The 203,257-nt window shown below is 40.0% G+C and overlaps 18 protein-coding genes across 50 annotated transcripts; 10 read left to right on the forward strand and 8 right to left on the reverse strand.

Annotated features, from left to right (window-relative positions):
- Positions 1-3,955: 3,955 nt before the first annotated feature.
- On the forward strand, positions 3,956-7,160 carry LOC117140958. The gene has a single exon (XM_033304179.1). The coding sequence runs from the start codon at positions 4,216-4,218 to the stop codon at positions 4,963-4,965; it is 750 nt and encodes a 249-aa protein (XP_033160070.1). The 5' UTR covers positions 3,956-4,215; the 3' UTR covers positions 4,966-7,160.
- A 3,865-nt stretch (positions 7,161-11,025) lies between these two features.
- On the forward strand, positions 11,026-11,798 carry LOC117140961 (heat shock protein 27). The gene has a single exon (XM_033304181.1). It carries the CDS (start codon positions 11,144-11,146, stop codon positions 11,606-11,608), a length of 465 nt encoding a protein of 154 aa, XP_033160072.1. The 5' UTR covers positions 11,026-11,143; the 3' UTR covers positions 11,609-11,798.
- A 2,030-nt stretch (positions 11,799-13,828) lies between these two features.
- Positions 13,829-16,021, forward strand: LOC117140956 (signal peptide, CUB and EGF-like domain-containing protein 2). The gene is given in 6 exon segments (XM_033304177.1): positions 13,829-14,071; positions 14,220-14,512; positions 14,579-14,690; positions 14,757-14,882; positions 14,964-15,733; positions 15,799-16,021. Coding segments are annotated over 6 exon segments (1,413 nt in total). The 5' UTR covers positions 13,829-14,001; the 3' UTR covers positions 15,841-16,021.
- A 1,407-nt stretch (positions 16,022-17,428) lies between these two features.
- LOC117140545 (protein henna) lies at positions 17,429-20,028 on the forward strand. The gene is made up of 5 exons (XM_033303538.1): positions 17,429-17,551; positions 18,436-19,108; positions 19,169-19,431; positions 19,492-19,721; positions 19,782-20,028. Exons 1-5 carry the CDS (start codon positions 17,522-17,524, stop codon positions 19,942-19,944), a joined length of 1,359 nt encoding a protein of 452 aa, XP_033159429.1. The 5' UTR covers positions 17,429-17,521; the 3' UTR covers positions 19,945-20,028.
- Positions 20,023-32,166, reverse strand: LOC117140543 (circadian locomoter output cycles protein kaput). Of its 4 annotated transcripts, none has more exons than XM_033303534.1 (8): positions 32,063-32,166; positions 26,891-27,188; positions 25,475-25,635; positions 25,236-25,417; positions 23,734-23,950; positions 23,324-23,680; positions 22,642-23,264; positions 21,066-22,574 (listed from the first exon to the last, which is right to left on the reverse strand). In XM_033303534.1, the coding sequence occupies exons 2-8, from the start codon at positions 26,926-26,928 to the stop codon at positions 21,066-21,068; spliced, it is 3,087 nt and encodes a 1,028-aa protein (XP_033159425.1). In that variant the 5' UTR covers positions 26,929-27,188; positions 32,063-32,166. The 4 variants fall into 4 exon arrangements, with proteins under 4 accessions (XP_033159426.1, XP_033159428.1, XP_033159425.1 ...); XM_033303536.1 differs by having other exon boundaries at positions 25,475-25,623; positions 32,063-32,165; XM_033303535.1 differs by lacking the exon at positions 32,063-32,166 and having other exon boundaries at positions 20,023-22,574; positions 26,891-26,928.
- Positions 24,130-25,105, reverse strand: LOC117140546 (microtubule-associated protein RP/EB family member 1). The gene has a single exon (XM_033303540.1). It carries the CDS (start codon positions 25,054-25,056, stop codon positions 24,250-24,252), a length of 807 nt encoding a protein of 268 aa, XP_033159431.1. The 5' UTR covers positions 25,057-25,105; the 3' UTR covers positions 24,130-24,249.
- Positions 32,167-33,633: 1,467 nt separating the features above from the next.
- On the reverse strand, positions 33,634-59,544 carry LOC117139865. Its single transcript, XM_033302522.1, has 7 exons — positions 58,745-59,544; positions 52,968-54,451; positions 37,792-37,910; positions 37,595-37,732; positions 36,704-37,295; positions 35,642-36,594; positions 33,634-35,580 (listed from the first exon to the last, which is right to left on the reverse strand). Exons 2-7 carry the CDS (start codon positions 54,139-54,141, stop codon positions 35,314-35,316), a joined length of 3,243 nt encoding a protein of 1,080 aa, XP_033158413.1. The 5' UTR covers positions 54,142-54,451; positions 58,745-59,544; the 3' UTR covers positions 33,634-35,313.
- A 4,776-nt stretch (positions 59,545-64,320) lies between these two features.
- On the reverse strand, positions 64,321-116,578 carry LOC117140261 (hepatic leukemia factor). Of its 15 annotated transcripts, none has more exons than XM_033303074.1 (7): positions 104,508-104,774; positions 102,450-103,468; positions 69,661-69,702; positions 67,770-67,924; positions 67,140-67,365; positions 66,164-66,405; positions 64,321-66,094 (listed from the first exon to the last, which is right to left on the reverse strand). In XM_033303074.1, exons 2-7 carry the CDS (start codon positions 102,550-102,552, stop codon positions 66,008-66,010), a joined length of 855 nt encoding a protein of 284 aa, XP_033158965.1. In that variant the 5' UTR covers positions 102,553-103,468; positions 104,508-104,774; the 3' UTR covers positions 64,321-66,007. The 15 variants fall into 15 exon arrangements, with proteins under 15 accessions (XP_033158965.1, XP_033158966.1, XP_033158969.1 ...); XM_033303075.1 differs by having other exon boundaries at positions 104,470-104,774; XM_033303078.1 differs by lacking the exons at positions 102,450-103,468; positions 104,508-104,774 and adding an exon at positions 116,483-116,578.
- Positions 116,579-118,736: 2,158 nt separating this feature from the next.
- On the forward strand, positions 118,737-140,734 carry LOC117140262 (G-box-binding factor). The gene is made up of 4 exons (XM_033303083.1): positions 118,737-119,174; positions 135,946-136,176; positions 139,153-139,490; positions 139,563-140,734. Exons 1-4 carry the CDS (start codon positions 118,737-118,739, stop codon positions 140,410-140,412), a joined length of 1,857 nt encoding a protein of 618 aa, XP_033158974.1. The 3' UTR covers positions 140,413-140,734.
- A 33-nt stretch (positions 140,735-140,767) lies between these two features.
- Positions 140,768-141,917, forward strand: LOC117140264 (eukaryotic translation initiation factor 4E1). 2 transcript variants are annotated; one of them, XM_033303090.1, is made up of 3 exons: positions 140,768-141,304; positions 141,362-141,473; positions 141,600-141,750. In XM_033303090.1, exons 1-3 carry the CDS (start codon positions 140,952-140,954, stop codon positions 141,657-141,659), a joined length of 525 nt encoding a protein of 174 aa, XP_033158981.1. In that variant the 5' UTR covers positions 140,768-140,951; the 3' UTR covers positions 141,660-141,750. The 2 variants fall into 2 exon arrangements, with proteins under 2 accessions (XP_033158981.1, XP_033158980.1); XM_033303089.1 differs by having other exon boundaries at positions 140,952-141,304; positions 141,362-141,549; positions 141,600-141,917.
- Positions 141,918-142,005: 88 nt separating this feature from the next.
- LOC117140263 (protein ECT2) lies at positions 142,006-157,601 on the reverse strand. 4 transcript variants are annotated; one of them, XM_033303084.1, is made up of 12 exons: positions 154,890-155,090; positions 152,892-153,108; positions 147,968-148,103; positions 147,779-147,885; positions 147,463-147,712; positions 145,948-147,303; positions 144,606-144,737; positions 144,186-144,536; positions 143,187-144,128; positions 143,015-143,125; positions 142,802-142,951; positions 142,006-142,742 (listed from the first exon to the last, which is right to left on the reverse strand). In XM_033303084.1, exons 1-12 carry the CDS (start codon positions 155,065-155,067, stop codon positions 142,614-142,616), a joined length of 4,059 nt encoding a protein of 1,352 aa, XP_033158975.1. In that variant the 5' UTR covers positions 155,068-155,090; the 3' UTR covers positions 142,006-142,613. The 4 variants fall into 4 exon arrangements, with proteins under 4 accessions (XP_033158975.1, XP_033158976.1, XP_033158978.1 ...); XM_033303085.1 differs by lacking the exon at positions 154,890-155,090 and adding an exon at positions 157,097-157,601 and having other exon boundaries at positions 142,614-142,742; XM_033303087.1 differs by lacking the exons at positions 145,948-147,303; positions 154,890-155,090 and adding an exon at positions 157,097-157,133 and having other exon boundaries at positions 142,614-142,742.
- A 5,418-nt stretch (positions 157,602-163,019) lies between these two features.
- On the forward strand, positions 163,020-164,201 carry LOC117139620. Its single transcript, XM_033302073.1, has one exon. The coding sequence runs from the start codon at positions 163,044-163,046 to the stop codon at positions 164,088-164,090; it is 1,047 nt and encodes a 348-aa protein (XP_033157964.1). The 5' UTR covers positions 163,020-163,043; the 3' UTR covers positions 164,091-164,201.
- LOC117139619 (transmembrane protein 43 homolog) lies at positions 164,097-165,568 on the reverse strand. The gene is made up of 3 exons (XM_033302072.1): positions 165,144-165,568; positions 164,495-165,087; positions 164,097-164,434 (listed from the first exon to the last, which is right to left on the reverse strand). Exons 1-3 carry the CDS (start codon positions 165,467-165,469, stop codon positions 164,223-164,225), a joined length of 1,131 nt encoding a protein of 376 aa, XP_033157963.1. The 5' UTR covers positions 165,470-165,568; the 3' UTR covers positions 164,097-164,222.
- A 179-nt stretch (positions 165,569-165,747) lies between these two features.
- LOC117139621 lies at positions 165,748-166,229 on the forward strand. The gene has a single exon (XM_033302075.1). It carries the CDS (start codon positions 165,845-165,847, stop codon positions 166,109-166,111), a length of 267 nt encoding a protein of 88 aa, XP_033157966.1. The 5' UTR covers positions 165,748-165,844; the 3' UTR covers positions 166,112-166,229.
- Positions 166,230-167,209: 980 nt separating this feature from the next.
- On the reverse strand, positions 167,210-177,301 carry LOC117139376 (JNK-interacting protein 3). Of its 12 annotated transcripts, XR_004459361.1 has the most exons (17): positions 176,568-177,301; positions 174,946-174,966; positions 174,150-174,386; positions 173,929-174,084; positions 173,466-173,871; positions 173,202-173,306; positions 172,919-172,954; positions 172,402-172,419; positions 171,888-171,945; positions 171,631-171,809; positions 171,343-171,565; positions 169,663-171,276; positions 169,380-169,600; positions 169,109-169,309; positions 168,954-169,014; positions 168,682-168,773; positions 167,958-168,044 (listed from the first exon to the last, which is right to left on the reverse strand). XR_004459361.1 is itself a non-coding variant. In XM_033301629.1 (16 exons), the coding sequence occupies exons 1-16, from the start codon at positions 176,667-176,669 to the stop codon at positions 168,038-168,040; spliced, it is 3,645 nt and encodes a 1,214-aa protein (XP_033157520.1). In that variant the 5' UTR covers positions 176,670-177,301; the 3' UTR covers positions 167,951-168,037. The 12 variants fall into 12 exon arrangements, 9 of the variants coding, with proteins under 9 accessions (XP_033157517.1, XP_033157516.1, XP_033157519.1 ...); XM_033301629.1 differs by lacking the exon at positions 168,682-168,773 and having other exon boundaries at positions 167,951-168,044; XR_004459363.1 differs by lacking the exon at positions 174,946-174,966.
- A 297-nt stretch (positions 177,302-177,598) lies between these two features.
- Positions 177,599-178,478, forward strand: LOC117139377 (signal recognition particle 9 kDa protein). The gene is made up of 2 exons (XM_033301635.1): positions 177,599-177,817; positions 177,883-178,478. The coding sequence occupies exons 1-2, from the start codon at positions 177,677-177,679 to the stop codon at positions 177,973-177,975; spliced, it is 234 nt and encodes a 77-aa protein (XP_033157526.1). The 5' UTR covers positions 177,599-177,676; the 3' UTR covers positions 177,976-178,478.
- Positions 178,479-186,857: 8,379 nt separating this feature from the next.
- LOC117140765 lies at positions 186,858-187,459 on the reverse strand. Its single transcript, XM_033303848.1, has 2 exons — positions 187,192-187,459; positions 186,858-187,137 (listed from the first exon to the last, which is right to left on the reverse strand). The coding sequence occupies exons 1-2, from the start codon at positions 187,427-187,429 to the stop codon at positions 186,887-186,889; spliced, it is 489 nt and encodes a 162-aa protein (XP_033159739.1). The 5' UTR covers positions 187,430-187,459; the 3' UTR covers positions 186,858-186,886.
- Positions 187,460-189,413: 1,954 nt separating this feature from the next.
- LOC117141495 (homeobox protein GBX-1) lies at positions 189,414-192,707 on the forward strand. Its single transcript, XM_033304982.1, has 3 exons — positions 189,414-190,486; positions 191,326-191,596; positions 191,761-192,707. Exons 1-3 carry the CDS (start codon positions 189,567-189,569, stop codon positions 192,142-192,144), a joined length of 1,575 nt encoding a protein of 524 aa, XP_033160873.1. The 5' UTR covers positions 189,414-189,566; the 3' UTR covers positions 192,145-192,707.
- Positions 192,708-203,257: the final 10,550 nt, after the last annotated feature.

Below are 203,257 nucleotides of genomic sequence, written 5' to 3' on the forward strand. Positions count from 1 at the left end.
TTTCGTTAAATTATGGATGAGCCGCTCATTAGCGAATTAGTGCGACTTTTTCGCTTGGCACTTTTTCGCTATGTTTGTTTTGGCCAAATTGAAATTTGGTTTTTCTCTAGGGGGTGGTTTGAATTTGACCCCAAAATTACTATAATTTATTGCTCCGTTTTATCCGCCATCAAGAAGCTTTAATGATGCACTCTGTTTAATTGAACCGAATCGCTTATGGATTTAGATTAAGGTTATCAATCACTTCCTCTGGAACTAGTAAAATCCTTTTTGATACATTGGTAAGATATGATGGCATTCATAGTAACAAATGTTCTAGCTGAGTTAGTAAGCTGATTTCATTACGATGGTTGAATTAGTTTAATAGTAATATTTAAAATTATAGTTTAGCCCTTATTTACATCTCTTTCAAGTTAGTTCAACTCTTTTCTTTGGCTCTTTGGGTTTGCAGTCTCTTTTTCTCGACTCTTCCGAAGTTGGCGTGGGTGCAAGACCCCTCCCTCTGGCATCCAATATTTTTTTGGACAAACGCATTAACTGGTTTTCGCTGTTGTTGTGCGTGCCGTGAAATTTATGTGTAAAAACTTGTAAGACTACAGCAAAGTTAAAACCAAAGCGATTGGATTCGACTGCGGGTGAAGCTTTTGTTGAACTTGACACGATTGTTGCCCATTCAGTTTTTGGTGTGGTTTTTGTTGTTGCTGTTGTTCTTCGCATAAATTATTCGAATGTTGTGCAAAAATGTAAAGCTTTGAATATAAAATAAATGCCAAAATATAATTTGAGCGGGATCGTAGAGTGTTAGTAAATATATATTGCTGTTTAAAAAGTGTGTCAAAAGTCCTTAAAGAGTTATTTAATATTTATTATTTTTTTTTGTTATTATTTGTCTATTATTATCTTAAATCCCTCAACAAGACTCAGTTAAAATAAAATGAAGCCCTTGCCAATTCCTTAACATTTAATGCGACTCTCACACTCTCGACACTCATTTCAATTCCCGTGCCACATTTCTTTTAATTATTTTGTAATGCGATCCACATTTAGCCTACTTTTTCGAGAAGCCTCCGCATTTCCCATCCCCCGTGGAAAGCCCCTATGTGAATTTGCTCTCCATTTGCGTGCAGCATGTGGATATAGTAATTTAAATATTTATTGCATTTTTTTATGCAGGCAACACTTGAGGCACACAAACAACCTCTACGGCCCAAAACTCTTTGCCTTTGTCTGACCTCAAAATTAAATTCAAATCTCGGGCAAATGGCAAGACTTGGCAGAAGGCAGTTTTTCGTCCTTTTCCTCCTTTTTTTTAAAGTATTTTGCTTGTTTATTTTCTCATTGGCAAATTGATTGCACTGGTGTTTGAGAAAATGTTGTGTGTGCAGTGATGGGAAATAAACCATTTATTTATTTCAAAAAATATTTACTATACAAATAGTCTACGAAATAGTACTTAAAGTATTAATCACACAATGTTGCAACTATAAATTAATATGGGAAAAATAAGGTACGATATTTGGCTAGCAATAAAAATGATATTCTCGAACTTTCCTTTCCAAATTATTATTATATGTTTGTGAACAATTTATACTTTTGCCATCACTAGCTATCCGTGCATACATATGTTCAATGGAGTGATATGAAAAACTTCACACGACAATGTAAGGCAAAAAGGAACAATCAGCAAACACGAACTCGATGTAAACACACCCATCTCCTCCTCCATTTCCGGCCGTTGGATTTTCCTTCGTATTGATGGCGTGCCTAGGCAATCGCAATTTATAGATAATTTGATACGAAACGTCAGACAGTCGCTCAGTCGGAAGAGTTGGATTGAAAGTGGCACAAGGACAAGTCGGGTTGGCGGGGTGTTTGGCTACATGGCTATTGGGTGGCTTTCGAAATGCATTTCTAACGAATTTTCATTAGCCACCGAATTGCAAATGAATATTTGAATGCACCCGATGGGTGGTTGGGTTACTGGGGCGTATGCGTATTTCGTTCTCACGTTCCACATACGCCCCGTGCACACCGGAATGCACCAGAACAAAGGGGGCAGCTTAACTGCTGCAGCAGAATGTACGAAAAAATGCAATTAAATGGATTAAGCGAGGAAAAAGGCTAGAGTCAAAAGAGGCCAACGTGAAGAAGGTTCTGCCGGTTATCTAGGCCCTTTCCCCCGCATTCTCCTCGCTTTTCTCTCGTCAGTGTTTGTTTGGCCAACAACAAACCAAAGCCAGTCACAACATTCGAGGCACCTAACAAAAGAGAAAAACGGGCTGCGGAGCACACAAGGATTCAGCCACTCGACCGCTTATCGTCAACTGTCATCGTCTGCCAGTCTCTGAACCCCTGTGCACTGAGCGAAAAAGCTTTTAAAATAATTCAGTGCAACTGTTCTAAACGAACAGCATTAGATATTAAGGACACCAAGTGGTATGACTGTATTTAAAAGAAATCAGTTGTATAGGTGCTTTTAAGAATACTCATATCTCAGAAACAGTTCTGGTATATGCTTAAGCTTTAATCACATATTTTGTTCAGTGCACTACCTCTCTAAGGTACATGGACATCACTCAGTATTGTTGCAAATGTGAGCGACCGATTGATGAGCATGTGACGTTCCGTTCTGGCCCTTGGGCTGTCTGTCTATCTGTCTCTCCGGCCACATGTCCGTCCGACAATCCGTCCGCTTTCCGGCCTGAAAGTGTGTCAAATAAAGTGGTAAAAGATTTATGCCCTGCACCTCCTTTTCCAGCTGGGTCTCTCGTTCATTCTCTCGCTGTCTATTGCTCTCAATAAGTGGCACAAAGGACGAACGACAGGCGCTCACCGCAGGCTTAAGTGTCTCTAACTGCCAGACAGGACACTCAACTGGATATCTGCCCATATATGCATACCCTTTGTGTGTGTGTGTGTGTGTGTGTGCCTTGCTGCACTTTTTCACTGGCTTTTCCCCGCTGCAGGGCTGCTGTTCATGTCCTTTTGGCCCAGGCCAATTTAGAGCTCGAATTTCATGTTTTCCATTTAATCTCTCCATTTCTTTCGGTTGACTGTGCTCATAAATAAAGCAGGAGTTTGTATGAACTCATGATAATTCAGTTCTCTGCTCTACTGAGGGTCTAGTAAAAAAGTTAATTGAGTTGCTAGTTCGTTGCCCAACATAGTGCTATGCACATAGTTATCTTTAGCGGACCTTTATTAGCTAAGATCCAGTTTTTTTCAGAAAACCGTTTAATTCAACACGTTATCCCCATCCATAAGTGAGGATTTAACGAGCAAAAATTGAATTGATTTAACGGCAATTTCCAAACACGCAGCCTTCACAGCTCACAGTTGTGCCAACAAATGAATTATTGCGCACTAAGATTTCGCCACCCACAGATACAGATACACACACACACCCAAATGGGGCTGCAGGGCCGCAGGACATCCCCACCCACTTCTCGATGTCCTTCGCTCGGCAATCCAGGGACGCGCTTGAAAAGGCATGAAAAACGTGAAACCTAAAAAGCGGCAGAGACGTTGGAGGCCAAAATGAAATCATGCAGTTGGCGATGCCCAGAACCACCAACTAATGACAATAAGGCGCGAACTGGGAAAAACCCTCGAGCCGCCCAACCAACCACCCACCGAATATCACGCATACACCGCCTTGCCTCGGGTCGCTAACAAAAATATCACGCATACGCCGCGTTGCAACAGCGAAATCAAAACATAAACCCAAATCCAGTGACTGCATCGGGTTTTCCTCAGCGCGTGACCAAAACAGAGAGAGAGAGCGAGAGTGTGAGTGTGAGAGAGTGTTCGCGAGAGAGAGCGTTGTGAGAAAGGCTTTCTCTCACTCACGAAGGAGTTTCCCCATCATCATCATCATCATCATGACGATGAACATAAATGCGACGTCGTGTGCCAGTTGAAAATTGCATTTTCCTTCAGTTCTGTTTCAGTTTCGAGTCCGTGCAGTCGTGTTGACCGGAGTGAAAAGCGACGTGGAAAATTTGCAAAAAATAAAAAGTTACAAATAACACAAAACAGAGCGAATAGAAATAGAGAAAAGTAAATATAAGCAAACAAGTGCAGTTTTGTTGGGAGAGAAGTGTGTACGGAAAGGGGAGATTAATCCCTCGGACCTAGCATAGATACCTACATTTTTGGTGGTCCCAAAAACACGGTGTGCTGAAAACGCAGAGAAATCCCGAAGTATCAACAACCATGTCGACGTTACCCTTTTTGCTGAGCGTCGCCGACGAGCTAGACAACATACACTCACAGTCCTACATGGATGACTTTGGCCTGGGCTTCCATCCGCACCGCCAGTACTATCGCACACCCACCATCCAGTTGTCCCTGCCCGCCAGCACCGACTGGACGGGATCGGGTCGGGACTGGTCCCAGACAGCGGGCAACAGGCACACTCGCTACCGCAGCTATAAGTTCTACGATGACTCACAGAACAATCTGGAGGAGGAGGAGCCGCCCGTGGAGGATCCTCAACCCATTGAGCAGATGAAGTTGCCACAGCAGTTGGTCCAGCAGACCACCCAGACGATATCGGATCCCCAGCAGCCAACGAGTGCAACTGCCACTGCCGCCACAGCTCGCAAGGGACTGGGCATGGTCAACTCCCACTCGCATGATGTGGGTGTTGGAGGACTGGGCCTGAATCTCAAAGCTGGCGAGGATGAGGACGATGAGAACATCGATCGCACGGTGCGCATGTATAATTTGTCCAAGAAGTGCTGCAAGAACTACTATCGGCATGCCTTAGAGACCGGACCCGGCGCCAGTGGCAAGGTCAAGTGCAGCAATGCGCGCTCCGAGAGCCACAAGTCCAGCTCCAGTTCGGAGGAGAGCCTCCAGAAGATACCCTCGCCCATTGAGTTCCTTACCTGCTTTCTGGTGAAGAAGTCACGCACCCCCAAGGCCAATGTGCCAGTGGGTCAGCCGCTGAAGAAGACATAGAACACGGCCCGGCTGCTGCCAGCAGCGATGTCCACCAGGACCTCCACCATCAGCTCCACGGCCACCAGTGGAGCCGTGACCAATGCAACCACGGACACGGATACGACCACGTCGAAGCGCCGGAGCAACTGCTTCTGAATGTTGGCCGGAGTCGGTGTCGTTTGTGGCCAGGCCTGGAGTTGGCTCCAGCGGTGCGGGGAGCTTCCCAATTCGGAGCCCGCCTCGCTGCCCTCCACGCGTCTGGGCAGGATCGCCTACTAGGCTCATTCGACCGACTCCGATTCGCAGTCAGGGGTATATATATATTTGGCATATGATTTATTACTGGTATAACTTTTGGCTTGATTGAAATTATGGGAATTTATCGAAAAGGAACTTGGAGGGCTAGCGATTTGCACTGGAAATCAACTTTGGTAAAAAACAGGGCACTTTTAAAACCCCATTCGTATAGTAAAATTCTCATAAACTCTTTAAACTTATTGTTTGAAATGGCTTCTTTGAAATGCTTTGTTATAAACATTGTACTGAAATTTTAAAACCCTGTTCATCAGTGATTTTCAGTCCAAAAAATCCCGTAGCCACAACTTGCAAAAAATTACAGGCCAAAAGCAATTTGAAGCTTAAAGCGAACATAATATTACCAATAGAATATAAATAATGATAAACTATTAAACCAACACCGAAACATTTTTGCAAACCAAACACACACAATTTTTAAGAGCCAGATTTATACCAAAATAAGAAGATTCCAGGAATTTGTTAAGCAAACATTTTTTATACAATTTTTTGATACCAAGCAAACGATATAACTTATATATGGATATTATATTAATACTGGGAATGTTTGATTAAATCAAGAAAAGGAAATTCTAGCTCAACCGAAACCTATAAGCACTATCTATTTCATTTTAACGAGAGTAATAATAATTTCAGGGAGAATTTTATAAACCTCTTGCCAGTTTACTAATTAATTTAACAAGGAACATTTTCTTTTACATTTTGACTGACTTAAAGGTACTGGTTGAGCTCGAAACTCCTAGCAATTTTATAAATGCTGTTAGCTGTTTTAAGCCAAATAAATTGCGGGCTAATTTAATGGGTCTTCTGAAACACACACACACACACAAAAACAAGGATACACCAATAGCAATGTTTTATTTTCACGCAGACACAGTAAAGTTTAGTTTTCTCCCATTTTTCCCAGCTAACTGAAAACTGTTGGCGAAAAAAGCGAAAATTTCTGAAAAGCTGGGGGAACTTTTGCACAATGTCGGCAAGTGTTTTGGCTCAAAGGGTGGAATGGGGGCGGCAGTGGGCCCCATAAAGAGTGAAACATGTTTTCAATTTCCTTTTTTCGGGGGACTGTAAACAAGTCAATAGCAAACTACGGCTAAGGACAAACACACAGAAGACCTTGGTCCCAATTTCAAATTAGTGAAAAAAAAGCAAAACAGGAAAAAATGAAACGCAAACAAGATTTTGTAGCAGAATTGTAAACGAAATAAAAACACGTTGGCCGGGCTTGCGTCTAGTTGAAAGCTGGAGTACAGATATAGCAGAATAAATATATATTTATAGTTTTGTAGTCAGATATTCTCTTGCGTGTTCTAAATATATTCTAAATGTTGGAAAATAAAATATTTCAAATGTATTTACAACTAATCAAGAAGATCATTTTATATATATATCTATACTATATGTGTAGTCACACTGTTTGCACTTTTCAGAGTTTAGAAACGAAAAACATATAATACAAGTACGGAAAATATATCTATGTATGTCTCAAAACTCATAGCTTTATCGCAACACAAAATTTGAAGTCGAAACTCAGCATCATATTTCTCAGATAATTGTAATACCTAAGAGCTCCAAGTCGAAACCACATAAAAGCCACAAACAAAAAATGTTAATAAAAATTACCTAGCTGTAGTTTGGAATAACGATTTTTGCCAGTAGCTCTTGCAGAACTTTTATCTAGATGGAAAAACATTTTAACATTGGCCAACTCGGCCACCACTCATCTAACCAATGTAACCGAAGTAATTTAGACGTTCCTCAGAACACGATCATTTGCATGGCAATGGAAAACCTCTCGTAACTACATACTTTATCAACAAAGAAAACACTCAACGCATATCATTCCAATACAATAGATTTCAGCTAAATCATATTCAACTTGAGATTCAATAAATAAATATGCGAAAAAATAAAGTGAAGGAATAGTTTCATTATATAGACATAATAAACTTATATATAAGAGGTTTGAGGTATTTATTATTAGTAAGGTTCTACTAAAACCACTTCTTTTAATTGCGCAGTGAATTTTATATAGCATGGGCTTTCTTCGCCCAATTTCACACAAAAATTAAATACAGTTTTCATTGCCAACAAAGCTTTGCTTTCATTTTGGCCCTGACAGGCGGACATGCAAGGTCATAATGCGTCCTTCACACAACACTTGTCACTTGCATTAATTTTACTGTCTTGCCGCCTTTTTTATTTTGGCCAACTGACACTCAAAACTGTCCGAAGGCATTTACAAATTTTCAAGTGCAAGTAGGCGAGTTTTTGTATTGTAAACGCTGACCTTTGGTGACTCATAAGGTTGGCATAAAGTGTCCTTAGGCCGTGTGTGCATCTCGCCCAAGGATGTGTCGTCATGAAATTCGTCGTGGAATTTCAAATTAACTGCAGTGAGCGCGGTGGGATGAGTCGTGTATACCCTGTAAAAGTTAAATTGTGTGTATATGCCAATCCAGCACTTTCCATTTCGGTGTTTGGCGTTGTTTGGCCAGCACGTCCATTGGGTTCAATAGCACAAAACAAAAATAGAATAATAGACCGGGCCAAGCGTTATTTGTACGCCTTCTGGCTTCTACGTCCGCCTCCTTCGTTCACAGTGCAATCCTTTAGAGTCCTGCCTGCACCGCTATAAATAAGTTCCTCATTCGTATGCAAACAAGTGCAGCGACAGGACGAAAGGGCGAGCCTTCGCCTTCGACGGGCGTGACTTGCGGCATAATGGGCGAGTTTCGAAATGCAGTTGCAGTTCTGGATTTTGTTGAAGGTTGCCTCTGGGTATGATAACTATCTCAAAGAATGTGCAGCTTTATAATATATTGTACAGTCATTAAATACCTATAGTTTCAGTGCATTCTCATTGCAAATCCTGTGGGCCAATTTAACGTGTTATTTTCGGGTAACATTTATTGATTTCCACTTCGTTGGTTAAATGAAAAGTGATATCTATTTATCTCGCTTAAATATGAAAATACAGTTTCTATCTGACTGAACTTATTTGAATATTCAGAATATTCATTTGTAATCTATAAATATTTTCAGTTGTCGAAATGTAATTAGGAGATATTTTCAGGCTACTATTTTTAAAATATATACATTTCGCTTTAGGGTATATGAGGATCGGCTTTTCTGCCCCATTCCTTAGACTTTCTCAGGGATAACTTTTGCCAGTTTTTTGGCTCTGTTGTGGCAACTTTTGTTGTGGCTGCTTTTTGGGGACTTATTCTTCGGGCCTGGAACTTGCGACCTACAACCTACGACCTGCAGTGTTCACTTCGCTTGGCCAATTACGGTTTTAAGTCCTGCTGGCTCCTCGCCGTCGTCCTGTCTTTCTCTCCGACTTGAACTTTTGCTTTCGTTTTGCCCATGCTTTTGTGTTTCCCCCTTGCCACAGATGGCCCCGTCTTCCCCTTGGCAGGCGTCGCATTGCAGTGGCCTCTTGGCCAGGTCGAATGCACCTGCTCCTGCAACTGTTTGTTGCCCTTTTGCGGCTGAATGTTTAGTGTCTCGGGGGCCATTTATAGTTACGCTCGACTTCACCGCGCGGCTACTTCATTTGCCACGTGAGCGATGTACCTTATTGATTTCCGAGACTTAATATGCTTGCCATTTTGCCGACCATTTTTAACTTCAGCTATTACTCATACGCCACGTTCGCCATGACCGTCCTAAGCTTTTGTAGCATACTTGTAGGCTGAATAAGTAATAGGTAATCTTTAAAATATTTAATAATTCATCTTTCTTCTGGGTGTATATGCAGTCATCTGTTTCCTATCGAAGTCAAAGTCTGGCCCATTGCCCATATGTGAAATGACTTAGTTCATTCCCGTGATCTTGCTGAAAACGATTTAAACATTTGTAACCATAATGAGGGAAATCGGGGGAATGACCTCCCTGTGGGAATTAAAATATGGTGAAGGTCGCGGTGGGTGTGTTATGCTAATGATGTTTACGATTATAGAAAGTCACCTCTTAGATAATGCCCCACACACAATCGATGCCAAAGAAAGTTGTGCACAACCCACACCCTCAGGAATTTGATTCTGATTTTCATTCGATTTTGCCATAAAGTCAAGCAAATTAGTAAAGTGCTTTGTTTTGGTCTAATGTATTGTTGTTCCGCCAGCTGCGGCACTTCAATTGGTTTTCAATCGGGAAATTTTCTCTAGACTTACACTGATAATACAAAAAATAGATTAAGCTCCTTTTTAAAAAATAAATCGTCCGTTTTTGTTCGTACGTATTTTAAAGATGTTAAATACTTATTTAGCATATTTGACTATATTTAAAACTAATAAGAAATGGGGGAAAATAATTTATAAGAAAAACTATGATAAATACTTATTATTATTAAGAGAATTCATGCATATAATATTAGAATATATTTCGAACTAGACCAAAAGTATCTATTTGTGTGCCTTCGACTGTCTTGTGATGTGCTGCATCACAAACCCATTGAACTAGTCCGATGGCAAATGACTTAATGTACAAATACATGCTTAAATGCCATCTAAATTGCGAAACTGCGAAGCTTGTTATAATTATTATAAAACACACACAAAATCTATTGCCAGAACAGCAAAAACAACACCGACGGCTGGAACAACAAATTACAGCGACATATGGGGTGGGCCAATCCCAATCCGATGATTGTGTTACGTTACGGGCACGGGTTTTATAAAGAGGGGCGGGCAGGTCAGGCCCATAAATGTTCCATAGATGTCGCATCCATCGACTAATCTGCTCGGCAAAAATCGTCAAAAATTTTCACAAATTGCCCTTTTGTCATGACAAACTCAATCCCCCTTTTATGTTGCCGTATCTATAGATTGTGTATCTGTAATCCGCGTATCTCTGTTCATTTGTATCTTGTACAACATTTAAAGCCGTATTTGGTCAAAAAGTGAAAAGAATCACTTCCGTCAAAGAAATGTGTTTGGTTTTTATTTGGGCTTGCTTTGATTTTGTTTTTTAATTTGCAACCGGAAGCGGAGAGTAATTAATTTCAAAATACGAATGCTGCGAAAATTTGTTGGCATGCTTCCACCGTTTTTAAGGCGTTGCCGATATGGGAGAATGATTTGTTAAATGAAAGAGAAAAACATAAACAAATAAGGAAGGACTCATGCAAACATCTGCGTCAAGAGAAAGTAAAATATGTATTTGTGGGTTGGATAAAAAACGAAAGATTTTCAGCTTATAAAGATTTTTAGTTAAAATACACTGAATAATTAAATGCAGGTAGTGAGATGTTTCAAGGTGGTTAGCAGTACCTTTGGATAACCGCTGAAAATACATCCCCTCTACGGAAACAAGTCTGCAAATCAACCCACCCAGCATAAGATCTCGAAGCGCCTCAAGGAAATAACATGCAAAGACATTTTTCGACCCACAGCCCCATTTCCTTATATACAAGCGTCAATGCAAAGATAAACAATCGAAAACATCGCCCAGTTTTAACGCCACTGTAACTGCAATTGGTACACTGCGAAAAAAACTTTGAATTATGCTTAGAGCATTTATAAAAAATTGTATAAGTTAAATTTCATAATCACGAAACGATTCAGATGTAATAAGTATATTTTAGATGCTGCAGCTTGCCGTATTTATTGAATTCCTAACAAGGAAGCCGCTTTTTTAACAGTGTGCCTACTACGTCACAACTGTCATTGGCTATTGACTAGAATCTGTGTTGAGCCGAGCTGATCCCACGGGGCGAAGCTTATGGCTATATAAGCGTCGACTACTATCGTTTCCAAGTTTAATTTGCTCAGAGCAGAAAACGCGAGTGGACGTCTATCAGAAAACGCGATAAGTGGAAAGTAAATACGAACTAGCGTTGCTGTTGGTCCTGTCCTAAGGAATAAACTATCACAAAATGACTCTGGTGCCGGCTACAAACAACACGGATTGGGATTACTGGGATTACCGTCGTCGTCTGTGGCGCGATTGGGATTTGAACGACTGGGACTTGCCGTACTGGAAGCGATCACTATCTCGCGTTGGATCCGCACCCGATCTAAGTCGGGTGATTGTCGGAAAGGATGGTTTCGAGGCCAATGTGGATGTGCACCTGTTCAAGCCCTACGAGATTAGCGTAAAGACCTCAGGAGACACTGTCGTCGTGGAGGCCAAGCATGAGAAGCGACGGGATGGGGACACTTTCGTGGGTCGCCACATCGTCAAGCGGTTCGTCCTGCCGCGAGGATACTATCCCAACGATGTGCGATCGGAACTGTCGTCCGATGGCATACTCACCGTCAAGTGTCCGCCGTATTTGACCAACGAGCGGAGTGTGTACGTCCGCCAAGTGGGTCCATCGTATCTAAGCATCAAGAACTAATCCCAGTCTATAGCATCGCAACTCCGTGTTTTGTTCTTAGTTACTTTCTGTTGGAGCTAAAATTAAGACAAAAGTAATGCACATATTTCTAAGACTAGAATTGGACTCTTTTTGTAATTAACAAAGCAACGTTTGTTTAGTTAAATAAAATAAAAGTTTAATTTATTAATAATGAATTCAGACGACCTTATTTGGCAGTGGTTTCATTCCTTTTCCCAACCGCCAGCGGATGTGTTCAACTCGACTCGAAGCTTTAAAACAATGGCCAAGAAAATGTCAACCTAAATTGACTCATGTCGTACGAAAGAGAAAAAGTCATTGTCTGACCAAACAAAAGTATCCGCTCGAATATAGTCTGTATCTTCCGAGTATTTTTACCCAGACTATCTTTCATATGGGTAAACACTACGCCCTCGAGCGATTTCCGTAATTTGCCAACTAAGGCTAACTTCAAATGTACATGGTCCAATAAACGACAACAGCTTTGAGCCAAAACCTACGCGGAAAAGTTACACACGTGCACCACATGGAAGTAGCCAGAAAATAGAGCTGGAAAAATTAATCTAGTTTAAATTGACCATACAAAGTAACGAGAGTCACACGCCCACAATATTTGTAAAAAAGAGTGGGCGATTGTCAAACTTGTATTCTGGAGGACAGAGCGTTAAAGAAGTGTATTTTTTAAAGAATTATTTTCTAAATATAGATATTGCTGAGCAAGGAGAAATTCGAAAGTATCATCAAGGTAAATATATTGAGATATATTGAGGCATTAAATCAACTTGAATAGCAGCAGTTCCCCGGAAAAATCAGTTTAAAAAGAGAAGAGAAGGCATCGTTTTTTGGCAAGGGTGATCTTTATACAACAAATAATTGCTTGACAACAAAAAACTTTTCTCTGATCTCTTTCTTTTCCTTGTCATAAAGTCTCTTATGCCGAAATCAGAACCCAGCCACTAGGCAGGCACATAGCCACGTAGCACATAAGAATTCTTTTTCATATGTATGCACATAAGCATAAGCAAGAAGCACTCTCGCGCAGATCAAGTAAACAACCCACTAACCCAGTACATCTAAAATTTTTTCACACCAACTGTTTCAGTCTTAAGCTGATATTCAATCAATAAAAACGCAAAGCGGATTCATTCTGAGTTTTTATTTATTTCGGCGTTGATCTTAGTTCAAATACGGATCGATTATTCGACTCAAAACAAAAACTATTTTACTATATGAATATTCGGTCTATTATGAAAATCAAAAAAAAAAAGAAATTTTGGAACGACATGAAATTTTTACCTACATTTAATGAATTTATTTGGGTCTTTATCTAAAAAACCGTCAAAACAAAAGATAGTGTTATCAACGCTCTGAGTAAACGTTTATTAGCAGAAATATTAGTAAAACACTAAGACTTGCAAAAAAGTATTTACTCATTTATTTAATTTCTAAATAAACACCAACACGAGAAAACAAAGTCACGTCAATCTGCGACCCAATAAAGTGGCCAATTATGTGTAACCTCTAAATGTTTTCAGTTTATCAGCGAAATCGATTTGTCACTCAAAATGCAATTCATCAATGAAAAATTCGGACAAAGGGAATTGGGTTTCCTATCCGAGAAGTGGGGATCGGGCGGCATAAACGTAGATAGTTACGTATATATATATATATACGTATATGTATAGAATAACATGTTTGCTCGGTTAACCAAATAAGTCGAAGAGTAACACACCTACGCTGGATTTCTATTGTATTTAATTTCGTTTAATTAAAATCCATTTACAATATGGCGAGCAGTTGCAGCGGCGCATTTGATTTCGATTGCGAGTTTAATTGATGTAATGTCAGCTTGTATAGTTGAATAACATAATTTAACTCTTGAGTTTAATTATCATTAGAAAGTGCTGTATACCCTACTGATAATGGGTACCGAACGAGTATATTTGGCTTGGCTCGGCTATCGCTCTATGAAAACACCTGATAAATGATCAGTCGTCGGATTTGCCTGTGACCGAAACGTTATTCGTCGTTGTTAATATTAACAATTTTACGGTTTTCAAAAAATAATTATATTGACATTGTTTACATCAAACATACATTAAAAGTGTTGAACATGGTAACTGCACAGTTAATTGACTTTAAAAAAAGTAAAAATACGTGTTCATAGGTAGGCAACTAAAATTAGATACAATTATTAACATCTGTTACTCATAATAATTCCGAGTATGATTGCGATTATTTTTTCATTAATTAAGCGTGTACTTTTAGGCAGACACTTAAATGCAAGTTGGTGACAAGCCCCCAATGGAGACACTTGATTAAACAAAACGTTTACGTTAGGCTTATGTTTTTTAAGTGATCTAATAATTTACATGTTTATATAACGATTGTAAATGGGCCAAGACAGAATGGCATCGTCAGTGATTGTTTTATACGCACTTATGTGTATCGGATTCTCCACAGGTAAGTTGTGAATCTATTATAACATAAATTTATTTGTTTAAATTTACTGAAAAACCATTAATGGTGTGAAAAACATATTAGGCTAAGTGGGCAGTCTATTATATACTTCATTTTAATTTCATTGATATTTAATGAATTGATTTTACAGCTTCGTTAAGTGATATTCCCGAAATCACCCCCGCAATAGATAACAATTCACCTTTTCAATATGACAATACCTGCTCGAGTCCTCCGCGGATTAAAAATGGTAAGGCGTCCGTCGAACGTCGCCGAAGTGGCGAACATATATTTCTTGTGACCTATTATTCCTGCAAGGACAACTACAAACTCAAACGTGCCGAAGAAAATGCACTCTATTGCTCAAATGGTATCTGGTTTGGTTGGAAACCCAATTGCACAAAGATTCGTAAAGGAAAAACGCGTCCGAAGAAGCAAAACAAAGTACTGACTTTTTGGAAACTGATCTGTTGATCATAAGATATATTTATAAATCTTTCTTTATTGTAGAGATGTGGGATTAATAATGGCGGTTGTGCTCATCTATGCAACAGATCAACTCATAAATGCGAATGCTATGAGGGTTATACCCTGAATACCACCGATCTCACAAGCTGTAATGGTAGGTACATACATCTTTTTAATAAATGTATCTTAAAGATACACTTATCTGTATCTTCTGTTTCAGATATCGACGAGTGTAAGGAATCGAATGGCGGCTGCTCTCAAGTTTGCTTCAACTTTCCTGGTGATTTCATATGCACCTGTAATAGTGGTTTTATAATAGACGAGAGTGATGAAAAAACTTGCTTGGGTAAGTTTTAAAAACTTTACATTGAAATTTATGAACAAAATATTAATAAGCTGTAAAGTAATTTTACTTATCCCCTTCTAGACATTGATGAGTGCGCCGATCCCAAACTTTCTTGGGACTGTACGGCTGGCTGCGAGAACCTAAATGGAACATACAAATGCCTTCCGTCACTGGTGGGCAGAGTTGAGCACACCGACGGCGAAGGTTTCTCCCCGGGTGAAATAGTGTGCAGGTCCGGATTTAAGCTGTCCGCCGATGGCAGTGAGTGTCAGGATATTAACGAATGCGATTTGGAGGATATAGATTCAGTTTCTGGGCGAGAGACTTACCCTTTCTGTGAGCACAAGTGTGAGAATACAATAGGTTCATATATTTGCCATTGCCCCGAAGGATATCATCTACTCGATGATCGTCATAGTTGTATTTAGGATGGCTCCGAATTACCGCCATCGAAAGACCCGCCAGTCAGAGAGGAAACACCAAGGACAACCCAAGCACCCAATATACCTTCAAACGATATATGCCCTCTGTTTAAGAGTTCAGCCAACGGAAAGGCTTAGTATCTCCAAAATGGCTTAAACTACACTGGTTGCAATATTACCTGCAACGCGGGTTATATTCTGCAGGGTTCACAATTCGCGAGTTGTGGACACACCGGTCTTTCGTCCAGTCCAGAAGCCAAGTGCGTGGGTAAGTACAAATCAATGAATACAATCGAAGTTAAAGCTATAGGATTTTGAAAGACTCATTATGTATTTGGTAATGCCTCCTTTTTCTAGAATCCCTCGCATGGAGCTGTCCAGTTTTGAAGATGGCAGGGCGATGTGCCACAATATGAGTTTCAGCAATAAGTAAGTCTGAATAATCTAACTATAACACATACTCGTATGTTACCTATACGCATTTGATTTTTTAGGTGAAACAGGACGAGGGCTGCGTGAAGATCGTCCACCCTTAACCGCATTATTCCACTAAGCCGTTCATTAATTTTAACTTATAAAACGTCGCTCTCATATATCTTCACTACTGCACTGAAGCATGCCATTATTTTATACTGACTATCAGTCTTAACGAATCTCGGTGTATCTTGACCAAACAAATCCTAACCGACCTGCAATATAACTTTGTACTCCTGCCGATCAATATGTGTTTATTAGTTTCTTTACATTGGTGTGTAAAAATCAATGAAGATGTAAAATGTTTGACATGTAGAACAGATTTATAATATTATCCGCTGTAGACAAAAGTTGTAAGCTGCGGTACAGAAAAATTTCGGCTTTCAGATACAACAAAATTTAAATGATGGTGCTTGCTTGTTATTCGGATGTTTTAGCATCTTCATCCTAGATCAGTCTCATTTTGTTTTTCTTTTGCAGTGGATTTCTACACAACAGTGGATCTACATACCCACGTTACCCACGTTGTCTTCAAAAATTACCTTATTATTTTGCCTACTTTTGGGACGACTTTTTATGATTGAGAAAAAACACATCTACAAATAGAAATAAGTATATTGGAACATTTTATGTCGGAAGTGAATACATGGTATAAATATGGTTAATTGCTTCAGCTTTTGTAAGCTCTTGTAATATTACATCAGCTTAAATTTCGGGGTTATCTGTTGACGTGCTCAGACCGAGTGAACTCTGAACTTGAAACAGTAATAAACCTACTCATAGATTAACCATTATAAGTGGGTTCCACAATGTAAGTCACCTATATTTCAGGAAAACGTATTACAATTTAAAAGCAAAATCCGACAAAAAATTCAGGTGAGTGTAACGATTGGACTAATTGATTCCAGTCAATCTGATGTGGACCGCAAGTATAAAAAAACAAGAGTAGCGCGTGCCAGGCCCACTTGGAGCTATTCACTACTGAAATAATTGCCCTGAAATGCCGTTGAACTCGTTTGGTTAGAACCTGTCATTAGAAAAACACAGCCCAGATTATTCAGTATGATTTTTTGCAAAACAAAGCGAATCTAAAACTAGCTGAAATAATGTTTTGTTAATGTGGACCCCAGCAGAGGGGCGAGTCTTAGCTGATAATATTTCCAAAATACAGTGGAACATGCGAAAAGGAAGTGCGTTGGGTTTTCCAAAAGTATGAAAGTATTGTTATCAATATTATATTGTATCTATAGAAAACTGTGCCTAAGTTTCGGTTGCCATAAGCACAGCTCTATAACATTCAGTACTGGTTTTTCGAATCAGGCGTTCCTTTTTTTCGTATTTTGAATTATGGATGCTCGACTGTATTTAAGACTCAATATTTAGATTTGATAGGCTAGACGACGGCTTCTGTAATGAAGCTGAATACTGAAATGGGATTTTAGGCCCATCGAGACTGGGCACTGATAACCCCGCAGCCGCAGAGCCATAGCCGCGATTGGACCGCATGTGGATGCCGTTCCAAGATCATTCACTCGCCCGATCGCCCGCGATATTATTTGTATTATTTACTGGTTTCAGTTCGGATTGATTTTCGTTTTGGCTCAGCTATGGGGCCTATCGAAAAGTCTATTTAAGCGCGCGATTCACAGAGAAATTAAATCAGTTTTAATTCGTGTGCTGAGCGGATCGTTCGCCATCGGTCTTGTTGTATTATCAGTGGAGAAACCCGAGAATCTTGTGAAAATGTACCAGCGGCAGGTCTCCTTTGATAAGGTTTGTTGCTTCGGCGAGAGTCCTCTGTGCACCCGGTATAGAAAGTGATCCGTAAAATAGCTAATAAATTAAAAACAATAACAAGTTTATTATTCTGCGTTCTCAGCATGAACTTGTCCAACCTTTGAGGAAAAAAATGCAAATCAAATATATAAATATCATTTTAATATTTTGATTGAAATGAGAAAGCGGATCTGTAATCTATAAAACCTGTCATGGAATTGGGTTAGTTCGCAATAGTTCTAGACAAAGAAATACAGAGTGCTTTCTGGGAAACAAGTACTTTATTAATGTGTTTGTTAGAGTAAAACCTGAATTAAGACGTCAGCCGCATATATTGGAAGATGAAAAAGGACAGTTTTATAAGATATATAAATACATATAAATACTTTAAGAATAAATAATTCAGCCCTGATAGAAGATCTTGTTGTGGCACAAGATCTTGCAAAGCATACTGCTTGGTAGACCTTCCCACAGATACAGCACACCAAGTTCTAGGCCGAGTCCTTGGCAATATGCGCTGATTGCCATTGCGGTCGGACCTAAACCTTCAACATGGGGGTTCAAGCCAAAACACAAACAACCTCAATGATGCAGATCTGAGGCAAGTACTACAATTACAGTTCGTTGGCTCATATAAGGCTTCGGTTAATGCGATTCGGTTAATGCGATTTGGGCCCTGGTAGCCTTTGTAATAGGAGATTTGCAGATAGGCAGGGTGTTAATGGCGAGAAATTTTTTCAGTATTAATTGGTTTTGCTTGATTGCTCGATAAGCCAAGGTCACTCGGGTCAATCTGTCAAATTTCCAATGATGCAATGGCTGTTTTCCCAAACAGCAAAAATATAAACAGTAAATATTTTTCAAAATTGAATATATTACAGCCAACGCGCGTAGAGGATTCGGCTTACATAGTCGAGGGTGTGGATATTAAGGAGGCCAGGAACACCTGTCTTCTGTTTTCGCCCAAGGATTCCTCGTTGTCCAGCGGAGCTTTGGCCAACATTTTGGCCATCTTCAAGAAGCATGACATAAACCTGGTGCATATTGAGTCGCGATCCTCGCTGCGTGTTCCCGGTTACGAGTTTTTCGTGGAGGCCGATGGAAAATCTGGAGCCTTGGGAAAAGCCATCGAGGATGTGAAGGAGCAGTGTAGCTACTTTAACATCATTTCGCGTGACTACAAGGATAATGCCACGGCTGTGCCCTGGTTCCCGCGCCGTATACGCGATCTGGATCGTTTCGCCAATCAGATTTTGAGCTACGGATCTGAGCTGGATGCCGATCATCCTGGTTTTACCGATCCGGAATACCGCAAGCGCCGCAAGTACTTCGCCGACATTGCCTACAACTACAAGCATGGCGAGCCCTTGCCCCATGTGGATTACACCAAGGAGGAGATCGAGACTTGGGGTATTATCTTCAGGAATCTTACTAAGCTCTATAAGACCCACGCCTGTCGTGAGTACAACCACGTATTCCCCTTGCTGGTGGACAACTGTGGATTCCGAGAGGACAACATTCCCCAATTGGAGGATGTATCCAACTTCTTGAGGGGTTAGTTCGATTACTGCGTATTATATAGAATTTGTAACATTGAGAATTGCTGGACTTTAGATTGCACAGGCTTTACTCTGCGTCCAGTGGCTGGACTACTAAGCTCTCGGGATTTCCTGGCTGGCCTGGCCTTCCGCGTCTTCCACTCCACTCAGTATATCCGTCATCCCAGCAAGCCCATGTACACCCCGGAACCAGATGTCTGCCATGAGCTGATGGGCCACGTGCCGCTTTTTGCAGATCCAGCTTTTGCCCAATTCAGTCAGGAGATCGGCTTAGCTTCCTTGGGAGCACCCGATGATTACATTGAGAAACTGTCCACCGTAAATGGCTCTTTGCTCTAAACTAATAGGACAACTTTGTGATGCGTGAATTCTTTCCAGATCTTCTGGTTCACTGTTGAGTACGGCTTGTGCCGCCAGGAGGGTGAGTTGAAGGCGTACGGAGCTGGTCTGCTGTCCTCCTACGGAGAACTGGAGTATTGCCTCACGGACAAGCCGCAGCTGAAGGACTTTGAGCCGGAGGTCACTGGCGTCACCAAGTATCCCATTACTCAGTTCCAGCCTCTGTACTATGTGGCCGATAGTTTTGAAACCGCCAAGGAGAAGACCATGTAAGTTATTAGGCCTAAATATATCTAAAGAAAGTGTTAAATAATTTGAATTACTTCTAGTAAATTTGCGAACTCGATTCCCCGACCCTTTGGTGTTCGCTACAATGCCTACACTCAGAGTGTTGAGGTTCTCGACTCGAAGCCCCAGATTTCGAATCTGATGGACAATATTAACTCCGAGTTCCAGATTCTCCAGAATGCCGTTGCCAAGCTGCGCGTCTGAGTAGAATTTTGTTTACTTTTCTTCTCTTTACTTACTATTAAGATTGAATCAAATAATAAATACCATGCAATTAAGTTTTTGTAACTGTTTTTTGTTTTGCTTTATTACAACTCTGTATCGATAATGTTCTGGATTTTCTTGTTTGGTTAGCATGTTCAATTACATTTTGTTGTTAAGCTCTTTTGAAAAACATATAAACAGTTATGTACAAAATGGGTCTACATTATCCTCATCGTACGCGTATTTACAGACTTAAGCAAGTGCTAATGACTCGTCCTATAGGTATGTACAAATCTTAAACATTGAGTTAACTAAAATTATTAAGGTAGTTGTAGTTGAGTTTAAGATAGTTTGTTTCCATTTACAAGTTCTAAGTTTAAAGCATTTGGCTCTTTATCAGCTGCAGATCGAAGCATATTCGAACGAACTTTTCCAACAGTAAAATGGTAATGCAGGGGAAATTGGAATAACGATTGAACTAATGGCATTTCAGCTGTCAGAAAAGATCGGGCCTAAAGAAAACTTATGGGAATATCTTCACAGCAAAATAAATGTCAGTTGCAATCTCAACCTGAGTTTTGAGTTATACATACAGAATAACACTAAATCGTACGATAAATATCATTTTTGACCTCAATGACGAAGCCCAGTCTTGAAAATAATATGGAATTGAATTAGCTTTGCTCAACTCGTTCGCTTGTTAGTCGCTTCTCAGTATATTAGAATACAAATAACTTAGGATTAGGCTTTAAGGTTCGATTTCGTATCAGAGATCCCTGTTTGCGCCTCGATGGCACTTACTGGATAAGGCTAACCTATGGAAACGATGGGTTCTTGCTACAAACTACAACAATTTAAAACCTACTTACAATGAATATTTTTTTGAGAACTTTTCTATAGTACACCTATGTTATATACAACGCATGAAGGGAGCGGGGTGGGGCAATACTCAGTCTGTTGAGATCTACAACTAGCTCTGGGCTTCCGATAGAGGAGGTTCGATAAAGAGGGCCAGAGGCCAAACTTGATAATACACGGATATGTTGGTAAATGGGTTGCCTGGAGTTCTACAATTCTATCTTTTCCTACCGCTACAGAGAGTTATATACAGTGGGTATGCGCTATTGACTACTGCCTGGGGCTGTGTGAGGCGAGTTGAATAGATTCTGTGATTGCTCTTGGGACATTTGGTATGGCAATATTTCCAGATCGTTTGGCAACTGGTTTTGGTTCTGATTCTGACTGTTGAGAAAGGGATTCGAACTGAAGAAGCTGTTTGACTGCTGTTGATGCTGCTGCAGGATTTGTTGTTGTTGCTGCTGCTGTTGCTGCTGCACCAGATTGCTGCCGGAAGTGTGCATCATCTTGTTGTCCTCGCTCTGCGTTTCGGAGCCATCATCGCTGATGCCCATGTGAAAGTTGATCGAAGGACTCGATTCGGTGGCCATCTGCATGTAGGACAACAGCGAGTCCTCGTTGTTATTTTGGGGGGGATTCGAACTGCGATTGTTGTTGTTCTGGTTGCCATTATTCAGATTACTGCCCCCATTGTAGCTTTGATTGTTGTTATTGCTGCTAGAGTTGAAGGGATTAATGGTGGACTGCGAGCCCAGTGAGTGCAGGGGGGACAGATTGAGGAAGGCGTCTATATCATCGATATCCTCACGCAGTAAAATATCATTTTGTTGCTGCAGCTGCAACTGTTGCTGCTGCTGCTGTTGTTGCTGCTGTTGCTGCTGCTGTTGCTGCTGCTGTTGCTGCTGCTGTTGCTGCTGTTGTTGCTGCTGTTGTTGCTGCTGCTGCTGATGTTGCTGCTGGTTATGTTGCTGCAACTGTGAGTGGCTTTGATGTTGCTGCTGCAGATTGTGCTGGTGCTGCGTGTGCAGATTCTGCTGCTGCTGCATCATCATCTGCTGATCCTGCTGGTTAAGCATCTGCTCAGAGTTCAGGGCAAATCCATACTGATTGAATTGCGGCTGCACGGCATTGCTGCCGGTGAAATTCAGTCCCCGTTGGCCACCTGCTCCCAAATTACCCACCGCTGCTGCTGTCATGTTGCCAGGTGCGAATCCCATCGACATCATGGGCTGCAGATATGTGTAGCGGGATAGGAGGAGCTGCTCTGAGACTATCCTCAGCTCATTCTGTTGCTGGAGGATCAGTTTTTGCAGTTCGTCGTGCTTCCGCTGCAATTGATCCTGCAACTGACTCTGTGTTGGCGTCATAACCACCGTATCGGGCAGCATATCCGTTTGTGACTGCACCGGAAGTGGGGAAAGCACTGGCGCCACCGGAAACGGAGCGATCACCGGCTGCATGGGAATGGCGGTGAGATATTGCGGCGGCTCCAGAAATGTGGGTGCCACCAGTTGAGGACTAGCAAGCGGATAGGCGGGTTGGGGAAACTGACACGCATTTCCAGCCATTATTTGTGTGGGCGCAATCGGCAGGAGAGGCACCATTTTCGGAGTACCCACTGTATGTTGCAGCTGCTGTTGCAGTTGCTGGTGCTGCTGATGTTGCTGCTGCTGGTTCTGATGCTGCTGCTGTTGCTGCATGTGATGATGTGACTGACTGTGATGATTTTCTCGATGGTGTTCACGGTGATGCGATCGCTGCCGTTGGCTTTGCTAGGAAATTATAAGGACCAAATTCAAACAATTTCGCTAATGATCAATAATCTATATGGATACTCACCGAACTGACGTGCGTCATCATGGACTGCCGGCTGGTGACTGAATCCGTCGACATGGACGTTGAATCCGAGTCATTGCCCCGGTTGTTGTAGAAGTAGCACTTTCGCTTGGCCTTCGGCGATATTCCTGTGGAGCTGATATTGCCATAACTCGAGGCGGGACGCGATGTCTTCAGGGGATTTATTTGACATGATCCAGACGGTTGGACAGCCGACGCTGACCACATGGGCGACGAGTCCACGGCGGGAGAAGTGGCTGCTGTTTCATTGCCCAAGCTGGCCAGACTATTTCCGAGCAATGTGCTATCCAGATTTTGGCTGCTCAGCTCGAAATCCCTCAGTGTTGTGGTGGCAGATGCGGATTTGCTGCTAGTTCCCGTGGAGGCTATTACCTTACTGCTCCCATTGTTGGTGGTGCTGTTGCTATTTACGGATTTTTGGCACTCCTTTCGACTATCCTTCAGAACCTCGGCATAGCTGACAACCTTATGGGTGCAGACCACGTAGTCCGGTTTGGAATTAAACTGGTGGTAGCTCACATAGTAGTCCGTTTGCAACCATATCCACTGTTGGCCCTTCGTGAGGAATCGGTAGTAGCAAGACTTGCCCTCACCCGTTTGCCTTACTGGAATAATTAACGGTTTTATATTTACGCATAGCTTATGTTTGCTTTACGAAACTTACGCTCTTCATGGCACGCCACAATACTGTCCAGATCATCAAAGTGGTAATAATCATAGCCGGATGTCCCCAGAACCTCGAAGGGCATATAGCCAATGATCGGCGGAGCCCGGTGATCCAGAAACAAAAACTTCCACTCCATGCTGTGTTTCGAGGTGAACTCATTACTTGTGGGATCAATAATGCTCATTTCCCTGATCAGTTGGGGATTCTGTACGCGTCCGGTGCCCACGAAAACCAGCTTTTTGTCCACCTCTGCATTGGGATTCTGCTGGAAGATGCGCGGCAGCACCGCAGGCTGTCCATTTGAGCCATTCGAAACCTCCGAACTGGAACCCGTCGAAGTATTGGTATCGTTACCTAAGGGATAAGCATCAGTGGAGGTGACCGAAACTCACTGCACGGCTACCTACGAAAGTAGCCCACGAATTTGACCAACTCGTAGGCATTGGCATCGACTTTCTCCATTCCGCCGCGTCTCAAATGGGTGTAGAATGTGATCTGGTTACTGGAACTTATGTCCGTCTGTCTGGGCTCGATTACCGGTGTGGGATTCATAAAGATGTTCAGCAGCGCCTCATGGTCCATCTCGTAGGCCAGGTCATATATGGTCATGTTGTACAAATCTTGCTGAAAAGCGAAATAGGTGTGTAAGAACTGAGTTTCAAATAAAACAAATATTTACTTTTGTCCTTTACTTTGGATATCTCAAAAATATAATATTAAATCCCACTACTTTCATTTTGTATATTATATATACTTCACAGTTGCATAAGATTCACTCCCAAAAATTCATAATAGATTAGAAAAAACTTCGCATTAACAATTTATTGACAGATTAACTTTTAATTTTTAAACTATCCACATTGCTTTGAATTTTGCTTCTTAGCTGATTTGAGTTCAGTTTATTTAGTGCTTGTTATGAGCATTTATCCGCTGTAAATAATATTAGTAATCTTCTCTGATATTTTCCTAACTTGGCCACTATTGTATTTCTGGCAAATATGATCAATTGCTCTGAGTTTCGATAAGTAGAAGTCCCTCTCCTCTGTCATTATCGAAATATATTCACAGTAATTCCGCAACTCCTCAATAGAACCTTCATTTACCGGCTCTGTTGTTGCCTTATCTGTTTGAGCAGGGGCTTCTTCGGTGGCTTTAGTTTGGGAATTTGACTCATGCACTTGATTTTCCGGATCTGTTCTTGCCTTATCTGTTTGAGCAGAGGATTCTTCGGTGGGTTTAGTCTGGGGTTTTGACTTATTCACTGACTTGCGTTTCTTGGCTTCAACGGGAGGCGAGCCAAGTCCCATCATTGCTCCATTCCGAGCGATCAGAGGATCATATTCTCGACTCTCATAGTTGGCATCGAAGAACTTGCGAAACCACTGGAGGAACTCGAAGTTATCCTGGAATCGACCCTTGACCAGCCGGTCGATGGGTATGATCTTATCCACATCAACTTTGTTGAAACATCCTTGTAAAAGCTTGAAATTTTGGATGTACTCATACTCTACGTTTGTGCGAAACTTGACTCGCTGCATCGGGATCGACTGGGCAAAGAGTATGTCCATTAACTGGCAGTATGCCGCTCCGGTGCACAACTCCTCGACCTTGGAAAACTGCGATTTCAGTGTATTGTTCACCCAGGATAGCATTTCCCCCCGCGAAGGATTGCTCGACGAATTGTTAGTGTAGAGAACATTCACGACTGTTGTTTTTGATTTCTTAGACATTTTGTACGAAAAATTTAATGTTATCTGTTGAATAATGTTTCGGACTACTGACGATTATTCTGATTTGCCGAACCGGTATAAGTTTCTCTAAGCATACTATAAATGATTTTTTCTCACTATGTTCCTGATTTGAAAGTTTTCATTGTGTTTTGTTTTGTATTGTATTTTTTCTAACTTACCGGCAGATAGCCCAGCTGGGAGGTAATACTTTCCGAGGCGTAGAAGATGGAGCCCATGCTGCTGAAGACCATCATGAAACCATCGAGAGACTCCAGCATGAGGTGAGTGTATTCGTCGTTGCTGAGGAACGCAGGCTTCCAGTCCTGTTGTATTTCGAAAACCTTGGAGCGGTCGGTGGCCTCTGATATCAAACATTTGAGAGTTGAAAGAGATAGCAGTGGTAATGCAGTAAGCCTACCATTATGATTCTTCAGGAAGGCTATCGTGGACTTCAGGACCGTGGACTTATCCATCTTTCTGCTGGAGGTGGATATCAAGGCGCTCAGATCGTTGACCAGCGAGTTAAACTGATCCCGTCGCTTCTTCTCGCTGAGATTACGCGATTTCCTGCAAAGGAAGCTACGAGTTAAAAATAATCAATAGGATGCATTTACGGTTAACAACGTCACACTTTCAATGCTCGTAAGGATATCACAATGAAGAGGGTTTGCCACCCCCCAGGTGAGTGCGTTCGTGACCCACGTGTGCCGAGTCCATTGAGGCATTGTCTGGCGTTGATTAGCCACATATGCCCATATGCTATCGCCATCCCGGATTTTTCTAAGGATACGGAGCACAAGGGTTGTGTGCCCTTTGTCGCTTTCAATTTACTGCGCTACAGTTAACTTTTCCATCCTGCCATTGACATTTGCATGTCACTAACTGTTTGATGAGCTGAGTTTCGGGATTATTGCTATTGTCAGTTTTTGAGTATGGCAGGGTCATGGTAGTTTATGAAAAGTTGGGTTGGTCTTTTCAAAATAATTTTCAATTTAATTGAACGTAAAAGTTAAACAATACGAAAATGTAGCAGCTAAGTAAAATGGTATGTTTAGTATTGAATATCATGTTTAAGTTTATCCAAAAGAAACCAAAGATTAATTATTTAAATGCACGTTAAGTTTGATGAAGTAATATAAAGTAAATGCATTGCTCAATTCTATCCGTTGGATTGCCGCATAGGGCGTTCTCTAACTATTATTCTCTGCGTCATGAAAAATATGAACTACGTTGTTAGGAAAGAATTATGGTTATTTTTCAAGGTGTAATACACACCAGGCTGAATAAAGACGGCAATAAGTTTGCAATTATAACTAACACTCTCTTATTACGAACCATGATTTTTTGCCACCCTGGAAATTCGATAACTAATTTCTTTCATTTACTGTTGTGCGATAAGTTCCCAGAACTTTCCAGATACTTTCTACTATTGAGCAACGTCATCAGGTGAAATTAATTATTGCATGAGCTAATCGAATTCACACTCAGATTACAATTCATTGAGGTTGGCCGCAGGAAAAACGGATCAAGGAATTGAGTTACCACAAGTTGGCTTCCATTGATGGAATCCGAGGGTGTGAGCCATCAAAATTTGCAGGTGGGGAGGCAGGGATTTTTTTGACGACAGCAGTGGAATCTTAATACAGTTATTCATCGGATGAAATAATAAATAAGGGGGGACATTTCACTTTCACCTAGTGGAAAATTTGCCAGCACGCCATATACACGTCTATTCTTTTACTTCTTGTCAACTGTCACCTGCAGATGGCCCACGGATTTGTGCTATCATCTAACGAACGCATGAGTGTGGGTACTAAATGTATAGTGAATTTACCTTTTCGTATCATCCTTGTCGTCGCTCTCGTCGTCCATTTTCGGGTCTGTAGGATAGTCCACTTCAAGGCGCACAATTTTTAAACAAGTGCCGGAAAAAATGGGAAAGGGGGCAAACGAGAAGAACCTAAGAAAGCTCGAAACTTCCACTTCTTTTGAAGATTTGCTCACAAATGCCACAAATTAGTTACACGCTCACATAATTTTGTTCATATGTGCTCTTGTCTTTGGTCTAAAGTTCAGGTAATGTTCACGCAACAATTGATTTCCATATGCTCAATATGCCACATTTTGAATAACTGCAAAGGGTTGGGGTGTTAGCGTAATTGATTATTTTCCGTGATTTTTTTTTTTTAAAGTTTTTCTTCTTTATTTTTTCCGACGCGTTTTTTATTCCGAAAGCTATTGCCAAACGCCGCGCTGTGCCAGCAACAAGTGCAGTTGTGGTTCTGTTTCGGTTTCGGTTTCGCCAAGTGCCAGCATCCTTTTCCGAATCGGGTATCGCCAGGTTATGTAATTGAATAAGCTGCGCCTGCGCAGGCTCCCCAATTGGAGGCCCCGTGGCCAATTTGCCAGTTGGCCGTGCCAATCAATGTTGCACATTTGCAACCCCTGAAATGTATGCTACGCTATTTTGTCATGTTACAAAATGCGTTCACTGAATGCCATAACAACCACTGCTCGGTGGTTGGAGGAAGGTGGTTGCACGGAATGGGTGGGTTTCCTTCATCGAGGAGTGTGAGTGGGGCAGCTGCCAGCCAATTGCCTGGCTGCAGCGGGAATTTGAGTGCGGATGCTGGGTCTGTTTTCCAGCTAAAAATAAGCTGACATACACGCATGCGATTGCATAAGGCTCCGTATTCGCCTGACTGTCTATTGATTTCCTTTTTAATTCCACGCTTTTCAATCATTTCCTGCACCTTAAGCCATCCTCCTTAACACACGCAAAATTATTCAATGTTAATTGACGGTCCAGCATTTAAGGGGCTTCGGCGAAAAGCAATTTCTTGCCAAACAACAACTTGAAAAGTTTTCAGCAAATGTCAAAGGTTCTGCAAGCCTGTTAAATGCATTCGACCAGTTGGAAGGGGTTAAGACTGGATTCCCTGAAAGCCGGTGACGTTCTAGCTGAAACTCATTTAAAGCTGGCGCATTGACGAAAAATCTGTGTTTAATTAAAATGTGCAAAGCAGCTTAAAATTACCAAGCTTTACATCTGCCGTGCCAGTTGTAATTAATCCGTTTACCTCCGTTTGACCAAGGGACCCAAAGTGCAGCTCATAATTTCCCACATGTATACATGTAAACTGGCGAGCATTTTAAATACACATCAAAGGCCGAAAAGCGTCCCGTTCCTTTTGGCCAAGTGTTGCTGGTTAACCGTAAGTAGCTGTTGGCCCAGACCCAGACTTCAAATGCTGCCAGATAATTGCCAATGACTCGCTTAATGGTTCGTGTTGCAATTAGTGCGGTCGGTTTGGTTTGTCGCAAAGTGCAAAAAAGCAGCCGAGAAAAGGTTTAAGATGGAGACATATAGAGAGGGTGTCAGGTATTATTATTCAGTAAGCTAGCTTTGAACCGAGGAATGTGGTCCAATTACAACTCAATTATAAACTCGGGAATTATTGGGTCAAAGAAAATAGATACGTTGCCTCAATACAGCTTAAATAATCTTTAAAAAGCCCAAACTGCCTCTTGTTGCCATGAAATGTTTATCAACCTCAAGTCAAATGACAATCAATCACTTTCTAAAATGAAGACTCCATTAATTTCAATCCAATATGATTGAATAGAAGATCTAAAATTGCTGAGTAAGTAACTCATCTGAAAAACATTAGTGACTTCTAAATAGATCTGAAGTATGTTACTTATGAAAATGTAAGTACAATACCTTTCGACTGATTCTACTATCGTTCACCTCAGCTTTTCCAATCTCTTTTGGCCTTCACCCCAGCGAATTGAACTGCACTAAGCAGCTTTAAAACCAACCTCAAATTGTACACAGTATGTGATATAGAGTAGAAGCATCATCTATTGCAAATAGAAGCTGATGTATGATGTATCAAACATTTGGCATTGACCACATTGTTGTGGAAGTGTGTTCTATTGAATATCTAAATGCACATTTGCAATGCGGAAGCCAGTTGGTCGGAGTGGAGGAAAAAGCACAGAAAGCCGGTTGGAGTGTCAGGCTTACTCAACCCAGGCGAAGATCGTTGACTGACCTACTCACGACGTCGCGAGATATAGTGGCCATATCTCTGCCCCTCTCTGTACTCGGCAGTCGCCCCGTCTCGCTCACTTGCACTCTCTAGCCATTGCTGTCTCGCTTTGGCGCACTGGAAACAGGGAACTAACGTCATTTGATTGCATTTGTAAAGCTTCGCTCAGTTACAGAAATTATCGCATACTAACAATGTGTGGGTTACCTATATATGTGCACCCCATATCCCTCTCTCTCTCTCTCACTCTCTCCCTCTCTCTGTCTCTGGATTTCTTTGTCAGTGAACTTGAGCTTTTGCTTGGCATTGCTAATTGCATTGCGATTACAACATAGTGCCCGTGTGTGAGTGATAATACCCAATACTCATACGACATGTTGTACCGCTTTGCTTCCTCGCCTTCTATTCTCTTCCCGCAAAACTTGTAATACTTTTCGTTGCGCTCTAGCGTTTGTTGTCTTAAACTTGACTTAATTAAATTGTTCACTATTATTTTATTTTTACCTCTAGTCATTCATTGATTTATTTCGACGTCGTTCGTTCCCCCTTATTTTACCGAGACGGGACTTAATTACAATCTACCAATTCCGAGTTCATCGTTAATAGTGTTCAAGGGGTATACTTCTATGTGGTTTTCCAGCATGGAGTCGTTGTTCTATAAACAGAACCCTAAACGGATCTTGGCTTTTCCTTTCCCTAAACGGTTAACAATCTAATAATAAATTGACGGATCTTAATCATTAGCAGTCTGCTTAATATCATCAGTTCATCACATAATTCGATCTTTAATCTGATTTAATATGTTTAGATTGAAATTGAATAATATTTTCACATTTTAAGGGAATCGCCAAGGGGAAATTTTTAATGAATTCTATTTAGTATCGATTTAATTCAGAGTAATTAGAAACTAGTTCGATTTCACTTAATTGGACAAAAACTCACTATACCAATACAAAATTCAATAAAATCATTAGTTTAAACGTATTCAGTCCAAAGTTTTCCTTTCTTAAGCTTATTCCTTTTGCTATAAATGAAGAGTCTCTAGCTTTTAGTCATTAGAAAATTCAGTGTATTTTTCTATAAGTTCTTTTAATTAAAAAACTACCAGAGGCTTTCCTTGAGTTATCGTTCACTGTTTCCAACTACCTAAATTTTGTTTAAAAAAATATACCTGGAGTAGCTGTCAATCAGTTGCTTATCTCACCGTATCAACAACTAGCCATATTTGCTCTAAGTGAATATGAAGTATACGCCCGAGTGAAAATGGCCAGAAATAGCAGCTGAATGCAGATTTAATTAAGTAGCGTTTCGTAATTTTGCCCCATTTATTCGACTAAATTCAAAAACAAGAATCGAAGTTGTATCACTTGTTATGTTTAAAACCTTTTTGCATGTTACTATAGTTTTTTAGTTGTCAATTGAAATAACTTTTACTGAGAGCGTGTGTGACTACCGCATGATCGCACACCGCTGCACAAATGCACACGCGCACTCACACCATCGCAGCAGCACAAACACACGCACACAGACACACTGGCGCACACAGATACTCGGGGCAGTCAAACGCTGACGATGACGTTTCAAAAACTCAAAAAGACGCCACAAAAATTAAAATAAAACAAATGGAAACAGTTGGGCTGCAAAGCGACTAGCAAATTACCTAGCTAGTTTCAGCCACTGGAAATTCTTGTAATTAAGCAAATCTAACAAACAATATTATTTATCTTGAATTCAACGGAATGAAAAAAGTGTACTGTGTAAAATATCCAATCAATCTGATAATAGCTAACACAACAATATAGAATCAATTTATTGGGTATGAAATCCAACTTTTAGAGTAAGCAAACGGAACTCTATTCAAAATTCAAATAAAGAGTACACCATTAAAATACCTTTCCAAAATATTAAGACATTTAAAAAAAATTAAAATTTGTATTATATGTATGTGTAAAAAATCCCTCCCACAGGTAATTTGTTTTTACATTTTTTGGTTGAATGCACTTTTGTTTTAGGCGAGAAGTATCTCCACTCATTTCACTCGTATCTCATCCTTGGGTTTCCCTTATCTTTTTGGCGCGGCATTTTTCTTCTGGTATTTTTGTCACTGCGGATGTTCTACCTAATGCACTTTTGTTTTCCTTTTTTTTTTTTGCTTCACTTTTGCTTTGCACACTTCACAATTTTGCCGCAGCTGATTTGAAAGCTGATTTAAGCTTTTGAATCTGGCGCAAAACATTGGTAATTAGCAGTTAAAGTAGTTAATATACTTCGAAATTAAATATTAGCTACATTAGTTTGGATGCACTTATTATTATATTCAATTAATTAAAATTTTACCACTTTAATATTTAACTAAGATCATTTTTTAACTTGTGAAAAACTTTTATTTGTATTGTACTGCAACATTGCTGATATTTATTTATAACTACACTTTTTTATTTGGCTTTTTAAAACGCCCATTATTATTTCAACTATTTATTTTATCCATATATTCCCTTTGGCGGCTTATCCACTTTTGTTTTTCCTCTGCTTTTCACTTTGTTTCTTCAAGAATTATTCCACATTTGTTCCTGTTTTTATGGCCCGAGTGTTTTAAAAGTTACATAATAACTTTTCCCCTTTCTGCTTTGCGCGTTTTTTATACTTCTCACCGGCTTGCACTTGGCGACATATATACGCCAATATATAGAAAACGATATCCAATAACAAAATCACTGCAATTTCTTTTATTCTAAAAGTATGGTAAAAACAATCATTTTTGTGGCAATATCAGCAGAAACAAGGGAGAAAGTTGCAATTTTATGAAGCGCAAAGACGGAGACAAACAAAAATATTAATCCAAATCCGAAACAGAACCGAAAAGGCGAAAAGTGTGTAATTTGCGATCGAGTTACAGGCAGAGACAATATCGACGGCAGACGGCTTGACTTTGCTTCGGATCGGCCAAATACTTGCGATATAAAACAATAACTGCGTGCTCAAAAAACAAAAACAAAAACCCGGGAGAAAATGCGAATAAACCGAAAACCCGAATCGGAAAATTGAAGAGAGAGATACGCTCGTTGACGCTGCGCTTGCTGGACTCAAACTGAACAAATGCACGAGAACTGCAAGTTCTAAGCTGGCGAAAATAAAAACTACAAACGCAAAAAGCCCGTGGATAAACGAAAAACCGCGAAATGCATCGAAATGTGAGCGGCGAGTCCCCCAGAAGCGTTCTCACCGATACAAAGATACGAAACCGAATCGGTCCGGGAGAGGAGTCGGTCTACAAGTCTGTTGTAATGCCTTTTGCCGGCCGGGGCGTATACGCGATATGTGCAAGCATTCCGAGCTCTACCTGACTGACTGACTGATTGAGCCCCGCCACTCGGCTATTATTTAATATGCTCTCCCCACTCAGAGCCCGCCATATCACTCAATTGCACCGATCGTGAACCTGAGTTGAGTCGAGTCGAGTCTTTATCTATCGCTCTATCAAACTATCAGCACACTCAGGGCCACTCTGCTTAGAGGGTCTCTCTCGGATCGGATAGTATAGCTTTTCTATATAGTTTTTTTCTATAGTTTTCTTTCAACCTTTCTGTTTGTTGTCCGATATTCCGCGTGTTTCTGGCATTCCGTCTGGAGATTACAGATATAAGGGTCTCTCGGGGGTCTCGCAGGTGTGATTCAACGGGTTTTGTTTGTCCGCGACTTAAGTTCAAGGTCTGTGGCAGGGGTGAGTTTTTGACCATAGGTCGGCATAGACTGAAACTAGGTAGCTGGTGCAACATATCCTAACTATCTATGAAGCTTTATGTCTATAAACTTACATTAACAGATCATATGTGTGTGCATTTCATGCAACGTGAGGCGACCTGAAAAAGGGTAGGCAAAAAAAAAAATAAAATGTAATATGATAAGAGAAGTTAAACATAACTTAACGTTAATACTAAACCAACTGTTATAATATTTAATATATAGAATCTTTTACTAATTAAATTGTCTTAAAATATGGAAAGATGATATAAGAACTTTCAGCTTTTGCTAATCCACACTAATTATTCTCAAAGCACTTTTTAATGCAAACTTAATTTTCTATAAATATTTCATGTAAACAGTAGGTTTAGTATGAATTCTATAGTGAATCACGATCATTACCTTTGGTTCCTTTGTCGTTTTATATCTTCAAAATCAATACAATTGGAATTCAGCTCCGAATCTAGCACTACGACCTCACTTTCTGCAAAGGTAGCACAGAAAACTAATAATTCTGATTCTTATTCTATGGTTGCCTAATCGCGAACCGCTTGCACCAGAAATTCGATATTTATTAGATGCTTACGTAACATTTCAGCACTCGATTTGCACAAGATTTTCTCGATTTGATTTGAAAGTTTTATAGGTTTATGCAACGCACAGGATGTATATATGTAGCTATTCAGCAATGCAGAGGTGTAGTCAGAACTACTTTGTTGTAAAACTGAAACTCAAAAGCTTTTTCATCAACCAATTTTATAAGTTAAAAGAAAACCCATAGTTATGTTTCACATTTATTTTATATTTTAATTGTTTTCCTCTTTATTTTACATCATTATTAAATTAAGAAGTACCAGTAAAAAAAATTTTAGCACAAAAAAACACAGAGAAAATATGTTGTTGATTTGATCTTAAGAATTTTAGAAATATTATAATTATTTTTTTCATATAGAATTATATAATAATTTCTCCATATAAAGTAGACACAAAAATGATGTCAAATTTTGGGATTGGGTTGTATTTAGTGCCTAAACTTAAATACACGATGATTTAATTTAGACGTACGTGTATATTTTGTATAAAATTACATAAATATTTAGTTGACAAAAAATGTTGATTTATTTATTTTGTGTTGAGCTGAAAATTAAATTCGTGTTCTATAGCTAGCGTAGAAAATGTACATATAATTTATGGATTATCCGTTAAAAGATATTTACAAAGACGAAGATGTGCCGACTGATAAAGCAAATTTTTGTTTTTAAAATTGATTTGCTTTATAGGGAGAGTTTGAACGATTAAAAAGAATAAACAAAATGAGTATGCGGCTTAGAAGTAGAAGAAATCAAAGACAAAGATGTTTTAGCTAATGTTTCAAAGATATATCAAAGCTATCTCTTCAATAGGAATGCGGGCTGAAGATACAGATACGAATACAGAAATAAGCATTTAGCGTATAGCACTTTATATATAGGTTCATATAGGTGAGCATATCATTTAGTTAGCCTAAGCATAATCAAGAGAGAGTAGGGGTGTTATAGAGAGGGACATAGTTCAGAGTGTGTACGTAGTGAAAGGGTATTAGTCAACAGAAAGTAATTTCAAATTCTTAACACATTAGTTCTCCTATTCACGTTCTTCATAACTAGTTACTAGTTCAGTTTTCGTCTAATTACTCTTGTATATATAGTTTTTAGTTTCGTTTAGGTATATCAAAAAAATATTGCAGATTGTCTTAGAGTTCCAGCCGCTTTATACAAAGTAAATGAAGAGAAGTTTGACTTTTTGTAAGAGTTTGTTTTCTTGGCTCTTTCCTATCCGATTTTTTTTGTTTTTCTATTCATTCTAGGTGTACGTTTATTGGCCTTTGACTTGGTATTTTATAAGTAATTTTAAAATTCTTTAATGGTCAAAAATTTGTGTATGTTGTTTGTAGAAACCATGAGTTTTGCTTGTTAGAGATTTTACATTTCATTTCTTGTTTATTTCCTTTCCTTTGCTACTCTTGCTATGGCAAACGTATTTTCAAGACTTGTGGAATGTGGTTGTAGTCGATCTAGGGATATTAAGTCAGCATTTATGGGTATTTGGGCAAGGGCTTGAGCCAAAAGCATGTTTTGATTGTTTCACTGGTGTTTTGGGGTTTCTTTTCTCTTCGTTTTGGATTTAAACAAATATCTCTGGTTTGCTCTCTAGTTGTTTACACACATTTACAATACACATTACACAGACAAAGTTATGGTTAGAGCTAAGGATTATGTTGCTGATCTAGTGATAATTTTGGTTCTGCTAAGGTTGCTTCGCTTTCGGTTTTGGCCCCTAGGATTAACATGTAACGTTCGATTACAAACGAAATGGCTTAGACACAGAATTTACAAAAGAGTGTTTTCCTCGCAGATATCTGACTTTTAATTTCTCTCTATTTTCATGTATTTTATAATTTTACGATGATCATCTAGGCGGTTTACAGGAGCAATTCCTCGTCCGTGTGCGGCTCGTTTCCGGTTTCCGCAAAGAGGCAACACTCATCGGAACCGGAAGAAGCGGCCTCCTGCTCCTCGCAGTCGAGATCGAGATGATGTGCCTGCTGAGGCGACTGTGGCGCCTGCTGGTGGTGGTTCATTGGGTGGTGCGCCGGCTGTTGTGGGTGGCTCAGGTCGTGCAACCAGTCCAGTGTCTTGTCGATGGCACGCAACCGCTTCTCCAGCGATGTAGTGGCCAAAATGTCCACCTAATAGGGTTGATATATTGGTTAGAAAAGTCGGAAAGAATATAGAAAGCATTTAACCCACCTTTAGTTGCTGGGAGAGGGGCAGCAGGGCTATGATCCACCACGCCCACGCCGGTCCATCGCTGATCAGCTCCCAATTTGACTCCAGCGGCGGCATCTTGCCAAAGCTCTGCAGAATCTCGTGCTTCTGCTCTGTGCTCAGACTTTCGAACCATCCACTGGCCTTGGCCAGGACGACGCCCTGCATTCCAGCCAGGATCTTCACCTGCTCATCGGCAATGGGTTCGTCGCATATGTACTCCACCTTGGCCGTTTCATAGCCATCCTTTTCGTTGCGCGCCAGGATCTTAAAACGCTTGCAACCGATGGTACTCAGAATGGAACAGCCATCGCCCAGCTGAACGCAGTCCCGGATGTCCAGGATGGTGCCCACATCGTAGTAGCGGGACTTCCCGCCATTCGGCTGCACAATGCCAAATGTTTTGTCGCCGGACTCGACGGCTCTCCGAACCATCAGTCGGTATCTGGGTTCGCACACGAACAGGGGACACGGAACTGCCGGAAAGGCTGCCGTGCAGATGAACACTGGCACCGAGGGCTCCTGGTCGATCTCCTGACGGAATCGCGCCTCATAGTGGTCTGGAATGAATCGTTTCATTGCGGCTTCTAGGAACTTTGTCACTGGCCGCTTGGCCAGCGCAAATGGAACTGGCGAGGATGAGCCCGGATGCAGGTGGATCTGATTCTGATTCGGATTCGGATTCGGATGCTGACTGGCACTGGTACTGGCACTGGCATTGACATTGAACTCCACAAGTGGTGACATGCACAATGGACACGGGGAGTTGTAATCCATGCAACGATCCAAGCATACCAGGCAGTACGTGTGTCCGCACGGGGTCACCACCGGCTTCCAAAGAGTCCGGCTGCACACCACGCAGTCAAAGTCGCTGGCATCGATCAGCTGCCCGGCCACCGAGCTCACCGCCAGCGATGGCGCCGATTTGTCCAGCTCTGCAAGGGAAATCAGTCATTAGATATAGGGAAACATTTACGAAATTTGAAAAATAATTAACATATTAACCATAAGAACATGTTAACCATTATATCTCGATTAACTCACTTTTCAGTCGCTGCAGTTCCTGCTGCGTGCGATCCAATACTCCAGCGAATAGTCGACTGCACCGCTGACTCTCGCCAGCCGCATGTGCCCGATCCACATCCTCCTCCTCAAGGTCCTTGCCACCCATCGACTCCATGGCCACCGACCATTTCCGCTTGCAGTGCTTCCGGTTGGCATGGCGGCGGGGCTGCAGATCGAACTGCTTCTGCTCGAAGACGTGCCGCTGATGGCGATGGTGATCCATAAAGTCCAGGGCACTGGGGAACAGGAAGTCTCCATCTAAATGCAGGGATCCCGGCTCCCCGCCATCCACTTCCACTTCCACCTCCTCCTCCATGTCATCACCAGCCATTATGTAGTTGTTGTAGTGGCCAAACTCATCCTCCACATCGTCCAAGTGGACATGGTGATGGTGGTGATGATGATGGTGGTGGTGCTGCTGTTTCCTGCGCCTCCTCACCTGCTCCCAAAGTAGAGGATATGGTGCCCGGGAGGTGGCAAAGTTGCGGTGCTGCTGCTGGAAAACTGGTGGCGTTGCACTACTCATCGAGGTTCGATTCTTCGGCAATTGAGCCAGGAGACGTTGGAGAATCTGAATGAAGAATTACGATATGGGTCAGTATAATCTTCAATATTTAAATTGATACAAAATAATTCTACTTCTGCTTTCTGCGGTAACCTAATTAATTTAAATATAGCTAATCTATAGCTTTAATTATGCTTATTACTTTTCTGATTTTTCAAAGCAAATGCATTTTTAATTGTGTCTAGACTTATATAAAAATAGTGCAGACTGAGGATCTTACTAATAAATTTCTTCAAATTAGAACATAAAAATGTTATTACAATTTATTACATTAATGCCAAGAAGCATTTCATCTGCGATTTTACCTTGGCGAGATCATGTTGAAATATTTCCGAGTTGCTGAGATTGGTTTTCTTGTCAAGGCAAATGGCCAAAAAGCCATTGTACAAAGCCTCCTCCAGTCGGCCAAGACCGCTCAGAGCCAAAGCCCTTAAGTAGTGGGCCTAAAAAACGCAATAGAATTAATAAAAAATGCATTCTGAAAATGTAATTTCAAACTCACCTTGGGTGAAGTGCAGCGAGTTCTCAGTGCATTCTCGATGTCCGCTAGAGAACTTTGATAATGGCTCAGTTTTAGAAGAACTTCGGCACGCAGGCAGAGACTCTTGAAATTTGCTGGCGCTGAAAAATATCAAAGGAAATGTAAACATATTAACTAATTTTTACTGCGGCAAATAGATGTTGTAAATCATGTAGATCCCCCAATGAATGTCGCTTTCGAACTCAAATGAAATGTCAAAACTTGGCAACATGAAACATTTCGGCGTGCAGCCAAGGCAATTACGTCTGCCGATATTTAATATATATAGAGAAATGTAACGATATGGACGTGTAAACAGAATCTATATGGTGTGGGATTGGGCAAATGTTCAACACGCGCGAATATTCGTCAATTATATTTTCCCCCCTCTGCGATTTGTATTTCAAAATGCTCGTCCGTATCATTTGGACATTAATTTTGACAGCTGCTAACAGAGGCGCCACTTAACATTTAACCTTATTCTGTTAATTCTTGGTAATATTAACCAAACCGAAATTTAAATTTTTGAAAGTTTTTTTGTAACACCAAGATGTATGATGAAAAATGAAGATGGGCGGATATCCTTGACTTATTTCTTTGCAGTTTGATGTAATTACATTCTTATAAAAATCCTTATTATTTATTTTTAACAAAATCCGGCCGAAAAACGCGAACTTCGACCATCGGCAAATGCAATGTGAAAGTGAAATCAAGGTAAGCAGCAACAGCAGAGCGCGAAGCACCTAGAATAGAAAGTCATTGCTGTGCCTAGGTCATGCATTTCCCACCCCACCCCTCGCGACGCAGTCCACCCCCTCAGCAACACAATTTTATCACCCTCACTACGTCACGTAGGCCACTTGTAGACAATGTTGCCAAGGCGCCAGCAACATTGCAGCACGATAAGAGAACCGAAGAGAATTTCTCTTTCTCTTCTTCTGTTAAGTTTTTCTCTTGCAAGTGTACTCTTGCACTGTTAAATCGGAAGAGTTTTTAATATTTATGTTAAAAAGACGCGCGCAGCTGCTGTTAAGCAGAAAACGCGATTATGTAGCCTAACATTACGCAACATAAAAAGGCGCAACATCAAAACGACAGTAGCTGCAACAACAACGATGCCTATATAATATCCACGAGGCCCTATAAGCGATTTTGTTGTAATTCCAATTGTTACACGAAATGCTTCAAAAATGATTACATGCCCTGTGCGATGTGCGAACAGCGTGGTCCCTTCACTCCGCCAATTTTCCCAACCAAGATATTAATTTACATTTTGCCATATTTGTCGCAACATACGATTGCCTTTAATTCGTGCAATTTTGTTATGTAAAACACAACTTTTTGATAGATAAAATTTTGGATAATATGAAACGATGCGATGAATCAAGTCGCTGAACTTGTATTTATATAAGAACTTGTATTTATATATGAACTTGTATTTATATATTTATAAGAATTTTAACATAAATTAAATAATACTTCCGATTACCACAAAACCTTGTTGATTATGTAAATGGCTTGTCAATATTATTGTTTACTTCGTTGTTCACAATTTTATGTTGTTTTTCGTTGGGTGTCGAATGAATTCCAAAAATAAACGCCCGTGATATGGTGTTTGCTTGCCAGATAACGCGTATGGGATTGGATTTGCGGTTAACTGTTATGTGAATGAAGGTGGCAAAACATAACGGCACTTCACTGGGCCCCTGTCAGATAACGGTAGAATGTAATTTAGCTGATTATTCCTTAAACGTTTTCTGAGCCTTCTTTCTACGTGAGATAAGACAGCTTTTGGTGTTTAGTATTTTATCAGCAGTTTTTGTAATTAATTTATGGGTTTCAGCAACTAAAAGAGTTGACTGTTACAATAAATTTATTAATTACTGCAGCAGAGTATTATGTAGAGATTCATTTATTTATGGCTTTAATCTAATATTCTAATTCTTCTTCTAATTCTTCTAATATTCTAATATAATAATTCTTTTAATTGAGGAAAAAACAGCTGTCCCCTCCTATGGCAACTTTTCCGATAATTCCCATCTGTTTCCCATATGTTTTTCCCACTTTGAAAGTGGTTCCCCTGTTTATTATGCAATAATATCATTCGATCTCCAGGGCCATCTGCCTCACCTCGCCCCCCTTTGGCCGACGAGTCCAGAGCCATAACTATATGTATTATGCATACTAATTATATTCATTTCTACATTATATCACACTGAAGGCGGCCACGTTCTCGGTGACCGGCTACTTCCCGTTCGATCTGCGACTATGTGTGTGCGTATCCATCAGATACTTCTACTTACAACCGCAGCGAGTGGGCAAAAAAAATGTATAGAAAATACTGAAATTCAATTAAAATGCAAAGCCAAACGCTGACGGGTGGTTGACGTTGTTGTGTCGGCAGTTCGTCGTTGTTGTTGCAGTTGTTGTTTTTGTTGCCACCGCTACCAATTTGCACTTATTAGAGAATTTTACGCTCTACGAACGCCACCGACCCCCTCCCCCCCTTTAGTGCCCACTCCTGCCGAAGATAGAGCAACATCTTCCACGCGGGGCCAAGTTTCCGTTACGCTGCAGACAATTTAAGCCCAACTGTTGATAAATTGCATTTGGCTTCAGATATGACAATGCTCATATGTGTGCAATTTATATATTTTTTTGCCTACACTGCGAAGAAGTAGAGCTAAGTTGGAAGCATATAAAACACATAGTTAAAGACGTTCAATAATATGTATTTTTACGTATGCCTTAGAATGCATTTATCTCTTAATACTGATGATATGCTCCTATAAGGAGCACATATAACCATCCCACATTTTTCTCTCAGCGTATATATTTCTTATTATACTTTTTCGTGCCAGCGTGTGTCGTTTTGGCGTTTGTATGCACTCAAAATCAGATTTCGTCACGTACATTAAAAATCGTTTGCGAAATTCCCACCACATCAGAAAAAAAAGCAGAGCAATGAATATTGAGCAGAGAAGCGAATTTTCATTGGCGGTTGACAGACGGCATTGCCATGGATTGCATAATGCGATCAAAAATCTAAGAATTTTGATTTCCGCAAAAAGACAACGTGAGAGATGTGACAACCTGATATATGATAAAGACAAAGGCATTTCAGACCGCCGATCATTTGATTTATCTATTTTTAAATGCCAAAGCAACAAAGTAGCGACAAAGAATGCATGTCCCCGCTAATTTTTCAATTCAGATGTGCTTAAAGGCAGTTAAACAATTTGCTAAAAATAAACACATTGCGTATACGCCGCATGGTCCGAGCTCTGATTGCCAAACACAAGCACCACAGATAGACACACACACTCGGAATTATTATGTAAAGGGAAACTGGAGAAATGGAGAGGGGGCAAATAGACTGAAGGGGTGGCGAAAAACTGACCTAAATACTAAATGAATGCCCATAAAACTGCGCCAAGCGAGACGGGAAACGAGCGGCCATAAACGAGCGGCGAAAAGATGGCAAACTTTATGCGACACCCCCCAGTTCCAAGCTCCAAGTTCCCATCCAGTTCTCATCCAAACGAATCCGAAGCGAAACCCGTAGGGAAATTGACCGTTTTTTGATGTCTATGATGGGGGATAACTGGAGCGCAGCAGGGCAGGCCAAACCAAAAAAAAAGAAAAAGAAAACCCCCCATTGCTAACACTCTATTCGCGCGCATAAAATATGACCATTATGCAGATGAAGCTAATTGTGCGGAGTTAAGTTTATGACCATCGTAAAGTTCCTGCGCTCGATGTAAAGGCGAAATAAATATGCGAATTTAGGCAAATGTCAGCAGTTAAATGGGGAAAAGAGCTGAGTAAACTTCAAGCCCAAATGAAAGGAAATAGCCATAGTTAGGAGCAAATATTTCCTTCCTTCGATATGAATTTAATTTACAGACATTTCCTTTAACAATCCGTCTTATTTCACATCATTGAAATCTTTGTTAGTTTGCGTTGAAATCGAATTCTATTTAGCTTGTGAAAATTATAGCTTTTAATACTATTTAGAAAATTCAAGTTATTCAACACCTAGCCAAATTTCCTTCAGATTGCCCAGACCAATTAATTTCTATAGAAAATTGCCTTGTGATTTCCTTGTTAAACTCAAATTTGTCGAGAATTGTGCATTTCTAGGCAGATTTATTGCAACTAGAATCGTCTACCATTTCCCTGCTTAATTTGCCTTTATAATAGTCTTCATGAATGAACGCTCACTTGGCCACTTTTGATGCTGTTGACGGAAATGTGAAATGCTCGAAAAGAATATGTGGCAAAATAATAATTATTCACTTTCAGGAAGTGCAGTCAGTCGCATTGTTTTCACTATTTGCATTTGCATTCGCCTTCGGCTATTCGGCGTTAAATCTGCGTCTGAAATGCTCTCTAAAGAATTCTATAAAATTTCATTTTTATTTTTATGATAAATTTTTACGAGGCCATATGACAGACAATTGTTGTGTAAATTATTCGAATGTGCATATGTATATACGCCTCCATTTGTGTTATTTAACTGAAAAACATAAGTTTTTCACTCCATTTTCGAGTTCGCTGAGATGAGATACACATGGCGTATGCGTTATTTTCAATTATATTCAACAAGAGGAAATGGAATAAAATTTAGCTTAACATTGACCACAGTTAGTTCTTTAATTTTATACTTTCATGTGATATTTTTAACTTTAAGTGTTTATTACTTGACGTGGGTGTTGTAAACTCAGTCTGTTAAATGTCAAATCCCCGGAAATGCTACAAAAACTGCTGGAATTCTGTTTCCAGTTTGTTTTCTGTTCTTGTTTATTTTTCGGTGAAACTCAACCGACGGTGAAGATTTTTGTGGCTGCTGTTGCGCGGGTTACATCTGGGAAATATCGCAATGCGTTGTCGCATAAATTTTCGGCACTGGAAAACAAGAGACGCAAAATCCAAAGCACGAAAAAAAGATGAGTACGCAAAGATAAAATGTCAAAGTTCAGTCTTCGCCAAGGCCAAAATTCCCCAGTGATGATGATGAAGCTGACAATTTTATGGTGAGCTAAAAATTGGAAATTATAAGACATGTTTCTTGGCCAAGCAGGAGCTTTCCATTTAATGCTTTATGTTCGCCGCTAAAACCCACCTATACAACACGTTAAAAATAATTCAAGGTAAAGCAGCGGTAGATATTCAGCGAAGTGAACTTCATTTTCAAGCCTTATATAACTACTCCGTCGTATACTTTTTTGCTCAACCAAGCGCAACCTTCAGGCAAATTGGATCAAAATAAAAAAAAAAACAACAAGGCTGTACACCCAAAAAATGTCGAACAAATCGCAAGCACGCAAATTAAATCAAACATAAATTTCATTCGAGCAAGACAAAACAAAAAACACATTCCTTCGATATTGTGTGAAGCGCAGAAATGTATACGAGTATATTGTTGTTTTGCAGCTCGCTCTTGTAATGCCAAGGCATTCATGAGTTTTATGAAGCGCACAAATAATATTTGAAAATGCTTAACCGAAACGACAACAACGATTTGAAAACGCTTCACTGAGCAGCAACTCGTTGAGTGGGCCGAAGGTCAACTGGTGACCAAGATGTGCTCGTTATGGGCCAAAAACAAGTGCGGAAGTCGCACATTATGCGCGGCGTAAGATATAGAAGTTGTCCCATATACAAAAATATTTTATTATTTATTTCATTACGGTCTTTCTGTTATTGTGTTGGTTGGTTGTTTGCTAAGTCAGCCAGCTTAGGCGTTGAGGCTTGGAGATAAATATAAATAAGATACAAAACGGCAGGCCGACAACTTCAAAGCCATAATTATAGATTCTTTGGTAGATAAGTTTGAGTAATTGTTAATTCCACTTTGCCCTAATTGATAAGGATGTTCCCAAAGAAGGAAAATATTTAAGCTGTATTTATTTGAGTGTTTAAAAAGTGTAAAGATGAAAAGAATACGTGAAACTTATTTATAAAATGGTTAAATAGGTCGGAGACACAATTAGTGGAGCTTTGAAAGCTAGTGCTTATCGAGTATTATAACTTTGCTCCCAGTCTGCTAATCACATCACCCTTTTTCCCACCACCTCCCACCCACTTACAAGGTCCAACTCCCAGCATTTTTCAGCCATATGCTGGCTCGAAAAGTGTCTGCTCTGTTGGGCCATATGTCGCCCCTCTACCAGATGTCATTTGATAAATGTTCGGACACGTCCACGTCCATGTTCCCACATCCACACCCACATCCCCATCCACTTCCACACCCACATCCGTTGCCACACGCGCTTCTGACGCGCAGTTAATTGATTTCCCAGACAGAAGGGCAGGTCGTAATAGGGAAAAACTGAACTCAACTCTCGGCTGACCTGACCACCTGACGCCAAAGCAAAGCAAAACTAGGGCTAAACCCAAAACAGAGAGGCTGAAACCGAAAACCAAAAACCATCAAAATGCATTACATTTTGAGGTGGCTGAGTGCGCGGGGATGGCGACAACGTATGGCAATAATCCACTTAAAAGTCATTTAGGGTGGCTCATTAGACTGAGCGAAATTGGGTACATACTTTTCAAAAAAGTTGAAAATATACATTAATGTCATATATAATTAATATAACTAAATACAATTAAATACAACAAATTATTCAATTTAATATAAGTGTTCATTTCTTGAGTAATATTCTTTTTGGCCCAATCAGTATTTCAAAATGATTTTTCTTAGTCAATTGTTAAAACCTTTTTTTATTCTCCAGATCTATTTTCGTTCATTCTCCCCAATCGCATGTCTATTTCGGTCTGGTTTTCACTTATGTAATCGCCAGAGACGCCAATCAGCCCCTAAACGCAGTTCGATAAGCGAACGAAGCTGCAAAAAAAATTATGGCCAACGTAACCGGCTTTTTATGCAAAGCTGCCAAAAATATGAGTAAACTCATGTAAGTTTAGTGTGCCGGGGCGGGACGGGGTATTGGCCATGGCTAAAACATTGCGTGAGCCGAGACTTGTGCAATCGGCGGCAAAGTAAGAGAAAGATGTGCGGGCCAAAAGAGTCGAAAAGCCAACAAGCAACAGTTTTTTCGCCTTGGCCAAAAGAGGTCACTCAGTGCTGGCCGAAGAGAAAGTAAAAGAGTGAGTGCAAAGCTTGGCTTTGACAACTGCTCTTTCGTTTTCCGGGACATTTGCTTTTGGCCAGCTCTCCGGCGCTCTTTTGGCCACATTGGTTACCATCTGCAAAGTCGAAAAAGTATGTCAAAGTCAAATGCGCGACGCCGACGTCGACGTCACTTTTATTATGTTTGTTTGGTAAGTGGAGCTCTTTTTTTTTGGTATTTCTGTATTTTTTTCTTTTTTTTTGTGTTATGTAAGGCCCAGCGGCCAACTGTTGTTGGTTACGTTGAGCTGCAGGCCCAAGACTTGCCTCGGCTTCCCCCGTTTTCTTATGTTTGTCGTGGTCGCATTGGTCTTTTGTCTTTTTCACGCTTAGCCTGCTGCCCCGCTGCTCCGCCCCCACTAACCATGCCGCCCACAACTGCCACAAACCCATTGTTGCTCATTTGTTTGTTGCCAATTTCAACGGTTTTCGGCTTGTTGTTGCCGTGTGGAAATTAAATCGTGATTTGTAAATGCTCTCAAATTTTCGTCTCGCTTTTAATGTTTTTTTTTTTTCGTCTGATGGTTTTTTTTTTTTGTTTTGCTTACCACAACAGAGGATTTCGCAAGTTTGTAATAACTTTTTTTTCTTCTCTCCTATCGGCGATTAAATAATCAACGCTGTGTGGCAACTGTTACAATAGGAGGTTTTTGAAAGTTGTTTGTGGTGAACTGGGCGATTCTGGCCAATCAGTAACTATCAGTATATTAAGGAAATATATTTGGGTTCTACTAGATTTTAAGACAAAAGTATTTCAATTTCAGAATAAGACCATTCTATAGTATTTTGTATGTGTTTAAACAAGCTAAGAATCTTTTCTCTTTTATTTTACCTACACCATTCACTAGAAATAGAAATTTACTGCGCACTATATTTAACAAAAAAAAAATACAAATTCCACAGAAAATTATCTGTCGCTTGGTAAACAAACGTAATTAACTCTTACCTAAGTTTTGTTAAAATTAGTAAATTTATGCGATAAATTAAATTAAAGGCAAGCGCAACCAATTAAGTTTACATAATAACTGTTGCATCACAGCACTTTCTTTGATCATTTATTTTTTAGTTGCCACTAGCACCTGGCTAGAATGAATTTTTAACACAAAGAATGGGAAAATGCAAAAAGTTTCGTTGGCTTTTTTCATCGCTTTTTTGGGGCAAAAACTTTTATTCACCAAGAGCGAATAAAAAACAGGAGGGTGCAAAAACATTTTAGTTTCCGTCGGGGTTGTTAATAAAAAAAAGTTCCAAGTGCTCCTGACAGTCTGACCCAAATAACCAAATTGAATGTTATCCGTGTTGCCAAAGTAGAAAAGTTTGCGATTTATCATTTAGTGTTAATAGCGTTCGCAGTTTAAAGGCTAATTGAAATCCCCTTTTGCGGGCTAATCAAATCCAAAACAATTATGTCATCGCAGTGAACTTTGCTTTTATAATTCCATTCTGTCTTCGTTCCATCAATTAGGCAACACTCCCCTTAACTCGACGGCAATGTTGGCCAGTAATTGTTGCATAATTGCACAGCGAGAAAATATGTTTAACTTGTTTTTTTTATTTATCTGGAAGGGACTATAAAAACCAAACCATAAAAATAACAATCAAACTGGATTTTAAAACGTTGTATTATATAGGAAATTACGTGATATCTGAGGAACAAAGTTATAATTTGTTGTCTCTCATTTGATTGTTGTATCTATCATTTAAAATTTAAAAGGCATTGTTTAACTATTTAACAATATATAAAAATAATGGTGTCATTTAATTTTCATGTTAACACCTAGCTAATTTCAATAATATTTCCTCCTAATTCTATATTTAATACCAATAATAAATTGTAAGTGTATTTTAAATATAGATAAAAAATAAATAAATAAACTAATTCAATCTTTTTGTGTTTAAAATTTTATGAAAACCTCTGTGTACTTTGAGTTGCCTCTTGTCGCAGTCACGCCCCGTGGAAATTGTTTTGTGGATTTTATTCGCTGTGCGGAAAATGTCAGGCTGATGTAATTTTCAATAGATTGATTAGGATAAAAAGGTTAAGGGTGTGAGGGCTGGTGTGGTTGTTGTGATTGTTGTGTTGTTGTTGCTTGGGGGCAACAATTTACCTGTGGAACGAAATGAAGTGGAATGATGTCGATCTCTGGGCGCCCGTGTCTATTACTCAATAGTCTAACAAATTATTGCTAGCAGTTTTGCAGTTTGCTGATTGCTGATTGTGGGCAGCTATTGTTGTTGCTGCAATTGTTGCTATTGCTGCTGCTGTTATTGTTGTTGTTGTTGTTGGGCAATGCGATAAAGTGCAACACGAGCGACAACAGCAGCAACAACTTTGCCTACGTTCTATGACATAACTGTAATTCAAACGAGTCAGAGAGCAGCCACCACGGCTGGCGAAAGAGACGGCAATGGGGCATTAGAAAGAGAGGGGCCGATAGACAGCTTGTATAAGTGAGCGGGCGACTTACTTTTGATTTTGCTATGGCTATATAGCGATAGCTATAGCTTTTGCAACTGCAGCCAGTAGTCAATTGAGTAATCTGCCAGTTGATTTGTTGCTGCTGCCCGCTCGCAAATGTTGAAAGTGAATTTCGCGAATCGTATAATTCACAGTTTACAATAGAATATTACTTAATAGACAATCTGGCCGAAGCGTTTCGCTTTGTTTTTTATGACTCACGCTTGCACTTTTTGTCGCAATTGCAGTTGGCCTCATTATGCAATTACGGCAGCAAGAAACAAACGAACGACAGGAGCAGCACATTTTTTGTATATTTTTCTGTTACCATTTTTTTTTGTTTTTTTGCATAATATTTGTTTTTGGTTTTATCTTGCTGGCGGAGTGAGAGGGCGCATATCTCAATTAGGAAAATGTCTCAATGCTATTTTTCCTTGCTGGCCGAGCTTGTGAGCTGATTATTACATCATTCAGCTTGTTTTGACAGAATTTGTGGGTGCAACGCTGGGAAAATGCGAGAAGGGGAAAAGCCTGCGCTTGCACTTAAGTTTTCCTTACATTGTTGCGCCTTTTATGGTGTGGCATTATTATGAAACAGTGAATAATTGATAAAGTTATTCAATGCAGTAAGTGACATGCGGTTATACAAGAGAATACACTTTTTTCGTATTTCCAAACAGAACGCTGACCGAGTGTCAAATGTCATTGGAATGGATGTGCATGTCAGCATTTCGCAATAAACTAAATAGCAGGAAATATGTTCACGTTATTAGCATTATGTCATTCACTCATCGTAATTCGTGATATTAAAATAATTTGCTGTCGAAATGAAGTGACCTTTTACTATATGGACATTTTAAGATAGATTTAATAAGTTAACTGACATACTTTATTAAAGATTTTCCCTAGATTGTTAACCACACAATCACCGATACACATATTTCACTGGGCTAACCTCGCCTACACCTACAAACTGGTTCTGACTTCAAAAAGAACCCACGTAGAACCCACAAGGCAAACAGCAAACACCACCCACTCCGCCCCCATGGGTGAACTGAATTCCAGAAGTAAATACCGAAAACTTAACTTGAAATGGGAAAAGTTTGCATTTACTCGACCCGAACATTTCAGGCCCAAAGCAAATGAATATTTGAGGCGAAGGCACAAACAATTCCTTTCGGGTTAGAATTCTCATTTGAAAGTCTTGTAAATTCTTTTTTTTTTTCATTTGTCTTGATTCTAGTTTTTTTACCCAGTGCTAGCTAGTGAAATGTGCGATGGCATTTAAGAAATGTGCGCCAGACTTGTCGAAGGGTTGAGGGTAGGGGGTATATGAAGCAATGGGCATGCCAAAAAGTATCTATCAGATACGTGAACACGGGGAATGCCGGCTATGCAACGCATGGCGTCTGCGAAAACGAAATATATTGGGACGGGGGCGGAGAAAGCACACGGTAGAATGAAATAAATCAAATCGCACATACTCAATGATATCGCAAAAGAAAGCTCAAATCTGCGATAGAAATTAACACTATCTTTGTGCACGACTACGTTCTAAGGCAAATATGTGACGGCCATTGGCAACTGGCTTTCTCAAGGCCAGTTGAATTTTGTGGTCGTTAAACTCTCCCCCACTTCCATGCCCACCCTCCGCCCCACAATGCCCAGCATTTTGGCTCTTTGTTCACTTTCACGGAAAGAACTCAACGACCTCAAAATGCGCAATAAATTTTTGGCTGCCTGCACTTTTGAATACACAAAAAGAAATATGGCTAAGTGAAAGTCAATAAATAAATCTAAAAAAAAAGTTTGTACTATAATACATATTTTAAAGTTTCAGCCGGATGATGTTACACACACACAAAGTAATAAATTAAGTGCCATGACCTTGGCAGAACTAAGTGGTTCGTATACTATGTTCTGATTTCTTTTGGTGCACACAAAAAATCATAAGCACTGTTTCCAGCTCTTGTTTGGCTAATTAAAAAATGTTAGCTACCACGGGCAAAAAGGCAGAAATCAAAAGCACAGTCAAAAATGAAATGGCTAGAAACGAATGTTAATGAGTGCAGTCACTCTGAATAATTGCAAAACGCGAGGCACGAGTACTCAACCTCAGGGAAAACAAAGCTAACAAGATCAAGGTGCTGTTCAAACAATAACCACAAATCGAGTGTATATAAATACCTGCATATAGTATTAATGGGCTGGCTTTATCAGGTGTATTCGGTGAGCTGGCACCGTGGTGCGATAAGCGTCACGTCTTAATCACATGAATGGATATATTATTCACACAATTTCATTTTGGTTCTAGTCCGATTGTCTCGCGAGCGCACAAAGGCAGAGTGTTTTGGAGTTCAGGGTCACGCCCTTGATGGAAATTGAAAATAGCGTTCTATGTAGCATGAGAAAGTGCAATTCTTATCAACAAAATAGCAATGATATTTCTATCTTGATAGCTACCTCAGTTCATATAAAAAGTCTGTCAAATCATTGTTGTTATCAGAAATCACACAGATAAAAAGGCCTTTACTTTTTGTAGTGTATTAATGGGTCTGATTTCTATTAGTACACGTTTATACTCAACATAGTCATGTTCAGCACGTTTTACATATAATTATCAGTTCTTTCCAGCAATCACAAATGTGACACACAAACTGAGCTCCCAGATTAGATCGCATTCCAAAGAATTTCTGGGCAAAGAACTTCTTTGGAAGGCAATGCCTTTAGTGAACTCCTTGTGCTAATTAGCAAGAAATTAAGACTTAATAAACCGCATAAATTGAAATAATTTCGCCCAGGAATCGTTGGTCCAAATTCGAGTTCTACGAACCAATGAAGAAATGATTTGAGGCCAAAAGGAAATCCAGCGGGCCATAAAAGTTAATGGAAATCGGTGGCAACGAGGCTGAAAATGCCACGTGTCGGAGAAAAATAACGAAATTAATTGCATGCTTCGTGCTAAAATTCTTTCATTCCAACAACGAACTTCGACTCAAAAAGGGAACATTAAATGCAGTCAAGTGGTCAGTACGAAAACACGCTATATAATTATACGAACCGGCATATAATGTAAGCCATATACACTTAATGCACAAACATATACGTGTATTAATGTACTAAATTAGGACCAGTCAGAGGAATGAAGCCTTGCATGACTTAAAAGCATTTTCAATGCAATAATTCTAATGGAACCCCAACCATTTTCCTGTTTTTCCCCGCTAACCAAATATGTATTCAGGCCAAGTCCTTGCGGCTCATTTAACAACTCTTTCCACTCAGAGCCTGCTGCTCCGTAATACTTTTTTGTTAATTATTTTCTGTGTACTCCGCAAAAAAATGAAATATCCTGGCAGGGTGAACGACTACATTACCAGCCTCGGGTCGTAAAAAGCCATACGTATACGTAAATTAAATTGTGCATGTCTGCCGCAGGACTCAAGCTCATTTCACCAGGACATTAAATTCCTGCAAGAGGATGGGTGTGTCTCTGTGTGCTCTGAGTGCTGACAGTGTGCCCCGACATCTTCATTGTCAAGTGGGGCACTTGGCTTTGTACCACACGGCGTATGTGCGATGTGTTGTCGCCTTTTGAGCATGGATTCGACTTCAACTAATCCCTGCTAAAACGCTTTATTTGCCAACCTAATTGGTATCGATTTGCATTTTCGTTCGAATTCCCCTTTATAGCCGTGACTTGGCAGTTAGCTTATCAAAACAGTTTACTTAAAGAATTTTTTTTACCCGTCTAACGCTGCCATTGCCCCAAAAAAATAATGTCCGATTTTTTCCCCCACTTTAATCAGCAAGAGTCAATAACTGATTACGGCGTCCTAAAGAGAAGCACCAACGAAAAAGACACAACATCTAAAGAAATGGAACAAATACATTGGTTTCTTATAAATAGACCGAATATTGTACGTTGTTTACGTGTCAGCTGGAACGTTGCTGCTATTTCAATCCGACACATAGAGCCCCCATAAGGCCCTCTCTCGATTATAATGCCTGGGGTAAACAGAGTCGTACGATGGATGCGTCAGCACACAATTCGGCTAATCACACAAGCACGCTGACAAAGTACCAACACCCTGATAATGACAATTATGAAAGTAACACCGCGCTTCAGGTGACCCGCCCACCTTGTGTCCACCGCCGCCCACGTGCCCAGAAAAAGCCAAGTTAATACCCGTAGAAATGATGCATTATTTTAGATCCCAGTGAAAGCGAATGGGGAGTGAAAGCAACCGAGAGAGAATTTCTCGATGGGCAGAGATGGAAAACGGAATAAACTCGAGTCCCCGTCTAATTTTGTTTTCCGGGGGTAAACAGAGAAATATATAAAAGTGGAAAATCACCGAGCGAAACACAAACATTGATTGGTAAACACTAAATAGCTGCAATTATGGTGACCAAGTTGAATAAATTGAAGCTTTGATAAAACAAATATAATGATCACGAATCGATTAATTCTCTATTTTTGTGGCAGAGGCAGATACGGCATAAATACCCATTCAATTCAAATACATAGTTCGTAAATCCTCGAAGTCATTCAAAGAATTGTCGAAAATAATTAATTGCCAGCCAACAAAAATATCGACCTCAGATCTGGTTAATTTTAGTTATTTTTTCAATTTTTTCTCCCCACTTCCACCTAATTCTGTCCATCATTGCCATTGTTTTGCGCCCAAGAAAAACTATTGACGAGTCAAGTGTTTCTCGTCTGCTGCCTTCTGCCTTTTGTTCATTTTGGTTCAACTTTAAGCATTTTGTTTGATGGATTTCTAAGTGCGTAAATCGTTTTGATTTTTTTTTTCGCTTTTAAAAAATAGAAAAACTATTTTCGTTAAACAGACAGCGGAGAGCAACAACAAAATTGTCGCTGGGAAAATTGAGGTGATTAATTAGCTGTTCTTAGTTTCAAAATTTCTCTTGTGTGTTCCCTCCAAGTGAAGGGGAAAATCCTCTTGAGCTCAAGTGACTGACTCAGCGCCTTAATAATTCATTAAAAAAGCGCTGTGATTTCTCTGAATATCATTGCGAGTGCGGAAAGAGTTGAGCTGACAGCGCGTGCCACAATTCGCGTATCCATCAGATACCGTTTGTGTTGCAAGGTTTATTTACTTTGAATTTGCTCAATAAATATTTGATAATTGGGTCCTTGGCCTGGCTTATTCCAGTGCCATTTGTCGCGCTGAGCACACACAATTAGAGTAACAAGTTGACATTTGCCGGAGCCAAGTTTCTCGAAAGTAATGGTTGAAAATACGCATACGCCGCATGGGCCCGCTGGATTAAGTGTGGGCGGTTCTCCTGTGCGATACTTGTTGCGCCACCAATGGGTTCATTCCATTCGCCTGACGTCAGCACATGAAGTCTATTGAGGCTTGCCATTTTCCGCCCTGCCCTTTATTGATTTTTCAATGCCCCCTCAATGCAGTCGAAACGAAAAGGATTGCTGCTCCACAGAGAGAAATTTCAAGGTAATAAGGTGAATTTGAGTGAATTCAACCATAATATGTTTTTTGATTCCCCTATATATGTATGTTTTTCAATGTAACTCACCTTTTTCCAAGCTGGCATTGCAAAACTTGAGGGCATCGTCGAGCAGATTGAGGTGCATGCAGCTGCTGGCCTTCTCGCTGATCTTCTTGGCCTGCAGATCGGGACCCCACCACTTCTCGACCAGTCTGCGCACCAGAACATCCGGCATGAACTTCATGGCGGTGGAGCCACTGCCCCCTCCGTGCGCCGAGGGATACGCACTCAAGCCTAGGGCAGCTGCTGCCGAAGTGGACGCCATGGTGGTGGTGGCCGTGGCCGTTGTGGAAGCCACTGTGGTGGTGGTCACTGTCATGGGTGGTGCGGCCAATCGCTGGACGCTGGACGACAGCTGGACGCCATAGCCCACGGGGAAGCTGATCAGGCTGAGGTTCGCATTGTGGTTGGAGGGCGCTGTGAAGAGGCTGGTTCCCGCACCACTTGCAGTGGTTGTGGTTAGAGCGCAGACTGGCGGTCCTGGCGAGGATGCCTGGATGCGAGGGAATCGCACCTGGCAGATGTTGCACTGCGTGATCGTCTCACAGCATTGCCGGCAAAAGGTGTGACCACAATTGGTGGTCACCGGACAGCGCAGGATATCGCCGCAAAGCGGACACATCAGCGGATCGAAATCCTCCAAGTCTTGCAGCGGACTCGGTACTCGTAGTTCTCGCGTGGGTGAGTGCATGTCCAGGGGACTGTCACCGGCTTCATCCATAGATTCAACCACTCCTCGAAGGAATTCCCCCTGCTCGGTCTGGTTTTGTTTGCCCTGATGGTGGTATCTTGACCAGGGCATCATGTCCAGTCTCTCCGATATTCTGGGGCTCTTCACATGCACCGCGGACATTGGTGTGGGCGTTGGCATGGGTGTGGGCGTGGCAATTCCGCCCATTTGCCGGATGTGCGTGGTCAGTGCACTGGCCAGTGTATTGAGTTTATCGAGCGGAACATGGCCATCAAACTGCCTGCTGGCTATCAACTCGTAGACATCGAAGGCTTCAGGTAGACTGCCCACCTTGGCAAAGGATTCGGCGAGCAGATAGTGCAGCGAGTTCTGGCTGTCGTTGTGGGGCAGGTAACACTGTAGCGGACTGCTGGGTGGCATGTGGCGACCCTGATCCTGCTGCTCCTGCTGGCGGAGCACCTTCATCGCCCGCAGCGAGGGCTTCAGGCAATAGCCCTGCGACAGAGGCATCACTATATAGATGGCTATATCCGATCGTATTCACCGCGATTTGTTGTTTATTATTTATTTATTTTCGTAGCTGCCTGCAGTCACGTATGCAACAGTTGGGTTAATCTATCTTGCAGATACAATATCTATTTTCCGCATCACGGCACTACACTTCACCTTCGTTCACTTCTTGATTTATTGAATTTATTGAATTTATTTTATATATTTCACCACTTCATTTGCCATCAATTAATCATTTGCGTGCTCTGCATTTGGCTGTTTTAGTTGAACTGAAGAAGAAGTTTTGACAACAGCAGCAGCAGCAAGGCATCTGAAAAACACACAGAGAACAAAGAGAATATGAGTTGGATTTTGATTTCGATTCCGGGAGAAATATATGTGCATATATATGTATGTGAGAGAGATAAAGAGAGAATGTGAAGTAAGCGGAACAAGAAGAAGATAGGGGTTTTACGTAACGCTCGAAAAAAAAAGAATAAATAGCAGCCAAAGAAATGAAATGACTGATTCTCAGAGGCAGCTTTTGATTCTGTTTTATAATTCCCCAGCCCACACACACACAATCAAATCAAAGAGAGAACCCTCACTCTCGCGCTCTTTGATTACTGGGTGGCCCAGGAAGAAGAGGAAGAAGAACTACTGTATCTATTACTTAACCACTGGAGAACGCCACAGATATCACGCATTCGAAATGCATTTCCCACATCGCCAGGCCCAAAAAGCGATGACGTGACGTTCGGCACCTAAGCGCAGAGCTAATTATTAAGGCACAGTTCTTATATAAAGTGTCGAGTTCAATGAACTTTCGCAAAGTGCCCCCTGGAAGCCGTAGAATGCCAAACTAAATCCACTAAATCGCTGCAAGTAAATTACTATATAATTGCCGTTAAGGTAGGGCATAGAATAGAATCGCAACCAGGCGGCGGCACATGCTATTACATAATATTATGAAAATTAACACTGAATCACATAGAGCGAACTGACGCGGACGCTGGCTAAAGTAACGAAATCAAAATCATCGGCACACAGATACTTTTTATACCAATACTTGCGCACGTGTACCTGCTCTTAGGCGTTCTCTCTTACGTTCTCTTTTCGAGAACCATTTCGGCGTGTATTTGTGAGACACGAATACGAAATTCCCGAGAGAGTAGCTCATTAAAGAGAATCTGTTTTTGTTTTTGTCTGGTTTTTGGCTTGTTTCGGTTTTATTTTATTTTTGATTGTGCGCACGTTTTGCTTTTGACGTCGTTCGTATTGTATCTTTAAGATAAACAATGCCGGCATAACACACGGATACAGATACAGCGCACTCTCACACACCTGCAAAGTTCGGTTTGCCTTCGCATTCTGGTTTTGTTATGTAAACAATTTTTTGGTTTGTCGTCCGCCCGGCATCAAGATCGCTATTCCTTCTCTTGCTATTTTTTTCTTTTTTTTTTTGGCTTATAATTTGTTTACATTTGCAAAGGCAATCAAAAGTGTGCCAAAATAAAATGAAACTACAAAGCTGCGTGCAAATGAAATTTTTAGTTTTTCTTCATTGGCAGCGATATAAAAACACGCACACAGAAACACGCGTAAAATCATTTTTATATCAGGCGATTTCTGCTTTTGCATAAATCTCGTTGTTAAGTAATGCTGAAATATCTTATAAGTTGGTAGTTAGCCAAGAAAATGAATTTATCAAGGGTGTGTTTATATGCCTGCAGATATACGATCTACATGAGACTTTCTGATCGAGTCGGCGACCCAAAAAATATAATGAAAATGAAACACGCATGTTATATTCGGAATAGAATTTCGGCTGCAGGTTACATAAGATCTGGGTATGTTTTTTTTTTTTTTTTTGGTTAGATTAGGCACATAATACATTTTCATACGAACGAGTTACAGGTAATAGAAGATAAGAGATAGAAAACTTGAAATAAAGTGAGATTATGAGGTAAAATAAAACGTCAACTTGAAACCCAGTAATATATAAATTAATTGGATAATATGTACTTAATGTTTCAGTCACTGACCTTAAGTCCTAAGTTCCCTGTATATTGTACTTCAAATTCACGAATAAACTGTCCAGAAATTTCCCTTTCGAAAGCAATTTGCTGATATCGATAGCACTCGAGAGAAACCACTTTCTGATCATTTTTATAAGAACAGCGCAATCTCCGCCTCGGAAACGAAACCATATAAGCAGTATATATAAATAGAGAGGTAACGAACGAGATTGAGATAGGGAGCTCCAGCTTTTATATCAGCTGGCATTGTGAAACATTGTAAACGTATTGGACAAGGAAAAAGTTGGTAAACAAGCCATCAGCCACTCGATTCTAATTGTTCCTGTTGCCGCTCGGCTTTGCGCAAGTAAAAATTATGTATACGCCTCATATAACTGCACGTGCATCCCGCTGCAATCGTGGCTGCAGTTCCGTGTACGTAAAGTCCTATTGCATAATCCGAGTCCGATAAATGTTCCTAAGTGAATAACAAATATGTGGAGCCCGGCTACCTGAACACGCCCTCAGGGCAATAGCTCGTAGATTGCTTTATTTCTCACAATATTATGCAATGTCAATCGTAGATACAAACAACCGTTGTCCGTCGTCACTCAGACAAAATGGCAGCGTTGACATGTAATATGTGTATATAGCTACATTTAAGCATTGTATATAGCATTCTAAGTCAACTGAATTCAGACATTGTTTGCCGTAAGTCCGATAAGTGATTGTAGGCGCACTTTGATTGAAGTCGATAAAGGAACTTACAGCACCAAATGTGATAAACTCATTGAGCGATTGTTGAAATAATTGCTATTTGCTTTTGCTTGTAAAGAACTGATTGAAAACGACAGTTGTTCTGTATCAACTACGAAATGGCTATCTTATGAAAATGAGTCAACAAATGATTCATCTTACCTAAATACGATATGAGCAACAGCTCAGGTGTGGAAATACCTACAAAGTTCTTCAAGTCTTTCACAAATTTCCTAAAATCCCAACAACTTCTGATAGAGTTCTTTAATCGCCAAGCAATCACATAAGCCAATAAATTGCATAACCAAGTGCGCTATAAATTGATTATGCTCCGATGGTAATTTTCGACGTAATTATGAAATCATGCTCGCAGTTATGAAATCGCATACATTTTCATTGCCTTAATGTTGGCGTTTATTTGGTTTTGTACATTTTGATTTCTTTTTTGATATTTGTTTTATTGGTTTCTCATTTGTTTTGCCGTTTTTTGCTTGGCTCACACGCTTTATGACATTGTATTTGGATGGACGACAATGACGACGGCGATAAACGCTCATATAAATGGCTCAAAATAACTACAAAAGAAACTGGGCTGAAGAATTTATTGAGGCAAGCCAATTAGCAACCAAAATTTCTACATAGTTTGTGATTTTTCAGTTTTCGGTTTTGATTTCACACCGATTACACAAGAACCCCCTCCCTCATTCGCCGAGGCTAATTGGCCCGGTCCCTTTGGGCCTTACATAAGTTCGGCGTGGTGTTTGACTTGGTTTATATAACAACGATCCAGCTGTTTGAAGTCTGGCTTCCTCGATACTCGACTCTGAGTCATGACGAACCTTTTCGCCCGATGACGTATGCAAATAGGTTTTTCCTCTTTTCGAGCTAACCATATTTTTTCAGCATTTCCCCAGCCCCTTTGGCGTTTTTCGTTTTGGGCCAAGTGGGCGAACTGTGTTGTTGCGGCTTGTTCATTGGCAGCAAACGTCGCATAATACTCGTAGTACGTTGCGTGTCGTAACGCTAAACGTCAACCGAGTGAGAGGGGCATATACGGTCGAGAGGGAGAGGGAAGGAGCCCAGTTTCTCGCTTTGAAAGCTGACGAATATTGGGTGGTGACCCCGACAAATTGGCGAATCTTTAGTAGATAATCGGGAATTGGAACTGTTAACCAGAGAATTACGAAAGCGATGACAACGCGACAGATTCAAGTAAAATTAACTGAAGTTTTTTTAACCGTAATGTTGGCTTATTAATTACTCAGTTTTTCCAAGTTACTTTATTTTGTATATAAAATTCGTGTAAATATAATTTAATGAGGTTCAATTAGATATTTTCAGCATTTCACTTCTTTAAAATGTCCCAAATCGGTCTTTTCACCATTTGTTTTCTGCTTATCTGAGCTAATTTATCGCAAAATCGTTAAGATATATTTTTCCGCGGAAGTTTTATCACACATTAAATATAAATGATTATCAAGTGCAGGGCGAATTCAATTGGCCACAGAACGTCAACAAAACAGCGCGGAAAAAACGCTTAGTAATGCCTTTAAAAATATGGCAACACGTAAGAGCCGCCCCCTCAGTTTTCCCTCCGCTAGCCACATGCAGTGCACTTTTTGTTTTCACAATCGTTGCAGATAGCAAATGAAAAACTGTTTTTCCACCACAAAGAGCGAAAAACTAAGAGAGAGACTTGAATGTGCCAATCTTTGAAAACGCAACTTTGTCGAGCGTTCATTCACATTGAACACACACACACATATAGAGGCATAGCATGTGGTTTGATGTCGTAACACACACAAAGAGAACCCCAAAGAGAGCCAAAGAGAGCGCAAAAATGGAATTACCTGTCGCTGTTGAACCGCGCCTCCTTGTTTTTCCCCAAAAAAGGGTAGGTTTTTCGCGGGGGGTGCGGCGTGTACTGTTGCTCAAGAATCACACACACACACACACACACTAACACACGAAATTCTCCCTCTTCTTCTTGCAATTTATTTAAAATTTTGTTGTTGTATTTAGTTGTATATATTTTTGTTTGCCAAAAATTTATAGCCACACGCGTGCGAAAAAATCGAATTGGGGAATCTATTCACTCGTGTTATGCGTTGTTTGATATTTATTTTTTTGTTTTGTAAGAACTTGGAACGGCGCTTGTCCGTCGGCTTTACGTAACCCCGCCGCACACACGGGTTAACTTTTTTTTTCTTTCTCGGAAAGGGTGTGCGGCAATTTGGGGGGGGGGGCTGCACTTGGACCCCCTTTTTATATTTTGTGACTAATTTATTTATTTCATTTATTCACACCGAGAAACACGCGAGCGAGCGCCTTTTTTTTATTTTATTTATTTCTTTGATTACGTTGGCGTTTGTTTTGTAATACGCTTACGTTACGCGACGAGACAGAAAGAGAGAGAGCAAACGCACTGGGCGAAAGAGATAGCGACAACGGCGGCAACGTGTTCGAGTGGCTCGGCGATGATTTGCTTATGGGGAGCGCTCCACTTTGTTGCTTTTTATTTGCCTTTTTTATTATTCATACTTTTTTTGTATAATTTTTATTATTTTGCTTTTTGTATTTGTATTACGGCCTGGTTTTTTTAAACTCTCCCTGCTGTCTGAACTTGCCACGGCCGCTGTTCAACAGCGAATGACTGCTGTGAAAAGCCAGCCGTTTGCTTGGAGCGAAAAATTGGCGCTCTCTTTGGGGCCGACTCTCTTACGCCTCTGTGGATGTCTGTTGCGTCATCGATGTCTGTGCCTTGAGCTCTCTTTGTTTAGCACTTCTCTCTGGCATTTTATTATTTTTTTTTTTTTTAATTTTTGCCGGCAAACCGTCAACTGTCACAACAGGCGACGCCAAGAAAAATGATGGGGCAGCGGGGGCTGCGGTGGGTGGTTTGGAAAACTATATGGTGGGGGATAGTGGGTGGTGTTGGGGTGCTAGTTTGCCAGTGGGCGTCATTTATCGTATGATGCGCATTTCCGGCGCCACTCAACAGACTACAGCCATATAAACACCAAGCAAACATCAATAATCTCAACAGATACGATCTTCTGTTACTTAAACTAAACTACATATATAAAATGTTGTAAAATTACTCAAACATAGTTTTAGATGATTTAAAATATATAAATATAAAAATAATGTTTATAAAACCTTACTTAAATAACTTAAAAATTAATAAGAAAATATACAATACATTAAACTATATATAAAACTATTAAAATATAATTTTATTTATTCTCAGATATATCATTACAATATGTATATGTTTTATAATCATTAAACAGGTTTTGAAGCTATAGATTTCCTATCCCGATAGAGCTCAGAGTTGCTAAAGTTCGACTGTAATCGAATATCTGCGTTTCATAAGTGTTGTGTGGCTATTACATATCGTTTTGTCATTTAACGCAAATTACGTATACGACGCGTTGACCTCATTTGGGTTGATCAACAAATGCAGTTGTCGACAAACTTGGCTTATACCAACCGCGTCTCTCTTTCCCTCCCCCTCCACTTCCCGTCTTTCTCTTTTGGCTCCGCTTGGCTTGTATTTCAAGCTCAAGTTCAACGTTGTCTGTTAGCGGTTGCCTGCATACTACCAGTTTTCATGCTGCTGCTGCTGCTGCGTTTCCATTAACATTTTGAGTGGCCGTTGTTGTTAACTCATTTTTCGCTTTCGTAAGTCTTGGCCAGTATAAAAATATGCGGGGCGGGCGAGTGGAGTCCGTTTGTGTTTGAGCATTGCTCGCATTTATTTCAACATTTCCCCATAGGGAAGTAATCGAATTGCTACGCCTCGGGTCTGGGTCTGGTTTAAGCCTGCATTCAAAAAAAATGAGCTTGAGAGTTTACAGATTAAAACATGTTAAAATTAACAAATTTTATTTTGATAATTATTTTCAAATTTTTGAATTGAGATTCTAAATGATCTTTAATTTTTTAGCAAATAACGTTACTTTAGTAGTACCATGTATTTTAATACCATGTACAATTATATAATTAAATTTTGAATGTGTACCGGTTATACAGCGCCCATTTCTCAAATAGTTGGCGTTGCTTTTGTTGTTCATCAACGGAAATTAGCTGCGAGTTTCATGTTTGAAATGTTTATTTTGTAAGCAATATATGAGGAAATTAGTTTCAGTTTTTTTTTTTTTTTGCTTTATTATGTTTTTTGCATAATAGTGTATATCACCGATTTGGGCTTTGGTTCAGCTGAATTTGAAATAGGTGTGTGAAGCTGACAAACAAACCATTTCTTTTTTTCGTTGTTTTAGTGAATGTTAATTGAAGTCGGGCGAGTTTCGTTTGTTGACAAGTGGAAGTGAAAATTGGTCTTATGATTGGAATCCATGGAAGTTTTTCGACAGACAAAATGTTGAATGGTATATATTGTTTTAGTGTAGAATGCGCATTTTATCCGAACTTGAAGTTCGTCATTTTTATAGGTTCTTATGTTTCCGGCATTTATTCAGCGACATGTCAACTGCACCCAACAGTTTAACAGCTTATCTCATATCCAGTTACCATTTTCAGATCCTCTCTCCACTCACCAATTATGCAATCAACTTGACCTCCAGTTCCTCAAAACTCTGTATTCCAGCTGCTTTGAAGGCCAACCACTCTGTTTTGGCATTGCTGCCCCAAAGTTGGCTATTCGTTGAGAGGAAAAATCTCGCCTAATGGTATACCATAAAATCCACAGAAAAATTAAACAGTTTTTATGATTTTTTTTTTGCATTTATCGTTTCAAAATTTGTATCTAAACCTTTATTGTTTGTTCTTTCTTGCAGTTTTCGTAAAACAATATTTATTCGCCTTGCCTTAATCTCACTTCTTATCTCTTGAAGTTCCTACTAATTAAATTCAGTTTCTATTACGAAATCAAAGACCATAACAGAAACATAACTTTTCTCATTCGGTTAACAAAATCTACAAAAACTTATACAGAATGTTGTGGAACTTAATATGAATTAAGTTGAGTGTAAAATAATTAACAAATGACTTGACTTTAGGTAGTAAATTATAGCTAATATCTGCAGCATCTCGAGCACTTCTGTTGGAGTTTCTTTAGGTTTTCTCTTTTGTTTTTTTTTTTTAGATTTATTTTGGTTTTGTATATATATCTAGGTACATGTTAGTGTCCTTGCTTAGGCTTTCATCTTTACGTTTTAGCTTAAATTTGGTTTTCATTCGTATTCATTTTGTGTTTTGCATGCTGCCAACAACAATTAGGCTGAGTTTCTTGTGGATTTCTTTTAGCATTGCTCTAATGCCTAAGCTGATCTTTTACTAAGTGTTTTGAGTACCAAATAAAGTTTTCTGGCCTTTTCTTAGGCTTTAAGTTATGCTTTGATCTAGCTTTCGTTTACGCCTCAACTTAAGCTATGGTAGCCTTGTGTTATTTATGAATTTACCTTCAGCTTTTTACGCTTTTCACATATAAAATTATTTGCATTTCGTTTCATTTTGCAAAATTCTCAAAATATAAGTAAAGGCTCTAAAACGCTTTAAGGTCTTTTTTAGTTTTTGGTTTTATTTAATTAATTTAGCTTGATTTTTTGCAACAACTAACAATTTTTGTTTTTTTTGTTTCATCTTTTTTTATCTTACTACATTTAAATATTTTTATTTGTGGATTTTTTCGGGGGCTTTTTATTGATTTTAAAATTCAACAACATTTTCGTCTTTAATAATATGTAAGAATATATTTTTATGTATATATATGTATATAAGTTATGTATATGTGTATAATATTATGTATATATTAGCATTTAATATGTTTCGCATTGCCATTCGATTCGCGCCGCCACTTCCGTTTCCGCTACGCTCCCATTTTTTTAAACTCTTACTCACTAAAAACACTCAGCTCTTGCCCGTTACTTACTTACTTAAGTTATCGCTTTGCTAATTTCTCGTTTTTGTTTGTTTTCTGCTTTGCACTGCAACAATTTGTGTCTTTAGTTACTATTTTTAACCCTGCCTAACGATCTCCTTCCCTTGCCCGTTTGCTATGTAGTTGAGTGTACTATATGCATACAACTAATATCTGTATAAGATAGATATAAAAATCATCAACTACGAATTTATCTACAAAAGTTATTCGCTTGTTTGTTTGTTTTTCCTTGCAGCATGCGTAATTCATTTAACTAATTCTTGTTGTATATAATAAATATATATTAATGCTTATTGTATATTTAACATAATTTCGTTAGTTTTTCAATTTTTATAATTAAACGTTTCATACTTTTCAGTTTTATCGTCTTTTGTTGTTGCTACAAAGTCTACATTTTGTTACGGAACATTCTTATTCGAAAATCTGGGTTTTCTTTTTACTCAAACTCAAGAGAAAATATTTAAATGAAAACGTCTACACAAACTTGTTGCCTAAACCTTCAACAAATACTATTTGCCCTTGAAAAGTTTGCTTTCTTTTGGACTGGCGAAATCCGCGCCCGAAAGTAGACTATAGAATTCGCATCCTCCCCTTTTTGGATGCGTGAGTGTGTGTGTGGTGTGTATATTTGTGTGTCAGCCAAACTAATTTTCAAATATCTTAGTTCAGTTAAGAGTTTTTATTCTGTTTTCGTTTTTATTCAACAATTCTCTACATAAACCAAAAAATTGTCTACAAAAATTCATCTACAAACTACGGAAAACAATAGTTGTTAAAAATATACAAAACTACGCTTAACCAAAGTTGTGTGAGGGGAGGTCTACTGCTCGTTCAATTGATGGCCAGGCAAATGAAATAAGCAAAATATCGCCTTAATATGTTTTCACCTCTACGCGCAATTTATATTACTTAGGTATAAATATTTTTATATAAATATAACATGATTTTTGTTTTACTTCTGGTTTGTTGTACAAATATGTATGTAGCAATTGCTTGAATCTGCTTAGTCGTATAGTCCGCTATTTGAGTTATCCATAAGTGTTAAGTTTATCGTATATACTTGTGTGAATTCATTCAACAACCGAAGCTCAAAAAATTTCATTTTGCAAAATGACACCCAACTTTTTTCATATGTTTTTTTTTTCATTAGGTTAATTGTGGGATTCTTTATTCATTTTAAACGTTATTTTGTGGTTGTTTTCTCTAGGTGGTCTCATAGCAGTGCAAAAGGCTTCAGGGTTAGATTTTAGATTTTTTTGGGATTCGTTTTGATAAACATAAAAAAACAGGGGTTGGCTAAATATCTATATTGCTATATTACTGATTACTATATAATCTTTGTAGTTATTGCGTCTATCGTTAGGGTTAGTTTCGATTTCGGTTACGGCTTTAGGTTTATTTCTTTAACTCTGTCTTGAGATCCATGTATGGTTTTCATTATATATTTACTACAATGAGCTATGTGGCGAGGGGATGGGGCATCTGTGGGGGGTGTTGTGGGTGGATAGATAGAAAATAAACGAGTTTTCAATAGTTAAAAGCAACGCTTAGACTTTTATTATTACACACAAATCGTTTTTTGCTTTCTCACTTTTTCGTTACGCTCATTCTCCTTTATCGATCTTTACTTTTGTGGTTCTTCTTTCAGTTTTTTGTTGGTTTTGCACATTTTTCCATAGAATAAATAAAACTTATTGAAATTTGTTTAGAAGGAGTGCTTAATGGACTTATTTATCTGTTTATAGCTTCCATATTGTTTGCTGAATATAAAATATAAATTTTGCTCTCGGTCGGTAAGTTTTTTTCCGGTTTCATATATTTTCTTAAATTTCTATATAATTGTATGCAGGTAAATGTAACTCAAATGTATAACAAATAATAATAATTAATAAACTTAACTAACGAAAATAGTTGTTGTTTAAAGTAACATAATTGTATGGTATTATGTAAAAATGTTTTGTTTTTAAATTGTTTGTTTAAGATCTTGCAAATCACACCAAAAGAAATAGTTTTTCTTGTAATAAAAGTTAAACGAATAAAATGTTTACAACTAAAAGGAAAAATGTGAAAATTTGTAGAGTGATAGCATGGTATGAAGGGGTTTTTCGTGGATGGTCTGTGTGTATGTAGTTCTTAGTAGGAAGTAAGAAAACTAGTTCTCTCGCTTTAACCAGCTGACTATGTCTGGGTTAGTTTTGGGTTGGTTATTTTAGTATCAAGAAATCAACAACGAAAACTATTTCACTTCTAGTTTTTCATTTCTGTCTGTCCACCGTCTGTCTCTGTCCGTATGTTTTTAATTTTTTTGGGGTTTTCTGATATTTTTTTCATTAGGTTTTTATAAAAATCATAGCTCACTTAAACTAAACAGCTGCCATGTGCCCGGCAACTGAGGAGGGAAGTTCTTTGCTCATCTCTAAATGGTTTTCTCTTAGCGTTCCTTTAATTTTCTCTTTTTTTTGTGGGTTTTCATTTTGCAATTTTTTATACATGTTTTCTTTTGCATTTTATGGTAATTCCTCTCTCGAGTTAATTTGAAAAAAGGCAACGAAATTATTTACAATATGATTTGTTGTGTGCATGTGCATTTCCGTTCACTATTAGCTTAAGAAAAACTTAATCGAACAACTAATTACAAAGAATAATAAAAACTAAAGTAAAAGGGGGAAAACAATAGCAAAAGAAGTCGAAGAAGAGAAGTTTTTTTGCGTAAAACTAGGCTAGACAACTATTAAACAATTTAAAAGATAACAATTCTACGTCTGTGTTTTTTAGGATTCCCATTGCGCTCGGAAGTATGCTACTTTAAAGGCAAAAAGCTTCGGCTGCAGAGCTTTTCAATTCTCTGCTCTCGTGAGACTTTCTTTTTTGGCTACTCTAAAAAATGTTTTTAGTTTCCATTCGGTCGGTTTCTCCTCCTCGGTGTTTAGTTAATTTGCTTTTAGTTTTTAGCATAAAATAAATATTAAAGCGGAGCACGACGCCGTGAGGGGTTTCTTGTGTATGTGTGGGTGTGTGTTTGCTTACTAATTATATTTTTGCATATACATATTTAGATACAATATGTACTTTATAGTGTAGGTTTCATGTCTGCTGTACTAAACATTATTAGTAGTTTTATCATAGTTATGATTATTGTTATTTTATCAATAGCTATTATTATTTAATTGTTGTGGTGTCCTCAGGCCAAGTCACAAAATTGTATTTATCATTACACATCTTGGAATTTCGATAGACGTGCACGCAAGTCCATGTTCTCCTGTTTCAACTGCTCCACCTCCTGATGTAATGTTGCATTCTGCGCGAAATAAATTTGGATTAGTTTGATATAGGGATTAATTTGGGGGTCTTTGGGCAGAGGACTCACTTCCTTCTCCAAGTAGCGTGCCCGCATCGCAATCTGGTTCTCCTTCTGGCGCCGGGCATCGCGGGATCGCTTGGCGGCAATGTTGTTCTTCCGGCGACGTGCCCAGTACTTGTCGTCCTTGAGCTCATCTGGAACGAATTGCTTGCGTGACTTTTTGATCATCGGCTGCGGCTTGAGCTCCTCGTCGGAGAAGGCTCTGGTTCGCGGATCAAAGTCACGGCCCGAGGAGGCGAACGAAAATGCTGGAATATCAAATACTAAATGTTAACAATGGCTCACAGACTGTTTCGTGCTAAATTGACATCGTAAAATCAAAAACCGCCATACGAAAATCCAACAAATTGATGGTAACTCATTGAGAATTAAATGAAATTCGAATTGAATTGAAATTTAAGGATTTGCACAAATTGGAATGGGAATCATTGAGTGAAAGCCTTGCGGGCCTTCGGTTGGTGTCTCTTTAACATTTAGCATTTGATAAGACATTTGTGGGTAACTTAAATTAATTTATATAATTCAGTTATAATTTAAGTTAGAAGCAATGTCCATTCCATTTGTGTTGAAATAATTTAATTTACAAAAGTCAATATAGTTTAGATCGTATACTTGTGTTCATAAAAACTGCATTATTGATTTGATAAAGCACCTGATAGTGATTTGATAACGAAATGTTATCATCTACTTCGATACTTTAAAATGATTGTGATTAAAGTAGCTTTAAGTTGTATCAAACGTATATTACAAACATATTACAAACGTATATTTGTATTTATAATTACAAGTACTTCAGCTTTACAAAAGTAACATATTAAATTTACCGATTATTTCGATCTCGATTTCGGAAATCGATTGTTCTCGACAGCTCGAAACTTTGACTGTCGATCTCAATAGACATTACATGTGATAATGGTTTGTTTTACGATCTCAATTGACTTTTTATCGATGTATCTACAGCGCTATAGCTAGCTATACTCACTTGACTCGGCCGGCGATGGCGGATTTAGCGTGTCCGGACTGATGCAGTCGGATGGCGAGGGCGACCGCTCTCGCTTTGTGGTTATGTGGCCAAGACCCAGAGACAGACCCGCTGCGTGGCCCAGGGAATCAGACCGGTGGCCCAGACCACTGGAGTGGCCCAGATGCGTGCCGGGCAGGCCATCAGGTATGTTGTTCTCCGACAGGAACTCGTCTAGGTCGGCATACTAAAAGGTTGAATGCGAAATAGGCAATGAGCAACTGGACACCAATGTGAGGAGCAGATATTTCCTTGAGGTTAGTCACACGATCTGAGCTCTGATGATGAGAATACAATTCTCGCACTAAGTAAGCAATCGATAACATTCAAGTTAACTGTTTCACCGTGTGTTTTGTCATGACTGTACTTGTGGTTTGTGTGTTTTTAGGCTGTTTCCACTAAGTGCATTAGTTTTTGACTCAAAAAGTGAATTCAATAGTATAATTCACATAACTATTAAAATACTTTCTAATAAGCTAGTGAAATCAGCCTTGTCGTGTAAAATTTTGAGCTTTGTGTGTAATTTTGACCTTTGGAACATTGTATAAAAAGACGCAGCCACTACGCAGCGATGATAGATATGATACTAACTTGTGTTACCTTGAGGTCGGCATCATAGGGCAGGGTCTTGTCCCACAGATTTGGGCCGAGAAACGCTGTTTGCGCCTCAACATTCCAGATGTCGCCCTCCTCCTTGTATTTGTCATCTGGGCAGATGATTTCTTTGCTATTCGATGTGGATTTGCCTGCAACAGAATGGTGGACAATTAGTCAGGGCCATAGCTGATTAGATAGGCAAGTTAAGGGCTTGATATCTTATCCCCATACTTGGAAGTGGGTCAACTACTCTATATTTCTCTATTATATAAAACATTCGAATTCTTTGGGAATAGCATGGGAACTACACGTATAGCTGTAACAATTTCCGCGAATTTCCGCATGCAGCTTTTGGCCATAAAAACGGGTTACAGCCAAACAAAACGAAGCAAAGACACAAAACCAACAAACAAACAAATCACTCACACACACACACACACACACACAGACACAAAGCAAACAATGGCAAGAGGAAGCAGCGGACAGACAGCATACGAAAAGCGAAAGTGAAATTTTTACTACACAGCTTTCAAACTGATTTTTATCGCTTCCAGCTGAGAGAGAAAAAATGTTAAATAAACTTAAAACACTCAACGATGGTTAAAAGCTCTTAGCCCTATTGTAGCGAAGTTGAGTGAGTGATTTTTTTCGAAGCTGCGCATGCGCAGCTGAGCATGATCTTTCTTCGCTCCGCGCTTCTTTGCTGTGATTTCTTTCACGAAACCCGTTTGCTGGCCACAGACAGTAAAAGAAACCAGTTGCCGTCTTTGGTTTCTTCGGCTCGCAATAGTTTCCGCTTTCTTATTCACTCTCACTTTCATTTGCCAATGCTTTTTTCTTGATTTTTTTCCTTATTTTTTCTGGATTTTACAGTTGTTGCTACTGCCGCTTTTTGCATTACGGACTATTGCGAAATTTTATGCCATTTTGCGGCTTGGCTTGCCTCTTTCTTTCCTCGACTTCTTCGGCGCCAAACACACACATTTCTGGTCTGTGCCATGAAGTAATATCTTTTCTTTTTCGATGTGCTCACCAAAGCGTAAGTGAAATGCTCAAGTGTCTGTGAAGTAATATCGGCTGTTTTGGTGAAAATGGGGACTTGCAAATCAAGCCAAATGCATTGGCCCACGGGGCGTATGGGTAACGTATTTATGAGCATCTTTTCCTCTTTAATTGGAATCTGTTGTTTTGTGCTATCCAATTTTTCGGAAAAGATTTATGCACGAAACCAGTGATTTGTAAATGCATTTTAGATAATTTAATTATGTCTTACAATAGTTTTTTACAAATCGAAAACAATTAAAATAATGTAAAGCGGTAATTGATGAACACAAAACGCGTTGGGTAAATGCGAAATTGTTAACATAAGGTAAAAACCAATCATTAAAGTAAATATAATTGGTGAAATAAATTATTTATGAGCTATGTTTATAGAGCTTTAAAAACTAACATTCCATCTACGAATTTTCGTAGGAAGCTAAAAAAATATATATTTATCAGTTAATAATAAAGCTTAATGATTTGATATTAACATAATGTAATTTTCACCAGCTTTCTTAAGCAATTAAGACTTTACAATAAATGTGAAAACTTATCATAACTTTTTTTATTTTGCAAAACGTAGGCAAAACTTTTTACTTTTAAATTGAAACCCAAGAGAAAAACAGATCAATCGTTAATCGTGCTCCGATAAACAATAAAAATACTCAATCAAATATTATGCACAATAAGCCCACAAAACGCATTCAAAAAACAGTAGGAACAAACTTTCGCATGGCAATTAAACAAACACAAATAAAAAAAAACAAAACCAAAATGTCCAAGATACAAAAGTATTATAAAGATTAAACAAACTATAAACAACAAAAGACAAAAACCAAATTACCGTTTGATTTGCAAATGAAACCCAAAAATGGAGATTTCCTGCCTGTAAAACAGAAGAAACGGAAAAGAAAGATAGTAGAAAAGAAATACAATATTGATTCTTTAACAAAAGAAAAAACAATTAAAAGCAGCAAAAACAAATACATGAAAGACACAAAACTAATGGCACAACAAATAACAAAAAAGCGCGTGCAAATGTGATGTAGCATATTTCGTTATAATTTTAATTTGCGATGAACAACAAGTAGGATGTAAATTCGATTCCTTGCAAAAGGTACTTTTACTTTTATTTTATTGTCTTCGAACCGAATTTATATCTTTTTTCGGTTTACTTTCACTGTCATCAACATTGTTGATTTGTGTGCTGAACAGCAGGAATCTTGTCTTTCGGTTTATTTTTAGAAGCGAACCCAAAAACAGGAATTCAACTTAATCTTCTCTTGTTTCAGTTTCTGTTTCAGTTTCTGTTTCAGTTTCGGTTTCGGTTTCAGTTTCTCTTGCCATTTTTTAAGTGGGTCAGCGATTTTTTTTCTGTGTCATCTCTCTGGGAGCCCTCGCACCTTTTATTTTATTTCATTTTACCATTTTTGGTTGGCTCGACCAACGAAATTTCTCATTTTTGGCAATTAAAATAATTTGCATAATTTTCGTGCCATTTTAGTGTGTATTTCACTTTCATTAGAAAGGGAGAGAGATGGAGAGAGAGAGTTCTCCGTTTTTGGGCCTACGACAACAAATTTATTGTTTCTCTGGTGAAACGCGATCACACACTTCCAGTTCTCTTTTTTGGTCAACGTTTTTTATGGACCTAATAACAATATTATGCTTATTACTGGGCATATTATTTTTCTGTAAATTGTTGCCTCTGTGGTCTTTGTTGTGTTAATGGTTGGCCACAATTTTTAGTGGACCATGGTCGGTCGGTTGGTGGGTTTTTCAGATATGTATAAATTTTTGTTTCTTTTTTCGGGAACTAAACTTTCACTTTTTGTTTCGTTTTTTTTCGGGCTTTAGCATGAAACAGCGTTAATTTCGGTTGCTCGGCGGTTTTAGTGACTGTGATTTTGATCAAGTGCAAGTCGACAAGGAAGTGGTGATCAAGTGGAAGGAAGTATGCAGCTTGATGACACTTAACAGCATTAATTTAATGAATAAGATTTGGTGGCATTAAGTGATTATAAAACACTGGGCTTATAGTTTCAACCAGAAAGTGGAAATGATTTTTATAGTTTATTTCTTAAGTTACACTAGCTTCTGATTTTGAAGTAAACATTATTCATCCTATAAAATTTTCCAACTTTTTTAAGCTTATCAACGTATCCATTAATCCAATTAAAATTTCGATTCCCAGACACATCCGTCTCAACTGCCCGAAAGCTCAATTTCCCCCTCGCCGCCCCTCGACAATCGAAATGAAAGTGAGAGTGCTGGAAAAACGAGTCTCGAGCTCCCAATAAACTATCCCCAAAAAAAAAGCAAGCGAAGAAACCAGTTTAAAATACGCAAGCGCAAATCGATTCAACTTCTGGGGGAAGAATTAAATCGGAGACGATGCTGTGACGATATTGCGGAATATTTATGAAAATTAATTAATTCCACGCGAAAGTTTTAGATCGCCTGCATTATCATACAAATAACAATAAAATCGATGCCATTTGAAAATGATTAAGTGTTATAAATATGCGTTGCCAAATTATGCAACTTTGTGCATTTTTCTTCTTTTTGAGCCGCCGACTGACACGTACATGCAACAACAACAACTGTCCGCCCCTTTCACCTGTCTTTCGCCATCTCTCTCTCACTCTCTAGCCATCTCGCTTCCGCTCTCTGTACTTTTAGTCATACGCTGCGCATGCGCAACGATGGCGCAACTGTGACGGCTTGTTTGTTGGTGTTTTTCATGGTGTTGTTATTGCTGTTGTTGCTTGTGTTCGAGTTGTTGCTTTTGTTGCTGTTGCGCCTGAGTGCCTCGTCGTATTACATCGATTTATAAACTATATGTACATCGCACTCTTCTTTTATGGTTTGTTGCCATTGTTGTTGGGGAAGTTTCGCTGTTGTTGTTGTTGCTGGTGAAGTGCAGAAAGTGTAACACTTTCGATTGTTGCGCTGTCTCTGTGTGTTTGCTCTGCTGCTTTTTAGTTGCTTTTGCTGCCTTTTTGTTGCTTTTGCTGCTGCGGCTTTGTATGCATTGCATTCATTCCGTATTTGCGCTCATTTGCATTGCTTTTTTTTTATTCCCTTTTTAATGCCTTTTTACAGCTTTCTGTGTATTTGTTTTATACTACTCTACCGCTCTTTTTTGTGTGAAATTAATTATTTGTGGGAAAATGTGATAGGCTTTGGATTTCCGGGTTGCTAGCACGAACCATTTGTTGCTGAGCGAATTGGACATAAACTATGCTCTGCTTACTCTTATATAATAGCATTAATTAATATTTTGTATCTCTAAATCAAAATGAATATCTCCAAAAACTTATCTAGGGTCTGTTTTTTGTTTGTTCTCTTACAAAATCAATTTAACATATTTGAGCTACTGTTTTATGTTCGAAATATGATTTATTTGTTTGCGTTACTCGTAAATATCAAACAAATTCTACAAAAATCGTACTATACTTCTTTAACAGTTGTAAGTGTCCCAAAAGTATCTGATCTAACTACCGTTCACAGAACGGCGAAGGCTTTCCACTTTTTGAATATCTTTCCAATTGTGCAAATTAATTTTCCCATATTTTTCAAAGAAACAGTTTAAAAGCGATTTCCCCTAACGGCGGGCCGCTTTCTTTGCGATTACGAAATGTAAAGAAAATTATGAAAGACAAACGAGTGGCGGAATATTTTGCAATAGTTTAATTGCCCGAGACTCGGGCGGCGAAAGTGAAAATCCGCAGACAGCGACACAATTTGCCACATACACAGTTTTTCCACTCAACCCATTAGCCCAATTTCAGTTCGAAAGAAAGCAGCAGCCGAAGCAGTTAATTAGCAGAAATAAGGAAGCGAAACCGATAATCATACGTATCGTGTTGGCTCTATCAAATTATAGACTCATGCCATAAAGCGGCTGAAACACGAACGACCACAGACATCGAAACCCAAATAAAATTGCCTCAAATATGCAGAGCACGCTGCCTGGAAACCAACAAAAAAAACGCAACAAAGGAGGCGTGGCTGGGCTGAAACGTAATCAAAACACAGTAAATTCAATCAAAGTGCTTCTGGTCTTTGTGCATTTTTCGTATTATTCGTGCTTTTTTGCCTAACAGACGACGTGTGAACAGATTGCTCATACGCCGCATGGTACACGAGGCAAAAGCCACCGTTAAAGCCTCTCTTTCGGCCACTTTCACTGATTCAAGTTTCTCACCTGGCAGCGTCGCAGTAATTCGCACGTTTTACCGTTACCGCTTCGCGATTGCGCAACACCCAACACACACACACACACTGTGCGAGTGTCGGCCAAACACAAACACAGCCATAGCCACAATAAATTGGCAACAATCTTGCGTTTGGCCAAGACGAGTAGCCCGAGCACTTTGATTGAAATAACTGTAATACGTTGCATTTTGGCAGGCCGCCTATCTGGGTGAGTGTGTGACGACGCCTCGTCGCTTGGCTTGGGGTTTCTAGGCCCCCTCCATTAGCCATTAGCCCCCCCACTCCGATTTTCGCCTTTTGGCATGTTTCAGGGGCGCAGCGAAGCCACGACGCTTCCCGCGCAGATAAACCAAACGAAAGGAAGTCATGAATGGCCAGATTGGAGGCGCCTCGAACGGGGCAAGTCAATTGAAATTGGAGGTGTTCGTGGTGGCTATGCTCGTGGCTTTGATAGAACCGTAGAAACTCGAGCAGGTAGAAAGATATTACTAAGGTGACAGAAGAAGAAATATTATAAAAAACCATGTTGCATGTACTCCAAACTGTTTTGCAAGAAAAAACTTTCAATTAAATAGATTATTATCAGAAAATGGTTGTATAAAACAGTTAGTGTGCAATAAGTTAACTTTTTCGATTAAGATATATTGTAGATTTTTTTTCTTTTGCCAATTTAGTTTTGTATACTATTTTTCCCACGCCTAAATCACCCTCCCAACTATTTGAATAACTTTTGAATATTAACACAGAAAACCCCCGCCATTTATCTACATTGTTTTTTGGCAACTTTCGAAATTGTATATTTTGATTAAGATAAAATTATATCCCACTCTGCAGAGCTGAACTGGAACCCTTCCACATATTTCTTCTCGTTTTTTGATTTTTTCTTTTGGCTTTCAGCTTGTCTGTCTCTCTGTTTTATTTCAAGAAGAGCCAACAGCGAGCAGAGGCCACAAAAAAAAAAAATTATCAAAAAACTACCAAAAGGCAAAGAAAGAAATGAATTTAAAAACTGCCGAAAAAGTGAAAGTTAATTTTTGGTGATGTTGCTAAGCCGGCAGAGCAGCTGGCTTGTTGTTGTTGCTTTTGCCAGTGGCGTCGGCGTTGTTGCTTCAATGTAAAATGTAAAAACGCATTTTTTTCGGCAGCCGCTAAAGAGCCGCTTATGATTTTGATATTGTTTGGCCACCCTGGACACCTATAAATTATGCGGCGCAATGTCAAACAGTAAAAGTAAAATTACCCTTTTGTTGCCGCTTTATTTTTTGGCAGATCAACTTTGGGTGATAACAACAAAAGGCCAGCGACGAGACGAGAGTCAAGAAAAAGAGCCAAAAAGGCCGCGCCAGTCGGCTTTTAAATACATCATAATAAAAACAAAAAAGTAGCGCCTGGAATATGCAATATACACAAATATATATATATATGGAAAGCACCCAAAAGTCAGAAACGAAAGTTGTCTGGAAATGTCGCGTTCAACAAGTTGTTGCCGTATTTTGGCCCTTGCCGAGAGCATGGCCTAAAGTCGAAAGCAAAAGTGATTGTGAAATGCCAGCGACTCGGACTCGAAGAGCCCCAACCGAAAGGTTTGAAAGTTGAGCTACTACACTCGCGCCAACCTACCCCACGCGGAAATGTCAGCTGAACCCATACAGCAGCCCCCAAAAAATAAAACTAGAGAAAAAAAACGGAGAAGAAAACCCCGCCTGTCAGTCGTCATAAGCCATAGGCTCCCCAATTGGACGTACAGCCCCCAATCCCACAGTTCCCATCCCCCTCCGCCGATCGATGTAAGCTGACTTTCACACTACATCAGGGTCGTTTTCTGGGGGGGGGGGGGGGGGTGGCTGCCGTTGGGGTGCGAAAAACTAGCCAGGCATACAATCAATTTGGGGAAATGCAACGGCAGAAACCGGGAAATAAACTTAACCCACGAAGGTCAAGAGCAATCAGCATTTCGAAGGGTATTAGTTATTCCATCAAGAGAACATGTTGTGGCGAAAAAAACATTTCAAATCCATTTCAAATCGATCAAATCTAATCAATTGTATTTAGTCAGCTCTATAATATTAATTATCAAGCTTATTTTTATTTTGAAAGAAACCACTTTTCCAACCCAAATAATGATTGTTTTATATATAAATATTATAGCTATATGTTGAATATTTATGTATTTGCTAAACCGTTATTTCCAATAACATCGTTGTATTTGTTGTGTTTATTTAATAAATGCTGATCCATACCGTTCAAGTAGTTGGCGTGTTGCTTCCACAATTGTTGCACCTGGAATTGTGTCCATCGATTGTTGTCATCGCCACCAACTGCATTGTTATTATTATTGTTGCTATTGCTGTTTGTGTTATTGTTGTTGTTGTTGTTGCTGTTGTTGATTACACCCACCAGGCTGTTGACCAAACTATTCTCGTGCGCCTGCTGTTGTTGCGCCACCGCAGAGGCGGTGTTCACTGTGGGCGTGGCATTGTTGCTGGCCGCCAGATTGGCATTTGGTGTGGCTGGATTGTTGTTGTTATTATTATTATTATTGCTGTTGTTGTTGTTGTTGAGGGAGGCATGGTTATTGATAATTATATTGAGATTGTTGTGATTGAGTATGTTGTTGTTATTATTATTACTGTTGCTGCCGGGACTGCCGCCCGTGACGTTGTTGCTACTCGCATGTTGCTGCTGCTGCTGTTGCTGTTGCAGGTTGTTGGCAGCCACAGCGACCACAGCAGCTGCTGCATTCACATTCACATGCGCCAGATGTTGCAGATGATGTTGCAGCAGTTGCGTGGGCGGCGGCAGCGTTCCACTTGCCACATTGTTTCCATTGCTCAGATTGTTGAGAAGCTGCTGTTGCTGTTGCTGCTGCTGGTGTTGCATGTTGCCGCGCAGCAGATTGTTGTTGCACGCCACATTGAGATTCGAGTTGCTGGTGTTGCTGTTGTTGGCATTGTTGCCGCCACTGTTGCCGGCCAACAAATGCGGCAGATTGTGCACCACTTGCAGTGGCAAGCTGCTCAGCGGTGGCAAGGCCGCCGTCTGCGACATGTTGCCGAGCAACTGTTGCTGCTGGTGTTGCTGCTGCTGTTGCTGCTGCTGCTGTTGCACATTCTGCAGCAGTTGCAGCTGCTGTTGCTGATGCTGCATGCCATGTTGCTGCTGCTGCTGCTGTAGCGCCAGTGCTGGCGGTGGCATTTGATAGTCCATTCTCATTGCTGAGATCACAATTGGTTTCACTCCCGGCTCAATTCAATGTTATTTACTGCATGTATCACTTAGCTGGCCATGTGTGGCACAAACATGTTGCTGCTGCTACTGCACTGGCGGTTGGCTTAATTAACAACAAATTGGAATTTAGAACCGAATAAAAGCTTTTATCGCACGTTGCTGCCGCTGCTGCTGCTGCTGTTGCTGCTGCTGTTGCGATCAGCGCAGCAACAACATCAAAAACAGAGAGCGAGCTTCACTTTGCTACTCAGAATTTGAGGCGAGTGCTTTGGCTCTGTTTTTGTTGCCTTTTTTTGCACTCGCAATTTTGCTATTGTTTGTTTTGTTTGCCTTTTTCTATTATTATTCGTTGTCAACTATTCCGTGTACTGAGTGTTGTTTTATTTAATTTTTTTTTTTTTTTTTTGTATTTTTTTATCGCTGTGTGGGGCTGGGCCCGTTTGTTAAGGGGTTCAGTTCTCGCTGCCCACCGCTTTTGAATGAGAAAAGTTTGACCTTGAAGCGGCAGTAGAAAAAAGCAAAATAAACACCCAGCTAAATGTTTTCGCTATGCGTTTTTGCTATTTTTCAGACTGATTGTCGAACTTTTTTTCTGTGAGTCGACGCGAATTTTTATTGCAGAATTAATTTTTGTTTGTCAGCGAATGTTTGGGTTGTTCCTCAGCAATTCGTATTGCTATTTGATGTTGGGTATTGACAGTTCTAATAATTATATTAAATTTATTTTGTAAATTTTATGATCTTAAAAAATGAGCATAGAAGAGATTAGGGATTTGTTTAATTAGATTTCGTAAATTTTTAATTTTTTTCTGAGATAAATAAATATTAAGCAAGATATAATATTTTAAATCAAACTTCAAACAAGATCATAATAATTTACAAAATATAGTACTGACTGTCAGTTTTTATTTTAGTAATTCGTTGTTTGCAATCTTATAAGCACCTTTGGTTTATTCCAAATATTAAATTTTATATATTCGATATATCTATGTGTTATACATTAACTTGTATATTCCTTTCAGGAATTTCACTTTACGATCTTTTGATCACAAATTTCTTATATTCGGGAGATCAACAAATTTCGAGCACTGCACAATACATTTTAATCCAAGAAGGGGGGGCTGCTCCTAGAGGATCGATCCTCGCCAAACGAAAAGCTTGGGTGGTTGGAATTCGGAATTGGATGAAGGAAACGAAAGTTCACAAGTTCGCACGAATTCGAAAGCGCCGTGCTAAAGACGAAGACACGCGTCGTATACGTATTATTTTATGGCTTTTTCTTCTTTTTTCGCTTTTCGGCGGCTTTTCGTATTGTTGGTGAGTGGGGATTTCTGAGTTTTCGGAATTGGATGGTTGGCTATATATTTATGTGATTTGGTTTTTATGTTGTTTTAGGTTTTTGGTAGAGAGCCGTCAACCGAACCGGTGCCGCCGGACTGCGAACGTCGAGTGAACGCGCGCGTCGCCAGCGCGATGAAACGCAGCTTCGCAGCTGAGCAGAGAAGCAGAGGAGCACAGCAGCAGAGAAATGCAGAGAAGCGGAGAAGTGGGATAAAAGCCAGAGCAACCGAGTGAAAAGCTAGGGAAGCAGCAGCGAAGTACAAAAAAAAATACAAAATAAAAGCCAAACTTGAAACCGAAAGCCTGAAAGCCCACTCGTCCCGTCTTGCTCTTCCCCACTCTCTCTCACTCTCTTTCTCCGCATTCGCTTGACTTTTTTTTGCGCATTCCGCCTGTTTACTTTCTTTCGCGCCGCCTGGCAAAGTTCGCCGACGTCGGCGTCGCTGCCGCCACGCTTGGCGGGAGCTGCGCTGCCGACGCCGACGTCATGCGGAAGCAGATTTTCCGCTGCCCACGAAAGCAGCAGCTTTGTTTTGAGTCAATCGCAAAAAAGCTTTTCGCTCTTCTAATTGAGTGATATTTTCTAAGCTCGAGTTGGATATTTTTGAAAAGAATTTCAAAAAAATTTTTGGATACAAAATGTTTTTTTAAGGTTGTATCTTTTGATCTTCATTCTAATATCCCCTTTAGATAATGATTGTTAGTAAATGAAACAAGACAAAAGCTTACCATTAACAGTTTTAGCAAACCACAAAATTACTTGTACTCACAAAAATATCAATAACAGTTGAAAATATTGTGTTTCGATGCTTACCTGTAAATAAAAGAAAGTGAAAATTTAATTAGAACAATGTTTTTTCAACAATAGGGCAAAATTGCTTTAGTAGATAGTAGATATTTGCTATTGTCAAGGGTGGCGGAAATTTCTCATGCATGGGGTAAGGGGTGACCACCCACAGAGCCAACTGACATTTATCCATTTTAGCTTTCCCCACTCTTCCCACACATTAAAACGAAATTCATACAAATTATTATACATGCCGCCTTAAAAGGTCAGTTCCAGTATATTCAATAGCGAAAATTTTCACCAACCCCCAGCAAAATACAACAAACAATCGAGAGGGAGAGATGATAGAGCACCCACACATCTCATTTGCCATATGCATTTCCATATCGTCAGTCATAAAAATCTCATCAGCCTAATTCCGAAATCTAATCAAACCAAATGTATTTCCTCAACGTTGACCAACTGAGGTCAGTTAAAAAAAAAAGGGAAACGGAAAAACCCATGAAAATTGGTGGCAGCTAAGCCGCGATTTTTGAAAGGATTTGTGCCAAATGCATTGACAAAGTAGATCAAAAAAGGTGAAAGGATGTGCCAAAAAAACACATAAAACACACAAAACTGTTTGAATTGAAACCCTTTTAGGCCAGCCAACTAAATGCCAGGCATGTGGATCGGTTTCATGATTATTAAATGGAAAATTTAACGGCATATAAAGTAATTTTCCAGTTCTAATTGCCATGCATAATGAGAATTCCTATGGGCCAGCTACTAAGAGAGTCATCAACTGATAAGATATAGGTGTTTTTGTACACAGCCACTTAACAATACTGCGCTATATACCAACTAAATTTAGTTAATTCACTGGCAACGCAATTTGGCGTAGGTCGAAAAATAAATAAAATAAATTGTTATCTGTAACACGAAGGAAATTGGTGAAAATAATGAAATAGCTTTTGTGGTAGGCAGCAAGCCAATTTACTTGGAGATTCCTCGATGCAAAGATACATTTGCAAATGTATCTACATTTCGAATTCCATTTCCTATTCAATTCGAACCGTCGGCGACGTCAGTGAGTATAGTATATACGGGCTATATTACTATATGTATATAAACTATACTATATAGTCCAGCTGAGCTCACGTGTGCGCGGCAAGCTTTCTTGACTTTTGCGCTTTACGAGCTCGCAATGCGCAAAGTTCTCGGCCGCTGACGTCGGATGATATCAGTCCCAGTGGCCGGGATGCAGATAGACGTTCTACAGACATATCGCACTGGGTTACCAGACATACATATGTAAGAGTATATATCCAGACTTCCCAACGGAACACTCATGGAAATCCTCTGAACTAGTCATACACTTTATCAGTTGTCGGTTTCTCCCCCTTTAAGTGTACTTTTTTGTTCTCAAAACCAATTAGTTATTCAGACAACTATTTACAACTAATGTTTAAGACAACCAAGAAAAGTCGAAGTATCTAAGCGGTAGAAAGATATATATTTGTTCATATATATACGAATGCAAAGTACGTCTGTTAAGTAGTACTTTTCTATTTTTCTATAGTTAACAAACCATTTAAGGTCATTACTATACATCCAATATATATTTTCCAACCATTTTCCCTCTTTTTCCTCAAGTTTTTCACCTCACCTGAGCTGGCTGGCTGAAATCGCGCTTTCAAGCTGTTCAAATGGTTGTGATGCTCGTTGGCGATCACAGCCGCTGCGACGGCATTTGCCACATGTTGCACGGAGGACACATTGTTGTTGCTGTTATTGTTGCTATTGCCACTGTTGTTGCCGTTATTGTTGTTGCTATTCTGGCCGGGATTTCCGCCGTTTCCATTACCAGTTGCCGCGACAACAGCATTACCATTGCCACTGGCATTCCCATTCGATCCCTGGTTGCCACTTGCAACTGCAGCGGCTGCTGCAACAGCGGCAGCATTGCAACTGGCAGCAGCAGCTGCTGCAGCTGCAGCGGCATTGCTCTGCGGATCCATGAAGGAGTTGCGCTGGTAGTGGGGATTCTCCTGGTAAATCCTCTGGTACGTCAGCGTGGGCAGCGTCCACGAGTTGTTCGTCTTGTAGTGGAAGTTGCCGGTGCCGAAAATGGAGTGGGGGTTGGTGTTGCCACCGGTATTCCCGGCTGCAGCAGCAACGGCGGCCGAGGAGAGTGTATGGGCCAGCTGGGCGGCATGATGCTGCTGCTGTTGCTGTGCGTGCTGCTGTTGCTGCTGCTGGTGGTGTTGCGGCGCCTGCTGCTGCTGCTGTTGTTGTTGCTGCTGCTGGTGTGTATGATGCGGATGCAGCGGGTGGCCGTGATGTTGCTGCTGCTGCTGATGCTGGGAGTGCTGCTGTTGCTGCTGCTGCTGCTGCTGCAGGACATGCTGATGGTGCGCTTGATGGTGCTGCTGTAGGTGCTGTTGGTGTTGCTGCTGTTGATGCTGCTGCTGCTGTTGCTGATGGTGCAGGGCGGCGGTTTGTTGCTGCTGCTGCAAGGCCCAGGCATTCACGCCATTGTTGCTGGTGGCACCTGCACCGCCGCCTCCTGTGGCGCTACTCTTGCCCGAATCATTGCTGCTAACACTGCTGCGATGGTTGTCCATGGTTCCCGAGGATCCTGTCATGCTGCCATCATTGCCGCTGTCGCTGTTGCCGCTGCTGCTGTTGTTGCCGCTGCTGTTGTTGTTGTTGTTGCTGCTGTTGCCACCGCTATTGCCCGCCGCTGCAGCAGCAACTTGCGAGTTCAGCTGCTGGAAATACTGCGACAGGGTGGCATTCGCGTGCTCCTGGGCAAAGAAACTAGTACACGAGTTCGTATCCGACGACATGATCACTGGTTCAACAACTGGGTTCGATATTCACTGGGTTAATCCTTCACTGGTTACGGCTAATCACTGTTTTCTGATGATCCTAGGTGATCACCTCCTTGTGCTGAACGTGGTTGAATTTGCTGGTCAGCAGTATAAACTTTGGGCCACGGCCGAAAGTTGTGCGCATTGTCTTTACACTTGGGTTCACTTTAGTTTTTTTGTTTTTAGCATAAACGCTTGTCTGTGTTATCTGAAAATATTGTGCTTTTGTTTTTGAAAAACCCAGATTAGTGTTGAGCACTTTGGTATGTTGCTGCTTTTTATTTGCCAGTCAATTGATAGCCAATTCGTTGTTGCTAATGAACAGGTGATAGTGGGTTAAAAATGTTGGGAGTGATTCAGTTTTTCAGTTTTAGTAGTGAGTATTGAGTATGGGGAAGCGATTTTGGTAGCAACTGATAATGAATGCGCTTGTTTTCGTGTGGTCAGGGAATGCACTTTGTTTTCGTCTATTTTTGTATGATTTTTATTTAGTTTTCCATTAGTTTTTATTGATGATCATGATGATAAGGAATAAGAAAAGGCATTGTATAGTTGTATAGTTTGCGCTTTCTTTTAGTTCAATCAATTTTGTATAATAAGATTTTTGTGACGCTATAGAAATCTTAAAGTGGAATCAATAGGTACAAAGGCTTTCCGTGTTCTTTGTGGAATTTTTGCAATCAAAACATTCACGGTCATTTATTTTAAAACGAGACAAACTAATAATTATTTGCCAATTAAACTGTATATCAAATCAACCGAGTCAAAGGCTTCAAATGTTATTTAAAACATTATTTCAACGTATGTAAATTTGGAATATTTTCTATATATAAATCAAAACAAATAAATTATTATTTGCCAAATCAATTGAATTATCCTTTTCTTTGATGAATAACTCTTATTCCTCTCAGCCTTTTGTTGAATACCTTTTCTTATTCTCAGAATTTGTTGCTGCTTGGATATGAGATCGTTTTTTGCTTTGAGTTTAGCTGGTTCGTATTTTTCTTTCTGGAGTTTGTTGTTTTGTAGAAAAATTAAAAATAAATTAAACTGTTTGAAATTAGATCCGTAACTTTAGCGCTGTTGTTTAAAGATTCTCGAGAGATCTCCGGATCTCTCGCTTTTTGTTTCTCTCTCTTTCACTCTGCCTCGTTCGATCTCTCTCTCTCTTTCTGCGTATTTATTTTCTTTTTAATAATAGTAATTATTCGAATGACACACACACACACTTTAGATTGATTTCACAATGGATTGCACTTGAAACTTGATAAAACAAAAATTGAGTTCCTCGATTTATAGTTCTTCTAGAACTATTTCTGTTGCTTGAAAAATCAATTTCAATTAATTTATTTTGTTGAGCGTAGAAATATTTTTGATTTTCCCGCTCGAGTGGCGAAAACACGGAACGAGCTGCGACGATTTTCACATGAGAACGCGATGCGACAGAATGCCGGCCGAGTAATTTTCTCGGTCTCAATGTCCGTCTCTGGTTTTCCTCTGCCGCCGCCGCTGCAGTCGTCGCTGCAGTCGACGTCGCAGTCGCCGCTACCGCTCTCTCAGCCAGCTAAAAATTGCAATTTTCTGCAAGTAAGTCGGCTTACGTAAAGGGCGGAGGTCCGAAAACAGTTCCCCCTCTCCTACTTTGATAATTGTTTTACTGGCTTTTTTTTATCAAATGTTGGTAGCGCAAAATATTTGTATATGTACAACAAATATTTTTACATACAGCATAGGGAAATTTATTAGCATTACTACTCTATTAATCGATTCAAATGCCAAAGGTATTTTTAGTAACGTTCTTGGTAGATATTCAACAGTGTTATATGTATCTACGAGCTCAGATTTAGTATCAGATCTATTATTAATTACATTTCATTTAGGACTTAACTTAGTTTGTTTTCCTAAATCTATTAACATCAACATCTCATCAATAATTTTATTTTAAACAACTTAGTTTTATGTTAGTTATTTCAACAAATCTCATATTATTCTAGTTACAAAATTTATTTTTTAAAAACATTTTTATTTTTTTTTTAAATGATTGCTATTAACTTGGACATAGCTATATTTATTTGTATATACTTGGGGGACTGGGGCAGCGACGCCCGCTGAGGCAGCGCTGCTGCGGCCAAGTCACGCGGATTTCAATATGACCCAAAGCCCACTGTCTAGCACAGTTCTAAGCACGTGTTGCGGACACACCGGGCACACACACATCCGCAAATCAATTGAGAGAGAGCGAAAGAGAGAAAGAGAGTGCACGTTGAACGACAAGCGCACTCAAAGATACAAATGGGCAGGCACAAATACACGTACCGATAGGGTGACAAAATGCAACTCAAAAGTTTCCAGTCGATTCGCAATAGAGCGCTATTTCTGTCCCCCGTGTAACGGGTGTACCTATGGCCACTAGACTATACACATCAGCTGGAGTGCGTGGCCGATTGGCCAATTGGCGTGCCAATATTCGGTTAATTCGGCACTGGTGCGTCTGCAACACGTGACGTATGCGTAATGTGCTTCAAGGGATTGCCTCTGTGCCACCAACTAATTACCGCTGCGTCATTCCCAGTAAGTAGATCTTGTGGGCGGAGGTGGTGGGGGTCTGGAGTTGGGTGCTTTACACTCCGGGCGAAAACCCAATGAAACGACGTAGTAGCTGCAACGGAGCGTATACTTAATCTGCATTCTATCGAAGGCGATAAACTATTGGCGTAGGTCGCCGTTTTTCTTGGAAATTTCAAAAAGTATTCAAACTATTCGAGGGCTCAATCAAGTTTAAATAATTATAATAATTGTTCTCTGTTGGCATAGGTCTGGCAAATTTTCTTAGAAGTTTTGTATAATACACTAAATACTTCCCCAATGATCATCAAAGATTTTATAACTATGAATCAGAGCTGTAAACAATTTGGAATAAATTATAAAATCACATTTATGATACAATTACAAAGATACTTGGGTTATTTAAGAAATTTTTAATATTTAAATATTAAATTTAGGACGGCAATTAATACCAAGCCCATACTCATATAATTATTAAAAAAAATAATTATAAAAATTAAATAAAAAAATATTATTAAATTTGTAAGGTTCCATCTTTTGTAAAACCAATTAAAAAGAATTCCACGAATATCCTGTCAATTTTTCCACCCCCTTTTTTTAGCCTTGTGCTATTCTTCGGTTAAACAAAACTCTTCTTTTTTGCATTTGAGAAACCCAGTCAACCCTGAAAACCCATCAATTGGCATAACCATGGACCATGTGCTGGAGCGAACTTCAGTCACCTGTTTTACCCAGGCGGGTCAATTCAGGGAATATCGAGTATACGCCCCGTGCAGCCAGCGACTATTTTTGGAACCGCGAAAGCAACAAGTCATCTGAAGCTTCGGGAAATGGAAAAAACGAAGTTGGCCTCGGGATCCAATAACAGAAGGATGTGCGGCAGAGCTTCGCTATTGGCCAGGCTTATATGCCAGTGAAGCCGAGAATAGGGAACCAATCCGGGAAAATCTGCCAACGTCGACATGGGCAGAGAACGACGCCGACCGCGACGACAGCAGAGGCAGCGACAGCGGCGTTGTCAGGTTTTCTGTTTGTTTTGTTGTCAGTTGTTGTATTTCGTATTATCACGTTTCGCTACCACGTGCACCGGCGGTCTCCCCTTGCCAGTGTGTGTATCTGTGTGATTGGGCTACTGCCTCACTCACACTGGGTACAATCAAAAACACCCTCACACACACACACACACCAGTGCAGCGCACTCACATAGATACGCCGTGGCGCTACGACGGATGAATGAGCCCTCAGAGAGCGCCAGAAATTGCTAAGCAAAACCCAACTGAGTCGAAGACGCAGCTCTTGCTGGTTTATAAATAGCAATTTGAAGCATCGCACACACACACACATACACACATCGCATCAATGAGTCACACACACTAGCACGGCATTATTTTGCATCCGAAGAACAAATAATACAAGTAGAGAGGCAAAAAACAGACTGCAAATAAAGCAAATTGTGCAGAATAAATATCGGAAGCGGAGCAGCAATCAGAAAGTAAACAAAATAATTTTTGCTCTTTTTAAAAAAAAAGAAATATTTTTTTTGATTGATATATATAACTTAAGAACCCCTCAAGTTTTTTGCATTATTTTGAACAAATGTCGCCGCAAATTGAGCCACTAACACACAGAGCAGGCAGCAAATCAAACCTTCATTAAACACACTGTGATTTGGCGTGTTTGCATGGAAACCGTCTGGGTTCTGGTTCCATATAGAGGTATTATAATGGATCCGCTGGCGAGCGGGGTTTACGAGTCTGGCATGGCGACGTTGGAGTCATTATACACGTGTTTGGTGCAGCAGGTCGTAAATTAACATTTTGCTAAATAATTATTTAGAAATGCTGAAATGTGTAAACGTTTTTACGATAGCACGACTGGGTTATTAAGAGCCTGCAACCAATTGACCCAGATAGTGCAGCTACATTTAATATATATATATATATTGTTAGTTAGACGAACTAGCTTAGACATAAATCAATATTAATAAACGACTGAAATTCCCTAAAATATAATATACACGATTTCGTGAACTTTGGCTCAGCAACAATTAAAAACAAATAGTACTTCATATGTATAATTAAAAACTATGTGAGTAATTAAAAGGCCACTTAAAATTAATTAAGGTGAAGCAATACCCTTAAGTATAGATGAATCTGTTAAATAAAAAATTTGATTGTTTTATCATTTTTTACGTATATGTTTTGTGACTCCCGAGAGATATCGACTCATTCAAGGTCTCAAACACGCCATGCTCGATAATCCAATCCCCGTAGTTTTTCTAAACTTTCATTCATTGGCCAAAAATGTTAATACCAAACATGCGCCATATCTACGAAAGCACCGTCAATTTTGTACGGTTTTATAGAACAAGTTAACGGGAAATAAAAATTATATTGCGGGCGGCTTATCAGTGAGAAACTTGGCCAACAGGTTGGTTAGCCTGGCCGCTGACCAGACAATAAACATAAATTTCATATCAACAAGCAGACACTTTTCAGCAACGGAATCAGGTGCGAAGTTAAAGTTCAGCAGTCGGAAATTAATTTAATCGGGAAGGGTGGGGATTGCCACCCCCCTCCCACCCCTTTTGGCCTTATCACCCAGCACTTTGGACTGGAAATTCGAGTAGCCCAAGAAGTGAAGTGAAGAAATAGCACACGCAGCTGACGTCGTCGCCTGGCGAAACATGTGACCTCGCTGGCGAAAAGGGGGCGGTTAAGGCACAAAACAACAAGCAATGAGGACGTCAGCAAACACGGAAATTCGATTTCGATTTCGATTGTTGTCGTAGGCTAAGGTGGTAAAAATTCTAATTAATCGTATGCGCGATATCCAAAGGAATCTTAGCAGGAAGACTATGCGCACGTGTTTCAGCCAACGGTCTTTTGCCCGTTGATGAGTTCCAATGTTTGAGCAGTCCGCTGAGGGGGCGGATGGGTGGATGGGCGGAAATGGTTAGGCGGTGGGTGGTGGGTGGCAGGGGAAGCTGCCAGACAAGCTGCCTTCAGCAAAACACAAAAACACAAACGGTATGCGCTCTCTGGCGCAACGAAGAGAGCGAAAGCTTCGCCCAGCTTTCCGTTTCAGTTGCACTAAAGCAGCCGCCAGGCGGCGCTTAAGCTTTTACTGTACAATGGGACAGATAGGTACATTTATGATTTAAAAATAATGACGCTGAAAGCTCTTCTTTAGCGTTAGTATTGTAAAAATTGAACTAATATTTCTTTAATTTAAATATTTATAATACGTTTAGTATAAAATATTTGTACTCAAAAATACAAGAGTAAAATATATTTCAGTTTGTCAAGGAACTAAACATCTCTCAAATCGTATATAAATGAAAGGGAAAAAGAACATAACCGTATTTTCATAAATAACCGAAATTTCAGTACTTTTAATACATTCCTCAAGGGCAAAATTAATTATACCATTTATGCGGTAATTAGTAATTTATTGTCTGATGAATTCGTTAATAAGACCAATTAGTATAAAAACTAACAGAATAGTTGGCATTAAGAACATCCACCCAAAAAGAGTCACCACAAAGCTAAAAGAATTGGAGTGAAAACATTTTTTCGGTAGCGTGAATTCAAATTGCTTTTTTGTGCCCAAAAAATGTTGCGCTCGCCTTCATTTATTTATAGTTTTTTTTTTTCATTCAGAAAATGTCAATGGTTGACAATTTTTCGTTGTCGGCAATAGATGGCGCTGTATGACCAAAACATGAAATTGAATTTGGAACAATATTTGGAACTGTGGCCTGTGGAAAAAAATTAAAGCAGCTGCTTCAATTCTCAAAATGTAATAATTTTACTAACAACAAGACTTTTGCTACATATACACCCACACGTTTATATTTATTCACGTATTTAGTTTCCATTTCATTTAGTTCTGGTGGTCACAAGAATTTCTAGACACTATGTCTTGTGACAGTTCTAAATGTGTAAAACATTGCTTAAACCCAAAATAAAATCAAAGGCATTCTCCACGCGCGTTTCCTAAACTCAACGTAGTCTGGCCAATACCTAAAAATACAATTTTCATATTTAAATATACATTTCAATACTTTGCCCAATGAATTTTCGTTTTTTTGTGGAAAAACTCACTCCAATGACAGTTTCCTGCGTTTCGCTCTCAATAAGCTCGTAATGGAAATTAACCCTTTGTTGTCAGAAATGATGCAACCGGGTTTTCAAATTGTCGTTCACATGAAAACTACTTCGAACTAGTAAAAATGTTGTTGCATGTACGTATCATTTGCCGCTTAACCCCTCTCTGCCCCACGATTTTAGCCCATGAGCGGCGTTAATTGAGCTCTTTATTGTTGTTCCTGTTTCAGCAATTTTTTATTTTTTTTGTAATTGCCGACGAGTGTTAATTAACTAAGCTGTCGGTTGGCATATAAAGTTGAAAGTGGAAACGAAATGCTTCGGCTTTTATTGGAGTGGCATTGAAAAAGATGTTGATTAGGAAATTGTGTAAAGGTCCTTGTTTTTTTAGAAACGATTAAGATTTTAAATCTTAACTAATGGCGCATTTCTGCTTTTGACAATATTTAATAGTATAATTACACGTTAGTGTACTTACAATCTTATTGCCAATAGAAGCAACTTAAGTAATTTATAAAGCTCACTCACCTATAAAGAAAACAAAAATGGAAAAATTTGAGTTATAATTACAATTTTTTAATATATTATATTATTATTTAAAACAAAATATTTTTAAATTAAAAGCATTAAGCTTACAACTATGTACTTATGTAGAACTGTAACTCGATTTAATTAAGGAAAACCATGTTCATTTCTATGTTGAAGGAAAAAATGAAGAGAAGTGAGAAGAAAATGGGAGAATGTTTAAGGCAAACAGCAATCAATGGAAACATTAAATGCACTTGTCGCAGATGCCAAGACAATTTCTTCATATGCATTTGAAAATTAAACATTTCGAAACTTCTGCACTCATATCTTGCACTGCATTTTTGACACTTTTCCAAGTAATTAACAAAACCAGCCTACAAAACAGCGGCAATTGAGAAACCATTTAAAGGAAAAAGGAAAATATATGCGAATAACATTTTTTATTGATTTAGCTGCTGGGAAATTTAGTTGAGCACTTTTGTTGGCTCATTAAGTGGGCAAACATATTTTCGCATTTCGCATGCTAGCATTTTGTGACCATTTGGCAGATGATTATACGAATGCACATACCTCATACGCCCTGTTCGCCATATGCAACATTTCACAGTAATAAATCTGCCCCACTTCCTCTGCCAGCCCGCGGTAAATGCAATTTCATCGTTGATCAAAGGCCAAATTGAATTTTCTATTCCATTTTCCCACAAGCCGAGGCAGGAATTTCGGAAAATTCTGAAACATATTCGTCCACATCCATCAGACGGTTTCGACGCCTTAAAGTTTTTATTTTTCAGTTTTGTTTTCGTTAACTTGGGGCAGGTGTATTGTATTTACTATGAGTGGGTGGCTTGCCATTTGGCCAGCGGCATCTTGTTGTTTTTCATGAAATACTTATATTTGCTTGCTGGGCCATAAATCCACGAGGAATCGTTTAATGAATTAGCTAACTAAAAATTAATTGGCCAGCAAATTAGTTTAAAGCGTCAATTTGGCTCAGTTCATTCGTAGCTTATGTGATTTACAGGTCACTGAGTAAAAATTCCTGATTGGTATTTTAGCATTTTCCCACCGCAATTTCCTCCGCCAAGTGAGAATCGACACTGGTATTTTTTTTCCAATCTTTTTATTCGTAAAGCCAACAATTGCTTTGATTTTCCTCCCATTTTCCGGCCAACGAAACCGCGACTTAATTGAAATGAAAACCAAATTTTAATGAAGCAAACCATGAAGCGACAGCGGGCAGACTGATGGAAATGTGGGAGGATGCCGAAGGACCCAACTTGAGGGTGGAATTTCCATTTCACAGTTTTCCTTTTCTTTTTTTTTTATTATTATTCCGCAACCCCCTTTTATTCTGGGCCCTACATTGTCGCTGTTCTCGTTGCTACTTTAAGTGTTTTTTGTTTGCAGTTTTCCGTCTGTCAGTATTTCCTTTTTTTTTTGGTTTTGTTTTTGTTTTTGTCTTTCAATGAATTGAGTGGGGCACACACTACTTACACACTGCAATACCCCCGACCGCCCATTTCCGCCCCTTGTGGCCAGCCATGAATCGACTTTCATCAAATGCAAACCGTTTCACAGTCTCTTATGCAAATTTTCTTTCATTTTTTTGCAGCTCTTTCAATTTGCGATTTAGTCTTCCCTTTTTTTTATGCAGTGGCCACTTGCCGAATGCGTTTGCATCTCACATTTTGATATACTTTGGCCGAGGGCAGCAGAACTTTGGCCAGAAGTCTGCCTCTTTCACAGAACTTGGCACTTAGTCGATGTCCGGGCATTTGTCAATCCGTCCGGATGTGTGCTCAAGGCATTAGATACATTTTCTGTAATTCAGTTGGTTTATCTCACGAATTTCGACAGGATATTTAACAAGTTTAGTATTTTTGTTTAATTTAATTTTCTAATTTAAGTGCAAATTCTAATTATTCCCATTTAGTGCTCGTACTTTTTCTCTCCTCAAATGCCGAACATCAAGGTTTTACATAATTATACTGCTTGCCCAGAGGAAAAGTAAAAGTTTCTTCTTATTTGCACAGCTAATTAACGAAATATGTCGATTGCTATTTGATTTTGGCCCTCCCCAAAAGCCCCATCCACTTAACCCCTTTGTGGCACCACCCCCCGCCCATCATGTTTTCATCCTCTCTTTGTTTGCTCAACAAATTAAGTCAATTTTTTTTGGCAGCTGCCTCAGCTCGTCTTGTTGCTGCTGTTGTTGGCTTAAATTAATGCATGTCTCTCAGTTCGCCTCTTCTCGGCGTGTTAATTGAATAAAAAGCAAGTGCTCCAATGGCCAGGGGGGCGGGGCATTTGGCTTAGAGCTGCGGCATAGAGTACCAGGTACTACGCCCAAGAAAACAGCAGTGAAATAGTTGAGCACGCCCAGAAGCTCTCAAGTGAGCTGGTTCGCGTCTCCACATACACATGAGTCCGCCAGCTGTGACCCAAGTCTTCTACACCTTGCCACCGCTCACCTGGCCAACACTGAGAAAAACAGTCCACCTACAACTAAGTCCGAGCCAAAGTAAATTGTGAAATAAAAGTTTTGAATTAAAGCTACAGCGAACAGTCTAGACATTAAGCTTAAAAACTTCCATCATATGTTTCATTTATTTTGTTCATTTTATAGCTTCCCATTCAATTCTCTGTGCTTTTTGGTGCGGATACCCTCGCCTAACCACCTGACCCACCAGGTATCCATAGCCCAAGCCCAGCTTTCTGCCGTGTGCATCTAATAAACGCAAATTGACAACGGGCACCGAGGGAGATGGGCGGCCAGAGCGGATGAAAGATGATAAACTGGGCATGGACGTCGTGGTGGGCAGGGCCAGAACGGAGCAGCGAACATAGTGGAACACTCGTGACACTTTAATCTGGCGGATAGGGTAAATAGACAAAGTAGTCATCAAGTCGGGCTGAAATACCCCAGCGCACAATGAGATAAGCAAACGGGCCTGACTGTTCAAATATTACATATATCGAGGTGTCAAAACCGACAGCTACTATTATAAGAACAATGTAAGTCAGGCTCGATGATGGTGATGATGTAAAGTCAAATACTGGGTGTCATGCCGGTGATCTAAAGCCCTGTATCTTCAAGATATTAGCGATGCGTTATGGAAATGCATCATCAAGTTGGATTTATGACTGGCAAACTATATACGGAATGTTTATATAGGAAGGAAAGGCATTAATTCGTTGACTAATAAAATTAATGGCTGCTGATGAACAACAATTTTCTTTCTCTGCTTAATCCATGCGCACCATAAATTAATCTTCTGATTATGTCAAAATCCCTATCCATCACTTTAATTATATATGACCCACATAAAATATGCTTTATACGCCCGATCATAAAGTACCCATTTAATAGAACGACTAAACTTAAAAATCGAAAACTGATAGCTGATAAGCTGAAGCCCGCCGAGACGCCACAAGTATCGATGGGCACTCGAATCGGGTTTTATTTACGATCCCTACAACGCAGCCATATCCCATGGATAAGGTAGGTAGCTCGTGGTGGTAGTAATCCAATAAATTACCGAGAAACTTGGTTGTGCAAAGTGATTATCTTCTCCAAATTGATTGGCCATAATTTGTGTCGAGGTACGTACATATCTGTGGCCAGGGAAAATGTTCTAATAATTTTCTTTGTCATTGCTGCCAGTTTCTGTATATTGCAACACCTCGTTCGCAGATCAACCTTTATTGTTCATCTCATCTCCGGCCGTTTATTGTTCATTTTCATTTTGCCGGCCCAATTTATTGGCCCCATGCCAGGAGGCGGCATTCTCCTGGTATTGTATAATGTCCATATCGCTATATCTATATCCATAACCATAGTCTCATGCACACACACATACACTCTGTGTTTATATATGCTGTAATCAGCTTGTGCCTGAATTCTGCTGATGAGTGTAATCAAGGCAATCAAACAACAAATTTTCACACTTTATTGCAGTTGGGAGGATTTTTTCTAAAATTTATCTATCTTCATCTACACAATATTTGTTATGGAATTTTTATTATTATATTTTAAGTTATATATTTCTGGCGTTTTTTACTTGTATCACTTTTATGTATCTTGTGGAATTTATTTGGGCTTTGGTTGACATATATTTTTGATGGTGGATTAAGTTGGAATATACAAATTAGTCAGGGACATTTTTTCTGACCGAACTGCGTCACTCTGTGATTTATGAAATGAGCTAGCAAAGTTCTAGTTCAATGATTTTTATAACATTAGAGAAGGTAAGTTATACAATAATTTAGAGCATTTTTACTACTCACTCCCGAAAAAGAAATTATATTTTTTATTTAAAAACTGATTTATGCGGATCTTAAATTTCCCAAGAAATATTACATTGCGCCAGCTACCGCAAGCATTTATAATTTCCTTCCATAAACTTCTGTTTCTTTTTGGCCCAAAACACGATACAAATTGGGTTCATTTCTGGTAGCCAGCAAAATGTTTCAAACTTCCGCTGCTCATTCAATCTTATCAAACGTCCTTGGTTGGCGCAGTCAAAAAAAGTTTTATGACCAGCTCCCCAAAAACTTTGGGGGTTCGTCAGCAGGGCAAATACTTAAATTTGACGCTTACCACCAACAAAAATACAAACAATTCGTATTTAACTCGTTTAAATGAGGAATTCCTACATTTAACGGTGGAAAAATACCCATGTCTATAGAGAAAAGTTAAAATAGAAAAGTCTGAAGAAAAGCGCACGGAAAATTATGAGAAATGAATGACGTCTAAATGCTCGTGAAGGTTAAGACAAATGGCACATGTTGTCGCCCATTTTCAGGGGGCTTGACAAAAAGTCTTAAGAGTCATTCCCTCAGCCCACTTTTCGTGCCATGAAAAATTGCGCCAAGATAAATAATTCCAAAAAGGAAAACAAATCCGTTAACAAAGGCCAAGGAAAAGAAATCAAATAGAAATGGATATCAAAGCGAATGACTCATCTGCGTTTTGCCTTTTCTGTTTTTTTGTTTTTTTGGGAGTGTAGCAGATGTTTTGGTACAAATTCGTTGAAATTTTGATGGGCTAAAATTTCATTCTGATAATTGCGCTGAGCATTTGACTCTTTAGGCATAGCAAAACTTCCTCAAGGTGTTCCCCCACCTCCCCTACCGCCATCGCCCTTATCCCTTGATTTCAGTCTTTTGGTCTAGGTAAAATGTAGCTTTAGCTTTGTGTGCACTTCTGGCCAAGAGCCAAGGCGTCTGCCATCTTGATAAAGTGTTGGCCAAAAAACGTACGCCACATTAGTGGCAGACTATGTGCGGGAAGGGTTGGCGCGGGTTGAAGGGGCAATCCCCCTGGCAACACACGTCTATATATGTAGGAATATACGTGTGTATGGCCATGTATGAGTTACTAGAAGAAATAGAAATGTCATTTGACAAAAGCGAATGCACGAGATATTGCAGAAAGCACAGATCGAAGTGGTATATACATACAAACATACATGCATAAAATGCAAAATGTCAAACGAATGCAAGCCAAACTAATTGCAGAGCGGGCCAACAACGATAGCCAATGCGATAGAACACTAATATAATGACCAGCATACCTTTTATTTTGGGGAAATGATTTTAAATAAAAGCATAATTAACAATAGGTGGATGTTTATAGAAACTATTCAAATTTAATTGCTTATATTCGAATTGTCTAGCCAACGGTGATTACAAATGTTTCATAATTAAAATCGAAGCAATCAATCTAAATTTATAACCTATCAAAAATCACTTATTTATTATTTCTTGGCTAGCTGAAAGTCACAGGATATATGTAACTAGGTAAAGGGAAGACTTTCCTTCACTTTGTGCTAAATATGGGCTGCGTTTTAAATATTTAATAGAAATACCTTCAACTAATGTCTCGACATGTACTCCCTGTGCAATCTTTGCCTTAATGGCCAACAAATTGTTGCTTTGACCTGACTCAGCTTGACCATATTTACCACCCCCCTATCATACAACCCACATGATGACCTTATATACCATGTAATGTAAGCGCCGCCACAATCGCAACTTTAGTCACGCACATCAAGCTGTTTCACTCACAACAAATTAAAGCTCAATTTGCCTTCGTTATAAACTAATCAATTTTTTACAAGCCCCACGCTCCCGAGCAACAACAACAAATTTATTGAAAACTCGATGGAAGGATCAAAAGTAGAGCAATCCAGCAATCAATGAGATTGGATACACATTTTTAAGGAGCTTCGGCAAAGGATTCGTGTTTGCCTCTGCAAACTGACTCGGGTTTTAAGACGCTTTAAGTGTGATGGTGTTTTGCCCATTATAAGTTGAAAACCGATAAATAATATCCATAAAAAAGTATGGATATTAGATATTTACCTAAATCCATTTGGTTTTTTCTGAACGATAGCAAATTCCCCATTTAGCTTGTTAAATTTCTAAGTATCCCTAGTTTTTTGCTTTAAGGCCAATAATCTTTTGTTTATAAAAACGTACTTTACGCAAAAATGGCTAAATAAACTTCAAGCTAAAGTTCTTATTATTTGTTTTGGCTGTTCACCAGCCCGCCGTTTATTAAGCAATATTTTCCCCCAAAGTCTGTGATTTTTGCTTGATATGGGTTTTTCGCGATAAAAATTGCAACTCCTGCGATTTGACTTATCGTAAACATTAATTGATAATGTACATATATCTACAGACTGTCAATATCCAAGGGACTATAAATTGTTTGTGCAACAAAAGCCGCTGACAAAAGAAGTCTCTATGACAAATGAGCCGAGAAAGCAAATAAAATTTCAATTCAAGCAAATGAGATTATTAAGATCGATGTGTGTGCTTTTAGAACGAAAGATAAGCGCGAAACACGAGCGAAATAATATCTCCCCTATAAATATCGAACAATTGAATCTATCATAATTTTCAGGAAGTTGCACTCATATCAAGTTATGGGTAATCTAAGAATGCTCAAGACCTGGCCATTTGCTATATCTATAAATATTTATACAAATATAAAAGAGTTCTTATGAAATTCCTAGAAGGCTCATAGCCGTATCAACACGACCGGTCATAAAGAAACCAATAAAAATGCAATTCTTAGGCGAAAGTGATAAGAATTATGGAATGCTAACTCCTTTGAGCCGTGAGTTAGCACCCCGAATGAACCAAAACGAAAGTGAATGGAAAAAATGCCTTGATATCGATCAATTTCCCGTATTAAATATTTTTTTTTGTGACATTGTTTTGGTCGAATTTAGGCCAAAAGCTTATCACAGTTGCCAAGGACAGAATGGCTAAAAATATGTTAAGTAGCAAAATGGTTTAAAAAAAAATTGAAAATGTAATTATAGTTATCTGAAAACAATTGATAATTGCGTCAGCAGCCGCCTCATAAATGAAAGGCTAATTGAAAGAACAAGCCAACCAGAAAACACACATTCTATGTAGCTAGGCGAATTTTCCAAAAATATGTTTGTGCAATTAAAAATAAAACGAACGAATGGCAAAAGATATGCCGAGAATGAAAACAATTTTAAAAGGTAAATTAAGCTAATGGATGTTTTTCGGAGCTGGGGAGGAGGGTGGGGCAATGAGCTTGTCTGCCAAGACGCTCCAAATTGCAATTACTTGTTGCAACAATTTTCATTTATTTCGTTAGCTAATTTTAGTTTCCCTGCCTTTCCTCTTGGATTTTCCAATTTTCAAAAGCAAATCATTTTAGGCACTGAGAAATATAGAAATGTTTACTATTTCCCTCAGTTCAAAATGTTTATTTGAATTCATTTTTCACGCTTTCTATCTTTTGCCCATTCTATCTTTCGCTATTTCCCTAGATTTTGTTTTCTGTTTTAGTGCTCATCGTTCGGCACATGATCAGCGGTCTAAACTACGTCAGCAAACGAACAGAAAAAAAACTGACTATGCTAAAGGAAAATCTGAGGTATATGTGTGATTTTTGTTGACCCGCTAGAGATCTGATTAGGAAAGCGTGAAAAGCGTCTTTGATAGTGTGTAAATATATATTTAAACAATCTCCGCGAGGGTAATTTGTCAAATGTCAAGATCTGGGTGACAACGGTGCGTATGATTAGGCTTAAATGGCAAACACCTATTTAACTAACCTTGAATCTATAGCTACCAAGATGGTAGTAGAATGTGTTTATATTAAAATTCTTTTTCTATGAATATTGGTTTAATTAATCGCTTGATAGGACTTTGAATTACCACTATAACTTCTTTTTCCTTGACTTCATATTACGAATTCGCCCCGTGTGTCCGTCATAAGTGCAATTTCATCACATCTCGGAAATCTTTCCTCGTGTCGCACTTTATTAAACGCTAAATGGCCAACTTTGTTTGCCTAATATTTCATTTTATTTTTGTTAGTTGTTAAACCGAAACTCGTGATTGAGTTTAACTAATCGAAGAGCCAGTCTTAACAATTCGAGCACGCTTTCGGCCAGGGGCAAGAAAAAACAAGGCAAAAGCCATCTTGTTTTCTTAGTGTTAGTTAAAACAGCAAGACGCTAACTCGGCATAAGATGCTTTAGTTTGGCTTACGATTTCTTGGATAATGAAAGGGGAGAGGGCTCAAAAGAAATGGGTGATAAAAGCAAGGAGAGAGTGGGAGAGCGAAAGCCTAGCATTACCGGCTCATAAAAGACAATAACAATTACAGGCCAAAATGAAAACAAAAACGTAAGTGAATCTCGGAGAGTTAAGCTCAGCGATATAATGCGCATGTCTCTCCGCTTTTGGAGACTTATCCCAACCGTTAGCTCTCTCGCCCGCTCTCGCTGTGTGAGCAAGTCTCTCGCCACTTTCCACCCACTGAGTATGTGTGTGGGCGTCGTATTTCGAACATGTCCTTCGAATTTCCGGGTTTTGCTACTTTGACATTTGCAACATGCTACGCCTGGCCAACAGCAAGAAGCAGAACAAGCCGAGGAATATCGCAGGGGCTTAGAAAACGAGGGCCTAAAGGGGGGCTTAAACGGGGGATTTCGGGCGCTATATAGTGGTAAAACATTCTTCGTATACGAGTATTTTTTAGAACCCAGCTGCTTCGGCTTCTGCTGCTGCTTCCTGTTTACAACCAACACATGTTCAATTCATGGGTGGACTGCGGAGGGGCGGGTGGAAAACAGTACAGGACGAAAGGACAGCATTCCACAGTAGAAATCTGTGCAATGGTGGAGTATTTGGGGGGGCATCAAAACGCTATATAGGTCTGTGTGTCTTTTGTGTGCCGCCAAGGAGGGTTATTTCCCCTTTGTATTTTGTCGATTTTTAGGCATTCCGCGAACTTTTATTTCTATTTCCCATTCCGTTTCTTCCATTCGCTCATTCTTCTATATGCTTGTATCCTTTTTGACGTCATCGAGGCAAACAAATGAAGTCAACATTATTTCATTTATGGATTTTGTTATTAATGTTGCACGAACTGTGAATGTTTTAGTGCCTCTTGTCGATGTGTTGCTGTTGCTGTTGTTATTTTTAGTGCTCAATTTTGCTGCCTTTCGGCTTTCGTGACTGGTTTCCAACTTCCTGCCAGTTTGTTTTGTGTGCCACTCGGACTCTTGTTGTTGTTGTCCATCATTTTGCCAACAGAAATTCCGGCGGCAACGCCTACAAGCAACTTTAAGAGCACATAAAAAAATGTTTACTCAAGGTTCGTCCTAATAAATACATTTTTTAGGTTTGATATTGTTTTTGTGAAGTAGAAGTAGTATTAAAAATAGAAAAAAACATCATTATTTGTATAAGAATGCTTCAAAAAGCTTTCAATTGTTTTATGTAGATCGAACCCTTTTTCTCAGTGCAACTGAACTCAACAAAACTGAAGCCGAAGTCGGCGGGCGGCAAATGCCAAAAAGTGTTGCCCGCTTTCAGGCGCCGCCAGGAGGATACGTATACGTCTAGTTATCCGTGTGTTAGTTTCGGATTTAAGTTACTGTACCACGAATTTGTGTGAGTGTGCGCTCGCTTTGTGGTATTTAACCTTAATTTGATTCCTTTTTTCTGCCATTTTCCTTCTCCTCAATGATTTTTTTTGTTTGAATTGCTGCTTTTGCCAGGTACAAAAAGTTGCCGACGTCCTTGCTGCGGATGATAGAGAAAGGTTGGCATGGCCAAATGCCAGCGAATAATTTCCTACTTTACTCTTTTTAAATGGCAAGTCAGCGAAAATTGATTAAACATTTCCACTCACACTTTAAACTCAAGATATGAATAGTGCTGCAGATATGCGATTTTGATATGCATCGCGATCTTTTAAAATAGACATGGCAAACATATTGTTTGACCGCAATTCTGTGGGAACAACAAAAAAATTACCACCAGCTGCTTGGCATGACAAATTCGCACGCCAGCATTTTGCCCTGCTCAGTTTAGTTTTGGCTCAACTGCACTTCTTGCCAGTGTGCACATGTATATATTTATGAAAATATTTTTCACACTTTGTAGCCACTTTTGTTTGATAATTCTAGCATGAGCTTTTCACACATCTCACTTAATTAAAATTGCAAAAATGCATGGATGTTTTTTGATACCTTAAGATTTGCAACTGTTCAGTGCGGCATTTTCAATTAAAAGTTTTAATTGCATCCAGCCCAGTCAATGAATCAATGGGTTAGTGAAACTTTTGCTACCGGGCCAAGACGGGCTTATATGCAAAAGTCTATTCATTGTTCGATGCATTTTAATCTTCATCTTCACTGGTGGTGAACGGCATGCAAAATGCATCCAAAATGCACGTCTAATCAATCTGATTACGTAAACATTGATTCACATTAGCGATCAATTGACGACACACCATATGCCTTATGTCATTGAACAAAAAATGCCAGATTAATGATTAGCTGCTAATTTGCAATCAATAATGATAGGGGGGCACAAGGAGATAGTCAATCCCTGCCACTTGTTTATTCGGTCAAACAACAATTCGAGCTGTCATTTATTTATGCCAATTGCCGGCGCTTCGTTTTATGCAACACTGACATGCAAATCGAATAAAATATAATTGCCCATCAGCTCGAAAAAGACAGCGTGGTTATAGAACGAACAGCAACGAGACGAGTGGCACATGGCTCTGGTGGATATACCATTTTAAATTCCACTTGAAATAATGCATTCATTTGCTTTCATAATTCAATTCGACGGCACTAAAGGTGATGACGAGCTATTATGTTGCACTTTATAGTTTATTTAAACGGATGAAGTGAATACGAAATGGGTGGTTAAATGTTTATCCAGCTAAGTGATTTTGCTTGGCAATTTTTGTTGATATGGAGAAGAATCAAAATGAGTTAGAAAGCATATCTAATAACTTCAAATCTTAGGAGTAGACCATCCTTTGGAAATTCGCACAAATCTCTTGAAATGTCTCGAGACCATCCATTATTTAATTAACTAGACAATGCCATCTGTCTGATTAGGAAACTAGCTCCATAAGTTTTCCTAAGTATATGACTTGGATACAACTGGAATCGGGCGAACAAATCCCCTTGAAACCGACAACTCATCCAACTTTGAATTGTATCCACCAGCTCCATCAGCTAGATACAAATTAAATGCCTTTGCTTATCAGAGGAACTAAACCAACTTTTGAGCTTTGTACTTGACGGCGGCACACGCAGCTATTTGCTTTTATTGTCATACACTCGAAGAATTTATGTGAGCCCGCGGAGTGATTTGTGCCAGACGAAAGACTCCATTTCTGTGCAACTAAGTCCAGCAATCTTATCTCCTTCCCTTGGGCAGTGTGTTCATGTAAGATTTTGTAGTTTAGTGCAGCTTATCGCTCACTTGATTTTACCCTGCGACCCTCTCAATTGGACTTGTTACACTGTTCAAAATGCTTACATCGTTTTGATACATTCATTCCAGTTAGCAGAGAATGATGCCAAAGATAGATTTTGTAAAGGAATTTCTAACTTTGAAATACTATTCCAATGCTATGCAAAATCAACTTTTAATGCGAAAAACCTGTAATTTGATTTTTGACATCGATTAAAAATTGTTTCTGTGCAGCCAACGCTCTTCACACTTGCCCCTGGCTATCTGCAGCTTATCAGCCCGTTTCTCCCTCTTTTCCGATGTTTATTTTGCCGTATTTAACTAGTGTGTTTTATAAAGTGTATTTTTCCTTTTTTTTAATGCGGTAATCAAATGCTTGTGAACACACGACATCGCTTCGATGATAAGAGCTAAGGAAAAATGTAAAAAAGAAGCTTAACTAAAAAAAGAAAAATATAGAGCACCACCTTAAAATGTGTGGAACAATAAATTCAGAAAAAAGTTTCATACAAAACTTTTGGCCAGACTGAAAAGGTTTTCACACAAGTGAGTGCTCGGGTTTCCGCTTATTGATTTATGGAAACAACTTGAGTGCCATATGAAAGGGGATACTTGGGCCTGCTTTTCATTATGCTGACCGATTATGACACTTTTTAATGGAATTTTCTCGTTCTGCTTTTATGCTATTGATTTCTGGTTACGTTGCCGCCGGCCAAGTGGGCGTTTCTCTGTGGGCGGGGCTGATGTAGAACCAGCAAAAAAAAAATGCAACAGCACACAAAAATGGCAAAAATAAGCGAATTAAAATGCTTTCTGAATCGAATTCTTTCCCCACAGATGGGTTTTTCATTCCATTTTTTTTTTCGAAGCCATATGCTGGTCAAGACCAATTCCTTTCTTATGCAAATGTCTTCGAACAGATTTAAAAGGGTTGAAATGTGGGTGAGGAAATCCCAGACAGCAACGCTGAGTTTATGCTGCTGCAAAATTGCTGTGTAATTGTTTGGAAAAAGAAATTGCAATCGAAATGCAATGTAAAGTGGATAACAATTGCAGTAAAGTGAGATAAACGACGGCCTTGAGATGGTAAATAAATGACACCCGCAGGATTCAGAGGATTATTGTGGGTTTCATTTAAAATAAATTTATAAAAAATATAATATATTAAAATACTAAAGTACTAGATATTAATCAAAATAAATCAATAATTTGAATAAATGCTATTTTCCAGATATTTAAAGTACCTGGAATAATATAATAATACCTATCCAATATACTAATATAAAATATACCGTTAAATAAACCCTTGCTTAAATGACTTACACGTAATTGCCCAAATAGTTATATCAGTAATCTATAATCTTGTAAATATTCCATTAGAAGACTAAAATGTCATAAACTTAAACCGAAAAAATTCCTACAGACACTAAAAACTAATTATGCTCGACACTTCGATTGCTGGCCCAGATTGCCCAATGGGTTAAGGTTTTGATAACACTGTCTCGGTGTCCGGCAGTTGTGGCGTGGGTTAATCGAGGCGGATCGGGGCGGGGTCGGGCCACGTTCAATGTACTTCAATGACCCGACAACCACGAGTGCTACATGCGACACTCGGTTGACCATTTTCTGTACCCTGTACACTTTAACCTTGCGACAACCCTCAGCTCGATTTCTCGGTACCCCATCCCCCCTTGACTTACCCTACACTTGTAGGTTAATAGCCTTATCAATTTTGATTTGATGCGCACTTCGACATGAAGCAATAGATAGATAGATACTTGCATTCCTACCCTAATGCAGAGCCACACAAATGTGCCAAGCATCCACAGAATTAGGCCCACTCCCCAAAGCCATCAAATTGATTTATGTTTGGGAAGACATGAAATATGTTTCGGTTTTACTTTAAACATTATTTTGCTATTAATTTGGATTTGGGTTAGACGAAACGTGTCCAAATCTGCTGCCCGCCACCCCCAAAAGCTTCTCTATTCCCCCCATTATTTTGCATATTTCCGGACGTGCGATGACCCAATCACAGAATAATTCGTATTTTATGACTTGGCTTTTTTTAGGCATCCATGTGAGTTTTTTTTTTTTTTGGGAGTTTTCAAGTGGTAACAGATTGCCAGCACTTGCGAGTAATGTTTTTCGATTTTAGTACACAATATTTTGGAAAATTTTCAAGTATTTTCTGCGCTTAATTGTACTCTCTACTTACCATTAATGCCGCTGATTAGTGGGTAGTTACCATCACGGCCGCCAATTAAGTTTTTTAAACCAGTTTCGATCAGTGTTGGGGACGATCGCTCCCTGTCGCTCATTTTTTCATAAAAATTTCCGAAATTTTGTGATTATACACGAACAAAAAATGTCTCGTTGCGGGTTTTTTGCTGGCCTGCAGATTGCTGTTGCTTTTTCTATGTGTTTTTCCTTTTTTTTGCTTATTGTTTTATATTCTTGCAACAATAATAGTTATAATGATGTTTATCTCACAACAATAACAATTAATCAATTATTTAATTTATAACGAACGAAATTTGTATCTCACTTTGATGGTTATTTTTGATTTGGTTGCTTAGTTTAGTTAGTTATGTTGTTTTGTTTTTTTTTTTTTTTTGATCACAATCGAAATTAATTTAATTAAACCTTTGAAAATATTGCACGTTTTCCGTTACGATTTATTGCTTTGTCTATGTATATATACGATCTTTCTCTATAGACTTTTACATAGATATTTTGTATACGTATAGAGATGTATATAGATATATTTGTATATTATTACTTTTCTGTTGGATTTTTGTTATGCTGGCTATAAATAAAGGCACCGCGAATTCATTCAACAAGATTTTTATGTTTTAACAACAACTTTTGCGAGTACAACAAGAAATGTTGGGGGTGTTTATTCGTTAAAAACTAATTCATGTGGCTGTTTTTAAATGTACGTTTCGCTGACTTTGCGGTTACTTTTTTGTTAGGTTTTATTTTCGTGTAATTGAATTTGTTGTTTCATTGGCTAATTATGCTATTTTTATAGCGCTTTTCCTGCTGCAAATGCCGAATGCGTTTGGTTTTCTCTGTAGTTGCTGTATTTTATTTTGCTGTGGCTTTTCTATTTTGTTTTTCCTCTGTTTTTTTTTTTCGTTTTTTTGTTGACAGTTTTCAGTTTCAAAAACGTTTAACGCTGAAATTTGTTGTTAGGCTTTTTCGTCTTTTTTTATTTTTATTTTTGTGGCGGCACTAAAAATAAAATCAATTGCTTTTTGGTTAGAGTTCTGCTAGGCTTTCTATATATATTCTGTATTACATATATATATTGTAGGTATGTGATATCTTATTGTACAGTTATAAAGCACTAATATGGCATTTGCAATAGTTGGTCGCCCGGCGTGCGACAGAGATGGCAGATTTGGTAAAGAAGAAGACGGTGCAGCAGCTTTAATTTTTTTTAGTGAGTGTTTTTCCTTTTTGGAGAATTTTAGGTATAGTTATGGGTGAGTGGGTGGCGGCGAGAGAGAGACGGCGAAATAGTAGGCGAAAAACGACGAGCGCCCGACAGGGAAAATCGATGAAAAATGTTGACAACAGAAACGCGAACAACAACACCAAAACACACACAAACGCACCGAATTTTAACAATTTTTATTACAATTTATAAATTGATTTTTTATATGGGTGAATTATATTTATTTGATTTTTAAGGGCGTGTAGTATCCTTGTTTTTTTGATAAGAGGATTGAATTTTCTTTTAGTTGTACCGTTTATGCGGTGCGTTCTTCTGGTATCCGCGTATCCGTGCGTTTGTATCTCAACGAACGACGCTCGACGTGTGAGTGTTTTAACGTGTGCTGCTGTTTTACTGTAAAAATACGATTCGGCTGCGCTCGGCTCACTTCGTGTCGTATTGTGGGTGTAGTTGTGGCCGCTCTGCCGGCGTCGCTGTCGACGCAGAGCGCATGTGACAAGCGCCTACGAAAAACCGAATTTCGAAGTTCGAAAGGTCGCCGAAAAAAGTGAAATAGAAAGAGGCGCAAGAGGATGCGGAAGTGGGGCCAACTCTACACAAAGCGGAGATGCATTTCCCGTATAAGAGAGAGCGGGATGGCGAGCCAGTGGAGAAAGAGAGAGCGGCGTGAGAGAGTGCGCGCAAGTCAGCTGATTGTTGTTTCTGTTTGTTTTACAATGCTTTTTGTACTATGAACATTACACTCACATTTCCCACAAAATATATATGTACGTACTTTTGCATATATATTGAAATCCAAGCAGACAAACTTACAAAAACGCGCTAATTTTCAGGTTTTAAAATACACATTCGGATTTTTTAACTGTACACTTTATTCCAACTGCTTGGCACTGACACGTGCTTTCTGCTTAATGTCTTAAGATTTTTAACTATTTTTAAAGCTTTCATTATAGTTTTTCTGTAGTTTTGGTTAATAATTGTTGGCCAATTTTTGTTTATTAAAAATTTGGATTTAATGTGATTTTTTTTATAATGTTCTGTTATGTTTTTAGTGTGGCTTTTGTGGCGCTGAATGTTCAACTAACTTCTGACTGGCACACGCGCTCGTTTCATTGCAAAGTGTAGAAACACGCCGAGAGAGCGGCTAAGGGCGAACTCACAGATACAGATACGAAATATGCTCAAATCACAGACACAGATACACTCAACCGATTTCTCTCTCTTTTCTACCCGCGTGTTTTAGGTTTTCTTATTTTTGGCAAACATTTTCGTTCAGCGCGCGCAACTTAAAAAATAAAAGCCATAGATACTAATGATAAATTAAAACTAAAATTAATAGAGAACAAGCTTAAGCATAAGTTTAATCTTTGCAGTTCTCATTCTTAGCATGCCACCTAAAGCTTGGCCTTTACACTGGCAAAAAAAAGTCATACAAATTGAAATTTAAAAAAGAATAACTCAAACTTGTCTTTAAAAATCTTCAATTAAATTAATTATGTGAATTTTTTTTGTAAAAAAAACATAAACATAGAAAACTGGAATGTTTAATATTATTTATAATAATATTTATTAATAAGTTTAATTCAAATTAATTACACATGCTATAGCTTGTCATAAAAAAAATTTGAATCGACATTCACACGAATATTCTAATATAAAATATAAGAATATTTTTTCAGTGTTCCTTCCTTCTAATTGCTTCTAATCATTCGGCCGCTCACTTATACGCGCGCAAAACTTTTGGCATTTTCCACTGTGTCTCAAAGTTCATTTTTTTTGATATTGCGGCTCTCTCGTGCGACTCTCTCAAAAAGTATCTCGCGGATGGCCGGAGTATCTGAGAGATCGCTGGCGAGCCGGGTGAATTTTTATTTATTTTGTTTCATTTTAATTTACTCATGCAAAAGTGTTGATTTTCTGTTCAGCTCTGCCTGGCTATTACGTCAATGGAACAAAAACGCTGACGTTTGTAGTTGTACGAATACGAGTATCTCTATCTGTATCTGTATCTTCGGCCGCGGCTGTAGATGTATCTGTATCTTTGGCACTGCGGCAACTACAGTGTTCATTTCAATGTTTTTAGGTTCTGTTCTGTTCTCTCCCTCTCTGATTTATCTGCCATTCGCGAGTGTATTTTTCACTATTTCGGTTGTATTTTTTTTTTTACGTTTTATTTGTGTTTTTTTTTTTGCTTTTTCTGTTAATATTTCTAACATGTATTTTGCGGCGACGTCGACGACAGCAGCGCTCACGTGAGTTGATTTCATAGCTATGAAAACCTTTTTAATGTGTGGAAATTTTTGTTTGTTTGTTGTAGTTGTTATTTTCCCCCCTATTTCTTCGCTGTAATTTGTATAAATAAACACAAAATTGTAGAAATGTGAATAGCGAACAGAGAGTCCCGCGAAAATCAAGCAGATTTTCGCATTTAACGATTTATGGTGGAGCGGGTGCAATTAGAACGCCTTGAAATTTGTCTTCAAAATAGGGAGGGCATGACGGTCAGCATTCCCCCAGGTGGCAAATTGTTCCATAAAGAGCTCTATGCTCTTCGATTAAAACGGAGCAAAAGTATTCTGCGCTGATAAGAGCTCACACTCAATTACTTGACGTAAACAAAATAATTAAAATACGAAAAGTGCTCATCGATCCCATTTAAATAGTTTTTATTGGAATACTTAACAATTAATTGAGCTTTGAGTAAGCCTTTAATCATTATTTAATAAGTAGTATTATTTATTAAAAGGAGAAAGATACGAAAAAGAATTTTATGCATGAAACTTCAATATGACATCCCATTAACCTAATTGCGTAATAATTAATATGCGAACGAGGTACTTCCAAATACTTGAATGGCTTTTATTTTCGTTTTTACGAGTTTATTCAGATTAAGCACGTCTTACAAATTATTCGCAGAAACTTGACATTACTTAAATTCTCAAATAATTTTGTCCCTTAAATTTAAATCAAATATATTTCGAAATCAATAAAACCATAAATTTAACCTTAAATTTATTTGACAAAATAAAAACTAGCTCGAAATGAATACTAGAAATTACATTTTGGTTGACCCTGATCACGACATTGTTTGACCTTTGCTCTGCCCCATCAGACAGTGACCTTTCTGGGTGCTAATGAACCAATTTAGTCCCGCTGGCAACCTTCGACCAGATCAAGATTTGATCGTCTGCAAAGCCCCATCGAATCAGAATAGTCTAACCAAATTTGAAGGCATCCTAAGCCAAGGGGATTCGTACTATTTTGGCCATTTTGGCGGTGATTCAGGGCCCAGAAATGCCGCAGACCAGAACAGAGGGATATATACTGCGAGTACGAGTGGAGGAAGCCAGAAACTGAATTTCTTCGAACGATAGAACGAAAACAGCGAAACTGTCGCCTGTCATCATGTGACATGAAGAAGAACTAGGAAGCGGTGGGCAGGAGAAAATCCGAAAGCTATAGAGAAATAACTCAGCACACATCGGCATATAAATGGATGGTTGGATAGATAGATAGATTCGAGGCGGAAACGTCATTCCCATTCAGAGTCGTCCCAGAAACGTGTTCTGGCCTCATAAATTATACCGAGGCTGAGTTGACCCCCTCTTGGCCATGCGGTCCATACCCCCCTTTTTCATGCCAAGTGCAACAAAAGAAAGGCTAAGCGAAATTGTATCCCAAAGTGTGGGTGAACGCATTTTGGGATCGAAAAATATAAATGACTCTCTCCTTGGTTCGAATAGTTCCAACAATGTTGCCCATGACAAGATGTCAGCCTGTCAAGGAACCAACGACGGACACCTCTATATATATCGCTGCATATATAGGTACACCCTAGCACATACCTATCTATATCCATGTGTGTGGGAAAACTTATTTGCTTTGGCATTTTCTGAAATGTCGCAGGCAGCGAAAAATGGATTTCGGATTTCGGGGTTTCGAGTGACACACCATACCTTATCGGTACACACTGCACATATCAACGTGCAAATACGGCAACCAAAGAATTTCTTATACCAAACACACACACATGTGCTCTCCTTATCAAACTAACCATCGCTGATCGGCCTTGGTCAGGCACTACAAGAAGTCAAAGAGGTAATGCCCTCTAAAATGCACCGAAGGCGAGCATAATCAAATTCGAGATTCTTCTAATTGTGAACATTAGCATGGACCTGTGAGAGATCACTGCGGAAGATCGTCTTCTGAATCTGACGGGAGAGCATTCTAAAAGATCTATTTGCTTCGCCAACACTCGGATGGAGATTACCCATTATCAGCTAGCTGCATATAAGTAGGTATATCTGTTTGTACATATATACCCAGAGATCTGAACTACATTTTGCTCTATTTGAAATCTCGCACATTTATACGAAATGAAAACGAACGAAACGAAAAACGAAAAACGGACGACGACGCAAACGACGACAAGTTGTACAAATTAACGTACAAATGAATGACGGAATTAGTACGTGTGCTCTTTGTTGATCTAGCGAGAAGATTAGGGGAAGCTATAGGGGATATATGGATCGAGGTTCCTCCTCGGGTTGCCGGGGGACTTTCTACTACTTGGGAGCCCTACGGATGCTCGAACATTTCTCTAGTCAAACGAAAATGTCTCCTAAGCAGAGCAGATTCCAAAGATGATTTGGAGATAGCACATGGCACACGGATTCTGGATTCACTCCGCGGCTGTGTGGCAATTCATTAGCATCACGCAAATGAATTAATAACACCAAACTACGAGAATATTTTTCAAGTTGTTCCTTTGTTAGCACTTTTTCAATAGCACTGGATTCGGATTGGTATTTACATATATGCAATGGCTGTCGATCTGTTTGCACACTTTGATCTATCTGGTTGAATGGATAGCTAGATGCATGGATACACAGTCTGATGAATAGAATTAATTATGATGGAATGGGGTTTAGCCCGCCAATTGTTATCCGCGGGTTAAGGGGAAGTCAAGTACAGCAGGTGGCGTACAAGTTTGTATCGAGTAAATTGTATTACTATTTGATAAAGAGATATTTCTATGTATAGAATAAAAGATTAAATGAAGATGACATATTTATGACTTATAATCTCTAAAAGTCTCAATTCATCTTTGATATCTATCTATCTTTAACAATTTACTCTTATCTGTACAAGAAGTTCACTAAAATGGCACGAGACTTCAAATTTCTTTGTTCACCCATTTCCTCATATCCTAGCCCAATTTTCTCGCCCTTTTCAAGCACTTTACGAACGACAAACGAGCAGCCGAATGGGAAAAAAGGAAAATTGTATTTTCCTGAAGACAAGTCAAACATTTTTCCAACTAACTCCGGGGGCAAACAACTAGGGCAACAACAATATTGATAATTTCAACTGCAGTGGAATAACGTGAAATGCAAACAAAACGCTAGAAAAAAATCAACAAAGCTTCAATGCCAAAAAAGAGGGGAACCAGAAGAAGAAGAAGAAGATACCACGTGACGGCAGCAACAAAAGCAAAGCAAACGAAGCATGCACGACTTGGGCGCACCACCCCCTTGAACCACCACCCACTCAGCCACCCCCCGTCGAACGCCACCCAGCGAGTCACTGTTAAACACTCACCCACGCATGATCATTTATAAGCTGTCAGTCCTGTGCGTGTGTGTGTGTGGGAGTGTATCTATGTGTTCCTGGGGTGGCGGTGAAGTGGGCCTGGGGTAAAATGGGGCAGGAAATGCCCTAAGTGGCAGCTCACGCACTTGGACGCCATGGAAAAATCTGCAAGCTAAGGAGGCCCAAATCCAGTTTTTTAATACCAGATACCCATTTATAAGATTTGTATTTTTAGTCAATATAATAAATTCAAAGGTATCACCCAAACTCAATATTTAGCTCAAACTCAAAATGGAAGAACATAAGCACTTCAGTTTGAATTAAATATTGGCTGCAATATATCTTAAAAAAACAAATACTTTATAAACAAATTGCTTGTATTTTCTACCGACCTAATTACACTTTTTCAATTTTATTTATGTTTAAACTAGAAACAAAATGCCACAACATAAATAAATCTAAAGGGTACTCAAATTCCGCTAAAGGAAGAAAAGGCATTTGCCCATGCCGTCTGCAAAATAAAAAGACGAATATAATGCTACCTGAGAAACCATTTTGATTGAGCAATACTTTTTTATTGAACACTATTTCATTTCACCGCCCTCCCTCCCTTTGCCGTCCCTTGACCACTTAAATGGGCAATCGTTTTCCGTTTTTATTGGCCAACTGTTAATTGAATTAGTTTTTTTCCTGCCCCTCCAATTTGTTATCAACTAACGAACAGATAGGAATATAGGAATATTTCTCTATTTTCGTTTATATTTCTGCTTCTTTCGGTGTCGATGGGAATGTAAATTCAATTAAAATTTTGCGTGTGACGTTGGCAGACAAAAGACGCGTGTGTGCGGGGGCGGTAAGGGGGCGGGGCTGAGAAACTACGGCCACATAAATTATTTATACACTCATATAGGCTCACCTTGAACCGAACATTTTTCGTAAAAGTTTAATTTATTTTTGCCAGAGCCAAAGAACAAATAAATGCGAAATCAGAAAGAGATGGGAAATTAGAAAGCAAGCTAGATGAGTACACAGAAATAAAATAGGAGTGGCTTCAAGATTTGAAGATGATTCGAAGGAATTATTGATTATTTTAATTGCTTTTATTGCTTTAAAGTTGCTTTTCAGCTTTTTTCAGTTGTTCTCGATAAAAGTTTTTTTTAATTCATAAATTATTTTACCTTATTTCGTTCACTGTACCTATGCTTTCTTGATTGTTTTCGGTTCTTTGTAATTTCAAAGATATTTTACATTTGCGTTATTTCGAGAAATCTCAACAATTTTTCAATTTACTGTCAGGCAACGATGACGTCGACGTCAGCAGAAACAGCGGCAGAGGCAGTGTCAACTGTCAATTAACGGAGCATTAGAGGGGGTGGATTTTGTAGGGGGTGATGCCCGCTGAGGGGTTGGAGGTGAGTGGGGTAAGACATGGGCTTAGGTCTTTTGATTGATCTGTGCGGCAAATTCTTGGTTGGGGGGCGTAAATGAGCAGCCGAAAATGTCTGAACAGCACCACCACACTCTTCACTCCCCCGACAAGTGTCACTTACAATGAGTTTTACTCGGAAAAAACACGAAATTAGAGGAGAAAGTATCCAATCCTTGGAACTGTCAACGCCACAACTTCACACGCTGTTCACCTTTTTCAACACACACAACAAATACCCACTCATCTGCAGGGACTACCAATCTCTCTTGCCCTTTCACTGTCACTGCTCCTGCCAATACATCAAACCGAATATCGCCGGGGAACAGTACAAAAAATGGGTACACTGATAGAAATCTCTCTAGATTTTTTAAAATCAATTCAATCCAATATTTGCATCAAAAAAATAATGCATCAAAATAAAATATATTAAAATATAAGTAATCAAGTCCTCAAATAAAATAAAATTTTTTTGTAAACGTAAAATATAAATGTTTACATTATATCCATGAATTTATTTTAGTTCACCACTCGATTTGATTTAGTAAATAAATACTTATACATTTTTACCGTTCCTCTTTATTTATTTTTTTTTGGTTTAACCGAATCGAAGTGGCTGAATTTCGGTTTCATCGGCTTCGTCCTCAAGTGGCGCATTTTTCATCATCTGTTGACACTTTTGCTGCTCCAACGGTAGGCGACCGCAAAAACAAACACAAACAGAAAGAAAAGAAAAACAAAACCGAGCTCACACAGTGCGATAAGTGTGGGAGCGAGACGGAGGCGGAGAGCGAAAGAGAAGACACTTAAGCTGCAATTTAATACAAACTCGCTCAAAAATCCGCTGAGTACTCCACAAATCAAGAAGGAACAACAATGCATTCTGCGCCACCACGTGGTTACTTAAGTCGGCTTTTCAATTAAACTTTTTGCCGGTCGCTATATTTCCTTCTCACTCTGTATTTATTGAATACCCATCCCATTGACTTGACACAGTGGGCTGAAATGCAGCAAACATGGGGGTACCGCAATTGATTGTTGTGGCTGCTAATTAAGCCTGCGTGTGCCATTCTTTAACAATCCAAATGAATATATTCTGTTTTGATAAACATATTTCAATTAATATATATGCATGTATTCAGCGTAAAAGAATATTCTGGGTGTCAATCAATTACACCCGCATACAAATTTTTTTATGGTAGATGAATTTGTTTAATAAACAAAGATGAATTATTGTTCTCATTACGATAGGCGGGTTATATACATACATGTAGTTTCTGTATTTTAAATATTTTGCACATTTCTCTTATTTTTCTGATGAGCTTTCTTTAAACATCATACTCACTCCCAATTTTCGTAAGAATCATTACAAAAATAGGCAACAAATATAATTGCCTACCTTTTGGCGCTTAAGTACGATATTTTTCGAGTTTTTTGAATTGGATTAATACATTTTGTTACACTTTATATTATTGATTTTACATTACACTTAACCCAATGTATTTTGTTTTACAACTTGTTACTAGGCCAAACCAGTTATTTGAGTAGCTTTTTCAAACGTTTGAGCTTGGCCTTGCGAATATTTTGTCCCAAAAATCGAATTAAATTATCTCTCAGTCGTTCCCATTTTCTCTGCCTGCCACAATTGTTATAAAGTTTTTGTTGAGCCAATTTTTGTGCAATTTTATATTTAGTATGAAATTTTATGGCCAATATAATTTCAGTTGCTTTCTGTTTATTTTGTTGCACTCACACACACACACGCACATCGCAACAGACTGACATGAACACACGCACAGTTGTCATAAATAAAAAGCTCTCTGGCTTATTGGACATTTTCATTAAATGCTGCTCTTTAGATAGCTGCTGTTGCTGCTTCTTCTTCATTTTAGTTTTGCGGTGTCTGCGGTTGTTTTTATTGTTGTTATTGCTTTTATTGTCGTTGTTGCAAATTGATTGCCTGCAATTTGTATGCGAAAGAGCGCAAAATGTACCGTTGCTGTAGGTCTTTATGGCGCCTTTTAATTGAGCCACACACACAGGAGGTAGGTCTGTGTGTTAGTGTGTGCGTAAGCCCAGCTCTCTCTTTCCGACTCTCACGTTCTCTTTCTCTTTCGCAAAATACTCTATGTAAATTGGCGCTTTTATTGGCGTGGCAATGAACGATCGTGATTTCTTTTTGTTGTTGTCGTCTTTCAACACGTGTAGATTGATATCGTTCTCTCTACAGTGTAATTTACACAGTGCCAAAATGGTATCTAATCTAGCATAGTACTATTGTCAAAAATACAAAATATATTTTCGCTTTTAAAAAATATTATTTTCAATAGTGCATGTAGTTAAGAACTACTTTACTAAATTAGTTTTTAAAATTTTTGTTAGATTTAACATTTATAGTTTTAGTTATTTCTCTTGACGAATATAATTAAAACAGCTATTAAAGTAAATCTAAATTGAAATAACAGTTATAATATCTTCCAGTGCATTACTAATTACACACCCATACAAGCATACGGACACACCAGACTGACACACACGCATACTGTGGCAAATTACACCTCAAACCGCAGTACATGTGTATGACATAATATTAATTTTTGCAGTCGCCGTCGACGCGGCGACTCCCCCATTTCAGTTCCAGTCTCCGTCCACACAGCCCCCCATCCAATGCCCAACCGCCCACCTCCCTTCCCCACCATACAGTTCGCATTTGCAATTTGAATGGGCTCCAGCGAGTGCAAGCGAGATGGCCTGCTTATTACCGCACTTGATGGCGCTGCAGTTTTGTTTAGATTTCGCCGGTTTTCGTTATTGCAAATTGACGTAATGGGCAGTGGAAACGAGCTAGCAGAAGAATAAGGAGAAGCCAGGAAGCCGAGTTGGAATAACCAGGAGAATAAAAGAGGAAACGAGAAGGCCACAACTTTTTGCTGACTTTTCGAATATTTAATATGCACTTTTGAGCTTAAAGATAAATAACGTACCGAAATCAGCGGTAGCTAAGGATTATTACCAAACGAAACCGGTCCTTGCTGACCAGTTAAAATTTACGTTATACTAAAATATTTGTTGTAGGATTTTAAAATCTCTTATCTTTAGTAAAAGTAAAGAAAATTAAGCAATAGCCCCCTTTGCGAGATTACCTTTAAGAATATTTTGTTTGGATTTTTTGTTAGATATTCCATTTAATTAATTTCTAAAAAATGTATAAACATGTTTCGGTGGTTCCCATATCTCATCTCCCCGGGGGTTGTAAATATTTCGAGTTGAGTGCTTAACTTATTTACCTGTCATAAAATACCCCTATAAATAGCAGGTGACCATATAGAATATCGAGAACTGACTCGATAAGCCACATTTGACGAATAAATGTCTGGTGAATTTAATCTTGGGGCGATTCCCATGAATGGGGACTGTACCGCACCAACGCTTCCCGATCGATTCAAAACAAACGCCTTGGCATCGCTTTATGCTCCATGCGTATGGTACATGTATACTATGTGTTTTTATCATCACGCCACCGAATGTCCAAGTCCACTCTCGATTCCACTTGCAAGACTGACTGACCGACCCCAAATCAAAAAACAAAAACAAAATAACGCCTGACTCAGATTGCTCAGAAATTTTCCAAAACTGCCCAGACGCGTTGTATTTTTTTCGTAGTTTCTTTTCGTAGAGAGGGGCGCGTGCCAAGGCTTCCATTCAGGTTAGTCGCGTGTTTGGTGACCCGATTTTAAGAACAGATTATTGAGTCGTTTTAAGCCAGATAATGCCTGCTGGATCAGCCGCCCAAGCTGCGACATATGTCGATTGTTTTGGTTTTTTGGGTGGCATTTTTCGAATGGCTTTTTGCATCAGTAAAATTTCCACGCCCAGAAGCGTGCGTTGCGATCTTATCAGCCGGAGCAGAGTGAATGGAACTTGGGAGCTTCTAAGACAGCCACTAAATCCCCGACCTGACCATGTGATCCGATCGCTGGAAAAAAACAACAACCGCACCGCAGATCGTGAGAGTTGTTTCTCTCTTTCGATCGTGGGTCTCGCACTCTCGCGAGCTTTTAAAGAGAGCTTTGCGGATCGGATCGAGAAGTTGCTAGAAAATAATGAATATCAGGCTACAACAGGTGCACTGGAAAAAGTGTGTGCAACGGGAGGCTTATCAGAAGCTGTGGGGATTGCATATCAGAACTATTAAACTTTAATCCTTTTCTTGAATATTATTTTTCAGGTTTCTAATTTGTTTAGCTTTTTAGCTTATGAACCAATGTGTAAGATCTATGGACTTTCCTTATCTGAAGAAAACAAATTCAATCTATAATTTACATAATGCATTCAGTATCTTTAGAACGTTTAGATCTAAAGTTTCTCACAACTAAAAGGTTCGAGAACAAATGGAATCTTTATTACACATATGATCGTCTTTTGGAGTCCTCTTCTCTAAACGTGAGCAATGGATGGCAACTGTGTGACTTTGTCGTAAATGTTTATAATTAAAACTAGCCCCTGCCTACATCCATACCATAATCATCGTAATCACCATCCGCACAGCCACAACTCACTTTTTATGCGGCCCAACTATATCATGAGGGTAAATATTTATAGTCGCCTGGTAACCTCGTCTTTCCTTTCCTCCTGATAACGAAGCCGGCGACAACGATGACAGTGCAATTGATTGTGATTGTGGAATGGCGACAACTGTCGACGACGACGTCGTCGTTTCTATTTCACCAATTCTGGACAGCAGTCCATCATGGCAACACGAAACTGGGTACTGCTTAGGGGGAAATGAGCTCAATCCAAGAATCCACGCTATTTTATCGAGCACCCCAACATTTGATTAGTCTGATATCAAAGGCCTCAAGTGCCGACGCAAGATCCAACGGGGTCAATTTTTGGGGCCCATCGGAGTGCTATGCATATCGATCGCAGGTGATCGGGTGGGTAAATACGGGTTTATCTCGGGGAAGTCGTTCGGTGGAGTGGCTAAGTGCTCGGGAGGGGTGGGAACGTGAATGGGTTTGGGGGTTTCCTGGGCGGGGTCCACAATATATCAATTAGGCGGCATCTGGATTGTACTAATTAATGACGGCATGTGTAAATTCCGAATTAATGATGGCTATTGAGTATAGCAGGTATTCAAGCTTAAGTATTTTAAGACTATTTACAAAAATTGAAGTTTACACAAAATATTGTTTAAGCTTCTCTATCTTCAGATCCCTTAATTTAGTGTTGGAAAGTATGCTACAAAAGTCCTTCGAAACCCTTGAGCCATTCCCCTCCTGACAAGCAAGCTATTTATTAGGTACCTCTTTGTCTCGATCCACTGTACCTCGTGACGTTTCTTTTGAAGGCCGAACACAATATACAAGCACTCTAATTTTGCGTGTGCGTACATAAGCTACTATTTGCTTAAGGCTCCGCACGCCAGGTAAATAAAAAATCACCATAGAAATGGAAATAGCAAAAAAATAGAAAATCAAAGAAACCAATTTGTAGTAATCAGAAGACAAAATCAAATAATTTGTCACATGGCGGGCTTAACCACCGCAAAACAGAAAAAAAAAACAAATAAAACCGTGCAAAAGCTCACTATCACACGCCCCCACTCTTGAGCTCTTTCTCTTTTTCGCGCACAAAGTGTGAGTGAGAGGCAGAGCAAACAAAACCGATTCGCACTCTCACCAATGCACGTGTTACCTTTGTTGGTGTTTTCGATGAATCGGTGAGAGGGGCAAGGGGGCAATGCACAGGTGCCTTCGCTACCACTTACCTCGCAGGGATAAGTCCATGATATTCTCCTTGGGCTCGCTCATTGCACACTTTGTGTCCTCCTATCGATTGCAATTGATTGAAAACCGATTACCGATACACACGGTCGCAGCAACAACGCGTAACTGAAACTATTTTCCAAAAGATTAAATCATTTCGAAGGCGGCGCGGGGGGCATTGGGACATAAATTGGAAATCAAAATAAGAGCAACTTTAAGTACTCACTCTCACTCAGCTCTCTCGCTCTCTCTTTTTGGTGCAGCCGGCGGAGTGGAATCACGTGGTCTTTATCTTCACTGGAGCCATTTAGTGGGCCAGAGCGGGAGGGGGCTAGTTGCGGAGAAGCAGCGAGAGAGCCAACCGGCATACGTCCATCTCGCTCGCTCGCATGGTCCCCTTATATAAGCCTTATGTAACGGAGAGTCGCAGGGGCATGCGCACATGGCAACAGTGGATCGTGGGCCATAAAAATAGAAATCTATACTAAGTACCCAGTACGAACGACTCTGACTAATCGCAGTATTTCTATTTTAGTGGCTAGGGGTCAGGTTGCAGAAGGATTCCATCAACGCGCATTGGGCACTAGATTGCAGTAACTTTTATGATAAATTTAAATATTATATATCTATAAATAAATAAATATTATAAATCATTTAAAATTTAAAAATAATTAAATATTAAATATTAAATTGATACTAGTAAAGTGATATGAACTTAAGTTATGGGTCATGCTTTTCGAAATCAGTAAGTTCTAGAGTTCTTTGTCAGAGGGTGTTATGTACAAATGTTCATCAAAGGGAATTTAAGCACTTCTGTTATGATAAAAGCTTGAAAATCCTTCCCCTAAGCTAGATAAACAGGGGCAAACATCAGCGCAGCGCAATCAAATTGATTGGCAACCTGTCTCCCCAATTTAGATACCACATAAGGTATGGGAATTAGGCCGGGGATTACTCAGCGGAGGCACGAATGCTAATGCCTCTTTAGAAGGGGGAATCGTAAAACAATTTCCATTTCTCAAGTGATATTATTAGTTTCATTGAACAAAATTTGCACTGGAAAAAAACCCTATGCTTATTCTTGATAAAATATAACTACTCAATTTTTAGACATTTGGAATAATATTTATAATGAATACTAAGATTTAAACTATTTAGCTAAATTTAAAATAGAAAGCTTTGCTATCTTTTTAAAATACTATTTTATTTGTAGATGCGATCTACATATTTGAAATTTTTTAGCGCGCCAAATCATTAACATTTCTTTATCTACATTTTGGAAACGTGTTAATTTAAGGTACTTGTAGATATTTAGACTCTTCTGCAGTTAATTTAGCTATTGACTAAATGCAATAAATTAGAAAAACGCGTTGATAAAATTACTTAAATGTATATTATCAAGACGTTTCCTTAATTTAATTGGAAAAATTTTGGTTTCATGATCTGATCTTTTGTTTGTTTTACGTAATGAGTAGCATACTTTTAAGCATATTTTTACTGTTGTAGCACTGTTATTAACAGAATAAGACATTCTTAGCAGACTCTGTTTTATTCGGTTGCCTTGGTAACTCTTCATTCATTTATTTCAGAGAGAGCGAGCTTACTGTTAATAACATTAACATTAACATTGGAGATCGAAATAATAACCCAAGCAGGGTGACCCAAGCACAAGCTGGCTGCGAATTTGGCGGTAACATACAGTTGGTCTTCCAGTTAGGTTTCCACCTCGGCCGGGAAAAGTCGCGCGAATTACAAGAAGCAGCAAACTGTTGAAAAGTTGAAAAACAAGCTATTTATTAGCAGAACATTATTCTTGAATATACAATAACAACAGTACGCAGTAGAATTCAAACAACAATTCAACGAATCAATATTGCCCAATTTTTCTGCATTTTAGTACAGTAAAGCTCAACAAATCGGACTGCTAACGAAATCTAGCTGCATTTTTATGAATTTTGTTTGTGTTATGCGCGCGCGAATAAATCGCAGAAATTGAATTCCATTGAATTTCTATTAAATTGAATTGGAAAAAATCGTTCGAGTGTCAAAAACTAATTGATTTGTGTGTGAGTGTGTGAAAGTGAACTTATGGGTGCGTGAAAAAATGCAATAATCCAAAGGGAAATACCGCTAAAGAGGAAAACATCAACAATGCCAATTTAAAAGAGACCAACGAAAAAAGAATAGCAGAGAAAGAGGCAGCATAAGGGAAAATTCAAATATATAAATAAAGAAATCCCGTTTTAGCCAATAGAAATGCACAAAACCACAACAAACATGCAGCAGACAACGGATCTTGACTTTGATTTCCAGATGCCGTGTCGCTATTTCAAAAGTTCTTTTGCGCGTTCGCTTTCGCTCAACAACAACAACAACAATGCCTTGACATTGCCCAAGAAGCCGCCAACAAACGAGGCCAAACTACAACAACAACAACAACAGCAGCAGCAGCCGCTGGAGAATCAGGAATCGCTAGAGAGAGACAGCGAACAGGATTCCCCCTGCGCCACCCCGCCCCCCGCTCTGCCAGCACGACGTCACACCGCCAACATGATACACTTCGGCGCCGCTAATCAGCTGCTCAACGCCCAGCCGCCCCATCCCCCGCAGCATCCACAACCACCGGCACAATCCGCCAGGAATCTCAATCTCGTCTGGCCAATTCAAGCGACACATCAGCCAGCACAGCAGCAGGTTAGTACAGTAATCTCTGTGCCACGGAGAATTCTCTGAATTTTGATTCCCTAGTATTGCGAAATATTTAACGTTATGAGGAAATGCAGTTAATACTATGTATTTAATTAACCATTATTTCTGAATTCAAGTTCATTTTTCTGTGACTTTTCCCCTGAAGTTCTGTTACGCGAGTGCTCACTGTATCACTTTATGCTTTCTTTGCTTGGAACGCGTCTCCGCCTTCCCTCTCACTCTGCCCCACATCCCACGGCTCCCTTGCACCTTGCTATGTTGCCTTGGCATTAAAGAAAAAAAGTTTAGTTTCCTTTTTGGAGCAACTGGATATTTATGTCACCTTGTTGTTTGTCACGTAGCCTTGACAGCCTCCCCTTAACAACCCCACTACCCCCTCTTCCGCCCCCAAAAATCTTCGCCTCCTTTGGCGTCTTGCAGTTGTTGTTGTTGTTATTATTGTTGTTGCTGGCCATGGTATGACAAAGTTTTTGTTTCGCTGATTTTTTTAAGGTCAACTTGATTTATGTGCGAAAAGTGTCGTGTGTGGGTCGAAATTGGAGAGTAAACTTCACTTGGCATTGATAAGGGTGATAAGGGGGGCTAGTTGGGGGGCTGAAGTGTAACATTTATTAAGTGTCTCAATAAATTCAGCAGCGAACATCAAGTGGAATTGGGAGTTGCATCAGGGTAACTTCGCTAAAAAAAATTGGTAGGTAATATTTCTAGGTAATATAACTATTTCATTTTTGTGCATTATTAGATTAGGAATACAGGGTAATAACTTTTCTAATAATTTTCTTTTCCTCACTTCTTCTTTCCTTTAACAACTTAAAACATTTCCCAAGTTATTGCCACGAATTCTTTATATTTCCTCTGCCATAAAATCAGATGTTTCCACCTCCAATTTTCACTTCCTTTGATTTGAAGGCCTCTGCCGTCATCACACACCCCACAAGCCCCCCTCCGCCCCCCACACCTCACACCCTTTGACCTTATCGAACAATCACAATATTTCCTCAATTCGTTCTCTAGCAAATATGCCATAATCACCCACCGATTCCGATGAAAACTCAAGCGTAAACATCGAAAGCAAAACTTTTGTTTAAAGAAAATGCTAGCAAGGTCTTGGCCTAAACAGTAATTAGCCAATGAATTACCGTGTGTTGTTTCAGCCCCTCCATATTTTGTGTTATTTCGGGCCTAAAGCGTTTGACTGCGTGCAAAGGTCAAGCTACAATTTAATGTTCGGATTTTGGCTTGGCGATTTCCCAGGCCAAAACGGGTGGACTTATATATCCGATTTTCGGTTTGAAAATCGACAGCCATAGCAACAGACTTTCAACAAGTTGATGGCCTTTTGTCTTGGGCATGCAAAACTACTGGCAATCGGATATGGCCAAAGCCCCCCTGCCCCCAATCCCCCTCCCATCACAAGCCTCATTACGAAATGTCGCCAAGATTTTGCGGCTTTAATGGCTGCCGATAAAGCGTAATGAGAAAAAGTGGCAACAAAAGCTTGTTATTTTTATTTTATATATATATTTTCCTTTTTCTTTATGATTGTCACTTGATATTGTTGCCGGTTTCGTTTGTTCGCTGCTGCGGCCTCTTGGCCACACTTGAATGGCTCCGTTGTCGCATTATTTGAATTTTTCTAACGCAGCTGCTGTTGCTGCTGCTTTCCCTACTTGCAACTTGCAACTTGTGGTGTAGGAGTTGCATGCTCCACAGTTTCATCCTCCCGCGGAGGAGTGTTCATTGCATCGGGTTTTCACTTTCGATTGCCTGGCGGTGAAATAAAAAAAAATAAAAACACTCAAGTATCAACAACAAACCGCATTCGTTGACAGCTGACTTACCAACTACAATGGCCATCGCTGGCAGGCGTGAATAGAAGTCAAATTACGTTGACCTTACGGGGTATATTACCCAATCCATCTGGCATTAACCCATCGAAGTCGAGCTAAGTTACGGTAACTAACCATCGAAGAGAGCTCTTTTTTTTAGTCATTAACCAGTCCTTGTACTTGGCAAATAATTGTTAATGACACTTTTGAACTGCAATGGCATATTCGAATATTATTTTCAATTATGAGCACAAAACTTGAAAGAAAATGTTTGGGTTACATTTTAGTTGGTAACTCTTACGAAATTGTGTGTGGATTGTTGCGCTTGAATAATTATAATTTGCATGACAACTGCTTTAATTATTATTCCTAATTACACTAAGTATGGCATTACCTAGCCTTGATTTTGGGCTACTCCCTCGCTATTCATACATCACCATCTCTTGTCATTCGGTGCGTTTAGCTCAAAGATTGTCATATCGCTGAAATGTCTTTATTATGTCAGTTATAAGACCATGACCAGCGTAGTAGTATTACATGGTAGCTTTTTTTTTGCCTTTTCTAATTGTCGTTTAGGGTAATTGAAGGTAATTTCAGAGCATAATAAGGGATCGCATATCAAACTACTGTATAAAGATTGAGACGAAGCGTAAAAAGTGCCTACGCATAAGTGCTCAATGTGACAAAAGTATTCAATAAGGTAAAAAGTTAAAAAGCTGATCTTGCTGGATGAATTTGAATAGGGTCATAAAAACCCAAGCTCAGCAGACTTAATTTTATCGATCCAGTAGTAATATTGTTTTCCCTAGCTCATCGAATACCAAGAACCTCTGCAAAATTAATATAAGGTTTAGTAACCCAAGTTATGTTGTCTCTCTAAGAATTCCCTTTTTTAAAATCCACAACCGAGTCACATTTGTTATAGAGTTCATTGGCTTTTACCATAAACTCCATAAACTAATGCAAATTTCTTCTCACATGTTCCCATTTGAAACGATGTCCATATAAATCTGCAGCTTTATTTATTTTCCCTGGGTAAAAGCCAAAGAAGAAACACCAAATTTCTTATAGCACTTCGTTGGAAATCCCAGGCCTCATCACCGCATCATCGCCTGTAGCCCCTTCTTCACATGGGATATGTACAATATGTACGATATGTGGGGGATATGGAAAGAGTGCTCCCGGCCATTCGGCCACAATTTCATTCCATCTGCTCGTCAATCGTCAACGCCACTGAGGTGGTGCCACCAAAAGGGGGTGGTGGGTGTGTGCTGGTGTTGCAAGTGCTGAGGGGGCGTTGCAGAAGTGCAGACGCCACTTTGCCCCAGGTTGCATTACGCAAAGAGTGAAAAAAGTAGATATATTGAAGCATGACGAAAAAGTTAATTGGGTTATGAAGGCTTTTTTGGTACCCTCCAAAAAATTTTGTTAAAAAAAAAAAATTAAAAAAAAATAATAATAAACTATATAAACAAAAATCTGAAATTTGATCCAAATAAAGCCAAGAATCTTGAACAGGATAAATTAAGTGCACTTAACTCAGCAGCGACGCCATAAAAAACTTCTAGCAGGTAACTTTTGGGCCAAGACTGATGGGCCGCCATTAAAAAAAAAAAAAACTGTGTGTCCGGGCAAAGGAATAAAATGAATGTGTCTGTTGTACCGGTGCATTTGGCGCTGGCCACAGAACGCATCGGGGAGTTGATTGCCCCGCCAGTCCACATAGCCCCCGATTTTCCCGGGATAGCTCCCACATAAATCGTCAGCGAAGGAAGACAGAGAGAGAAAAGAGAGAGAGAATTTCCTCGACAAGTGTGATATTTATTTATAGCCTGGCCAACGCGTGCGAATATTGCATGGACTAAAAAAGACCGAAAAAGCAAAAACACCGAGAGGAGAAGATGAATGCAGAAATGGGTTAACTTGGCTTGAATGTTTTATTCATTTATAGCCGGCTAAGTGCAATGAATGAAATGCATAGAGGCGAAGAAGAAGCTGAAGATGCTGAAGAAATCATAACAATTTCTTTTCTTTTGATGTTTTTTTTTTTTTAAGATTGAATAACCGTAACAATCGCAACTGTCAAGACAATTTGGGAAATATTTTAAAAGGAGCTTCGTGTCTGCATTGGCATTCCAATTTGGCCGCTACTCCATGGCTCTATGGCTAAAATCTCAACTTGGCCAAGTATTTCCATTTGGCAAGTCTCTTGATTGACGGACTGGATGGCTGAATGCCCGAATGACTGATTGACTGACTGACAAAGCGAGCTAGCTGGCTGGCTGGTCCAAGTCATTTTGCATTTTGGCCTGATCGTGAAATCGTCTTTCATCGCCGCAGTCTCATTAGGCATTTTCCCAAGCCGGAAACTATTTGGCCATAATATTTGGTCATCTCACCAACTTTTCCCCCACTCTTTTCAGCGCTTTTGGATTGACACATTGAAATAGTTTGCGTTTACCTAGGACTGGTTTAACTAAAGTTAGCTTTTCCATTTCATTTTTTTTTTTTTTTTGGTCAACTTTTATTTGCGTTTGGGCAATCACTTAAACGCCTCGAAAGTGCAGAAGAAAAAGAGTGAAGTAAAGTACAATTAGGTTTGGTAATAGAAAAATTGCTTCACATAAGGGGAAACAGATTCAAGTGCTTCCACTAAGTAATTGCTGAAAAATCAGGAAACATCGAAGAGGAGGGAATGCTATATAAAGCACTTCAAACAAATGGAAATTTTAGCAGCAACATCTCTGTTGCACGAAATTTAATTCGTTCTTTATTAACTCAATTAATCAAATGCGAACATAAATTTTGCAGATATAAATTTCAGATTTATTTGGCATAAATAGCTTAATTTTTTTCCTGATTTTTCCACCACTCAAAGTAAACAAAGTAATTAAATGAACTCGTTTAATTTTTTTTTGGAATAATAATACATTGAATGTTTACCTTTTAACGAAAGTAAATGATGGAAAAACCGAAAGTTATGAGTACACTAGATATTTTTACTAGTGGTTTAAGGTTCAAAGTTAAAATGAGTACATTTTATGATTCATTACTAATTTTTGGTACAAAAATCATAGATTTTCATTTAACCTGCAAGCAATACGAGAAAACTAGCTGGTTAATAAACAAAGTTTACTAGCGTGAAGCCGCCAGACCATGACCATCTATATCATATAATAAAAGTCTGAGAGACAAGTTCTCTTTGCATTTTCGCAGTTTTAGTTTGGTGGCTCGTAGTGAGTTCATCAAGTGTAAAACAATAACAACGAAAAAGGCCGCAAAAAAAATAACGAAAATACAAAAAAAAGAAGAAAAACCGCTCAGCAGAGCAGCAAATTTCAAAAGGCGGAATTGCGCCGATAACAAAACTACAACAACAATAGAAGCAACAAGGTAAACCGAAATTAAAGTAAAACATCCACGAAAAAAAGTTGGACCCGCAGTGAACGCGTTTCGCTGCGTTTGTCCGCGTTCCCCTTCAGCAACCACCCTCGGCGATCGCCGAAAACTACAGTGATACTTCAATAACTGAGAAATCTTTAAAAAAAATATCTTGTACTTAGTTTGTTAGAACTTTTGAAAGTATAATTCGTTGGGATATAAACTAGACTTTTCATTCTGTAAAATTTCATAATATTCTAGTGTGATTGTTTATTATCTAATAATAAAACTTCATACCAAATAACCTCTTATGTAATGCATACTTGAAGTAAATCAATACGAATCATTTTGACTATTGTTAACTACTATTTAAGTTTAATAATGTTATTATCAGCTTCTTTAACAAAGTTATAAGTAATTTACTTTAGTATATATATTATTCGACCAGCTTGTTTTTTTATGTAAAACACTCTGACTTCCGTGGAAGCTTCACTGTTGCTCATGACGTACTGCGTTGCGCATGCGTACCTGTTGAGTGCTGGCCCCCCCTTTTACCCCTTTTTTACTCTGTCAACTTTTCGAAGAGAAAAACAGGGGAGTTTTAAAGCTGGCGGAAATAATAAATTCTAGCCTCGACAACAGCAACAATTGCTGCTTCTTCTGGTTGCCTTGGTCTTTGTCTTCATTCGCTGAATTCTCCCATTACATGTAGACATGTAGCGTACACATGTCAAGTTGAAGACGCAATCAAAGCAGGAACTTCCCATATTTTCCCCCAGTGCATTTTCCATTTCTGTTTCGGAGAAACTCTTTTCCTTTTTGCGCATATAACTTTTCGTTATAAAAACGATTGTATTATCTAGATTTGGATTTTTTGTGTGGATGCGTCTGAAGCGTAACAACTAAATTAACAACGTTTAGATTAAAACGTATTTTAAACAAGCTGAGAGAGAGAAAGAGAGAGAGATAAAAAGGGGTCAACAAAGAAAGATGTTGTGGGAAAATGTGAAATTTCATTAATAAGGGTTCTGGGAGTTTTTAAACCTAAGACAGCGTGTGAAATGTAAGCTTTTAAAGGAAAACAGCAAATTCAGTGAAGCGAAAATATTTAAATTACTCATAGGACTTTCTTGCTGTGTGCCTAAATTAATTTATATTTACGCTACAGAAAACCTTTTGTTTGCCCGATGCTCATAACTAATTTCCGGGCTTAAGTTGCTTAGTTTCAACTTCACTTAAAGCCAGGGCTCCCCAAAAAAAGGATAGCTACAACAAATAAGGTCAACAGCGCAGCTTATAAAGGTCATGGGGCAATAATAGGGGGTGCTTCTCGGTTGGGTGGGCGGTGGTCCATGGAAATGATGCCCCAAGTGACAGAGGAAAAAGATCTCGGCTCGAGGTTGCGAATTCTTTGGCTGCATTACAACAACAGAATGCTGAATGCAGAATGCAACAGAGGGAGAAAGAATGGCGCAAATGCAGAAAGAGAACGAGCAATGAACATTGAAATAATGATAGCCCCGGGGTGTCGAGAAGGGGAAAATGCGGTGGAAAAGCGGAGGAAAAGCGAAGGCATATCTGTGGATGCTGTGGCTCAAATCAAAATGCAGCCAAAACAATGCAGCCAGCAAGACAATGGAATGGGGATAGGGGATCAACCACAGAGGGTGGGGCAGAAAGAGGGGGGAGGGCAAAAGGGGAGGCAACTGCACCCCACAATGCAGCCAGACCATTAATGAAAATGGCCAACAGAGCTGCCACCAAAATGCATGGAAAACTGGCAAGAGCGGCGCACAAATGCTAGAAATGGAGATAGAAACTTAGTGCACTTGAAAAAAATCGTTGTGCTTGATAATGAATTTTTAAAATAAATTTTAATCAATTCGAAATTAATAATAGAGTGTGCTGGAAAAACTAAACCATTTAGAAATAAAAATTTTACCTTTTTTGGAAAAAATCTTTCGTTTAAGTGTGCTAATTGTTATAGTAACAATAAACCTTTTTTTTTGCCGTGTAGAGTGGTTTTGTGGGGTCTGCCCGCATTGTTTTCATTTGCTACGTTTTCGCATGCTTAATTATGGCCATTGACATGCAACGTGTTGCACTAGTCCGAGCAGTGGCAGCAACTTCAACAACAACAGCACCATTAACAAAAAGTATCTACGAGATACACAAACTAATAAGCAAAACAGAGCTCGACGGGATGCTGGCTTTTTTGCTCGGCTCTAGGCCCTATCAAATTAATCATTCCGTATCACATTTCGCCAGCTATGTGCATTTATAGCTCTATTTCCCCACTTTGGCTCGGAATTTATCTTTTTTGGCTGCGACATAAATTACACGCATTCGCTGCTGGCGGAAGGGAAAATTGCTCTTTAAATTTAGTTTATTTTGCACGCCCTTTTTTTTGCTGTCTTTTTGCCTTTTTGGCGGCTCATAAATCTCTTGGTTTACAGTTTGCCATGCACAATATTTTAATTGCCGCCACTGTTACAGTTTCTGTATCTGTATCTCTCCGGCTGAAAAGTATCTCATGAATTGAGTTGCAAGCGCGCCAAGTATCTCGCAGATAGTGTTTATGGCCAGACTTTCTCTATGGCCATTTAAAGTTCTAGTTCAGGTTGAATGGAATTCGAGTGGAATTTATGGCACTTGTGGCGTTTAAACAAGCGACAAGTAAACAAATAAAGGAACTATTAGACTGCAGCTCGTTTATATGCTTTTAATATTTTTATTGGCAATTAAACCATGTTTATGTTTCTTGCTTTTATTATTATTAGCATAAAATACAAATATAATATGCATAATAATTATTCTATCTTAAAAGAACATCCCACACTAGTTTTTCCCAATGGTTCTGCATCTCACTTCCTGTCTACCCGTTTAGATTTAAATTTTCATAAGTGTTCTTTCCCACTCGCGTGTCATTTTTGTTGGCCAAAATTAAAACGCTAATGAGCCGCCTCACTCTGGACGCGCACATTAACGTAAATTGAAAAATATTATAATTAACAAACGTATTCCCGGCTCCCAGCTGAATATATGTTGAGTGGTAATTAAACGCAATTAGCCAATTAGCATGGGTCATCAGCGGCGCCCAAGTCTAGCAAAATGGTCAAAAAGTACCACCAACAAAAATGCCAACAACACACGACTTCCGTTAGAATTTAAAAAACATATTCGAAATGCCTTTTTGTTGTTGCCGTCGAGAGCGTGCAAATTGCTGTCCCAATTTTTCAAGCATAAAAACAGCCGAGCGAAAGAGACAGGCACATAGTGTTAGAGCGAGACAGCGCGGTGAAGTTGCTTAAATAGAAAAACAAAAAAAAAAACAATTTAAAAATATATTTTGCAAGTCGGCTAAGGCAAACGAATGGACAGACACATAAAAAAGAATTATTATGTAATTTTCGCATTACTCTTTTCTTGCCGGCTCTTTTGTGCATATTACTTGGATTTCCTCAGCTATTTTGTTTATATCTTTTTTTATTTATTTTTTTTTTTGTTGGACAATCAGCGTTTGTATGTGGATTAGGGAGTGCTGGGCATTTATGTGAATAAGGTGTGTTTGCAGTGGCAAGGCATTTGATCTATAATTGCGCAGATATCCCATGAGTATTAGATCTTAAGGTGATCTTGGGTTGATTGGATTTTTCAGCGAGTTTTAATTACATTTACGTAGATATGACGCTTTACACTTTCCTCTTTGGAGAGAGTTTTTATTAAATTACAAATATATGTCAATTCTCTTAAAAAATTTAAGATATAAAATGTATTTCAAACATGCTTGATTTTAAAACAATGAGATAATAGAATCCACATGCCACATATAGTTTCGAATGGCTTTTCTCACCTCATGTTGAACTTTGCTATACTTTCGTATTCAGTTCATTGAACCTTTTACCAAAAAAGCCGCACACCAGAAAAGCGAATTCTGCCAAAAACACTGAAAACCAAAAAGAGTTTGCCGAAAGACATAAAAAATAAATATATATACGTAATGAATTGGCTGGGATGCTCACATGGAATAGCGTGCCTGATAAATAATGTAAAAATGCTGAAGTTAGCTGCGGTCGTCCGACGACGTGAACTGAAACTTTAAGCGCAAGTCGAAAATTATGCAAAAAAAAAAAAAAGAAAAACAAAAAAAAGGAAAATAACAACAACAAAATAAAAGGCAGTAAGAAATATCGTAAAACCAAATCGCAGACACTTGAAGCGTGTTGGGGCTCTAAAGTGTCTCACCTGCCGGTCCACAACCCACCGCCTTGCCGGAAACACCCAACCACCCACAAATCCGAGTGGCCTTGAAGAGAGAAATCCTTGACATTAGCTCGGCAAACGTTGGAAAAGAGAATGAATGAGTGGGGCTTGTGCCCACCGAAGTGCTCCCAATTAAATTGCATTTGCAAGGAGCTCGAGATGCGGAGGATCCGAACAATTGATGTAACCCGCCACTAACACAAACACACTGAATTATGAGGCAGCCACAAGAGGCGCATAAATAAAACCAGGAAAAAAAATGAATCGAAGACAAGAACGAAAAAACAAAAAATCGTGCTGAAACCTCTGTTCAGCTCATCATTTATGCACACGGTGTTCAGACCTTAGTCCCCTTTATACCTCCAGGCCCCACTGCTCCCCAAAAACCTCTTGATACCCAAGCAGCGGTAAAATTTGCTGCACGAGTGTCGAACCTATTTGTAGTTATCAGAAAATTAAAAAGAACGTGCCAGCCGAAGTGGCTAATAAATGGGGCTCCATTGCAGGGGGGTAGGGGGGTGTGGTTTGGGGCTGGGGGTCTTGAGCCTATGTTACATGAGGAGCGGTCGTGCGAATGCGTTTAACTGTTAATTCTGGGCGCTGAGTGAATTCAATTGAGCGAGCACAAAGCTCCACAAAATGGAGCATACTCGTAGAAGCCCATAAAAATAACAGCTAATGGAGCAAGAAAATGTGACGCTAAAAGGTGCCGAAAATAGCATTAAGTATCTAAATCAAATCAAAATAATACTTTCATTAAAGTTACGCAGAGTTTTTAGACCTAAAAATAGGGAATTCCCCTTGAATCTGATTGATTATTTAAAAATGATTAAAAAAGTTAAGAAAACGCAATGTTCTATAATTTGTACAATTATAATATGGTAGATACTCATAGTTTCCATATAACTTTAAAAGTTAATTGTACTCTATAGTTTAGAGTATAAAAAGTGAAATTTTTAACTTAAAGTTCTTTAAAGTTTTTCTATAGCCATGGCCATGGCTAATTTTAATAGCTCCTCAGCAAAGGGCAAACTTAAATGAGGAAGAGAATGCAATTAGCTATACCACTCCTACCAACTGATAGAAACAGGTAGAGATGATGGTCAGAAGCGTTCTATTCGGTTCGGGCCTGGCCCAAACCATCCGTCAATAGCCAAGCACAATTTTCCAGTTCCGCTCTTTGCGCACTTTGCCTGTCGCTTTGCATTTCCGTTCTGCCCCTCCACCTTAACCCCCCTCCCGTTCGGCGCCCCTCCTTTGGCCTGGTCACCGAAGGCCAATGGCTTTATGGAATAATGTTTAAAAACTATACGTTTGTGTATATGTATGTATATGCATGTACCGTGAAAAACAAGTCTTCGGCCCACACAGCAAACTCCCTGTGAAAAAGAGTCGCAACGAAGTCCGACTGGAAAAACGTTCTCGCACTCAATCAACTTGGAAAATTTAATTTCGTGTACCCAATTCGAATGGCGGAGGGCCATCAAAATCAAACGTCAGAAAGCAGTTCGAATCTGGCCAAATCTCAGGCGTGAAGAAAAGGCTTCTCGGGGCCACGACGACGGAATCGAGAATCGGGAATTCTCTATTAATTCAATTGAGTTCTCTGGGGCTATTTTTTTTTTTTTTTTTGGCTTCATTAGAACGGAAAGTTGCTCACGGACAGCGAGTTTAATCGAATTGCGAAGGGGCGTAATCAATCCATTTGCGTGATTTGCAAGAAACATTCTCCAAGCTGGCAAAAATAAGAAAGAAACTCTCGAAAAACATTTCTCAAGTGTTTGGCCCAAGGGAGCGAATCGAATATGCTAACAAAAAAAATATGCCTCAACCTCTTGAAATCTGTAAAAAGTGGCTGCAACTATCAGCCGCTGGCCAATTGAACCCATTTTTGAATGATAGAAAGAAACCTCAGAAATTACAAAAAAAAATATATCTGCCAAAAATTGAATTGAAAATTGATTGACAATGAGAAATATGAAGACTGTAGGTATTAAATAGGCAAAATAAACACAAGTATTTGTAAAGTAAACAGCAAATATTAGATAACTGACAAAAATATACATATGATATACAATAAAATATTAAACGGATAAATAGCTCGGTGTGTGCCAATTAAACCTGATTATCTCTGCTGAACTTAAAGTTTGTTCATTTAATATTTACACGACCAGGTGGAAAGACAAACAGCCAGCGGTTGTATTACACAGCCGGGTAAATATAGAAAGATTGCCGGAAATGTTACGGGCCAAGCTTACGGAGTTTAACGAAAAAGGTCGGCGGACAAACTTACGGATTCGGATTGACAGACGGCAGAAACAAGAATTGTACATTGACAGATTGACAGGGGAAAAACTTATACATATATATTTGTTTGTCTGTCAGTTGGGAAAACTTTTGGTGTCTCATTTAATGCTTAATATCAATCAAATTTATTTCACTTTAGTATTTTGTTAATTATGTTCAGTTACTCGTGTGCACAAATTTCATAACGTTGTTATAAGAGCCTTTTTAATGAAGTTTTTCATTAAATAATTATTTCATTAAATTTATTTAGTATGTTCGCACATCAATTGCACATCTATCAAATAGTTAACAACAAAAATAAAGATAAAATCATTTAATTTGTATATCAAATTGTAAAGCGCTTAATTCTCCACTTCTCCTCCTTCATGAAACCCTTTTTAATTTTTGCAACTCCTCCATCAATTTATCATAATTTTTCCACAATAAATCTTGTTAAATAGATCAATTTAACATCGCCAATAATGCAAAATATATATCAAATTAATTAAATTGTTTTTTGCTCATTTTCATTTTGTATTGACTATGAAAATCGACATTGACTGGCTCGAAAGAAAACCCAACATTGGGAGGTCAGACAATTGAAATAGATTATGCGTAAAAGGGCGGTCGACGAAGGGGGCGTGTCGGCCAACGCCCACAAACAAAAGAAAGGCAGGAAGGTGAATAATTGAAAAAGGTGGGGATTCTGTGCCCAGGGAGAGACAATGAGGAAACAACAAAGGGCTGCGTTTGAGCCCCATTAGAGGGCCATTTAAAACACATTTAACCAACCCGTTCAAGCCAAATCAGCTTACACAACAAGTAAACAAAAGCCAAGTCCGTCCATCCGCCGACTGTCGCTGATTGTTGGCTTTGGTTTTGGTTTTGGTTCACTGTCAATGCAATTGGCGGGGAATAGTTGGAATACTTTTACACATTTGAAACCGGGAAGAGACTACAGCAGCGCACTGGAAAAAAATACATAGTTAGTAATAGTTCTCTGTAGAATTTTAGCAATTAATTTGTAATTGTACCATTCTTTCTTAGGTTTCTACAATTTTATAGTTGAGTAAAGGTAATTTTTTTGGGTTGCTCACATTTTTTTCACTGTACAGATAGGCTGCGATAGACACTGACACATTGCAGGTAATCAGCCAAGCTTGGGCCTAATGAAGGTCAAACCCGTTGACAGATAGATATCCACGTCTCCGTCGCCATCTTCAATCATTGGCAACACTGGAGCCACTTTTTTTGATCGAAAATAGTTCCAGCTGAGGGCACACGTCACGCAACATTCAAATATTCAGATGCAAGTGCGAGTGCGAGGAAGTTGCTGTTTTGAAATTAACCCAATTTCCGTGCAAATGACAAAATGAAAACGGAAAACAAACTAAAAAAAAATAAATAAAATGACTGCGACAAAAAATGAGCAGAAATTCCTTGGCAAAAGCCATCGTAATAATAAACGGCAATCAGCGAATCTTTAAGATTGCCGAGGCAAAGAGCTTAAAAAAAATAAAAAACAATTCAAGTTTGTCATTGTTTTGTGTGTTTTTGGTTTTGTCATGTGAGAAAGTCGTGCCAAATGCAGATCTTAAACCATAACCATAATGACAATTATCCATATAGCCGCCTGATGGAGCGAAATTCAAAGTTGAATTCCATTCGGAATTTCCACATCCATTTGCTTACAAATCGCTGAGCAAATCCAGGCTATTACCACCCACTCATTACGGCTTCATCTCATTGTAATGGCATAATATTTTTAAGCTCATTTTTCTATGCATTTTCATTTTCCTCGTTTTTCTTTGCACTTTCTGTTTGTCTGTCTGTTTGCCTTGAAAATGATACAAAGGGGAAGTTGAATTTAAAGCGGAAAGTGTGCCAGGCATGGCTAAAAGCGGAATAATGCAAAATCTCAAGCCCTTAATCGAGTTAGTCAGAGTTTTGGTCTTGGGGATGAATACCATTATTTGAAGTTTTTGCAATTTTTGCATATATTTGGCTAAAGACTAAGCTTTAATAATTAAAAAATTTCATAACTTGCAACAGGCTTTATACTTAATAGTTGAATTTAGTACATAAAATTGAAAAATTATATTTTCCAATACTAGTATTTCAAAAGCACTTTGTTCTACCCATCTTCCTGTTTGCCTTCCTGCCTCTTGATACAAAAAAAAAAGAACCCCATCATTTTCCACTTCCTGTTGCAACACTTTAATTAGTTGCAGCTTCATTGTGAGCAAATGGGTTTAGTTATTTAGTCAGAAATGTTTTTGTGATCGCATTGCAGACTAAATAAAGCGAGTCGGATCTGTTGGAGATTGTGGGGATCTCGTCAGCGAAGCGTGAACTGCTATTTGACCCTTTTTCCCCATCGGCCACACCCACACACACACATGCATTCCGCCCCCTTTAACATGCTGGTACATCGGTTCGGTTCTAGCGCAAAACAATTTAAATAACAACGACAACGGAGTTGGTAATGGAGACGAGCCAAGTTACATGGCATATGTATGGCCTGGGAATTGGCCATCATCAGCGCTCCGTCTCTTTCGGGCCAACAATCGCCGTCTCTTTCGTGCGTGGCAACCCTTTTTAGCACACTTGTTGCCATGGCCCCCGTTCGCCCCAAAATCTCCTTCAATTGCAGATTACTGGAGCATGCAATAGTTGGCTGCTTTTGCTGTTGCTGCCTATTTGAAATGCAGATTTCTTCTGCTTGTTGCGGCGCTTTTATTTCATTACATATAAATAGCACATTGACGAGCTTGGGGGCAAAGGATGGGAAGATCTACTTCTATGAAACGCACTGTCATATTAGCCAGCTCTACATCCTTTGCATTCACATGTAAATATGTAGGTATATGTAGATGGGAATGTGCAAGATTCTTTAACTGAAGAACGGCAATTGCATTTGCAATTGACATTTTGTTGCCAACGAAGAAAACAGGAAAGTTCTAGATGCCAAGAAGACTTGGCTTTGGAATGGGGTTACACAACCCAGACTCACCCGCACTTTAAACTTATTTCCCCTTCTGCAGAGATTATACATATATTTTCTACCTGCTTGTTTTCCTGTGAATTGTAACGCGCATTTTAATTAGTTTGTTTGGGTTCTGAACTCCACCTCATGCAAATTAGTTCGAGGCGAGAATGTGGGAGTTCAGTTCACAAGAATCCAATTATGCTTGCAAAAGTCTGGAGCCCAAGTTGAAAACTGATTACTTGAGAAGTGGATTTTTTATATGCAATATACCCTTACGTAATTGCCTTTCCGTTCAGATTACCATGGAAATGGGCATGTTTCGTCTGCCCAAAGATATTCTTAATTACAACCAAATGAAAATTCATTAAAAATAATTGATTAAGTGATTCCGGAATTGGAATGCAGGAAGAAACCTGGGAATATTCTCATATGCATATTAGATAAAAATTCAAGAATGATACATTAATGGGAATGTGAGAACATAATTTTTTCACATCGGAAAAGTATCTTAGGTAAGTAGGTTAAATTTGCTTTAGGAAAAAGTGTAACTAGTTGTTTCTTTAACATTTAAATTCCGGAAAAGTGTTAGTTGATTCATTGGGTGAAAAATAAATAGTATACAAATTATATGGTCGAGCAGCTATAATTACGGATACAATATTTTAAGCAAATAGCATGAATATTGCCAATGCACACGCTTTAAGCTGTTCATTAACAATTATTTATTTCCTATTTTGGCCTTTGGGGCAACAAAACCATTTCATCTCCCCGCAAAATCTTGTTTTTGGCCGTTATGCCTATAATCAATAAATCAAAACCAAAAACGAAACAGCAAGAAAAAAAAGCGGCAAATGCATTAATTAACAAGCGTAAAATTGCACCAAATTGAGTTTTGAGCTGACCACATTTTTGGTTTTTCCCTGCAGCCATGGAACGGGGGGCGTTTGCGGCCTGGGTGTGGGCGTGGCAGTCTGGAAAACAGCAAATGATAATTTGCATTGTGCCAATAACAACAAAGCAAACATTTGCAATCAAATTTGATGAAAACTCTACTTTTTTGTCTATGTCTTTTCGGTAATTTGTCTTTTGGGCAGTGGGCGTGAGCGTGGGCGTGAAAAGTGGGCTAAAAGAGATTACATCATTAGTTGGTCCAAATACTGGAGGTCAGACTTTGAATGATTTATGTAGCAACATGAAGTGTAATTGTCTTTTTCGCGTTTTCTTTATTTCTATCATTTATTAATGGACTACCTGTGAAAACAACATTATGAAAAATGTTGCAAAGTCATTGCAATGGTCTTTAGTTTGACATTTTCTTTGCTTAAATTTAGAAATATGTAAAAAAAATTTAAATGTCTACATCTACAGTTTTGTAATTTAACTACATTTCATGGTCTAATGTTCTACTGCTTTTTAAATTTGTTTCTTCATTTTGTATATTAACTTCTATAAGTTTCCCCATTTATAATTTCGAGTTGTGGGTCAAAGTCTTTGAAAAAATGATGTTATAAAAGAAAAAGTAAACCGTGAACATAAAAAATGGGCAAAATAAAAGCTAAGTTATATGAAAACATGGTTGGCCAGAGTCAAACGGGTTATGCGCTTGACCAGCTAACTCGCTATATCCACAGCCTTAATAAATGTGGAAAATGTTAAGTATACCAGAAATTTAAAGCCATGCAGTGTGTGGAGTAATGTACAAAATAAATATAAAGGAGGCGAGTATTGTGTAAATAATTTTCTCTAATTAATTGTACAACTTTGGATGGTCTGGCTGGTGTAAAAGCTGCTCACCTGAGCCTTTCCGATTTTGGTGGTTTTTATATGCGCGGGATTTCGCATTATAAGCGAACCAGCCAGCCAACCACTGGGTGGTTGGTTGTCCAACGCTTTGACAACATTTTTCAAATTGCAATTTTCGTTTTTGCCCGGCTAATTTAACGCGCATTTTTCTGGCATTTTTCTTTAACTTATCCATATATGTATTTATTTGTGACAACATTTGCAGGATGCCAACATCTTGGCCGCACCCAGCCACCACATCCAGAGCCACATTTATGACTTGCCACAGCAAATGCAGCCACATCAGCACCACCATCACCACCACCAGCAGCAACAACAACAACAACAACAGCAGCAACAACAACAACAACAACAGCAGCAACAACAACATCAACTAAATGTCGAGGCTGTCATATTGCAGAATCAGGTGGATACATTGCATTGGCAATTGAAACAGGTGAGTGCATGAGCCGGCGAAAGGCACAGCAAGAAATCCGCAACGAAACAAAAGACTCAAGACACAAACGTGACTTGTGATTTCTGTTCTCGACTGGAGGAAACTGTGTTAAGTGCCAAGTCAACCCAACAACCCCACAACCAACCCCATCTCGATCTCGATCTGCTTTGGCTGAAAACTTCTGTTGCCCTCCTTGGATCAACCTGTTTTCCTGTCTCTGGCATTTTTTATTCAAATAGTTCTCACGCTTAATTTACTCAAATCGGAATGGAAATGGAAATGTGCGAGATGTGGGGAACGATTCAGTCATCAGACATACTCGCTTGTTAGGTTTGGTTCTTTTACACTGTAATCTTTGTTAACAATTCTTTAATTCGGCATATTTAGATTCTATTTAGACCATTTATTGCAAGAAATTGTGATTTTCTTAAAAGAATATTTTTATTAAATACCTTATACTCGAATTATATAACTTTTTATAACAAAACAGTGTGTATATATATTCTTGATATTTTTGTACTATTTTACACGTGTAGCAATCGAGGCATTTCCTTTCTTCACAGTTCCTCCCCGGTGAGGGCCAAATGCCTGCCCCATCGCAATTAGGCGGCAGAATTCTTCTTGGACGCTTAATTATAGACTCTACACTGCGAGTCGGACGGACTTTTCTATACATTGCTTTGTTCTGGTCTTTGGTCAACATGGGTCTTTCATTGTCTTTCGACCATTTCCTTTGGCCAACAGCTGCATTAATTTTATACTTCCTCACAAAAGGTTGCTAATGGAGCTGACGGGTTTCTGCCTTCTGAAAACCTTACTGTTAAAGTGAGAATCGCCAGATTGAGTCTAACAATTCTGATTGGTATCTATATGGTGTGTAATAATATGTTGGCCATCAATGAAGTGACTTGGGCATTCTGAAAATTCTCAAACAGGAATCCTAGAGGTGCTCACACACAATTAATTGATTAAATCAGCTGTAAAGAATTTACAAATTATAGGCATGTTATTAAGCTTGGGGAATAAAAGTGCAAAAAGGTTGAAGAATTCGTGGGAATCTCACAGTGAATGAATTTGACTAAAATCTTTCTATCTCTCTTACTTATGCCAGAATATAAAACATAAATCTAACAATTTAAATACATCTGAGATACGTTTTCTGTAGTTTTTCCCAACTATCTGAGATTTTTCCCAATCGAAAAGTAGACCAGTGCACTAAGCCGGCTTTGCTCCCAATTGACCGAAACAGACTTTGAACTCGAAAACGACGAAATGACCTTCAACGTTCACATTGGACACGCTGAGATCTGGAGTCCAACCTGGTCAGTTTCTCCCCTCCGAACACTTTCAATTCGAGGCTATTCTATGCAACGCATAATCACCCAACGGATGCCGCTGAAAGAGCGAAAATATTTACGCTTTCATTTCGATTTAATGCGCTTTTAAATGAGCCCCAATGAAGTTGACTTGGAAAGCCGGCGGTCTGCGCCTTGGAAAATTGCAAAAAGAAAACAAAGCAGTGACCAGAAAAAAAATGAAAATAATAAGAAAAGATAAATATTTTCTGTAGCTTAGTTCGTTTCTTGTTTGGCGAACGGAAAACTGGGTTAGAAGGCAGGAAAACCGCGATGGAAAAACTTTTTGGCCATTATAAATGAAAAGAAAAACGAAGCAGGCGTGGGTGGAACCCTGGCGAGATTGATTGATTGATTGATTGAGTAGACGATGCAGTCGATGGGAGGGAACCGCACTTAATTTATGCACCGGTGAGATCCCAGACCAAACCGACCGGTGTAGCCAGGAAATGCGTTGAATGGGAAGCTGCTGGCAGGCCAAGCGAGTCCGAATCGGAATCAAAATTCGTAGCCGAATCCTCTCAGCTCCAATTGCTCGACGATGGCTAAAACACTTTGGGCATTAATGAAATTAAACAAAGCATAACAAAATCGAAATCAAATACAGCAGCAGCAGCAGCAGCAGTGCGCGCCGGCAACAATTTCCACATCATTTTCAAATAAATCTCAGACACACGAAAACAATTCGTAATTCGAATGAAAACCTCTGGCGAACACGCAGTAGGAAAACCTCCGAAAACGGAAAAACGTCCAATGAAAAATTAGCAACAATTTCCAAGCGTTGCAATAGCAATAGCAACGACTGCATCGCCAACTTACATAATCAGCCAGACACCAACTATTTTGGCATCGTGTGAAGCCCCCCCAAAAACCAGCAGATATACACATATATACATATAAACTGCATGCCCACCCGTTTTGGCCAAATTTCAAATGGCCTGGGAGGTGGGCGTGTGCCTGCCAGGTGATGGCAATCAGCAATCTTAACGCCTTTTTGAGGTCTCTGCCAATTTGGCAAGCGCCATAGACTCGAATGGCATTTGATAATTAGACAATTTGGCCCACAGAAGTTAACCAAAAGCGACATTCCCCCCAATCAAGTTGGCCAATGATGCTGATATGGCCCAAAGACCCACAGCACAATGAAGTAGAGAAATGCGCGCAGAGTAAGGGGCGCGATAACAAATCAAGTGAAAGTTTTTATAGGCTGATGATGATGCTGATGCTGCTGCTCCACAAATGTTTGCTGCCAAGCAAAATCATTAACAATTAACATAAATAATAAATTAAAGTCATCGGTTCAAATGCATTATCAATGTGTCAAAGCAATGACCTGGCACATTGGAGCAAAGCTGTAAGACTTGGAGGGGAAAAACAGGCTGAGTTGGCCGGAGAAAGGTCGATTGAATGAGATTTACATGAAGATTTATGCACAACCGAGCTGAAAGCTCACTTAAAATATGGGCCATAGGTTTCTGAGGTTACATTCCGAAAGAAAGATGCAATATCTATCTAATCTATCTTCATTATGCGTACTAAAGCTACTAGAAATATTACACTTTCAACCAATACCACTTATCACCCTAAGTACTCTAAATCACCTTTTAATCCTAAATTCCAGACCGAAACCAATTGCGAGATGTACCGAGCGGTTATGGAGGAGGTGGCTCGCTTCTTTGAGCGATACCAGTTGCAGCAACAGCTCCAGCAGACCCAACGCAATGGAGAGCAGATTGCCCGCTCCAAGAGTCTGCATCATGTCCATGGAGTGGGCAACAGCTCCCTGCAGAGCGATGCCCGGGATGATGACGCCTCCAGTGGCGGATCCGCTTCATATCTACGCGCCCGGAGCAGCACCAATTTGATGTTGAATAAATCAATGCATGCCATGGATGAGGAGCACAATTACGAGACGATTGCACCAGCTGGAAGCTATAATGCCTTCAAGGATTTCACATGGTAAGCGGAGTTCAATAGCAGTGCTAATCATTTTCAAACAATTAATAACGAAATGTTTTCTCTCCGCCAAAGGCGTCGATCCCCGAAGAAGTCCGGAGGCAGTGGTGGTTGCAAGTCGCGTCTATCGGCTCCGGAGGTAGCCGAGGAAAAGCTTAATCAGGAGGCCTTTCGTTTGGCCAGAACCATAAGGAATCTTTTGCACACCTCGGAACAGCAACCAGATCTCACGCAGCCGCGCCACTCGCTCGCTTCCATTTCATCGCTGCCCTCGGGAAATCACCGTCTATGCAAGGGAAAAACCAGTTCGGTGATGACACTACTGACGCCACCATTGCACAATTCCACCAGCATCATGAGTGCCACACTGGAGACTCCGTCACCGGGCGGGAAATCAAATGCGGAACTCATCTTTCTGCGGGCCAACAACATGCGCGACTCGAGGCTATCGTTGCGCAGCTCCACCGACAGTTCGGTGCATTCCACCATCTCCTCGACGGCATCCTCCTCCTCGAAAGTGGAAACGGATGAGGAGACGCAGACACAGACCACCGCCAGCAACACAGCCATCAGCAATAGCAATAACAAACCCACCAGCAATAAACAGAGCGGTTCCAGTACCGAGGATGAGAGTGGCTTCAGTTCGATTAGCTCCTTTCACGATGTCGGCTTGCCCCTGAGTTCCACCTTGATGAATGGAAACCAGCGACGCCTGTCCATGTCCTCGGACAGCAGGAACTCCACACTAAAGTCCGGCTTAAATATGGTGGGTCTGCCCATGCAAAACCAGACTCAAGTTCAAGTACAGGTTCAAGCTCAGATATCCACCGCTCCATCGCCCTCGAAAACCTACCGCAATGCGAATCGCTACCAGCGCTTCTCCACTTTGTCCAACGAGGATGCAGCCGCTGTTTTATGGGTCTAGACGGGGGCATGATTCACTTTCAAAACCAGTTAATTTATTAACGTATTTCTAAAAAATTTGAGAATCTTTTCTAATATGGTTACGAAAACCGTGCTTTTTTATATTTTGTACGCCCCGTAGCTGTTTCGATTTGTTTTCTCTAGTGCCTCCGCTTAGTGTTTAATTGATCATTGGAATAGAGTGCATACATTTTCATTTTGTATGTTATTATTTTGTTTAAGTACCAAGCGCGCATTTCTATGTTAACAATATGTAAATTGATTTGTCTTAAGTTTTGCAGTATTTATAAATGAATAAAAATAATTTATATTAAAAAAAAAAACCAGCATAGTATACACACTTCCAGGTGTCATTGTCATTTCATTTCCTTCTTTTCTACAGGTTTTGTTTAGGTCTAAAAAAAATGTGCTAAAGTATTTTTGGTTAATAGTAAGCAATTCCCACTCGAATCGCGACAAAATTTGTGGAGAACACAGCAGTCAGCAAAAAAATTAAGGTTACCTCTTCGTATCGAAAAAAAAATCAAACCAACCAACAACATGGCCAGTGCACAAGTGCAAAGTCTTGATATAATTAAGCAGCAGGATCAGCAACATCAGCTGGAGAATATCAATAAGCATCATCATCATCACCACGAAGGTGTTCCACTGGAGTGCAACAGCCCAAAACCTATCGATGAAGAGATATACCAAGTCGAGTACAAGCATCCTTTGGAGCATGTGTGGACCCTGTGGTATTTGGAATACAATCGCTCCAAGCACTGGAAGGACATGCTGAACGAGATTACCGAGATTGATAGTGTGGAGACCTTCTGGAGCTTGTACCATACCATCAAGAGCCCAGCCGAGCTGAAGAATGGATGCGATTACGCCGTGTTCAAGAAGGGCATAAAGTACGAATGAATCATTGTACAATGTGAGATGCTAACTTAAATCCTCTACTCCCCAAGACCCATGTGGGAGGATGAAGCCAACATCAAGGGTGGTCGCTGGCTGGTCACCGTGAATAAGAGTGCCAAGGCGGAATTGGATCAAATTTGGCTGGACATTCTTCTGCTTATGGTAGGCCAAAATTTTGAATACTCCGACGAGATCTGCGGAGCTGTCATCAATATACGTAGCATGAGCAACAAAATCTGTAAGTTTATCAAAAGTTCTCCACATTGATAAAAGATGTATCTATTACAGCGGTTTGGACTGCCAACGGGAGCAACGAAATGGCCATTCTGGAGATCGGCCAGAAGATGAAGATACTCCTTCATTTGCAATCGCGTAATTTGCAGTACCAACTTCATTCCGATGCAATGTGCCAATTCAATTCGGGCGTCAAATCGGTTTATACACTCTGAAGGTGATTGTTTAGGTCCTCTACGTTAGTATATTTTTATTTTTGTACACCAGATTCGTAAGTGTGGAAGATAAGATTGGCTTAGTGTATATGAATATTTACTTGGAATTGCCCCTACAAAATTGTTCTGGAGACTAAATTAAAAATCTAACTTTCTATCCGCAACAATGGCATCTTTTGGGGTGAGGTTGAGGTAATTCGTTGCCTACTTTGCAGCTTCAAAGCTAAGAATTAAAAATGCTTTGATTTAAAAATGTTTTCCTTTAATCATTGTTCATATATTAACTTAAACATCTTCATGCTTTGAATGCCTTACGACTTAGGGTCGTAATTGCCTACTCAAGCAAAATCGTTGAGTTATAATCAATATGGTAAGGTAGGGTTTTTAAAAAATTTACTCAGTAAACATTCACAGCTTGTTGCGGTGTGGCGATCATCCGACCGAAACCCATTCGAATCGATCGTTCGGTGCGTGCGTGAATTCGATCCCTAGTCACTGCAATGAGTAGTTGGTTACATTTAGCGACGCGACACAATTATTCGGGCACGGGTACACATATGGAGAACTATTTACAAGTTAATCATGATCAATCGACAGCTCGGGCAAACGCTTCAACATTTCCGAGCCTTCCTATCGACATGTGCAACTTAACAATACATTTTACAATCTAAACAATATTGGACGCTTGATAATATGTTTCTGGTTGTGTTGTGAGATTTCGAATTCGAAGCTTGTATATGCACTCGGACATGGGCGACCAATGCCCAAGGAATAGCACTGCAAGCGAGTCTCTCTCCAAAGAGACTTCCAAAATGGAATACACAAATTGACTGTGGAATCATCATCATCAGCTCTAAATGCGGCCAACAACGGCCTTGTTTTTCCGCGTGGGTTGCACCGAAAGTGGCGGCACCACTAGCATCTCGGATTGTGTTGACGGGGAACTGCTTCGCATGCTTGCACAGTCCTCATCATCAACCTCCTACAAAAATATAATTATACATCAGTTTTTGTTCACTTCGATGCTGTAGTTGTACACACATTTATATTCGTGCAGCTGGCCAAACGCATCTGGGCCAATTGGGAGGCAGGTGTAAGAGAGTTGGTGCTGCCAAACGGCGAAGTCATCATCGTGGATACGGCCCGTTTCAGTTTGTTGGGCGTCTTGTTGAAGGAGAAAGCACGGCCCACCTAAAAGAACGAAAATTAGTATTTAAAAACAAAAAGTAAGGTAAAAACATTTTAAGAACCCACCTTGAGTCGCGTTTTGGCCGCCAGTTTAAAGGCTTTGCTGAGCGTGCTGACATTCACATCGCTTATGTCCACCTCCAGTTCCTGGGAGGTACGACAAATCAAAAGCTTGTCCTGCACAACAATAATAAAAACATAAATTCCAGAATATTAAACTATGTATGCTAACACTTACCGCATCAGTACGGCAGGTGTGCGCTGCAATCTGGTTGCACAATTTCTTTACGTAGACCGACTTATCCGTCTCCTCATCACTGATCGTAAACGTATAGAGCTTCTCCTTATCGCCTCGCAAGAGCAAACCAAAAGCTCTTGGACTATCCGAGATGTCAATCACTAGCCGGATCGTATTCAGGGATATCAGTTTGAGATGCTTATGCGTCTTGGCCGTGCTTGGCGACTTGGCAGTGTTGAATCCTTTAGAACGCCGCTTGCACAGCTCAATGGAATCGGAGAACAGGTACAGGACCAGGCTATCACCACGACCGCTCAGCGAATCGGAGAGCTCGTTCACCTCACACTTTAGGATAAAGCTGCGGTTGGAACTCACTAGATGCGCCGGACACCCTTCGATATCGTTGAATATATCGAAGATGGCCATGCGCGATTCTGTCCGCCTTTTGTCCTCGTTGATGTGCAGTGTCACCTGCTTGATGGCTTTCAGAGCCTCCTCCAAACGTCCGTGATCCGCATTGCCACTAGTCGTGTGTTTCAGGATATCATTTAGCAGCAGACTGATACTGGGCAGTCGCTGAACCGGACGGATCATCAGATCCTGAAGACCTTGGCGTCCGCACTCCGGTTTCGTTTGATTAATCTTCAGAAAGGCGTGGAAACGCGGATATTCCCGATCGCAGTACTGCAATTGCTCCTTCATCTGCTCGAAGAAGTTGACGTATGGTGGATACGCCTTTATCAGCTCGTCGCGATGTTGAATGATTATGTCTCCAATAAGACAATCCTCCCGCCAGTTAGCGTGCAACTTGCGCAGATGCTCCAGCATGCTTTGGTGTACCTCGTGGATAGGCAGGAAGTTGCCAAAGATCGTCTTGATCTCCGACTTATTGAGCAGCGGATCATTGGTTTCGGCCAACTCTTCCAACTTGTTTTTAAAAAGCTGAAAACGAGTAGAAAATAAATAAAACTGATAAAGGTAGCAAGTTACTCAACCTACATTCAGTATGGTGTCCAATATGCCCACGTAGTTGGACTCTGTGGTATAAAAGTCCATAAAGTGATTAAAGCGCATCGATTTCTTGGCTGGAGTGGCATCACTCGCCTCCGGCTCGGCATGCAGCAGCTTATCCGACTCCAGTTTATCCGGACTGGTGGTGCAATCGAACAAACTATTTGATACGGACAGTAGACCGGCATCCGAAACGGAGGATCGTCGTTTTCCGGAACCCAACGGAGTACCCTCCAGCTGGATGCGTTGCGAAAAACGCTTGCGTTTCCTTTTGTTAAAGCTAATGGGTAAGGAATCCCGACGATCTGTGTTCGGTGTATTCGTGATGCTATCCAAATACTAAAGTAAGATCAAAAATAATTCAATGTTAGTTTCAGCTGGTAAACAATTTAATAGTGATCCACTTACGTCGCCAAACAGATAGTCCATCTCATTGGCATAGCCATTCTGTATGGTATACCAGAACCAGTCTGATTTCAGGATATGCGTGTGATTATTCTTCGGCTCCGGCTTTGTCAATGTCGTGTGCTCGTCAACCACCTGAACGGAAGAGAAAATGGCAAATTAATATCGGTGATCCAACGTTTAGTGTGTGTAAAAGAGATGCGGAATGTGCTAGATCGCAAAAAAATGTTTTGTTTGCTGGCTAATTTAGATTATACGAAACGGAGTCAATCAAGCGTCTATATAGATGGTATATAGATAGATATAGCTCGGCACAGCAGCAGCAAGCACAATAAATTTTGAACACATTCATCAAATGCAAAAAGGCCAAACAAAACATTTTTATTTAGTGCACATTTTTGGCAGCACTTTGAAACGGCAAAGATCTTGGCGAACGAAACGAGGCAAAAGTGTGAAGCTACGGAAAATTAATGCAAATTGCTCTGCCCCGAGAACGAGTAACATTTGTGTAAATATTTGTTAGTCCATCAAGAAAATAATAATAATTCACCCAAATGCGAAGGAATCGCTCGTGCTAGACGGTTAAAGGTTTGCTCGATTTTATTCTCCTCTCCATTTATTGTTTCAATTTGTTTATCTACGCTGTTTTCTAGTTGGCATTTTTAACATTTATTCAAGCTGAACGAAAGTCTATAACCAGTGTGTGTGGGGTGTGTGTTTTGTGTGTGGCAAATAAATGCTATTCAAATACTTATTGTGCTGCTTTGTTTGGTTGTGTTTTTACTTCTTTGTATTTTGTGCGCTGGCCAGAAAAAAAAATTGAGTAGACCATAGGAAACCAAAGTTATTTACAGAAGAAATTCCAGGCACCGCACCAAATTAGATGTTATATGAGTTGTGACTTAAGCTACGGCATAACCATTAAATAACAATTAACAAAACATTTGGGATGGAAGGAGGCTGGATAATGGATGGCGGGAGGTTTGAGGGAAATCGCTTCGCACAGCAACTGAAAAAATGTTAAAAATGCTCGAACATATTTAATTCAACACAATAGAAACATGGAAGAGAGTGGATCAGATGATTAAAATACATCACAAAATCATACAATTGGTATTTGGGAATATCGCAAAAGATGGAAAATATCGCACATGAAAATCACTACACAAAACCTAAAAAAAAAATGTATATAAAATGTTTGTTTATAAATGCTTAATGTTTGATTGTATAAGGAAGCCTCCCGCTTTTTAAATGTTCTCCCACTTTAAATATTTTGCCGTTCCAAAGCGCGTCCTTTAATTTGAAAAGATCAATCGAAGAAAACACTTATGAATTTTAAAAGTACCATTGCCATGGGTTCTTCTATGGGCGCGGGGCTGTGACGCCTCGTTGTCGACTCTTCGGGAGTCTTAATTACTTGCACCGAGCTATGTACAGCAATCGAAGTCGATAGTATGGGAGATGACGATGATGATGATGGCATTGCAGGCATAACGGCAGCAGCACAGAAAGCGAATGTGTGGGTGGAGGCATCGTTGACATCCAAAGTGGCGGTGCAATTCGTATTCGGATTAGGATTCGGGGTGGGTGTGGATGGGTTAGTAAGGGTCAATGCGGAAACAACACCGGAGACGGGGCCGAAGAGTCGCTTGGCTGTTTTGGGCGTGGCCGTAGATCTGAGCTTGGGTGCTTTTGGCGTCTTGAAGCCACTGTCCAAAAGGGTGGTACATTCCGGAGTGCCCTCGACACCTCTGTCATGCCTGCGACTGCTGCTTCTTGTGATCCTGCCGCAAAAGCTGCGCAGCTTCTCCTTGACTGGCTTTCTGATGGAGTCATTTAGGGTTAAATTTATTGAGGAGGCTAGTGAGCAAATTGAATTATCGGCTGCCTCGCTTCCAATGAAACTGGATGCGTCCGCCACTGAACTCCTGCGCGGTCTTAAGGTTTTCATCAATGGTTCGGCAACAAAGCTAACAGATCGCCGAAGAGTCCTCGAAATTGATCCTGTGCGTATGAGTTTGGGTTTTTTCGTGCTCGCCGGCAGGGCAAAGGAATCCACTGACATCAGCGACACATTGTCGAAGCTTTCCCTCTTGCGCTTTAGATCATTCTCCGAAGGCGGCAGATCATCTGTCTCTAAGTCACACTCGTCAATAGCTTTTAAAATGGGTGAAATGTTCTGGGTGGTGCCCTCGAAGTCCAAAGCAATGCCATCCATTTCGGGTGAGCTAAGAGGCGTGGCAGCCTTTAAGCTAGTTCTTATTTTACTACTCTTTGGCGTGCTGGCTTGCACATCCTCCTCAACTTCCTGTTCTTTTAGAACCTCCTCGACCTTGGGTTTCTGCTCCTCCTCCTGGTCTTCTTCATCTGATTCAGGCAATTGGTCCTCTCTGTGGTTTATAATATCGGCCGCCTCCACAAACAGGCGCTCGTCAAAGTGTATGTCATCTTCGTCTTCAATGCCTTGCTTCTCTTTTTGCTCCTGGTCAATGTCCAATCTCATTCCATTGTCCGTTTCGGCGTGTGAGTAATCGATCTTTTTGATTTCCGCCTGCTCAGCCTTTCGCTGCTCTTCTTCGCCCGCCTGCGAAGCACTACTACTGCCTGGGATTTGGGATTCGGGTGGGTTAATTAGGGTGCTTGGGTTAGTATCTGTGCTAGTGCTAGTGCTTGTAAATACTGCGCCCGTATTGGGCATCACCTGGAAGACACACGGATTAGGATTTTGTGGGTGAGAAAATTAGCTGTTCGAAACAGCAAAAAAGCATGTACAATAAATAAATCCAGCATGCAAATTACAAATTCCAAACTACCCAAAAAGCTTGCATTTAGGCATTAAGTATTGAAAGGGCAGACTCACGACATGAGAGCACTCCGGATCATCGAGCTCGGCACAAACGCCTCCGTTTTCTAAAAGCACATCCACCATATGCTGATGCTCCTCCACAGGGAATCCAAAGAAGCAAATCTTTTGACCCTCGAATGCCTTCAGGCGATGCGTCTTGGTGAAGTTCTCTTGCGTGGCATCGAACTCCAGCGAATTACGATCCGCCCAAGCGGCAAACACCCAAGCAGGACGAACCACGGTCAACCGAAAGGTTTTGGCGTACCTAAAAAAAAAAGCACGCCAAGTTTTAAAACCTTTTGTATATGGTTTCATTGAATTAAGAACTCACTGGTACTTTTCGCCGCCACTGTGGTTGCAAATCAAATGCGTGGTCTTCGTGTTCAGGTCCTTCTTGATGCAGCCGCCCATCGAGTGAATGAGATTAACCAGCTTCGTCTGCAAAAAAAAAAATAAAATAATAATAATTCGCATATAAGTTACGAGAGAAGACTCCCAAATGGAGGCAGCCACCACTCACCAGCTCATCCTTCTTGCGTATGCCCGTAAAACAAGTGACCACGCCGCGCATCGCGTAATTGTAAATGGGCCGCGAGTTCTGGCCCAGTGTCTGTTTCATCTCGGCCGCGTACTTCAAAGCCGGCGGTCCCAGAATGCTGCAAGTGATATAAAGGGAGAGGCAATTAAATATTTATGTGGCACACTTTTGAGTTATGCAAGGCAATCTGGTTTTTATGTCCCAATTGACCTTGGTAGATGCACTTGTAGTTGCATTGGCAGTTGCCATAATTCAATTCGAATCGGTTGCGTATCGGTATCTTCCTTGCCCGATTGCATTCCGGACACAAAAATGTAAAAGAATGTGATTGTTCGGCGCTTTTCGCCTTACTGAACTTTGACTGAACTAAGGGCTCTTTTGTTTACCAAAACCGGACATCTGCAGCTGTTGTATAGCCAGCCAGTCAGTCAGCCAGCCCATCCTCAACCCATTCCGCATCCCAACTGGCACAAAGCCGGAAGTTCTTATAAACAAATCAATCGAGCGGAAGCTGACATGTCGAGCATTGTTTAAATGCACCAAGTGGGCGTAGGGGGATGTATTTATGATACATTAAATGTGTACACTTATTTATTTATGTGGCTCATGAAGGCGTAATTATAATTATGACTGAGGGGATGAATCGAAACAAATTTGCGATTCGTGCATTGAGTAATGCTTTTGATTTTGGGTAGAATTTATGAATGATTCTTCGAATTTGAATCTCTGGGGAGAGATATGCTTGGATAATACTCAAACCTGCTAAAGATTTAAACATTTAAAACATTTGAATGGGGCATTCTATTATTAGCAACAAATTAATTTTATGTCGATTTCAGTATTTTTCGTTTTTTTTTTTGCGAATTCCAACGATTTATATGATTGCTTAAAGCTTAAGTAGTTGCATATAAAATGTTGGATCATTTAAGGTATTCCATTTATAGGTATTATCCTTTTGTTTTCTTTTAATTGGTACACTTTATTTGTCAAAGTTCTTTAGAAAGTTAGCCTTAACTTTGATATCATGATGTTATCACAATAAGTTGCACACTTACAGTTTCCATCTTCCTTTTGCAGTTTTCTCCCCTGACTCCATTTTCACTTGATCTTTCACTTTCTTAGACTTTTCTGAGGTTAACTTCCTGTTTTTAGATCCACTTTCACTTCGTCTATTTTCCCGAGCCTGCTATCATATCAGTTTTCACTTGCATTTACACATTTCACCCACATTTCTGGCTGTTAGGTTCAGTTAACCTTACCAACAAAGGCAGATTTTCATTTCCATATGCTCAAATATTTGTCGCGGGCAAACGGAACGATTTTGCCTGATTCAGAGCACCAGAACGAGAGTATGAATAAGTTGAGACATCTAGCCGCGAGGAGCCGCGAGCGACAAGAGTTTATGATTCTATCCGGGCAACTAAACAAACACAACTGCCAGCCTCGTTGCTTGGGAAAATTATTGAATAAACGATGGGACCGCGGCGAGCGAATGGAGAATGGAAATAGAAAATGCCTGACATGCCAGGCGGTCCACCCTCTTGGCTCCTGTGCCGCTTTTCCCCCGGTTTTCCCCCACTTTGCAGCTTGTTCTCTCCTCATCACTTAATGTGGCACATAAGTGGCAAATGCTATACAGGCGTGATATTTTCCTATATTTCTTCTATAAGAACTGCAAACATCACTCTCAATGCGAGAATGTGCGATCTACACAGAAAGATATTTTAATCGATATTGAATAAGCCTCTTTTAATGTCAGAATATAAAAGAAGAATTTATAATTATCTCTAACAAGATCTTTAGCGCATTTTAGCCACTATTTTATTTCATATCCATATTCTTATTATCTACAAATTTATCTTATTTTTCTGTGTGTAGTAAAGAAAATAGAGGCGACAGTAAACAAAGAAATCAAGCGAGACAGGTGAAATGCAAAGAGAGTTGAGTCAACCAAATATTTAAGCAGCAGGCATCAAAGAAATGAAATTCCAAAGAACAATTCAATTTTTCGCATTGGGATCCAACAAGGAAAACCCAGGAAAATTCAGATGCTTAGTCAAAGCATAAAAATGCGCCGCGCGTGCTCGACACAACAATATTCATATGAGATGAATGCGATGGATGATCGGATTGAAGTGAATCGGGGGAACTGGGGGATCTGGGGGTTTTGGCCTCGGCAATGGATGACCTGCCATCTCCGGGTAGTGGCGATTCTTTTGTAAAGTGCGCCGATCTTTGACTGAACACGGGGCACTCGAACTTTGCGAGGGTCAAAACTATAGAACAGTCAATGACATGTCGTTCGCGAGCTCTTTTTCTCGTGCTGTCTCAATTAAATTGCCATATCAAAACTTATAAATTATATACTCGCTCGCAGATATACAATAAATATTTAAATATATGTAAACACTCCAGAGCGCAGAGCACATAAATGCCTCAATAAAAGCCATCAATTTGGATCTTTTTTCGCGATTTGTTATATTTTTTTTATGGCAGAAAATTTCCGTTTTTTCCCAAACGCTGCTTTCAACACTTTCGACTTGATTTGACATCGCTCGATCTGAAAATACACGAATTCCTATAGATTCTTGGCGCCAAGCGATTGTCGCAATGCCTCCACCTCCTCAAAATTTATTCAGATGAAACTTGGCCAATGGCACCACAGATTTTGCTTCCCAAGAGAAGTCCCAAAAAAAAAAATATTAAAACGATTCATTTTCAATTTCTTTAGAATAAATACTATTTGAAATTGTCATGCCAGCGTTTTATTTGTTTTCATTTTTGAAATTGATTTCATTCGCAGTTCGCTACGTCCCCAAAATAGGCAATGAATTGCTCCGAGACTTCCCCCATTATGCGAATGTATCGTTCCTATGAATCAGAATATATATACCCACTCATATTGGCCATGCCGTGGGAACACCGATTAACAAGATCTTTGTGGCATCATTTTGGGCGAGGTTAAGTGGCCGTTAAAGTGCCCTGGTCATTCATTTCACTTATCTGCGATTCCTGAGAAAAGCTCATTAAAATTCCTCTGTTTCCCTATGCATTTTGTGCATTTTTAATCAGAACTGCATTAGTTCAACGAAAGTAGAGCTAATTGCAATTTAATTGTAACTTGAAAAAATAAAATATATATTTGATGAAGCATGACTATAAACAGGATAATTCTATATTAATTTTAATGAATATTTTGGGATAAACTAAGATAACAACTTGGTCAAAACATTCCAAAGCCTTTGATGGATTATATAAACTTTAATGATCAACTTAAATACAGGTGCATTTAATAGTCACGATTTATTCATATCAGTTGACAAAAACAAACTGACAAAGTGCATATTTATTTAAAAAATAAACAAGCCGCGCTGCAAATAAACTTTCTACGTAGTTTTCCGGATGATAAACAAATTCCATATTTAATACCAGTTTATGTTTTTCTATAGGCTAAGACCAATTAAATTTATAGATGGAATACTACAATAAAAAAAATGTGAAACATGAAATATAATTAGCCCAGAGGAAAAACAACTTATGCGCACCTTAGCTTTGTTTTATTTTCCGCTCATTTGGCGAGCAGAAGAAAAAAAAAGTGATGAAAACCAAATACAAATTGCAATAACAAAAAGAACCGAAACATGAATGAAAATCTAGGAGATAAATAATAATAATTCTTAATGGGGGGAACAAAGCCACTTTTTGGCTCTTTTTCCCCCGTTTCGCATTTTCTTTGCCGTTTCCTTACAAGCAGAGCGTGTGTTGGGAAAACATGAAACGGAAAACAGACGCCCACCGGACCCCTCGAATTCATAACAACGTTAACGCACTAGGTGACCTCCAAAAAAGAGCTCGTAAATAAACGCTAACCAAAGTATGGCAAACTTATGGTTAATCACTAATGAGACAGGGCAAAGGTGGGTCCCCAAAAATAAAAATATTAAATCAATGGGTTTGATTTCGAATCAAAAAGCGTGTTTGTTATTTGAGGCTATTACTACGCAGCAGGCAAATTAATCAAGCGTGCAAAAAATCAAGAAACCAACCAATCCAAACCGGACCAAATAAAATACATATATCTATATGGAGCAAAAGAACAAACATTTGCGCAAGTTTCAAATTTGACAACAATTTGTAGAAAGTGAAAAGTGATTGCAAGCTTACGCCGGCAAGTCGAATTAAATATATACCCTTTCTGGTCATAATATCTATATTATATATTGAAGGGGAAGTGCCTAAAAATCTTTAGAAATATTATGCAAAAATATCCTTGGAGTGCCAACTAAATTTTGGTTTACAATCAGTTGATCAAGTAATAAACATAATTTTATATTATACAAACAAAATAGCACAGGTGTGCACATTTGCAATTGAAAATGCATTAAAGGCCATTGCTGAAAGATACTATTTCAAATGAGTTTATGGGCAATCGTAACTTTCTTTCCATGAAATCCACACAAAAGTGTAAACAAATCGAAATGTTTTGTGGCGAACTACACTGTTTACGCAATTTAAATACCCCGAGGAAGGGTATGGAATCGGAAGGAAGCGGGCAGAGGAGCCGTATGGTATATCTGGCGCATGGCTGACGCTGTCAATCTTGGAACTGGTGGCCAACGAGTGGATCCACATTGGGGCTCGTGGAGCGGAGGTAGGCAGTATACCCATGCGTGTGTCTCGATTTCAAACTCAATTTGCTGAGACTCAGCATGGCGATGTGATAATGGCTCTCGACTGGGCAGGCATCTCCTCTTCATAGCCAGAAAGAAAAGTGGGAAGGAGAAGGATGTGGGGGCGGACAGCTGGCCACATGTGACAGATTTGGTCTAAATTAAGCAGCCTTATTGTTCCTCAGCTTCTGGCCGAGTTATTATTAGTCCCAGTGACTAGTTGTAGTCGTACTCACCATTCCTTTTGCTTGTGTATCGCCTCGAAGCTGGCACCCTCGAAGTCGTCCAGCACGTAGAACGTTCGCCAGTCCGACGACTCCCCGAGGATGTCCAGACCCGTGTCCGACGTAACGATGGGCAGGCCAAAGGATTCGGCTGCCTGCAGCGTGTCCGCGTCCTGGCCGACGCCTCCCACCAGGCAGATGCGCGTGGGCAGCGTTGTTATGGACATCTCTGGATGGGGCGAAATGAATGGGGATAAGTCATTAGAAAATCAGAAACATGCATTCTGTGCTCTCAAAAATCAGAAATGGCCAATGGCATGGGGTTAAGTGCATGTCAGACGTAAATCAAGCCAATAAATGCCGGTCAAAAAGGGGTTTTTCCATTAAATCTTACATTATATAGATATATATTTAAATACTCTAGACTAACACAATATAAAAACCATAGCGAAAATTTAACATACATTATTCTTTGGCAAAAATACAGTATTTTTCCGTCTGCAATTTATTTACTTAAAATATTTGTGATTTATGAATGTTTCCCAACAAAATCAATTTTAACAAACTGTTAACAAAATAAATATTTTATTGGCAGCATAATTAATTACAGTTCGATATCCGTGTGACCCTTCAACAACCCATACACTACTTTCAACTCGCTTCTGTTTACAGGCGACTGGAGAAAAGATTTTGTTTGATTAATGGCTATTTTGTGGATTTGTTTGTTTATGCAATTGAGTGTGCTGAGGCAGGGGGGGAGGGGGTTAAGATCGAGGGAAAACTGTGCAAAATAAAACAAAGAAATGCGAGGAAACAGAGCAGAGCGACTAACCAAAATAGAACCCCTTGAGGATGTATAGTACACATGTACAGATCGAAGATGAAGAATGGAGGATGGCGGATGGCGGATGGGGGCCTGGTCAGCAGAAGCCGCAGCATTAAGCTGCCAAATTGCGAGCTGTTGACAACAATTTTAATTGTGCCGATTTCTTAGCCGCCGAAATGAAGCGACCTTCGTTATTGCCATAGTTTTTGACAGCCAGCGAAAGTAGAGTATGCGAAATGAGTGGGAATGGACTAGAGGATGGGGAATGTTTTCAAGTGCAAATCATTTACCCCCAATCGACATGGACACAACACATGGAGCAAGTGGAGACCACTGACGGCGGCCGGCTTTGTTGCATTAATTTTATCCAGAATTGTGCAGCTGTAACCGATGCCAATTGCATCTATATACATTTGTATCTGTATCTGGCGAGACATTCGCCACTTGTGCAATTGAACAAAGTCCAGGAAAATGCTGAGGAGGAACTACAGTTCGTGTCGTATTCTCATCTCTGACGTCTCGGAATTTTCAAATAGATATTCCAGATATGCATTCCCAAAAACAAGCGATAAACAATGCAATTTACCTAATGGAAATCGTGGGGATTTATGGACTAACGAAATGTTTATAAGGTAGGAATATCACTGGAATGTGGAATCCAATAAAACCATGGATACGGAATGTGCAGAATATGTAGAAGATTGATATGGTTATTAAAACGCATGAATGTCCACATCATTAAATGTGAGGAAAATTGTTTGATTTATTCACTTCGAGAGTCTTTTAGCGCTAAGAAGTCATATATGCTAATTCTGCGAATCATTTTTATGTGATTTTTATTAATGATGCATTCTAAGCTATTAAACGAAACATTTTGTAAAGTTTAATGCGCCTTATTATTTCCACGAATTGCTTGACTGACATTCAAATCAATATCACCCTAACACGACATCGAATGCTTTCCTCGGAAAGTGATATATTTATTTATGAAATACATAGTTATTTTTACTGTTCCTGCACCTTTCCCAGGTGTTTTTCGATGTCTGGCTGGATGGATGGATGATTCACGAAAGACTTTACCCTACTTAAGTTTCCCTCTGGCGAACATGTTGCTCTGGCTTTTGCGCATATTCAACCCTCGGAAACGAGTACCTGAAGGGGTTTATCTGGGAATCTTGAAATACCTGTAAAATCCTCGTACACCTGACACAAGGCGGCCTGTCGGAGCTTCGCCTGCTTGAGCTCCTCGTCGGCGGCATATGTGAAATAGGAGGCGGATTGTCGCTGAACCGTGACCACTTTGTTGCTCTTTTTGCCCAAATGGCTGCCAAAGTTGAACTGCACCAGCGGTAAGTGTAACATTTTGCTCGAGGATCCTCGAGGATCGGGCTCTAAAACATAACTAAATGCAAGACGAGCTCAGGCTGAGGGAAACCCTGAAATCCCATTTTGCATGGCCACAGGTGGTAGCTTCTTCGGCTCAAAGATGAAGAAGAAGAAGGTATGTAAGTGAGGTCAGGAGAAAAAGGTAAACGCAAAATTTCCGACTGTGAGAAAGTGCTGGTGGTCACAGGTGGCGGCCACCATTTTTCGCCATTCGGGAATTTCCTTCCTTTTTGCCCGAACAAAATCCGCTGTTGTTATTTATTTTCTGCTTTTCCTCGCTGGCTGCCTGCCAGGGAAACGATGAAAAACTAATTGAGTGGCATCTGAGAAATGAAAAGCCATCGGAAGAAGAGGGCTGTGTGTGTGGGTTTCTGGGCATTTAGCCACGCAGCGAAAAATGTCCTATGCGAAATCATGGTTAACTCAAAATGACAATAGACGATTTTTATTGAAATTCTGGTGTCTATTGCTTTTGACCTAGACCTAAAAGCATTTTTAAGTGACAATGAAATTGACTAAACAAATATTTTATGCAAAAAAATCGTGTTTTAAACCAAAGATAAACCAATAAAATCAACTAATTTCTCGCTGTGTAGCGGATTTTGTCAAACAGCAGAGCAGAGTCATCAAAGAAAAATCTTGTAATAAAATTACGTATGTATCCCGCGGAAGCCTTGACGTAGGCGAAGAGCAGATTCCGAAGGTCTGCGTGCCATGTAAAATGCCATTAGCATTGAGGGACGGAAAACACGGACTACAGGCTATATAGTCATAGTTGTATGGGCATGTGCGGCCTGTCAACATGTGTAAATGGAATACGAGGTAAGCGGCCAGCGGGGTAGGTAAATCACCCGGAAAGCAAGGATCAAGGATCCTGTGCAACAAGAGCAGGAAGAAGAAGGAGCGAAGAAGAGCCTGTCGAGCAGGATAAGATCTTCTCCTTACCTGGCGGCAAGTATCAGAGCAGAGCAGACAGAATAAGTACACAAAGATATCATGTGGAGTTGATTCCAAAAGTATCTATGTACATCTAAAGGCTAAATAACATCAAAGGCGAATTGATTTTATAACCTAACCAAATTATAAACTTTTAATTGATATATGCTTTATTTGCGCCTCAAATTCGGACACAATATACATTAAATGATAATTTTATTTGTTTATGCCGCGCGCTGGAAAAATTCCTGCCGTACAACATATTTACACGTATTTTTTAAGGCAATAACCTTTGAAATTGTGTGGTATTTGCAGTTACACGTTCTCGTTGCGGAAATCGTAGACTTATGGAAAGTATAACAATTTTAATTGCCTAGAAACAAATTTGCTTTTACTTAAAAATAAATGTTAATAATATAATAAGTACTTCATAGGAGAGCATTCTCTATCCCTCCAATACCTAAATCTATCTTTTTTAATTGTTTGCTTTTTTAAGATTCCATAAATTCTTGTCTACTTTATTTTATAGCTACAACTCCTTGGCTAAAAAAAGCTGAATTCGCATCTCTGATAACAGGAACTGATCGCTTAAATTGTTGTTGCTTGTCCTTTCTTTTTACTCTCACAACAGTTAGGGCGCCTCAGTTGTTGTTGTTGTTCTTGCTGTCGGTACAGTGTCGCCGAAGAGAGGGAGAGTGAGGGGAAATGATGATGAAGAGAGGGAAGCATTTCGCATTTATGCGATAAATATTTTCTACACCGAAATAAATTCAGAAAATAAGATTAAAATATCTGCGACACGATGCCGTTGCTTTTTTAGTCACACAAATACACACAAAGATGTACTTATAGTCGTTTTTATTTTATTTATTTTGCATTTGCTGGCAGCGACATTTTTTATGAGGATCTTTTGGCCCCGAATGTGGTTTTACCCCGCCCCGCCCCCTTTTGGACCAATACTTATGTGTTTTTTTTTTCTTTTTGGCGACATTGAAAAATGAAAAATTCTCTGGCCATTTCGAGCTGCCACGCCCCGCGGCAGCCTCCGCCGCCCTCTTTCGGTACTCACCGCACTTCGATTGCTCTTCAATGGTCTCCATTTCCATGGATCTTCTGCAGTTACTTTTTTAAGGCAAACAACTCGTGGAACATACACAAAAACACACACCAACAGAACTCGAAACACAATAAAACGAACGCACAAGGAGACAAATAATTCGTTTGTACTCGATTCGTTTACTTTCATTAACTGGACGCTGTTTTCATGCATTTAGCGCGCATCATTTCCATGTTTGTTTGTTTTTCCACTTTTTGTTACAATTTATTTGTTATTTAATTAAAAAGCGGCGGCTCACGCACACACACAAACACACAAGCACAGACGCGCATAGGCAGCGTCGCCCGGTTCTTCGTCCTTTTGTTAGCGATACCGCGTACCTGCTTAAGCAATTTAACCAACAAAATGATCAACAATGTAAGCGAATTGCGCTCAACGGCTGCGCGTCGGAATCACAAATCAAAACTCAACGGACAAACGCGTCTGTTTCGAATTTTTTTTCGCTGTAGTGTGCCGCGTAGTGTTACCGTCGGCAGGGCGCCAAGAAAAACGCGCAAATGTGGTGAACAAAATACCAGAATCAATCGCGCGAACTTATGGTCACACTTGCAAGGGGTCTTAAAATGATATTCAAGGTATTCCTTGTTATGCTAAATAACTAAATTACGCTACTATAGCTATAAAATACTTATAAACTTTAATTTATATACAACCGATTAGAACTGGTTTCTTTGTTTTCTTTGTTTAACTTGTTTTTGGCCTATTGATAGATTAAATTTGGTAATATCCTACTATTTGAACATGTTGCAGTTGTAGCCTCCAATCATATATTTCATGTAAGCTATATATGTATGCTTGCTCTTATATTTTATAAGTGCATGCCTAAAACTACTTGCTTTTTTCAGACATGTAAAGCCACAGTCTTGTGCTACTTCGTTTAAATATACGCGCTTGATAACAGCAAGTTGATCGATAAATACTGCTGGCCCAGTATCGATACCAGCGGCCAGCGTTGCCACTACGTCCGCACTTGTTGCTGTATCTTTACGCTCACGCACACTCGCACACAGCCATTACGTCAATATTTTTTTTTTTTTTTTTTTTAATTTTTTGTTATTTATTGAATCTTCCCTTTGTGTTAAGAGACTAACAATAAGTGTTCAAATCTTAATCTAACTTAATTAACTTTCACTTAGTGATAGTTTTTTTTTTTTTTTCATTAATGCCCTAATAAGTTTATTGCTGGGCTGGGAGGTCGTTGCGGTGCAGCCGGCTTTGACTGCATACTCGGATTAGTTTTCTTGCGAGGGGATTTGTATGGGTGATCAGCTTTTCGTTATACTTCGTTTTTTTCTCAGCTATTACTTCGATTACTAATTTGATTTTTAGGTCTCTGTGTATGTTTTCGTTTCGAAGGTACCACGGCGCTCCAGTGATAATTCTCAGAATTCTTGACTGTGCTCGCTGAATAATGTCTATGTTACTTCTGGATGCGTTGCCCCACAGCTCGGAGCCATAAGTCCAGATAGGTTTTAAGACGGAGTTGTATAGAAGAGCTTTGAACTCCAGACTAAGTGGAGAGCGAGCATTTATGAGCCAGTGGAGGTTCCTTGCTTTAAGTTTAAGATGTTTCGATTTGGCTTCTATATGTTTGCGCCAAGTGAGCCGCCTGTCCAGATGAACTCCCAGATATGTTACCTCGTCGGCTTGTGGAATGCATATGTTATTCAAGACCAGTGGTGGGCATGTTTGTTTGTTTAAGGTAAAGGTAACCTGCTTGCATTTTTGAACATTTATTGAAATTCTCCAGTCGGCAAGCCATCGTTCTACAGATGTTAAGTGTCGGGATAGGAGTGCCGTGGCTTTTATTGGGCATTTCGAGCGACTGAGTATCGCGGTATCATCAGCGAACGTGGAGGTTGTTAGATTGTAGTCTATGGGGAAATCCGCCGTATACAGGGTGTATAAGATTGGACCCAGTACACTGCCTTGCGGCACTCCAGCTTCGATTGCGCAATCGCGTGAAGTGCTTGTATCGCATCTTATTGCAAACACTCTGTTATATAGGTATGACTTCAGTAGCTTATGTGTGTTTTGGGGCAACAGCTTGATTATTTTAAACAAAAGTCCATCGAGCCACACTCTGTCAAATGCCTGCGCGACGTCTAGAAAAATGGCTGTGCAGTATTCTCGATGTTCAAAAGCAGTACGAATTTCTGACGTGATTCGGTTGACCTGTTCGATGGTTCCATGTTTTTCTCTAAAGCCAAATTGATGTGTTGGAAGTGTGTTGTTTATTCTAAGATGAGGGCTAATCCGAAGGAGTAGCATTTTTTCAAACAGCTTTGAAAGACATGTTAGTAAGCTTATCGGTCTATATGATGATGGCTGCGTTTTATCTTTTCCTGGCTTTGGAATCATTACTATGGTCGACTTTTTCCATTTTTGAGGGAAGTATCCAAGCTTGGCGATTGCGTTGAACAACAGGCAGATGTGAAGAATAGCACACTTTGGGAGTTCAATGAGCATTCTTGGAGTTATTAGGTCGTAGCCAGGCGATTTTCTTGGGTTCAGTTGCTCTTTGATAACCTTTGCTAGTTCACATGGTCGGAATTCAAAGGGTTCTTGAGGATCTAGATTGGCTGCTATTAAAGGAGGGAGAATAAATGTGTTGGTAGAGGGATTTGGTCGGAATACATTTTGTAAATGGTCAGCGAAAGCACTGGCTCTTTCTTCATCACTTCGAAACCAGGTGCCAGAGGGACTTCGGAGTGGCATAATTGGCGCTATTGGAGTCTTTAGGTTTCTGTGAGCTCTCCAAAGAGGGTACTTAGTGCTGGTGGGAGAGAGTTGCTCGATATATGAACGTTGGCTGTTTTTTTCCTCTTGTTTGAGAGCATTGGTAAGCCTGCGTGTGGCTATCTTAAGCATGTGCTTAGTAATTGGTGATCTATTAGACTGCCAATCCCTTCGTAGGCGTCGTTTATCTAATACCAGCCGCTCGATTTCGCGATTAGTTTTGATGTAGTTTGGTTTTGCATACGTCACTGGCGGGGTTGAAGCCTTTGCAGCCGAAACTAAAATGTTTTCAAGAGTTTCCGTTGACTTGTCTATATCCTCCTTTGTAGATAATGCCGTCGTTAGTTCTATGTGTGAACAGACATACTTTTGATACCTTGGCCAGTTTGTTCTAAAATTTGTGAGTCTATACGGTGGGGCGACGATGTGGGGGCGAGTTAGCATATTTAGAAAAACAGGTGAGTGATCTGATGATAAATCTGCTAGTGCTTCGGCGGTGACCATGTTGCGGGGGACATGTTTAGTAATTGCAAAATCGATCAGGTCTGGGATTTTTCTTGGGTCTGCTGGCCAGTATGTAGGCTTACCCGGGGATACATAGTCTAGCTTGTTTTCTGGCTTCGTAAGCGCATTGTACAATTGCTTACCCTTTGGCGACACAAGTCGAGATCCCCAATGGGTGTGCTTGGCGTTATAGTCACCCGCTGCGATGAACCTGTCACCTAGTGTGTTAAAGAATTCCATGAATTGATCCTCAGAGATTGGAAAGCGCGGTGGGCAGTAGACTGCGGCTAGAGTCGTTGAACCATTGTTGAGTTGTAAGGCTATGGACGTAGATTGTAAGTAGTTTTTGTCAAAATTGTTTAAGTGGTGGTGTTTTATGCGATTTCTGATGAGTATTCCAGTGCCTCCATGAGCTTTACCATCTGGATGATTTGTACCATAGAACAAGTATCCTGGTATATGAAAATTGTTTTTATTTGTGAGGTGCGTTTCTGATAGTAGCATTACGTCGATGTTTTTTTCGTAAATGAACTGTGTGAGCTCTTGTGTATGCCGTGAAACGCCATTTGCGTTCCACAGAGATATCCGTAGGGAAGCCATTATGGGGATTTTGAAGATACAAGAAGTTGAATCAGGATATTTTGGTTTTTCATGAGCTCTTGCAAAGTATTTTGCATGAACGTCATGAAGTCTTTCATGCTTTGCTGTAGGGATAGCATCATAGCTTCGATGCCACTTTGTTGTGTTTGTTGGATGTTTGTCGGTGTATGTTCGGAATGAGCAGTTCTTGTCGGTGGGGCGGGCACTTCTAGTCCGGATTTTAGGGCGCTAGCGAAAGAAATTGTTGGAGTAGTGCTTGGGACAGTTAGGGGTGGTTGAAAAATCGGTTGCGGAGAGTAGAAATTGACTTTGTTGTATGTATGTGCTGTGGCGATACGTTTGTTTAGGCGGCTCTTCAATTCTTTGTACACCACACAGCCTCTGTAGTTTGCAGTATGTTTTTCCCCGCAGTTACTGCATTTCTTCACAGACTTATCGTCCTTGTTTTTGGGGCAGTTTGCGGTAGTATGAGGTTCGCTACAGACAACACATACGGACTTAAGGGTGCAGTATGCCTTGGTGTGGCCGTATTCTTGGCAATTAGTACATTGAACTGGATTGATACGTTTGTGCGGCTCCTCCACGGTGATCCTCCGATGTAGCAAGTACTGTAAATTGTATATTGGGTGCACTTCGTTTTTCTTTAGTGCCTGGAGCTCTGGTTCGAGTTCTATTTTGAATAGTGGCTGCGGAACTTTGTCTTTGTTTAAAATATTAATAGCTGTCTTTGCAGAAAAGTTTTTGGCCTTCAGAGCCTCAATTATCTCAGCTGGTGTCACTGTTGCTTCAATGCCCTTAAGTACTACCTGTAGCCCTTTGCAACTTTTTAATTGGTATGTGTAGTAGTTTTTACCAGCATCATTTAGGTATTTAGTAACTATACGGTGGTCTGCTTCTGTTTGGATCTGTAGTTTTATTTCATGAATATTTCCTTTTTTAAGTGGGATAATGTGGAACTTGCTGTCACCAATCAAAGCAACGAGTTTATTTACAAGTGCATTTGTACTTTGTTCTCGTATGAAAATTGGTGGAGGCCTGGTCTTTTTTGGCTCCCCTACCGTTTTTTCGTTGGGTTGTTCGGTCGCAGAGTCAGCCAAGATAGCATATCGGTTTGAATTATTTACTGCAGAGTTTTCATTGCCGTTGTTGGTTCGATTGATTTTGGGTTGATTACCTGCCTTATTGTTTTGAGGGCTGAGCTTTCTCTTGATTTGGATGTAGCGATCCATGCCAGTCTGCACAGTCGAAATCGACTTCTGCTTTTGTTTTGATTCTTCTTTACGTGCATTATTGTTGTTGCAAACGGTCAGTGCTGCTGAATTATTTACAGCTGGCACAGCGATAATTAGTTGGGCCGCTGACGAAGTTGATGTTGTGGCAGTTGCCAGTGAGGTCACTGCACTCGTTATTGCAGTGTTACAGTTACCCGGGACGGTCGTTTGGCGCTGCGAGAGGAGCGGGGTAGGAGAGGCGGTCTCTTCGCTCCACGACTTGTGAGCCGAAGCAGGCAGAGAGGGAGAGCAAGAACGCGGTCTGTCGTTCGCTGAGGGCAAAAGTTTCGAGTTAGTTGAAGGTGAGGGTGCTCGATCACCGATTTGCGGTGAGACGAAAGAAAAGTATGCATTGTTGCGTTGTAAAGAGAGCCGGCGCTCGTCTTGTTCACATTGTCGCTGAGAACGTATGTCGTTTTGATTCATTGTTCTAAGTCCACATATAACAATTACCAGAACAATATGGAATAATTATTTATTTTAGTAAATAATTACTATAGTCAATAATTGTTAGTTGTGCAAACTGCACTTTACACTTTGTGTTTAACTTTCACTATACTGTTGTAGTTTTTAGAACTTGCTATTCGTAGCTTGAAAGAAACACGTCTCCACCCGAAGACGTCAATATGGCAAACAATCTGTCAAACGCGCAATTACAACAAACACAGCTCGCTCGCATTGACAGTTGGTCAATAGGCCCATCAAGGATTCGCTGAAGTGGTGAAGATAGCGCAGGACTGCAGCTGGCGAGGATTGGCAGAGGGTAATCCAGAGATCCGCACAAAATGCTGCCACAAACGCCGCCGCACGGATTGAAGGTGATGTCGGGAGCGGAGGAGAACCGACACTATCTGCGCGCCTTCATCCAGACGTACAGGGATCTGCCCGTGCTGTGGGACACATCGCTGCGGGACTACACCAATCGGGAGAAGCGGGCGGAGGCCTATCTGCGCCTGGTGCCCATATACCATTATCTCAAGCGGGACGCCACGGTGGAGGATGTGAAAAAGAAGATCAACACACTGCGCACGAACTACCGCAAGGAGCTGAAGGTGGTGGAGAGTGCCCTGCGATCGGGCAGCCTCCACAGTCCCCGCTGCTGGACCTTTCAGGAGCTGGACTTTCTGCGCAACTCGGAGAAGTTTCTAGCCGTCAATCCCGCCTTCAAGAACGAGCCCAACTTCGCCTTCGGCGAGAGCAGCAATTGTCCGAGTGCGTTTCTGGAGAGCCAGGGAGCAGGCCTCCATTATCCAGCACCACGCGCTGGTGGTCAGACGCCCAACATTTCCGAGATGTTTCACAAATCATTTGGACCTCCGCCACCGCCGCCGCCAGCAACCAACCATGTGGATTATGGGAGCAGCAAGCGAGCCAGGCAAACGCCGCCATGTACGGGGGCAGGAACCGGATCTAGTGGCGGTCCTGGGGCAACAGGCACCACACACAACACTGATGAGCTGCTCAACATAGCCTGCGAGTATTTGGCGGGCACATATCCGGAGGAGGAGTCCATCGCCCGCACCTGGACGCACAAACTGAAGCGACTGCCGCGCGAGCAGCGTCTTCTGGCCGAGCGCTTCATCAACGAGATTCTCTTCGAGGCCGAGTCCAACAATCTGCATCGCGGATCTGTGCAAATCAACAACAGCTTCGAGCCCTATGTTCGCTACGAAGAAACGCCAAATGGTCACGAGGAGCAGGACAAATCACAGAGCCCCAGCGTGCACACCTCCAGCGAATCCAAGCCCAATGTCTCGGGAGCGAGCGGAAGCGGGGGAGGAGGTGGACCACCTGGCAGCACCACCACCAGTGCGGGCATCAGGGAGTTCTAAGTTTAGTTTAGTTACTAAGTGTTAAGTTTTTATTGGCCGAGGGGTAAATGGCAAATGCGATTAATTTGGCTCAACAATGAAAATCAACAATAAATAAACCTGTAAATAATATTGAGATGACTCTGAAATGGATCAGTCCAGGCGATGGTAGTCGACCAGATTGCGGGTGAACCAGACGTAAGGCGATGCGCCAGCCAGGAAGAGACAGGCGCCGATCACAGGACGATGCAGGATCCAGGCCACTGCCGCAATGGTCAGAGCCAGCGAAAATGCGATGAGCAGGTTGCCCGTAACCGGGAACTGAGGATCGGGTGCCAAGGCCATCAATAGCGGCACTCGTACAACTGGAGGAAATATTACCATTTAGAACAGGAGATCTACTGTTTAGAAAATAGAGGACTTACAAAGAAGACGAAGGATTTTGGTGTTGCAAGTGACGCCGAAGAAGATCAGCAGCCAGCCGACAAAGCGCCACCACCAGGTGTGCAAAACCTGGGCACGAGCCTCCAACCGGAACACTTCCTGGACACTGAGCCCGCCGGGATAGACGAGCAGCACTGGAACGCCACGCGAGGTTATGTATGGCACCAGTTTGTTGCCCGACAGTTTGCCCACCACGCTGAACACCTCGCCCTCCATTCCCGCGAAGCTGAAGAGCAGGCGCAGGTCACCCACCTCTGGATTGAAAACATCATTGGTGTGATAATATATGCCCAGATGCAGCTTGACGCCACTGTCCTCTGGGCGAATGTCCGAAGTGAGCTCCTGGTAGTTGTTAAACTTCTCCTTCACCTCCGCACCCAGTTCATAGCGTCCAATGTAGACGGCATCCGCCACCTGAACGTGGCTTTCGATGGGAAAGTGACTGGGATTCGTGTGCCCGTGGCGGTTGTAGAAGTTTCGCGAGTCCACGATCTTATCCCGCCATTCCCGCGTGTAATAGTAGGTGCGGGAGTCCGACTGCGTCGTTCCCACGCTCTCGCCATAGTTGTGCTCGCTGTGGAGGTTTTGAAATTAGAGCTAGTTGGAACGTTGGAAACCAAAACCACTTACACCGTCTCCTCGACCCACTGGTACATTTGGACGCGCCGGCGGAGCTTCACCGCCAGCAGCTGAATGTTGTAGTCGGGTTCGGTGAGCGGTTCGCCCACGAGAATGGGTCCGGATAGGTGAACGATTCTGCCCTCGAGGCCCACCTCCTGCTCCTCCTCCGTGAAGCGCACCGAGTAGATGTCGGCGTGTGCCTCGTCCAGCGCCATCATGTTGTGCACGGCGCGTCCCTCGTTCCAGTAGAGCACTGTGCTCCCAGCCACGAAGAGGATCACACCGAAAAGAGCGATGGGCCAGTGGCTACGAAGTGTTTCGTTCAGAGATGCCATCGATTCGGGCGATCCTGGATGGATTTACCATCTGTGGAACGCTGGCTATAAATAATTTCCGACAACAGCTGATTGGACGCAGTGTGACCGGTTGGTGGCAGGGGTGAAAAGTTTCATTTCAGAATCATGTCCTGGATTTTCAGACTTTTTAAGCTCTCTGGTATATTTACCATTTTCCACATCGTATGTGTCATTTATTTTTGACTAGAGCGATTTTCAGCATGCGAGTAAATACCAGAAACTTTGTTGTATTTGGGGGAATCCCCGTACTTTAGAACTTAAAAAATAATTTAATTCGTTGTGCGAACGCAGTGGCAGTCATTCAGTCAATACACATCGTGCAAAGACAACTTCATATTAATCGTGCATACAAAAATGGATGGTGTAATTGCAATGAATCATGTGGTGGAATCCGACAAGGAGAAGAGGCAATTTAAACTGAAAATTATGGAGCTCGAGCACGAAATGAGGATGGAAAAGGATCCAGCTCGCGCCAAGATGATCGAGGAGCACATTGGGAAATTGAAAAAACTGGATGAGGAGAACCAAAAGCGGAACTTGGAAATTGCAAAGGTCAACGTAATGCTAATGACGTCGAATATGAAGTATAGAGTGGCTTCTAATATTATTAACAACTTTTAAATCCAAATTGCTTCCAATAGTGGATCCTGGTTAGGCAAAGCTGCTTGTAATTTTGATCAAAATGCATAATTTGTTAATTAATAAATTGCATGAATAAAATACATTTTTGTACACATTACTTGGTTAAATACTACACATTAGCATGGGATAGTCGATTTTCTCGACTATAGCATAGCAAAAGAGGGCGTGGAAATTCGTGGCGCCTATCTATAGAAATTGGCAAGCGAACAAATGGAAAAACATCAAGAACTGATCAAGAATTATTTACTTTATAAAGTCCATCTACCTGTTACATGCATAATTAAAAACAACGAAATTGGCATATCCTTTAAGTCTGTGATGTAAAGAGCGTTATAACATGAATATATTTTTTATGCAAGCTTTGAGGTTTTCCAAATGCGCACTTTGTCATTGCATTTAATACATTCTTTGTCAATTTTAAGAACAGACAAATTGGCAATCAAGTTATCAGTACATTCAAGTAATCAGTGTATATAATAAATAAACGGGTTGAATCATTTTATGAATCCGCACTTTAACAAGATAAGATGTATGTATGTATGTATATAAGCTTTTTTATGGGGCTCCCCTATTTTGAAGTCCAGTGTGCCCAACTAGTGAAAATACGTTAAAGTAGGTACTTAAGATCCGGTATTTCGGGCTTTGAAATTTGCAATTTTTATCGGCCGCTTTTAAATGAACAGTTTGAAAACCAAAATACCAAATTATTTTAAAGTGCTTTGGTTTTGTTTCATAAATCGTTTTTTAAAAATACCGAGTTAAGTATTCAATAACACTTACCAAAATAACGCTGTAATATTTGTTCTTCCCTAGATTCATATAATAACTTGAATGCATTTGCTATTTTATGAGTCTTTATTTACAGTAAATAATTTTCGACATTTTTTTAAATTTATTTTTTGTTATTATGATTTGCTTTTACAAGTCAAGCCAAAGCTAATACGTATGAATAATATATTAACTTTCGTTTTTCATGTCACGCCATTGCTAAACAGAAAATATCACTGAATATGCGCCATAAGAATTCTCTTTCAAAATAGCAGCGATGTAATTTTGTATGTGATGGAAAAGCATGAATTTTGGTCAGATTTGTTTTATTACTAAACATAGGCTTACGAAACAAATGAATAACAATCAAAGTAAAGGTTTAAAATTTTTAGCTAACGTTTAAAATTATTTAACAAAATAACTAAATATAAATTGCTCATCATGATCGCACTTTACAGTAAAATAAAAATAAAAATATAGATACACGAAATTAAGATTCTACTACATATTTGGACAAAGAATCACGCTGAAATTCCCTTGACAAGGCGCACTTTCTTATATCTGATTTAGATATATCTATATTTAAAAGTAAATGTGGTGTTGTCGTGTCTATGCAAAATACATAACTTGCTGCCAGGAGAGCGCATAAAATTTACAAATTTCAATCTTATTACACTCTATTTTAAATATATATAGTAGTATATATATGTATATTTGTATATACTTTGAAATATTTAGCTGGCTATCACTGACAAATAAATTTGCAGGTTTTCCTTTTTGGTTTAACTGAAGCAATAAGAATCAATTGGAGCAGCCTCACGGCTCAAATTTAAAAATTGTTTAACTAAATTATTTTATAGAACCCATTTTGTCATCGTGGTAGTTTTTAAGGTAGGTTAGTTAGATAAATACTAAAGTTTAAGGTAATCCTTTCGCTAGCCTGCAGTTGTGTAGTTGCACATCGAATTATAAGATAATACACGTATGCATTCATATAACTGCTATTAATATTCATTTGCACTTAGACCAAAGCATCGGTTTTAACGCTGACTAACGTGCCACACGATCAAGTAACTCTTATCGCCTCGATTCTCGATCGTTTGGTTTGGTTCCAGTTGAATACTGTTCTCCATGTCGTTATCGTCTGTAAAGAGTCCATTCATTTGCATTAGTTATTAAAGTTTTCAGCTGCTGTGCACAAAAATATCCTATGTGAAAGATGAATTAGTGCTGCAATGCCAGAGTAAAGGCTATATTACTAGACTTCGATCATTTACAAAGTTTATACAGGCCACACTACAGTTGGCAAAGTCTTTAGTTTCAAGTTTTAGTAAGCGTTTGGTGATCTTTGCACAAGTTGTTTATAGTTTGTACACAAGTCTTTTGGAAATAAGAGTACATTTCAATATTAATATAAATAAAATTAATTAAATTGTATTGTTAAGAAAATATAAAATACTTTAAAATTATTCATATACCCGATTTAAGAGTATTTTATAGGATTTCTACAAGTAGCCAACCCTGAACACAAAAATATGGTGACTATAGTTAATGTTTTGGACAAGGGACACCAATATATTAATTTCTGGTGCATGGTTTTTGTGCGAAAAAATAGTTTCACGTGCTTAGACCATAGATATATGTATAATGCTTCAGAACCGAAAGACCATTTAAAAATCAGTCTTTTAGCCTTGAAACGCACTGCGTGAGCAGTAAAACTGGTGCCGATTGGAACAGTAAGGAAAAACATAAATTAAATTAAAAGGGGGACTTGCGTAAACCTGCTTAGTGGGCTAGTTCAGATCAGGTCACGGCTGAGAGAAATGCTGCAATCCACTTGTTGGACCCACCATCCTGCTACAGATTGAACGTTCTAGGTGTGGGGCAGAAATCGCACAATTAAATCGCATTGAAGGCAAAACAAATCAAAACAAAACAAATTAGGTAAGGACACAAACAATTAAATAATCAAAAACTAAGCATTTAACAAAATAAAGAAAACTAAAAGAAGCAATGCAATCAAAATCAAAATCAAAAAGAAATCAAAGCTTACGTATCGACTTTCCAAACTATCAAGTGCGCTGCATTATCACTAGCATCAAACTTATCATGTCCTGCAGATGGGATGGAATATGGAATGGTTATACACGGCTCAGAGCTTCGCTGCCCAATCCGTTTCATCCGGCGGACTCGTTGGTGGCCACTTACTTATGCGAAAATCGATGTAGCCCTCGCCGCCGCACATGACCAGCATATCGGGTCGCTTGTTGGTGAAGGTCAGTCCACCATTGAGATTGGGCTGCTGCAGCATGGGCACCGATACGAAGAATTTGACCGCATCCCGGTGGCCGTGGAAGGAAAGTTGAGCGTTGGCCATGCAACAGAGCGGCATCTGACCATGGGGATCGGCTGTCAAAGGAAAAAATATACAAGTAATTAGCTCCGTAGGCTCTAAGACAAAGCGTTTTACATGACTTACATGATGACTTGGGCTGAACTTCGGCTAGCGGCACTGAGATGATCACGCCGTTACTGGTGCCGATCCACAGCCGGTTGCAGGACACCATTAGGGCGGTGATGCGGACGAAGCTAAAGCCCAGCTTGCCGGTGCCGAGCATCTTGGACACGTACGGCTCAATGTCCACGTCCTGCTTGTGCTCGAACGTGTGCGTGTTGTACAGCCGCAGCGTGGAGTCGAGTCTTGAATGAATTGAAAGCCATTTAGTTAGAAGCACTCAAACATGAAAGGTGAAGTTACACACCTGATCGATACCCAGACACCAGCTCCCGTGGCCGCCATCTGACGCACCTGGCTCTCCTTTCGCGGATGCGCGTCCAGCGAATGCACAATGTTGAGCGATACGGGGTCCACGATGAAGATCTTGTTGCGGTGAGCGGCCCAAATGCGCTCGCCAGCCACACAGAGGCAACGTATCGAATGGTTGCGATCACCGAGCGTCACCAGGTGATAGCTATTCAGATCCCATTGGCCGTCTGTCTGGCGGCGGAACACTGCCAGTTGGGCATTGGCCAGCGCCACAACGACCCTCGCCTCTACGTGTACAATCGCTAGCACAGCATCCGGCAGGAGAACTCGGTGCAGGCACTCGTGCCACCTTCCCACGCTGCTGTGCACGTACAGCCAGCCATCCTGGGCGCCCAGCCACATTGTGGGACCTACAGAGCTCATTGCCGGTTCATCACGATCCTTGGTCCCCAGTATGGGGTTCAGCGATTTGGTGGCAAACAATAGATTGCTGCTGCTGCTGTTATTGTTGTTGTTAGTCTGGTTGCCATCTGTGGACAATCGCTGGGGAGCTCCTGGCAGTGGCTGGCGTATTTTAATGGCCTCCACATTGCCAAGTGGCTCTTCGGCACTCACAGCCGGCAGCTGCTCGTTGGATTTCTCTGTGGCTTCCTTCGCCTCCTCCTCCTCCTGCTGTTGCTTCGCATTGCTGTTCTGCTCATCGTCCGACTTTGGTTTCACTCGCACAAACTCCACTTTGCCCAATAGCTCAGCACCCTCGCCCGGTCGCTGCAGCATCTCGCCCGCCTTGACCACTTCCGATTGCTCCAGCAAGGCGTAGTCGCTCTCCATCGCTCCTTGCACGGAGGCAATGCAAAGCAAATGCGACGCGCAGATGGGAAAGGCATCGAGCACAGTGGCCGATTGATTGGCATCTACCACACTGACTGTGCTGGCAGCATGTGTGCTTGTGCATATCCAAACGAACGAACTGAGTTGCGTCTCGGGCTCCAGCGTCTCCAGGCTGACCCTCGCCATCTGCCTGTCCAAAGCCTCCATGCTCTGATCCGCCGTGGGACTGGTTATCTCAGCTATCTTGAGCGTAGATTTTGGAGCATATGGTGAGTTGGCAGGTATCAGTGATTGCCCATTCTTTGTGAAGCCGCCGTGTAGGTTAACGCCTGCCGCACAAAACACCTTCATGTGGGGCGATGCCTCCGCCAGGGGATTACAATATACGGGTACCGGTACACCTCCTGAATGCCGGTTGGGATTCGCCTCCTGGCTGGCCTTGTTAATCGGCAGACTCCAACCGTAGGCATGCAGCCGCCCATCCTCCTTTTGGACATGGGCTCGTAGTTGGCGGTACTGTTCCCGCCTCCTTGCACTTATCCTCTCGGAACTGCCTTCCTCGGCATAGTCTTTCGGCATAATGAGTGCGTTGGCAAGACCAGCGCTGGCCGGATGCACGGGCGGCTGGCCGCTGGTTAGGGCCAGGCGATTGTCGCCACCTCCACTTCCTCGGCTAGGGGATCCATGGCTGTGGGCAGGGCTTCCTCCGCCGGTGTGACGAAACATCGGCCCCCCTCCGAGACCGTCCGCAACGCGTTCCGTTGGGCGGTTGGAGGGGCTGTCAGGGGATGAAAGGTTAACAAGTTAATATAGGGCATTCTGGGAGTTTTGTTTATACACTTACGTAAAAAGATTACTAAAGTACTTCCAAATGCTCTGCTTGGACTTTCTGTCTAAACTATCTACGGTACGCGAGGCGCGGAGTATTTCTGTAAGACGCACTGCCTCCTGCAGCTCCATTAAACGCTCCTTGTACTGATTGCGCTCCATTAGCACCATGGCCATTTCCACACGGGTGAATCTCTTGCGTTGTGCCAGCGGCACATCATTCTCCTCTTGCTCAGTGTCTAAAATGAGACATAAATGACGTAGTTATTACACGGAAACATTCCCTACATTTGGTAGAACATACTTTGCTGCTTGACCTGCTCCTTGGCCTTCTTCAGCTCATCCTCCAGCTCACTGATGCGCTGCCTCAACTTGGTCCTCGATTGTTGCATGGCATTGAGCTCCTCGCGCACGATTTCAACCTCTCCAGTGAGCTCATCCACTTTGACAATTAAATCATCCTTGACAATATTGAGCGCATTTCTGTAGGATGTGGAAAATGGTTATAATTGGTTTCTAGGAAATTGATTCCCTATTGGGGACATCATTAGTGACACTCACTTGGTGGCCAGCAGCTCATTGTTTTCCATGATAAGATTTTCAACCTCCTTGCCCATGCCTGAAAAATTTTTGAGAGCTTAATCAATAACTGGCAATTTGTATAGGGTTTTATTAACAAAACAAGTGTAAAAGCGTTTGGGAAGTTCAAGTGAAACTCAAGTGTAAGTAATGAAATTACAAATATATGTTACAAGTGAAATAAATGAGAATCAATGGTCATGGCAACCTCCACATATTGCATTCCTTAAAATAAAGAGAAAAATCCAGAACCATATCAAGAAATAAACTAAAAACTACCAAACTAATGGAGAAGCTAAAACCAAATGATATGGCAAAATCCAAACGAAGGTGGATGTTTCAAGTCCATCCAAGCACCAAAAATAAAGTAAAGATACATTTTTTCAAATGTTCAGCGATATCTACTTACGAGAGTAAGAGAGGGTAATGAATTAATTCTACTGGGAGCTACATTATGTATAGATATGTGGATGTTTGCAGGGCACTTTAGACTTACCAAAATAGTTGTCGTTAGCTTCAAAGGATCAATACAATGCAAATATAGTTGTTTTGTGGAGTGTGTTTAGTAATTGCGAGAGGAATTTGATATTTGTGTTGTGGGAGGAAACGAAATGGTTTGGATTTGGGCAAGTAGAATTCGGCATAAAAGAAAGAGAAATTTAATTAGAGTTGATGTTATAAAATTTTATTTTCTTTTTCTAAATTTGAATAAATGTTTCTAATTTGCTAATGCTCTTTAGCAGGCTGACACACTTTCGAGCTCATAATTTCCAACAGATATCACAAGGGAATACACACACAATACGCAGCTAGTATAGATCCTAAAATCTTTTGTCTTTTCTTTTTTTAACAGATTTTTCAGTCGAATCTCGCATGATATTTGATGTATTTACAGGTTATATAGATGAATCCATATATGTACGAATTATATGGCGCTTGTGGCTGAGTTTCTTGTACTTGTCTTTGCTCTTGCTGCTGTGGTTGATGGTCTTGAGTGCTTGAGTGGTACCTACCTGAGGACGCATACTCTCCAGGATGGACCCAGCTGCCTAAATGGTTCGGTCACAAGGAGTATAGTTCCACGAACGTGTAGCAATGTCGTGTTGGGCGGAGTTTATTGCACGGGCAGGCAAATCAAAAAGGAAGAAACGGGATATGGGCAATTAGTACAGCTTGATTAACTTGGGTTGGAGTTGAAAACTTCACGCTTTGAGTATCCTTTTACCCATCCCGGTTTGATTAACAACATTTATGGTGCAATAGAGTAGTCCCAATAACATTTGCCGAACATCTCACCTGTTACAATCTCATTCTCTTCACTCTCCTCGTTGTCCTGGAAGGACAGCTCTTGGTAGAGATTGTTATCCGAGCGCTGCTCCTTTTTGGTAGTCGAGCGACCAACTGGGGTGTGGGAGTTTGGATTGGGTTGTTCGGAGTTTCGGTGTTTTGTATTTAGTTGAGTTAACACAAAAATCAAAAGAAGAGAGGAAAAATTAGTACGGTCAGCGGATGAGTAAGTAAGCAGACGGTAGTTATTCTTAAAACACCAACTACACCTACCATTTGTGGGCACATTTGGCACAACGGGACTGCTGTCGGGACTCTGGGGCGAGGTGGCCTGGTGCTGCTGCTGCAGTGCATCGGTGACAGCTCCACGCTCCACCGTCCCACTGAGATTGTCCAGCTCGTTCTGCAGCGAGGGCGGACCAGAGTCATCCGACTGGCTGCCCACACTGCAAATGGTCTCCGTGTCCAGCATCACCGAATTCTCCAGCGAGGCGAAGCCATAGGAAACGGGTCCCGAGCTGCGAGCCACGGGATTCAGTCTCGCTCGGCTCACATCCATGCGTTCGGAGGCGGTGCTCATTTGGGAGTGCGTTGAGCCCATCAGCATCTTAGTGCGCTCCATGTAGTCCACATGGTTTTTGAACAGCTCTGTGTACCGCTCGTGCAGTTTGTTATATTCCTAAGTTATTCAAAACATTTCATGTCTGTACTAGGGTTTTAAATTATTGGGGTTCACCTTCTTGAGATCCGCCTCCCGCTCTTCCAAACGACTGGCGTGCTCCAGACTGTTCTTGTGCTTCAGTTCCAGCATTCGCACAATGCTCTCCACCGATTCCAGGCGCGTGGCTAGCTCCTTGTTCTCCTGCTCGGCCAGATCCTCGGCTTCCAATAGCTGGTGGCATATAATTTTATTGAATTTAAGGCAATGACTTGATAGGCTCCAACCAATTCGCTCACCTTCTGTTCGGACTGCTTGCGGGCGCTCTTTTCCCGCTCATATTGTGTCACCAGCTGCTCGTTGTCCTCACGCAGCAGCTCCACCTCCACGTCCTGCTCCTGATTGATGCGATAGGAGGCATCCAGGCACTCCAGCACGTTCACGAGCAACGGCATTAGGTTCTTCACCACATCCTCGTCATAGCGATTGATCATCCGCTCGAATTCCTGATAAATACTGCCCGCCAGTTGTTGGACCTGGAAGAGTAATTGCATCATTTGATTTGTGCTTCGTTTTTGGCGCATCAAAGGGACAACAAAGTGCAATTGATTAGTAGAGGTGGGACAAAAATCGTAGAAACCTTTACATAAATATAGGTTTAATTTGTTTAGGCTATTTCACTTTCATAGAGGGTTTTATTTACTGAAGAAGCAACATAATCACACAAACAGAGTATCAAGTAGAGATAGTAAGAAACATCCAATTAATGACTTCATTAAATCGTTTAACATAATTGCGGTTTGTGGCCGCAGTTCATGTGAATGAAAAACGCATGCATTTGGTTATAAAACAAAGTAAAGAAACTCGATTATTTCCGGCAAATTATAGAACCGAGAAAGGTTAAGGTTGACACCTTCCCAGCTTTTAATTGTTAGTTAAAAACAAACGAAAAGCGTGCAAAATGGTACTCAACTAAATGGTTTAAACAATTATGTATATATCGTGCATTTACGTATCGAGATGTGTGTAACAAAAAAAAAAAGATTATTGGAGAGAAAATAAATAGACCACAAACGAAAAATTTTGATAACTCACGATGCTGACAACCTGTTCATTCTGAAAGAGAAAGAAAAGAACAAAAACATGGTGTAAAGGACACATAAAAACAAAATTTTCAACAAATTGATTAAATGAAAAATGTGCAAATAAAACCCGTCTTATGAATAAGTGCATGATGAATGAGTGAGTTCGGTTCAGAATTATTTACGATAAATGTGTTAAATAAGATAATAAAATAAAAAAAAAACAGAAAAAATAACCATGCGATTGGACGATAAAAATGATTTTAATTGGAGTTAAATTTAGTTTTTAGGTTTTACACGGCATTTCTTGGCATTTACATTGAAAGAGACGGTAATTCTCTAATAAAAACCCGTCAACCGCCCAAGGTTGGGCATACCTAAAAGGCCAACTAGCTTAAGTATTCAAACATTTTTGGTCAGACTTGTTTCACAAATGGTTTCTGCGCTCGTTGGGCTAAAAAACAAGTTTTTATCGGCGTGTCAGCAATGCTTCCCGCTTGAACTCATTACTCAATTAACAGGTAGCTTATCAGCCGCCCATGTGCGCCGAGAACCATGAATTGGGGAACCTGATGAGCTCATTTCGGGGTGAGGATAGCGAAATAACACTTATATGAGTACGAAATTGCGAGGGAGGCCCCCTGATTTGATTTACATAGACCGATTAAAGCTAGCGAAGCTGATAAAGTGCAAAATCAATCGGGGAATTGGGGTGAAAATTAAAAATAAACAAGACTGCAGATGGGGCAGTTGGGGAATACATCATACTATATATATATGGAGTTTAGGGCTATAAAAATCGATAAGCTTTTATGGTGTCATACCATTTTATTAAACTGATTTTGAAAAAATAAATATACTTTATGGTTAAATGCAGTTAATTAAAAACACCAAAACTATAATTATTGTGTTTTATGTTCTAGAATTTCTTATCAGATAAGAGATGTTTAACCAAATTTATAACATGGTATTTATTTCTCTGCAGAATATTGCGTGAGGCGGTCATAAAATTTGAGGGCCAACTGACTGACTTTATTGATTTCTGGTCCCCGGCTTCTTACCCTTCTTTTGCTCTCTAACTCTCTTTTTCTACCCATTTTTGGCTGCTATTTTTCGCCAGCTTTAATGTCATTGACCACAGACGTCAGCTGATGCATAATAAACAATTGTTGGCTGCGTTTTTACATAATTTAAAAGGGTATATACACGAGAATGAAATACGAAGAGAGCAAGAATGATGTGCAAAGAAAGTATATTCTTGCGATTGTATTTCCGCTTGGAACACTTTTATAGCCTCATTATCTCGTGTTTGTGTTACTTGTACGATACGAGTGGGTCTGAAAGTGGATGGTAAGGAGCAGAGACCCAGAACAGATTAAACCTACTCATGGTGCGTTATCAAATTTAAGGGAGAATCAGAAACGCCCGTATGATTCAGTGAATAGTATAAATTAGTCAATGGTATCACAGGGAATTTTCCTGGCTATAAACTATCAATGGACTGCTATTGAAACTTGGTCAAGAAAAAAAAACCTTAAGTTTACAAATGGCCTTAAACGGTGAGCTTATACTATTCCCACTCCGAGTGATCTGGTTACTTATCAGTAGAACAAGATGAAAGATGCTTTTGTGTACCTTCTCCGACATGACCATGTTGTTGTCCTCGGTGCCGTAGACGGTTTCAGCTCCGGACTGTGGTCCTCCATTGTTGAGCAGTGCATCATCGTTGTCCATCATGATGAATGGTGTTTGGGTGGATCGGAGGATCCCTCTCTTTATAAAGGAGGTGTGCTCTCTTCTCTTTAGTGTGGGGGAGGGGCGGTAGGGTGCTGCACTTGACTAATTTTGATGGGTCGTACGTCACGCGTTAACCGTTATGCAGGCAATGGCTTTTCAACCCCACCAGAACAACAACAAGGTAGATGGGGGAGAAAAGAGGGAGAGAGAAAGAGAAAGACTCCCACACTCACGCACACACCACACACAGACACTTGATTTTCTATGATGATTTGTGAGATTATATTTATATTTTGAACAAATATCTATTATATTTGAATAAACTGCACTTTAGCTGGCTTCTGCGTGTCACTTTTTATTTGCGTTTTCGTTTTGCGCCCCTCTTTCTTCTCTTTCCCATCCATTCACAATATTTGATTGACTAGATTTCATCGTTTTTCGCGTTTGCTTTTCGCTGTATTTTCAGCAATGTTACTCGCGAATTTCACTGCCCACGCCTTCGCGGCCATCCGTTGCTTAGAATTGAGCACTAAATTTAAGCGAATCAGTGGTTTTTCACACCATTTTTGCAATAAATATTGAAACACTTTGCAGCGCAGCTACGATGTGTGGGTGTGGGTGTGACTGTGTAACCCGGAAAATACCAATCACCTAGCAGTGGCGAAGTGGTATTTTTAACTATGTGTTTTACGGTCTCACTTAAGTAATGTTTGGCAATTATTACATCGTATCTTACTAAAAGGAATCATATTTATTTCTAAAATTTTACGAATTTGCAAAGCTTAAATTTAGCAAGGTTTTAAGGCACTTGATTGAAAAACCGGCAACAAATATTTGAAAAAATACTAAGCCATTCACAATGGGGCTTCCAGCTGTTGAGCCAATCGTTATCGAAAAGTTTTGACTTGTTGGCTTGGTATTTTTTCGATAGCTTCAACGTCACGCCGTCCAGTTGCTGTTGTTGTTTTTAATAATTTCGCCTGGATTTCCATTTGTATAAATAAAAAATGGTTTTTGTTAAGAACTGGGATGATTTCGAGATTGCCGTCGAGAACATGTACTTGGCCAATCCACAGAACTGTCGACTTACCATGAAATACGTGCACTCCAAGGGCCACATTCTGCTAAAAATGACGGACAACGTTAAGGTTTGCACCCAATTCCATTATCAATGCAAAACGCATTTTTAAATTTGTACTTCATTAAACCACAGTGTGTGCAGTACAAAGCGGAGAACATGCCGGATCTGAGGAAAATCGAGAAGTTCACCAGCAACTTGGTGGGACACATGGCGTCCAAGGAATAGAACGCAGAAAAACAGAAACTTTTTGGCCACGGCGACACTTCTGCCCAGGAACAACAACAAAGATCATAGCACATGCATGAGCATGTGAATCGGCCCCAAATGCTGTTGTTACTTCGCCGGAGCAGGTGTGTGCGTGTGTGCCATCAACACCCGCATTGAATTTAGTTTTTAAGCGCCAAAAAAGCCGCCGAGTTCTTGACATTCGAATGTGGCTATCAGAGTAGCTGCTGCATTTAGCCTGCTTTTAAACGACATTTCATAAATGTCTGCTCTGTACACGTTGCGAATGAATTGCGGATGTCATCATCATCATCATTATACTCTTATGGTGGTGCAAATCCCCATCTGCAGTTAGCGGCGGCGGTGCAAAATGTTTTTCTTAAAGTTAACCATACGGTTTTGTATTTATTGTAAGAGTCAATCGGTCGTTCAACACATTTCCATGAAACGATCAGCATGAAATAAATCAAGGGAGAACTGAAAAATGCAACGAGACTAAGCAATCTTTTAATGTTTTTATTATTAATTTGGTTATTTGGTTTATAAAACCCATTTTATATACATTTAGAAGGTAATAGGTCATAGGTAATGCAAACAAACCATTCATATTTTTCACATAAAATAATATTTATAGTATTACTCACATTACCAGAAATGGATGTAATTTCTTTCGGAGCATATCAAAAGAATTTAATAATATTTCCAGCACAAGAAGAGGGAGTAGTTGGCATTTGGAGACGTTTTCCGAAGAACTCTTAATTGCCTAACCATTAAAGCGATTAAACAGCCCGAGCAAACAGTTAACAAGCCACCTGAAAGCAGGAGGAGGAACAGAGGAACCACCGATGGGAACTGGAAATGGACAGCGGAATGGGATGCTGGCTCACTTAATAATCCGAGAGCAAATATTGGTTATTTGCCTGCGAGAGGCACTCGAGTTTATTTGCCGCAGGAGATTGACAGCAGCCCGCCGCAAAAGATTGATGGAACGACTGGAACCGCTGGCCACTGGATTGGACAATTGGACACTCGGACATTGGGACACTGGACGATCGGTAGCCCACAAGTGTTTGCTGAGAATGCAGAATGCACTTCGTTTGAGGTGGGATCTATCTACATACCTGTCGAACGGCAGGCAACTCAGTAGCCACTTTGGATTAAGTCGAAGCGTTTGCTTGACCCACAGAGATCCGCTCGAGCGGACCTTTTGATCAGCCCTCCACCAACCCTACAGTTGCAGCTCAAGCGGACTCCATCTCACTTGGCCATTCGATTGAAGAAACCGTCAGTTTCCGGCAGCACTATGCATAGCTCCACGACAAGCTCATTTGGCTTCTGTTTGAAGGAGACGCAGATGATGACGTTGGCTGGTGGAGATCGCTGGCGATCCTCTGCCCAACCCATCGGATGTTTGTGTTTGCCCCGGGCTTTACTCGATTTTTTGTTTGGCTTTGTTTGTCCAGCGCATTGCATTGCAATCACAATCACTTTATGCGTTTTAAAAAGCTGGAGAAAGGAATGGGTATAAATTTAAGATGGTTTTATAATAATATATGATTAAACAATATGAATATCCCTTTTTAAAATTAATAATATAATTATTTTGACGGTGTGCAAGTATTGCTTTATACATGGGTTCTAATATTATAGTGGCTATATATAGATCTCCATTTCCAATCCTTCCAAGGGGCTTGCGAGTGCAATAAAAACCCCATAAATTTTATAGGCAGCCCCACAAGTTGCAGTTATCAAAATCAACAAATCAAAAGACAGAAACCACAACGAGCAATCTGTAACGCTTTCATATATACCCAGTACATACATATATGTGCATTGGAAAAACATATATTTTACAGAGGTGGTCAAAAGTATTTACACAACGAGCTTTTTTTTCAATTGTCAACTAATTGAAAAAAAAGCTCGTTGTGTAAATACTTTTGACCACCTCTGTATATAGATGGGCGATTGTTGGGGGGCCTGCTACTGGTGTTGGAAAATGGGGGTCGTAAACTGTAAGCATAGCAGCAACGGGAACGGTGGCAATAATTTCGATCTTTACAAGACGATAAAGCCCATGGTTTAATTAGGCCCCAGCGATTCTTGGCCGCCCGCCCTTCTCAAACTGTTGCGATAAACTTGACAAATAACATAAATACCTTTTTATTGCGGGTGGTTGGGATGTGGGGTCCACTCGGCGGGGGTTGCGGGTCTGATTGGGGGTGTCGGTGTCTCCGGGCGGTAAGGCCTTGTCAAATAGACCTACTAGTATTACGCGGACCAGGGCGGTACGTGCTTTTTACGACACCCACTGTGGCGTCAATTATAAAGATATTTAAGTACAGTTAGCATGCAATTAGACGGCCCACAGTTGACTCTATCGCCATGGTCAGACCGCCATGGCAATCCCACTGATTTAATATATAATATATATATGGTTTTATATGGTATCGGAACGGCGCGGCCATATAACTAAGTCCGCTTGATTGCCATAACTAGTTGGTCATATGACAATTAGTTGTAAATTAAGACCACCGATTTGTTGCACAATCTAAAACCGGCGCATGTTGAGGATTTTCTCTAAGACTAGAAGTAAAGCTATACAGATATGGATGCTCTTTCGAGGTGAGGAGTTTGATCTAAAGTTATATATCATAATGATAACTACTTCTACCAAAAGTTTTTTTCTACATTAGAAAAATTTGTATAGCCTGCTTTTTGGAACCTAAACATTTATTAAAACTATTTATTTGTATAAATGTTCTTTTGGTTATTCAAAATAATATCTATAGCCATCTTTATCTTTATCTATAGGATATCTATATTATTATTGTTTTTCCCATTTGAATGGATTAAATCGATTTAGCCCGCGAATTCCCTTTGATATTAGTCACACATTTCAGCCGCTTCGTCTTATAACTCGGTCAATAGCTTGGGTCAATAAAAAACTCATTAAAGGCAGGTATCATTGTCTCACAGCCCCCATGCCCCACCATCTCCCCCCTTTACCCCTTCCCCAAGGCAGGTGGGGGGCGGAGTTTGTTCACAACAAAGCGAAATTGAAACGCAAACCGACTAAAAGCTACTTGCCACCCCTTTTCCGCCCCCTTGGGCCGCTCTATTGACTCAAAACGGTAGCCGCTCAACAGTGGCTAATGGTCATAATTAAACGTGGCTTATTTGCATAAATCAAGTGGTGAGTTATGTTCACCTGGGCAGCGCGCTGAGGTGAGTGCCTATGGAGGCTTTGAAGGTGTTGCAGGTGAAGGGAAATCACTTTGAACGACTCCAAAAGAAGCCGCTTCGACTCCATTTTGTTTGGCATACCCTTCCCAAAAGGTATGTTAGCTTTGATAAAAAATAAACACAAAAAATGAATTGCAAAAATACACTCCACTTTCTACTTTATCAATAATTGAATCACTTTTTCTTGCTCATTAAGGAAGTTGGGCCATAAATTGCAAGTAATTTTTCAGTTTAGCTTGACGCACTCATAGAACTTTTGATTCATAATTATTACACGCAAACAATTCATAATTACACCCATGATTTCATTATCAATACAACAAAGTTTTCCAGTTAAATGTATCTGTAGGTGGCATAAAAGTATGCGTTGTCCGAACCGGAAGAACTTAACCTACGTCAATTCGGAATATATCATAATCATCAAAAGGCCACAATCAAGTTGAAGAGGTGACAGCATGTCTATAAGAAACTAAGTACTAAAATTATATCACTTTCATTATAATTGAATCACAAGGAGTTAGCCAGAAATTTCGCAGTGCCCTGGAATCGATGACAAAATATGAGTTATGTTCAGATACGGAAGCAATTGGCCACTCAAGTTTTCGGGACCCGGAGATTTGTCATGGGCCTCTCCTTAACAACCACATACTAACAATATCACCACACGATTCCAACTTATCGGGGTGCACAAATCAAACATATAGCAAAGGTGCGAGAGGGCGATTTCAAAACAGTTGATAAATGGCAATTGTTATTACTAATATACGATGGGCTTGGTAATGGCTTATTTATAGGGTTGGGTGCGCGAACTGGGTCTGCCTTTGGCCTGGTAAATCAACGTCTATGATTAGAGCTTAATACATCTTGATAAGGTCGCCATAAATGGAGGCAGCTCGGTTTGAACTCAAATTATTGATAAATCAAAAGTACCACTGCCTCGTCTTCTGGCCCATTCGCACTTGGCAACTCTCGATTAAGCCACCAATTTGGTTGATTACACCAGCTAATCGAGAGATTTGCCCGGTTCAAGTGGCTATTTCCGTGACTCCAGGCGGGTCAGGTTATCCGCGCTAACCCACGTTTAAATGTTTCCTCCCTAAATCAATTAAATTGATTAGCTAGCTGATCGAAAGATAATGGGTATTGCAAAGTATGACCACTTTAAGTTAATCTTGACTTTCGAATTCCAACAAAAAGTTTGCGAGAGCAGTTACCTTAACTTACTTTAACCGTCAGTTACAGTTTTACAATCTACCGGAAACCTAAATTCAATTTAACCGTTAGTTAGTTACCGGAAATGATAATTTTCATACCCGTTTCTGAAGGATTTACGCGCTTTAAATCGCGTTTTCAAGACTCCTCCGCAAAGTTCAAGACTCCGGCGTCTCTTTAACCGCATCTGTGTTTACCCATTAGCGTTTTTCGGGCTGGCAGCTTAAAATGTTTACTCGGCTCGCCGACGAAGACGCTGATGGTTTTCGGGGAGGGGGGAATCTGAGGGAGGGGCATACCAAGGTATACAATCGTCTGCTTTTTTTTGGCATATTTGTTTACTTTCGAATTATTTCGTTTTTGGCAAAATGTTAAATACGCAATGCGTAAGTAAGGTAGTCGATGCGTTGAGAGGGGGGGTGTGGCACAGACATCTTGAAAGCTAGGTGGCGCCATCATAAATTCACAGAAATTCCCTTTTAATGGAGATTAATACGTTGGTCGTTTGTCCCGCGGCGCCTCTTATTCATTTAAGTCCGGATCTCCGGCGATTTATTGACTTTGCTAAATGTTTTTGAAAAACTTTTCATATTTGCCCAGTTTTCATTGCATTGTTTTTGGCCATTTGTCTATGGCCAAGCGGCTAATTAGGAACGTGGGAATGTCTAAGGGCAATCGCATATTTTCGACGACTACGTGACATTTTGGGATGAGTGGAGTGATTGGGAATGCTTTACATCGAATAAGAAATAAAAATGCCATATTTATTTATTCTTCACTTTTTGGTCTAAGAGAAATTCACAAGTAATTGCCATTCTTCAGTACATAATATTTACAACAGATTTCTTCTCAAGAGCTTCGAAATTTTCGCCCCAGACGGTCTCAAGTTTGGCAATCTATTGCTCCAATCACACCTCTCCAGATTAATTGAACCCTTCTGACGCATTTGAATAAAATTCACAATTGGCTGTCGGATTCGGTTTAAATGATTTACAACACCCCTGCTCGAAGCCTTTGGCCCATTGAGCTGTCATCTAAGCAGGAATGGCCTGTTTTTATTACCACAAATCAACCAGACCGAATAAAACGATTAGGAAAGGGTGATGAAGTGAGTGGGTTTCAGTGTGAAAGAAAGAAACTTTGATATTTTGTCAAACGTTTATGGGCAAATCAATCAATTTCAATGCAATTTCAATTAGGCCAAGATAAGCGCTAAGGAGGCAGAGGCGTCCAATCCAATCAAATGGGCCAATGGTCGCTATCAGTTCGATTGTGTGTGTGTTCAATAAACAATTTTAATATTTTTAATTATGAAAACAAGTTGATTATATAAATTAAATCGCTGCGCCGTCAGCGATTAGATTACGACACTTCTTCCAAACTTCAAATTCTTAACTTTTCGAGTGATGTGACGACCATTTAAGCGGCTTTAAACAAATTTTTATAATTTTTCCATCTTCATAAATATCAGGGGTAGCAGAAGTGCGGAGGGCGCGACGTCTGATAAGGGATTTTGAATTAATTGAAAATTGATTATTAGCGATATATGAGCAGCGGCCAGATAAGAAAGTCCGAAATTGAAGGCAGCTGAGATAAGCGATTCGAAACGATTCGATTCCTTTCATTTCGAACACTCTTTCATAATTGAAAATTAATCCATCATAATAGACGTCAGCGCAGAAATTAAAACTTAAGTACGAAGAAGGGTCTTTCGAACCCTCAAGAAAATCACCGGAGAAAGAGAACAAATAAAATATGAATTGATAAGCGGAGATAGTAAATTATGTGGCCGCAAACAAGACCAAAAAAAGGTAAGGCAAATAGGCCGAAAATGAAAAAAAAAAATATATATCCGTATATTTTATAAATACAAATGAATTGATATTGTATGCAGGATGGCAGAGGAGCCATCATTATCTGGCAATTGAATGCACTTATGCAAACAATTACAAACTGGCAGGCAAACAGCAGTGCCGTGTATCTGTATCTCAGCCCGAGTATCTGATCAAATAAGGAGCACAAATCAAAATGCGATTTTCGTGCGTCCTTCTTATCGGAAAGTGCACGTTTACCTTTCGCTTCCAATCGTCTGGCGCTTCATCGCACTCACTATATGGTCCCATATTTATATACATATATGTACATACATACATATATATGGTACATATCAGGAAGTACTCCCTGCAGAGGTTAAAAAACTGCGATGTCGCAACGGCAGCTAAATGTATCTCAACTGTGTGCAAACAGAAGCACCCATTCCACTCCAATCCACTCCACTCCAAACACCTCGACTTGGTTGGGTTTTGGTTTCGGTTTTGGCTCTGGTTTTCGGTCTGCAACGGCTTGGAAATTTGTTTGCGCTGTGGCTAATGAGGCAGTCCAATGCAGATACAGAAGCTATAAACATATACACAAGATATAGATACAGATACAGATAAAGATATCGCGTTCATGTTGCTTTAAGATTGCGTGATTACTGAGATAAACTTAAACTGCAATCGTTTAGCAAGGGTTGTTGCACATGTATAGGAACTTTTTATTTTGTAAATAGAAATATGTTTTCATAAGTACTTAAAAGAACTTATATATTACGAATTTTTAAATAATTAACAAAACAACATACTTAGAATCCGGAAAGTAAGTTCATTCAAAAATACCTCACTACCTTCTGTACCTCTTTAAATCTTATTTTCATCAGCACTATCAGCAAGATTTATGATGACCGAAAATCATTGATTGTTATCAAACGGCCCTAAAACCTTAAAGCGCTAATCTTCGCCGAGCGGAAACTAAATGGTATTCTAACGTGGTCTAATGAAAATAATAATTTGCAATCGTTCAGCAAACAATTTCCTCTCTAAACCCCACACCAAGGATTATCAGGTGGCGGTATTATCTCATTAATGATTCCCATAATTCTGACGGTTTATATATACCAATTAAAAATAATAATGAAATACGAGGAAGGGTAAAACTGAAATGAGTTTATCAGTTTTTAATAAGTTTGCTTCGTTGGCGAGCCAATAACAAAAGCAAATCAATTCGCGCACTTAATGAAAAAACACAACTCAATTATAAACTTTATCAGTGGTATTTGGGGCGGAGTTTTTGGGGTGGGCTCTTTCCTGGACTCGCAGTCATTTTCTCAATGCGAAAATGCCATTAAAAATTGCGTGTAAATAAATGAAATTTACTTTTTACATCGCCATATTATAAAAAATATTTATTTCACTTGATTTACAATGACGTGTTTGTTTCGTTCAGCATGATAAAACGAATGAAATTATAGAAAAATCAGCAGTTGAGTTCTACGAGTCTGTAAATTAGTTAGGAAACATTCAATTTGCAATCAAAAAGTAAACATTTTAATTGACCTCCTTAGAAAATGTGGCAATCATTTAGTAATCATTGGGGTCAGGCAACGATGACCCGTCTGGGTTTGTTTAAAACATTGCACGAAAAGAAGAAAATCCAGACGAAACCAAGAGCTCTGGGTGGGTGGAAAAAAATGCAAATAATAAATATCAAAGTGCAGTAATAATTTGCATTCACACATTTACATTTGTATAGTGAACTCGCTGTGCCCACAACTCTGTCAACATAATGAGCCAGCCAATTGGAATGGCAGCCACTTTGTAGATACAACTGGACGAAGTATCCGTATCTGTGTATCTTTGTAGCTGCTGAAATGTAAAAATTATTTATTGATAACGCAATTTAATGCCAATTATTTGCACATCAATATTTGCTCAATTATCAACTGCAACTCACTTGGGTGCGGTTGTGATGTTGTGATTAATGAGCAGATCCCATGATGATGATGATGATGAAGGGTGCCTTGGTTTGTTTTTCACTTTTTTGCGGTTATTGTTTAAAAAATGTTTTGAAAAGTCTTTGCCCTTTTTGATGTATCTGTATGGGGGGATAGAAAACAAGTGCCAAAGTCAACTCAATCAACCCTCCGCCTTCATCCCTTTTTGCCAACCTTGCAACTTCTGTTTACTTAGCTAACTAAGGCGCTGGAAATCTGTTGAAATTTTCTGGCATTATTGTTCACTTATCGGCTGAATTAACACGACGTAAAGGGAGAAATGGCAGGTCAGGATATGTGCTACCCATCTCTTTCATACTCGGTTCATCCCTCTCTTTCAGTTCTATATGCTGACCGCATCAGTTAAATTGCAGCAGCATATGTGACGATTTATTTTTATTGGCGATTTCTATTAGTGATATTTGCTGGCAAATTTAACGCCTGATTAGGCTAATATGTCAGAAAATTTATCATTGATCCAAAACAGAATTTATGGGGTTGCTACTGCAAATTTATGGCAGTATTTTTGGATCTAAGAAAGGGTTTATAAATTTGATTTTCCATTGAAAAAAATATTTATTTTGATTGGTAGTTCTCCGTATTTTGTTTTGTGATTAAAAAAATTGATTTCAATATTTATTTGGCTTACAAAAATAGTAATGTGCATATTAATGTAGATAACACTATTAAATTTGATATCTTACGATTAGTGGCCTTGTCTTCTGCGTCTATAAACCATTTTCCGCAGGGACATGTCTTATTTTCCATCAACGATGACCAAATCGCCCGACTGCACATATGACAACGTACATTACTCTCAGTATCTGCACCTTTTCGTTTGAGCTTTTGGCATCCCATTTCCGGTGACCAGAAACAGCAATACCCGAGTATTGGCCCTTTAAGTTGGCCACTTTTAAGTAATATGAAAGTATTATGGCTAAGCTACTCACTTTCTTTTACAAAACCCATTCCGGCTGGCAGGCAAGTCTGTAGAAATGGCGGTAATTTGGAAGAATTTACATGGGGATCCAACTTCCGGGCATCAACTTCGAATTCACAACTCCATCCGGTTGTCGTAACGTCGCAATCCCGGTTTATCTTCGAACAATTCGCACATAGCATTTTTTCATAGAAACTGTGGACGGTGGTGGTATAAGCGGCTATAATCCAAAAAAGTTTTCCAAACATATCGGATACCAAATGTGTGTGTTTCTTCAAGGGCTGCTGGGATCGTAAAAATAGTATATACAACTAAAAAGTGAAAATTTGAAAAATTAAAGTTTTTGGAATCAAACGAATTTGTAATATTTCCAATTATCACTTAAGCTAACTTAAATCAAGTTTACCCATAATGCTCTTTTTTACAATATTTTAGCTCTAATTGCATATTTACGCAACCATTTCCCCTAAAATCAAAATGAAATCAGATAAACAAAATGCGAACTAAAAACCGAAAACCAATCCAAAACCCCACACTTTCCACATAAAATCCCCACACTTTCGAACCAACCAAAGCCCCAATCCCATCTCTTTACCCTTCGACTCGCTCTTTGTTTGTGTTGTTATATAAAATAAACTATTCCGGAATAACACAAATCATACTTGGGGGCCAGAACGAACGAGGCTGGACCATTGCCAGGTCATGTTCCAGGTTTCCCCCCTCGGTCACCACCCATAAATGTTAGTTAACTGCACGTGGATGAGTAGATAAATATGGTATAATGAAAATAAAATAAGAACCAGATAGATAGAAACTTGGAGGAGGGTACGCGGGGCGATTGAAACAACAGCAATCAGTCGTCATTGCAGACATCGCACTAATTTTGAGTTAGTTGTTGGGAAAACATTTTCGGCTTGAGTTTGGGTTTTCCGGAAAATGGGGAGTGAGTCCGGACTTCATTTTTGTACGTGGGCAAGGAAAATACACTTTGGCACGTTTCTTGTTAGCGAACAGTTTGCCCCATTCCCTGGACTCACTTAACTCTTTTCCTGTCTGGACATTGCATTATATATGTATGTACCATATATTATGGGTTCTATTTATTTGGGTTCTAAGGTCTGCGCCTTTTCAACTTCTTTGTCTTTCTGCCAGGAAAGTTGTAGTTTTAATTGGAAATTATAAAAATATGTTTATCTTTAATATAAGATTAAAGTAAACCAGAAAACTAAAGTAACCATCCCTAGTTAAGAGAAATCCTGAGAGAAATCCGTCTATTTAATCTGCCCAATATCAAGTTATCAAGGTAAAAATCGATTGTATCTCAAATCGTGAGCATAGCCTATGTTAATGTATTCCATAGACTTCCATTCGATTTGATGTCCTTTGCTGTCGCATTCAATCCATTTATAGCCACACGCCATCTTCTTAACTCTGAGCCACTTGGCCGCCATTCATGTCCACTTAGTAATCCATCAAGGGAACATTAAAATCGTCTCATCTGGCTGAGCGTGGGTCGTAAAGAAAATGCATTATATGGGCATTACGGCGGTAGCGCCAAACTGCCAACCGAGTTATAAAAGCGCCATGACACGAGACGTTTATCGTTATCGAGATTATTGATTTCTGGCCGGGCTTAAAGCTGCCTTTTGGCCGTTTTGAAGTGTGTGCGTGGATCGCTGCTCGTCGAGTGGCTTAATTGCTGGCCTAATCATCTGCCAGACTTCCTATAACCTATTGCCCCTCCTCCACACCCCCACTCCCTTTGGCAGCCATTAAGGACCTTTTGAGCCTCCGAGCACTCCCACTTTCCACTCTCCACTCCCCACTCCAGTTGATTATGAAGATTCTTTCGTCTTTTGCCTGCTGAACTTGCTAGTTGCTCAACACTCCATAATGATGGCAATTATAGCCTCGTTTTTCCAACAATTTATATGAAATTTGCTGCTCCCAAGCTCACCCCCTCTGTCCCTAGCCTCTCTTTCTCTCCAAAGCCACGCCCCTTCGATGGACATTTTCAGCCACTTAGCCACGCCCCATGCCATCAGGCTGTCTCTGTCGCGCTTCCGTGTTTACTGCCAGATACTCCATCTTGAAAGCGTGTTTCCAGAGAGCGAGAGAGAGGAGCAGAGCGGTACTGATTGCACCACCGTCGCTGCTTCATACTGGCATTGCGTATCGCGTATATGATACCACGTTTGGCTACCAGCAGCGCACAGTCGTTAATGAGCGCTCGTCGAGTTCGCTTCGCAGGAAATCACAGCTCGCGTTCGCACGCGTGTTCGTAAAATCGTCGTTTTCGAAACGTGTTGGAAAGTGTTTCGAAATTTTGAGAATATATATATTCGAAAGAGTATAGAAACTGAACTTTGGTGAACCGAGTGAAGCATGTCCAGTGCACAAGTGTCGCAACAGCCGCTTCCTCCGCCGCTGACCGCCAGCAATAGCACCTCAATGCCGTCGCAATTGCTACTTAGCCACATTCAGCACCACAGCAGCAGTCTGCACCATCAGCGCAGCCACCAGCGATCTTCGCCACCTGCCCAGGACTACGATCAGGGCAGCAATCAATCCACACTCTCGCCCAGATCCCAGATAACACCCAGCCCGCCGGCAGCCAGTCCCACGCATTCGGCGGCCACCACAGGATCACCAGTTAGCACCTATACGCCGGCCTTGAGTCCCGGTGGTGCACAGGATAGCAGTCAAACGGAGAGTGGTCAGAATTCACAGATGCCCCTGCTAGTGGCTCCCCTGCCCGTGGGCACTGGTCCGCCACATTCACAACCACCGCCGCCGCATCCTCGTCTCTATGTGGAGGGTTTCCCGCCACCGCATCACATTCCGCATCCACATCCCGCCCTGGGCGCCTATCCCCTGCCACGACTGCCTCTTATGCTACCGGCAAATCCACCAGGTGTGCCATCTGGAGCAGCTGCACCACCGCCCGTCTCACCGCAGCCCGCTGCCAATCACCTGAGCCACAGTGGAGCCACCATGGCCACAACCACACTCCTGCCACCCGCCCAAAGTCAGCCCAAGAAATCCTTCTGCATCGATGCCCTGCTGGCCAAGAGTCAACACCAGTCTGGTGAGCCACAGCCCATCATTGTGGATGATCGTCTGGCCGCCCTGCACTATGCCCGGGATCAGGCGGAGCTCAATCATGCCTTCGTGACCGCCTCCAATGCGGCGGCAGCTGCTCAGGCGGTCGCCTCGGCCGCCGGCGGCATCAGCGAGCAGGAGGCACTGCAGCGCATCCGGGACTCCAGGGAGTACGACTCACCCAGTCCCGACGGCATGTCAAGGTGAGTAAAGAAATTTGGGATGGGTATAACTATTAGGAACATCTTAAAGGTGTTTTGAAGAGAAAAGCATATTAATAAGGCTTGAAAAACTTATTCTGAGTGATCAAAAAATAGATAAAATGTTTTTAAAAATTTGTCAGGAAAGGTAACTTTTTTATTATCACTATCATTTAATATCTTTTAATAATTAATTAACATTCATAGAAAATTTCAATTGGTCAGATACCTGACTGATTCAAAACTATTCATTTGATAGTCTATCATACTATCTGTCCTGATAATTTAATTAGTCACTTGTTACAAAGTAATACCAATAGCTTTGGGTTAAATTATACAATTTTTTCCCTCATATTATTACTCATTTGCATTACTTAGCTTGCTAATACCCAGAATTTAAAAACGATTCGTATAAAAATGCAGCTCTTACCAAAAATCCCTCAACTTCTTGTGCAAATCCCTTGGCTGGCTACCAAACAAAACCGTGGCACTTGGTAAAAACCATACTGAAAGCCAAAGCGAAGCCCCAGCGAAGCTCCAAAGCAGCTTTGCTGGCACTCGAAAACATGGCAAGGAAAAAAGTCTTCAATTGGTCAATTCCAATTTGATCATCAGCCGCAGAGATTACGTATACGCCATGTGTCTGCCGTCACAAGTGTGTGAGTGGCTAATTTGAAGTGCGAATTGTGTACAACGAAGCAAACAAATTAGAGGGAGGGCGGCGGTAATTTTTAATTGTTTTCAAAATGTGTCGCGTAATTTCGATTGTCATCGATTGGGTAGATAATTCGCAATAAAGGGTGCCCCATTAAGTTTTTTCCCACAATTTTTTATTTTTGCAGATCGGAGTCGCCCACTTCGTCGCACCGCTCCAGTCCGCCCATCAGTCCCGGTTGTGAGGATCAGCAGCAGCCCCACGGTGCACTGCATCCCCAGCATCTGTCCATGCGCATGTCCGACTTCCACGACGAGTTCAAGAAGCCAATTCCACCCCACAGTCCCATCAGACCCCAGGATTTTCCGCTCTACGCTGGTGGACATCCCTACCAGCTGCTGGCCCAGGGTGGATCCGCCTTCCACAGACCTCTGGATCCCTCAGGGAAACCAATTCCGGTAAGATAAAATTAAATATATTTTAATATTACAAGTAGCTATTTGATTTAATAAGAAATATATCAATATATACTATCATATATATCATTTGAATCTGAAAATAACTCAATTTAAACAGCTTTCTCATAGATTAATAATCTTATTTTCCTTATTTATCATTGCAGATACCCATGGGTCACAATTTCATGCCGTCACAGCTGCAATTTGAGTTTCTGGCCCGCGCCGGAATGTTGCACCATCGAATTCCCGAACTGGCCGCCTATCCGCATCACGCGATTCTGGGCAAGACCAGGAGACCACGAACTGCCTTTACTTCACAGCAGCTCCTCGAGCTGGAGAAGCAATTCAAGCAGAACAAGTATCTGAGTCGGCCCAAACGATTCGAGGTGGCCAGCGGACTGATGCTGTCCGAGACGCAGGTGAAGATCTGGTTCCAGAATCGTCGGATGAAGTGGAAGCGCTCCAAGAAGGCGCAGCAGGAGGCCAAGGAGCGGGCAAAGGCCAACCAGCAGCAGCAGCAGCAACAGACGCCCAGTGCCGCCAGTTAGGAGGAGTAGCAGTAAGGAGGAGCAGCCGCAGGATCTGTTGGATCTGGAGGAGTGGTCTCCAATCTAGTCATGCCGCGATCAAACCGCCGTCCCACCATCCAAACGAGACACCCTGTATTCTTGCCCCCAGTTTCATTCGCGCAATCGGTCGAAATCTTTTTTGGGTTTTTTGCACTTTGATTTCGCATTATTATTTTTATTTTGTGCCACAACAACTGGTCACTGTGTGATATATAGTATGTGTGTATATGTAAACAAGAAATATAAATTAAATTCATTACCCCCCTCTCTTTAGCCCCTTTATGTACATAAACATAAATCTAAATAGGAACACGAACATAAATAACAACGTAAACATAAATCTAAACTAAATGAGTAATGCTTAAGTAAATAAATTACATTAAATGCGATTAGTTTAGTTGGTAATTTGCTATTTGCTTGTGTAATATGTGTAAATAATTGTAATTATATAATTGTAGTATTTAATATTAACGGAAACAACAAAAGCCATTGAGAAAAATAACAAATATAAAATGTATAATAACGCATTGCGATTGAATTAGTTAATTTTCTGGATTTTATTTTCGAAATCAAAATTGGAAAAAATAAATCATAATAAATAATATAAGCTTACATATTTTAATAATTGGGATAAATGAAGGAACACAAAAGTGGCAAGGTAAGATATGACTACACTTATAACAACTACTTTAAATAATGTTTAAATTAAAGGGAAATCTACACAATTGACTTACAGAGAACTATTCCACTTAATACAAAAGAATTCTAAGAATTTCTGATAATATAACTAAAACCATAAACTAATTTATGCCATAAAAAGCAAAGTAAAAATGATTACGATTGCCAGAAAAATGTATTGAAATACTGGAAAATATCCCAAAGTAAAAAGTAGAAATAAATATAATTTATATATATTATAGCAAATATCTAATCTGGCTGGCTTTGAGAGCTGTCTGTGGCTCGAATTTATAAATACACGACGACCATAAAGAAAGAGCTATTAGCCACATATTCGTATACTACCAATCAAAATTCTACTCAATTTCTCGCCCTTGCTATTGATAATGCCTATCGCAGCAAATAAATCAAAATGTGCGCAGATAATCAAGTTAATTGCTGAGACAATAATTATGACTAAATTTATAGTATCACTTCAAAATTATTTCGCTAATTAAAATGTAGCCAACTTCAGGCGAACAACGAAAGCACTTCTTAGTTTCTTGGCTTGTTGATATCGATTTGGTTTATTTATTTTTTTTTTTGGCATGCGAGTGTGGCAAATTGAAAAAATCATGGTGAGCTTCGATTTCCGGCAGAATAAGAGTCATATAAAGTGTTATTATCAGGGAATACCATACAATAGGTAGGAATACAATGCAATACAATACAAGTTTTTGATAACCGCTTGCATTCGGTTTAATGTTCATCAGCTACTGAAGTGATTGATAAGTATTTACATAAAATATAAATTATTATATATAAATATATTTAGTTCTTATCAACGAAATTCCTTTGAATCTTTTTATCAAACAATCAAATATTATGTGATTTAGTTCCTTAATTACTATACATACCATTATTAGGATCCTGCTCATTGAAGATGACATATAGTGCGAACTCACTTGGTATTGTTCTAGGTACTTTCGATTGCATTTCCCAGTTCCCATACCCAGTACCATTTCCCATTTCCACTTCCATTCTGATGAAGAGAACTCGTCCGTCCACTTTATCACGTAATTCTCAAGTATTTCATAGACTCTCGCACACGACGGACTTATGGTAACGGGTTTTATCGACGCTGTTGGTTTGCCTTGAAGTATGCTTTATATTGTTATTATTGGTTGTTTGATCTGTTGCTGTTGTTGCCGTTATTGTTGTTATTATGCAGCAGTTTCTTGTTTTCTGATGGGCTAATAAAAATTCATTTCGTTCCTCAGCTTGCCCCTAAACACGTAGCGCATTCTTGTCTGAGTAAATGAGTGGAGCACTAATTTCTATAGAAGGGTACATACATATGTGTGGTACAGTGGGATAATCGTATAAATATTAAAATTTATCTAATATATACTTATCTAATTCGCTCAGCAGTTCTTTAACAGCTAAACAACTTAACTGCAAATATTTAAAGATAATTTTTTCAAACTATTTATTATTTTATAAATATAACAAACATTCAAAAAACACCATTACAAAACACTTTTTAATTTTGAGATTCTAAACACCGTTCCTTAACTACTGAACCCTTGGAACCTTTCTGCCCCGAACTTAACCCACTGTGCACCCTGGGCTGCGGTTGCTGATGCTGCGCTTTATTTTGATTTGCCTTGAAGTGGCCAAATGTGTTGAACCAGAACACAATACAAATGAAAAGGGGAAAGGGGTCGACGATTTTCCCCTAATTTCAATTCATTGAGCTATTAGCGGGTAATTTGCAGCAGGAGGAGTTTCAATGGAAACCCGGCGAGACCATAAAAGGGTGACAAAGATCAAACCGTAGAACTGGAATTGTACTCGGGATGGAAGGTCCTGGATGCTGTTTGGTCCTTTAGTCCTTCGGGATGCCTGCTGCTGATTGTCGCATCTGTTGCAAATTAAATTTGCGTTATAATTTCTATAAACACACAAGCGTTGAGTTGAGGAAGGCACACACCCAGAAAATCGCCGATTGAATTGAGGGTTCACTTCCCGCTCCGCTGTCAAATGTTTCCCTCCTCTCATGACTTTGTTGCCATTGTTGCTGGTGTTACAATTTGGTTATCCCCTGTTGGGCAACGTCATCAGATGCACTGAAAAAAATTAATAGCTTTGGTAGCTGGAACGTCTAAACTATCCAAAAGTATTAGGTTTGTCTTTAATACTTTCTAACTAATATTAATGCTTATTTTAATCTATATCAATATCACAAAAGTTGTCTTACACTTATGTTGTATTGTTACGTTATTAACTTATGTTGATTTCTATATATTTTTTCAATTTTTCTTAGAATTCGATAAATCGAACGGTTTTACTTTTCTCAGTGGATGACAACCCTCTTGGGTTGACTGGTATTTATCGTTCTAGTCCCGGGTTCCAATTTGATCTTCATGTCAACACAGATGATCACATTTTATGCTTAATTTTGTTATATGTGATGTTTGCTTAACTGATTTAGCGTCCATCCACTGCCCAGCCAACCCCTCTAATTTCTATAAATTGGCATTGGGTGTGCATTTTTACGCTAATATTCAATCGAATTTCCCTCGATTTTCGATTTTATTGTCAAATATGTGCGATTATTGTCATATGTTGGATTTTATTATTGTCAAATTTGCATTTGTCTGGGGATCGCGGCACATTGGGGTTGGGGCTGCATAAGCGGTTATTGCTCGTTAGCCATCTAGCTAATGGCTGTTTACTCAGCCAACTGAGCGGGTGAACTGGAGCTGAAAGGATGGGCAGGATGCGAGGGTCAGGATGCTGTGGTGTCCTATTGATTGGCTTCGATTGCTATCACAATTGATGGGTGGCATTTTGTTTTTAATTGCTGCCGCGTTGTGCAAATCCCTTCTAATTGATGGGCAAAATGCATATGCGCACATTGAGCGACTTTAACTGATGGTTTTTTAGAACAAACATGGTAATTTTCGAGCAGTTATTATATTGGTAAGAACTTGGCCATAAAGTAGTTCATTCTTTCCAGTTAAACAGACAAGACACTTGAAAAGCACTTGAAATATTTAAAGCTCTTGTAGTTTGTACCCGAAATAAAGTAGATACACCCAAAGAATCTTACCCCGAGATCCTGTCAACCTGCTAAGCACTTTCTCCCCTCATTGCTCTGTGAAATTTGCTAATTAGCCCAACATAAGGTTTTCTAATTTCCTTTAACGCGGAGCTATATCAGCAACAGGGGGATGTACAGACATACATATAGACGTGGTGCATCTACGAGGAAACGGAGCCCGCAGTTGGTCCAAAAAGCAGATGAGCGAGCAACCCTCTCTTGGCCACCCCTTAACCCATGGCAGCCCAACAGCCGCCCCACTTGGAAGTTGAGTTTGGCTTCAGTCGTTTGGTATCATTAGCCTCTGGGGATGATTTGTTGTTGTTTGGCAGCACTTGATCAACGCAGCAATGAATTCAATTAGCACCAAAACACCAAAAGAGCGTTGCAGGAGCCAGCAAAGGGAGGGGGTAGGGGAGAGTGTGGCACTTGCTGCGGGCTGAGGAAAATCCGGAGGCAGAGGCGCAGGAAAAAGGACACACCCTCGCCATTAGAGATTTGGCGCGGGGGGTGGAAATGTGACGGAGTCTGGTCAATTGTTTGGATTATTTTTCTGGTGAATTATTGCGTGTTGACGCATATGGTGACAATTTCCCTTTACAAATCGTTCCGTCTCGCTCTCGATTTTCCTTTGCCCCTCTCCTTTCCACACATTCGTCCTAATGCCCCGAGCAATTAGCTTTGATAGACGAATTGTTCGGGCTGTCGCAGAAATTTCCCAACGATTAAATCGGAATCATTTTGGCAATGCCAGGGCATTGACTTTATGGCAGGACCTTTCCGCCACTAAATTTCGCCAGAAATTCTCGAGAAATCAGATTAATTCATTATATAAAATTCAGATAAAATTAAGTTGGTATGTGGTGAAAATATTTAATACTTTTACTGGTTTTGCGCTAGTAGTCAATTACTTTCTTTTAAGACTAAAAAGCTTTCTGTAAGATATTTATATTTTATATTTAATCCAAATTGACAATAATTCTATAAATTTCAAATTTTTTAGAAAAATTGCTTTCAGAACCCAATAGTGTATATTTTTCTACCATTTCCTGCTTTTCAAATGCCTCCTTTTCGCTATCCTTTTTCACTGTTTATTCAGTGGACGCACGCACGGATTTTCTTTGCTTCGTTTATGGATTGATGGCAGCCAAGTTGGAAATTCCTGATTGCTCTTGGACAGTTTTGTGTTTGCCCCGCGACTGTCTCCCGCTCCGGATTTTCCTCAATTTTCCTAGCCACCAGCACAACCCCTCCCCACGGATGTCTCTCTATCTGTTTGGTTTGCTGGAATATAGCCAGATGGATTGTGTAAACATGCTGGAAATTATGGTATTAGTCGCGTATCACGAGTTCGGCATTCCATTCTCAATTGGGTTATGAATTGATTAATGAATTGATAAATTTGTCGCCAGAGGTTGTGGGTTTTTTTGTGGATGGAGGAGATTATCATATGGTTAATAAAAGGGAGGAATGTGGATTTACGAAAATGAAGGGAAAGGTTTTTCATTAAAATATGTTTTTATATTATAAATATTTATAATGCCGTATAAAAAGTAAAGGTTTTGTTTGTTTTGTTGAAAAATATATATATAAATAATTTTCTAAAATGTTCTTTAAAATTATCCAAAAATACCCTTGCCTTTAGATTCAGGTTCTTAAATTCGCTATTTCCTTCAATTTCAACATCCCTTACACCTTTTCCTCAAGGAACCTCCCATCCATCAACATTTGTAACAAATTGTTGTTAATTTGTAGAACTTCTTCCTGTAGCATTTCTCCTTGTCTCAACTCCTTTTTGCGTGTGCCACATTAATTGCTACAATTAAAATGTACAAAAAGAGACATCAACTTTGCTGATGTTGTTGTTGCCGCTGTTGCCGGCGCTAATTAACCCATGTGTGCCCGCGTCCGAGGCAATCCTCTCACCTATCGGCACGAATATTCTACCCCTGTCACAAAACTGGCAAACAAACAAATGTAGATAAACAATGTGAGAAATATTAAATTGTAATCCGCTTAAATGTGTTAAAAGGTATTAAATCTAATTTGCATAATTGCCCAGCCGACGGAACCGGCGAGAAATCAAGCGAACCCCAGGGATTTGTAACGAAAGTCAGGGGCGCGAAAGTTTCGTCCTTAAACAAAACTCGATCCAATCAAAACTGACTCACGCGGGGCGAAATGCAGGATATACACCAAGAGATATTTATAAATTAAATTGAAGCAACAAAATTAAACTACAAAATGTAAAAATTTAAAAAAAAAAATAATATCTTTACAAACTCATTTTAAAGATAGAAATATTTAAACATACTTTAAAATATACTTTTAGTATGGCATACAATTTTTCTCACAATGTACAAATCCTCAAGTGCCACATCTTTTGCGCCGAGTTTTGTTGGAATGCACGTGAGGACAATATTTAAAAATGTTTAGCATAATTAATGCGTATTCCAGTCCCAATCCCAGATCCAGATCCGTTCGTATCCCTAACCCCATAAACCATTTCCCTATCCACACACTTTTGTTATCCCGACAAGTGCAGCCGAAAGTTAACGAACTTTTGCCTAATCAACCCTCGAAAACATTCGCGCTAATTTGAGGCCTCCGATGGGCCAGGATGTGGGGATTATCCGGGGTCACTGGGGTATATATACCATAGGTACATCCGGGATCCGAGGAAGGGCCTCTGGGCCACATTATTCGCACATACGCTAAACTGAGCATCGGGATTCCCGCGGCTATGTGCATCAAATTGAATTTATTTTATATGCCACTAATTGGCTGAAATACCTGAGGGCGTTTGGGCCAAATTTCGGTCGAGAAACCCACAACAATTGGAAGTGTGAATGGTGATTTGTATTTACTTAGGATGTTCGGAATATCAAGTAATTGGTACTCTTGTTTAGACCAAGAAAGTTTACTAAACTAAACGATCTAAGGCTCTATAAAATTCTTGTTTATAAACCTTCGAACAAATTGAAAGCAACTCCCTTTATATAATTCCCTTGATATAACACCAGATTACAGAGCCTGCCTTATTTTTTAGATCCCACCCAAGGCAATAAATTTAAAACATAAAATTTCAAACCAAATCCAACTAGCGAAAATCTCAAGAACTTACTACACACATTACATAAGAAGGACCCGGAATAAAATCCTTGGTGGCGAAAGATGAGACAGAATCCCCACAGATGATATGATAATGGCAATAAAAGATGATAATGTGCAAAATCCTTTTCCCAGATTCGCAAAAAACAAGACACCAGTCTCAGTCCTCAGACAGAAGTCGAGAATCATTAAAATGACAGAAGTATTTCAAGAAACGAATGATAAATACCCTTGAAATAATCTCGTGTTAACAAACAAACAAAATTTCAATATATATTAGATCATAATCAACAAAATGCATACAAGCAATGTAATTCATTTTTCAAGCAGTTTGCAATATTTATAAAAATATGATATACCCTTATAATACAGGGTATATCGAGCTACAGATGAAGAAGAATAGCAACAAACGACGACAACAAAAGCTCGAAAAGCAGTAAATGCTATTAACATATTAAAGCAATAAAAGAAATGGCATATAAAACGCTGTGCATACCAACCGAAAAAAAGGAAACCCACCCAGTGAAAAACCCCCTCGTCCGCCGCCAGGAAAATTTGAGGGGAAAAACGACGACTCGCACACCCAACTGTTTAGCGGCCAAGTGGCATTTACCCTTCGAGATCGAGTTGGAAATGGGAACTGCCAGGAGTGTGGAAACTCCAGGGGCTCCGGGGTATATTGCTCCGATTCTGTTGGGTACTCCAGTCACCACCACCCACATCACCACCCCGCCAGCCCACTTTGCAGATAATCATACTAAATGCTGCCATTTGCCATTTGTGAGGTTTTGCCACTTGCCCTTTATGGCTCGAATGTGTTGTCTGTGTGCCGTCTCTTTCGCTCGTTGGCGCGCCGTCCCTTTCGCACGCAGTGTGTGGGCGTGTGCTGAAGCTTGGACCCCTCTTGGTTTTTGGCAAGCAAATTGTGAAAAGTTCGCTCCGGCAAGTACTTCTAAAGCTCTGTGTAGACACCCACTAAAATCAATTTGCTGGATTTTCTACCACCAGAAAATGTGTATTTTACGGGTTCAAATGGTATGGCTTGGCAGGAAATGGAAGGCGAAGGGGGTGTGTGGATTCATCGAGATGGTTAAGATTCTGGGATTGGGGGGATATGGCAAAATGGGTGGATTGATTGTGCTTTTTTCGATTTGCTAGCTGAAGGAATTGGATGGGTCTATTGTAAGAGCTGTAAATGGAGTATTATGTGGGAATGCGCTATTCAGGATAATCGTTTATCCAGTTCATACTGATTTTAGTAGTAGTATCTATAGTTAAAGAATAATTAAACGCTCATACCAAGCGAATAACTAATCAACTAGAATATTTAAATGAGATATACTAAACCATAGATAGATAGAGCTAAAAATCTAGTTAAAATGAGTTTGATGCCTTCATAAAATGACCTTACAATTTGAAAGTCTAATTTTCTAATTAAGAAGAACTTTTCGTGTTCTGATAGTAAAATAAAGTTTGTCTTGATCAAAAAAGCACATGTAAATCGAACTTAAACTGATATAATCTGCTGGCATAATAATAAAAGTTTCGTCCAACTTTTATTCAATTTGAAGCCCTGTCATCTCAATCCCCGCAAACACCCCGCACTATGACTACATAATCTGCCATAATGTAGCTGAAATTCCTATTGAGCGCAGAGGAAAAATGTTGAAAGAGAAACTTTTAGCCATTTGGAAACTTTTCCGCAGGCAAAAAGAGCTTAGAAAGTGGGTGGGATTTTCCAGCGGGATGCTGCTAGTCGTTCAATGGCCTTTGCTCCCTTTACTTAATCTCATCTAATAAATGGCTTCGCCTCCTGTCTCGTAAATCACTTAACAATTTGCGAACAAAAAACGTAAGTGATATTCGTGCCAAGGTTTTTCCGATTTTCCAGCTTTTTTACATGGCCCTGCATAAGTGGCCCAAAATCGCATTCATATGAGGCAACCCCTAACAGATTTCTACATTTCCTTCGAGCAGAGGGGCAACTTTTTTGTTTGACCTGCCATTTGATTTATTTATTGTTGGTTTATGCGTGATCTTGCCTCAAATTAGCATTTATCATTTCGATTGGCTCCACCCAGGCAGTCAGGAAAAGCCATTTTTCCACCAAGTACTTAGGGAAAACAGCCATTGAAGTAAAAAAAAAACCCAATGAAAAGCGCTAGCTTTACACGAAATTGGTTTAACAAGTGTAGCTTGATTTTTCATATTGTATCTAGTTTTCCCTCAATACCCAAGTGATTGATTGCGAAATGCTTTAAAAGGAGTAATTTCGGCAATGAAGGACATCAAAGGGTGCACTCAGCCATTTGTTTTATGGCCATTATCACACAATAAATTTGATATGAGCTTGGAAAGCTCTGCCGACCAACCTAAATTCTCGGCTATCCAGGCTTATCGGCAGATAATCCCCATACAGGAAACAGTAGCCAGATAGAAGTGCTCCCCTTACACCCCCTGCTAATCACCTCCTGCTTCAATTGGATCCAATCAATACTCATTCCACGATGGCGGCAATTTGGGGGTCCAATGTCACTAATTGTGTGCAAATGGCGTTTGTGCCTTGCATTTCGGACCCTCCTGCATATAAATGGCCTAATCCGAGGTGCTGCACAGAGGCGCAGCAAAAAGGGGGCTTAAATTGGGGCTGCGGATGGAGACTACTGCGAATCGAAATTATAATACGATTTAAGGGTATTTTATAATAATTCCCAAATGCGTTGATGATGATGCCAATAATGATTATATTTCTTGGAATTTATACCCTTTCCAATCGCCATACTCACCTGAACTTAGCCGTCAGGCAATAATGACCCCCCAATAAATGATAATATCCAATAATACAATCGACACAAACAATTCCCATAGCACACAGAGGTCATAAAATAAAAACGTGGCGACTTCCGTGGCGATTGGTCGCGCAGTTAATAATATTAATAATATTTTTAGTACAATTATTTTATTTAATTTGTTTATTTATCTAGGCTAAGCGTATTCGCTGTTTTTTATGACACATTCCGGCCAATAAACACATTTGTTTGGTTAATGAAGACGATAAGACTACCGTGCCCATAAAGATACAGATACGGTAGCCCATAAATCCATAATACCCGCGAGAAGGTGGGGAGAGTGAATCGCCCAAGATTTACGATCATCGTCCATATCGACGACAGCTTTAATTGAAAGCAAAGCGAATAATTTTCAATCAGCCAAATCAGGAAAACCCTAAATAAAAAAGTGGAAAATAAATACCAGCTAGCGAGCGGGAGAGATAAGGTCCACCTCCGATGATGATGATGATGATGAGTGCTGGGGGAGATTGGGGGAATCAGACCTGGACCAGGCACGGATATATTTGTATTGATTTTACAATTATGCACACAAACAAGCCAAGAGGAAACAACAGCCATGGGGCACGTTCGTCATTTGACTTTCCGTCATGTTGACTCTCTGTTTAGATTTTCAATTAAATTTGTTGACTCGGAGTTCGGGTGCCCAGAGCCCGGGTCGTATACGTAATATAAATTGATTATTTCAATTTATTTAAGGCGCAAACCGATAGCATTTAATTAAAAACCCATCTGAGCAAACAGCGCCGAGGAAACTAAGGCGAGACAACGACACGACTCATTACAGGCTCAAGTACCAGGGCGCGGGAATCGAGCAATGCTCACTCGCTGCAATGCCGATAAGATGATATGTGGCTATGGCCACATTCATACGGAGTATATATCTATCTACCAACCGGCTGAGGCTCAGGCTCAGGCTCCCAGTGTCTCTATCTATGCCCATGCAGCTCTATCAGGCCTTTACATCTGTTTATAATTGAAAATGCAGCTACTGTGTCGCCGGTTGGCACCGGGAAAATGTGACACGAAAATTGACGCCAATAGTCTGTCATTAGTGTCAACAGACTCGGAACCACGGTGAAACCCAAGCGACTATCTGCTTAACCCATGTGGGTAACACAACCATCTTATCAAAGTGCAAACTACAAAGTTGAAACTTGGCTTCTCTCGGATACTTTTAAGTGTAAATATTATTTTTAAAAATATTTCAATGGTAAAAATATGATGGAAGATATTTTTGATAAACCGAACTACTGCTTAAATAAAATAATTTTAATCAATTAAATTTTACTATAAAATATTTTAGAAACCACTAACAATGGGTCTACAAATATGAAATAAAATAGTTCAAACTTAAACTCTAGTTCTT

The sequence above is a fragment of the Drosophila mauritiana genome, chromosome 3L, assembly GCF_004382145.1.
Source record: "Drosophila mauritiana strain mau12 chromosome 3L, ASM438214v1, whole genome shotgun sequence".
Lineage (NCBI taxonomy): Eukaryota > Metazoa > Arthropoda > Insecta > Diptera > Drosophilidae > Drosophila > Drosophila mauritiana.

Bases quoted from the DNA above. Each gene is read 5' to 3' on its own strand.
- LOC117140543 (XM_033303535.1), bottom strand. From the start codon at position 26,928: ATGGACGACGAGAGCGACGACAAGGATGATACGAAAAG. The intron at 25,636-26,890 runs GTAAATTCACTA...TTTAACTCGTAG, and splicing joins GACAAGGATGATACGAAAAG to CTTCCTTTGCAGGAAATCGC. The intron at 23,681-23,733 runs GTAGGTAGCCGT...CTTATCCCTTAG, and splicing joins CAAATTCGTGGGCTACTTTC to GTAACGATACCAATACTTCG.
- LOC117140546 (XM_033303540.1), bottom strand. From the start codon at position 25,056: ATGTCTAAGAAATCAAAAACAACAGTCGTGAATGTTCTCTACACTAAC.
- LOC117140262 (XM_033303083.1), top strand. From the start codon at position 118,737: ATGCACAAAACCACAACAAACATGCAGCAGACAACGGATCTTGACTTT. The intron at 136,177-139,152 runs GTGAGTGCATGA...CCTAAATTCCAG, and splicing joins TGCATTGGCAATTGAAACAG to ACCGAAACCAATTGCGAGAT. The intron at 139,491-139,562 runs GTAAGCGGAGTT...TCTCCGCCAAAG, and splicing joins GCCTTCAAGGATTTCACATG to GCGTCGATCCCCGAAGAAGT.
- LOC117141495 (XM_033304982.1), top strand. From the start codon at position 189,567: ATGTCCAGTGCACAAGTGTCGCAACAGCCGCTTCCTCCGCCGCTGACC. The intron at 190,487-191,325 runs GTGAGTAAAGAA...TTATTTTTGCAG, and splicing joins AGTCCCGACGGCATGTCAAG to ATCGGAGTCGCCCACTTCGT. The intron at 191,597-191,760 runs GTAAGATAAAAT...TTATCATTGCAG, and splicing joins CCTCAGGGAAACCAATTCCG to ATACCCATGGGTCACAATTT.
- LOC117140545 (XM_033303538.1), top strand. From the start codon at position 17,522: ATGTACCAGCGGCAGGTCTCCTTTGATAAG. The intron at 17,552-18,435 runs GTTTGTTGCTTC...AATATATTACAG, and splicing joins GGCAGGTCTCCTTTGATAAG to CCAACGCGCGTAGAGGATTC. The intron at 19,109-19,168 runs GTTAGTTCGATT...GCTGGACTTTAG, and splicing joins TGTATCCAACTTCTTGAGGG to ATTGCACAGGCTTTACTCTG.
- LOC117139619 (XM_033302072.1), bottom strand. From the start codon at position 165,469: ATGGCATCTCTGAACGAAACACTTCGTAGCCACTGGCCCATCGCTCTT. The intron at 165,088-165,143 runs GTAAGTGGTTTT...AAACCTCCACAG, and splicing joins CAGTGGGTCGAGGAGACGGT to CGAGCACAACTATGGCGAGA. The intron at 164,435-164,494 runs GTAAGTCCTCTA...TATTTCCTCCAG, and splicing joins CAAAATCCTTCGTCTTCTTT to TTGTACGAGTGCCGCTATTG.
- LOC117140961 (XM_033304181.1), top strand. From the start codon at position 11,144: ATGACTCTGGTGCCGGCTACAAACAACACGGATTGGGATTACTGGGAT.
- LOC117139620 (XM_033302073.1), top strand. From the start codon at position 163,044: ATGCTGCCACAAACGCCGCCGCACGGATTGAAGGTGATGTCGGGAGCG.
- LOC117140958 (XM_033304179.1), top strand. From the start codon at position 4,216: ATGTCGACGTTACCCTTTTTGCTGAGCGTCGCCGACGAGCTAGACAAC.
- LOC117139621 (XM_033302075.1), top strand. From the start codon at position 165,845: ATGGATGGTGTAATTGCAATGAATCATGTGGTGGAATCCGACAAGGAG.
- LOC117140263 (XM_033303084.1), bottom strand. From the start codon at position 155,067: ATGTTACACTTACCGCTGGTGCAGTTCAACTTTGGCAGCCATTTGGGC. The intron at 144,738-145,947 runs GTACTTTTAAAA...TCTTCCGTTCAG, and splicing joins TAGAAGAACCCATGGCAATG to GTGGTTGACGAGCACACGAC. The intron at 144,129-144,185 runs GTAGGTTGAGTA...ACTCGTTTTCAG, and splicing joins TATTGGACACCATACTGAAT to CTTTTTAAAAACAAGTTGGA.
- LOC117139376 (XM_033301625.1), bottom strand. From the start codon at position 176,669: ATGATGGACAACGATGATGCACTGCTCAACAATGGAGGACCACAGTCC. The intron at 171,810-171,887 runs GTGAGTGTCACT...CACATCCTACAG, and splicing joins AATGAGCTGCTGGCCACCAA to AAATGCGCTCAATATTGTCA. The intron at 171,566-171,630 runs GTATGTTCTACC...GTCTCATTTTAG, and splicing joins GGAGCAGGTCAAGCAGCAAA to ACACTGAGCAAGAGGAGAAT.
- LOC117140264 (XM_033303089.1), top strand. From the start codon at position 140,952: ATGGCCAGTGCACAAGTGCAAAGTCTTGATATAATTAAGCAGCAGGAT. The intron at 141,305-141,361 runs GTACGAATGAAT...CTACTCCCCAAG, and splicing joins GTGTTCAAGAAGGGCATAAA to ACCCATGTGGGAGGATGAAG. The intron at 141,550-141,599 runs GTAAGTTTATCA...TATCTATTACAG, and splicing joins TAGCATGAGCAACAAAATCT to CGGTTTGGACTGCCAACGGG.
- LOC117139377 (XM_033301635.1), top strand. From the start codon at position 177,677: ATGGTTTTTGTTAAGAACTGGGATGATTTCGAGATTGCCGTCGAGAAC. The intron at 177,818-177,882 runs GTTTGCACCCAA...ATTAAACCACAG, and splicing joins AAATGACGGACAACGTTAAG to TGTGTGCAGTACAAAGCGGA.
- LOC117140261 (XM_033303066.1), bottom strand. From the start codon at position 81,224: ATGTCGTCGGATACGAACTCGTGTACTAGTTTCTTTGCCCAGGAGCAC. The intron at 67,366-67,769 runs GTTAGTATCATA...TCAACCTTTTAG, and splicing joins CCGACCTCAAGGTAACACAA to TATGCCGACCTAGACGAGTT. The intron at 66,406-67,139 runs GTGAGTATAGCT...TTGATATTCCAG, and splicing joins GCCATCGCCGGCCGAGTCAA to CATTTTCGTTCGCCTCCTCG.
- LOC117140765 (XM_033303848.1), bottom strand. From the start codon at position 187,429: ATGTTTGGAAAACTTTTTTGGATTATAGCCGCTTATACCACCACCGTC. The intron at 187,138-187,191 runs GTGAGTAGCTTA...GCCAACTTAAAG, and splicing joins AATGGGTTTTGTAAAAGAAA to GGCCAATACTCGGGTATTGC.
- LOC117139865 (XM_033302522.1), bottom strand. From the start codon at position 54,141: ATGCCTCTGTCGCAGGGCTATTGCCTGAAGCCCTCGCTGCGGGCGATG. The intron at 37,296-37,594 runs GTAAAATCGCAG...TTCTTCATTCAG, and splicing joins TTCAACATGATCTCGCCAAG to ATTCTCCAACGTCTCCTGGC. The intron at 36,595-36,703 runs GTGAGTTAATCG...TTTCCCTTGCAG, and splicing joins GGAACTGCAGCGACTGAAAA to AGCTGGACAAATCGGCGCCA.